Source organism: Aphidius gifuensis, linkage group LG1 (assembly GCF_014905175.1).
Source record: "Aphidius gifuensis isolate YNYX2018 linkage group LG1, ASM1490517v1, whole genome shotgun sequence".
Lineage (NCBI taxonomy): Eukaryota > Metazoa > Arthropoda > Insecta > Hymenoptera > Braconidae > Aphidius > Aphidius gifuensis.
The window spans coordinates 2,544,362-2,784,270 of NC_057788.1; the positions used below are offsets into that span (position 1 = coordinate 2,544,362).

The following is a 239,909-nucleotide window of genomic DNA, read 5'->3' on the forward strand; positions in this document are numbered from 1 at the left end:
GTTCAGGGTTTTTTAGTCAATCAGTTGAGTCATTTTGATATTTAAAAAATAAAAAAAAAAAAAAAGTCATCATATTTGAATAAACCAAGCTGACATATATAAAAAGTTATTGTAGGAAAAATAAATGAATAAATAAACAAAATTATTTCACGAACAAAAATGAATAAAATGAAGTTACGTAAACAAAAAAAGAAAATTTATTGATTTTCTTATTTATTTATATTTTCTTTGATGGGTCAAAGTTAATTGGAACAATAATTAAGCTTGTTAATCAGGTTAATCGGATAGTTATCTTGATAGAAAACCCTTGGGAATTTATGAAAAAGCTTTGTCATTAATTCATTCAAGATTATCCTTGTGTCTTTTTTACTATACTCAAAAATTTATTTCCCAACTTATCAAAACATTGTTTTAATTTAATATTTTTTTTCATAATTAACCACAATAATATCGTAATTAAATTAAGAAAATAATTTCTCTTTATTTAGATGAAAAAATAAATTAATTATCAATTTATTTTTACAAAAGAAAAATTTTATTTTGAAAAACAAATTTATTATTTTTTTTTTTTTTTGTTTTTTAAATAATTTGATTGATTTTAAATTAATTTAATTTATTTTTCATTTTATATTGGTATTTGTATTTTTTATTTTTCTTTGACCTTTTATTTTGTTTTGTGTAAAGGAAGTTGTTGATATCAAAAATATCGTAAAATAATTTGACCTATGTTTGACCTTTAGCTTGTGATAAATCAGTTAATTAATCAATCAATTATTACTTTTCCATTGTGTATGTTCCATCATCATTTAGTTTGTTATTTTTATTCTTTTTTTTTTTTTTTTCTGATAATAAAAAATGTAATAATGGTATTGAGACTTAGTGAGGTAATTTTGAAAGAATTCGAAAAGTCAAAAGACGATCAATAGTCAAGATATTTGATGGAAGTAAATTATTAAAATATACATGTCAGTATAATTTAAGTAAATAATGTAAAATTTTATTTTTACTAAATTTAATATTATAAATTTTATAAATTATTTTATACACTATAATGGCAATTATGAATTAGAAAGATTCAATAAAGATAAAATTTTATACCATTGAAAGAATTTAGCTGCTGAAAAATACATTGTCATCAATCATTAAACTTTATATAAATTATATCAAATTTATATTTTTAGTGTAAAGAGATGAGACAATGTTGTGGAGATTATATTCGAAATAAATATTGTATTTTGAAAATTTTATATAAAATAAATATTAATTTGTTGAAAAAAATAATGCAAAATAATAATAATATTTTGATTTTATTTACAAGAAAATTATTGAGGAAACCGAAATTTAATTTCCTGAATGTTTGCATAAAGTCATAAAATCATATACTATCTTGCATTCTTTAGTTTTAATATCATCATTAAATTATAACCTTGGTAGTTGGTACAAAAAATTTTCCATGTAAGTAGTATTCATTTTATTGAAATAATATTTTTTTTTTATTAGCAAATATTAAAAAAAAAGAAAAAAAATGTGGACTAGTTTGTTTTGAGAATAATAATTTTAAACTATTTAGTACAATTGTTGCAGTAATCAAAGTCCAAAACTAACTGTCTGGTTTTTTTTTTGTCTTCAAAATCAATTTTAAAAATCATTGACTTGTCGAGCTTAATTTTCATTAATCGAAATGAAATTCGGTAAGTATTTTTAAATTATTAAATAAAATATATAATTTATTGGATTTTTTGTTTTTTTTTTTTTGTCAATTCACCAACGATAATAAGTATATCATGCTTTTAAATTATATTTCGTTTTTTTTTGGCAATCAAGTACGATAATATAAATTATCATTTAAATTTCAATAATATTTCAGTAATTATTGTATTACTTCCCATTTGTGTGGTATTTTTTGGACAGCCTGGAAGATCCCATGGTACATTTATTTCGGTGAGTTTGTTTATTTTGTTAAACATAAATTTTGTAATTTTATATAAAAAAAATTTTTAATATATTTATGAATTGTATATGAATTAATATTAAGGCTTTATTGAGATCACATACCTAGTGGTCTATTTGGCCATAGACTATGTTAATAAAATTAAAAAATAATTCATTATCATTTTAGATGGAAGATAAACCAAAGTACAGAACGATTAATCCAAGTAAGTCACACAAAATATTATCTTTTATAATAAATCACTTTAATAAATACAAAATAAAAAATTTTGACACCACATATTGTTGTTGAATAAAAAAAAGAAAATTCAATTGGAACAAAAGATCCAGTACAATGGCTGTCATCAGTGCAAGGGCCACTTTTAGCTATAGATAGTGTTCCACCACCAAAAACATTTGATCCAAGATTTGATAAGACAAGAAGTGTGTCACCTATCAGGGATCAAGGACGATGTCGATCATCATGGGCTGTTTCAGTTGCTGATGTTATTTCAGACAGACTATCATTAAAAATGAACCGCAATATTACACTAAGTGCTCAACAATTTATTGACTGCATTGATGAAAAATCACAATGTGCTCCAGGCAATCCAGTCAATGCATGGAATTATGCCAAAACAGCAAAGTAAACTGAACTTATTTAAATTTATATATAGAAAATTTTATTTACACACAAATGTTAATTAATAATACTTTTTTTTTTAGATTAATGAGTGAAAAATCTTATCCCTGGACTGGTTTAAATAACAAGTGTCAAGTTTCTACTAAACAATGCCAGGATGAAAATTGTCATTTGAATAAATTATATTCTGTCGATAGTGTTGTTCATTTACCATCTTCTCATGTTGATCTCATGAATGAAATTCTTTACGAAGGATCCATTCAAGGTATACAAATTAAATTACACTTTTTTTGTCTTTAAATATCATTTTTTGTTGTTTGCTTTTGTTATTAGCAACAATGAGAGTGAACAAAAAATTTTCTCTTTACGAGTCTGGGATTCACGAGTGTCTTAAAAGTTTACCTACAATTGGATATCATTCAGTACGAATAGTTGGCTGGTCTGAGACAAAAAACAACAAACAATATTGGGTAAATAAATAAGTATTAAAATTATAAGTATTAAAATATTAATTTTTATAAATATATAATTTTTAGATTGCTGCTAATTCTTGGGGCACCAACTGGGGAGAAAATGGTTATTTTAGAATTACAAAAGGGACTAATGAGTGTGACATTGAATCACATGCACTGGCTGCAAATATACGAGAAAAGGAGTAAAGAAATGAGAGGATGACTATCTATAAACAATTTGATTCACTTAAATTTTTCAAATAAAAAAAAAAAAATTCTTTAATTTAATTTTCAAAACATTAAATTAATTGTAAATAAAATTTTTATATTATTTATTTCTTCATGTCAAAATAAATAAATAAATAAAATATATTTCTCTCAATTGTTCAAACAAACTTTTTAATTTCATAAAAAAAGAAAAAACAATTAACCCAATGTAAAAACAAAATAAAATAAATAAAAAATAAATACAAATATAATCTTTTTTTTCATAATAAAATCAATATATAAATAATTTCGCGTTAAATAATAATAAACTAAATTTATAATTTATAAATTGTGAAAAGATTTAAATTCTGATAAAATGTTTTTTTTTTTTTTAAATGTAATAATCAATAAAAAAAATTCAATTTATATTTCATCAAATTTAAAAAATCAATTAATATTAATATTTCAAAAAAATGATTAATTATTAAAGTACCTTAGATGTTATCACATCAAACTTTATCGAAAAAAAAAAAAAATGAATTTAAATATTCAAGAAAATCGATAAGTTCAAAAAGGGTTCAAATGAATTATAAAAACTCATCAAACTTATTGAAAAAAAAAAAATACAACGAGATATTATAATATCACCCCAAATTCATTATTATTTTTTTTATTTATTAGCTATTATAAATTAATTATAATTAATTATTCAGAAATCCATCACCAGTTATTTTACATTTACTTATGATCTAAATTTCTTTTTTATTATTTCAATTTTTGTATACAGATATATTATTATATAGATACAATTTGTTATTCATGATTTTATTATTCGATAATTTTTTTATTATTCATTAAACTATAGCTAAACATTGTTTATATTATTATTGAACATCACGAAGTCGCAGGAATTATTAATATTGCCAGGGACGCAATTGAATATATATTTTATATATTAGTTTTTTTTTATTTTTTTTAATGATAATGATCACGCTTTGATAATTTAAAAATACTATTACTATTTTGTTTTTTTTTTTAAATTTACTTATTGTTTATATAAATGGCAATAATTTCGCGATAAATGTGTCGATTTTTATAATTTTTTTTCAAATCAGTGCAAAGGCAAATTGGTGAATCAATTCGGCGATATTATTTATTGATTAAAATAAAAGTGCAAGAGATAAATTATAACATAATCTTTAAATTTTTAAATGTCAATAAATAAAAAAAAATCTAAATCAGATGATATTGATTGATAAAATGACTTTTAAAAATTTATTTTAAATGCAACAATAATATACATTATTTAAAAAAAACTTTTTCGTTTTTTTTTTGTTTAGATGGTAATATTTGGCAGGAAAATAAAAATAAAAAAAGCTTTTGACAAAATAATTATCCTGTGACAACGTGATGATTGAATTTTTAAAAAAATTTGTTTTTCATTTAATTTTTATTAAATTTTACAGGGAAGGGACGGTGGTCTGAGGCTGGCTCGGTTTTTGGACATAACGTATAAACATTTAAAAATTTAATTTTCATAATAATACATCACCCGTGTCGTGTTATAATTTTAAATATCAATAAAAATTGAGGACGGCCTTAAATTAACATTTACATCAATTGGTAAAATTAAAAAATATAAATAATATTTAGCCAATTGCGACGGATATATTTAAAATACTGCGATGTTTTATAAAATCAACGAGAAACAAAGAAAATTCTATATTAGAATTTTATTGATTTTATATTTAAATTATTATGTGATTGTTTTATTTATTTTCTTTTTTATCGTCATATTGACACGGGTGATTAAAAACTGTATAAATATAATTTTAAATTGGTCAATTATTCAATAGAACAATCAACTTGAATTATTGTTATTTTTAGTTTACAAATTTTGTTAATTTTTTTGTTATTTAAATTATTTTATTATCGTTTAATATAACAATAAATGAATATTATAATTACTAATTCAATGTACAATTTATTATTATTAATAATGTAACAATAAACTCAATTTAAAATGAAAAAATAATAATTAAAAATAAAAATATTAATGAGAAAAAAAACAAACACTTAGAAATTATTTTTATTATTATTTTTTCATCAATAAATTCGCACGAGAAATAAAAAAAAAAACTTCATGACTTTTATAACGATTTAATGGTATTTCTTTTTATTAATTAAATTTTATTTTTCAACAAGTCAAATGAAAAATGGACAATAATAACAATATTTTATTTTATATTTAAAGATTTTTTTAAAACGCAAAAAAAATTGTATTTAAAGAAAATTTGTTTTATTTTTTTTTCAAATTTACTATTGAGCTGCCAAAAAAAAAAAAAAAAAAAAAAAATTGTAATCATTAATTAACAATTAACTTGTGTCAATAAAAATAGCTAATTGAAATAAAATTAATTTGATTATGTTAATTAAAAATAATACTATGTGACTGATAACAAATATAATTATTATTATTTTTTTTTTTCATTTTTAAAATCAGTAATACGATTTTTTTTTTAGATTTTATTTTTTAAACTAGCTGCCTAATTTGATGTTCAAGTGATCTATTAATAGACCAAATTAATAATTAAATCAAAATAATATATATAATTTTAAAAATCGTTATATATTTTATTATAAATTGAAAAGAAAAATTTTTTAAATTAAAAAAATGTAAATAAATTTTTAAAAAATTAATTCGAAATTCGACGGAATTTTTTTTCTTTTTGTTTGTTAATAAATTTTCTTTTTTTTTTCTTTTCCTCAGCTACCAGCGTCAGAATAAACTGATTAATTAAAAATCTACGAATATATATTTTTCACTAAAATACAAAAAACTTTCTATCATTCTAGTTTATGTAATTATTTTTGTTTAAAAATTTATATTCATTTTTCTATACTAAAAATTAATTATAAACAACTACAAATTATTCATTTTCGCTTGATAATAATTATCATATTTTTTTTTTTTCACCACACAATAGTATTGTCACTACAATTAAATCACTATTTAAAATGATTTAAAATTTGATATAATTATTTTCAACCCGAAAATAACACGTTGAAATTTCTACAATAAAAACAAACGTAAATAAAGAAAAAAAAAAAAATCTCATTTTTTAAATTATGATACTGGTAACGATGAGAAAAAAAAATATATATAAATATATAAATATAAATGTGATATGGAGCTTTTTTGTGACTAATATTATTTTAAAAATAATAAAAAAAAAATTCTCAAATTATCTCTTTTCGTAGCTTTGCAAAAATATTTATAAATTTTTTTTTTTGTTTTGATAATATTTATCAATTGCAGTAATGATTATTGGCAATGATTATTTTTTAAACTTGAGATAAATTTGAGATTTTAATTTGATATTTATATTTTTGTTTTTCCTACTATTTCTTTTATTATTTATTAAATTTATTGTTTAATTTTGTCACAATTAAAAAGCTTTGCTCCACATCTTGACCATTTTCTAAAAAAAATCACGACCCATATGTGGACGGTTTGATTGTTGCTGTAAACGTGCACGACCACGTCCATTACCACCAGTACCATGTCTACGTGTATTTCTTAATTCACGATCAACTTCAAGCTCTTCAAGTTTCATTGTAAGTCCCAATTTTTGTTGTACAGCTAGACGTAATAAATGATTCAATGTTTTTCTATCTTCTTCAGCAACAGCAAGTTGACGTTGTAATTCTTCAACTTGTGTTACATATTCCTCACATCGTGCAGCAAACATTGCACGTAAACCTGTTGGTATCGTACGGTTAGAAGGTATTAAAAAAACACCAAAGGGTATAAATGGTTTATGTTGTTTTTTTTTTATCATTTTTTAAAGATTTCTTTTATCTTCAATGAATAATTAATCAGTGATAGGGAATTTAGGATACACATTGGAATAGCTAGGAGTATTTTTGGTTTGTTTTTTTTTTTTGCGTGCCATATGAACATTGAAAAACATTTTTTTAAATTAATTAATTAAACAAACAATGATAAATGAAATAAAGAAAAAAAAATGACTCAATTTTTTCAAATAGATTAATTCGTGTTAAAAAAAAACAAAGTTGATTAATAAAATGAATATAAAGGTCAATTATTTGTAATAGCTTTTAAAATCCTTGGCCTTTTTTGAGAGACTTTTTTTTTGTTTTTAATGAAAAATAAATGAATAGAAGTTTATATATATCCAAGTGAATAAAAATTGATTTTTTTTTCTTTTTACGATTGCCATTTACAGTATTACTTTTCTTTTTTTTTATTTTTTTTACAGTAATATATTTCTAAATTCATGAAATCACGTTTGCTTGTAAACTTGTTGGATTTGTACGTAAAGTAATTTTTAATTGAATTTTTTATTTTTATTGTAAACTTCAAGTGAAAATTATAAAAAAAAAAAGAATACACACGAATGCAAGGAGCATGAATTTCTTGTAAATATAAAAATATATATTTCTTTTCGTTTTATTCTACTAAGTAATTTAATAAGAAAAAAAAAAAAAAAAATCTATTATGGCAACAAGATTAAATAAATTCTTTTTATAACTAAATTTAATAAATAAAAAAAAAAAAAATTTATGAATTATATTTGGTGCAATAAACACGATGGCAATCACCAAGTGCAACAGCCAAATCAATGACAGTCGAGCTCGATATTAATATGACAATAGAAAAAAAAACTAAAAGAAAAAAAAATAATTGTTAACGATAATATTTAAATGTTTTTTTTTTTATATTAAAATTCATGTTAAAGGAAGAGAAAAAAAACAAGGATAAAAATAATATTTGGAATTAATAAGGATCAAAAAATCATAACAATAAAATCATCAATAATAATAATAAATAATTAACATACTTGAAAATGTTGCTGCGTTTTCTTTCAATCTTCTCAATTCATTTCGTAATTTTGATATTGTTTCACCGACAATAATCTTTTCACTTTCATACTTGCTCTTGAGATTGGTCAATGCAACTTCAGCTGTATTTTTATTTGATTTAAGTACTGTTCTTAATGTTGCTATTTGTTCACGTTTTGCTGACAACAATGCTTTTAATTTAATAACTTGTTCTTGAAGATCACCTTCTTCAGCTTTATTTTCACCTAAAGATTATCAAAAAAAAAATTAAATTATATTCAAGATAATTAATTGTAAGTATAATTAAAAATTGTAAATAAATATAAACTTACAGTCAGATATATTTGCTTGACTTCCTTTTAATTTTGACATGTCAATAGTATGTTCAACAGCATTTTTCAAATGTTTTATTTGATCCATAGCTGTTTCAATTGATTTACTAATTTCCTTGGCTTTACTTAAACTCTCAAGTTCTTTTATTGGTAAATCAGTTTTTGATAATGTTCTAAACCACTCAATTTTACCATTATCTTCTTCATCATCTTTATCAGGAACTATTTTTTCATGATCAAGTATAACTCTTGATGGTGTTTCACCATTAACTGTACAAACATGATGATACAATTGTGCAAGTTCATCAGATATATTTTGTAAATCATTTTGTGCTTTATCCAAACAACCACCAGCATCACCAGCTAATTTTGATAATACAATAATATCTGATTCAAGCTGTGAATTTTTACTCTCAGTATCCAATAACTGTAAAATTAATTAACAAAAAAAAATAAAATTATTAGTTTTTTAAATTAAACATTGATTTAAAAAAATGAAAATGAATTGTTTAGATTGATGATTTTTATATTTCCTAAAAAATTATTATAAATATTTTTATGAATTTTAGAAAAATTATTTAATTATTATCAAAAAGACATTTGTAAAATGAGTTGAATGAAAAATTTGATGATTTCATGCCATGTTGTTGATGTAAACTGTGATTTTAAGTTAATAGTTAATTTTATTTTTGTTGAAGCAGCACGTAACAGACACTGTTAGAAATTTAAAGCAATAATTTTGATATTAGTCATCTAATTTTATAAACCTAATATTAATTTATAGAACAATTTTCAAATTAACACGTTCCAACCTTTTTTTTAATGCACATCTCTGACATTGGTATCTGGAACGCCATAATTATTTGTTCAACATAAAAATTCACCAATTTAAAAACCATCACCAAGAGGACAATAATAGATTTGTTTTTTTTTTAAAAAAAACAATATTAATAAATTATATAACAATAATGTATAAAAATTAATTTACTAATTAAAATTAATTCTGATTGTTGTTTAAAATATTTACCTTATTACGAAGATTTGTTAGCTCTGTTCTTAATTGTTGAGTTGTATCAGATATTGTTAGTCCAGCTTCAAGTTCAGCAAGATCATTTTGTAGTTGATTAATTTCACGAGCAGACATTGTACTCCATTGATGATACTGCATGACAGCCTAATAATAAATTAATATTAGCAAAATATTGCATTGTTTGTTTAAATTAAATTAAGCATTAAATTAATTACCTGAGTTAATTTGTCCAATGCAGTTTCATCAGTTTGTTTATCTGGTAATTTTGAATGTAAATGTTGTAATGATTGTACATGTGCTGCTAATTGTACAATTCTAGCAACAAATGCTTGTAATTCACCTTGACTTTTTTCAATAACATGCTGACTATCACGTAAATTTTGTGTTAATATTATTTTTTCATTTTCAACAATTTCCAATTGTTTTTCTAGTTTTTTTAATTCATTTAAATGAATTTCCGAAAATAAATCAACTTGTTTAACACTTGTGGCAGATGTACCTGGTTCTTGTGTTTTTAAATCATCTTCAATACGTCGTAATGCTGGTGAATCATCTTCACCATCACTACAAATTGTTTGATCATCAGTTATACCACGTATTGATAATGCTAAATTACTTAAATTATATATTGATTCATTATTCATACGTTGATCAAGTTCTTTTTTTAATGAATATTTTGCTTCACGTTCAGCTTGTAATGATTCAAGTGCTTCTTCCATTTGTTCTTCAGCAATATTTTTTAATTTTGATAATTCTTTAACTTGACTATTTAATAATTCAACTTCTTCATTTAATCTACGTATTTCATATTTTGCACTTTCAAATTCAACTTGACTTGAACGTAATGTTGATACTTGTTTTTGTAATGTTATATTTTCATCTTCAAGCTCAGAATAATCTTGTAATAAACGAGTTTCACGAAAACGACATTCACGTAAATCAGTACGTAATTTTTTACGTTCACTTTCAGCATGTTGATGATCTTTTCCAACATCTTCACGTTCTTGAAGGGCATGGTCACGCTCTGCTTCCACACGATCCAATTCATGTCGCACCTATTATTTATTACAAAACAATAATAATCATCATTTTATTGGTCTCATTATCAAATGATAAATTAATACATACATCTCATCAGTTAATCAACATATTAAAAGCAAATAAAATTATTACAATATATTAATTTTATTTGTTTTCTTTTTTTTTCTTGTTTATTTACCTGTTTTATTTCATTTTCCAATTCAATTATTTGTGTTTGCAATGACGTTTCTCGAGCTGCTGTTTCATTAAGTAAACTCTCTTCTTGTTCAATGCCACTTTTTGTTGTTAGCTTTGTTGTTGTATGAAATTTTGCTAATGCCTGAAAGATAATAAATATATTTTTATTTTTATTTGTTTTTATTATTGTATGAAAAATTAAAATATAAATATTTTCTTGACAACAAGCTTCAAAACAAACTTAACAATAAATATTGTTTCAAGTTTTTTTTTTCTTATCAAAATAAATTTTATATAATAAAGAATATTGGATGTGTATTTTTAAGTATTAAAATTTAATGAGTAAATAATTTTTGGACTAACCTCTTGGGTAATTTCGAGATCATGCCTGGCATTTTCATAGAGTGATTCAAGATCATTGCACCGTTGTTCAAGTGTTGATTTTTCTTCCAAAAGTGCAAGACCATATTGAGCTGATTGAATTTTTTCAGTTGATGCCAAATCAAGTTCTCTTGATAGTCTTTCAATTTCCGATCGTAATTCATCATTTGTAGTTGCCATTTTTTTTTTTTTTTTTCTTTACTCAATTTGCTTTATTTTAATTTCGAAAAGTACACCACGTTTTTTTTTTTTTTTTTTATTTCTTGGATATTTGTTGAATGAAATAAATTATTGAAAAAATAATTAAATTGTTACCGAGGATCATCTGGGGTTATTGACCAATATTTACTTGACATTGTTTGACTTGTAAAATTATTAATTGTTTATTAATTATTGTTAAATAACTTTTTTATTATTTTTCTTGTGTTTCTGTCAATTTTTGGTCATCCAGCCTTGTTCGAGTTTGGTGCTCAACTGAGATGACGTTTTTTTTTTTTTTATTATTTTATTTTACAAAATTATAATTCACTCCCCACCGGTTTTAAATTTATTTTCAGTCTGATGATGATCAAGGCATACAGTGACACACACACAAAACAAGAAATCAGATTCTAAACCGGATGAACATACACGATTATAAAAATATCTATTCATGATTGTCCATAAAGTGCTGTTTCTGATGGGCTCATTATTGTGCCTCACAATGGCGTTTGATTATTATTATAATAATATTTAATAACAATAATAATTGATCAAAATAATAAGCACCAAAATGGCGATTAATTATTGTGAATATCTACTTTGCCGATGAGTGGCTAAATCTTGTACATTTTAAATTTGAACATTTAAATAATTTTTATAAATCAAAATTATTATTAAAATATTATATAATAGTTGCATTGTTATTATAATTGATATATTGTTTACTTGGGTAATCACCAATTTAGATCGACATGTTAGAATGTGATGTAAACTTGTGTAAACAAAATAGTAAACTTCTATTTAAAAATAATAATTCAAATAAACTATGAGTTTAAAAAAAAAATTAAAATAAGAAAAAATATATTTAAAACAACAACAATTTTAATAATTTATTTTTATTCTTATGTAATTAATAACAGTGTATGTAATTGTTAATTTTACAACAATTATTATACCAAAATTAATAAAACTACAAAAACAACACGTTTGGATATTTTTTAATTTTATATCAAATTAATTATATATCTTCATAAATTAAAAAACAAATATTTTTATAAATAAATCAACTAAATAATAACAAGATAATTGTAAATATTATTTATAGAATTGGCTTAATTAAAATTACTTGCAAAAACCTAGCACCTCAGATATGACTCATATCACACCTCATTCCCGGTGACCCGGTGATATTAATCTCAAAAAATGGGATGGGCTTATGGGCTTATCTAAATCTCTACAGCCAATAAGTCTGCAAAAAAAAAAATCAAGTCAATGGCTGTGCTCATTTCGATTTTAACAAGTTGTTCTTAATTTTTTGTCTTTTTCTTGTAATAAAATAATAATAAAACTAGAACTTTGACAATGGATAAAAAATATTAAAAAGCACATTAATTTTATTAGTTAATTTATGTGAATAATTAATAATATTGTAATAATAATAATTGAGTCAACAATCATTACATCAAAATTTAGAAAAAACATCAAGTACAAAGGTAATGTTAACACATTTATTTATCAATCAATTATTTTTTTTCATCTTCAAGTTGCATGAGAATAAATTGAATAACATTCTTAATATAATAAAAATATCATGAACAAAATTATTTTAGATATAAATGAAAAAATTATTCGTCATCATCTAATAAATCTCGAGTTGAAACGACGCATTCAATTTCTAAAAATGGTGATTTATATTCTGGAGTATCAAATATACCATCAATATTTGCAAGAGAAATCATCATTGATAAAATAATTCCATTCTTGCGATTTCTTGTTAATTCAGCAGCTTTTTTAACAAGTTCATGAGTTACTTTTGTAAATGCAACTCTCAGTATCTTTAATTCTGGTGAATTTTCAATAACTTTAATGATTGAATAATTAGTAACACTACACATTCGTACATCTAAGTATGTCATATTTTTAAAAAACTGGACTGATGAATCAGTGATATAATAATTAAAAGAATCATCTTCAAATCTAATTCTAAGTTGTCTCAGTGATTTTTTATGTGTAAGTGCAATTATACCAATATCTGTAACTTGAAAACCCCATATTTTTAAAGTTTCTAATTTTCTAAAATTATTAGCAACATTGATTAGAAAATCATCTGTTACGCCGTCATTATCAGTATCATTTATGTATTCAGCTTCTCCAAAGCGTCCTTCATATCTGAGCGGAATAAGGTCATCTTGGTGAAAAACGTCAGCATTCATTGGTGCTGCGTAAAATAATGGTCTATTGACATCATTCAGATAACCGAATAAATCAAAATATTCCAAGGCATTTAATTGAGAAAGCACCTAAGGCAAAAAAAAATAAAGATAAAAACATTCATTATTATTTTCTTATAAAAGAAATATATTTATAATTTTTTTTTTGATATTATTATTGTAAAATCTAAACTTACTGAAGTAAATATATTTGGTATTTCTTCGTTACGTCTAGTTATTCTCCAATTGAAAAATGCAAGATGATTCAATGTATCAGCAACATCAATCAATGAATTTATCAACTCAGTTGGTATGCTTGAATTACATTGAAATATTATTTTTAGCGATTGAAGACTAGACATGTTTGAAAATGCATTTTTAAAATGTACATTTTTAACATTTGCAAATCTCAATCGTAGGCTTACAATTTGTGGACAAGTTTTTTTAATCAATGGCATTATATTTGAATTACCATAGCCAATTATATCTAACTCTGTTAAATAACGACCACACTGATTTATTAGTCTTTTTAAACATCTCGATTTTTTATTTGTTTGTTCAGTTTCATCACGATCATATTTCCAATAAAGATATTCAAGTTTTTGTACATTATTGGACCAAGAATAAGGGAGAGCTTCTTTCCATTTTTTACATACTAAAACATCAAATAATTGCACACGTATTAATGACTATAAATAATCTATTTATTAATATAATTTTATTGTGTTAATTGACATACCTTGTGCAACTTTTGGCCTCTCAAATGGTGGTATATGTGTAAATATTTGTGCCAAACAATCATTATTAACACGTTCAATTACTTTATTTTGCATGCATGTTGCATTATCATCACCATCATCAACATCATTGTACTGTAAAAAATAAAAAATAAATATTACACACTCTTCGTTATAGTTTTTTAATCAACAATAATAAAAACATAAACAACTGACCTCTTGCTTTGTGTTAGTTGATGAAATATTAATTTCATTTTCAATTATATCTCGACATTTAATATCATTTACCTTTTGCTTTTTTTTACTCTCCATATTTTTCTTTATATTTTTTAGACTTTGTCTATCGATTATATTATACCAAAAACTGGCTGACAAGCACGACAACAAGTTAAATAAATTTTTAAAAACACAAAAACAATGTTTGTTATAAATAAATTGACCGAATAATTATTTAACTGCTAAAATAAATTGATTGCTTATATGTATTAACCATGAAAAAAAGACAGATGTATTATTCTTCTACACTTGATGCAGTCTAGATCGACCCCATCGTCCTGAAACAAAAAATAAAATACATATTAACAGTCATTTTTTTTTATATTCAAGGTCATGGAAGGTTAGATGTGATGGAAACAAAAGAAGAAACTACAATTAAAAAAAAAGAAAATCAAATAAACTGGATATTTAAAAGATAAGAAATATCTAAAATGACAATGATTTTAATAATTCATTTATTTGAATAAATAAAAATGGTATATGCAATTGTTAAGTCAACAATTACATACACTATAATTATCAGTACAACATCAATTACAAAATCAACACATTTATTTATCAATAAATTAGATAAATTATTTCTTTTTCATCTTCTAAGTCAGATTAAATTTAACATCAATAATATAACATCAATTAAATTTAATTTATTGTGATGATTATAAATGATAAATTCATGAAAAATTATCATGCATTCTATTCATCAGGGAAGTTGTTAATATAATTGTCGTAAAATTTAACTCGCAGCTCTGAGTACTCTTATTTTTAATCTATAATTTCGACAATGAATAAAAACTATTACAAACCACAATGATTTTATTAGTTGATTTATGTGAATAATTAATAATTGAGTCAACAATCATTACTCCATAATTTAAAAAAACATCAAGTACAAAAGCAACACATTTATTTATTTTTTTTATTTAAATTATTCTTTAAAGTTGCATGAGAATAAATTGAATAACATTTTTAATATAATAAAAATATCATGAACAAAATTATTTTAGATATAAATGAAAAATTTATTCGTCATAATCTACTAAATCTTCAGTTGAATCGACGATATCAATTTTTAAAAATGGTGATTTATATTCTGGTGTATCAAAAATACCATCAATATTTGCAAGAGAAATCATCATTGATAAAATAATTCCATTCTTGCGATTTCTTGTTAATTCAGCAGCTTTTTTAACAAGTTCATGAGTTACTTTTGTAAATGCAACTCTCAGTATCTTTAATTCTGGTGAATTTTCAATAACTTTAATGATTGAATAATTAGTAACATTACACATTCGTACATCTAAGTATGTCATATTTTTAAACAATTGGACTGATAAATCAGTGATATTATCATAAAAATAATCATCGTCATATCTAATTCTAAGTTGTCTCAGAGACTTGTTATGTGTAAGTGCAATTATACCAATATCTGTGACTTCAAAACACCATACTTTTAAAGTTTCTAATGATTCAAAATTATTAGCAACATTAATTAGTGAATCATTCGTAATTCCTTCAAAGTAAAAAGGATGCAAGTAATCGTATTCTGTACAGCGTCTATCATAACTGGGACCAAAAAGCTCATCTTGGTGAAAAAAGTCAACATTTGTTTTTATTGAGTCAAATAATGGTTTATTAACTTTTTCCTCGTAACCGAACAAATCAAAAAATCGCAAAGCGATTAGTTGAGGAAGTACCTGAGAAAAAAAAAATAGATAAACATGTATTATTATTTACTAATTATAAAAGCAATTTGTTTAATATCATATTCTTGTTGTAAAATTAAAACTTACCGAGGTAAATAAATCTGGTATTTTTTTGTTATATCTATTTCTTTTCCAATTAAAAAATGCAAGATGATTCAATGTATCAGCAACATCAATCAATGAATTTATCAACTCAATTGGTATGCTTGGTTTACATTGAAATATCATTTTTAGCGTTTGAAGATTAGACATGTTGGAAAATGCATTTATAAAATGTACCTTTAGAACAGTTGCAATTCTTAATCGTAGACTTAAAATTTGTGGACAAGATATTTTAATCAATGGTATAATATCTGAATTACCATAGCCAATTATATCTAATTCTGTTAAATAACGACCACATTGATTTATTAGTCCTTTTAAACATCTTGATTTTCTAACTCTTTGTTCAGCTTCATGACTATCATATCTCCAATAAAGACATTCAAGTTTTTGTACTTTATTGGACCAAGAATAAGAGAAAGCTTCTTTCCATTTTTTACATACTGAAAAATTAAATAATTACACACGTATTAATGACTATAAATAATCTATTTATTAATATAATTTTATTGTGTTAATTCACATACCTTGTGCAACTTTTGGCCTCTCAAATGGTGGTATATGTGAAAATATTTCTGCTAAACAATCAGTATTAACACGGTCAATCACTTTATCTTGCATCCATGTTGCATTATCATCACCATCATCAACATCATTGTACTGTAAAAAATAAAACAATAAATATCACACACTCATTGTTATAGTTTTTTAATCAACAATAATAAAAACATAAACAACTGACCTCTTGCTTTGTGTTAGTTGGTAAAATATTAATTTCATTTTCAACTATATCTAGACATTTAATATCATTTTCCTTTTGCCTTTTTTCATTCGAGATCTCCATATTTATTTATATTTATTAATCTATCTGACGTGTACGACAACAGGTTAAATATGTTCTTGAAAATTCTATAACAAGTGTTACTATTGATGCAACGACTGAATGATTATAATTTTTATAATTATTTAACTGCCTATGTTACTTGCTTTTGTTAACAATGAAATTTTAACGCATGTCATTCACACTTGATGTAGTCTAGATTTGCACATCAGTCTGAACTTGCAGTCGTCCAGCAAAAAAATAGATCAACCGTCATTTTATATTAGCAGGTCATGGAAGGTTAGATGTGATGTAAACAAAAGAGAGGAAGCTACTATAAAAGAAAATAAATCAAATAAATTTGATTTAAAAAAAATAAATATCTAAAACGACAATGATTTTAATAGTTCATTTATTTGAATTATTAATAATAGTGTATGTAATTGTTAAGTCAACAATTATTACACAAAAATTAATAAAACATCAGCTATACAGAAGCATCTCATTTATATATCAATAAATTTTTTCATCTTAAAAGTTACATTAAACTTCTTAACAACAATAATATAACATTAATAGAAATTAATTTATTGTAACAATTATTATTTATAAAATAATAACTTTATGAAAAATCATCATGCATATTGATCAGGAAATTGATAGCCAAAAAGATCAAAGAATCTCAAAGTAGTCATTTGAGAGAATACCTGAGGAGAAGAAAGAGATAAACATTTATTATCTATTAATTATAAAAGTAATTTGTTTAATATTTTTTGTTAATATTATTGTTGTATAAAATTAAACTTACCGAGCTGAATAAAGCTGGCATTTTTTGGTTACGGGGATTTCTTTTCCAGTTAAAAAATGCAAGAGTCTTTAAAGTACGAGTAAGATCCCTCAACGCCAGTATCAACAAAATGGGTATGCTTGCACTACATTGAAATATTAGTCTTAGTATTTGAAGTTTCGACATGTATGAAAATGCATCTTTAAAATGTAAACTTTTAATATTTTTAAATCTCAATTGAAGTCTCACAAGATGTGGACAAGATATTCTGATCAATGGCACTATATCAGAATTATCATAATGAATTGTATTCAATTCTGTTAAATAGCGACCACATTGATCTATTAATCCTTTTAAACATATAACTTTTCGACTTCCTCTATGTGCTACAACACCATCATATTTCCAATGGAGACACTCGAGCTTTTTTACATTGGACCAGGAATAAGGAAGAGCTTCTCTCCACTTTTTACATACTGAAAAATTATATAACCACACACGTATTAATGACTATTAATATTCTGTTAATTAAATAATTTATATGACTTTAATAATTTACATACCTTGTGCAACTTTTGGTCTTTCAAATGGTGGAATATGCTTAAATATATGTGCCAAGCAATAAGTATTAACACGGTCAATTACGTTATCCTCCATCCATGCTGCATCATCATCAACATCAACATCATTCTGCTCATATTGTACCTGCAATAAAATAATTTAATACACATCAATTGTTAATTTTAATTACATTATTAATCAGCAATAATAAAAATAAATAAAACTGACCATTTGCTTCTTGTGAGGTGGTGAAACTATCATTTCATTTTCAGCCACGTCTACACATTCAATCTCATCTAGCTTCCGCTTTTTTACACACTGCATGTTTTTCAATTTCAACAAGTTAATTATATATTTTTAAATATTAAAAAATATTTTGTTAAATAAATCAACTAAATAATAACAAGATTATTTTAAAAATTATTTATATATTTGGGTTAATTAAAATTACTCTTTCGAGCCAACAAATAAATTTTTTACGGACAAATTTTTATTAGGTATGTGACAACTTAAATATTACTGATATTACACGTCATTTCCACTGATAACAGCCAACAATGGGCTGAGCTTAAATCAATTTCCAAAACCAATGAATCGTCAAGAAAAAAATATAAAAAAACCTGTGCATGTGATCATTTCGGGGCTGGGACATACGCCGCTTGTGTACTTGTATGTATACCCCACTCGTTTTTTTTTTTTTTTTTTTAAATATTGAAACATTAGAACATTAGAACATTAGAAATAAAAATGTCCGACATTTAGTAGCGGCTAAATACAATTTGAAAAACATTAATTTAAAAAAAAAAAAATTAAAAAATAATTTCTCATTTATTATAAAATGAAACAAAAAAAAACATTATTTTAATTTTTTTGTCATTGTTTGTTATAAAAAAAATGAAATAAAATAGCACTTTGATAATGAATAATAAATATTAAATACCACAATAATTTAATTAATTAATTTATTCGAAAAATTAATAATAATTAAGCCAATCATCATTACACCAAATTTCGAAATAAAAAAAAATAAACATCAACTACAAAAGCTACACATTTACATTAATAAACATTTAATTAATTTCCATATTATGTTTGATTATTATTTTTTTTTTTTATTCTATATAATACGAATACATAAATATATATAATTATTTTATTATTTAATATAGTGGAATTGAAAAGCAGGTAATTAAAAAATTATTATTTAAATATTTTCAAAATACATTTATGTTAAAATAATATATTTTTTTTATTTTAATTTTTATTCTATTAGTTAATTTATTAAACAAATTAAATTTTTAAATTAAAATATAAACAATTAGTTGTTATTATTAACGGATATGTTTCAAAGGCAATGTTGACTATAATTATTATTTAAACTATTTCTATGTCTTGGTCCAATTTTTCATTGATTAAACTATTTCATTTAAAAAAAAAAAAACAACAACTTATAAATTATTGGATTAAAAAATTTATAACACTGAGTGTCATGGTACATATATAAACAATATTAGTATGTTTTATTATTTAAATGCAAAAAATTAATTTGGACCAAATCTAATAACAAAATAAAAAAAAATCTATAACAAAATAAAATTTAAAAATTCATCTACTAAATAATTATAGTATTTTTTTGTTTTTCCTGCTTCTCCATTGATTTTTTTTTTTACTTTTTGATACATGCATTTATGTTTTCCACAATTTAGTCTTATTTTTGTACAAATTACTTAATTAAGTACACGAATTATTGCACTATTCGGCTAATACTAAAATATACGAAATTATATATTTATTTTTTAAAAAACATATATGAAAATTCATATAATTCCTCGACTTGTCATGCGATTTTAATGAAATCTCATCTAATACTTGATACTTGACTTTTTCTAATGCCAAAAATTTTCATGAATTTCTAATTTTTTACTATATTATATTTTCTATTTAGTCGAGAAGTAAGAAAATAGATATTATTAATTTATCCTGATGATTATTGTTTTCTTTTTTCTGCATCAATTTATTTTTTCTTTACTATAGTTTTGTGTGTTTAACACTATCCGTCCAGTAATTTTGTATTGTCATTGCTTCCAAAGAGTTGAGAAATGAATCATTATCAAGACTGTACATTTCTTCTGAATTATCCTGAACAAACAAAAAACACAAATTCATATAATAAAGTCAATAAATATTAATTAAACTTTAGAAAAATACTTACGCGAATTGTTGAATCATCAATGTAACCAGAACTATCAGGATTACTGCATTTGTCACTGTTTAATGTTTGTGGTGGATTTAAATATTTTTTCCTTAAACAAAAAAGCAAGTAAACATATAATTAAATACATAAAAAAATAAAATAATTGCATAAATATAACTAGAATAAAATTTACCTGTACATAAGAAAACCAAAACTAGCCATACTGCTTATTAAAACAGCCATAGCTAAAAAACTTCCACCAATAGCAGCAATATCAAGTGTCGTAAATTGTTTATTATTATTGTTGTTTTGATAATTACCAATTAATTCACTTTCACCCCTAACAGTATCATCAATGTCATCAATTCTATCCAAACTTTCACCGATAAATGATCTTCCTTCATTTCTAATATTTTTAAATTCACTACTAAGTCTTGCTCTATTTAATCTCTCTCTTGTATATTCTTCAATACTTGCTTGTAAAACTGGTGATGATGATGTTTGTGATAATATTTTTGGTGATTCAATTTCAATATCTTCTGATCTATTAACTGTTTGACTACTAAATGACAATGTATCACTGTCACCATTTATCATTCGACTTGTATTAACAACAACTTTTAATTCTGTTTCTTCAAGTCTTATTGGTAATACACTTAAATCATCACCACCATCATCACCATCATTATTATTAATTGTTATTTTTTTATTATTTTTTTCAACATCATAACTTCTACGTCTTGTTGGATAATTTGATGTTGTTGTTTTTGTTGTTGTTGTTGTTGGTATTATCCATAATATTCTAGTGTCTTGACGTGTTTGTATTATTTCTTCTTCATCTTGTTCATCTTGATCTTTTTTATTTGAATAATCAGGACTGTCATTTTGTATTTCTTCAATATTTTCAATGTCTCTTTGTATATTAACAATATTTGATTGTTTTATTGTACGTATTTTTGATGGATTATTATATATTTCAACTGTTTTTGTTGGTAAATATTGATAGGTACTTGTTGTTGTTGTTGGACGATATTTATATGGTTTGGAAGAATTTGGTATAGTGTCTTTAATTATATCTGGACCAGCCAAATATTCTCTATTTATTATTTTGGACGGTTCATATGGATTAATTGCCTTGGCATTACGATTATTTTTAAATAAAGGCATTGTGGTTATCGTACTTTGACTAATGCTTATTTTTATATCTGGTGATTTTGTTGTTATTCTAATAAACATTGGTTTTTCCATTAAATTTTTATCTCGATTAACATGTGGTTCTTGTGTGGTTGATGGCATTGCAATGATTACTGTAATTAAAATAATTTAATTTTAGTTGTTGTTGTTGCTATTATTACAATTAGAAGTTGTTATTTTTTTTTTTTTTTGTGTTACTTACATGCAATGTTTGCAGTCACCCAGAACCAGTGCATCCACCAGTGTAGCGTCATCGTTTCATCCGAGATTTTATTATCTGTAAAAGTTAATATAAAATCTAATTAGCAAAACATATATACAAGTATGTATTTAGAGAAATCTTTGAAACATATATGAAAAAAATAAATAAAAACATGGGTAGAAATTAGAGTGACTCAAGTTGAATTTTCTATTTTAAAAATGATAAAAGTAAACTAGCTATATGGAAAAATTAACAAACCGAATCGACAGGTATTACGGTTACAAAAAAAAAATATAAAAATAAAAAATTATAGAACTAACGGCATTCAAGAAATCGCCTCTTTTGAAAACGTGTATATTGGCAACGTGGTATTTACGCAGTAACTTTATCACCAATATACCTTTATTGTTTTTCTCTTTTATTTACAGATAAAAATTATTGTGGTATAAGTGCCTCTTCAAATCATCGCAGGATGTGCGTCAGTATGACAAAGCCACTCCTTTTCCGTAAAGTAAAAATACACCATTAGTCTATAACCGTGTTAATTTTCTACTCATAAAAAAATATTATTTTTTTTTATTATTCAAATAAAACCAATTTTGCAATTATGACAATTAGCACAATTTAAAAATTACATAGTCTTGTTAATGAAATTAAAAACAACACAACACAACCTTGGGAAAAATTTAAAAAAATTAATCTTCAACTTGACATTGTTTAAAACAATATAAAATTCTTTAAAAAAAAAAAAACAATTTATCACACACTAAATTAATTTCATTTTCATTTCTAATTCACTTTTTAAATAATTAATTTTTTTCTATATTTTTTTCTTTGCATTGTCAAGAAATTCCTGCAGTCTAATTTGGCAAAAAAAAAAATATTAATTTAAAAAGTATCACTACAATAAATTAATTTACTTTCATGAAAAAATTTCAAGTATTTTATAATCTGTATTTGAAAATAATAATTTTTTAAATTGATGTAAAACGTGCCGTGAGAAAGGTGGATATATCAAGACCTCATAGAGCATCGACATCAAGTTTGGTGTTGTTGTTTCACTGCTTTCTAATTCACCTCAAGAATAATGAATACATTCTTATTGCAAAATAAAATTTATAGTCTACCACAAAACAATACCTACAATATGAAATCAATATGACTCTTATTGTTTTCACTAAATTAATATATAAGCCTTTTGTATGTGTGTTTCATGTTTATTGACGTTTTTTTTTTATTTTATTTTTATATATATTATTATTTGCCTGACTTGAGATATACTTCCGCTATTCGTCCCCGTGTCCCAGATCGGAAGTAGGTAGCTAAGTTGAATGTACAATGAAAATTGTGATTGTCTTTTTGGCTAACTTGAATAATTATAATTTAAAAACCGTAAGTTTATCATTAAAATATATCTTTTCAAATTAAATTAATTCTCCTTTTTTTTTTTTCATTAACATCATAATATTGCTTGACCTCGCAAATTAATAATTAAAAATCTAATTATTTTTTGTATTGATTAAAATTTTTTTTTTTTGGTTTATTAATATTCAGTTTTATTAATTTTTTTATTGAAATTGTTTTGAAGTTTTTGGTTCACCTAACGAGTGATTAAGTGTAACCGGTTTTTATTTTTATATAGCTGGGTTATTGAACTTGTTGAGAAATTTTTTTCCTTCCGATTGTAAAAATTTATTTAAAGAATTTATACATTGCTTGGAAAATATTTTCATCACGGAAGAATTTACTTTCAAATGTTCTGGGTATTTTTTAAAAAATCATTTCAACAGGTTGCTCATGAATAAGTTGAATTGTATTGGCGAGTTAATGATATCCTGGGCTGATGCATTCCGAAATCTGTTTTTTTCTTTCTTGGGTCTTTGGAAGGGTAGAAATTCCAGGTTACAGATAAAACAATTTTAAGAATGTAGCATATAAGATCACGAATTTAGCTACTGTCTGGATTGTCAAGTGATTTTTGCGGAAATTAAATTTCTGGCTAGGTACCCTTTTAGGATTATATTGAGGAGCTTGTAAAAGTTTGTTTGGGTGGAATTTCAACGATATAATTTAGTTATTCCATAAAATAATAGGTTATAAATTAATGGATTATAAAATTGGCAAAAAGTTCAAAAATATATGTTCGATCTTGCCAGGATTCGAACCTGGAATCTTCTGATCCGTAGTCAGACGCGTTATCCGTTGCGCCACAAGACCGTTTTGTTGTCCACTAAAAACATGAATTCTCAGACAAATTTTGCTTGAGACAATCTAGTTACTGGCTTATTTTAGGTCAAAAGAAATTCTTCTAATGGCTATAATTTTTCGATTTAATTGTCTATGCTGCTTGCAATTATTTCCCATCTCCACAGAAGATGGGCTTCTTAAATATAAATAAAGACATTAGACATTCCATCAAAATTAACGATTTTTCTTGAAGGGTAGTCAAAAACTTTTAGCTTTCTGTAACTTTTTCATATCTGGGATTAAGTTTTCTTCTAGTTTGTTCTCCAATATGCATTTAAATACTGATTTTTCGATTGTTTGAGTACTTTCGTTGACTATTTCTGTTTTTTGTGTCTATTTCTTCGTAGCGTTTTTTTGCAGTTATGGGTTATAAAATTGGCAAAAAGTTCAAAAATATATGATCGATCTTGCCAGGATTCGAACCTGGAATCTTCTGATCCGTAGTCAGACGCGTTATCCGTTGCGCCACAAGACCGTTTAGTTATCCATTAAAAACATGAATTCTCAGACAAATTTTGCTTGAGACAATCTAGTTACTGGCTAAGTTCTGGTTGAAAGAAATTTCTCTAAGGCCTATAATTTTTTGATTCAATTACCTACGCTTTTGTCAATTATTTTCCATCTACACGGGAGATGGGTTTTTTTGAGTCAGAACAGCTTCTTGAATATAAAAGTGTTTTATCAAAATCAGTGATTTCTCTTATAGGATAGTTAAAAACTTTTAGCTTTTTGTATAACTTTTTCATGTCTGGGATTAAGTTTTCTTCCAGTTTGTTCTCCAATATGTATTTAAATACTGCTTTTTCGATTGTTCAAATACTTTTGTTGACTATTTCTGTTTTTTGTGTCTATTTCTTCGTTTCGTTTTTTTTGCCAAGTTATAGATTATAAAATTGGCAAAAATTTCAAAAATATATGGTCGATCTTGCCAGGATTCGAACCTGGAATCTTCTGATCCGTAGTCAGACGCGTTATCCGTTGCGCCACAAGACCGTGTAATTATCCACTAATAATCCCAATTCCTAGACAAATTCAACTAAAAAAAAAAAAACAAATTATCAATTTTTCACATAAAAAAATATTCTAAATATAATTTTCCGTAATACTAATGTTGAGTAAATAGTTATACGGTTTATAAATTTTTTACAACTGCTTCAAGATGAAGAAAAAAAAAAAATAAATATCGGATACGAATTTTCATTTATCTCTAAATCATAAAAAAAAAAAAATAATTATCTTTAAATTAGAAAGGATACAGACCACGAGATAATTAAAAAAAAAAAATTGATCATTAAACGTATTTCATATCTATAAATTCTCATCATACATTTCTTGAAATATAATTTGAAAAAAAAAAAAAGAAATATATATAAAAACATTAAAATAAATTAAACAGTAAAATTATAAACAATCATTAAATAAATGATGATTATATCAAAAACTTTCATTGAGATAATAATTGTTTATTAATTTATTTTATATATATTTTTTTTTCTTTCACGTAAATTCCATTCACTTTGGCAAGTGACCGCGCCTGCGTCTACCTGTATTACCGTACAAGTACCAAACTTAAATAAATAAAAAAAATAAAAAAAAAACAATAATACTTAAAGATCAAGAATTCTATAAAGAATTTTGTAAAAAAAGAAAAAATATAACTTAAATAATGAATAAAACATTTCGATATGAATAAAATATAATATTGCAAATCTTTTGCAAGAGTTGACAAATGCATAATATTGCATTTAAAAAATAATAAATGTATATAAATCAGATATGACACACAGTTACATTAAATGTATATTACAAGTATGTAAACGAGGTCAAGCATTCACTTGATTTTTCAACATTAATCCATGTCTCTTCCTCTTTGTTGTATTATTTATTAAATTAATTTTTTGTTTTTTAAATTTGTGCCTGTGTGCAAGTCAATCAACAACATCCTGGTTGCTGCTAATTATTAGCGTCTTTATATTAATCTGCATTGAATACATCCTGATAATTAATTATTATTTTAAGACGTAATTATATACAATCGACATAAGGCGTAATAAAAAAATCTCAATTAATAACGTCTAGATAAATAGTCAAATTTCACTTTCACCTTCTTTACAGTGAAACTCTCAAACAACTCATAAAAACTGTTACTCAATATATATTCTCACACACCTATAATTATAAATTCATAATGTAATTTAAATTTATTAAAAAATAAATAATACACTTATTTATATTGTTAAAATAATATTTAAAACAAAATAATTTTTTTTTTTTTTTTTTATAATAAAAGCGGCATGTGTGTGTGTTTTGTTAATCAGTCAAGATAAAAATAAATATGATTTTTTAAAAATAAATTAACATCTGGTCAAAAATGAGGCTACAAATAATTATTATTTAAATTATAAATTATTATAAACAATAATTTATAAAATAATTAAATCTACAAAAAAAACTAGGTATACATAATAATATTTAAAAATAAAAAAGAAGCCTTATTATTAAAAATAAATAAATAAATTATAACAGCAAATAAAAAAATAATTAAAAATATAATGAAAAATAAATTATTATTATTATTTAAAAAAAAATTGATAGAAATAAATAACAATTCTTACCAAAATAATCCTGAAATTTTTTTCATTAACAAACACTTGTTAAAACCAATATATATATTCCATGATTGAATGATAAATTATTGAATAATAGTCATCAATAATATTAGATAAATAATAATGTCACTTAAATAATATATGTCAAGGTATTTTATAATATTTAATAATAAAATAACCACACAACGCAACAGAAAATATATTATTTTGATATATATTTCAGCAAGGTCGTTGGATTTAAAATAATAAAAACAAATTTTTTAACAGAGAACTGTGTGTTTGCAAGTGGCTGTCACACACTGAAAGCCATTTTGCTGCTGTCAATAAAGAGAAGTATTGCCGAAAGAGAGAGAGGGAGAGTAGAAAAAAAACAAAAATAAAAAACAAAAGAATTTTGTAAGAAAAAAGAAAGGAAGGGGATATTAAATATGGCGGAGGTAATTGTCATCAAACGCCGTCTCTTAATTATTGCAAATACTAAATACAGATACCTTACTTACCAACTGAACGACTTGTCATATAACCCCCCTCCACGATAAAATATATAAATCCCCTCCAGGAAGTATTATAAAAAATGCATTTATATATCTATCTTTTTTTAACTCTAATTAAATAATTTTGTTTTCTCTCTCTTTTACACTGTGTTTATATTATTTTTCCTCTCGTCACTGACAAAAAATAAGCTTTTATCCCAACCAGTATGCTGACAACAACAAAAAAAGCAAGAAAAAAAATATAAAAGTAATAAAAATAAAATATATCAGACTACAGTTGCTGACTGCCATTTAATATCAGCACATAATGGTTTTTTTTTTTTTCTTTTTTTTTCTATTATTTTCAATTTTCAATGAAATTGCAATCAATTTGTTATGATACTCGGTGTGTGGATAAATAATCAAAAAAATAATATTGTGAAAATAAATATATTTAGTTTTTTAAATAATTTTATAAACAATTATTATTTTAGCAACAAAATAAAAACAATATAATAATAATAAAGTGGATAGTTGATTGGTTGATTGACGACATTCGAGTGGAGACTTTGAAGAGTCAACTCATGAACTCCAACAACAATTGTTATTTATTTTTTTTTTTTTATTATTATTATTAAATAAATTTTAGTACAGTTTTATTTTTGTTAAAGTTTATTTGTTTATTTATAATTTAGTTGTTTTATTTGTATTTGAGTTATTGAGAATTTTGGAGTATTTTTATTGCAAAAATGAAGCTGACACTGAGATGTTTTGGAAATATAAGAAAAATGCTGGATTTTTATTCACAATTTAATCCATCACCACTGTCAATTAAACAATTCATTGATTTTGGTAAGTTGTTTATATAAATTGTCCATTATTTTATTTAATATTTTATAATAATTATTTGTTTGTAAATATTATTTTTAAGTATTTAATTTTTATTTTATATTTTTTGTTTTTTTATGACTTTAAACTGTCGCAATGACGTAAAAAAAAAAAAACATTACACACACGTAATTTTGAGATAAATGAATATGATTTTTAAAGTTAATAGTTCAAAATTATTGCAATATTTATTGAACTATTGATGATAAAAAATAGGCCGAGGGACAAGGTCATGACCTCAGTTTGAGTTTTTCAATTTTTAAAAGAGCAAAAATCCTTGGCCCCATTCAATGTCATCGGCTAAAAAATATATATATATTTTTTTTCATTATCATTATCATAAAATTAATCAATTGATATTTCTAATGACACGTTATTAGCTTTAAATAATTAATAAAAATACGAAAAGAAAAAAATTTCTGCCAAAAAGTAGTTTTCATTTGAAAAAATAAAAAAAACTATAAAGTTTTTTTATTACGACTATTTAAAATTAATAACATTCTTTGTGCATGTTAATAATGACTCTGGTGGTCAAGCTTCAAACGGATGTGTCTATTAACATAAATAATTTTAACAACAATTTATTTTTGATTATTTAAATATTCAAAATTATTCCAAGGATTTTTTAAACATTAAAAATGTATAAACGCTCTAAAAAAATAATTAAAAATATATAAACAATTGTTAATATAAACATAAACAATTCAAAAAACTAAATAAATTAACAATAAATAAATAAAAAAATTAATTATTATATTTAAATGTCAATCGAAATATTTTTTTTATTTCTAAAAAATTTTACAACTCTAAATTTGTTTTTAGAAATAAATAAATATACATAAAATGTTTAAAAAAAAATTTATAAATATTATTTAAAATTAAAAATACATATTTCGTATATAAAATTAAAAATATCATCATATTAATTTATAAATTTCGATCAAAGTCCACGGAGGCTCGTCTTGGCATCAAATCGACGAAAAAAAAAATCTTGTTTTTTATATTTCGAATTTAATCGATAAAAAAAATTGAAAAAAAAATGGTTAATGATTATAATAATTAATGAATATAATTTTCTTTATTTTTTCAAATGCATTATCATTTTTTTTGATGATAGACAATCGGGGACTACCGCATTGTTTAATTTAATGAGACATTCAGAGTCCAAGATCAAATTCCAATCGAATTATTTGATAATTTTTAACAATAATTTCCTTCATTTATTTTTCACAGTATTTTTTTAATTATATATCTTTGTCATTGTTGACCACAAGACAAAGATAAAAGTTACCACAGATTGTTGTTTACTGAGAATAATAAAAAAAAAAAAAAATATTGGATAAACAAATTATCACGTTAATTCGCATCAGCTGATTTACCAAGATATTGATGAAATTAATAACTTGAAAAACAAACGTCACGTGTATATGACTGTTGAAAATAAAAAAAATTTATTCAATATTATCAATATTTATTTTATCTTTTGATTTTTATACCAAGTTAAATTTTCATTTTTTTTTTTTAGTAAAAAATAAATAACATGAATGTTTAGAAATATGCCAATTGATCAGAGAAATAATTTTAATTTTTTATCATTTCGAATGACTCGTTTATTTATGATTTTTCATTTTAAAAATGACCTGATAATAGTGTCTTGTTAGAGCAGATATGACGATGTGTACATTGCTAAATAAGCTGTGCTATCATTTTAAAAATATGGGGAAAAAAAACTAAATAAATAATTTAGAAATGACGTAATAAAATTTAATGGACAGCTGTGTCCTTGTTTTAGTAATTCAAATAATTTATATATTTTATTTAGCATTGTAATGAGTTTTTATTTTAATCGCTAATTTTATTATGAGAGATATGATAAGTTGACTAACTTATCGGTCATATTTCCATCAATAAATATTTACTTTTTTAAAAATAAAACAATAATATTTTTAAAAAATACAAAAAGCTATTTAAAATTAATGATAAAATTATTATTTTTTTTTTTTTAAAATAAACAAAAAATTATTTAAAATAATTTTTCTATTATAATGTTTATTGAGCTATTTGTTAAATAATTTTTCCAAATTTTCTGTTATTTTTTCATCAATAATTGAATATTTATTTATTGCCAAATAATATTATTAATAATTTTATTTTTTATCAACAGGTTTAAGTGCATGTGAACGAAAATCATTCACATTTTTGAGAAAAGAATTGCCAGTTAGATTGGCAAATATAATGCAAGAAATCCACTTGTTACCAGAACATCTACTTCGTATGCCAAGTGTTGGAATTGTTAATAATTTATATATAAAATCATTTGAAGAAATACTACAATTTGAAACATCTGACATTAATAATGATACACTTGACAAGTAAAGCATTTAAATATTAATAATATTCTATACAAAATATATAAAACAATCAATAATATTTATTTTATTTTTGTATCAAATAGATTTTGTCAGGCGTTAATTAAAATACGTAATCGTCACAGTGATGTTGTTGAAGTAATGGCAAAAGGTGTCCTTGAATTAAAAGAATCACATGATGTTGATGTACAAATGGAAAATAGTATGCAATATTTTCTTGATAGATTTTTTATGTCACGTGTGTCAATAAGGATGTTGATAAATCAACACAGTAAGTTTTTCTAACAAAATCAATAATAAACAAACATAATATTATTTAAATAAATAAATATCATTGATTATTTTTAGCATTATTATTTGGTGGTGTATTGAATGGACACAGTAGACACGTGGGTTGTATTGATCCATTTTGTGACGTTATTAGTGTCGTTAAAGATGCATATGAAAATGCTCGTTTTTTATGTGATCAATATTATCTTGCAAGTCCTGAATTGATTGTTAAAGTTCACAATGGTAATATTAATTGATAAAATAATAACTTGAAGTAAAAAAAAAATACCTTATAATTTAATTTTTTAATAATAATTTTAGCATACGATCAAAGCAAAGAAGTGAGAATAATATATGTACCAAGTCATTTGTATCATATGCTATTTGAATTATTTAAAAATAGTATGAGAGCTGTTATGGAACATCATGGATCAGATTCTGATTCTTATCCACCAGTTGAAGTAACTGTAATTCAAGGAAAAGAAGATATTTGTGTCAAGGTAAATTATTAAAATATAAATAATATAATAAAAATTAATTAACATCAATATAATTAAATATTTTTAGATGTCTGATTTGGGTGGTGGAATACCAAGATCACAAACTGATCATTTATTTAAATACATGTATAGTACAGCACCACAACCAAGTCAATCTGGTAGTGATACTGTTCCATTGGCTGGTTATGGATATGGTCTTCCATTGTCTAGGCTTTATGCTAGATATTTTCATGGTGATATTGTGTTGATAAGTTGTGAGGGATATGGTACTGATGCTGTTATTTATATGAAGGCACTTTCAAATGAGGCCAATGAATTATTGCCAATATTTAATAAGACATCATCAAAGTTTTATCGTACACCAGTACCAACAGCTGACTGGAGCAGTTCTTGTGGTGGTGGTATGGCAGCAAGACAATTAAATATGAGCCATAATCAAGGACACAGATTACCAAATGGTATGAATGTCAATCCTTGTTAATATCATTTATTATTAACAATTAAAATTGGTCCAATAATACTGAAATTCATATTGATAATAAATAAATTCATTAATTAAAGTGATAAAATTGATATTCATTGATTGAAAAAAGTTTTTTTTTTATTTTTTTTTTGTTATTGTAATGATTTGATTGTAGTAAATATATTACACGGTGTAATTTTAAATTTATATTGTAAAAATGAAAAAATTAGTTTTAATTTGTTATTTTAATTTTTTGAAAATACAATTCCATTAAATTATTATTATAACAATTTTTTTTTATTTTTATTTTTTATTATTTGTTTGAATATTTATGCAAAAAAAAAAAAAAAATTATATATTTTATTTATATTATTATTATCGCACAGTTTAGAATTTCATATAATTTTATTATTATTTAGTTGAAAAATAAAAAAAAATGAATTAAATTATTTTTAAAATAGAATATACACTTTTTTTTTTTTTTTTTTTTTTTAACGAAAATATTTAATTTGTGATTGATTTTATTTTAGAAGGATGGTAAATTTATTTTTAATTAGAAGAAATAATAAATAATATTGTAAAATGAAAAAGAAAATAATAAAATAGAATCTCGAGTAATTAAAAAAAAAATTACTAGAGAAAATTATTTGTAAAAAAGAAAAAAAAGTATGTTAATTGTTGTGAGAAAATAATATTGTACTGAAGCTTGATAATGTTGTTAAAATAAAACGTGATAATGGCTTTTAAAAAGAAAAAAAGAAAATAATTATTATTTACAAAATTATAATTAATTAAATTTATCTTCTTGCATAATTATATTCATTTCTCATTGATGTCCAAATGTATCCAGCACCAGTTTCATCAAGTGATTTTGGATATGGTGTATTTTTAAGTTTATAATAATCAGATGGTGCATGCATTATAAATTCCATACATTCTAATTTTCTTGGTAAATCTTCTTCAGGTCCAATAATATAAGTTTCTGGACTAAATCCTTCTTCAGGAGGTGGACTAAAATTAGGATAAAAAAAAGTGTTACAAATAATAACATCAACTTGTTTATTTGTTGTTCTTTTTGTTCTCAAATAAAAATACCTGGATGTCGTTGGTAAAAGCCATGTAACAGCAGCACTTTTTTCACAATATTGATCAGTCAATAAACCACGTATTTGTGCATAATAAATACCACCATCTTCATCTTCCATTGATACAATATCACCAATTTGAAAATATGAACCTTTGTAAAAAACAAAATTACTTGTAACTGGTGTTGCAACTGATGTTGGTGCTTTCATTGGCTAAAAAAAAACATTATTAATTATTGTTTTTGTTATTTAAATTTATATTTATGTACATTATTAAATTATTTACCTGTTTTTTAAATATATGTCGACGTCCTTTACCTTTTGATACACCTTTGACAACCATATTTATATTTTGATCTGGTTTACACCATCTTGTTACTCTTGTACTTTTTCTTGATGGTTTACCACCCTTGTCTTCATCATCATTTTTACTAGAACTTGATTTTTCATTTTCTATACATGTATTACATATACTACCAAGTTCTGTTGAATGCCAAAGTGTTGTATCAATTGAACTACACTTTATACATGTTGGTTTTGATCCCAGTGGCATTTTTTAAATTATATATTAATATACTTTAATAATTATTTATTAGTATTATAACAATGTTACTTTAAAACACAAAAAATACCTTGATATTTATTGTTGTTTTTAACAATTTTCTTGGTGTCAAAAATTTTTCTTAAACACACACACCTTGATGTTCAATGAACCTGTGATATAAATTTACATTCCAGGAATAAATTATTATTTATCATTATCATTAGTATGTCTGAGCATTCGTTTATTTAATTAGCACTATTTTATTTTAAAAAATAACAATATTAATGAACACCATGCAGTTCTATATTTAATAATAATAAAAATTAATAAAAATAATAATTATTATGGTATCAGCAGATATTTTATTTACCGACTGATTTATTTTGCGCGAAAAAATTCAAATTGTTTATTTTATTTATTGTTTTGCGCTTCGATAAACAAAAATTTTTAATTGGATAAATATAATTTATATTTTGTTCTAAATATATATCTGGAATAAAAAATATTTTTATATATTCTTTTTTAATTTTTTTTTCGCCATTTACATTTCGAAATTTCGAAAAAAAATTGAGAAAAATTTTTACTGATGTTATAATTAAATTTCAAATACAAATTTAAATAAAAATTATGGTTTTTTCTAATTGTAATATATAATAACAAAAAAAAAACAAAAGTTACTTATTGATAAAAAAATTTCTAATGATTTAATTTGTAACACATTTATTCTGTGAAAATAAACATGAGATAAAAAAAAAAGGGAGAATATAAATTTTTGTTTTTTTCGACACAGGTGTTGTATGCGAACTCATGACGCTATTAACATCAATAAAAAAAATGATAAGATAAAACCAAAAACACACATACAAAAAAATACATAGATCAAATCAAATTAAAGATTTCAAATATATAAATTTTATTCTCAAACAATATATATCATTCAAGATTTATAAATAATAAAAAAATAAAAATATATAAATTAATAATTATGAAAATATAAAACAAATATAAAATTAATAAATTTATTTGTAAATAATTAATTTTCTATCTAGCATTTATTTTGGTAGTATATAATTTGGCTTTTTTTTTCTTCTTATTTTTAGGTGAATATGGCGTTGATTACTCATATGGGATAGCATATCTTATCATTGATAGTGATTGTAGATTTTATATACGCAACTGACAAGGTGTGGTTGTTTAATATATTACAAAGATTAAACACCTTTTTTTTTTCTAGACCAACTAAAATAATACAACTCACATTTTAAATAGTTTTATATTTTCATTAAGCCGCTCATGATCCTACTTGGATTTTTTTAATCAATAATCATCTTACTAAATTAATAACTGCTAAAAACAAGTGAATTAATAAATTATAAAAAATATATTTTTAATGTTTAATTTTTCAATTAATTATCTATGATTAAAATGGATTTTTTATTGTGTTTTATATTTTTATTTTCGCTATTTGGTGAGTTATAATTACCATTGATATTTTATATATTATTTATTGTCTGTAATTATTTATTATTAATAAATTTTTTAGCTGGAATTAAAACACAAGAAAATGCTCAAGGTAAATTGTCCAATGCTCTTTTAGAGTGTTACAATAATACAGATGTTTTATTAAAAGATTACAAATTACCTCAAAATATCCATTCATTTATTGCAATCATCAGAAAAATTGAAGATAATTCAATGCTAAATATGGATTTACGTCAATTATCTGTAGCACTTATTCACAGGTATATTAAACTTTCATTAATTATCACCTTTAAATCAAATAAAAAACTAATAATATTATAACATTTAAATACAAAAAGATTTAGACAAGATGGAATTGTATTTCAACCACTTGTTGATGCTCAACCAGGTGTTACTCCATATGCACCAAATGGATTTCAATTTTATCGTCATGCTGAAATGTTAAAATTAATACCAGGAAATGCACAAACATTTCCCAACAATAGTATAACTAAAATTGAAAGAGTAATTATAATAATATATAAAGGCTTATAAATAAATTATCATAATTGTTATAAAATATTTTTATAGTGTTCATTACATTCAATGGTATCAAGTACAATCGACACATTTCAACGAGGTGATGAATCATCGACATGTCGAGTTGACAATGAATCAACGAGAATTCTTGATAAAAGAAGTATTGATAAAAATTCACAACCACCTGCTATTAATCAGGATGACGTTGAGACACTATCACCAGAACAAATGTAAAATTAATAATTATTAACTAATAATATTTAACTTGTATTTGTATATAATATTATATTTTTATTTTTTAATACAGTGAAATAATTAAAAATAACAAAGATGAATCAAAACAAGATAATGATGATAAATTTTTACCAAACAATTGGTATCCAGCACTGCCACCAAATCATCCAGAAAATTCACATCTTGAACAAACACCAACAAGTCAATGTCCATCAGAAAGTGGTGTCATGAAAACAGAGTAAATAAAATTGATATATTTTTTTTCTTTTAGTTTACCTCTATGAAATTATAATTAAATTTTTTCAGTTGGGGTGTTGTTTCTGGTGGTCCAGTATTAGCTGGTATTGCAGCAGCACTTCAGCCTCAAAATGTTAAAATAAGTGACTTAATGATGCGTCGTGATTGGTCATCACGTGAAACTTTACGTGATGTAACACTTGATAATAAATGGATAGCAACACTAGCTGGTGATTTAGTTGAAGTTGCTCTTCGTCAAGGTCCAATGAAAGATACACCATTTAAAGTTGGAACTGAGGGACATTTTATAACATCAATAATACCAAAAAATTATTATCTAAATGAGGAACAAGCATTGGAGTTAACTGCTGCTGAAATACGTGGTGATCTTGATGGTTTAATTATTGCTAATGAAATTAGTTATTGGTATTCAAAAGTATCAAGCATTAAATTATCACAAATTCTTGATATGTATTACAGTGATAGAGGTGTATTTAATACAACAATAAGAGCATGTAATAGAAAAAATTTATTAAAATATATTGCACAGAATGATACAATAACAAAACAAACATTTAGAGCAGCTTTGGTACTTGGAAATTCACAACTTCCACTTGGTACAATATCAGATGAAAATATTGAAAAATTTTCAATTCAAGTTGTTAATAAATTATTTGATCATGTATCAACATCAATGAGTAGTGATAGAAATTGTCAAGATAATGATGTTAATGCTATTCCATTCAATCGTCTTGCAATTGATTTAAAAATTTTTGTCGACACAACATGGCCATTCAATTTAATTAAACCAATTTTACACTTGATCATTGAAAAATCTGATGTCAATAAATATGCTAGTAATTTTACACTGTTAAATGCTAAAAATGGAGAAATAATGATTAATTCAAGCTACAGTATTTTAGATATTTATAGTTTCAATGAAACACAGTATGCATCATTTGCAAGGGGCTTTGATCTTCCAAAAACATTGGATGTCATGAAAAATATACAAACAAATAAATTGAATCGTGAAAGAGATTTAAATATTGGAGGTGGTAAAAGTGATATTTATTTAATAATACCATACAGTTTGACATCATTGTCTGACACTGATAGAGATTATTCATTAGAAAAAATAATAAAAATGCGAGAAGATGCACCAGGTAATATTTATTATATATTAAATAGTATTAATGAATAATAAAATTAAATATTGTTGTTAATTTACAGATGGAAAAATTATATTTTTAACTGGAGGTGCAAAAGATAGATGGTCAAGTTTAGTTGTTAATTCAAATGATGATATATTTACAGTTGGTTCTGGAACAACAAGAGAAATACGTGGACCAATTGATGATTTAATAATTAGAATTAAAAAAATACAACGTCGTTTAATTAATTCACAATGTGGTGCTAATTATGAATCAATTGGTTATACATCATCATTTACAGATTACATTGAACCATCAGGAATAAATTTTTATCGTTTACATCCAAATTATTTTTTCAAGTCTAGCAGTGATGATAATCAAGCAACAATTAAAATACAAGGACAAAGTACAAGTGGTACATTAAAAATTTGTTACTCAAGAGAAACACTTGATATTAATTCAACTGGATCAACATGTACAATTGTTGATAGTAATACTTATTCAATGACATTTGGATGTTCTGATGCTAATTATATTCATGAATGTAGTCCATTATTTTTATCAATTTTTTATAACAACACAGCTAATACAAATTATCAGTGTATAGATTCAAAAGTTTGCAGATATCCTGATATGATTAAATACACAATATCATATGAAAATTTAAACTGCAAAAGTACAGCAACATTAACTAAATTTTCACTAATTTTTATTCCAATTATTTGTCTAATTTTTAAGATTTTTAATTATTAATTAAAAATATTTTCATTTTATTTTTTTTTTTCATTTTTTATTCAAATTTTAAAATACATGTATTTATATTTAATAAACAAAAAAAAAAATTTATTATTATTGATTCATTTATTATTACTATTTTTTTTTTAAAATACTTACAAACATAATTTACAAACAAGCTGTTGGTTGATACTAATGAAAGTATGATGAATAATTATTTTAGTATTTTATTGTTTTGGTTTATTGTTTCATTATTATTTAAATAATAATTACCAATCTTTTTGTCGTTCATCATCATCATCATCCTCATCGTCATTATTATTGTTATTATTTTCAACTTTTTTAGTTTCTGGAGAGTCAATTTTTTCAGATGCTTGACTGAGCATTAAAGCAAGTAATTGAAGCATACTTTCTTTGCATTCATCAATTATCAAATAATTTTGTCGTTCATCTGGTGATACAACTCCTTGATTAGTAACCATATAACGTACAACAGACCACATAGCATCTCTAAATTTAAGCATAACATCAGCAGTATCCTTTGTACAAATTAATTTCATATTTTTTCTTCCATGAATTGATAATACAACTTCATTATTATCTTCATCAAATGAATCATCTTCAAGATTAATATTTGTATCTCTGTCTTGGAAATATCCAGTAAATTTACCTTGACTAAATAAAAATGCAGTTAATGGTGATATAATACTTGTTTCACGTATAAGTGATGTTCTTCTTTCTTCACTATGTGTTTTCATGACATATGTTAAAAATGGACTTGGAAATTTTCTTCTTTTAAAATTAACACTTTCTGGTGTAACAGTTGCACGATTACCATCTTCCATTGTAAATGTTGGTGTACCTTTTTTTAATACACCTTTTCTAATATCAAAATCACGTTGTAATAATAATTGATCAGTACCAGCTAACAATACACCACGTACAAGTTCATCAAGTTCAGAATATGAATTAATTTTACTTTCAAAATTATCTAAATCATTAATATTATTCATCATTTTAGTATGTATTAAATTTTCAGCATTTAATTCACGTACTTTACTAAGTGTAAACATTTTATCTGGATAAAGACGTGATTTAAAACAAAAATCACGTGATTCATAACGTCCAGATTTATTAGCATCATACCATTGTTGAAATAACCATCCAACACTTGTATGATCACTTGTTGGTGAATATTTTTCTTTAATTTTTCTAATACCATCTTTATTATGTAATTGTCCTTGAAATATTTGATTATCAGCTGACATTGCTGATGCAATTGTCATCATTGGTCCAACACATTCAAATATACTTGAATAAACAATTGATTTACTTAACTTTGGATGTAATGTAAATAATGCAATACGTTTACCAAGTGGTGTTAAATTTTCATCATTATCAAGTGCACCAAGTTTTATTAAATCATTAACAGCACCTTGTATAACATGTGATAATGGTGGTTCAGGCATACTTGATAAAAATTCCATGGCTTTTTCATTGCTATATGTTTTAGCATCAAGAACAGTTTTTTCTAATGATGATCTTTTAATTTCTGGTATTGGATATGGCTCCAAGTTATCATACATTTCACGTGTTATAAAATGATAACTTGTACCAGATTTAACTCTACCAGCACGTCCTTTTCTTTGATTAATATTTGCTTGTGATGCCCAATGATTATTAATTGATGTTATACCACGTTTATCATCCCATTTAACTTGTCTATGTGTACATGAATCAACAACATAAACAACATCTGTAACAGTTATACCAGTTTCAGCAATATCAGTTGCAAGTACTATTTTACGTGTATCATTTGGTGGTGTTTCAAATATTTTTTTTTGATCAAAATTTGACATTTTTGAATGTACTGGAACAACCATAATATCACTACAATGTTTTCTTCTTGTTTGTGTACTAAATTCTTCAAGATATTTTTTCATTTTCATAATTTCTGACCAACCAGGTAAAAAACATAGAATTGCACCTTGTGGCTGATTACTATTAATCCATGATATTAATTCACCCATTTTAACAATATCAACACTTGGTCCATTAATTTCACCTTTATTTGCTGAATCATCAAAACTCATGTCATATCTACTTGGTGAACGTAAACCAATAGCATCAATATCTTCTAAAAAATTCATTTCAACTGGATATGTACGTCCAGGTACTTCAACAACACCACAATTAAAATAATTTTGAAATAAACCAGCATTTATTGTTGCTGACATTATTATTATTTTTAAATTTTTATTATTATTCATAGCACGTTTTAGAAGAGCAAGTAATACATCTGTATTTATTGTACGTTCATGTGCTTCATCAACAATAACATGTGAACAACCCTCAAGTTTTGGATTAAATTGTAATTTTCTTAATAATATACCAGTTGTACAAAATAATATACCAGCTGGTGTATTTGGTAAATCTTGACTCAATCTAACTTGATAACCAATAACATCACCAACTTGTTCTTTACGTTCAACAGCAATTCGTTCAGCCAATGATATTGCTGATATTCTACGTGGTTGTGCAACAATAATATTACAATTTGTTGATTCACCACGTACTGAATAACTATCCATTATAAATTGTGGTACTTGTGTTGTTTTACCACAACCAGTATCACCTTTTATAACAAGAACTTGATTATTTTCAATTTGTTTAATTATTTCATCACGATAATCCATTATTGGCAATTGATTTGTGGCTTTTAAATCTTTATTTGCATTACGATGTTCTAATCTACTTTGTAATATTTTATTACGTTCATTTATTTTATGTTGTTCACGTGTCAAAGGATTTGATCTACCAACTGGATCAACAATAGCACCTGGCTGAAAATTTGAATGCTTATCATCAAGTATATCATTTGTTGTAAATTCATATGTTGATTTATTTGTTTTATCAAATGTTTCAATTAATGGTCTAACTTCATCTTCATAACGATCAACTAAATTTTTAACTTCATCAATAACTTGTTCATTCATTTCTAAACGTACTGGACGATGTAATATATTTTTAACTTCAAGTTGTGAATATATTATTGGTTTTTTTAATGGTGATAAACGACGATTATTTTCAAGATAATGAAGACATTTAATACATGCTGCATTACCAGCACTATTTTTATTATGTCCATTTGATGTAAATGTCATATCAAATGGCCATTTAACGTCAATTGTACATAGCCATGATTTTTTTTGTTTTTCAGTTGTATATGAAATTTCAATAGCTTCTTTATTTTTTAATTCATTTGTTATTATTTGATAAATATCATGCACTTTTGCTTTTGGATTTGGATACATTCTTTCAATATCACGTAAACTATATTTTTCTTTACTACGTACATGTGTTAATGTTGATTTTTTTTGCATTAAATGTTCATGATCTTCAACAATTTCATCAATTATTCTATCGGAATTTAAAGTTTCATTATTTATACTTTGTATATTTAATCTTGTATCATTGTCATTTTGAAAATGAGTTGTACAATATGATAATGTTGTATGAAATTTACGTACTCCAAATTGTTTAGTTAAATTATTATCGACAATTATGGTCGAAATGTTTTGATGTTGTATTTGTTTTACATTGGAAAATATTTTATTTTTAAAGCAACCTTCTTTTTTAGCAAGATCAAGGGTCCTTGAAATAAATTAAAATATAAAATTTATTATTATTTTATTGATATAACACCGTGATAATGGTAAAGCAAACAATTAAAAAAATTAACAAACCTTTTTTGAAGTGATGGACGAGCATTTCTCGATAAAATTGCCCCATAACTCAACATTTTTATTATTTTTATTTGTCAATTAATATTTTATAAATTTTGGTGGTTTTTATTTTGTCAATAACAATTGACTGGTAATGTAAAAAAAATCAATTATTATTATATTAAACAATGCAATTATACGTTTTTTTTTAGTCAATTTTTTTTAAATTGTTACATTCATTGTCACTTGAATGTAGCAGTAAAATATTATCTAGCAGATAACTGCTAATGAAAAATTAAAAATATAATATTGTAATAATAATTTTATATAATGAATAATTGATTTTTTAATTTTTTTATGCTCCACAGAATGCCGAAACACATGGGTGAAATAAATTTCATCAGCCAGAAACTAACCTCAAAATAAAAAAACCAGGGAAATTTAATTATTTTTTTTTTGTGTGTGGGGATTTAATTTTATTATGTTTTGGTGAAAATTAAATGAGCGGTTGTTTTTAAAATAATTTTATAAAATTGTTTGTTTTTTCAATTGTTTAAATTATAAATTAATAATTTTTTTTAACAAAATTCGGACAAATTATTTGTTGTTTTTCTGTCAAAATTGTTCAAATTTTCTCGATAATTTTTAATGAATCAAAAAAAAAATTTAGAGCAAATAATGTGTCGACATCTATGATGATTAAGGGGGGCGTGGAGAGAGGATAGGCTGGAATTCCAATTAAAAAAAGAGACAAAAATAACATTGATAAAAAGAGATAAAATACATAAAAGAATTTCATTTTTGCGACGCCATTGTGTATCAAACAACCTGTCGATCCCCCCCGACAATCACGACAAAAAAAAAAATACATTTTTCTCGGTATATTCTCTCTTTCACACACACATAAATATTATTATTTTTTTTTTTTAATAATATTTAACTCAACTCTATTCATGATGTTCATCAATGCATACAAATCAAGTGACAAATAATACTCCAAACAAAACAAAAAAAAAAAAAAAATAAGAGAAAGAAAAAAATTCAAACAACAAAATTCCACATTAAGTTTAAATTATAATTAATATGTTCAAGTTAATTGTGAAGTAACATGTGCTAAATTATAATATTAAATAAAATATATTAAAAAAGTGTACATAGCTCCATTTTTTTGACAAGTGAAAAAATAAGAAAGTTTAAATTATCCATCATCATTATCATCAATATTATCATCATCAGGAATATAATTAAAATTCAATAAATAAATAAAAATAAAATATCAAAAACAAGGCCAGGTTATTGACACGTTAATATTTAAAGCTGTTGTCACTTGGCTTCTTGATTGAGTTTACCTGGATTGGATTTTTTTTTCTTTTTCAACAAGACAACGCTCATGTTACAAGAAAAAAAAGGAAAAAAAAAATAAATGTCGTCCATGTCATTGTGAATGAGGTTGACTGATCTCATCATCATCATTAGATAAATATGACATCAGTAACTAGGACAACAACAACAACACAATAATTCAGTCTAATTGATTAGTTTTTTTTTTATTTTATTATTTATCTTTTTTCCATTGAAATATATTAAATTGTCGACAAACATTTGTTTTTATTTGTTTGTTGTTGTTTTGATAAATTTATAATAAATATATTTTGTATTTTTTTTTTGAATTTTTTGTTTTAAAAATCATTCGAATGTCCGAGATGTTTAGTAAAAAGAAAAAGAAACCCCAAATATCAACACCGATGAATTTTGAGCATCGTGTACATACTGGTTTTGATAAACGTGAAGGTAAATTTTTTGGTTTACCATTACAATGGGGTTCAATTGTTGGAAAAGATCATGTATTAAAATCATCAACAAATAATAGACCATTACCACTTGTTGATCCAAGTGAAATAACACCAACTGAAATATTAAATCTTAAAACAATTGTCAGAGGACATAATGATCCAATAAAACCTGGTGATAAAATTGAAAATGGATGCTTACCTAAAACTAGCTCTGTTGCAAGATCAAATTCATTACGTTCATCAAGTCCACCAAGAATGCGTAGAGATTACAAGTAAGAAAACCTAATAATATAATTTATATTTTAATATTAATTAATAATGTTTTTATTTATTTATTTTAGAAATAATACAAATTTACCACCATCAGTACCAGAAGGACAAGAAATATCATTAACACCAACTCAACAAATCCAGCAATTATATCCATCAAATTCTGGTTTTAATAAACAACTTGGTTATCAAGATAAAATACGTCAAAATACACAAAATGCTGTTGCTGGTTTTAACTCAAATACACAGAGTTTAATACCAAATTTACAAAATATGAATCCAAATATGCAATCATCACCTAATTTAACAAATTCAACAACAAATGTACAAAATTTATCAATGAATTTTCAAGGTTTAAGTCCAATTATTCCAAATCAAAATTCAACAAGTAGTTTACAACAGCAACAACAACAACAACAATTGCAACAGCAACAACAACAAAATAATAATAATTTTGATAATGCTGTTACAAATGTTACTGGACAATGGAATAACAATGTCGTCGTTGGTAATAATGGTAATATAAATAATAATAGTAATAATAATAATAACAATAATGAATTATTAAATAAAGATAATCAAATTTTACATCATACAATACAACCAAAAATATCACCAGTTGGTTCAATAGCATCACAACGTCCATTGAGCCAATTAAGTTCTCACAATGTCAATAAACATTTACAAAATTATGGTATTGTAAATGATAATCAAGCAACAGCACAAGTACCAACAAATAATTTTCAAAAACCACTTGAAAGTTCACAATCAATGCATAATATATCAAAATCATCATCAATAATAACACAACAACAACAGCATCATCATCAACATCATCATCATCAACATCAGCAACAACAGCTTCAACAACAACAACAACAACAGCTATCATCAACTGGTAATATTGCTGCAGAACAAAATATAAATATTAAAAGTGGAATGTATGGTTCATTGTCATCTGGTAATATTGCAACATCAAGTAATAATAATAGTAATAATAATAGTACAGCATCAGCATCAAATACAACAACAAATAAACAACAAAATGATCAAAGATTAACACATGAACAATTTAGAGCAGCATTAGCAACAGTTGTTGGTCCAGGTGATCCACGTGAACATTTAGATAATTTTTTAAAAATTGGTGAAGGTAGTACTGGTACAGTTTGTATTGCAACAGATAAAAAAAAAAATCGTCAAGTTGCTGTTAAAAAAATGGATTTAAGAAAACAACAAAGACGTGAATTATTATTTAATGAAGTTGTTATTATGAGAGATTATCATCATCCAAATATTGTTGAAATGTATGATAGTTTTTTGGTTGATGATGAATTATGGGTTGTTATGGAATATCTTGAAGGTGGTGCATTAACTGATATTGTAACACATTCAAGAATGGATGAAAGTCAAATAGCAACAGTATGTTTACAATGTTTAAAACCACTTGCTTATCTTCATGCACAAGGTGTTATACATCGTGATATTAAATCTGATTCAATATTATTAACTGCTGATGGTAGAGTTAAATTATCTGATTTTGGTTTTTGTGCACAAGTATCACAAGATTGTTTAAAAAGAAAATCACTTGTTGGTACACCATATTGGATGAGTCCAGAAGTTATATCAAGATTACCATATGGTCCAGAGGTTGATATATGGTCATTGGGAATAATGATTATTGAAATGGTTGATGGTGAACCACCATTTTTCAATGAACCACCATTACAAGCTATGCGTAGAATCAGAGATATGCCACCACCAAAATTAAAAAATTCACAAAAGGTTTGTTTTTTTATTTTTTTTTATACATGTATTATAAATTATACAATATTATTTTGTTTTTAATCATCACAGGTGAGTCCACGTCTTCAAGGATTTTTGGAAAAAATGCTTGTACGTGATCCAGCACAACGTGCAACAGCTGCTGAATTATTAAATCATCCATTTTTGAGACAAGCTACTAATCCAACTGTACTGATACCATTGATGCGTGGTGCTAGACATACCAATTGTTAAATCAAACAACAAATAATCATCTACGAAAATTAAAAAACAACAACATCAAGTTGTTTAATAAGACAACAATAAAATTTATTTAAAATTGGAGCATCATCATGCACCATTATTTAATAACAATTGAAGCCCAGTACTTTTTGGCTTTTTGATTGTGCTGAAAGTTATCTTTAATATAAAAAAAATTAGCATACGCATTGGTAATTAGTTGGTCAATGAAAATAAAATTACTATTTCTTTTTTTTTTTCAAGACTATTTGTCTGTTATTTTTAAAATGAGTAGAACTTTTATGGGTATGTGTTCAAATAGCTCATATAGAATTGATTACCAACACGTTAAAAATATAACAAACAATTTATTTTTATGGCCAATATTTTGAGACAAAATATGATAAATTATTATAAATATTTACATCTCAAAATGATAAAGAAAAAAAAAGTTAAACAACTGGTCTCAATGATAGATAATAATTTTAAAATATTGCAAGAAGAATGGATAAACCAACAAATTATTATCATCATAATTAATTATCAATATCAAACATTAGTTATAAATTATCTTTTTCATTTTTTTTTTTTTACTTAGTTATTATTTTACATATTTTTTTTTATTATGATTTTTTTAATTAACAATTATCTCACTATTAACAATCAACAATGAGATTATTATACATTCCTCACAATTTTTTTTTTTCATTCATTATGCAATTAACTATTTTTTTTGTTTATATTTTTTTATAAAACTATCTTTTTTTTTTTCTTTAATCATGACACAGTAGATTATCTTAATTAATTTATAACAATATTATAATAATAATTATTAAACTCTTGCCTTATCAAGTGCCTTAGAAAATGATAAATAAAAGTAATCTATTGGTTTTTGAAAAAGCTTTTAATGGCAAAAAAAAAAAGTGTACTTAACATAGGATAAAATTTAGAAGAAAAAAAAAATAAATAAAACATAGATTAATTATTATTTTTTAAATTGTATTAATGCCAGTGCGATTTGACAATGAAAAATTAAATTTAGAGCTTTTTTATAAAATTATATAGGTATATTTTGATAAAAATAAATAATAATTTTGGCAGCTTTAATCACAATGTTCATCAATTATTATTAAAAAAAAAAAAAATAGTTATTGTAACACAATTTTCATCAACATTGTAAATACAGTAAAAAAATAAATGAATAAATAAATAAATAAATAAATAATTAACATTATAATCATTGTAAAAAAATGAATTAGAAAATTGTTTTTATTTTTTGTTTATTACTTGGAAAATAGTTAATAATTTAAATGAAATATTAAATAATTTATGATTGAATTTAATCTTGAGTAATAAAAATATATATTGCAATAATATAACGAATAATTTCGTCATATTAATAAATAAAAATGTCTCGTGTTTCACAGTTTTACGTCATGCAATTGCAATTGATATAAAAATTTTTTAAATGATTATTATTGAGTGTTGAAAGGCGTGTGTTTGGCATACGTGACTTGTCCAGCTGAGTCTCGATTGGCTGGACAAGTCGAGCCTCCTGATTTACCAATATGACCTTAACATTTTTTTAAAACTCAATTAACCGACAATAAATATTTATCCACGTGCTTTTATAATTAAGCAAAGAAAAAAAAAAAACAAATCTATTACTGCAGTTTCTCATATTGAAAATATTGAACGTGAATTTCGTCACGTTTTTCAAGTTGATAAATAATCAATAATAAAAAGTTCAAATAATCTACAATTAATAAATACTAGACCTTAGCCTCACTAATATTAAACAATTGTTATTTAAATTTTTCATAAAACAATTATTTTGTCTCGACAGTTATCAAATATGAATAAAACAATGTAACTTTTTTTCATTTTTATTAACTTAAACATAATTTTTTTATTGTTTTCAAAACACTTTATACAATTTTTTTTTTTTCACGTCATTGGACATAAAATTAGATGTAAATTTTATTAAAAATAAAAAAAAAAAAACAATTAATAATAAATATTTAAAAAACAATTAAAAAAATTGTATAAATAAATTTTTCAAATGAAAAAAAAATAATTTTTCTTTCGTTTATCACAAAGTATATTAAAATTTTTTTAACAACTTTTTTTTTTTTACTGATAATATCTTGTCATAATTTGCATTTCATTACATAACTAAAAATAAAAAAATAAATTGCAAATCAGTGTATAATAATTATTAGAAAAAAAAAGCAAAAGAAAAAAAAAAAAAAATAGTAAATTAAAATGGATAATTAAAATGTCTTGGATCAAGTAAAATATAGTTGACCAAGAGGTGGCTGACATGAACAATTTATTTCTAGGTATTAGTCATTTTATTAATAATAAAAAATGATTGGTCATGATGAACGTGTGTTCGAGTCGAGCCTCCACATAAAAATAATTACTAACACATATTTATAAAATTAAAACAGGCAATGTCAAAAAAAAAAAAAAAACATTTAAATAATATTCATGACCTTGATTTGTTTTTTTAATTTTATAAATTATTAATTTATTATTTTTTTTATATTGTTGTTAACAGCAATTATTTCGACGTCTTTTAATTTATTCATTGAAAACTTATAAATTGACATTTTGACTTGTTACGTCATTCATTGATTTAAACAATATCCTGAATTTATTATTATTTTTTATTTTTTAATTATTGTTGTTAATTTTGTTAAATGTTTTTTTTTTATTTTTATATTTTAATATTTTAGATGATTATTTATTTAAACGACAAGCTTAATTTCTTTTTGAGATAAATTTTTTGATAAGATTTATAATTCTCGGTATTTGTTATTAATAGTCATCTGAAAAATTTATTTTTTATTTTGATTATCAATTTTTATTGTGTCTGTGTGTGGGGGGTGTATATATTTAAATTATTATTTTTTCTTTGAATTATTTTTTTTTTTTATAAATAGATAAAAATGAGGTGACAATAAAAAAATATTTAAATTTAACAAGGTCGTTGACGGAAATGTAAATTTGTTAGTGAATAATATTTAATAATTTTATTTGACATTGATAATGATTAAGGAATTTTATTAGAAATAAAAAAATATATATAATGAAGAAATAAATTAATTATTTAAATATTGATTAAAAAAAAAATTAAATAAATATTGCGAAATGAGTAAATAAAGAAATTTTCTATTTTATATTGTATAAATTTTTTTGTTTATTTTTAATTAATTAATGAACAATGTTTTTTCGTTTTTTCTTATACAGTTATAAACAATTTTTAATGAAAGTAAAAAGTACAGAAAAAAATGATTAAAATGAAAATGTTTTTCATAAAAAATCATTCATTTTTTTTTTGGAATTTGTTTTCTTTTCCAACTTTAACAGGTAGTTAATTTGAATTGATGGATAATTATTTTCCCATACGTTGAATTGACCATTCTTGTTGACAAAGTGGACAACGATTATTTTGTTTAACCCAAAGTGACATGCAGCAATAATGAAAGGAATGATTACATTCGCCCCATACAACAACGCAATCTTGTTTTCCAATGAAATCTTTTTTACTCTCAGCTTGACAACGAAGACAAGCATCTGAAACAGATTAAAATAAAAATTAAAAAATATATTTAAACAATATAAACAATATTTAATTATAAACAATAAATTATTTTACAAAAAAAAAATGAAAAAAAAAATTAAATTTCTATTGAATTTTCGAGGCCACAGACTGATGAATTTTTATTATTTCAAAAAATTCATGACACAAACAGATAAGAATAGAAGGAAAAAAAAAAAATTACATAGATAATAAACGACTGTTTGGTACATTGTTTTGAAATAATAAAAAAATCTACAGACAATTTTTTTTTATCATAATAATGGAGATAGTAAAGTGAAGTGTCTCATGTATCATTTGCTTATATTTTCAGACAATAATCAAAATTCACAATAACTCACCAACATATTTAAATGAATAAAAAAAAAAATAAATAAATAATTATTTTATCGATACAACGAAGTCTCTAGAACAATATCTTTTTGTCAATTAAATTTTTAAAATAATAATAACAATGAAAAAAACTAAAAAGAAAAAACACACTTACTCAGCATTTTTTTTTTATTTTCATTTTTTTTTATATACATATTTAAGACAATTGATATAGACATTTAATTGTGCATGTATTGTTGCAAGTTTATTATTACTGATGTATAATGATATCTTAAAAAAAAAAAAAATTAATAATAACAATTTAATGGACAATGTTACCGGTAATTTTCCACTGAGATATTATTATTAACAAGACTGACAAGTACGATCAACTGTAATTTTGATATAAATAATTAAATCATTGATTAATTAATAATTTAAAAATTCACATGTGTTTGAATGCTGATAAATAAAAAATATTGATTATCAGTTATGATATAAAAATGATAATAAAAAATTAACTAAAAGCATTGCAAATAAAGTTTTAATAAATTTATGCATTATTAAATTTAAAAAAAATTAATTTAAAAATTAACTATTAGTGCAATTTATATATTTTTTTTGACGTCATAAATATGAACTTGAAAATTGATAAGATAAAATGATAAACTATCAGCAATATGTAACAAAAAATATTAGCTTTAAAAATATAAAATTAATGCAAAAAAAAAAACAAAGATATTTAAATTTACTTGTTGACATATTTGTTGTTAAAAATTAAATTAAAAAAATGTAAATAATAAGTTTGTTTAGGCATGTATATTTCTAATAATATTAAATAACTAATGGAAATTTTTTTCAAATAAATAAACGACAAACTTTGATGATGATCATCGATTGATTCCAGTCAAATGCTACACATCAAGAATATTCCAGTTAAAAATTGTTGTTGTTATTATTATTGTTTATTAAGATAATAAATAAAATAAATTAGGAGATGATATTTTAAAGTAGAATATTCATAACAATGAATTAAAATAATTGTAAATGTTTTGATCGATGGGGGGTATTTAAATTGAAAATTTTTCCGTTGTTTTTAATTTTATCCTGGAGGGGGGTTTATAACAATTAACCCCCAACATTGAATATTATTATTTGTTATTAAATGACATAACAATATATGCGTATGATTAAATTTCTATATGTTTTATTTTGTAGAATAAATTTAACCAGAATATTCATGATTGATATTACGCTTTAATTGTTAAACGGTATAAAATTATTTGATTTTTAAAATAAAGGGTTTGATTTTGAAATAAAATTATTGAAAATTTATTTGTTAATTAAAGATTTGTGTATATGTATTATCATTGTAATAATATAATTTTATTTTTAATGAATATTTTTTATAGATTAGTATTATTTTCTCTATGAAATTTTAAAAAAATTTAATTTTAAATTTTTGATACCGGAAAATTGGATGATTTTAAAAATTTCAAGAATTTTAAAAATTTCAAGACAGAAACAAAGAATTATTATTAATTAAGAAAAATCAATTTATCGTAATTTATTTATGTTTATATTGTGTCAATATAGGAAGATGAAAAAAACATGTGATGAACCACCTGTTTAATGAGATTGATTTTTTTTCTTTTTTTATCAACCAGACTTGCATCCTGTCATTGATAAGCTTTGTGACGAAAGATTTTTTATTTATTTATTTACTACATTCTATTATTATCAAAAAAATAAAAAAACAATCCATTGCAAAATTGTAAATGAAATAATTAATAGAAATAAAAATACATAGTTAAAAATTAAAAAATGAATACAAAAAAAAAAAAATGTATAAAAATAAGATATTGTTATTTTAAATAATAAAAAAATTTAAATAAATAAATAATAATTGGCTTAACTTGTTACTGATAAATTCACTTATATAATTTATAAATTTTTTTTTTTTTAAATTTATAAAATCATTGTTTTTTTTTTTAAATTTTATTGTTGATTTTAAATTTCGTCACAAATTTTCTTGTCTCCCATATAAATCTTGTATACCAATAAAAAAAAAAAAATTAATTTTTATGACAATTAAATATGTACACACACATACAAATTGATAAATTAAAATAATACTAAATAACCGATATTAAGCGAATTTAACCGAGTAAGTACTGGCGCCTGATCCGAACTCTCAAACGTATATATATAAAAGACGACAAACCCCCAACGTATCTGATAATCAAAGTTGCGAAACAACGAAGAAAGCCTTCCACAAAAAAATAAAATCACTAATTAACAAATTAAACATAAATAAATAAATAAATAAACAAAAAAAATCAAAAATATCATCAAAAATTAAAAAACCAAGAATCAAAAAAAAAAATCAATAAAATCTATAATTAAATTTTTCAACACCTAAAAATAACAATTATCAATCAAAAAAAAATTAATTACTTAATAAACAGTATTAAATTTATTTAAAAAAAATTATTTTCGTATTATTTAAATTAAAAATAACGTGAAAAATAAATTTTGTAAAATTTGCAAAATACAACGTCAGACAAAATTGTTTTTTTTTTTTGTAAAAAAAAATATTTCAAGTGTGTTTTATTATTAAATATAAATATATAAATATATATTTAATAAGAGTAAAAGAGGATACACTTATCACACGTGTATTATCCATGTATGTGTAAAAAAATAAGAGAGAAAGTTGCTGAATGATAAAGACAGTATTAGCAACAGTGTCCAGGTGGAACGTCATACGACGTATAAACGCAGAAACCAAAACCGGTGGATCATAAAACGTTAAATAAATTGTGTTAAAATATCAACCGGCTTGCAATTTACAATTACAGAAATAAAAAAAATTACCAATAAAATACTCTATAATAGATACACATTATAAATAAATTAAAAGTATTTCGAAAATAAAAAAAAACTGTGATTAAAAGTATTTTTTTGTTCGGTTTAAATTTAATTTGTTTTATAAATAGAAAACAAAAAATTTATTAATAATTAAAATTATTCAAATAATTGTGTATATTTTTTATAAGATTAATTTTAATTTTTGCTAATTAATTTTTTAAGTGTTTGATTAATATATTGTTTAAAAATGTCGTCACAAAGGAGACAAATGATGCAACCATGGCCACTCTGTTTGGTATCATCAATATCAAAAAACAAAGTAAGTTAATTATAATTAATGAAATTAATTAATTTTTTTTCATTTATAAACATAAGTTATATTTGAATTTTAAAATAGATTTTTATTGTTATTTGTCGGCATAGAAGAGAATATTTTGATTACTTTTGATATTATTTCTGTATTACATGTGGAATTTATTTTAATATTAAAATTATGTATATTGTTTTATCTTTGTTTGACATCTGTTGTTCATGTATACAGCTGTCTTTCTTAGTTTTTCTGTATAACCCGCGAATTGTTCTGGAAAGTTCCATGCATTTCCGATGGACTACGCCACAAGCTTCGTGGTGGTACTTTTTTATTTATTTTTTATTTTTATATTTTTACTCTTTTTTTTTTTTTTATGCACAATAAGATGGCTGGTTGTGTTTATACACAAAAATATTATCTATAAATTATTTGAGTCAACAAATTTCTTATCTAATTTTTTTTATTAATAGAATTTAATTTTTTTTATTTATTTTTAAATTCAATTTGCTAATTTTTTTTTTTTTTTATATTATAGTTTGGTATTTGAACTATTCAAATGAATTTAAAATTGCATGTTTTTCTATCGGGAAGTAATCCAGTTTGATTGAATTGGAGTAAAAAAAACTATGATTTCCTTGAAAAAGAAAAAAAAAAAAAAATGTGAGAGTCTATGGAACGTGGAAAAAATTAAATACCATATCGAGAGCAATATAAAAATAAAAATATCTGATTCACTGTAAAAAAATATAAGATAAAAAAAACACTTGTTGCAAATTAAAACGACAATACCGACTGAGTAAATTTAATTTAAAAAAAATTTGGCGCAAAAACAAATAAACACATGCAAATATTGGCTCTTTAAATTTCGAATGATAAGAAAAAAAATAAAAATCGGTGTTACATGATGTTTTTTTTTTGTTTTTAATTAAAATGATGAGGTTTTTTTTTTTTTCATTTATATGCCGATTCTAATGAAAATATTTGCATATAATTAAAAAAAAAAATGAAATAAAATCGAGAGATAATTCAAAAGAATAAATGACGAAATTAAAAAACAATTAGGTCATGTACATTTTGCAAGAAAAAAAAATGACAATAATAATTGATATATTAAAGAAAAAAGTTACATGAAAATTAAGAAGACATTTTAATTGATAATAAAAAAAATATGAATAATGAATATATATATAAATTATTGAGAGCAAACGTGATGCTGTTGGCTGATAAGAATAATTTATTGTTAAATGATTATGACGTTATTGATAAATAAATATTATGTTTTATATTAAAAATAAAATGCATAATAGTTTTTTAAATTTGAATTTCTACCTAATTTAACACGTGATATACACACATCTCACGTGTTTATTAATTTTTTTGTTTTATTTATTTTTTAAAAATTATTTACATTTACTGAAATAATAAAACCCTGACATTCACGATTAATGCAATCAGAACGTTTATTAATTTTATACATAAAACATGTTAATCGAAATTATTAAATTTACCGAAAATATGGATTTTTATAATAAAAAAAAAATGGTAATATATTTATTTAAATATAACAATAATTTAAACTATTATTATCAAAAAAAGTTACTACAGTTTAAAAAAGAAGTGCAATCTTTGTTTTTAAGGCATTCAAAAAATAATAAAAATATTTAAAATATATAAAAAACATTAGAAATATATATTTTATAAATTAACAAATTGTAGATTAGTTTTTTCTTTAAATTATTATTATTTTTGCCACGAGTGACGTGAAATAATTCAAGTGATATGTTGCAAAAATTTGAATTCAAAGTTTATTGAGTTGGGTCAAATCATTGGGTTATCATGATTGGCACAAGGGTAAAAGTCAGCCAATCATTAACTGAAAAATAACGCATTTAAACAAAATAATATGATTGGTCAGTTTTTGTTATTTTTTATAAATAAATATTTCTCTCTCAATTTGAAATTATTAAACATTGCACTTTCGTTAATACTATCTTTGTCAATGAACTGATAATAAATTCATATAAATAGTTGAACAATGCTAATTTATCCTTTTAAATAACAAAAATCCGCAGATTGGATGAGTTAAATTTCATATTTTTTTACATTAAAATATTTTTTTAATTAACTTGTAAGTGATGTGATAGAATAGTTAATAATTATTGAAATAAATATAACGTTTTAATTATTTTATTATTCTTCAGGACCGGTCAATTCTACCAAAGTATTATTCAAGGGTTCCAACTCTATCAAGATCAACAACAACAAGCTCCGATATATCACAAGATTGTGCATCAAATACAACATTATTAACAAACGCAAGTCCATTTAATAGTCAACAAGCATTAATTAAAAGTAAAAAAACATCCCAAAAATCATCATCATCATCATCATCAACAACATCTACAACAACAAAGCAACAAACAATTAATAATGGAATAACAAATTTATCAAAAAATCATTATTATGCTGATAATTTAAGACATGAAAATGATTTAACTAAATCACAAATATATAATCCATTGAGTAAAAATTGTGATTATAAACAATTAGAACCACTTGTATCAAAAGAACGTATTGCTATTGAGGATAATAAAATGCTCATGGATTCACAATTACAAATGGAACTTAAAAGTGATAATGAATTGGCAAAAAAAAATAATAAATCAAGATCAAAAAAGGGAAGATCAAAATTAGATGTTGAAATTATCAAGTATCCAAGTCAGGTGAGTGTTTTTAATTTTATTATTTATTTTTTTTTTTTCGTAATTAATTATTTGTTTAATTTAATTATTTGGTACTTGACTAAATTTATTTTTTATTTTATCATTTTTAACTTTATCAAATTAAGTGCTAATTAATTCTTTTTTTTGACTAAAATTATTTGCACACAAATAAATAGCCTTCAATTGTAATTTTTTTTTTTTTTTATGTAATATTTATTTTTTTCGTTGATAATTATGTCGTAAAAATTAATAAAATCAAGTCGATAACCTTTGATAACCTTGGCTACTTGTTGAAGTAGAAAATATATCTATTAATTTAATTTTTTTTTCATAATTATTTTAATAAGATTAAATTAGGAATTACCCAATTAAAAAATTAATTTTGATAATTAGAATAATAAAAAATTCATTTTTTAAAATGATAAAAATAAGAAATATATACAGCTTGTTAAAGATAAAAATTTTACTTTTAAATTTTGAATAAAAATCTTATTCTTTTTAAATTAATTATAATATTTGCATTAAATATTTAAAAATTATTATTTTTTTTTTTCTCACATGATTATAATTAAAAACGTCATAATAATGACATTTCATCTCAGACACAAAAACAAATATGAATTTTTAAATAAGATAAATAAAAAAAATATTTTATTTTGAAAAAAAAAAACACAAAATACAGAGATAATAATTGAGAGCACGAACAAAAAAAAAATATATATCCAAATTTATTCTTAATTTATCTGAGATGTAATTTTTGATAAAAAATTAATTTTTCAATTTAAAAAAAATTAATTTGATGACATAAATTCAATAGAATATCTAAACAATTATTTTCAAGGTTTTTCATCATCACCTGAATTTAACCAATGGCATTGATAAAAGGTGACCCTAACAGATGTCTTATACAGGTGCCATATATCAATAGATTATTAACAAAAAAAAATCATTAAAAATAACAAAAAAAAAAACATTTATTATCCTTTAAACAATAGCTGCGTAATAATTATTTAAAATAGCAAGCATCTTATTTAATTTACAACTGTACTTTATTAAATTTATGTCATCAAATTAATTAGATAATTAAAAATAATAACAATTCACAATATTAAAATTAACAAATTCATTTAATATTTATTTATTTGTTAATTATTATTATTCATTTGCCAGGTTGACCTCGATATAATTAGAAAAAATTAATAATTTCTTGAGCCTGTTATTTAAATAAATAAACCAAAAACTGTATTGAGTTTATCAAATCAATACAACGTGATAGAAAAAAAAAAAAATTGGATGTCTAATAAATTCATGACTTAAATAAATCATTACAGGGAATTCCCATCATCATGAAAAATCGTAATCATGATGGCTTTGAAACAATAGTAAGGAAGAGAATTAAAAAAAAAAAACTAAATAATAAATAAAACGTGATTAGATTGTCAAATTATTTTTCTTCAATGGTCAAAGAACCGGAAGTATGTTAAAAAATTCATTGACAAACATTGGTAAAAATTAAAATTAAAAAAAATTTACGTTGAGGTGGATGAAATCATCAACAAGTTAAATATCATCATGTCTTGAATTAAAATATATATAATAATAATAGTCATTTAAAATTATTAAAAAAAAAAAAAAAATAATAAAGGTGGGGAAGTTTAAGGAGGGGTTTAATATCAGCCCCCTTATGACAATACCGCCAAAGAGCTATATAAGAGTTCTTGTAAAGTATCGATAGCTTGCATTTTAAAATATCATACATTGAAAATAACTTGTTTTAAAAATATTTTAAATAACAAAAAATTAATTATTATATTTTACAAAAACGTTAAAATAGATAATTTAAATTAATATATATATTTTATTTATGACTGTTAATAATTCAAGTATTTAAATGAGAAAATAAAATTTTTAATGTGTTAGTGATTTGAATAGAAAAATAAAAGAGAAGGAGAGTTTCTAATATTTTTATTTTTAATGATAAAGTTGTGTGACAAAAAGGTGACTAATAAATTTAGTATTTAGTTATTTTATATTTTTTTTTTCGGACACATACGTGTGTAAAACGTGGAGGTGTTAGCATCATCAACATCTTTGTATTTTCATTGTTTTATGTATATTTTTTTTTTAATTAAAAAGTGTTTAAAAAAAATTAATTACAATGAAAATTTTAATACGTGCTGATACTCATGTTAATATTCAAGTACCAGGCAATACCCCAGTGCCGGCATATACATTTAGTCAGGTACAAAATAGTTAATTAAAAAAGATAAAATATAAATTAAGCTATGATTTTATGTGAGTTACAATGACTCTGTAAATTTTTTAAAAAATAATTATATTTATAATTGTTTTTCAAAGGTAATTGCTGCACTGAGTGTATCACTTGGATCAATGGTTGTTGGTTTTTCAAGTGCCTACTCATCACCAGGTATTGATTCCATGAATCAAACAGCAATTTTTCGTGATGAAATAAATACAAACTCGGTGAGTATTTAAAATAAAATTATTATTAATAAATAATTGTTGTTTATTGACACAAAATAAATAGGTTAATTAACTTGTTAAGAAAATTTAACCCATCATCATGTGCGTCAATGATTTGTGTGAGTGTGTTGATATATAATGAAAAATAAAAAAGACAATTATTTTTAGAGGATTGTCAGGGGCACGTTTTAATTATTTGTCGTTGATATTTAATTGACTGTTGAATATAAATAATAATTTAACAAAAAAAAAAAATAAATAACTGTGACATGTTATGAATTGAGATTCAATAAACCAAGTGTAATTGAAGGATATAGCCACATGGCCTTTTTGCCATGCACATCACATATCAACTTATTGTTGACCTTTATCAGGGACATTCACTCGATGGATATGATTTTTTATAATTTTATTTAATTATGATATTGTTTACTCATTCAAATAATTTATTAATCTTTTTTTTTTTTATATATTAAACAGTGATTTTTAATTTTTAATCAGACGAAAAATATATTATACACCTCGTGCTTCATTTACTCAACTGACTTGTCTTGTTTTATTTATTTCTTTTTTTATTTTTAATTAATTAAATACTTGTTAAATCACCTGATCATGTGTTGTTTTTTTTTTTTTTTTTTTTTCTTTTAATTTTTCAAGAGGTTAAGGGGTGTGTTCATTATTATCGGAAATTTTTACCTGGGATTTGACTTAATTACTTTGCCACCTGGTGGCTCGGAAAACAAAGCTGTTTTGTCAATAGAAATTTCAAGTTATAAGTTTTATAATTAATTCAAATGAAGCTATTTTTTTTAATGTAATAATTCAAATTAAAATATAAAAAATGGCTTTTGATTTTACTTGTGTTTTGATATTTCGAAGAATGATTGATTCGAAAAAAGAACTTTACGAGATTTAAAAAGATTCTAAAATATTTCGAAATTCCATATAATTTGTATTTTTTAAAATTTAATTCGAATCAAATCTGTTGAAGGAATTTAAATAGATTCCATTGAATATTTTCATGATCGCAGATTAATAATTTTTCAAAGATTTTAGTAATAATTTGTACCAGAATCCACGAAATCTTCTCTAATTTTATTTGTTTTTTTTTTGTTTAAATTTTTTCAGGCATCATGGATTGGTTCAATACTTCCATTACTTGCATTATTCGGTGGTATTGCTGGTGGACCATTTATTGAATATCTCGGAAGAAAAAGAACAATTCTTGCAACAGCATTTCCATTTATCATAGGTAAATTGATATTTAAAAAACAAAAAGAAATTATAAATTGTATTAATAAAATACTAATTAATCAATAAATTAAATTTAAATAGGATGGTTGACAATAGCAATGGCACAAAATGTTATAACAGTATATATTGGTCGTGGAATATGTGGTTTTTGTGTTGGTGTTGCATCATTATCATTACCAGTATATCTTGGTGAAACAATACAAGCTGAAGTACGTGGTACACTTGGTTTATTACCAACAGCATTTGGTAATGTTGGTATATTACTTTGTTTTACTTCTGGTATGTTTGTTGATTGGTCAACAATAGCATATATTGGTGCAGGATTATCAATTCCATATCTTGCATTAATGTTTGGAATACCAGAAACACCAAGATGGTATATATCCAAAGGAAAAGTTAAAGAAGCACGTAAATCATTACAATGGTTACGTGGTAAAAATGTTGATATTAGTGATGAATTATCATCAATTGAAGATGCTAATGCCAATTGTGAAAAACATTCAGCTCAATCACCAGTATATGAAATGTTAAAAAAAAAAAATTTAAAACCATTATTAATATCACTTGGTCTTATGTTTTTTCAACAATTTTCTGGTATAAATGCTGTTATATTTTATACTGTACAAATATTTGAGGTACGTATTTATAATTTATTAATTATTATTAAAATTATTTCCTAATAATAATGTTAATTTTGTTTGTTGTTTAATTAATAATTTAGATGGCTGGTAGTTCAGTACCAAAAAATACAAGTACAATTATTGTTGGTATTGTTAATTTTGCATCAACATTTATTGCAACTGCATTAATTGATAGACTTGGACGTAAAGTATTACTTTATATAAGTACAATTGCAATGATAACAACATTATTTTCACTTGGAACATTTTTTTATATAAAAGAAAAATATCCTGATGTTGATATAATTAATTATGGCTGGGTACCATTGACAAGTTTAGTTATATTTGTTATTGGTTTTTCACTTGGTTTTGGTCCAATACCATGGTTAATGATGGGTGAAATATTACCAGCAAGTATACGTGGTCCAGCAGCAAGTGTTGCAACAGCATTTAATTGGTTTATTGTATTTACTGTTACAAAAACATTTCAAGATACAATGTCAGCAATTGGTGCTGGACCAACATTTTGGATATTTGGTGCAATTTGTTGTGTTGCATTGATATTTGTTATAATATGGGTACCAGAAACCAGAGGTAGATCACTTGAAGAAATTGAAAAAGGTATGAGTGGTCCAGTTAGACGAATGAGTGCTGTTGCTAATATGAAACCAATGCCTGCTGGTTGCTAGTGTTTTTAAAATTTATTTTATATTTTTCATTGTTTATTATTAAATATTTTATAGAATGTTATTTTTGATTAAGCTTATTATTATTGTCTTTGATTAAAGCTTTAGCTCTCTTTCTTTTTCTTTTTCTTTTTTCCCCAACACAATTTCATCAATCTCTTTTCTTTAAACTCTTTTTTTTTTTTTATTTCCATCTGTCATTATTATTTTTAAATGATCAAATTACATTTTTACTATAAAATTATTTCTTTTAAAGTTAAAAAAAATTAGATTTTAATTAACAATCAAAGCAATAATGATAGCCAAAATTTAAATTAGCTATCTGTATTTAATGAAGAACAAAAAAAATATAATAGTAATAATTATTAGATTGATAATCAAACGTTAGAAAAAAAAAAAAAAAACAAAAGAAATATTGAATATTTTATTTTATCATGTGATTTAAAATTAATGATAATAATCTCGTAATAATAATTGCTATTTGATGATGATGATGATGAAATAATAAGCAGGTCCTTATGAGTATGACTACCTCATGATTGGGATGATATATATATATTTTTTGATAAATATATGAGCATAAATTTATTGAATGAAATTAATTATATAATAACAGGGTTATTAAAATTAATTAAACATATGATCTTAATAATTTTTAATTATATTTTTTAGTACTTAAATAGTTGGAGGAGCATTTAAAGATTTAATTTCCTTTTTTTTTTTTTTTCTTTATCTCATTGTATTCACATACACACACAATCACTTGTAAATATTCAAAATATTGTTACTATTATTATTTTAAAAAAATCATTTATGTTATATAATTTTAATGAAATTATTATTGGAATTTTATTTCTACAGAATATATTTGTATAAAATATATATTTGTAAATATAATGCCAAATTGTAGACTCATGTTTTTCGATATACAAAAAATATAACAAAAACATTTTGTAAAAAAAAGAAAATGTACCTACGTTAATAAAAAAATTAAAAAAAAAAAAAAAAAATTGTTTATTGTAAGTACATTGATTTAAATCAAATTGATATTTATTTATTGTTATTTAGATGATTAAAAATAATTAAATAAACATACCCATAACTTGGACACGACAAATGGCACAAGTATCACACTCGACATCCCAGCTCCACATTGCAACTGCATTCCATTTTTTTAATGTAAATAATTTATCACTTTTAGTATTATCAGCATCAGTACGTTCTACATTATCTTGATCACCACAATCAGCCATTATTAATTAACTTAAATTTAATTATTAGCCAACAATAATTAAAAACTTAACAAACTGTCGACAATTGTTTTGATGTTTTATTTCAGATAAAAGGTTAGAACTTAGATTATTATTATTTTGTTTTCATTGATAGTACATATAAAATGGCGCTGTTTACAGCTTTATTATTATTATATTTATTTTCTGATTGATATTTTTTTTTATTGAGTTTAAACAAATATTTATAACATGTTTTTATCAATTGGCATGCATTTTTGATTGATGCAATGTTTACCAGCACCACAATATGTACCACCAAGTGGTGCACCAGAATCTTTACAATTTCTTAAAAAATCTGGTATGGGAAATGAGCTCTCCCAGCAATAAAGTACCTCACATGTTGTTTTACTTTCCTGTAATGAATAAATTTATTATTTATATATTAATAAAACTACTATATTTTTTTTTTAAATTGAAATATTATAAAATTTCTTACATCACATGTATCAGTAAATTTACGTGATTTACACTGATCCGAAAGACTAACCATATGTCCAGGTAAAATATGTGGTACTATATTTATACTTGGTTGATTATCCAATAATGAATTATTCAACCAACATCCATACTGTTTATTTCTAATAAAAAATAAAAACTTCATTATCAATTGAATCAATTTAATTGGATAAAACTTACTTGAGTATTGTTAATATTTCATCAACACTGCAAGATGACCATGTGTCACTGTTTGGTCCATACATGTGCTCAGTATTTGGGTTCATGATAGAACCATCAGGTGTACATGATGTATTTCTAATAGTTATTTGACCATCATCAACTGCTCCTAAACTAAAAATACATATATAATATTATTGCAATAATGAATGTAGAAAAATACAATTAAAATTCTTACATGTGTGCTGTTTCATGAGCAGCAACTAGAATTCCATAAAAATCATTTGCATCATAAATAATTGCTATTGGACTTTCAGTTGACTTGTCATTGTTACATGTTTGACCAATAAATGCTCGTCCTAAATACAAAAAAATTAAGATAATTATATGTAATATATTAATTTAAAAAAAAAATAGAATTACATACCAGAACTGGAGGCATTATTACAAGAATCTGGTTGACATAATTCTAGACTATGTATAAAAAATAATATTAATATATATATCATTGTAATTTAATAGAAATATAATATAAATTGTTTTTTAAACTTACTCTGTCTGAGTAATGGCAATGTCCCATGTTGAATTGAACATTTTTTGTTGATTTTTTTGACTCAAAAAATATTTAAATTCACGTAATGCTATATCACTGTTGACATATTTACCATTTGGTTCAAATGAATCTTGAAGATACGGTGCAGCCCATTTATTCTTAATGTTATAATAAATATTAATTTAAAAAGTTAAAATAATTTTTGTTTTTAATAAACTTACATTTCCAATAACAACACCAGAGATGTGAAATTTTATTGCTGGATTAATAAAATCATTGAATTTTAAATTAACTGCATTCCAAAATGAAACAAGATAAACCAATAATTTATACAGACGAAGATCTGTTTCTCTATTAAAAATAAACATAGTCACATTATTGAAACAGCTATAATTAATTTTTAGATTAATTGAGATAACTTACGAGACGTATTCAACTCGATAATTTATAAATAATAAAATTTTTATGTTGACTGGATCTGGACCAGTGTAAGGAGGTGATTCAATTTTTTTTGTTACCAGATAGCTTTTTACTGGATTAGGCTCTTTTTTGTATGCTAAAATAATATTAGATATTAATTATTATTAAATTATATAAATTAATGTTATTAGATTTTTTTTTACATGGTTCAACATTATCCAAATTAACTGCAATATGATAATTTTCTATAAATTGAGTGTCAGCACTTCTAGAAACACGTGAATTTTTTGATTTTTTAAAAAATTCTTTCCATTTTTCAATGACAGATAAAGGTGCTTTATATACTGTTAATTTACTTGATCGATCTCTTATATGCATCATCTATAAAATGAAAAATTGAATTAATTTTTTTTGTATTTTTAAATAATAAATTTTAAACTTACAAATTCAATGCTGTCATGTTTTGAATTTTTTATGGCAATAACTTCTGCCATATTATTTGGATCTTCATAGAATGCCAAGGCATCATGTAGTGTCTAAAATAAAAAAAATAAATATTAATAAAATATATAGGTATTATTAAAATGTATTAATTTACATCATTATCAAGACGAGTGTATTGAACATTTAATGAGCCATTTCCTGTGGCAAACCATATTGGTGTATTCATTGAAAAAGCAGTTTTTTTTTTATTCAATTCTAATCTTACTGATTTTCCAAAAGCATTAAATTTTAATATATTTCTGTCATCTTTAGTTTCTCGTGTTTTAATTGAGTGTCCAATTTGCACAAGCTCATAATCTGGAACTAATTTTTTTCAATTAAATTATCAATAAGTCAATAATAAGTTTTCATTTTTTTAAAAAAATTTTAAAAAATTTATTATTACCATTTGTATCAAAAGTTCCAAAAATTGATTTACGTTCTTCTGGACTTATATTCAAGTGAAACTAGAATAAAAAAAGACAGATTTATTTTCTTTGCTTTTTTTTCATTTTAATAATAATTTAAAATAGAAAATTAATTACCTTGGAATATACTGTTTTCAGCATGAAGACAAAAATTAAAATTTCATAGATCTTCATTGCTGTACTTGGCAAACAACAGAAATAATTTTTTTTCAATACTCACACAATTTCGGCTTTAGTGTTGAATCGTTGGCAAAATTAAACTTATAATTTTCTTAAAAATTACATCTCTTTTTATACCAAAAATTTTTATCTATTATCTACATTATATATTCAAAATCAAATAAAAAAAAAAAAAGACAAAACTTTAATGATAAAATTGATAAAAATATAGTTATATAAATAAAAAACATTAAAATTTGATAGTAATAAATCATAAAAATACAGTTTAAATTTTTTAAAAACATCTATTTTAGTTCAAATATTTGCTTTTACTTGAAAAATATGACAAATAATTTAGAAATAATTTTTTTTTCCTCTCCATATTAAAGCTAAAATAATTTTTGCTTTATTAAATGCGTTAATTACATTTTGAAAATTTATTATGTTCTTAACAGATATATTAATTCTTTTATTTCTTTTATCATTATCAAATTAATAATTTACATTAAAGGTGAAAATAATTTATACACCTATTTTTTTATTAATATAAATATTGAAAATCATTATAACTTTATGAAATTAATTCCAAGTAATTAATCATCATTAAATTATATTTTTTTCAAATATTCAAGTAATGAAAAGTTGTTATTATTATTGAGCCAAACTCATTGAATATTAAACAATGAATTTTTTTTATCTTTTTTTATTTTAAAACAAAGAAATTGGTGGTACAATTTGAGTTATTCATTTTTATTTCTTGTGCTTGACGACACATTTATTACAACTCTTCAAGTAGGCAGTTTTTTTTTTTTTTTTTCATTTATCTGTATTTGCAAAATACTTAATTACGTGCTGACGTAGTTGCTTGTTTGTTTTTTGATACATAGAAAAAGAAATCGTGTGAGTTTATATCTCCGGTATAAAAAAAAAAAAAATAAAATGAAAAAAAAATACATATAAAAGTTGAATTAAAGATTAACAAAATTACCTTTGATATATTTAAATTTTTTTTAACTATTATTTTATCAATTATGTTTATGATTTAATTTATAACTTTAATAATTTATTATTTTTTTAAATTGCCAAATATATTGTGATTCAATCAAATTATTATGCACATTATGAATATTTTTTTTTTATATATTTTTTTATTTATTTCTAGTTTTTTTTCTTTTTTTTTTTTATTTCATTCTTATGCTCAATAAATATATCATTATTATTTCCATATATTTTTTAACTGGTTTGCGGATTGTTGTTTATAATAACACAAAATTGAGACATAGAAATATTAGAAAAAAAAAAAAAAAAAAAAGTTCATAATCAGTAAATAGAAATGAGAATAAAAAAATATTATACGAACAATTGAAAAATAGAAAACCAAAAGTATTTTGAAAATGAAAAATAAAATAATAATAATAATGTATTTAGGTGTCTTGAAGATTTTAAAAGGTAGTTAGAACATCAGGGCTAGTACTCTTCATCATCTGGGGCAAGTCCATCTCCCTCCAATTCTTCTGGTGGTGCAAATCCATCCTGAAATACGAATATTTAAATTATTAAAATTACTAAAATCAAATAAAATAACAATAATTAAACCTGTTAAAAGAAAACGATTAAAATAAAAACATATATAAGTTTATTTATTAAATAATAAAGCAAATAAAAAATAAATAAACCTTAATCCCAAAATGACGATAAAAACAAAACTGATAAATAAAAAAAAAATAGAAAAGAAAGTATGAAAAAGAGACAACACAAAATATTTGATAAATAAAAATAATGTAAAAAACATTCCCCTACAATAAAATAAGAAAATTTTAATAATTAATTTTAGATAGATCCATAAGAAAGCCTTTTAGAAATAAAAATAGTATCGCAGCACCGAGAAGAAATCCCTGTTTAAAATAACAAATTTGCATATCAATAAATTTGAAGAAAATAAAATATCTTTCTCTCTTCACAAATCTAAATAAATTTTTTATTTATTTTTTTATATATTTTTTTCAAGATTGCCAAGGAACGAGGATCTACAATTCTCACGTTTTACCTTAAAATTATATCTTGATTAAACAAAATATTATCAAGAATGGTTGATTAATATTCAGTTGGTTCCTCGTCTGTCTGGCGATTTCCATTTTCCTGAAATCATTTTGTTCATAAACGTGTCGCTTCTTTTTGTTCAAAATTTTACACTTCTTTTTTATTTATATAAATATTTTTTGTCCTTTTTTATTTAATAATAATTCCCACGTTTTAATAATTATAATTTTAATAAAGCAAAATTGAAAATAAAATTAAAAAGAATAACTTAGTAATGAATTAATAAAAAATTTTAAAAAATAAATAAATAAATAATATACATAATATGAAGTTAGTGAGGTAATATATACATAATGATAAAATAAGTATAAAAATTAATTAGTTAATTACCTCAGTAGCATAAAGTATTTCCAAAATTTTGGATATAATTGGTGATGGTTCATCTTCACATTCTTGGCATATTAATTCAATGTCTCTTAATTTGCCAAAATAAAAATCACGTTCTTTTTCAAGACCATCAACCATAATTTTGTAATCAGCAACCTGTTTAAATTAATATAATTAATAAGCAATTAATTTTATAATTATTATTTAAGCTAAATAATTACTTGAGCTGTAAGTTCATCAATTTTAACATCACCACCACGATGATTACCAGTTGGTCCAGGTCTCGTTACTGTAGTACGTGCTGGTTGAATTTTGTTAACTAAAAAAAAGATATTAATAAAAATTATTATCTACTGCATATATTTTTCAAAAATGAATATAAACGAAATAAAAAAAGCCATGCAATTAGTGTTGTGTGAAAAACATACATAATAATTAAAATAAACAATTAAAAAATAATAAATTAATTAAATAAAATTATTAATTATTGCGGAATATTATATCCCCCTTTGAATTATCATCAAGTTAATTAATTTTCTTTTTAATATGTAATATAAACAAAAATTTAAATACCAGGTGCACGAGTGGGTGCAATTGGCTTTGCTGGTGGTTCACGTGGTGTTGGTCGTTTAACCATGCTACTTCCACGAGGTACATTGGTACCACCATTACCCATTGGTTCATTATTTCTCATAGCAAGTGCATCATACGCTTCATTACCAGAATAATTTGCATCGAAAAATTTTTTGAACCATTGTAAAAATTCAAAATTATCCTGAAAACGTCCCTTAACCAATTTGTCAATTGGTACAATCTGTAATTAACAAATAAAAAAGAAAAAAAAATAATAACAAACAACAACACAAAAAATAAATTAACAAATAATAAAAAATAATATAAAATAAATAATAATAAACAAATTAAATAAATAATAATTTAAAAAACAAAAAGAAAAAAAAAAATGGTGTTTTGGGTGTGGTGTATTCCAGACGTAATGATTTATAATATCTAATGTAAATAAATTGAAATAAAATGTGCAAAAATAAAAATATATAATGATGATATTATTTGAGACAATAAAATACCCGTCTGTCTTTGAATAATATTTCGTTGTTGATTATATCTCGGTTGTATTTGTGATACTTTTGTTGGTGGTGCTAATTGTACCAATGATGGATTTGATAAATTATGACAACCATCAACACCAGAACCAAGTGGAATTCTTCCACGTGCTTCAAATGCATCATACTCAACACCATCATAATTTGCATCAAAGAATTTTTTAAACCATTGTAAAAATTCAAAATTATCCTGGAATCTTCCCTTAATCAGTCTGTCCACTGGAATCACCTGTACCCATCATTCATTTTTTTTTTTTTTTTTCTTTTTATTATTATTTATATCTCAAGACAAGTATAGCTAAATGTTATTAATTATTTTGTTGTTTTTTTTTATATTAATATACTACTAATTTATAATAGAGACTACACTAACCTTGTCGACATTCATTTTTTTAAATCCACCTTGAAGAATTTTAAAATTTTGTATGTATTCATGCTCTAAATTTGTTCTGAATTTAACACGTTTTAATGGTACACTGTTTGGAAAAAGCATATCCATAAATTGACAATAAACAGCACCAGTACATAATTCTTCAATTTTTGTAAATGATGATTGAAGACAATCATTTACCCAGGCAAGCATATCATGACGACTGAGATTATCAGTTGTCACATTTGTAGCATAAACATTAACTGCCATTGTTGATCAACAATTCTCTTTCTATAAAAAAAAAGTCAATCAATTAATTAAAACATTATTAATAAAAAATTAAAATTAAAAATGTTGCTTGCTAGATTATCAAGACAGCAAGAGAAAGTCTCACTCTACACCTAGTTATAAACCAAAATATGATTAGAAAAAAAAATATTTATTAAATGGAAAAATTAGAAAACCGACAAATAATAATAATTAGTTAATTATAAAAATGAGCAGCTTGATTTTAGATTATAATTTCTAACCACAAAATAAACTTGATTGACAAAGGAAAAAAAAAAAAAAAAAATTGAGTAATTTGCTGATATTTTCTGTAATTAATTAATTTCAAGGATAATAATTAATAATTTTACTTGTAGTTTTATTATAAAAATATAAAAACAAATGTATTTAGCAATTTTAATTGAATGTTTAACAATTTATTGAAGTTTTTGACTCACTGATACGGCAAATAGTTTTGATGACAAATGCACAAAATTAAATGAAATAATATTTATGAAAAATGAAGTCACGCAAGGAAAAATATAATAATTACATACATAAATAATTTAATATTCACACAGGGTGAAAAAGAGATGAAAAAATATAACGGTTGATAGTGATTGCCTTTTTATAATAATATATTTGTCTTCGTCTTTCTCTCACAATGTCTTCCACAAACAGCTTCAGTTTGCCGACACACAAATGGCTACAAATTAAATGGAGAAAAAAAAAAAATGATTCTCTCTTTTTCACTCCTGATTAAATATAAAAGTACACATGTAATTAAAATTATTAATTGGTTAATATTAATTATATTAAAATAAATATTAATTATAATTTACTTTTATTTAATTAGATGAATAGTCTCTTGTTAATATGGAAAAAACAAAAAATTTATTTAATCGTACCTGTCAAAACGCCCGGAGAATATTGTAAAGCATGAAAGCGGTTTCTAGGCTAGTCCATTGTGAAGCTAGTCAATTATCAAAAATTACAGCTTTTTTTTTTTTTTAATATTGGCAAGTGTGGAGAATGAACTTGGCTTGTTTAAAAAAATCTGTCGATATTGCAGAGCATTGCAGAGAAAAAAATTTGAATCATTTTGAATGCATCCTTTTGATCTAAAAAAAAATAAAAATACTTGAAATTAAATTTTAAAAATTGAATTATAATTTCATCTACATGTTATTTTAATATTAGAAAAAAAAAATTTATTAATTTTTTGATTATTTAGGTGTTTTAAATGAAAATAGAAAGATGATTAAATTTACAGAACAATTAAATTAGTTTTTATAAATAATAAAAGTTTTTTGTTACATTTATTTTATAATAAATATATGTATATTTGTTTCTCAGTATTAAATATAAAATGTAAATATTTAATTACATGATTTTCTTATTTTAAAATGTATATATAAAATATTAATTTGTTAATTCTTTGAGTGTTGTGAGTGAAAATATTGCAACAAAACTGAGACTGTATTGACTCAAATCATCATATGGTATATCAAAAGAGTCACATAAAGTTTCCACAAAATATCTATTAAATACATAAGCTAGTATAAAATTAATACAACTAAATGATCCATTGTTTAAACAAACAAATAATATTATTAATAATTGTAAATTAATTGTATGATTTAATAATTTTTTTGTCATTTGACGTTCTTTTTTTGGCATTATTTCATAAACAATTGGTAAAGTTGTTAAAATTAATAATAATGACTGACGAAGTAGATCATCAACATGACATTTACATGATATTTCATTGGATAATATTGCAAATGGTATTATCTCAACGATATTTGAAAATATATCATAAAATTTACGAAATGATCTCTTGACAATAATGCCACCATTGCTACCTAAAAACAAATGTTAATTATATTATTTAAACATTAAAACAAAGCTATTATTTTTGTATATAAAATTTTACCAAATCTGAATAATCCAATGATTGAATGAATGATGTATATTTGATAGGCACGAAGTGTCAATGTTGTGTATGCATCACCAAGATATTTTATACACAAAATCATCACAATTAATTTAACAAGATGTGCAATAAAACCTCCAGTATTAGCCATTATTTAATTATTTTCTTTTACAATTAAACTTTAATCAAGCTAATTTATTCATCAACAACAATGAAATATTTTCTTTCTGTTTAAAAAAAAATAAAATACAATAATTAAATTTACAAAAAACAAATTTACAATAAACACTTACCAAATATTATTTTTTATTAATTAAAAAATCTAAATAATTTATTAAATTATTTTTAAAAAATTTATCTTCATTGTTGTCATATTATTATTATTATTTATTTATTTTTGACAGATGATTATTTACAAAATAATAAAAAAATCTAACCTCAAAAAAAAAACAAAACAAATCAAAAAGTGTTATTATTTTTGAGTAATTATTATAAAAAAATATAAATAATTATAAATAGTTGTTGCTAGTTATAAATAATATTATTAACAATATAATTTTTTTAATTTTTTAATGGTAAAAAAAAGAGGAGCACCTGTAGCACCAGACAAAAATAAAATACTCCATTTCACACACGTGTAATATACTCCATATTTTGTGTCTCACTTTGACAAATATATTTTCTATGTATATATATAAATTCACCATTATTAAAATGAAATAGAAGCACACAAATGTCAACACAACAGACAAAGATAAATAATTGATAAACAATAATAATACGCGTGCGTAGATAAAGTAGAAATAGGTAGGATGGTAAAAAAGGGCGAATCTCAGCGCATGCTCAGTAACAATCGATAGACTTTTAGGAACGCCATAAAATATATATATACACACACATACACATAAAAAAATAATCTATCTATTGATGTACATATATATTAATCCGCCATTTTTGGTTTTTCTGAACGCATTTATAACGAGAGAATACGTTCTCAAACATGGCTGAATATCAGTACAATGTTTTAGTGAAATTCAGCGTTATTAAACATTAAAAAAGATATTAAAAAAATAATTAAATTAATAATTGTAATATTAATAATTGTGAAAAATGACATCGATACATTTTGTCGTGCATCCATTACCAGGAACCGATGAACAACTCAATGATAGGTAAGATATTCAACATGACAAAAGATTAAAATAATAAAAAAAAAAAAAAAAAAAAAAAAAAGAGAACGAAAATTCCGTGATGAAGAGGGTGATGATGGGCATCTAGCTTTTTTTTTTTTTTTTTCTCTTCATCATCATCTTTTTTTAATGGACATTCTTCAGCAACTGTTTGTCTTTTTCCTAAATCATCATCATCATCATCATCAAGCATTTGTCCAATCGTATTTAACCATCTTTTATCAATTTATTTTATTCTCACCATGTCATTATAAAAATAATAATAATCATTGACATGAGACATTTTCACAAATCCATTGCCACGTATTTTTCATAATTTTTATCTACAATTTATCATGATTATTACATTTTCCTAACTATTAGTTTTTTTGTTTTCTTTACTCTGGATGACCCATAATGCAATGTCCACTTTTAAGAACCCCTTTTTTTTATTCTTTTTACTCTTCTTCACTTGATATGAATAACCTCCATCAGTAGAATTGAGTAGATTTTTTTAAAAATTTTGTATGTGGTATGTCTGGGTGTATTATTGCCTCTTGTACTTTGATACTTGAATGACTGATGTATCATTGATTTTATTTATTGGTTTACCTCTTTGTTCATTTGTATTTATCATTACCACACTTTCTCTCTGACCTAACCCAACATTATTTTATTTGTTATTAAAAAAATAATTATAATAAATTACATTTTGAATAATATATGTTGATGAATTGAGCTAAAACCAAAATATTAATTTTGTAATTATTATTAATTTTTTAGACTCAAAGAAGTTGCTGATAAAATTAACAAATATGGTTTTGTTACACCAGCAGCATTTAATGCAATAAAAACATCAGTTAGACGTATTGTTGTTGGACCATCACATATTGCACTATTGCTAGATGACAATAGAATTTGTCGTGTTGCATTTACTGTTTTATCTGATCGTTTAGATTTGAGTAAAAATGAACCCAACAGAAAGTAAGTATTTCATATTTCATTTCAAAAAACAATTTAAGGGTTGTTGGATGTTAAAGATTAATAAATTTATATATATATTTTGTTTTTTTACTAGCTCGGGTAAAGGACATGGAATGGGAAATACAAATACAGCACCAAGCGGTAGTGGAGGTGGTGGAGGTGGTGGTGCTGGTGGAGGAGGTGGTGGAGGAGGTAGTAGTGGTGGAAGTCGAACAAATATATCACGTTCACGAGCAAGAATAATGCGTAGCAGTTCAGCAATACGTGGTGGTGGTAGTGGTAGTGGTTCAGGTGGTAGAATTGGACCACCAGGTGTTATTATGGGAGGTGGTAATTCTGGTGTTGGTGGTGGTAGTAGTGCTAGTGCAAATGGTAGTAGTGGATCACGTCCAATAGTATCAGTACCAGCACCATTTGTACCAGAAGATTTAATAACACAAGCACAAGTTGTATTACAAGGAAAAAGTAGAAATCTTATAATACGTGAATTACAAAGAACAAATTTAGATGTTAATCTTGCTGTTAATAATTTATTATCACGTGATGATGAAGAAGGTGATGATGCTGAAGATGCTGCTGATAGTTATGTACCAGAAGATTTAATATCATTACTTGATGGTGGTTTTAGTAATGAACATTCAGTTATAATTGATGCTGATTCAATGTTTTCAGAGGATATGTTTGGTTATGGAGTTATGAGAAATCGTAGTGGTTCATCAAGAAGACTTGGTATTGAACGTGATGCCGGTGGTGGTAGTGGTAGTGCTGGTGGTGGTGGTAGTGGTAGTGGTACTGGTGCTGGTGGTGCAAGTAGTGGTGGTGGTAGTGGTGCAAATAATAGTGGTGAACGTTCCGGTGAACGTGAACGTGATCGTGATAGTTTTTCACGTTGGAGAGATCGTCAATATCTTGGTCCACGTAGATGGCTTGAATCAGCATTAAAAGATTGTTGGGAAAAAGATCCAGAAAATAAAAAAAAAGAACTTGCATCACAAAGTCCATTATGGATATCTGAAGAATTAGAATGGTGGCATGAAAGAACATCTGAACCAGCACCAAAATTTATACATATTGCAGCATTATATAGTGAATTAATAGCTGTATCAACAACTGGACAAATATATCAATGGAGATGGTCTGATTCAGAGCCATATAGATGTATTGATAATACAAATATACATCATCCAAAAACAATAACACTTGGTCTTATTGGTGAAAAAATAATAAATATATCAGCAACAGCAATACGTTGTTCAGTTAGTACAGAAAGTGGTAAAGTTGCAACATGGCTAGATGAAACACTTGGTCATATTGCATCACGTCTTGAACATCCAGCACAAGCATTTACTGAATTTACACTTGATAGAATTGTATCATTACATACATGTGCATTATATACTGTTGCTAAACTTGAAAGTGGTACATTATATTGGTGGGGTGTATTACCATTTGCACAACGTAAAAAATTATGGGAAAAATATAAAGCTAAATCACGTAAACATCGTGCATCAACAAATATTGTAACAACACCAATTAATAATGATGATATAACATATGGTACACATGTTTGTATGAAAAATAGTCCAATATATCAACCAGGTGCTATTGGTTTTACAATATCAAATGGTGTACCAAAAGTTGGACAATTATTATCAGCAGCATGGAATTTAGATTCAACATGTCGTTTTAAAATATTACCAGCATCAACATTACAACAGCAACAACAACAACAACAACAAACGACAACTACAAATGATAGTAATAAAAGACATGAATCATCAAATGGTAATAGTAATTCAAATGGTAATAGTAGTGGTATTAATAATTTAACAAGTGGAAATGGTAGTAAAACATCAACACCAATAACAACAACAACAGCTGCTGCAGCAGTAGCAACACCAACGACGACAGCAACAACAGCAACATCATCATCGTCATCTTCATCATCATCATCAAATAATTATAAAGAAACAGCTGATAGATTAGATATGCCACCACCACCATCACCAGCATCAAGTACATGTAGTGATACTGGTAGTATAACAACAGCAACTGGTGGTCATAAACGACAAAAACGTATGGCACCAAGAAGTGAAGGTGAACCTGAAAGAAAAGATGAAGAAGAATGGCAATTAAAAGATGTTGTATTTGTTGAAGATGTTAAAACAGTACCAATTGGTAAAGTTGTTAAAGTTGATGGTCCATGTGTTGCTGTTAAATTTTTTGTTAAAGATAATATAACAACAACAACAACAGTATCAGGAACAACAACAACAACATCATCATCATTAACAACAACAACAACAACAAAAGATAAAGATAATTTATTATTATCATCATCATCATCATCATTAATGACATCTGATATTAAAGAAACAACAACAAATGACGAAGCTAAAATACTTGCTGATTGTAGATTATTGAGAAAAGATGATTTACAAGTTGTTAAAACATCAGTTAATACACGTGCACCAGATTGTTTTCAACGTACACCAAGACGTGTTAATATTGCTGATGGTACTAGTGAATTATTATTAACAGTATCAACTGATGGACAAGGTATACATGCTGTTATTAAAAATAATGCAAATAAATTAAATTATGTTGTTTATAATTTAAGTACTGGTAGATATGTACAAGATTGTTTTTTACCATCAGATATAACATCATTTATGGGTATTGATACACAAAATATTAGTTTAACAAGTGCTGGTGAAAATACAGAATGTTCAATGATATTACGTGATGGTAATAATACAATATATCCAATATCAAAAGATTGTGTTGAATCAATACGTGATCCACATTGGCTTGATTTATTACCAGTATTAACAATTGGATCATCAACAATACCAATACCAAGTTGTTCAAATTCAAATAATCTTAAATCACAAGTTGCTGTTATTGCATTGGTATTTGATAATTTATTATTAATGCCAAAAATATTAAGATGTGATTATGATGGTGTTAAACAAATATTATTTAATATTGAACATGATATTAATAAATCATCACAAATTGGACAATCATCAATAATACAAGGTATATTACAAGAACGTTGTGATGGTAATCGTAATATTTTACATACATGTATTAGTATGTGTTCACCATCATCAAATAAAGATAATGAACATGGTGGTATTGGAGGTATTGGTGGTATTGGAGGTATTGGTGGTGGTGGTAGTGGTGGTAATAATAGTGGTGTTGAACGTGAATTAATAACATGTCAAGTTGATGGTAATTCAACACCAATTGAAGAACAAATACCACCATTAAGTTGGCCACCAGAATTAGATAATACATCTGGTGAAGAAGATAGTTTATTAAGTATTGGTGCAGCAAGTTTATCAATGATGAATAAAAATAATTCATCTATTGGTATTGGTAATATTGGTAATATTGGAATTGGTATTGGTAATTCAACATCATCAACAACAGCATCAACAACAACAACCACATCAACAACAATACCAACAACAACAAATAATTCAACAAACAATGTTTATATTAGTGATTCAACTGAACGTCGTAATAATGCATTATTTATATTAAAATATATATGTGAAAGTCAATTATTTCAACCATATCTTAAAGAATTATTAACATCAAAAGATGCACAAGGACAAACACCATTAATGCTTGCTGTATCAGTACGTGCATATCATGCTGCATTAATAATACTTGATACAATTCAACGTATTGGTAAAGGTGATAATAAAGAATGTACATCAATGATATTACCAACAGATGCAAGTCCAGATTTATCACCATTATTTGTAACATGTTGTAATGATACATGTAGTTTTACATGGACTGGTGATGATCATATTAATCAAGATATATTTGAATGTCGTACATGTGGTTTAACTGGTTCATTATGTTGTTGTACTGAATGTGCACGTGTTTGTCATCGTGGTCATGATTGTAAATTAAAAAAAACATCACCAACAGCATATTGTGATTGTTGGGAAAAATGTAAATGTCGTGCATTAATATCTGGACATCAAGGTGCACGTTATGATTTATTATGTCGTCTTGTTACAAATACTGATCTTGCAACAAAAATTAATTCACGTGGTGAAAGTATATTATTATTTTTAGTACAAACAGTTGGTAGACAATCTGTTGAACAACGTCAATTTCGTTCAACACCAAGACAAAGATCAACATCAACAAGTCGTAAAACACCAACATCTGATGGTATTGGTATTAATTCATATATGCCTGAACATGATCTTGAACCACCACGTTTTAGTAGACGTGCATTAGAAAGATTGCTAAATGATTGGCCAGCAGTACAATGTATGATTATGTCTGGTGTTACTGATAATAAAAATGATCAATTATTTGGTGATGCATCATCATCAACAGCAACTAATAATCAAAATAATCAAAATAATAATAGTAATAATAACAATGCATCATCATCATCATCAGTTAAACAAAGTGGTACAGCATTACTTGATAAATTTACTCATACATTAATTGTTAAAAGTACATCTGAAATGCTTGATACATTATTAACAACATTAATACGTGAATTGCAAAATGATACAATACCTGGACGTCAAGATGAAGCACAAATTGTTGCACGTAGATTTGTTAGATCAGTTGCTAGAATATTTGTTATATTTACTATTGAAATGGCACCAAATACAACTAAAAATCGTACACGTAGTGCAAGTCAAGCAACACCACCATTAATTAAATGTCGTCGTGTATTTCGTGCATTAATAAAATTAGCTGTTGAAGAATTATGTGAAACAGCTGATTCATTAATAGCACCAGTTAGATTAGGTGTTGCTAGACCAACAGCACCATTTACATTAACAAGTTCAGCAATTGAAGTTATAAATGGTTCAGAAGAATTATTTTCAATTGAACCATTAATACCACATAGTGTACAAAATTTAAATGTTAATATGGATACATCAACTGTTAATCGTCAAGTTGGTCTATCATCATCATTAAATAATAATAATAATGTTAATAATAATAATAACAATAATAATCATGATGGTATTGTTGCTAGAGATGATAGAGATGTTGCAATGGATGATAGTGATACTATTCCAGGTTCAGCAGATGTTAGTGGTGTTATTGGTGGTATTGTTGATGATGTTATTGTTGATGGTAATATTGCTGGTGAACCAATGGATCTTGATAATGATGGTGATATAACTGATAATGATGTTCCACAAAATCAACATCAACAACAACAGCAACAACAAATTGAAGCTAATGGTAGAGTTGGTGGTCGTAGATCTGGTACTGGTGATGATGAATCAGATGGTGAACTTGATTTACTTGCTGAGGGTGAAACAGAATCAGATTCAGATGATAATCATAGTAATCAAGATGCAGCATCAGCACAAAGATCAGTACAAACTGGTGCAACAGCTGGTTCAGATGGTGGTATGGGTTCAATTTTATTATTTCCAGATGATGAATCTGGTGAATCAAGCCAACAAGAAGATGATGAAAGTGAAGCTGGTGAAACAGATGAACAAGATACTGAAGAATTTCAAATTGGTGATGAATTATTAGAAAGACGTAGTGGTACATCAAGTCATTTACATCGTAATAATTTAGCACCAGTATCAATGCAATGGGCAATTAGAAATCGTGAAACAAATACACGTACTGCTGGTTTACGTGTTAGTGGTGGTAGTAATATGATATTTATTGATCCATCATCATTACGTAGATCAACAGCAACATCAGCTGTTGCTGCTGCTGCTGCTGCAGCACAAGAACCAATAACAATGGGAACAACAGCAAGTTGTCTTGCACGTGCATTTGGTATTGTTATTAGAATGATTGCTGATTTATTAACAATGATACCAAATTATAAAAATAATGCACCATCATTACCACGTTTAATTGATATTACATATCAAGATGCAATTAATTTACAAAATTATTTAGAAGGACATTTAAAACCAACATGGAATTGGTTATTAATTGTTATGGATGCAACTGAAGCACAATTAAGATTTGGTGTATCATTAACACAAAGTGCTGATCCAACACATCCTGAACATCCATTAAATAGTGCACCATCATTGGGTGGTAATAATTTTACTGGTTTATTAAATTCTGCTGCATTATCAGTAACATTACAAGGTGCTGCTGCTGCTGCTGCAGCTGCAGCAGCTGCTGGACGTAATCAACGTACAAGTGGTATTGGTAGTACATCAAATATGTCTAGTGGTAATCAATCATCAACAAGATTAACTGTTGGTTTTGCTGGTGTTGGTGATACTAATAGAAATAGTGGTGGTAGAGGTGATCGTGATAATAGTGGTGATGCACATTGGGCAAGACGTGAATTTTTATCATATTGTTTATCATTAATGAGAGCACATAATGGTGAACACAGAGATAGTTTACCTGTACTTGATGTATCAGCATTACGACATGTTGCATATGTATTTGATGCATTAGTTTATTATATGAGATCATTAAATGAACCACTTGGTAATACAATACGTAATAGTGATATACATCAACATCAACAACAACAACAGCACCAACAACAACAGCAACAACAACAGCAACAACAACAGCAGCAACAACAAAAAGATACATACGCAGCATGGAATGATCAAGATGATAATGATAATGATGATAATGATGATGATAATAATATACATTCAGCATCAACAGCTATGGAAACTGATGCTGTTGATTATCCAGATTTATTACAAGTACCAGTATATAGTAATGTTGGTGCTGGTGCTAGTGGTGCTAGTATTATTTCTGGTACTGGTATTGGTAATAATATTGCAACAACATTAAATATACAAAATTCAACAACTGGTAAAGGAAGAAAACATCCATTTTTACAAAGATCAGATTCAACATTGTGTCTTGGTTGTCCACCACTTGATCCATTTGATACAACAGTTAGTGAAGCACTACCACTTGCTGATCAACCACATTTATTACAACCACATTCACGTCGTGAAGAATTATTTGGTGTACCAAGACAAACATCATCAACTGGTCCTAATAATACAAATATTAATACAAATCCATATGATTCATTACCATCAAGACTTGGTTTATCAGCACGTAATTCTGAAAATTTAACAACATTTAATCAAGTTATACAAGGCTCAACAATTGGACAAAATATTGTTAATATACCATCACCATCAACATCAACATCAACATCATCATCATCAACAACAACAACAATAATAAATAATCAACAACAACAACAACAGCCAGGTTGTAGTAAAAATAATGATAAACAAAAATTAAATGATAATCAAATTGAAGTTATACCTGAACAACATATTGATAGAGCACCAATTATTGTATCACCACCAAATAATCAAAATGAAACAATAACAACTGTTGCAATGGTTAATGCACCAATGAATAATAATAGTAATTCAACATCACCAAGATTACAACCACCAACATCACCATCAATAAATACCAAGAATAAAGAACAACAACAACAAAAAATAAATTTTACAATCAACAGTGGTAGTAGTACTAGTGCTAGTGCTAGTGTTGGTGCTAGTGCTAGTAGTAACAGTTGTAATAATAGTAATAATAATAATAATAATAATAATAGTGGTAGTAGTAGTAGTACTAGTAGTAGCAGCAGTAGTAGTAATAGTAATAATAGTAATAATATTAATAATATTAATAATAGTAATAATAGTGGTAGTAGTTGTGTAAACAATACAAGTGGTGGTAGAAGTGTTATTGTAAGAGCTGGCACTGTAACAGATACAGTAACAACAATAAATAATAAAATAATTGGTGGACCACCAGAAGTATTAGTTATACCAACACTTGATACACAAAATGGTAATGAAGAAGTTGATCCAGCAACAACTAGTCAAGAAATATCAGCACATGAAACAGTTGAAACAAGTCCAATTGAAATACAACGTACTAATAATATTATAAATAATAATATTAGTACAAATATATCACATAATATATTACTTGGAAGATGGAGATTATCATTGGATTTATTTGGTCGTGTATTTATGGAAGATGTTGGTCTTGAAGCTGGTTCAATTGTATCTGAACTTGGTGGTTTTCCAGTTAAAGAAGCAAAATTTAGACGTGATATGGAAAAATTACGTAATTCACAACAAAAAGATATAACATTATTAAAAGTTGAACGTGATAGAACACAATTACTTGTTCAAACAATGAAAGAATTAAATACACAATATAATCTTTATAATCGTAGAGCATCAAATACACCACCATTAGCTGTTAATCGTGTTAAAGTTACATTTAAAGATGAACCTGGTGAAGGTTCTGGTGTTGTTAGAAGTTTTTATACAGCAATTGCTGAAGCTTTACTTGCTAATGATAAATTACCAAATCTTGAAGCAGCACAAGTTGGATCAAAATATTCACAATATAATGTATTACAAAAATTAAAAAATCGTGATAGAGATCGTGATTTACGTAGACAAAATCCAAGATCATCAGCTAAATATCGTGAAGCAAGAAGAACATTATCATTTGAAGCACGTTCATTTCATCCATCAACAGCATTAGTTGAAATTGCAAGTGGTTCTGGTAGTGCTAATAATCCTGGTGGTAGTGGTAGCGGTGTTGGTCTTGGTATTGGTATTGGTGGTTCAACATCATCACCATCATCATCATCAGCAACAACAACAACAACAAATCAAAGTGGTAATACTGGTTCTGGTAATAATTCTGCATCAAGTAGTGGATTAGCAACAACAGCAGCAGTAGCAGCATCTTCATCATCATCATCATCGTCATCATTAAATAGTAGTCATATTGTACCAGGTTCTGGTGGTAATATTGCTGTTAATATTTCAACACATAATATTGGAGGAAGTAGTAGTAGTGGAGGTGCAGGAAATAATGCTCCAAATGTATCACACATATTATCAAATAATGAGCATTTAACATCACATCAACAAACACTTGGTGATAGAATATATCCAAAAGTACATGCATTAAAACCTGGTTTTTCTGAAAAAATAACTGGTATGTTACTTGAATTATCACCAGCACAATTATTAATGTTATTAGCATCTGAAGAAGCATTACAACAAAAAGTTGATGAAGCATATGAATTATTACACAGTCATATACATGACATGACTAATGAAGCATTACTTGATTTAGATGTATTCAGTTTAACTGAACGTGGAAATAATAGTAATAGTGGTGTTGGTGGTAGTGGTACTAGTGGTGGTAGTGGTAATAAAAAGAAAATTGATAATACAATGATTTATGATACTGAAGATAATGCACCATTATTTTATGCACCAGGTAAACGTGGTTTTTATACACCAAGACAAGGACGTGCTAGTTATGAAAGAATAAATGCATTTAGAAATGTTGGAAGATTAATAGGATTATGTTTATTACAAAATGAATTATGTCCAATATTTTTAAATCGTCATGTTATTAAATATATATTAACAAGACAAATACGTTTTCATGATCTTGCATTTTTCGATTCAGTTATATATGAAAGTCTTCGACAATTGGTTATTGATGCTGAAACAAAAGACAGTAATAGTTTATTTTCAGCTCTTGATTTAACATTTAGTATTGATTTATGCCCTGAAGAAGGTGGTGGATCAATTGAATTAATACCAAATGGACGTGATATTGAAGTAACATCAACAAATGTTTATGATTATGTTAGAAGATATGCTGAAATAAGAATGATTAAAGTACAAGAAAAAGCACTTGAAGCTATGAGAGAAGGTGTATTTGATGTATTACCAGAAGGTGCACTTGATGGACTTACATCAGAAGATCTTAGATTACTTCTTAATGGAGTTGGTGATATTAATGTATCAATGCTTATATCTTATACATCATTTAATGATGAATCTGGTGAATCAATGGAAAGACTTGTTAAATTTAAACGATGGTTATGGTCTATTGTTGAAAAAATGACTCATGTTGAACGACAAGATTTGGTAAATATATTTATTATTATTATTATTATTACCTATATTGTTTATTTTATTTATTTATTTATTTATTTATTTATTTATTTATTTATTTATTTATCTATTTATTTAGGTTTATTTCTGGACTGGATCACCAGCACTGCCAGCAAGTGAAGATGGTTTTCAACCAATGCCAACAGTTACAATAAGACCAGCTGATGACGCTCATTTACCAACAGCAAACACGTGTATTTCACGTTTATACGTTCCATTGTACAGCTCTCGTCACGTATTGCGTCACAAACTTTTACTTGCTATTAAAACTAAAAATTTTGGATTTGTATGAAGTGTAGTAATTAACTAAAAAAAAAATCAATTATAAATTATCAATTTCTTATTATTCGTGATTTAATATTTGCGTGTTTTTCATGCAATCAGGCATATGCCTTGTGCCCCAATTAATCATAAGATTAAGAGATAAAATAAAATTAAAAAAAAGTTATAGATTGTTATTTTTTTCTTCTTTTTTTTTTTTTTTTTTTCCTTTTTTTTTTTTTAGATAAAAAAAAAAAAAAAAAAATATACAAAAAAAAGTAATAAATGAAAAAAAAAAACAAAAAAAAAACAATAAATTTGTAACATTTATAAATTTATATAATGTAATTATGGAGTATTTTTGACTTGAAAAAAGAAAAAAAAAAAAAAATAATCTTTTTTTTTTTTGTTGTTTATTATTATTAATTATTATTATTATTATTATTATTATTTCTTTTTTGCTTTATACTTGATCATCAAATTATGATAAGATTTTATGTTAATGTGTCATATTTAGACTTTATATAGTAACTACAAATAAAAAATAAAATGAATAATAAAACAAAAAAAAAAAAAAAAAAATTAATAATAATGCATTTTATTGTCTCTTTTTTTAAATAGTGTGATACATTTTTTTTCGTATATATTTATTTATGAAAATTGGAAAGGAATTTATTGATAAGAAGGAAAAAAAAATCCAGATAAATCAGCTGTAATTTTTTTTAGTTTCCAATAGAAATAAAAATAAGAAAAATTCTTCAAATAATTCGAAGGTTTTTTTGAAGAAATAAACTTTAATGTTTTTTTAAAAATACATTATTTTTTTTATTTATACAAAAAATATTACGAGACTCATCAAGAGCTTACAATAAGATATTTATTTTATTTAAATCAAGTTTTTTACATTTAGGTAGTTTGATAATAATTAAGTAAATATAAAACAATTTTTTTATATTTGTTATATTTATAAATGCGAAGCCTAAATATTCAACTTTTATTTATTTGATGTCTGGAAAAAAAAAAACTTAATATGTCCTCTTATCAGGCACATCCACGTTTTTGTTTTTTAATAATAAAATAAAAATGTAACATAATCTTCAGATACGTCATCAAAAAATATATATCATATTAATATTTTTTTATTATTTTTGAATTTATTCAATTTTTATAAAATATATTTTTTTTATTTATTTAATTTTACACATCTTGGGATTATAAATTATTTTTAAATATTTTTTTTTATTTTTTAACTGATGAATTTTTTGAAAAAATTAATTACTTATATTATTTATTTTATAAAATTATTTTTTTTAACTTTCAATGATCATTGTAATTGAATATTTTTTCATGATGAAATTAAATTATTAATTTTTTTTATATTATTTTCGTATTATTTTTTATTAATTTTTGATTAATTAAATAATTTTTGTTGACAATGGAATTTTCCAGCTAAAATAATCGACAATAAAACCTTTTTTTTCGATATGAATAATTGCGATTGATGAATTTTTAAATGAATCATATTGAATATCAACAAGTGGATTGTGAGAAATGACAAGTGAAAAATTAACAATGAGACCTTTAAAAGTATCAGCTCCAATAATTTTAATTTCATTATATTCCAATATGAGATTTTGAAGTGTCAATCCATAAAATGCTCCAGCTTCAATATTTTTAATTTTATTCCAACTTAAATCAATTTCTTTTAATGAACGACAACTGGTGAATATATTTTTTGTAATTTTTGTTATATTATTTTTACTTAAATTTATGTGAGTCAAATTATCCATGTTATCAAATACTCCATATTCAAGTGTTGTCAAATAATTTTTTGAAAATGATAATTTTTTTATTTTCATTTCAGAAAATGTATCAATTTCAATGTTATAAATTTTATTATCATTCAAGCGTAAAATTTCAAGATTTATTAATTTTCTAAATACATTTCTGGCAATAGCAATGAAATTATTTGAATTGATTTCCAAAATTTTAAGTTTAATCAAGCCTTCAAAGATACTTTGTTGAAGATCAAAAATTTTATTTGATGATAATTTTAAAATTTCAAGATGCTTCAAAAATTTAAATGACAATGGTTGAATTTTATTAATTGAATTTCCTTGTAAATCAAGCTCAATAAGTTTCGATTGAAAATTAAAAAAAAAAAAATCTTTAATTTTAGATAAATTACTGTTTGATATTTTTAAATATGTGAGATTATTGATACCTTGAAAAGCTGAGTTAAATGAATTATTTTCATCAATTGTTAATGTTAAATAACTTAACTTGTTCATTTCTCTGAAGAGTCCTGGTATTAGTTTGACAATTCCTGTTTGTATATCAAGATGAGTCAATTGATTCAAGCCAGTAAATGATTCTTTTGAAATATCCAAAGTTTTATTAGCAAACTTGATGATTAGTTCGGTTATTGACATGTTCTTAAATGCATTTGCAGCTATTGTAGTTATTGCTGAGTCAGATATTTGAAGATACGGCGAATCTTGGTCACCATATTCCTCGCAGCTTTTCAAAATATTACCAGTGTAACATATTTTGATGTGATTATTTCCTGTTTTCAAATGAGTACTTGTGCAACTTTTTCCATAAATATTACAATTTATTTTATCAATTGATGAAATGATTATTATTGATCCACAGACAAATAAAATTCCAACGTTTTTCATTTTTGGAAACAAAAAGAATTTGTCAAGTTTATAATCGTTGAAATTTATTTTTATTTCTAAAACAAATTAATTTTTTTTTTTGCTCCTTTACTTATGTATATATATTACACTCTCTTTTACTTTTGAGAGTAACATTTATTTTTTTTTTTTATACAAATGACAATTTTTTATGTTTGTCTTTGATTTAAATATCCAATTTAAATAAATCAAAAGTTTTTATGACAATACAACGACAATAGAGAGCACTTATCAGCCTCGTGTGTTTGTATATCATATTAGTTAAATAAGAAAAAAATTATCTAAAAAATTCATTATGGCTTCAAAAATTATTAAATTTTTTTTTTTTTAATTTACAGACTAATTATAATTTGAATTTTAAAAATAATTCAAGTACCAACTGTTGGTAATGTATAACTAGAAGAAAAAAAAAATATATATATACATTATACCTGTCAAATTGTGCACAACAGGTTTCTTGTTGTTGTTGTTGTTAATTATAAATGTTATTCAACTAATTTAATTATGGATAAGTTAATAATTTTATTGTTATTTTTAACTCTATTATTAAATCCAATTAAATCAAATGATTCACAGTGTTCAATTGACAGCACAGAATCATGTTTACAAAAAAATGTCAAAACATCATCAAAATTATCAATAAAAGGTACCATAATAATAAATAAATTAACTGTAACATTAAAAAAATATTAATAGCTATATTTCAATATTTTTTTTAGACATAGATAATAAATACAAAAAATTTTATGAAGCTATAAATAATGCTGAAGATAATTATCAAGAATGTGAATTAAAAAAATGTGGTTGTTTTAAAAATGTTATTAATAATGATTTAAAAACATTTAAAAAAGATGGAATTAGTGAAAAATTAATTGAACAATCAAGACAAAGGTAAATCAATTTTAAAAAATCAATATAAATAAAATAATTATATTAATTGTTTGTTTATTTATAGAGGAACAATTTATCAAATTATAAATGGTAGTTTGTATAGATCAAAAGATTGTATGTTTCCATCAAGATGTGCTGGTGTTGAGTATTTTATTAAAAAAATAATAAACAACATGACAAATATTGAATTTGTATTAAACACAAGAGATTATCCTCAATCCAACAAAATATTTGGTCAATCATTGCCAATTTTTTCATTCAGTAAGGTAAAATAGCAAAATAATAAATTGATAACATTTCAACTTAATAAATTAAAAAACAATGGAATTCTTTTTGTGCAGACTTTAGAGTATTTTGATATAATGTATCCAGCTTGGTCATTTTGGGAAGGTGGTCCAGCAATATCATTGTATCCACGAGGTCTAGGAAGATGGGATCAACACAGAAAATCACTAAACAATGCTGCTGATAATAATGAATGGAATAATAAAATTGATAAAGCATTTTTTCGTGGATCAAGAACAAGTGATGAACGTGATAATTTAGTTTATTTAAGTAGAAATAAACCAGATTTAGTTGATGCACAATATACGAAAAATCAAGCATGGAAATCAGATAAAGTATAAATGACTTTGATTTTTTATTATTTGATTCTTGATGATTATTTATTATTATTTATTATTTATGTTAATTAGGATACACTTGGTAGACCACCATCATCAGAAGTTTCACTAGAAGATCATTGTAAATATAAGTATTTATTTAATTATCGTGGTGTTGCTGCATCATTCAGACATAAACATTTATTTTTATGTAATTCATTGGTATTTCATGTTGGAGATGAATGGCTTGAATTTTATTATGAGTCAATGAAACCTTGGATTCATTATATTCCAGTTGAAAAAAATGCCAGTCAAGATGAATTGGAGTAAGTTTAAAATTTTTATTTTTAAATCATTTTATTTTTATTGATAAATCATATATACTAGTTTATTAAATTTTACTATTTTTTATTTCTTTATAAAATAAGGTTTTCGTATCATCTTGGTTTTTTCGTTTCAATTTTCTATTATAAATTTTAGTTTTATTAAAAAATAAAATGACAAAGATATTTATATAATTTTTTATTGAAAAACAAATTTAATTTTTTGTTTCAGAGATCTCATAACATTTGCCAAAGAAAATTATAGTATATCCAAAAAAATTGCTCAACGTGGAAGAGATTTTATTTGGTATAAATTACGAATGGCTGATGTAACATGTTACTGGAAATCATTACTTAAAAAATACTCAAAGTTATTAACATATCAAGTCAAATTAAGACCTGATTTGATAAAATTGACTTAAAATTTTCACTTTGAAATAAAGCATTTAAAAATATGAGACTGAAAAAAAAACATTAAGGAATTAAATGATGAATACAATAAAAGAAAAACTTCCATCATAAAATTTAATTAAATTTATTGGTACATAATTAAATGACTAAATGAGAGGAATATATTACAATGTTGGTAAGTGGAAAATTAAAAAAATTCTTGTTGCCATGATTAATAGAAAAAAAAAAATATTACAATTGATAAATTGTTTGCTTTTTTGACAATAAAAATTAGTGAAATATTTTAAAAGTATAATTGAAATATAAACAAAGTAAATTATATTTAATATGTATTTTTTTATCATCAATTAAGTACTAAAAAGAAAAAAAAAAAAACAATTAATTATCTAATATTATTACGAGTTGATATAAGAAATAATTATAAAAAAAACAAAAAAATAAAAAAAGTAGATAAAACTAATTAATACTTTAATGACACAATGTTATAACAATGACATAAAATTGCAAAATTTACATGCGATCATTTTTAATTATTATTTAATTTTCATTGATAATATTTGTATATTTTTTCTAATGAAAAAAAGAAAAATAATACTTGTTTATTAAATTGATTTGAATAAAAAATTTAACAAAAACAATTAATTTGTTTTTTAAATATTATATCTGATATTTTAATTAGAAAAATAATTAATTATATAAAAGCACTGGTATACTAAAATTGGTCGCTTCAAAATTGTTTTAAAAAATTTTTATGTAAATTTTTCATTTTTTTTTCAAACTGATCATTGTTTATAATTTAAAATTTACAATGACTTTTATATTGTCATTCCGGAAGTTTAAATTTAAATCTATTGAATTTTTTATTTCAAAAAATTACACATATTATGGACTCTAATCATCAAATGATTTTTCATCAAACATTTAAAAATAGAAAAAAACATGAAAATGATTTATTTTTGAATTTAAACAAAATGAAAATAAAATTTTTGTTTATTGCACATTACTTTGATCAGGCAGTGTAATGACTAATGATTGTTTTTAATTTTTATTTTTTATCACGACACATTTATAAATCAACTAATTATTTTTACACAAGTAACTAATTAAAAAAAAAAAAAAAAAATGATCACTCTTGCTTATTTTATCATGTCATTATCTAAAAAATAAAATTAATTTTTTTATATTATATAAAAAAAAAGTTAATAATAATGAGTCTAAAGACAATGATGAATTTTCTTATTTTATTCAATCATCAAAATTTTAAAAATGTCAGTTAACTATTTATATTTTTCTTTGACTCAAAATATTTGGGAAGATTTATTTTATAAAATAAAAAATACTATTTTGAGTCTTAATTAATTTAAAATGACATTAAATTTTACGTTGTTGTTAAAAACCTCAATATAAGAATAATTGTAATAATCATAATTTGATTAAAATGATTATTTCTTGATGTTGATATGAATGAATCTCCACTGTTATTAACATCACGATGATTTGATGATGTTACAAGCTGCTCGTCAGAACCTCCTGTAGATTATCACAATATTTTTATTGTTTTGGAATTTTTTTTTTCAATTTATTTGTGATCTTGAAGCATCGCACGACTGGACTGGAGATCCATGATTTTGTCCTTTTTTTTTTTCGTTTTACAAAGCATTTTTTAGCTTGAAAATTTCATTTTTTAATTTATTTTCTTTATACTTTTTGAAAAAGTTAATTATTTATATTTATAGATTTTTTTTTAAGTCTGGATTTTATCAATTCGTGGCACGTGGGGTTCGGGCCAATGTGGATCTTCATTTTTTCAAATATCCATGGGAACCGAGTTTCAGGTTTCTTCCGTCTGGAAAATTGGGATTTTTTGATGTTTTTTTTTAAATTATAACAGATATTTTAACTTGAAATTTTATTGCTTCAAGATTAAGTGGAATATTGATGGGATCAAGGGACTTTGAGGATGTTTAAATTGAATAAAAGTGAATTCATCAAACGTGATGTGAATATGCTATCTCGATCTTTGCCAATTTCGTAATACAAAGTTTATTGAACTTGAATAAAAAATTATTTTAAAATTCGAATTTACTTTGTGAATTTAAATTGATATTATCTTAAATAGAATTATTGAATAATTTTTCATGCTGTTTTGTATTAATGTTTTGAATTTTAAATTCAAACATCAAATTTTTTTATTTTTACAGCTTTTTTATTTTTCTTTCTTTTCTTATTTCTCTTAATATTTTTTTGTAAATATTTAATGACAAATTGAATTGGGAATAGCATTTAAGGATTTAAATTATTTATTAGTTCAAATTAATAATTAATAATTAAGTTAAAAATAATAACCGTGCAATCAAATAAATCAAGTGACTAAATAAAAATAATAAACGTGCTCTACCAAATAGTGAGTTAAAATTAAATTTAAACAAAAAAAAAAACTAAATAATACTGTGGAAATTATATATAAATATTAACAATACGTGCCACGAAGATTAAATCAGATTTTTTTTGTGCAGAGTTATAGTTACTTGCTAACTAACTAAAAAAAATAAAGTGAGTTTTAAAATTTTTAAGTGATTATTAGAATTTTTTTAAGTAATTATTCAACCATGCACCTTTTAATTTTCAAAATCCATGTTATCTTCTTATTCCATCGTGCGATACTCCACCACAATTTTTAAATTTTAATAATAAAAAAAAAATTACCATTATTTACGTTATATAGTTTTGAATTTTACAAGAAATAATTTTATAAATAAATTATAATCATGCCAAGTAAAGTAAAAAAATTAAAAGCTTGTTTGTTAATAACATTTAAAAATACATTATCAAAATGACAAATGAAAAATAAAAAGTTAATTATCTTTAATAATAATTAATAAAAAAATAAAAGTTAAAAATATTTTAAATTAAAGTTGATTATTGATTTGTTTTTTTGAATGAAAACAACAAAATGCAATGATAATAAAAATATAAATATTTAAAAATAATAATTAGATATTATTATTTAATGTCATATTTACTCTTGGAGAATCTGGATTCGTTGATGGCGATTCTTGGTTTTTAAATACATTTTTTTTTTAACATCAAATTTAAATTATTATTTCCCAAATTAAATTACGCCTGGCTAATTTTTTACTTTGGCAAATAAAATAATTTACAATAATGCAAATATTTACAGTTTAATTTCAAAACTATATAATACTTTTTAAAATATTTTATTTATTGTTAGTATTTAAAATTAGTACTAAAAATAAAAACTATTAATTTATCAAAAAAACTACCTTGTTATTGTTGTTATTATGATAGTTTTCTTTTAAATATTTAAAAATTGTTTTTATTGTTATTTCAACGCGGTTAAATGCATTGTATATTGTTGTCATTGTCATTGTTTATAAAAAATGGAAAAAAAAAAAATGATAAAAATAAAGTGTCATTAGCCGAGCGGAAGTTGCTTCAAGTATATGTAGAGATTGGAACCATGTGCTATATATAAATGATGTTCATACGCGTGTAAAAAAAATTTGTTTCATTGGAATATAAAAAAAATAAATTTTTAAAACAACGTTGCATCATTTCCGAGTGATATTACATCAAAAAAAAATATATAATGAAATAACTCAATCACAAAAAGACAAGTAACGAAAAAAAAAAAAAAACAATTTTATAATTTGTTAAAAACCTATTAGATAAATTAAAAAAAAAAATCACAGATATGAATATTTTTGCAATGACATCAATAACAATTTCAATAAAAATAAAAACAATAAAAAATTACAAAAAAAAATCAACAATGCACAAATTTATTGTAAATAGAAAAAAAAAAAAAAAAATTGAATAAAAAATTAATTAAGCCCTCAAGTTATTAGCCAGGTAAAAAAAAAATAAAAATAAATTTAAAAATTAATAATTAAATGTTATCATTAAAAATGATAATGAATAATACCTGCATCTAATATAATGTCATCAACATCATCACGACTCTCGTTGTCACCAAGATCACCACCAAGTTCCTCCAAATTACCAGATATATAACTTGATTCTGGTATACGATTTTTCCACTCAATATTACCTAAAGTACCACGACTTGCTGATCTACAACCAAACCACCAGTATGCTGTTGACCTTGGAAATGCTGGATCGGCAACATCAACCTTAACAACAACAACAATTAAAAATGTTGCAACTATAAATCTTTAAAGATAAATAATAAAAATAAAAAATTATTACTGAGAATGTGCGGTCATTAAACCGATAATACATGTCGCCCTTGAAGAAATACGTGTATCCATGATAAGTCAGTGCAGCATCAATATTATTTGGTATACCTTCCCAGTTTGATATTAATTTTGGATATGTACTTTTAACTGGTGGTCTTTGAGCTGGATCAAAACGCCAAAATTTTGTTCCTTTATAAAAATATATTTTACCATTACCAGTCCATACTGTTGCTGCATCAATATTATCTGGTATACCAGTAAAACCTTCACTAATATCTTTTGGATAATCACCATCAATTTTTTTACCAATATATCTCCAATATTTTGATCCCTACATAAAGAAAAATATTAATTAATATATTATTTATATAATATTATTATTAAATATTAAATTTACCTTGAAAAAATAAGTTTTTCCATTTTTATATGTAAATGCTGCATCAATATTTCCTGGTAAACCATGCCATGAATTACTAATGAGTCTTGGATAACCACTGGCAATTCCATCAGTTGTTAATTTCCAATAATGATCACCTTTAAATGCATAAGAATGTCCTTCAGCTGAATCAAACATTGTATCTATTTTTGAATCACTACATAATTGTGTATCCTCTTCACCAGGTGGTGGTACGGTTGTTTTTGAATTTACTTTAGTATCAGTACTTTCAGAACCAGATGATGATAATGTTTGTTGTCCATATAATGCCTTTGATAAATCATTAATTTAAATTATCATAAACCAATTTAATTTATTCATTAAATTAATAATTACCTGAATGCCTTGTATGTCATCACTGTCGAGTATAAAATTTGGTTCATAGCCACGATAAAATGGTGCCATAAGTGCTGATTTAACATCACTATGACTGAGACCAAGTGAATGACCAAATTCATGTGCAGCAACTTGAAATAAATTTGTACCACGGTAACTATTTATACTCCAATGTTCGGAATCATCAAAATGTGCATCACCACCGTATACTGGAAAATATGCGTGTGCTAGTGTACCACCAGGACCATCAAATGGATCACCATCACCATGTTCACCACGTTCAAATCTTATTTCTATATGTACTTGACCACTACGTTTTTGGGTAAATGTTAAATCAGTATATTCTGACCATACTGAAAATGCACGTGATACATCTTTATCAACAGCACTTTTTTCAAGTATACGTGGGTATTTACTTATTTTATATGTTAATTTTTTAACACGCCATCTTGAACCTGTAAAAAAAATTAATAATAAAAATAATATTGATATTGCAATATTGTCACATGTTGATGGAAATTAAATGATAAATCATCAATGTCATGGACAAATATTTTTTTAATCTTTTTTATTATTTAAAAAATAACTTTGACATTATAAACACGCAAATGGACATTGATAAATCAAAAAAATATTTATTTAAAATTTATTTTATTGTTGTTAATAATTGTAAAAAACAAAAAGGGTAATTATTTTTTAAATGATAATAATTTTTTCCGGTTTATGGAGGACTATGTCATTAGATGTTTGCGTGTGTTATTTATATTTTTGTGTTGTCGATATATTTTATATATATTTATGCAATCGAGCTGGAGGATAGCCACCTTGCACTGTACACTGATCATCAGTATAATTATTTATCAACGTGCTCATAACACTCCCGGCTGAATTTTCATTCATGTTGCATAATACACAACAATACAGCATCACGAAATTTTTTTTTTTTTTTTTTCATTCTTTACACGTGGGTGTGTAAAGTGAAAAAAAAAAATTTCAAATATAACTTTGACTATTAATTAACTATGACTATTAGCTTATGGAAAAAATTTATATTTTTTATGATAATGATTTGATGATTATTATAAATTTTATATAGTTTAATTTGTTTTAATTTATTTTTTTATATAAATCAAGGAATTATTTAGGTACTGTTGGAAAAATGAAAAAATAAATTGATTTGCTTGAGTGACCTGTATAATATTGAGTCAGATAAACGCAATCAAGCTACTTGAAGAAATTACATGATGACAAAATATCATGGAATCATGATACAACAAATCAATGACTAATAAATATTTTTTTTGTTGAAAAATAAAAAACAAATTTTCTACTTGAATTAAATTAAATTGTAGTATAAATTATTTAAATGAATTAATCAACTGTTTAATTAATTAATTTTTTCAATTTAACAATTAATAATAATCATTTTAATAATTTAATTTCAAGCTGCATGATTAATAAATATTATATTGACTCAAAATAAAAAACAAAATAATTATTCAAACTAGGATAAAATTTATTAAATTGAAATAAAATAAATAAAATATTCAAATGAAGTAATTAATTATTTAAATTATTTATGATAAATTGTTTTTTAAATTTACCTTGAAGTGCATAACGTTTTGATCTACCATCAGAACTAGCACCAACTTTGTCCTTGACTCCGCATCTTGGCAGTGACATGAGGGTAGATGTTTCATTATCTAAATCACCTGAAATTATAATAAATTGATAAATTAATAAACAAATAATTTAATAAATAAATACTATACTATTATTATAAATAATTTAATTTAACAAATTTTTTTTTGTCAAATATTTTCATAACTTCTGGCTTAAATTTAACATTTATTTTTTTTTTGTTATTGATTTTGTTTATTTAAACATTTTAAGCAATGTATATATTTAAACTAATGTATTTTTTAAATATTCTCAATACATGCAGCTAATAATTTTTGTGTGTCCTTGTTTGTTTTTTTTTTTCTTTTTAGCTATATATAATTTTATTAGCCACGTGTATTATTTTTTATGCATGTAGGATTCATCATTGTGATTGTGTCGACACGCAAATGGACACTTATCCATACAAAAATCTATAATATGTAATAAATATATAAATTCGTCCTGGACTTTGATAATAAACATGCAAAATTTTACTTGAAAAAAAATATAATAATTTCAGGTTCGCGCGTTAATCACGCAATAAAACCAACACACGATCGATTCATTTAACAATTTTTTTTTTGAATATATTAAATCATATTTAAAAAAAAATGTTTTAATAATTTTATTTCAATTATTATTATTTTTAATTTCATTTGTTTATTTCTTATTTCAATTTTATCTTGATCGATCTATTTTAAATTAATTTTTCTATTTTTTAAAAAGATTTTTAAAGGGATGTCAATAAATTAACGTGTAAAATTACAGAAAATATATTATGAAAAAATTATTTAACCTTGATTTTTAATTTTATGATTTATTTCAAACATTTTTATAACTATTAATTATTTCCTTATTGTTGTTTAATTTTATTTTTATATTTTAATTTTCAGTGTATTTTTTTTATTATTATTGATTTTTTAAATTTTTCATTAACAATTTTTTTTAATCGAGGTCATGGAGGGTATTATATATATATTTTTTTATTTGCACGTTGAGTCATCATCGTATCAAGTGTGAATTAAATTAGTGGTTGTTATTTTTTTTATATTTTTATATTAGGTATGAAATTATATGAATCATACGACTGTGAAAAAGTTGGGGAACCCTTTCAGCATATATTTTAATAATCAATAAACAGCTAGTATTTTAAGTTTGAATGATCATTTGATTAGCTAGTAAAAAAAATATAAATGAATCACGTATAGAAAAAGATGAGTCAGGTATACAAAAAAAACTAGCTCATCACAATTTTCATTTGACCAGTATTTTCGAACTTTATCTATCTGTTATAATGACTGATTAAATAGCCACTTGACGAAAATTATTACCACATAATTTTTACAACATCTAAACATTATCGAAATTTTTTTTTATTATTTCTATTAAATTTTTTTTATCAATTTTTAAAGTTTGTTTAAATTTGATAAAAAATATAATACAATATATTTTAAGAATTTATCTTTATCATTGACCTTGACGTAAATTTATTTTTTTAAATTATATAAATGTAGTTTACCTTTAAATTTTATTTCAGTTAATTTTTTTTCTTGCAAGACTGGTCTTTGATTTTTTTATTATTTTAGATTAAATCTTGCGTAGATAAATATTATTTATTACAAAATTATAAATGTAATTATTGATTCAAATAATAAATTAACTGTTTAATAATTTTTTTACCTGTAACATTTAGTCCAGCGAATGATTGAAATTCCGAAATGGCTTTGGTCATTGTTTCCTGGGTGATGAATCCACCACTCGTTGGATTTGTCGGTGGTAAATATCCAAATTGTGACAAATAACTCTGTTTAAAAAAATTAAATAATATTAAAAATACTCCACAACATTTATAAATTTATTTTTTTATCTTTAAATAGTGTCAAGGTGTTTTTTTATTTTTTCTGATAGTGAAGTTCAATTGTAAATAGATCTTTGTAAATTCAAAGTTAAAAGTACAAAACATAAAGATACATGAATTTATTATTCAGTATGTAAACGTAACAATCATTTTTTAAATAATTTTTATTATCACTTAAATACATATCTAAACAAAATATAAATTAATTTTTTTTTTGTTAAAATAAACGGCTTGTATATAAAAAAAAATAAATAAATGTATAATCATTTTTAAACTCAAGTAATAGGTATTTATTTAATTTAATTTTTTGGCAAATTTATGAATCATTAACAAGTGGGTGGAAGTAAAAAAATCATGAGGAAAAAAAAAGAGGTGATCAAACTCGATTGACATAATAAACAGGAAATCACTGTGGTTTTTTAATGTTGCAAGAAAATAATAATAATAAATTAATTTAAAAAATTAAACAACTGTAAAACTTTCAATTGATGAAATTAAAATTTAAAGATATTTTTTTTTTCGATAGGTTGCTGACTTTTATAAAAATATAAAACAGTTATTTTAAAAAAAAATTTAAAAAACACGCCGGAGATTTAAATAATATTCAACTTGAGATTTATAAAATTCAGCTTGAGATAAAAAATTAATAATTACTTCATTGGGTGTCATTGAAAATGTCATAATTTATTTAATTATTTGATTATTTTTAATTGATTTACTACATAATCATTGCTAATTCGATACTTCCTTAAGAAAAAAAGCTAATGGACGTTTTAAATTTATTATAATTTTTTATTTTCCTTTTTTTATTTATTTATAAATTTGTTTTAAATTAATTTTATTTTGTCTATATTATTATTTTGTTTTTATTATTGTTAGTAAAATTATTTATTAAATTTATAATTTTAATATCAAGATGACACATCAACCGGAACTTGATGATTCATTTTTAACTTGGTGACAAATTCCATAAGCAAGTTTTTAGGAATCATTGTTACCTGTTATTAAAAAATTAATTTAATTAAAAAATTAATAAATTAAATTATCAAGGTTTCTAATAAATATCTTGAATCATTTTATGAAAATTTTAATTTACAGTAAAATATGATGAATCATATTTAAATTCACAGTGATTTAAAAGTGAATTTTACAAGAATTGATGAGTTTTTTTTTTATTGGTAATAATTAGAGCTGTGGTGGACTATTTTTTGAGATATTTTAATTTTTGAATGAGAACGTGGATTATCGATTTGAATAACTAGATGATTAGTATGTTTATAATGTAGTTCAGGTCGTAACAAATTTCATGGTGATCGATAGGAACCAACAAACACGCTTCTTCAAAAATTTCCTTGACCTGAATTTAATTTACCGGAGACAACTGATGGTATTTGCTTGTTAATAAATGGTCATTGTCCTATTGGCATAAATTATTATTTTTTTATTCTAATTTTTTTTTTTAAATATATCTCACTTTGTTATGGATTTAGAGCAAATTCATTTTATATTTTTTTTTCTTATCTTTATAATGTCTATTAAAAAAATTGTTAATAAAGTTAAAAAAAAAAATATATAATTCAGCTTGAAGATAATGTTTAATTACCAATTCAATGAAATTATTTTTTTTTTAGAAAATAAAATTATTATCAATTTGTTTATCATCAGTTTTACAAGACAATATTTTTTTTTTTTTTTGCACTATTTTTGTTCTAAAATTAAAGTTAAAAAATATATATAAATTTTAAAAAGTTATGTGTTTTTTTTTTTTAATATGAGTGTGTTCTACTTTCAAGTCACGTATGTGCATTCAACAATATCACTAAAATCTTATCTCAACTTGATAAAAAAAAATACCATCATGTTTTAATTTTTTTTTGTTTAAAAAAACTACCTCATATAATTCTTTAAAAAAAAATTTATTTTTTTGTTTTACTATCTATTGTGGTGTGTATTATTATTCTTGAATAATTTAAATATTTGACAAGTTGTTCAATGAACTCTCAATGAAAATAAAAAAATAAATTTTTTTCAATAAAAAAAATCTCATGTAAATTAAAATTTCATCATGCGTGGTTAAATGCATCGACGATCTTGAAAATATTTTTTTCAAAAAAAAAAATTTAAATACATTTTTTAAATATTCAAAATAAAAGTATAAAAATAGGCATTTAAATATTTCTCTTTAAATATAGCTCTTTAAATAATCAAAAAAAAAAAAAATATAGAAAAATATTTCATTTCTTTGTAGAAATTATTTCGCTGAAAAATTTATAAATAAAATTTGATAGAAAGACAAAAAAATAATCTCGAACGTAAAAAAACATAAAGTATAATAATTATCGTAGTAAAACAAAAAAAAAAACATAAAAGAAGTATAAAAAACAAATCGAGTATTGAACTTTGTTGAAAAAAAAATAAAAATAAATTAAAAGATTTATTGATATTTTGATGCACATGTCTGTTGTCATTGTTGGTAATATCATTTGGTACTTAATCACAACAATATACAGACACAACACAAAAGAATATAACTTGCCCTTTTTGTGTATTCATGTCGTGTCATTAAAATGAAGATGCGAGGGAGTGGAATACCGATGTAAGTCGACAAAGACCTCATCAAGGTCGAGGTCATAACCACCGTTCACTGCACCAAGTTGTAAAAAAAAAAAAAAAAAATTTTTCTCAAATTTTTAACCCACTATAACACGGTTATTTCCTAATTAATATATAATTTTTTTTCTCCAAATTTAATTAGTATAATAAATAAACAGGAGGTAAAGAAAAAAATTTAAAAATCCATTTTAAAGCTGATGAGTTTGACGAGAGTTCTAGACTAGCAAAAAAAATATTTAAAAAAAAAAAAATTTATATTTTAAATGCACTTGACCTGTCTCAACAAGTTCCACTTTATTACAAAAATTTATTTATATTATTTTGATTTTTTTCATTAGTTTTTATATAAGATTTGTTGATTTTTTTTTTCTTTTTTTTTTGAGATAACTTTAAGTCAATGTGAATCATTCTTGTTGTAAGATAAAAAATAAAAAAAAATGCTGATTCAACGAGGAGCGGAAGTGATGCAGTTTATATACACTATAAATTGAATTTATGAAAAACTCGAGGGTATGAATCATCAATGTGCGAGCCTTGATTATCATGTCTACAATGACTGGGGTATATTATTTTTAAATGTCATTTATTATTTTTATTATTTCATAGTCTATCGGTCATTAACTCACTCGTTAATATACTCCATTTATATATTAAATTAATAAACTTTAATCTTAATTTTTATTTCTTAGAATACGAGATTTATTATAACTATTTTTTGTAGACTTTGAAACATTTGTTTGCACAGATGTAAACTTATAATTTATTTTTAATTGGAAAAAAATATAACTAGGTTTAAAATACTTGATAAAATTTATGACAAAATATTTTTCTATTATAGATAAATTAAAATAGTAAATAGCTTTTTTATATATTAATTTTTTAAATTATAAATAGATAATAAAAGATATTAATTTATTTATAAAAATTTTTTAATTTTGTGACAATTAGTATTGTTTATTTATTTTTTTTATATTTTATTATTTTATTATAATTATATTGTCATTGCAAGGCGTCAATTAATCAATGTCCAGCTGATTTTAATATTCAAATGTGATTGAATTCGTGAATTGACTGTTGTATTACAATTTTACGAAGGACAACTTCTTTCATGTCATTTGGTATATCAAACAATTTCCGCATTTTAAATAATACATTATTGCATATTTCCTAGATTAATAAAGACATTTAAAAATTCTCTTGGTGACATCTCTTCAAGCAATTAACTGTCAATCAAATATTTGCAGTAAAATAATTTTTTTTTGTAATGAAATAAAGAATTACATTTTTAAAATTTCATTAATATATTTTTAAATATATTAATATAAATTAATTTGATGGTTAACTTAGTGTGAATGATAATTTTATAAAATATATCTGCCAAGTTGACAAAGACATTGTTGATTTTGTTTGTTAAAAAATAAAAAAAAAGACAAAGACAAAAAAATTCGAAGGTCGGATAATTAGAAAATAATAATTCTTTGTTTTCTATGATATTTTATAACAATTTTTTTTTTTTTATACAATTGTTAAATAACACTGTTACAAAATAAAAAAAGAAAAATCTAATCAAAAATATCTACAGGAAGAAAATTACGATAATAAATTGATAAAAATTTTTTTTAAGATAAATTTAGATGATTATTTGTTAAAATTTAATTTATAATTGAAATATTTTTTATTTTTAGATTGTCTTGATAGTCATAAATTGTCAGTAAGACTATTAAAATTTTTTTTTTTATTTATTTGGAAACCGTTATACACGCTAAAATACTTTGATCACTTCCCAGTTTGATTACGTATTGATCGAAGGTTGATCAAGTCATCGTTAATACAACTACAATAAAATTAATTGTTGTTATTTATATATTATTTTTTTTCTACGTCAATATTAATTACACCGTCGTCATGAATAACTGATTACCAAAAAATTTAAATTTAGATATTGCAAATAAACTTTCCATAAATGTAGATAAACTATTTTATTTATTTTTATCTTTTTTATATGGTACAGTTATTGTTTAACAATATTTCTTCATTTGAAGAATTTTTTTTTTCATTTATTTATTTTTATCTCAACGCAATCGTTATCTCTTTAGTCTTTTATTTGCTACTTGGGCAATTTTTTGATCTGGAATATATATTTTTAATTTTTTATCAAGTAGATAATTATTATTTTTTTTTATTCAACTATTATTTTTTTATTTAACTATTATTTTTGTTTTAAATAATTAGATTAATTGAATTTATATTTTTTTTTCATTTTCATCAAATTTTATTTTGTTTATCAACAAAAAATATTGATAATAAAATAGTCATAGTATTTTAAAGTTTAAAAAATTTTCAACTTACCATTGCATTATTTTCCGAGAGTGCAGTTACAGGAATAGCTTCCCGCGTTTTTACACAAATCACAAACACGAGGATTAAAATCCGAGTGACGTAACTGAACAACATTAGCTTCATAATTAATTTTATAATAAAAAAAAATGATATCCACAAATAAATTCACTTGTAAATTCAAATAAAGTTATCTAAATTTACAAAATATTATGGACTAATTAATCGATAATTTTCCTCTGAGCTTTTTTTTTCAAATAAAAAATAAATAAAATTTCGTAGCACTTGCGTTTTATTTTACTCAGGACAACATTGTTGCCACGACACTATCGATTTAAAAATTTCCACGGTATTATTTATAAATCTTGATTTAAAAAAGATATAAAATTTGCAAAAAGAAAATAATAATAATCCTCACCAACAATTTAATGACAACAACAATATTTTATCTTTTTTATTTGAATAAAAAAAAAAAATTAAAATAATAATGTCATCAATTTAAAAAATAATGGTGAGTTTAATTATTGAAATAATATGAAGCTAATTATTAATAATCAAAATAATATTTAAACAAAATAATAATTAACAAAAAAAAAAAAAAAAAACACGCGACAACGATGAAGAGAAGTTTTGTGCTCTTCCGCGTGTTGGGACCGAAGTCGACCGCCACTCTGATTCACTATCGGTTCACAACCGAGTCTTTTATCGAGCCCTCCCACCACAACCGCGAAATACATGTATTTATCGTTGACTTTAAACACACAATATTTACGAAAAAAAAAAACACGAGGACACAAGTGCACATCAGTCTAAACATCATCTTCATCATTTAATCTTATCATATTACTTATCACTTAATAGATCGGCAAATTATTATCATCATACTATCTCAAATTACAATCATCAAAATATATTTTTTTTTTATTTTTTTTATCATTAATACACTGATCCTTGCGAATATTTATTTAATTTATAAATTTACTATATAACTTGACAATTAAATTTGTATAATAAAACATGATGAAAATTCAATTAATTTTATAAAAAATTCATACGATCAATTGGCCCACCCCAAGGTTTATTTTTCCATGAATTTTCAATTTTTAATTTTTTTTATTTCCGTAAAATTTTCATGGTCTTATTGTCGATTATATCGCGTGAGTTGAAATATAATTTTTCCATCAGGTAAATTTACATGTATTTTTATGTAAATCGATTTTATTTGGTTGGCAAATTTTAATATATATTTATTTGATTTTGATAATTCAACATAAGGGTTGTTGACATTTTTTAAAAATATTTGAATAAATTTATTTTGACATATTGAGGTCCTGCTGAGTTGAATGATTTTTAAATTATCTGATTGAATATTGTGATTATAGAATTATTCAAAAGTCATTGACATTATTGTAAAAAAAAATAATTTTTTGTGATAATTGAATTTTAAAAATACGATAATATTGTTAATAAATATAAAACAATAAAATTATTAAATACGTAGTTTATTTAATAGATTTTTATTTAACAATAATTTAACCAAGATTAATTAATTTTATTTCTTTGTTACAAGCCGGAGTTTGTTTCTTTGTATAAGCTGTAACCAGTGAATCAGCTTGTCACTATTTTATGGTAATCATTTTATTTATTTATAATATTATTTTATTTGAAAAAAAAATTATTTTTTTTATATTGCAAATATTAATTAATAATTTAATAATTTAATTTATTAATTTTTATTTACATAATTAATGTTTAAATAAATTTGTTAAAGTAGCATTGACCCTGCCAGACAATTCCAAAAATACTTTATCATTTTGTTCGAAGACATTAGTTATTTCTGGCTACACATAATAAAATGGAAAAAAAAAAATGTATATATATGAAAATTCAAGTTAAACATGAAACAATGAATTTTTGTATGAAAAATATTTTTAATATTTTTTAATAATAAATTAACAATTATATATAATTATATATTTTATTTACAATTTAAAATTCTTTTATGTTTTTTATTTATTTCTTTTGTATTTTGCCGCCAGATTGTTTAGATTTCTACAAGTTTTGAATTCAAATTATTAATTAATCATGCAAGTAATACAATGAGTAATTATTTTTTTTTTATTTATGTCTATCATTGATAAACATAAATTTACAAATTTACACGTGGTATTTTATTTATCTGTTAATTTTTTATTTTATCGTTTTAGTTGTTTGGGTATTTCCCAAGGTATTGTTATATCTCATTGTCAATTGACGTTTTAACCACACCCGAAAAATTGTATCAGTATATTATCAGTGAAAAAATGAATCATCATTTTCCCTTCATTGGCCAATTGTCGAAAAAACAAAAACATGAATTTTATTTTCATTTGAAATACTGGATAAATTATTTTTTAAACAAACTTCAACATAAAGGTACATCCTTTCTTTATATGAATTTTAATATTTTTTTTCATCTTTTATTTATTATTATTTATTACAAGTCATTTTGTGGTAACAAAAAAAAAATAATAAGTCAAAATGAGTCACACACGCGATGTGTATCTAAAAAAATATAACAAGACTAAAAATATTTAATTTTTCTTCTTTTTTCTATCTCAATTATACCGCATGAAATAATTTTTACTTTTTTAAAAAATTAGATTTCTAAAAAATTTTCATAATTATTATAAGCTCTTGGAAATTATTTAATTTTTTTATCACACTGAAATTATTTTAATTGATTTTAAATGTAATCAGTCATTCATTGACTCACTTCTTACTAAATTAAAATGAAAATTTTTCGATAATAAAAATAAATGATATATATTTTAGTTGACAATTTTTAAATTTATCCTGGACCAAGTGGAGATAAATAAAACGAATAAAATACTTGAATTACAAGTCATCGTTTTGTGGTTGAGATTGTGAATGAGTCATCGGGAAGATTCACCAACCTGTATGATAAAGCAGATGGTTTGTATCACAGTATAATTCATTGCTTAATCATCGTAAGTTGTAAAAAAAAAAAAATAAGAAAGAGAAAAAAAATTAGGAAGCATGGATAAAAAGATACTTGGAAATTTTCTGAATGAAATTTATATAAAATCAAGATGACTCATACACAATGAGACATTAAACTTTTAGATTATTTATATCGACAATTTTAATGACATAAATTAGATCAATATTTAAAATTTATTTTATAATTTTTTTAACTAAATGTTTATTAATTATTAATTAAACTTTTTTTTTTTTTTTAGAAATAATCATTGATTGGTCTTTTTTTAAAATATTTGTTGGACTTTAATAATCAGCATCCGGTGATTTATTTGAATGACTATATGTCAATTATAAAAAAATAATTGAATGAAAATAATCAGTGACAAATAAAATTATTACTAATTTATTAAAACTTGTTTTACAAATAAAACAATAGTATTTTATTGATGATTTCTTGATAAATTATAATTTTTCTTTATAATGAAAATTTTTAAATACTCATTGTTTTAGTATTTATATTATTTGTCCTTGAATTAATAAATAATTTAAAGCTAATATGTAAATTGTTTTTTAAATTTTATATTTATCATGTTATAGCTGATTGATATATTTTTATTTTCTCTATTATATAATTTAACAAGTAGAAAAATATATAGAGAAATAAAAAAATGATTTAATTTTTAATTTCTGGCAATGTAACAAAAGTTTTTATGGTAACAAGTGAAATATCTTTGTGGGTTTAATTAGACAGGAAATAATATTTTTTTATAATTGAAAAATTACTTGTTAATTCAACAATGAAATTGATGGTATGATAGTGTGTGTTTTAAGAAAATTTTATTAAACTTGATATATTTTAAACTTCTAATTTAAAAATATATTTTTTCATCTAAAAATAGAAAATATTAAATTTTTTTTATTCATATAAAATATAAGTGAATGAAAAATAAATATATTTTTATAATTTATTCATCAATTTTCTTATTAATCTATTACTTTTAATTTTTAAAAATTTTTTTTCATTAAAAAAAAAAGAGTAAATAAATTTTTATAATCTATACCTGAAAAAAATTTGTATATTTGTTTTTAATAATTTTAATATTGAAAAATGGAAATTTAACATGAAAAAAATAAAAATAACAAAGGAGGTCATTCTGTCATTTCTGTTATTGAAAAAAAGAAAAATAATAATTTACATTCCATTCAAGTAAGACTGATCTTCCTAAGGTCGTATATATGCAAATGGAAAATTTAAAATATATAAAATAATAATTACTCATATTCGATTGTAACATTCATAATTTTTCCAAAGGAAAATGAGGAAAAACAATAAAAGAATATTCAAATAAAATTTAATAATTATTTCCAATGATTGATGATAATAAGCAACAGTAAATTGTTATTACTGATGAAAAATATATTAAAGAAATTGTAGAATCAATACAATAATTATTTCCGTGTAGTACATTTGTTTATTTATATTATTTAATTCGAGTCACGAACTGATAATACAAGGACGAGTCACATTAAAACATGGATATTTAATTATTTATATTTTATTAAATTATTTAAACACGTTTTCCAAAAATATCATGTTAATGAAATTATTTCTAAAAAAATAGCCATGATATTTAGATTAAAAATTTTATGAAAAAATCAAAATTCAATTACTTGAACATATTTAATGACATCAATCATGACGGTTATGCTTGATTAATTATTCCACCATTCAAATAGATTTTTTTTATATTTATCACATTTCTAATTTTTACAAAATAAATTTATTTGATAAATATTTCACAATGAAATTCATGAAATTATGTTATTTAATGTTTTTTTTTTTTAATTAAAAAATAATCATTTATTTGTTACAATTAAAATTATTAAATTAATTTTTATTAGTTAAAAAGAACAGTCCTCATCGAGAAGTAGATAAAATATGTGTAAGTGTGTTACATTATATTTTTTCCCAAAAAAAAAATCAAAAGAAGTGTTCCCCACACGGTGTTTAGGGCAGATATATCCTAGCGTAGACTAAGTGCGTAATTCACATGGTCTAAGCTAGAATATATTTGCCGTAATACAAACACCGGAAGACCAATTCAATGGGTCGTCAGGTGGAGGAGTTTTAGCCTTTAGGGTCGTTTTTTATTTTGAAATTGTTTGAAATTATGGCTCCAAACTCGAGATTTGAACTGGAGGACGCCGACTTCACTTGTTGGGTCTCTTGCCGACTTAACCATCAGCTGACTCGATGAACAAATAAAAAAAAAACTGTACTTTATTATTGATTTGAAAAAAAATTCAACTTAAATTTAAATCATTCATTATGTTATTGCATTTACTCTCGTATTATAAATATTCAGCTAATAATTATTCATAACATCTATAAGAAAATAATAATTCATAAAAAATAAAATTGAAGAAATTATTATGAATTTTATTTTATTGACTGGAATTTATAAAAAAAAAATTAACAAATAAATATATTTTATTGTTTATTTATCTATTTTTTTCAATGTAAAATTAATAGTTGTTAATAATTGAACAAATAAATTCATATAAATAATTTTATTATTGAAAAATGTATGACTATTTGATGGAGTATTATCTACCAATTTATATTCATGTTGATTTTATCCAATAATAATTTTAGTAATAATTTTTTTCTTATCTATTGACAAACACAAAGGGTTTAAAAGGGATACACTATCATTCAATTTGTCGAATCTTATATCTGAATACTTGACTAATGCAAGTCTAGGGTAGGGCTTGCAAATAAATAAATAAATTTTTATTTTTTTTATTTTTCTTTATTCCCCAACAAAGAATACACTGGTAAATTTTTTCTTGATTGGACAAAGACACAGGACCTTGGTTTGAGTCAGTGACATCCAGGACTCATCCCATTCAATTTAAATAAGTTGGTGGTAAATATGATTCAGTCAGACATATATAAATACTTGAATAAAAAAATTAAAAAATACTGTAAAATCCCTTAATAGTTTTCATATTTGTTAAAACAATAAAAGCATTTACTTCAATGCAATATGTAAATAAATTAAAATCTTGAAAAGGATTTAAATTAATTATAACATTTTATTTATTTAAACAATGAAAATTAAAATATATTATTAATATTATTAATTTACATTTATCATTATTTCATTTTAAATTAATTTTTTTTCTTTCAAATTCTTTTGGCGTTTTTTTCTTTTTATTAATTTTTTTTTCATTGAAATTTTTTTTTTAAATGTTACTTTATAAACGAAAAACGATCGATTTTCTTGGTCGCAGTGCCATCTTTGGGCCTTGAAAAATAGCACACCTAGAGCCAGTCTTGGCAGATAAAATAGAAAAAAAAAAAAACAAATTATAAAGTGCAGTGTAAAGCGGTATAAAGTTTGTTGCTTTACTGAAAATATTTTTTCACACGGCACGACTGCAACTTATTTTGCATCATTGATGATTTTGTGATTCAGCAACATTCGCAAATAAATATCAGACAGTCAAGTCGTTGATAAATCCTCTTCCTTCAACAATATTTAAAATTAAATTAAAAATGGTTAAAGCAGTTTGTGTTCTTCAAGGTGATGTCTCAGGAACCATTTTCTTTGAACAATCTGTAAGTTAATTATCTAATAAAATAATTATTTATTATTAACAACAACAACGTAGATAATGACGTATTAATTTGTTGAACGCAATATTTTTTTTTTCAATACAGAATGACTCGTCACCTGTTAAGGTCAGTGGAGAAGTCACCGGCTTAAAAAAAGGACAACATGGTTTTCATATTCACGAATTTGGTGACAATACAAATGGTAAGATTCAGATTTATTTAATTTTATATTTTATATTATCTAAAATATTATTTAATAATTTTCCTTCTTTTTTTTTTTTATTACGTATTGATTTTATCTTGCATAACAACTGTTTTTTTTTTCTACGAATTAATCAATATTTTTTCCTCTTATCGACTTGATGACGAAAAAGAAATTAAATACATATTTATAAATTAATTCAGGTTGTACAAGTGCTGGACCACATTTTAATCCATTTGGAAAAGAACATGGTGGTCCAACTGACGCAGTTCGTCATGTAGGTGATTTGGGAAATGTTGAAGCTGGTGATGATGGCGTTGCCAAGGTCAATATTACTGATTCCCTGATTCAACTTCAAGGAGCTAACAACATTGTTGGAAGAACACTTGTTGTAAGTAAACATTAAAATACAAAAATATATATTTTTATTAATAATATTGTTATTAATCTCTTGTTCTTATATTCAGGTACATGCTGATGTTGATGATTTTGGCAAAGGTGGTCATGAACTCTCCAAAACAACTGGTAATGCTGGTGCTCGTTTGGCCTGTGGTGTCATTGGACTCACCAAGTAAAATATTAAATTATAAAAACACAAAAATGTATATCAAAATTGAAATATCATTCCCAAATGTATTGTTGTGATAAATAAATAATACATAATTAAATTTATATACTTGTTATTATCATAATTATGTTGATACAAAAAAAATAATTTATAATTACATAATTTACAAGATAATATTAATCAATCAGTGTCTGATCAAGTCTTTTGAAATTAATTCAAATAAAGATAAATAGTATAAACTCTTTGACAAACAAAAATACTTTATAAAGAAGAAAAATAGTAATTATTATGAATTATCGATAATAATTTTGATGATTATATGATCTTTGTTTGTTGTTTGGCATAATAGCCATTGGTGGTGGCATGATTGGACCCCTTGAATTGCCTTGAAACAACATGTAGATTAGCCAATAAATTCCACCAATGCATTTTGATAATAATTCATAAAATCCAAATATAACTGGTGTCAATGCTCTAATTAAATTTGACAATTCACGTGTTATTTTTATACTGTAATTACTTGTGTGCCATAATACATGACCTGACAAAGTTATTATACTCATCACAAGTACTGCTGTGAATTTAATAGCTTCACACATGTTATTATACGTAAGTATCTGTAAAAATTAATTTAAAAAATCATCATTATTTCTTGTTAAAAAATAATATAAAATTGTAAAATTATAATTACTTTATTTAAATCAAATGTCGGTTGATTATCATCATGTAAATATTCTCTGTCTGTAGCTTGAAATGATCTTAAATATTTTAATTGTAATTGAACAGTATTGTCCTTGATTTTTAATGATTTCATTTGGAACCAATGTTTACCAAATGGTACCTTGTCCAACTCAACCCAAAGATTGTAATCAAGTGATTCACCTTCAACTTGATTGCCTAAACAACAACAACAATTAAACAATATATTAGATAGCTACAATGATATTATTTAATTGATTATGTAAAATTTAATTACATGTTATTCCAAGCCATTTTTCATCACCAAATTCTTCATGAATAACTCTTTGAATCTTTTTCAAACATGCTATCAAATCTTCTTCTTCTTTGTTGACAACAACAATGTCTCTAAAAATAATAAAAACATTTTTTAAATATCAATTAGATGAATTTTAATATTATACCTGTATTCTGATGTAACTCGTTGGACCAATCTTCTTTCAGTATATGTACCAACAAATATTATTTTTGATTGTTTAACTTTACCAATCAATTTTTTTAGCTGCAATGATTTTATATCACTTGTTGATGTTGATGAACTATTCAACGATGAATTTGACGAATTAATTATATCTAATAATAAAAATTAATTGTTATTATTATTATTAACAAATTAAAACAATTTGTAAAAAAAAAGAATCTAGATTGTGTTTACCTGATTTTTTTGCAGATGAAATATTTGACGATCGGTTTGCCATGTTTGTGTTTTTTTTGTTGTTAAAAACAAGTTTTTTTTTTATTGATACAAACGGGTTATCTGTACTTGAATTATGACTTTTAATCTTTAGTCAAATGACAATATTAAAAAATTATTTTAAAGACGTTAAGTTCGAGACAAAGTGTTATTGTTTTTTTTTTATTTATTTATTTCTAAATTATTTCTCTGTAGAAAAAAAAAAACAGCTGGAGACTGGTGTTAGTTATTGTCAATGGGTGGCGTTAAATAATTAGTTTATCATCAGCTGTTTAAATTAGTTTCTTTGTTTAATTTTTTTTATTTATTTATACCTGAGAAAATTATAAATCGCATGCGCATAAAAAATTTAGATTACGCGAGAGAGAAACAGAGAAATTGGGTTGATCAATTCAGTTCTCTGGTGGCCGGTTTGAGAAGGACTGCCACATTAGAGATTAATCAAAAAAAATATTATAATTTTTTAATTACATATAGCCATTAATTTCTTATTAAAGATTTATTTTTTCCCAATCAGTTGCGAGTCATTTTAAATTGTATTGGTGGGTGATCAAGTTCAAGCTGACCTGAATATCCAAAGTCAAATTAATCATTGACAACAATGTCTTGTGCCCGAATTATCAGTGCACAGGTAGGTGATATCTACTCCAATTTTATCATTAAATTTTACATCAATAATTAATTAATATTTATATATTAATTATCATTAACAAACTATCAAAAAAAGATAAAAAAAAAACTGGGTCTTGCTGTCAACAACAAAAACAGTATTTTTCATTTGGATTTATTTTCCATTAAAGATTAAAAGCTATAAATAAAAATATAAAATAAATTACACAATTTGCGTATTAATTATTTTGATTATTTAATTATTATTTATTTAGTAAATTTATGATAATATGTACGTAACAATATTGCCCAAAATATGACATAACTTGGCCTATATTTTTAAGGGATGAAATGTCAAATATTTCAACATGATTTTACTCCAAAAAAACAAATACATATTGATTAAATTTTTTGAGTATTTTAAGGGTTATATTTATTGCATATTAGAGTATATTAAAAATTGCTCTTGAAAGGATGAAAAAATTTTTAAGTTATTACATAACATTTTGTGCAGTTGGGCATATAGCTATCATTTTTTTTTTCAAGGCTTTAAAGGTTATATTGTTGGTCACGAGATGCGCATGTGTCATCAAGTAAAAACAAAAATATTAGAATCATTAGAAATATAAAAAAAAATATTTTAATAAATAAAAATTAATAATATTTTTGTTATCTTTTAAAGAAAATAAAAATATATTTATTATTTCGATTATCTTTTTAAAATCTATTTTTGTTCTTTATCTAAAGACTTGTTTTTTTCTACTGACTTATCAAAAGCCACTTGGTAAATAATACCATGCAATTCGAGGAAAAAAAAAAAATAATATATTGTCAACAAAAAAAATTTATTATAATGATGTTTTATTACAGCGGCTTTCAAGTTTTGCTGCTGATATTCAACAAAGATGTTTCAGCAGCAGCCCATTGAGTTTTGCTGCTGCAAAAACAGCAATGTCAAAATTCGACAAAACTACCTATCTTCCATATGACAAACTCGATGAAAATATTAAAATCGTCAAAAAAAGGTATTCAATTTGATAGAAAAAAAATAAAAAATGAATTTACATTTGAATAATTAATTGTTTAATAATTTATTAGACTTGGACGACCATTAACATTGTCGGAAAAGGTACTCTACTCTCATTTGGATGATCCATCAAAACAAGAAATTGTACGAGGAACAAGTTACTTGAGATTGCGACCAGATCGTGTTGCTATGCAAGATGCAACAGCACAAATGGCTATGTTACAATTTATTAGCTCTGGTTTACCAAAAGTTGCTGTACCATCAACAATTCATTGTGATCATTTAATTCAAGCACAAACTGGTGGTACTGCTGATTTAGCACGTGCCAAAGATATCAACAAAGAAGTATATAATTTTCTTCAAACAGCTGGTGCAAAATATGGTGTTGGTTTTTGGAATCCAGGATCTGGAATTATTCATCAAATTATACTTGAAAATTATGCTTTTCCTGGTTTATTAATGATTGGTACAGATTCACATACACCAAATGGTGGTGGTCTTGGTGGTCTTTGTATTGGTGTTGGTGGTGCTGATGCTGTTGATGTTATGGCTGATATACCATGGGAACTTAAATGTCCAAAAGTCATTGGTGTTAAATTAACTGGTGAATTAAAAGGATGGACAAGTCCAAAAGATGTTATATTAAAAGTTGCTGGTATATTAACAGTCAAAGGTGGTACTGGAGCTATTATTGAATACTTTGGACCAGGTGTTGATAGTATAAGTTGTACTGGTATGGGAACAATTTGTAATATGGGCGCTGAAATTGGTGCAACAACATCATTATTTCCTTATAATTATCGTATGCAAGATTATTTAAAAGCAACTGAACGTGCTGATATTGCTGCTGCAGCTGATATGTTTAAATCAAGTTTATTAACTGCTGATGCAAATGCAAAATATGATCAAGTTGTTGAAATTGATTTATCAACACTTGAACCACATGTTAATGGACCATTTACACCTGATCTTGCACATCCAATTTCAAAACTTGGTAAATATAAATTTTTATTTTCTATTGTTAATATATGATAACAAAAAAATTAATGATGATAATTAATTTGTTTATAATAATAAATAGGAGAATCAGCAAAAAAAGCAGATTGGCCAAATGAGGTTAAAGTTGGTTTAATTGGCTCATGCACAAACAGTTCATATGAAGATATGGGAAGATGTGCTAATATTGCAAAACAAGCATTAAAACATGGTCTCAAGTCTAAATCAAAATTCAACGTAACACCAGGCTCTGAACAAATTCGTGCTACAATTGAACGTGACGGAATTGTATGTATTTTTATCTTGTATCTATTACTTAACAATATAATAATAATAATTTAAATTAATTACGTTTTTTAAAGGCTGCTACACTTCGTGAATTTGGTGGTGTTGTTTTGGCAAATGCTTGTGGACCATGTATTGGTCAATGGGATCGTCAAGATGTTAAAAAAGGAGAAAAAAATACAATTGTAACATCATACAATAGAAATTTTACTGGTCGTAATGATGCTAATCCACAAACTCATTGTTTTGTAACAAGTCCAGAACTTGTTACAGCATTATCAATTGCTGGACGTCTTGATTTTAATCCAGTAACTGATAAATTAAAAGGTGCTGATGGTAAAGAATTTTTATTAGATAATCCATTTGGTGATGAACTTCCAACACGTGGATTTGATCCTGGTCAAGATACTTATGATGCACCACCATCAGATGGTTCAAAAGTCAAAGTTGATGTTGATCCAAAATCTGATAGATTACAATTACTTGAACCATTTGATAAATGGGATGGAAAAGATCTTGTTGATATGACAATTTTAATTAAAGTCAAAGGAAAATGTACAACTGATCATATATCAGCTGCTGGACCTTGGTTAAAATATCGTGGACATCTTGATAATATTTCTAACAATATGTTTATTGGTGCTGTTAATGCTGATAATAATGAAGTTAATAAAGTTAAAAATTTATTAAACGGTGAAATTGCTGGTGTACCAGATGTTGCTCGTAATTACAAGAAAAATGGTATTAAATGGGTTACAATTGGTGATGAAAATTACGGTGAAGGTTCATCTCGAGAACATGCTGCACTTGAACCACGTCATCTTGGTGGACGTGCAATTATTGTCAAAAGTTTTGCACGTATTCATGAAACAAATCTTAAAAAACAGGGTATGCTACCATTGACATTTGCAAATGCAAGTGATTATGATAAAATTCAACCAACTGATAAAATTAGTCTTCTTGGTCTTAAAGATCTTGCACCTGGAAAGGTTTGTATTTATTTAATTATAATATTAATACTTGATAGTATACATTTAATATTTAATATTTATTTGTATTATTTTTTGTAATTTTAGCCTGTTCAGTGTGAAGTTAAACACAAGGATGGCAAAGTTGATAAGATTGTTCTTAATCATTCATTGAATGAGCAACAAATCGGCTGGTTCAAAGCTGGCTCTGCCCTTAATCGTATGAAGGAAATTGCAGCAGGAAAATAAATTATCTTCTTTTACAAATATATTTTCAAGAAAAAGAAAAAAAACAAATAATCAATTCATTTTGCGTAACAATTCAATGTGGATAAATTGTCAATTCCACATTGACTCATAGCTCATTAATTATATACGAAAAATAAAAGAGAAACAATAATGCTAATCTGGGGACAGATCATTTTAAAATAGTAAACATATATTGGAAATTAAATTAAAAATATAGAGAGAAGTATTTAGTTGATTGAAAATCATAAAATGGATAAAGAAATAAAAAAAGGAGAGGCATTGTTATTACAAATTAAAATTATATAATGTTTAAAAGAAAAAAAAAAAAAAATACTTGATCGTTTTTTTGATGTAACAATTATTTAAAAATAACAAATGATTAAATTTAATTATTATTTACAACAATATTTACTTTGAAATAAAAATTAAATCAAATTTGATTTGATTTTATTTAAAAAAAAAAATTCTTTATTGTGTTGATATTAATTAACACACATGAAAAATTAAAAATAATAATAGTGTCTAAAAATATTGAAACATTTTTTTTTCTAAAAATTATTAACTATGTTATTTTTAACTTTGATTTTTTTTAAATGATTATTTAAAATCTATAAAAGTGCCACTCTGATACAACAATAATTCTGTATATAAAATATTCATATTAAAATCTTTTAACTTCTCGCAATAAATTTATTTAATTTTAGATTCAATATTGTATATTTATTAATTGATTAATTGACAATAATAATATATGATTAATATTAACCACGCATGCGTCGTTTCCAAGGTAATAAAACTCAAAATACTGATCTCACCTGCTTCCTTAAAACACATAGAAAAAAGAACAACAACAGCACGATATTTTTTTCTTCCTCTTTATATTGTTTATATATTTTATTAATAATTAAAAAATAATATGAGTGACAGTGAATTTTATTTATGCACAAGTGGATCAATTGAGTACGGTGAATTTTATGATGCTGATAATGTTTATTGCAAATATGGATATCATTTTGGTTCTGATTGGAGCATTGTTGCGGTAAGAAATAATAAAATTATTTACATTTATTAAATTATTATCTCAAGTGTAAATTTTTAACAATTGTTGTATTTTAATTCAAAGGGAATTGAGGAAGGTCTGACACAAATGTGTAAATGCACAAATGATATACGTCGTTTGGCAACTTGGAATTTTCCCCTAAATATATCTTTTAAATCAACAACCCCTCATGGCTGTAAGCAATAACAATAAATAATATATTATAAAAATTATTAATAGATAGAGTTTTTTAAATATATATATATAAATTTTATTATAACAATTTAAAACAGGGCCACAGCTTGTGTTGTCAATTTATGGTCTTGATATATTTGGTCATGATGTTATTCAAGGATACGGAGTTTGTCGGGTTCCATTAACATCTGGTCGTCATGAAAAAAAGTAATAATAAAGATAAATATATTATTTTTTTATTGTATTTTAGTAATACAATAAATTATTTATGTTATTTTATTTTTTAATGGTTTTTAGAGTTGCTATTTATGTACCTGAATCATCATCGTATCTACAGCAATTTGCTGCATGGATTTCAGGCAGAAGACCTGAATTAATTGATCCACAAATACTTGCCTCTGGTGATGGAAGAGAATGTAATTTATAAATCTAATAATATTCATTTGTAAAAATTTTTTTTCTTGCAAATATTTAAAAACAAAATTTAATTTTAAACAATAATTATTAGTAAAATATGTTCTATAATAATGTGATTTTGTTAATTGGATTGAGCTACTTAATTATGTTTAATTTATTGATATTTTTTTTTTATTTTCAGTGACGAGAATGAAGGGCCAAGGTACACTTACAATTACCTTCAATGTTGTGTTAAAAGATTTTTCTAAAATGGGATATGATAACGGTGAAAAACGTAATAAACAATCATTTTAATTTACTAAATAATTCATTATAAATTATTGTGAAAATGTGTTATTTATTTATACAATTTTTTAATGATCATTAAAAATAATTAATTACTTTGACAACATGAATATTTAAAATTATTAAAAGTGTTATAAATTAGCTAAATTAATTTTTAAAAAATTCATATAGTTAGATAAAAGGCCGATTATATAAAAATATTTACGGGAGGTGGTTGAGGAATGGATGAAGATAATGTGGAAATTTTTCCATAATTTTCTACGCGATCGGTAAGGGGTAGATCGAGGTAAGTTTGGACATAAACTCGTTTTTACTGGAAATTTTTCAGGAAATAAATTTTTCAAGTTAGATAAAGGGCCGATTATATAAAAATATTTACGGGAGGTGGTTAAGGGATAAATAAAGATAATGTTGGATTTTTTTCATAATTTTTACGCGATCAGTAGGGGATAGATTAAGGTAAGTTTGGACATAAACTCGTTTTTACTGGGAATTTTTCAGGAAATAATTTTTTTCAAGTTAAAGGGCTGATTATATAATAATAATTACAGAAAAAGGTTCAGGGATAAATGAAGATAATGGGAAAAAAATGATTTCTTCAAAAATTTCATAATATCAGCTTCTAGTGAATAAAATAATTAAAACAAATAAATTCAATTTTATTTATTTTTAATTTAGAGAAAATTAAGCTTTATTTATCATAGCTTGATTAAATAAAAAATTCACAAATTAAATGAAATAAAGAAAAAAAAAATAGACGTTATAAGTTTATTTAAATTTTTTTACAGCTTATACTAAAATCACTGAGTAAACTTATATTCTTTTGGATAAAAATGGTAATATATTTCTCGTTGAAATGTCAGTAAAATTAAAAGAAAAAAAAAAAAAACCAGCTTTATAAACCAACGAGCTGAAAAATCCTTAGCCACTTTAAGCTACTTTTTTTATCTCTTCATAACATCTATGTTTATCAAAAAGTTTTACATATTTTTGTGCTTTTTTATATAATCTTTTCTGCAAAGAAAAAAAAAAAAAAAAATGGTAATAATAATATTCACAATAATGAAATAAATAAGATGAACATTTTAAAAGTTGAATTTACTTTGTAAAAATTAACTATACTTTTATGTCTATCATTTTCATAAATCTCAAAATTTATATTCTCCTTTGCCGTAATTTCTGTCATTTGTATATAATTTTAAATTTTAAATTTCTATAAATAATTTACAGAATATTTATATTATTAAAAATATATATTTTTAATATTAAAAAAAATTTTCTCAGGTCTTTAATTATAGTTTACTAATTATGCAATAATTACCAATAAAACGTAAATTTTTTTCATATAAAAATCGAAAGAAAAAAGTAAAATTAAATTGATATATTAACATTGGAATTACAAAAAAAATTTGATATTTCATTAAATAATAAATCCTTCCACCATTTGATATAAATCTTTCTATTATTGAGAAAAAAAATTTACAAGATTTATTCATTCCCAATCGAAAAAAGGCCTCAATCATCCAGCGTAATAAAATTCTTTCGAATCAAAAAAATTTATCATACATTTTTATTTTTTATGAATGATAAAATTTAACAAAAAAACTTGAATGAAAAAATCAACAAATAATGAATTATATTGCTTGGTATTTGATCTATTTATTTTTTTATAAAAGATGTTTATTTAATTTATCATGTTCTTTTTTTTTTTCGAAGAATATTGTTAATGATTATTGAGGAGACAAAGAGTTAAAAGTGTATGACGTATTTATGAAAGATATTTAATGTTACTACGTGTTTGAAGATAAAATTCAATAAAATATTTTTAATATTCGTCATGTATTAAATAAACAATTATTCATGATAAAAATTGTAATATTTTATGGTACAATTTAAAATATGTCATTTTGATTTATTAATAATATCTGTGATAAATTTTTCTTTTTTTTTAATATGATATTTAATTTAAAACAGCTGTTTATATAGTTCTTTAAATTACTTGAGTGTTTTTGTTAATTACTTGGTATCTATGATGTAAATTATTTTTTTAAAAGATTTTAAATTATCAATAATTCAAATTTTATTTGATCTATCATCAACTTTTAATTTATTAGTTTGAATAACAATAAAATTACTCTAAGTTGACAATAAAATTTTTTTTTATTGTGTAAACTTTTAAGTATATAATTTTTATTATTAAATTTATTTATAATGATGAAATTCAACAAGTTAAAATTTAAATTTTGAATAAGAAAAAATTGTAAATTTAATTTATAACTTTTAATGAGATATTGAAGTTAATAATATAGTTGGTGCTTAACTCTATCTTTACAATAATTTTTTGAATAAATATTATAATATATTTATATAATTATTAATTTATAAAATTATATAAATCAAAATAAGAAAAATAACTGCAAAATTAAGAAGAAAGTTTGAAGTATATTTTTAACTGTCTCATATAGTTGTCCAATTATTTAATTGACAGTTTTAATCATGAAAAATAAAGGAGAAAAAAAAAAAAGATGCTTAGCTCAGCAATGTGAAAAAACTTGTGGCGATAATGATGATGATGATGATATTGATGGTTTCAAAACCAGCAAGAGCAATTCAAGTGCTTTGTCCACATTGCGATAAAATTCTTCCAGGGTATTTTGAGAGCTTTAGAGAACAAAAGTCTTTACATCCAGAAAATTTCAAGTGCTTGAAAAATGGTGTTTTTTAAGTAACACCGAGTTTGAAAAATTAATGAAAATATTAAATATTGATTAGATGTAAAAATATTTATTTAAAATTTATATTTAATAATGAATCATATTATTAAAAAATAAAATTTACATTGTGCTTTGAAAATGAAAATACATTTTTTATAAATAAATGAATTGATGATTTATATTTTTAAATAAATTAAATTAAAATTTATTATTTTTATAAATGTAAAATATTAGATAATTAGTTGCTTGAATATTTCTTTGATGTAAAGCATATTTTTTTAAAATTATTTTATCACCAATGATATTAAAGTAATATAAGAAAATTGATTTACTGAACTTTGTATTCTAAATGTTGAAAAATCACATTGTTTTTTAACACACACATTTTTTTTTTTCATATATTTTTTAAATATATAATTCATCAAGATAAAAAATATTATACCAATTTAATTTAAATTATTTATTTGACAAACATAGATATAAAAAAAAAATATATATCATGATTGTAAGCACCTTTGAGAAAAACAGGTAAAATTATTGTCGTCACTATTGACCCTGGATGTTGATTCGACATTGAATAAAGATAAAATAAAAAACCATGCGTAAATATATTCATAATTTCAAGTAAAATAATATTACTAGATATTTTAAATTTTATTATTAAATTCATATATAATAAAAATTTAAAATTACCTTGCTTTGAAAAATGAATTTTTATTATTTCTTAATTAGCCTTTTAGTTATTTTTAAATTGTTGATAAAACTAATTGATATCGCCGTTATTAAATTTATCAAACTACATACAATAGGTAATTGACAAAAGCCCTGGGCATTATAAAATAATAATATACTTTTTTTATTTTAAATATCAAATATTAATTATTAAACGTCAATTGAATTGTCTCGGTAAATATCGATGTTAGCTTCGAGCCATATTCATTGTTGAGAATTTGTATATGATAGTTTTAAATTCCATACAAATTTCTACATTGTCCAGACAGTATATTAATAGAATTTTTTATAGATTATCAATTATTTGATGAACAGTTTTTCACAACTGCAACATCGCCAGTGGTTTTATAAAATGTATGAAATCACTGGCAACAAAAAACAGTTCAAATTTAGCAGTAAAACTGCGATAAATTTAAACATATATTATAATATTCTAGATGAACAAAGAAACTTTATTTATTTTTGCAATATAGCTCTGTTTTATTATTAAATTCATTTACAAAAATCGAATGAATTATACATTTCGAAAAATTTAAATTCAGTGGCGATTGAATTCAACATTTCACTTTATTTTGTAAAATAAAAATTTTAAAAATTATTGATTTATTGTTTATCAATAATTTTACCAACATCAGGCAAAAAAATGATCATTAAATTAAAATAAATTAATGAATATAAGTTAATTATTAAAATAACATTCAAGCATGATAAACAGATTGATAACAGAGTCAGATTTGGGTCAATTTACCTTTTTTTTTTTCACTTCGATTCACTTGATTTTTTTATATTTTTTTTTTATTTATTAAAATATGTATAATCAAAAGGTTCCAGTTTGTTATTATTATTATTATTTTTTTATTCGTGACGTTGTGGTGAGGGATGAATCCAATTGAAAATTCAATCATAGACATTATTGATTTTCCTCCCATTTATTCTTCAGATATTTAAAAAAAAAAAAAAAAAAATGATTAAAAATATCTTTTTACACTCAAGAGACTTTTTAACAAATGTCAAATTTTTTTTCCAATTTTTACACATAAACACAATTAATTATTAATAAAATAAAAAATAATTTTTTAAATATTTTATTTTTTAAATACATTTTTAAATATTATATTTTACAATTATTTATAAATTAATTTTCATAATTCATACAATATTTATAATGATGAAAATAAACCTTTCAAGATAATTTATCTAATGAAAAATAATTAATAATAATTAAATTATCGTTAAGCAAATTTATTTAAATGAAACGAAAAAAAAGTAATAATAATATTTCACTAACTTAAATTAAAAAATACTGATAATAATGAATGCCTGTTTGAAGTTTAAACAGACTTACAATTTAACAGTTTAATAAAATAATAATAACTATTTGTTAATATAAATAAATTTAAAATATATATTTTTGTTTATGTTTTTTTTTAGTAGCTTAAATTAAATTAACAAGTGTTTTTTTAATATCCAAATATTCGAGGGAATTAGAGATTTTTAAAAGGAAACAAAAAAAAGAAAAAAATAGTAAAATTTAATGTGAATTTAAAAAGCTTCTAGTAATTTTGGCTGAACCATTATGAAATTTTGTAATCAAATAAATGGATGTGTGGTTTTTCCGACAATCTATAACTTATGCTTTTATGCTTTCAGATAAATTTTGTAGAATAAAAAAAATGTGAATAAAATAATAGTTATTTTCCTTTGGCTGTGAAAAAAACTATACACACATTTCCCTAATAAATTTGCTTGAATTTATATTTTTTTCTATTGATCTTATTTTATTTTAACATTTATTTATTTTTTTGTATTATTAGTCGAAGTCTAAAAATAATTTTTCTACTACGTTTATCTCAATTTTCATATATTTTCTTTTTTATTTTTTCTTTTCGTTGAGCTTTCAGTGTTAAAGCTGCTTCAATGTGACATTTTGAATATCACAGAATTGCACTATTTATTCTGAAAGACTAGATACTGACAGAGCAAGATGGTAAATCCATAGTCTGAAATAAAAAAAAAAAACATTAAATAAAACTATAAATTTAAAGCTAGAGTATTAGAAATAGAAAGAATTTGCATAGATTTATAGATGATCAAATTAATGGTGAGTGTAATCTCTATCAATGCTTGAGCTTTTTTATTTATTTATATTTGTGTAGAAAATATCTATACATTGAAATAAATTCCTGACGAAATATTTCTTGGAATTTTTCTCTATCATTCTGTTTAACTAATTTGGACTTTCTGGAATTGGCTTGATAAAAATGTAAAAACATATTTCCAGAATTATTTAAAGTTAAAAATGTAATAAAATTCTTAAAATTTTTATTACTTTGTTTCTACTCGAAATATAATAAATATTTCATTTTTTTTTTTTTCTACAAAAATGTGAAAAATCATATAAGAATTTACAAGAAAAAATTGAAAAAATTGTTTTTTTTTATTCTAAAAAATGAAAAAATTTACAATAAATATTTTTTAATTAAATACTTGAATGTTATTTGTATGATTTGATTGAAGAAAAAAATAAATAAAACAAGGCTAATCAAAATGAAATTGTAGAAAATTATTGACCTTGAGCTAGAGCAATTTTCTGTGACATGAAAAATAAAATATATATACATATAACACTTGTGATCTTTTTCTCTGTATAGCTCATCGTAGAAAAGCCAAGTTTTATGTCCTATGAAAAACTTTATGGGGCAAATATGTAAGCCTTTGGATTAAATCTGTGTCTTTGACGGCTTTGTCCACAAATCGTGATGAGTATAAATTTTATTATTGCATTTAAATTTGTATTTACTTTATGCAATAAAAATAAATTAAAACGTGTGAATGCATACAGTGTTTGTGTTAATTTAAAAGGACCAAATGAAATAAAATTAATAATAACAATAGCTCAGTAAAAAAAGTAACAGAATTTTTTAAAAATGATGAATATTTATTTCATTTTTAAATAACTATTTTTAGATATTTATTCGCCAAGGGATTTTTATTGATTAAATTCCAGATGAATGAATAAAAATTTGATCATCAAAAATTACATAAAATTATACTAGAAAATTCATAAAAAAATATGTAAAATACTTACAATAATAAGTTGGTTGGTTAAGTTGTAAAATTTATAAAATTTAATCTGATACTGTCATATTTGGATACATATCTAAAAATTCAAATACAACACCATTTGTCCAACCAAAACCTTCTTGTACTGGGTACTCTCCACCACCACCAAATTCACCAGGTTTAGCAGCATCATACTGTCAAAAAATAAATTAAAAAAAATAAATAATAAAATTTTAAAAATGGCAAAAAGTTTAATGAAGCATAAAAAAGGCAATTTTTATTAAATGAGACACATTTCACGGTTAATTAAAATAATATTTTGATTTACATTTGAGTTTTGCCTTTTTATTTTTAGCCCTTGAAATAAAATTAAATAATAATGATTGAATTAATCAGGTCACGTGGATATATTACATCAAAATTTAAATAGTTAAAAATTTTTTGAAAAGTTTAAGAAAAATAAGTTTATAAATTTATGCTAGATTTATAGACAATTTATTTATGTAAAAAATAAATTTTTTTTGTTTTTCATACGAAAATATCTTTTCTATATTTTTTATTGCTTGTAGTTTTTTTCTTTTTTTGGCATATTTAATGTCGAAAAAATTGAGAACAAAAAAGGTCAAATTTAGTTTATACACTATATATATTTCAAAAAAGTGTATCAGTCGATATATATGATTTTTTTTTTTTTTACATTCTTATTCAAATAAAGGGAATAAATAAAAGAGCAGAAAATTTTGTATGATTTGTAATTCATCGTAGGATGTCTCAAGGGAAATATCTTTATCTCGCGACAAATTCGAAAAAAAATAAAAAAGTAAAATCATTGTCATTCTTCCGTATTATTCAATTTTGAAATTTTTTTTTTTTTTATATTCACAAGTTAATTTAATAAAAATAATATAATAAAGTATAAAAATTGTCATATTTTTTACCCCAAAATGTAAAAAATAAAATAAATAATAATAAAAAGTTTGAAAAATTAATTATCGAAATTTTTTTCGCTTGGTTAATTTAACCTCGAGAATATATTTTGAGATTTTTCGAGAGTTTAATATTCATGATGGTGAATTTTCAGTGTGCCTAGTATTGTTAATCTCAAATGAGACGATTTATATTTCGCAAGACTGGCGTTTGTATTTATAATTAAAAAAAAACTTTGAATAATAAAACAAAGAAAAAAGATTAAAAGTTTTTTTTTTTTTCATTGACCTTAATTTTTCTTAATAATTTAACAATTTAAATTTACATCAAACAAATTTAAAACGAAAAATTTTATAAATAAATTATTGTCAATAAAAATTGTTAATAAATTAAAATTAATTGTTAAATAATATTATCAAAAAAATAAAATAATAAAAAAAAAGTAACTGGAATTATCGTGTTCATATGAACGACGTATAATTTTTGTCGGATCAAATAGGATCATCATAATATGTCACATTATTTATAAAACCATAACACAATTATTTTCGCAATTTATAATAATTTATTTATCCATAAAATAAATTATTATTATTACGTTACATGTATATAAAGTTATTAAAAAATAAAACTTGAAATAAATAATTGAGTTTAAAAATAGTTTCAACATGACTGTGTTTTATTAATTTTTGTTCAATTAAAATCAAACTCAGTGATGAAAATAAATTATCGATTGAGTTAATAATCGTTTGCGTATTTTTATATAATATTTACATGAATAATATAATATTTATTTTATGCAAATAACATTTTTTAAATTTCAATTATTATTTATATTGATTATTTATTTATTTTTTTTTCATTCAATCAATAAAATCAAGAATAATTCAATCTAAAAATTTCGCATTTTATAAAATTTTTTTATACGTATTATATTTAAATCTCGTTGAACAACTGTTATATTATCCTGACGAGAAATATATATAAAATTTTGGGTATATCCTCTTGAAGAAAAAAAAAAGAAAAATATATTTTTTTATACGAAAAAAGTTGTGTGTATTTTTACGTGACTGACACGTACCATAGAATCACCAAATTTGGTGTTACATTAGGGAAAAAATAGGGTTACCCATTTTTAAGAAAAAAAATAAATAAAATTTGTAAAAGTCAAGGATTTTTTTTTTCAACATGATCCCTTTCCTAAATATACATAAAAACTAAAAATAAAGAAAAAAAAAGTGTACTAAATTTTTTTTTATTTTCTTGTCGTGTATGAATTCCGGATATTTCTATCATATAATCTTGTATCTCGAGGGACAACTTTTTTTCACACCTGACACCCTTGCTATCGTTCCTTCGTTATTTATTTATTTTTTTTTTTTATCCCCTAATTTTTTTTATTAAAAAGAATTTTTCTTTTTCTCTTGTTGTACTAATTATTGTATCATATTTACTATTTTCCATTCAACTATAGATACAAAATTATGTATTAATTAAATAGATTTTTTTAAATTTAAAAAATTTTTATATCGAAATATAGATGAGTATTAAACTGACGATGTAAATATTTATCTTTGAATTTCAAAGATATCAAACAACATAACTCTGAGTGATTTATCAAATTTTTTACTAGTCGAATCACTCAATAAAACAACCCCTATGGAATATCAAAAAGTCAAGTAACTTTTCCCTCTGTATTATCTTTCCAATGTACTATCAAATATGTTGATTAGAAAATTATTAACAATGACAAATATTAGAAATTATTTTTTATATTCTTTTTCTTAATTGTTGTGATAATAAACATTATAAAAATACTAATTCAAGTGGTTAGACATTTATCTATATATAAATAAATTTTTGTTGAGATAAAATGTGATTATATATAAAGTTGATAAGATAAGCTGTTGCGATTTACAAAGTGAGCTAAAATCCAGGTGATTTTTAAATTTCAAAACTTTTAAAACTTTTCATGAATTATATCGTAAAATTATTCAACAAAAAAAAAAAAATATCTTCAAGAAATTGTCTCTAAAAAAATATTAAAAATAGGCTGTAGCTTAATTATGGCTCAATTTGTTGTTTTTTTTTTTTTAAATAAAAATAAATAAAATATATTATTTATACCTTTTCAAACATTTGATTGTAGTGTTTATAGCCAATGTAATTTGATCTTGTCCATCTGGTGGCTAATTCTTCAGCAGCAGTAAGTGCTGGTTCGCATTGTGTATTATAAAGTCCTTGAACGATAATCGATTGTAGAGGTGGCCAAGCATTTGGAGCATCCCACTGTTGTCCAGATGGATTAAGGGATGTTGGAACACCACCTTAATCAATCATAAAACCACATGTTAATATTATCATTATAACACTTATCCATGATTAAAATAACTTGATCAAATTTAAATAGAAAATTAAATTATTTACATGCTAGTTTTTATTTTTATAAGAGACATTTATTTTTAATTAATTTTTTTATTTTTATTTATTGTTTAATTAACAAATTACTCACCCAAAAAACCACCAATACCCTGAGTTTTAAGATATTCAACAGCTCTACTAGCATAAATTGATGACTTGCTTTTATCAAAACTTTTTGTATAAAGTGGAGTTAAATTTGTTGGGAAAAAACTTTTTCTTGGTTTTTGATTTTTTAAATCATAATCAAACCATATACCGGCTTCTTCATTCCAAAGCACTTCATTAATTGCCTCTTGATAACGAACAGCAATTTCTTTGTATTGTTTTGCTTTCTGAAATTTTTTTTTTCATTCATTAATTTAATTAAAAAATAATTTATTACATATCAAGCTTAATATTTACACTTATTATTTAAATTTATTATCAATAATTTTTAGTGGCAATAATGGATATATTGAATAAAAAAAAGGAAAAAAAATAATAACATTTGTAATTTATGAAAAAATCTTTAAATATAATTATTTTTCCAAAGGAAATTGCATTTTATCGTGCTTTGAATATTTCAAAATTTTTTGTATATGGATTATAATGTTGATTGTTATTATTATTTTTATTATTTTCAAGTTATTTAGTAAAAGCGATACATAGCTACGTGAGACGAAAGACAATATATATAAGAAAACGCTTTTATGAAATAAAAAAAAACCAAATAAAATAAAATAGGGTAAGAAGAAAATAAAAAAAAAAAAAATCACATAAATAGATAATGGAGAATGTTGCTTCGCGTGAGAAGTACAGCAATTTATTGTGGATAGAAAAAAAAAAAAAATTACAAGAATTTATCTCAATTGGAAGCAATAGTTAATTATTTAATTTACCTTGTAAACATAACGTCTTTTTGTTTTATTTTTATTAATATTATTTTGTTATCTATTTTATTTATTGAGTAAATTTAAATAGACATTAATGATAAAAATATATATCGGCTAATGAGATAAAAAGATATCAAATTTACCAATAAATATTTTAGCAATCTTGTGAATTTTAATGAGTCAAATAATATCTCAAATTTCAAAATACCCTAAATTCTCAAATTATCAATAATTATTTCTATACACTAATAAATTAATATCAAATTTTTTCTAATTAAAAGTATTAACTATCAATATCTTAATTAAAATTTAATGAGTATTTTAATTAAAATTGAATACTTACAAAAGTATTTTCGAGATATTCATTAAATTTACTGAGTTTTCTTGCGTTACGTTGCAAAAATGCATTGAGATCAACTGGGATGATATTTCTTGTTGATATATCAGTGAGATTACCAGCAGCATCATTGTGATTATTTATAAACCATCTTGAACTAAAATCCCATCCACTCTCTGCTCCAGCTTTCATCTCGTCGTAAAATGTTTGTTTTTCTTCATCGGTTTTAAAATACTGAGCACTCATATAATCTTCCCTAAACAAATAAAAAATATTTTTAATATTAATAAAGACAATATTTATTTGATTATTTAAATATAATAGCATGAAAAATTATAACTGTACAATTAACTAGGTAATTTTTTAACTCATAAAATAGGATTTTTCGTAGAAATATATTCAACGTATTTATTCACATTGTATAATATTTAAATAGTTAATTAATATATACCAAAAAATATAATAATTTTGTATAATATTAGCTTTATTACAAGATAAATATTAATTTAGGGAAATTGCAGAACATTGCCTCGTTGAGATTTAAATATTTTTAATTGTCTTATAACAAAGATAAAAAAAAAAATAGGAAATTTATCATGGAGGAAATGTTTGATGGTACTATGGTAGATTAAAAAAAAAAATATAATATTTAAATAATATACACATGTATATGTATATATTTTTGAATATATTTATTCGTATATTTTTCAACTGATAAAAATAAAATAAAAATAAAGTAGATTGTTTGTAAGCTTACGTGATTTTAAAACTCAATAAAATTTAAAATAAATATATAAAAAGTAGATAAAAACTTACCGATAACTTTCTGGACGTGGACCAAGACTTTTAACAAAATAACGTGCCATTCTATAAATTTTACCATTTTTATGAACATCAACTGTTTTTTCACGTTGGAAAAATGCAAATTCTTTTTCCAATAAATGTAAATTGTCAACTAAAAATTCTACATCGTTAGTAGCTTCAATATATTTTTCGACCTAAAAAAACAAAAAAAAAAAACACTATACATCTTCATTTGATTGTATCTAAAACATATGACAAATCTATATATTTATTGTTAAAGTACATGTTGAAAGTTTCATAGATATTCGAAATACCAGGAAATTCTCAGATTGCTTTGAACTGCAATGAAAGTTTTTCCAATACTTGCACAACGTCCAATCGAAATACTCAAGGGATTTTAAGTCATAAATTTTTCTGATATATCTAGTGTCAGCAATGACACATCAACTTGTAAACATTGACTTCAAAGTCAAAGAAAGATTTTTTATGCACATACATTTCGTAGTATATAGAAAAGATAAAAATTCGATATTTACAAATGAAAAAAGACAGAAAGACATTTGTAATTTACCAAGCATAAAAATAGAAAAAAATTCGAAATAAATTTAACCTTGTTATACTCGAGGAATTATATATTTTACTAAATGCTAATTAAACAATAAATAAATAAAAAATTTCTTCATTTTTTACTGTAAGAATAATCTGAAATTCAATTTATGAATTTTCAATTTATAGAAATGTATTCCGTTCATTAGTTTGTATGTAATTAACGAATAAAAAAATGAAATTTTCTTTCAACAATAAATTTAACATCGTTTCAAAAACATTTGTGCTATTTTTTTTATTTTATTAGATTTTTTTTTATAGTGATTTCTTTTCAGAATAATGCACTTGTAAACGTTATGAAAATTTCATTTTCTCTAATAACTTTTTATGTTTTATCGTTGAAAAAAAAAAAAAAATCTAAAAAAATAAGATTAATATTTTTGCAATAACTCAAAATATATATTTTTTTTTAAATTCATATTTTCAATGGATATTTGCATAATTTTTCTAAACAAAAAAAAAAAATATTTATCCAAAGGCTAGACTGAGTGAACGATGTAAAAAATAAAAAAAAATATCAAAAATTATGCGATTTTTAAGAGGTACTTTTAAAGGTATGAGGTTGCAGGACAATAGCCTTACATTTTTGCACTCTTGGGAAAGAAATAAAAAAAATAAAAGTATAAAAACACAGACACTCTCGACAGTAGTTGAGACTGCTATCAAGAGTCTCGTAAATTGACTCTATAAATGCTCTTTTTTTTTTTTTTTCCACTAAAAAGTAAAAGAAAAATAAAATTTTAAGAAATGTAGATGTGTTAACAGAATGTGAATGAGTGCAAATACCTTTGGGAAAAATATTTAACTCCCTTTTTTTCTTTTTTCATTATATTTTAATGTTAATTTTTAAATTACAATTCTTTTCATATATAATTTATAATAGTAATAATATTTTTAATGCTTACCATGGCTATTAAAAGAGGTGGTTGACTTCTCATTAGATAATAAACACGACCACCATTTGGAATAAATCCATAACGTTGTATCATTGAAAAAAAATTTAGCAATATTCCTTTAGCTGTTTCGTGCATACCACACAATAAAAGACCTTCAATTGTCCAGTAACTGTCCCAATAATAAGATTCTAAAAATAAATAAATATAAAATTAATTTACAGGATCTTTAAAGAGATATAATAAATTGATTAAAAATTATTTAATAATGATTAGTATTATCTAAAGTATTGACAATGTTTGTAATAATTTTTATTTTTTATTTTGTATTTAATTGTGAAAAATAAAACAAAACAAACCTTCAAATCGTCCACCGGGTACAATAAATCCATGCTCAACTGGAATAAAACTGTGTCTAGTTGGATTGTCTAAAACTTTAGGTGACATTTGTCGTGCCAATGTCTTCCAAATGTAATTCAAATCTGTAAGCCAGTCACGAAAATCTCTGTCTGCAATTCTCTCAAGTATTGGAGGATACATGTACATATCCGGTGGTGTCCATGGCATTATTTCTTTTGATCTCTCAAAATTATCATTAATAAATGTTCTCAATTGATCACGGCTTGGTTTACGATCATTTTCCACCATTAATTTTTCAAAACTGTTTTTATAATTTTTAAACAAATTTACATTAGCTAATATAGATCAATTTTTACATACATAATTTATTTGGAAAATTTTTTAATCTTGTGATAAATTGATGTGAAAATTTATACAATTTATTGGTTTTATTTTTTTTGGGATAAACTTTTTTTTTTTTTTTTTATTGAATTTTAGTTGTACCCATGAGAATATTTATAACTTTGAAATAAAAAAACAAAAAATTGATTGAATTATTTATAAGACATTTGACAGTTTTAAAAGATGATGTGTCAAATGAAAATTTAAATGTAAAAATAAAAAATTTATTTGATTTTAGATTATTGCATATTTTCTATGGCTTTTTTTTTAATGAATATTATCTCAGTGAATGTGTAGTAAATAAATCAAAGTGTTCATAGAGTGACAAAAAAAAATGAAGAAGAAAAAAGTTGTCTAAATTGGCAACAGTATATTCACTTGCAGCTTGCACAAATATATTTTATCTACATCTTGATTTGAATCAATTTATTTCATATAGTATTTACTTTGTAGTATTAATTTTTTTTTTAAATTTTATACTTACTTTGCTAAAGTCACAGATGGATCATGCTTTTGATAAAGATCTACGAAACTCTTGCTGTCATTAAAAATTTGGGATAATTGTATTGTTTCCAGTAACTCTCCATGACAGTAAATTGGACTAAGATTAAAAACAAAAAAATAAATAATTAAATAAACCAATAAAAAATACATATTTTTTTTTTTCACAATAACTAATCATGATTTATAAAATATCATAAAACTCGATATGTTTTTCACATTTCCAATGAAATTAATCTAGGTCATCGCATTTTTTTTTTTTTCCAAATCGAATATTTTGATACGAAAAAAAAAATAAAATAACTATTTCAAAATACACTAAAAATATCATAATAAAATTTTTAATTATATTATTTAAAAATAGAAAAATAAAAACCAAAAATTTTATTAGTAAAATTGTCGGTTAATAACAATGAAAAACAAAAAAAAAAAAAAAGATATTTCTAAGCTTGTTGGATTTTTATTATTTGCTGTAAGCTTTGACAATAAAAAAAGTTAATAAAACGTGAAAAAAAAATTTGAATGTATTTTAATCATCATTCTAGTCTATGCAATTTAAAAAAAAAAAAATATCAAATAATAACGAGTGTAAAAATGAAAAAAATAAAAAATATAAATTAATAATTTTTCAAGTTATTATTATATATTTTTATTTTATGGATTAATTTTATAAAAGTCATTTAAATTCTGTGATAAATTTTACATCTATTTCGAGCTTACTTGCAATTTTTCGATTAAAAAAAAAAAACAAATAAAGAAACAATCAAGAGATAAGATAATATTGTACAACTTCATTTATCGATTTCGAATTTATTATTTTTTTTTGTTGAAAGGTGTGTCATTTTCTCGTGATTCAAAGATATTTAATCATTTGACATTGAACCAATTACTCATGATTCTCAAGATTTGCTAAATAAACTGGGTCATCGACAGGGTTATTTGGAATTGCGTCTGACCTTTAGACACTGACCAATCACAAAAAAAAATATCTCAAAATAAACAAGAGTCAAGATCTATATGTATTTCATTTTGTGATCAACTAAAAAAATATCTCTGTTTACAGTCTATGTTTATGTCTACTGTCATAAAACTAATGAGAAAAAATAAATAAATATAAAATTAATCATTCGAAATGATATATAGCTACAATAGTAAAATCGAAATTTTTAAATAGAAAAATCCAGTCAGTACTTTAATCAGCCTGTTAATTAAATCTTCAAATAATTTTTTGTGATTATAAAATTTCTCATTTTTATATACGCATGTAATAGACAAAATAAATATACAATTGTTGTTTTAATTTATTTTTTTTTCAATGATAAAAATAATATTTATAAATCCATTCTGTATTTTTTTATTGTGACAAATCGAATAGTTCGGATTGTAAACGAATGAGGGTTAAAAAATATTGGACAGAAATAATTTATCTCTGAGGGTTTCGACGAGTTGTTACTGAAAGCTTTATAATTAGTCAGTCTATCGGTGATATCACGAGGATTTGACTGACAGTAAAAGTCAATTATCTACTATGTTGTATTTGCAAAAAAAAAAATAAAAAATAAAAAACAATGAAAAAGAAACTAATAAACCTGAAAAACTTTTTATTTTTCAATTTTAATTTTCTAATTAACAAATAATATAATTTTTCAATTATTTTTTTTACATTAAGCATTTGTCAATTGTTAATAAAAATATTTTCTTCATATAGCATTTGTCAAATAAATTTTGATTTAAAAAAAAGAAATTTTTTCTTGACGGAAGTTGAACGAGTAAAAGAAAAACTTTTTCGATAAGATGAAAACATTTGTTGTTTTTTATTTTTTCTATACTGTTTATATATGTTATTTATTATATTTTTTTTTTCAACATTTTACTTTTTTTGTATTGATTCTATTCATTTTGCTATTTTTTTTTTGTTTGGTATACAAACTGATATATTTTTTACGCGTAAGAAATACGACGCCAAAAGTGTATGTGATTTGAAAGTGTGTCACTATTTCACATAAGGGAGAGAAAAATTCAATCCATCAAAATATCCTTTTCGTGAATTTTTTTTTTTATTTTTTTTTCTCCTCAATTCAATGGAGAAACGTATGAATAATTGTATGGATTTTTTTTCTCATGCGTTATAAGTTATGTTTCATAACATATATCAATAAAAAAAAAAATGAAAAAACAAATTGATGTATAATTATAATTCGAAAAAATTGACAGACAAAAAAAGTAAATATTTTTTTCGATTTGACAAATTTATTACAGTTTGTATTTGAATCAATTATCATTTTTTTCTCGCGCAAGCTTAATGATAAAACTACTGTTTGTAAACGACCCGAGTTGATAATTTTTTTTAATGACACATAATCAGTAAAAGAACATCAGCAGCCTGAAATATTTATCTATGGAGACACAATGACGCGACAGTATTTGATTTATATATTTTTTTTTTTTTCTGTATTTTTAAAAATATCATAATTGTGAGATCGAAATATTTTAAACCAATCCTCCCCCTTGTTAATAATAAACTGCATAAATTTATAACTGATAAACGAATTACGAAATATTGTATAGACACAAGTACATGTGTTTTTTTTTTTTTTTTTCAATAAATTACTATTTTTTTTATCACATCAAATTTCATCATAGAAAAAAGTTTTTTTTTTTTAAATATTCTACAACATATATTGAATCGAAATTCGTTGTTTCTATTTTACTATCAGTTTTCTTAAAGAAAAAAAAAAGACCATTCATCTGTAGACAAAAAAAAAAAAAAATGATAAAAATATAAAAAACGGGTTTTTACTGATAGGCTTATCTACAGGCGCCTATATTTGATAATACAGACGATAATAATTTGATTAAAAATATTGATATTATTATTTACATAGTAATTTATTAATTTACTATTTAAATAAATTTTTTAATAATAAATTAAATTCATTATAAACAAAATAAGCTTTATAAATTAAAAAAAAAAATTAATCTAATTATTAAAATATTGATTATTATTATTGATTTTAATTATATATAAAAAAAAAATTTCCATTCTTTGTTTATAATATTTTAATGTCATTGACATTTTTATTTGTTTTTTATTTATAATTATCATTAACAATAGTAATTAAACATTGTAAAATAAATAAATTAAATTAAATAAATGAAATTAATTTTGTAATCTTAAGTAACTGTTGCATCATGAAATTTTTAAATACTTAAAATAGTAATAAATAAAAAACTAAATAATTAAATTGGAAAATTTATACAAAATTATTAATATTTTTAATATTATTTATTTATTTGCTTAATTGATTTAATTAGTTAATTTATTTATAATTTTTTTTCAAATTTTTAACTGATATTTTATGAATTTATTCATAAGAAAATTAATAAAATAATTAAAATAAAAACAATCTTACCTGTCACAAAGATCAGTATCATAGTAATCAGATGTATCAGCACGTTTTTTAATAACAGAACTATCGACATTGTAAAAACTGATCAACAAAACAGTCAATAAATAAGTAAAAAACATTTTACAAATTTATTTTTATATTCTTCTTTTTTTAATTATTAGTTTTTTTTTATTTTTTGTTTGTTGAAACTTTTTTTTTTTAATAACTTTTGAACTTGAATAGTTCAAGTTAAGTGAACTTGAAAATATTATATAATTTATTTAGTACATATAGACATAATTTTTGCTGTACAAATATTAAAAGTAAAATTAATTTGACTAAAAAAAAATTCAATTGTTTAAATTTTTCTACTATTGAATAAAATAAATTCGCTATATTTTAATGTTGATAAAATAAAAATTTGGAAATGATCAATTCAATGATTCGAATGAGCCTGACGCTCCAAATCGAAATGGCTCACTGAAGTTTAAAGCTCGGACAGTTGTATATATATATCACTCCCGGAATTGATAAGACTCGTATGACCAGTGGTAGAATGTTTGACTTGAAAAAATAAAAAAAAAGAAAATTTATCATTCATTGAATAATGATTACAGAACAATCCCAATGATAATTTTAATTACAATGCAAAAAACTTACTTGCCTTGATAGAAAATAAACAGTTTATAAATTTTTTTTTTAAAATTTTCCTCTATATTTAATTTTTTTTTGTATATATTTTTAAGGAAAAATTTATAGTTTTATTCAACTATGATAATTGCAAGATACAATGATAATTTTCAATGATTAATTTTGTATATATAAATATTAAAAATATATATTTTCAATACTTGATTTTTTTTTTAAATCGAATTTATATTTTCATCAGTTGGTTTTTTAATTTATAGTCGATAGTTTAGATGTGTTTTATGAGACTAGTGCATTAGATAATAAAAGTGCATTTTGATGTTTTCAAATTTGTTGATTAAGCTTATAAAATATTGCATTTATTTTTCGACAAGTAGGTGGTAAAAAAAAATCATACATTTATTCAAAACGATTCTATTTTGTGACAAAAAATAAAAGAATAAAAAAATCAACAGAAATATGCTTCTTTTTTTTAAAATAATTAAATGAATTTTTTTTTTTTTCTTTTTAATTTTTAATAGTTAGAATAACGAGCGACTTGATAATTGTCATATTTCTTCAATCTTCATTACGAAATATTTTTTCTATTTTTAATATCAAAGAGATGAATGAATTATATTTAAAATATTTTTTCATAATAATAATCACTTGTCGTAAATCACAGTTTGATGAAATTTTGATAACTAAAATACTAATAATTTTTTTTTAATTTTCATTGTATTATTTTACAAAAAAAAAAAAATATATATATATATTCATAATTTTCACGATCAACAAATAGTTATGACTTGAATACTGTCAAGGTTCACAAAAAACAATCTGGCAATTAGGCTATCAAATATATTAATCACAAAATTGTTTGTTTTTATTTATTTGATTAGATAAATATTGGCATTTAACAAGATAATAACTGTTAATGGAAAAATACAATCACTTTTATTGCAAATAATAATTATCTTTTCTTCACAAAAAACAATTGATTATCGAGTATTAAATATATAATTTTTTTCAATAATTGTGAAAAATAAAACGCGTGTGTGTTAACTGGATAGTCGACAAAGGTAAACTAAAATTTTATTTATGAAAAATCTATGGGACCACCTGTTCACTGAATCATCAAAACTTAGCTTCAATGCCGAAATGAATAAATAAATAAATAGTTTTACATGTTCGATTGTCAAAAGAATTCAAGTGTCGACAAGAAAAATTAAATATTTTATTTTTTTAGGATACTTATTACTTAGAGAATAAAAAAAGTATTAATATTTCCAACAGATAATTAGGTATATATGATATTAAATTATAAATAGAAAAGAAAATTTAAAATTGTAATTTAATTTGTTGAAAAATATAAATTTATTTTGAAATTCAATAAAATAATTTATTAATAACAGGAAAAAAATAATTATTTATTTATTTTTTTTTCCTTTCAAGATACATCATGTTTGACAAATAATTATATTAATTATTTTGAATATATATTTATTGAGACAATTGTATATCCTACTAAAATTATGAGTCTCGAGACAATGAATTTTTTTTTTGTCAAAGAACAATTAATTTGCTTTTTTGTCAAGAACAATAAATTGTTTTTTTTTTTAAATTTATTTGAATGTTCACGTCATTTATACAGATGTTTGTGAATTAGAAAAATTGAATTATATTTTTATTGACTTTTAAAAACACCAGAAGGTCACGATCAAGTATTTTTTTTTTTTAAATTTTTTCATATCTCTTTGACTATAAATTTTCAAATATTCATTGACAAGTGTTAAAAAGTATTGAGTTACGATCAACTGTTGATTTATTTGAATTTTGATGTCATAATTTTTTTATTTTATCGATTCTAAAATTGACAACAAAAAATAAAATAAAAGTGTGATTAAAATTTCATAATAATCATTAAATAAATAGCAAAATTAAAAAATTCTTTCGCTTATCTCATTAATTTTATCATGAAAAATAAATCAATATAATTTACAATTTTTTTTACAAAATATATACAAGATAATTTACTGACAATGAATATTTTTTTTATATATTTAAATTATTTATTTACATTTAAACTGCATTTGATAAAATGCATCATACGAAAATTTGAATATATAAATATGGTAAATATTTTGACTCAAAGACGTATATTTAAAAAGCTGATAAAATAATTATCGCGTTTAATGAAAGCACATCATAAACATTACATTATTATTTATTCTTTTTAAAAATATTTTTACTATTTAGTTGTAAATCTATTTACAATTTCTATAACATTGATTATTAATTTAATTGGATAATAAAAATGAAATAAATTTTTTTAATACTCATATAGTTTGTTTTAAATTTTACAACAAAAAAATAAATAGTAAAAGTAATTAAATAATTATATTTTTATTTAATAATAATATAATGATAAAAAGTACTTTTTATAAATATAATTGGAATAATTTTTCAGGTACAATCATGAAGATTCAATGAACTCCGGAAATGCTAAGTGATATGCACGACTGGATGTGACAACTGGTGATGTCTACTCCAAATAGATAAAAATAATAAGATATACGTATATTCATGTTTCAAATTGATGCATCAATTGCATCACAATTTTTTTTTTATATATATTTCAGGCTTATTTTTATTTCAATCAAATAGAATAATCAAAATTTAAATATTTAAAAAAGGGAGAAAAAAAAAAATATACACCTGAAGTTATATTTGAACACCTTGTCTGTTAATTTTTTTTCAACAGTGTTATTGATTATTTTAAAATTCAAATAACCGCTCGAATACACTTTGTAAATCAAATCATTAAAATTTCTATAGAGAAATTCATTTTTTTTTTCGGTAGAACACGTTGATAGAATATTTTAAAAAATTTAAAAAACAAATTCAATGTGAGAAAACTTTTAAAATAATTTTTATTTCTTACAATTCTAATTATTGAAAAATTTATTCTCAGTATTGAATATTTTAACGTTGATTGTTAATTCGTTTTTTTTTTTTAACAAAAAAGAATTTGGCGTTAAGGGCAAATACCACCAAGCATAGAACAAGAAAGTGTTTGGTTGTCCTTCACTTGTTCTTTGCCAGGTAGTATTTGCTCCAAACAGCGAATGGATTTTTAATTGATTCAATTTAATGGTTGAAATGAAAATAATCAACATGCGCAGAACTACATTTTTAATGCAACATAGAGGTCGTAATAACTCCATTAAAACATAAGTTTCACTGTGCTATGAACTCAAGACCACAAGCACCATAGGCATGGAGCTTGCCTCCTTAACCACCAGGCCACTTGATAATATAAACACCAATAAAAACGGTATAAGAACGAAGACAATATTTGATTAATAATTTAAAGTCTTTTTTTATTTTTTTTAAAACACCTTGAGTACTAAATAATAGACAAACTTTAAAATTTTTAACGCCTTCTCATTACTAATTCTTCAACTATAATTTTTTTGTTTTTTAATTAAAAAAAGATATCATTAATATGACAAAGAGTTTTTTCAAATATTCTCAGTAACTCAGTCACTCATTATTATCATATAATTTTTTTTCAGAGTATTTTGACTCAGAAAAATTTCATCACAATGACAATATTGAATTTCATTTTTTTCTTTCAAGTCAATAAAAATGCATCAAAATAAAAGTAAAACTCTTTTTTTACCCATTAATTTTTTTATAAAAGCCATGGATAAAACAAAATAAAAAACTGACATTAGAATAAAAATTAATAGTAAAAAATATTTTCATATAAATTTAATTGTTATTTTAATAATGAAAAATAAATTCAAGATGTGGAATTGTCTAAAATTCAATGTAATAAATCACGTCATGCTAAAAGATATAAAATGAGAATTATTTACTCTATAATTTTTTATTTGTCAAATAAAGATAATTAAGTAACCGAGAACTGCTCTATTCCAAATTGAGTAGAATATTATTTCACCCAAGTAGATTATAATAAGAGTTTAATATTAATTATTCATACAACCATGATTCTAAGCTTCATAACATGTTTGAATATTATAATTTCCGGTAAGTTTTATTTTCTTACTATCAACCATTATCTAATAAAAATTTATAAAAGCCATTTATATCCATTTGTCAACACTTTTCATAAAATTTATTTAATTTTTAATTTAAGTGGTATATGGAAATTTATCTAGTAAAATTTATGGTGGAGAAACATCTACTATATATAGTCATCCTCATCAAGTATCAATCCAACTTCATGATTACCATACTTGTAGTGGTTCAATTATTTCTAACAGACATATATTAACTGCTGCTACTTGTGTGACTTCTGAACAAAATGTATATTATGGAAACATTCAAGTATTGAGTGGAACAAATGATCTCATGAGACAAGAAGAACATTCCAAAATTCATCGAGTTGCTTATATTATACTTCATGAACAATACAATCCATATGTCAATTGGATGAACGATATAGGTGAGAATTTATAAAATTTTCGATATTTTTTCAACTTGATCTTTTTCCACTTATAATTAGAAAAATAAGAAGAAAAAAAATGATAAAAGCATTGATGTATTGTCATGTTTTTTATACATTAAAATTAATTTTTTTTAAATGAATATTTTTGTTTTTTAATACAGCAATTCTTGTATTGGAAAAACAAATTCCATTATTAATGGGAATACGTGCAGCAGTTTGTATGCCACCACAGAAAACATCATCAAATAGTTATTATACCACAGGCTGGGGTATAAATCCATCTACTAAAATTATTTCAAGATATCTACAACAGATTCACGTCAAAAGTATTTCTTCAGGGCTATGTCAAAAAAAATACTATAAATTTGAATATCTTTATACAACACAGCACTGTTTTATACCTTTGTTATCAACATCAGGTATCAGTCAGGTAATTAAATAATCATTGTTTATTAATAATAAATATTAATTAAATATATTTTTCATTAATTTTTTTAGGGTAGCGCTGGTAGTCCTGTAATGTTTGGACGAAAAATAGTTGGAATTATTTCACTTGATTCTCTGGACATCAGACAACCAATTATTTATACTCATGTTTTTGAATATATCAATTGGATTGAACAAATGAAAGAAAAAATTTAATTTAAAATTTTTTTAATTTAATTATTATTTTTATTATGTGAAAAATATAAATTTTTTTAAAATTAAAATTCAAAATATGTTTGTATAATTTCACGGTAATTTTTTTTCTTATTTTTTTGATATTTGTCAAATTTTAAAATTTATAACACTAAATTTTATAATTTCAATGTAACTTTTATCACACTATCATGTAAATAAGATTAAAATTTTTTTTATCAAGTCAATAAAGATATGAATTTAAGCCAAATTAATGTACAAAATTTTTATTTTAAACTGGTATAGAAATTAAGCATAACTATTTTATACTTTATCGAGGCTGTTATATTTGAATAATGTTTTCAAGTAGAATATTATGTTTAATATTTTTATCATTATATTTAATAATTGGTAAGTTTTATTGTTGTCATTATTGTTATTGAGAATAATTTTTTTTTAATTTTCATTGATAGTTACAAATGGAAAATCAGCAAATAAAATATATGGTGGAAAAACAGTTAAGATTGAAGATTACCCATATCAAGTATCTGTGCAAATTCGAGACGTTCATCTATGTGGTGGTGCAATAATATCAACAGATCATATTTTAACATCTGCAAGTTGTATTTTAGCTGAGCGAAATGTTGTTTATGGAAATATTCAAGTTTTGAGTGGAACAAATGATCTTATGAGAGAAGAAACATCAAGTCTCTCGGAAATTCACGAAGTTGCTTATGTTATATTTCATGAAAAATACAATCCACATCAAAGTTGGGTTAATGATATTGGTAACACACTCAACACTCAATAATTAATTATATATTTTAATTCAAAAAAATAATAATAAATAACATTTTTTTAATTATTTATAAATGTTTAGCAATTTTAAGATTAACTTCAAGAATAATAATGACTCATGTGCAATTCTTGGCTCATGTTTCAACTCTAAATTTACGTTCATCTGATCTTTATTTAACTGGTTGGGGTAAAGATCCAGTATTTGATCGTATGATGAGATATCTTCAACATACTGATGTCATAACAATTTCCTCAAAAACCTGCAATAATAAATATTATAAGCAGCTGATGTTTAATCAAGCACAACACTGTTGCTCACCAAGATCAAAAACAACTTATATAATCCAAGTAATTATTTAAAAAATATATTCAAAATTTAAATTAATCTATTTTTAATTAATAATAATTTGTTCAGGGAAATTCAGGGAGTCCTGTTATGCTTTCTCACAAAATTGTTGGAATTATTTCAATCTACTCATTGAATCCTGATCATCCTGTTGTCTATACTCGGACTTTTTATTACATCGGCTGGATGAACAATATCATTTTGAATTATTAATTTTTTTTTTTTTTTAAATATTAATAATTTTATTATTCAGCAAAATTTTAATAATTTGTAATTGAATAAACAATAAAAAAATTTTAAAATAAATTCAAGTTGAAATTCAGTTGACACTTTTCATGTATAATATCATTTATTTTTTATTATTATTATTCAAGATGCTTTAGTGATATACTTGAAATATATATTTTTATTTTTTTTCAAATAAAACGATGCGTACTTGAAAACCCTCTTATCCATCATTTTGTTGTCAGAAGATGGTTTCTTTGTAGTCGAAAAAAAACAGACACTTCAAGTCTGCGTATACCATGACCATTAAATTTTTTGTTTTTTAAATTGTAAAATATTGTTGGTTTAATTTTATTTAATTTAAAAAATATAAATGAAATAATTGATTAAATAATATAAAATTGTAATATTGATTTTGTTAAATTAAATGATATATTTTATTGTTTTTGAAAAACACTATTGAAATGTATATATATATTTCCATGACCTTTTTAAAATAAATTGTCGAGAAATTCAATCAACAAGTGGATTACTGTTATCAGTCAGCTGAAGGTCAATACTTGAATCAATTTTGTTTATATTCAACCAAGCAATACACACGATACAAAATTCATTGAACAATAAATTTATAAAAAGTATTATCTTCAAACCAAAGTGAATAAGATAACAACGATTTTTTTTCTTGATGAAAATTTATTGAGTCTACTCAACATTGTAAGTAAAAATAGAATGACAATAGTGTTGTTGAATTTATTATCTATATAAATAATAAAATTAGCGCTGAAAAAAATGCAAAAATGTCATTAAAATTTAAATAATAAAAATTTTTATTGTCATATTTTCAAAATTATATAAAAAATTTATTTCAATAATTTCTTTTGCGAGTTTTTTAAATTCATGATGCATTAGTTGATAAAAAACTTATCAATTTCGTTATAGAAAAAAGACACTTTAAATACGATTTATTTTAATATTTATTTTTATTTTTATGCAATCAGTGAAAATGTGATGACTTTGAAGATGCATCAGGTGCTGAATTGTATAATCGTAAAATTATTTTGTCTGCAATATAGAGAGAAAAAAAAATAATGAAGATGAGTTTTTATGACAGTTTTACTAATTTAAAAAATATGTTTTTTAATTTTTTTATAATTTTAATTGTTATATTTAAAATAAAGAGTTATATGTCGATAAAATAATTTTTTTTTTCAAAGATTTAAAACGTCTGCAAGTGACTGAAAAAATTATTAAATGCTTATTAAATCCAGTATGAATTTGACAAGTCATTCGTTTGCACTCATTCAAGTTATCGGAAAAAAAAATCATCATTAATAATAATTTAATATAATAATTAAATTTTTTCATGAAATTCAATTTTTATGTCAATCAGATTTAGAATGTAAATAAGTAAACAGTACAAGCGAGCTTTTGTTTTTTTCAGTTTGTCATGAATGAAATAGAATTTTTTAAATGAAATGGATTTTTTAAGTAATGTATTATTTAAAATGTTTTAATTCGTAATTTTTTATTCTTGAATAAATTTATCAGCTGAAACTTCAGTACATATATGCTTCGATATAATTAAAATTAAAATAAGTGTAATAGACAATTTTTTTTGAAGGCTTTATCTATCAAAATCAATTACATAAAATTTTTTTATATTTTAAAAAGAAGTTTGCCATCTTTTGGCATTTTCTTTTATATGCTAATTATTTTTATCCAATTTTATATATTTAAATAACAAATTAATTTACAAACAATAGTTATATACTAAAAATACAATTAAAAAAAAAAAAAAAATCTATCATAATACCAAAATCCAACAAAATTTTTTATTTTTTAATAAATTGCCAATTAATTTTTTGACGAAGGTATAAAATTTTTTGATTTCAATTAATTCGTATACACCTTCGTACAAGTATAGAACAAAATGATATTGATTTTATTTTGATATAAATATTGAGTCAATTTTACCCAACGATAATAAATCATTTTAGTAATTGAACAATTAAAATATAGCATCATTTGAAAGTTGGATTTGTTAAAACTAAAATATGTTATTGTGAATATATAAGGTAAATTATATAAATCGGAGCATGTACTAAAACAACGTGTAAACCTTAATCAAGATACAAGTTAAATTATAGCAGATGTTACGTGCAATACAATATTGTCTGTTTTATTTATATATTTTATGTTTCAAAGTTCTTGTTACCTTTGATCTTCCGGTATTGTCACGATAAATCCAAAAGGATAAAGCCCATTAGTCATTGTTGCTTTTTGAGTCTACACTCAATGACTTTGACTCAAAGGATATCTTTTTTTTCGTTTTTCAGGCTCAAAGAGCCTGAGTGAGTAAATCATTAAGAAATAATAATACAAGCTTTATTTTTTTATGTATAAAATAATTAAATAAATCAAATTTTTCAACAAAAATCAATATTAATTATTTTCAAAGCAAAAAAAAATACACATATTCAAAAAAAAATTAAAAAATATTCATAAAATTTTTATTTTTAAAACAGTTGTAATTTTTTATAAATTTAAATTTTTTGGATTTGTCTACCGAAAACTGAAAAAGGCTTTCTAAACTAATTTTTACATTTATTAATTATCAAATTAAATAAAAAAATAAATTTAAATTCAAAAAAATAGTTAAAAAAAAAAATTGAAAATATATTTTAGAATTTTTATTTGTATATGCAGTTTATAAATAAAATAAATAAAATTCATAAATAAAAAAAAAAAATGAATAAATAAATAAATTATATCTCATATAGTGTTATGTCACCCTTCCGGAGATTTTGTTTTATTAACCCCTAAATTTATATTTATTTTTTTTCAGCGTAAATACAATCACATGACAATATCCTTTGGGATTTTAGGTGACTCAAGTGAAATGAATTTTATCAATTTTTATTCAAGCGTAAAATTTCTAACCTTTTGTAACTATAAATGAATGTGGGTGTATTTCATTTATATATCTAAAAGAAGGTTATCCAAGAAGACTAGAAATTTTTGTTAATAAATTACTGGGAAATAATTTTTCATTTACATAAATAACTTACCTCATGTTATTCTATTGATTTTGTATTTTTTTTTTCATTTTAATATTGTTGGTTCTTTTTATTTATTTTTTTTAATTCAGTTATTTTTTTAGGGTAGTTTTATGTATTTTTTTTTTTTTTTGTATTATTATATTTCTTTTTTTTTTTTTTATTACCAAACACGTCAATTTTTTATGATCCTTTGAATTATTTAAAAAGTCTTGATGGTTTAATATCACAAAACACGTAGAATGTTTCCTTTTTTTTTTTTGTTGTTTTAGTTTGACAGTTTTGATGACTTATATTTCTTCAGGTATAGTCGAAAGATTTATGGAGTAATTCGGGTGGTATCGACGTTTTAAAAATCATCAATTTTTAAATTTTTTTTTTACGCTTTCAAACTCGTGAAACTTTTTACATTTGAAAGATACAAAAATTTTAATCGAACAAACCATTAAACAACACATAAAAATAATTTAAAAAAAAATTAGCTGTTAAAATTAATAATTATGAATTGTTTATTAATAAATATAAATTATTATTTTTTTTTTTTTCAATATTTATTTATTTCTTGATTTTTTCTGATGTTTTTTTTTTATTTATTACATTTATTTGATGACAATGATTTACAGTCAGTCTAGACACTCAGAATAATTATCTAATTTTAATTTCTATATGATTTTTTTTATTTAAAAATTATATAAATAATACGAGTTATTTTTGGTGAAAAAGGGAAAAATATAATGAACGATAATAATAATAATATACAACAAAAATATAAAATAAAATATAAAAATTTACGAAGTCGTTGGTTTAGGATTTTCCATTGGATCGGTCTTGATCAGCCTATAAAATATATAAAATAAATTTTTTAAATATTCATCTCTATTGTTATAAATAAATTCATCCAATTTAACAAATAAAAAAACGTTAAAAAATTTTTTTCACTATAACAATAACTAGTATGCAATTAATAATAATAATAATTTTTCAATAAAATAAACACGAGATTATAAACATTTCTTGAACAATTATAAATTTTTTTCTCTAAATATCACATTGTTAAAGAAATAATTGTTACATCAATAATTGTTATTGACAAATTTTATCTTTTTGTTTTTTTTTTTTTTTCACAATTTTGAAATTAATTATTTTGTAATTTCAAAACTATTATTATTTATACACATTTATTAATATATATATTTAAATTTTCTAATATTATTATATAAATTTTAATTACTATTTACATTTATAATTTTTTTTTCACAATTTATTTTGAAACTTTAATGTTTGTTGTGTATTTTTTTTTTTTTTTAAATTATGTTTACCATTGATGGATAAATTTAACAAGCATTAAACATAGTCAATATATGACGTGTATATATGTTGATCGTATGTAGTTCAACCCAACCCCTTCATGAATGACAAAGTAGTATATATGTTGTTAAGTCTATTGACTTTTAATCCTTCTAGTGTTGATGGTCATCACTCAGAAAGCACAATACAAATCACCTTTTTCTTTTTTCAATCACCAAAGCTTTAAAAGAATAAATTTAATTTATTATTTCGTATTAAAAAATACTTGGATTTATTGTCAATAAAATATATAATACACTAAAAATTAAATTGACTATAATTATTTGAAAATATTTAAAATTCATTAAAATTCGAGAATTTCCAGGAGGATCAATTTAAAAATGACAAAAGAGTGGAATGTACAAAATATAATAGAATAAAATGATTGGTTCAAAGGAATATTATTCTCAATTACTAGAAAATTTTAACAAAGTGCTATATCAAAAACACATTACTGTCAAATAGTTTCTGAATAGCGAAATTGAAATTACGGACTATTATATATAAATTAACAAAACTATTTATCAACTCTATGTGCTAATCAATTCACTTATTAGTTTGTAATATATATAGCTTTTCTATTGTCAATTCAATCAAATTAACTATCAAGGTAAAAAATTTCGATTTAAATATCGAAATTTAATTTTGAAAATTTCGTTAATTTTCATTTTTTTTTATGGATCGATAAGCCAGTTTAATTTAGTAAATTTTTTATATAAAAAAGTAAACTCATTATTTTATAAATAAAAAATTTTCTTTCGACCTAAATTGATATATTTTTTATTTACTAAATTTTTCTAAGAATATTTTAATTTGTTGAGTAGTCAAAAAATTAATGACAATCACTTGATAGACTTTTTTTTTTTTTTTTTTTTTGCTGACATTTATTTTAAAAGTTTCATTCAAAATTCATGATTTATAAATAATTTTTTATTTTTCATATAAATTTATTTACACTATTTATTAAATAATAAATAATAATAATTTATCATTATTTTTTTATAAAAAAAATATATGTAGTTTTTTTCATTTTCAATTTTTATTTATTTATAAATTTTTTTTATGGTTGAAAATACTTTTTTGATGATAAAATAAATTTAATAAAAAACATATTATTAGTTTACAGTTGATACGGGATTTTCATTAAAAGCCTGCAGCAAAAAAAAAAAAAAAAAATTCTATTATAGCTTCGAATTCACGCCTCCTTTCTCAACTCAATGACATCAAAAGCTCAAAGTCATAATAATAACAAGCAACTTGTTTTTTTTTTAAACATCATTACTCTAATATTTTTTTTTTTATATTAAAATTTTCATTTTAATATTATTTATATGGTAAATTAAATGATTTAAATATCATTTTTTCATGTAGATAATAGGCTAGGCATAAACAATATGTAGGATAAATAATAGTTATTGTTTAGTTGCAATAGAAACATGATTAAATAGTGAACAAACAAAATAAATTACTTATTGCAAAAGCAACAGTATGTAACTGTAATTAAAGTCATCATTTGAACAACAACAAGGTACACGAGTCATCAAATTTCAATGAAATTTATCAATACCTTTGTTGATCATCTAATGATGAACGTGTTCAATATATTTTTCGAAAGAATAATTAAATAAATGATGCATTATTAAATTTGCAATTGGAAAAATCATGTATTTTATATGTGTTTAATGACATATCAATTTTTATCAATGTTTAAATGATTTTTAAAATTTATTATCATATAGGTATCAGAGTTCTCGACTATGTTTATATTATGTTATTTTTTAATATAGAAAAATAATATCTAGTGTCAATTTAATTATCAGCTTTAATGAATAATTAGCTTGACAATTTTAATTTAATTTTTAGTTTGAGTTTTGATTATTTACTAAACTTTAAAATTTAATAAACCACAAAAATATTAGTTTACTTGATCGTTGAATATTTTTCATATAAGTTTTTCAAAAAAGTGTGCATTTTTTTTATAGAAAAAAATGCCCTGGAGTGTATTTTCTAAGTTAAGTGAAAAGTTTTAAAACCCTAAAAAGAAGTAAAGAAATAATGATAATAAATATAATAGAAAAAGAAAAAATCAGAGGTGAGAAGAAAAAAAAATATAAAAAGATGATTTCATGCTTTCATAAATTCCCATGGCATTAAGAATTTATTCAATGTCGACTTTTCCTGAGATTTATTTGCAGTTTGTTTTTATTATTTTGATTATTGTCACAAATTTTTAAAACTATTATTCAACGAGAATATTAAATTTTAAAAATATCATAGAGAAAAAGAATTATTATTCAATTTATATCATAAATGAAAAAATCATAAACAATTTTTAATAACAATGATAAAATTTTACTATTGATAGATTTTTATTGGCTCTATATATTTGACTATTTCAAACTTTCAAAGATGAAAATTTTAATTTCAAATAATATCCATTCTATGCTAAATAATTCATTGAAATATTTATTGATTTATTTTTTTTTTCATCAAAGAGTTTCATCATGAGGGAAACAGAAAAATACCGGAAAAAATTAAAGAAAATCGGAGAAATCAATTTCACCAAGTTAGCCATAATTTTTTACATAATTCATGAAACTTAATATGACTTTTACAGTTAAAAATATAACTAAAAAGCTACGAGTATTACAAAAACAAAAATTTACCTATCCACGTATGATAATATGTATGAAGTTAATTACCAAGTTGATTTAGCTGTAACGTGTTTCATCAAGTTTCAAACTACATGAAATATGTTAATCCAGAAGCATGGTAATGTATGTAAATTCCCTTAATTATACAAAAGAAAAAAAATAAAAAACTGTTTTGGTTAACTGCTCGGTTAAAAATTAATTTATAGATAGAAAAAAAACATTTTAAAAAGATTAAATTCAATGATTAAATGCTATAATCAATAAGCCATATATTTCGAAAATTTTCTCCGATGTTTATAACATAAATAGCAAAAAAAAAATACTTATATAAGTATAAATTTATTATGGTGAATATTTATGTTGAAACTTTACTTTGGAAAACAATATAAATATAGTGGGAAAGTTTAAATTGTGTTGAGTTTATATATTTATGTCATTTCAAAGTTTTAGATAACTTGACTTGACCACAATACATTTGTCGAAATGTAGAAATAAAATATACGCAAATATTGTGGTTTAATAGAAATAATTATAATTATTATGCTAAGAAAAAGTATAAATAAATACATAATATTTATCTAAAGTTTTGTTAATTAAAAATATATTTTTTCTTTAATTAATCATAACAATATTTGCATTTTAATATTTATTTTTTCTTATATTGTGAAGATGAAAATAACTCACGCGATAATTTTTAACAGTATATAACAGAATAAATTCAATAACAGAGCTTTTTAAATATTTTCATTAAAAAAAATAAGCTTTTATCAATTGTATGAATTAGAAAATTAAAAAAAAAAAAAATTCAATCAAACAAAGACAAAATATTATATAAAAAGCAGCTAATTAATTGTTCTCTTTATTTTCTCTGCAAATAAAAAATAAAAATAATTATTAAAAAAGAAAAAATGGGAAAAAATTCAAACAAAAAAGTTTTTATTAATTACGAGGTAGACAAGGAAATATGAGATATTATTTTATTTACTAAAAGAAAAAAAAATAAGTAAATGAATAAGCTATTTAAAAGAAAAAAAAGGAACAAAAAATATATACCTATATTATCATGAGTATAGATTCTAAAGACAACGGTGACAAATGAAAAAAAAAAAAACTAAAAAAATGAAAAAAATAATACAAGAAATTGTAAAAAGTAAAAAACTATTATCAATTTTTTTTTTTTTTAAATATTATATACTATTGGAAAAGTATAAAATTCAACGAGCTCTTGATAGTTTTTTTATTAAGAAAAAAAAAATGATAATAATCATGAAATTTAATGAAGCAAAGTTGATAAAATTTTAAGTCCAAATTTGATGATACTCTTGCAGACACAGTGCTGTTTTTTATTATTATTATTTTAACATCTAAAATTTATCTAAATTACCTGTCACTATTTTTCATTAATTTTTTTAATATAAAAAAATATTTGTCTTACCTTTTTAAAGAAGATCACCACTACTTGCTGCTCGAGTGGTTTTAGTTGATGGTCCAAGAGCCTTTGGATCATATCTTGGTTTGCAGTAAATTATTTTTCTAAATGCTTTACGAAAATTATCACTTAAAAATGCATATAATATTGGATTTACACAGCTATTCATGTATGCTAGAACGTGACTTGTTATTTGTAGCATAATATTCATTGGATTATCTGGATAGTAACCGATTGATTTAGCAACAAGTATCACCTGTAACATATTTAAAAAAAAAATTTATATTTAATTTATTTTATCATTAATGTAATTTATAATAACTACGTGATAATATTATTATAATATTCATGTAATAAATGAAAAATCATTGAACTTTATTCAACGATTAAGAAAATTTAAAAGGACAAAAAGTTCATGATAATTTTTCATATATAAATAAAGATCTATTAATGTAATATAATAAATTAAATTTGTTATTAAATTATAGAAAATTGATTAAATAATGATTGACATTTTAATTTTCTTGAATATAAAATTTTACATCATACTTTGAAAGTTCATTTTAGTTACTGAATTTAATCATAATTCTCGTCAGATAATATTGATGATAATGAGTTTGAATAACATAATTTACGTATATCAATATAATTTACTATTGAACAATGTTTTATGTGAAAAGTTGTGTATCAACTTGATGATATTAATCATCTCAAAATAATATATATAGACATATGAATTTCAAATGAGGAATCAACTTAATATCATGCTCGTAAATAAAAAACTTTATCAAGAAATTATTCTCGTTTTTTTCTTTGAGATAATAAGAGTTTTTATAGTGACTTGATGTCATCAAACCATCAAATGGTGCAGAAATTACATGGAAATATAAAAAAAAAAAAAGGTTCGAGAAAAAAAATAAATGTTTGACCATTTTGCTTGATTGACTTTGCTTCTGCTTTGAACAAATATGTTTTTCAAACTAAAACTGTATATATAATTAGAAAATATAACTAAAAAATTATTAAAATATTATAAAATAATAAATTTTTAAGTCTTAAACTTTGATATAATGATAAAATTAATTAAATTTCTTTTTTTCTTTACCTGAAGTGGACACCAGCATACAGCAAATACACCAACAACAACAAGTACAAGTCGAGTAACTCTTCGTCTACCTCGACGACTTTCAGCACTTCCACGTGAACTTCGCCATAATCGAACAAGCATACATATATATAATACACTTATTAGTGTTAAAGGTATCAAAAAACTAAAGAGAAAAAATGTTATTTGAAATAAAGGCCAATTTACTTCAGGTAATATTCTACAAACTCTTTTGTCTTCTTGTAAATGATGAGGTACCTAAAATCATAAAAAAATATAATATATTTTTTATATTTAAATATAAATTATGTAACACCACGCATGATCAAGTTTTTTTTTCCTCCCAAATCTACTCTCAAAATTTATTTAGCACTTTATTATCATGATATCAATAAATTAGTAAACTTTTTTATTTATTTTTTTTAAGTATAATAATTACCTCTCCATGAACAATAATCACTGGTATTGATAATATAAGTATAACAAGCCACGCAATACAAGTTGCCAAAAATGCATGATTTTCGGTTCTAACTGTCATTGATGCTATTGGATGAACAACAGCAAGAAATCTATCGAATAAAAATTCAAAAAAAAAATAGGATTTACAAAATAATTCTTTCTAAACATTTATAAACATAAAAATTATCAAAATTTTATATCAATATGAATTGTTTTATACTAAAAAAAAATCTATATTTACATCTTGTATTTTTTATTTTTTATTTTAATTTGATATGTGAGCCTCGAAAATTATTTAACACATAAAAATAAACGAAATAAAAAAATATATTATTGACTATTGTCTTTGTATTTTATTTATGGAGTGAAATAAATAATTCAAGATTAATAAAAGTAAAGATAAACTGTGTCTATGGTTTTGTCAGATTAAAAAAAAATAAAAATTATTTAAAATATTTTTTTTTTAAACACTGTTATCGTTGTTGATGAAGGGCGTTACGTAAATTGAATTTAAGACTAATATTTATCGATTAATTGCATTATGGTTATCTGGTTTATGCAATGTATAAAATAATCAATTTAAATTTTACAAAAAAGATAAAACATTGTTAAAATATAATTAATATCTAATTATTTGATAATAAATATAATTAATTAATTAAATTATATTAAATTTCAACATTTATCATAAAAAAAAAAAATTTACTGTATAAAAAATTTTAATAAATTTAATTTTATATTATCAATAAATATTTTTGAATATAATAATTAAATAAATAGATACTATCACGTATTTTTATGCTAAAAATATTAATTATAAAAAAATTTTTGAATAATTAATATCAAAATTATGATAAAACAAAAAAAACACTTTGAAAATTTTTATTTTTCAAATTTAAAATTGTCTTTAAAAATTTAATTAAAAACAATAAATATAGATATATGTATATAAAAAAATAAATATAGATATTTTTCAATTATTAATAAATAAATTTCAATTAAAAAAAAAATAAAATTACCTGTCAAGACTCATGAGTACAAGTGTATAAACACTTGCACATGCTGTCACAATAATAATATACTGTACAATTTTACACCAAACATTACCAAATGGCCAATAATTAAGAACAAAGTCAGTTGCAGTAAATGGTATACAAAATATAACAAATAATAAATCAGCAACAGCTAAATTAATTATTAATATATTTGTTGTTGATCTCATACCAGGATTAAGTGCAACAACAATAACAACAAGTGAATTACCAGCAAGTCCAAGTATTCCAATTGAACCAAAAAATATTGTCACAGTTATTGCAACAATATTTTCAATTAAATTATCATTACAATTATCATCAATAATTGTACAATTTGTTATATTTAAATCAGCTGTATCAATCAATCTGGTTATTGTTGTTTTATTCAGTAAATTATCCATTTTAAATAAAATTTCTTTCTTGTAATTAATATTGACAAATCAATTTTTAATATTATCTAAAAAGCTTTTTATAAATTTCTATGTTCTTCAAATTTATAATAAACTTTTTTATTAATTAAATATTTTTATTGACAGCTTTTTTCTTTTTATTTTTATTATCATTTTTTTTTCTTTTGCAATTGGTCATTTAATATTTATTGCACACATTGTTATTTCAAGTATAAATTCAATTTTCGATGTTATATGAAATTTCAGTTGGCTCATTACCACACTTTATTTGCTGGACATGATCCCTGGCTAGTTACTTGTTCAAAATCGATTATCTAAGTGTTATCAAAATAGGCGTGCCCAACACTTGATGATATTATTTCACACCTATACACCTTGCTGTAATGTTATCTGAAATATATAAATTTAATTCATTGAGAAAAAAAAAATATATTAATTTTAAATTATTCATAATAATCATTAATTAATTAAAATATATTTTGTTAATTTTTTAAATACATCATCTTTTTATTAAAGAAAAACTAATTGTGTATTTTTATGAAATTTTTTTGAATCATTTATCATTTAATTGAATAGAAATTTTCTTGGAATATTTTATTAAAATTTACATGATAGGGAGGGAGGGAGAGAGGAGTAGAATAGGGTTTATATTTATTTGATTTTTTTTTTAATTAAAAACTTGAAAGGATTGAAACCTTAGAGTATAAAATTTATCAATTTGATAGAATAATTAATGAATGATTTTAGAAACCTAGTATATGTTTATTTAATTTTATTTATATTATTATTTTTTTTTTTTTGAATAAATAATAATTTAATATAATTTTGACAATGATTGATGATACATATATATTTAATATTGGTATAGAAATGTTGAAACTTGATCGAGCTTAATTAAAGCTGAGATCTTTACTGAGATTTTTTTTTTTTTTTGCATTGAATTGTCATAAATTTGAGTAATGCTTGAAGATTGATTTGGCAATTTTAAAATGTGTGTATATTTTTGATTCAATGGGTAATTTTGAAAGAAAAAAAATGGTTTTTAAAAGGATAGAAAAGAAAATAGTTGGGTAAATACTAAATCTCAGTGAATTTAATAACACAAGGCAAAGTACTCAATCAAATACCTTTTAAAAAAAGAAAAAAAACACCTTTTGTATAAGTATGTAGTTGTTTTTTTTTTTCTTATCCCATCGGTCTTTTTTGGGTTTGAATAATGAAAAAAAATTTCTTTGATTTTGAGATATTTAATGGTGTGAGATACGAATGGTGGACTTAATTTAGACAGCTGTCATTGTGGTGTGGAAAAATACTTATCAACAATTTTATTTATTACTTTGAAGATGAAATATTTTTAAAATTTATTATACTTCATGAATAATCTAAGAGAAAATGATAAAATAAAAGAAATGTATAAAAAATTTAATAAACAATTTATGTGTTTTATTAAACTTTAGTTGTTATTTATTTTTATAAATTTAAAAAATTTATTACCTCATAAACAAGAGTGTAAGTGTTAAGGGTATACTTGTTTTTTATTCACTTAATATTTTTTATATTTTATCACAACGAAATTAACAAGAAATTTTCTTCTTCGTAATATTATTTAATCAAATTATTCTCCCTTATTTAACGACTTTTAAAATACAATCAACCAGTCACAATTTTAAAAATTAAAAAATCATTTTTTTATATTTGAAAAAAAAGAACAAAAAAAAATTATTAACACAGTAAAAATTAGAATATTAGATTAACTTTGATCATCACTTTTTAATTATTTTTTTTTATAAATTTCACATGTTTATAGTTTTTAATCATTTTCACTGTATAAATGTATTTTTTTTGTTTTTATAATACATAAATTATATTCCACGATATTTTAAAAAAATAAAAAAATAAATTACAACCATGTAATGTATTTTTGTAGAGATTTATTTAAAAAAAAAAAAAAATTATAATTGCGTGGAAATGGTATGACGCGTATTCAGTGGTTCCATCACGACTGCCGCCGAGTTTTTGAATATCTTCAAACACCAGGGTAAGCGACAAGTTAAATAAAATTGAAAAAAAAAAAAAAAACTGGAGATAGACCACGAGGTCCTGTAGGATAATGCGCATATCAATGAACGCACGAAATTTGCAACTGTGTATTATCGAAATAATGAAAAAAAAAAAAATTTCGATTTTTTATATTATCTATAAAAGCTCTCTTCTTAATTCAGTAGAAATTTACAGTATCGGTTTTCAGTTATGTAACATCAAACGGTTGAATTGTCGGCTTCTTTATCATCAGTCTATCGAAAAAATAAATAAATAAATAATAACAATACTCGAAAATTTGATAGAAAAAATATAAATAAATTTCGAAATATCTCAGAATGAATTTCAAATTTTTTAATTGATAAATTTTTAACAATGGTTATTATTTAATATAAATTACAAAACTGCCAAAAAACATAAATAAATAACTATTCATTGATTAAATTACTCTATAAAATTGAAATATTTTTTATGTTTTTTGAAAATATGCCAAAATTATCTGTAAACATGAAAATGACATTTGTAAAATTATTACAATCTTTTTTTCTTACATTATTTTTTTTTTATTTTCTTTGTTAAATTTTATTTTTATATTTATTAGTTAACTATTTTTAGGTCAAGGGTTTAGGTTTTAAATAAAAAAACACTTCCACATTACTTCTGGAATTTTAATAGTATTTTTAAATTTAATTTTCTTCTTATTTTTCACTTTAATATTAAAAATTACAATAAATTATTAATTTTTTTATATTTAAAATATATTTTAATTAACAAAAAATAACTTGATTTATATGTAATGTGTTGACATGAGTAGGCATACTTGGATATATGTATTTTTAATTATTTTTAATGGTATTTTTTTGGCTAAATATATACATGCCAAGTTGGTCGTGAGGGAGAGACTAGTTGGCCTTGCTTACAATAAATTTGACAATATAGTTTACTCTGTGAAGTTGATCTGTCTTATCTTGATATATTTACTAAAAAAAATTGGTATTTGTTTTAATAACAAACCATGCCAAATTATACGTATTATTATGTAAGAGCTGTCTCTGATCACAATGGACACATCAAGACTGAAAAATTTTTAAAAGGGTATAAAAAAAAAAAATTTCTATTTACAAATTATTTATTCTATTTAATTTTTCTTAATTAAAATGTATTTTTTTTTTTTTCTATTTTATTATTTTTTAGTTATTATCTCATATAGAATAATAAATTATTTTTTATTCGATTGTTAATACTGTATAACTGGACAGAAAAAATTTCGATTTTTCATTTTTTATTTATCACATGTTATATGCATAAATTTTTTGAAAAAATAAAAATTTTAAAGTTTAAAATATAGAGCTTATAAGCTTATTTTTGATTTATTAGTTTTTTTTTTTTTATAAAATTATTTAATGATTATTATTTAATATGTTTACCAGAGATCCAAATTTAATAGATTTATCTCAACAAACTTGGACAACACGTGGACGATATAATCTTCTTTCTCGACAATTACGAGGTGGTCTATCAGGTTCTGGTGATGTTCATCATCCTGCAAATATTATATTCAAGGTATGGAAAAAAAATCAAGTTATTTTTTTTATTATTAATCAATATTATTCCATGAATTTATGGCTCATTGCCAGTATATTTTCAAATCAAATTTTTAAAGTTTAATCATATTTTTGTTTCGATATATTTTATGTTACAATATTTTCAATCAAAACAATTATGATAATTGAAAAAATATATAAAAAACACAAAATTATTTCAAAATGAAATTTTTTGGTTTTTAAATTTAATAATATTTTTTAAAAATATCATTAAATTTTATTTTTTACTTGTAAAAATAATAGTAATATCTTCATGGTTCATCAACCTTTTAAAAAAAAACAGAACATCTATTTTTATAAAATTTAAAAAATATAAAAAACTAATATACATGAAAGTTGTGTTGAAAAAATAAATTTTATAAACAAAATTAGTTAATAAATAATTATAAAAAATATAATAATAATTTAATAGTATAACCTTGAATTAGATATAAATGTTTTTTATTTGATTGAATCGATTTCTACGACGCAACCGCAAAAAAGTCTCTTATCATATTGCAAAAATGTGACATGTGTCTTTGTGTATTTTATCACAACGAATTTAGTCATTTTTATTTATTTATTTATTTTATTTGTAATACAAATTTACTTTTGTACATTTAGACATTAACACTGTGTTTTATTACTGTACGTATTTCGTAGAAATATTTTATATCGTGTTACTAAAACTGGTTCATTCTTTTACATGTAGTTTGTTGTTGGCATGACAGGCGTTGTTTCTTCCAAATATCTGCAGTGTTTAACGAACCATCGAGCAAGTTATATCGCCATAAAATTATCATTTTTAATTATCAAAAATAATAATACAACAATCAATAGAAATATTTCAATTCTTTGTTTTTTTTTTTCTGTTGATTAGTTGTTGTCAAGTGATTTTAAGTGAGTGATTTAAATTATTTTTCATTATTTGTTAACTTTATGAGCATAGAGCATTTTAAAATGAAAAATTTTTTTTTTAATAAATAAATAAATAAATAATTATTTTGTCAACAATAAATTAAAATAAAGAAAAAAATTTTTCTCTTTTTATTTGTATAATTCTTTTCTCAATGTTATTGTTTTATTTATTATTTTTTTTTTTTTCATTTTTCTTTATCGTTTATTTAGTGCAATATGAGTTGTCCATGACCTCGTCATAATAATAAACCCAATAATAATTATCTTTTTTTTTTGTTACGACAAACTGGCAGCAATAACGTAACAACTCGTTTAAACTATTCAGTTAAAATAAAAAAAAATAAATTGTGAAAAAATATTTGATAATAAATAAATTAATCATGACTGAGATAATATTCAAAAATAAATGATAAAATAAACTATAATAAAAGAACAGGAAATATAACAGAAGGTTAAAATAAGGTAGCAGAACAGTTAATCACCAAAAAAAAAAATTCAAATAATGTGTCTTTGTCGTTGAATTATTCATCTCACAAAGAGACATTCTAAACATTATTCTAATACAAACAATATAGAAAAAAATTATATAAAAATAATAATAAATTTAATTGATTTATTTTTTCAAGGTCAAATTCTAATTTCATTGAACTTTGTATAATGTTTTCAAACGATTTAAAAAAACAAAATTCCTAGACCTTGAACCGAGTGAAATAGACTATGAGCCATCAAACCAGGTTCAAATTTTTCTATAAATTCAATAATAATTATGATTATTTCGTTATATAATTTTCTTTACTCAATTTTTTTTTGGTCCAGGTTGTTTGTCCAAAAAATACCTTCAACAATTTCGCGAACGACAACCATAAAAAGCCATAAATTAACTTGAAGTTTACCTTGAACTCGTTCATTCATCCATTTCATTAATTAAAAAAAAAAAAAAAAATACCAACCGAAAATAGATTTTAAAAAGTTGAAATAAAAATTATTTAAAAAATATTTTAATTACAAATATAAAACCTGATTTTTCATATTATCTTTAAATTTATTTTTATATAAAATATTAATTTTAAATTAACTATTAATTTTTATTTTTAAAATATATAAATAGTGTCAATAAAATAATAATGATGATTATGTACACTTGGAATTCATTGTTCATTGACAAATAAAATATTTATTTATTTAACATTTCTTGGATTCATCATGTGATTAAATGGAATCTATTGATATATATGAAAGTCACGTATATACATGTACTATACACACCTCAATTTACCTCACGGCTCACACAATACTTGTATAAAATTTGATATGATGATGATGATGAATCATAATATTTATTGACTAGTTCATACAGCAACAGCAGTCAAGTCTCAATCCAGTGAATTCAGTCGGTTCTATTTGAGTGAGAAGAAACTAAAAATAAATAAACTCAGTTCATCACCTGTTATTTACTTTAAAAATTAATTATACTTATCATTGTGTTGATAAACATTGATTATTTTGATTATTAAATATTATTTTGATATCTGTAAATAAGGTGAATTTGTATTATATTTTATCATGAGTTACTATGGTAATTATCCTCAGCCTTGTGGCTATGGATGGAATGAACAAGCAACACAACCTGCTGATCCTGGTGATGATGTTTTTGTTAAATCAGAATGTGTTTCTAAACGTACATTACCATCATTATTTGCAATTAAAGTGGTATGATTATTAATGTCAAATTTATACTTTAAAAATGTTACATAACCTTTAATTTTATTGTTATGGTCTAGCTTTAAAATGACAACAAAATATATCTCTTAATTTCGAAATTTCTTGTGTCAATATTTGTTATCATTTTTTTTTTTTTTTTTCTACCTAAAACTATTATTATGATCATGCAATAAATGTAACTTTATTATTAACTAAATTTTTCTTATTATAAATAGTAATTTAATTTTTATTTTAGATTTATTTTTAATAATTTTAATTATGTTATTAAAATAAAACACAAGATAATCTATTAGAAGGAAAAAAAATATATTTTTAACAATAGATTAGTATTGGCTCTATTTTTATATATCCGTTGCTTTTTTATCAAAAATGTCCTAATTTATTATTGTGATTATTAGAATTTTATAATGACTTTATTTTATAATTTAACAAATAAAATTATTCATCAGTTGATTTTAGCAGCTTGTTGTAGAGGCTGAAATATAATTAAGATTTTTTATTTATTTTGTTTGAATATTACAAGTTGTTTGCAATAATTTTATTTGATAGTTTCGAGTTAATTATCATGTCTTTGAGTACATACAGTAGTCGTTATGATAATTATATGAAAAAAGGAATTGCAACAATTGAAATAACACAAACAAAATGTTCATTGACTGATGAATATTTACCTAGAAGTGGATCATATAGTAGAATTAAAGCTCGTCCACCAATTAGACCATCTGTTACATTACCTTTTAAAATATCACCCAGTTATAATGACAAAGCTTGTCGATCATTTACAAATTATATTGGAAAATCTTGCTTCAACGTAACTTGTTATATCTATAAAAAATTAAAAATACTCTTTTAACATATGTATTTATAATTTAAAAATTAATATTTCAGCTGGGAGAAAAAGGATCTGGTCTACGAGCTCCTGGATCTATTCAGGATTTTAATCAACTACGTCAAGAATGTCTATCTGGTGGATATCTCTTTGAAGATCCAGAATTTCCAGCAAATGATTCATCATTGTTTTATTCAAGACGACCAGATCGTTATATAGAATGGAAAAGACCAATGGAAATTGCTGCTAATCCACAATTATTTGTTGAAGGATTTTCAAGATTTGATGTACAACAAGGTGAACTTGGTGATTGTTGGTTATTAGCAGCTGTTGCTAATCTCACCATGTATCAGCATTTATTTTTTCAAGTTGTACCTGAAGATCAAGATTTTGATGATAACTATGCTGGGATATTTCACTTCAGGTAATATTATAATATAATATTATATTAAATGAAACATTTGTTTAATTGTTTTTCGATTTATATTCAAATAGATTTTGGCAGTATGGTAGATGGGTAGATGTTGTTATTGATGATCGTTTACCAACTTACAATGGTGAATTAATGTACTTACATTCAGCTGAAAAGAGTGAATTTTGGAGGTAAAATATTATTATTTATTTATTAATATATATAAGTATTGATTGATTATTTTTAAATAATTTAAATTAAATTTAAATAGTGCATTATTGGAAAAAGCATATGCTAAACTTCATGGTTCTTATGAAGCATTAAAAGGTGGTACAACATGTGAAGCAATGGAAGATTTTACTGGTGGTGTTACAGAAATGTATCAAATGGAAGAAACACCATCAAATTTATTTAGTATATTATTAAAAGCATATGAAAGAAATTCAATGATGGGATGTTCAATTGAACCAGATCCAAATATTTTAGAAGCTGAAACACCACAAGGTTTAATACGAGGACATGCATACAGTATAACTCGTGTTAAATATGTTACTATTGAAACACCAAATCATCCAAAGGGTGGTCAAATACCACTTTTACGTTTAAGAAATCCATGGGGTAATGAGGCTGAATGGAATGGACCATGGAGTGATCAATCACGAGAATGGAGACTTATACCAGATGATGAAAAAGAAGAACTTGGTTTAACATTTGATATTGATGGTGAATTTTGGATGTCATTACAAGATTTTAAAAATTTTTTTACAAATTTAGAAATTTGTAATTTAAATCCAGACTCATTGACTGAGGATGATTTAACTGCTGGTAAAAAAAGATGGGAAATGAGTGTATTTGAGGGTGAATGGGTTAGGGGTGTTACTGCTGGTGGTTGTAGAAATTTTTTGGAAACATTTTGTCATAATCCACAGTATCGTATTACACTTGAATATCCAGATGAGGATGATGACAAGTGTACTGTTATTGTTGCTCTTATGCAAAAAAATAGAAGAGCTCAAAGAAGAATGGGAGCTGATTGTTTGACAATTGGATTTGCAATTTATCATGTATGTTTTGTTTATTATATACATATATTTTAATCATCAATGACAAAATTATTTATTTATTTTGTTTTAAATTAGCTGGATCATCCTGATCGTTTACCAAAACCATTGGATATTAAATTTTTTAAATACAATGCATCTGTTGCAAGATCACCATCATTTATTAATCTTCGTGAAGTTAGTTGTCGTTTTAAACTTCCACCTGGTTCATATTGCATTGTACCAAGTACATTTGATCCAAATGAAGAAGGAGAATTTCTTCTTCGTATATTTTCAGAAAATAAAAATAACATGGAGTAAGTAAATTATTTTATTTCAATATTTTAATCAAATAAATTATATTTAATTTTTAATTTATTTTATTTATTCAGGGAAAATGATGATAATGTTGGTGTTGGTGAAATTGATGACAGGGTATGTTGAGTCAGCAATTATTAACTACGTCATTTATTACATTACAATATCAATTACCCTCAGATTAAAAACAAAGATAAATATACTTTTACTTTTGCGTTTAGTCAAGGTCAAAAAAAAAAAAAAAACGATGAGTATTAATTATCACAGGTATACTCAGAATAATGAAAACATTTCATAGGCTTGGCATTAAATTAAATAACAATAATAATATAAATTTTTCAATAATTAAAATTTATTTTACAGAATAAAAATTATAAGCTTATAAATATTTTATTATTATTTATCAGGTTCGTGAACAACCAGAGCCAAATCGTGACGAGGATAAAGTTCGTGATTTCTTTAGAAAACTTGCTGGTGATGATATGGAAGTAGACTGGATGGAGTTGAAAGAAATTCTTGATTATGCCATGCGAGTCGGTACGATATTATATAGATTTAATAATTAATAATTAAAAATATTTAAGTTTATTATTATTTTAATTTTATTAGTTAATTTAATTAAAAATTTTAGTTGGTTACTTGGCTGTTGTATTCATTGCTTTTATTAGTTTTTAATTTAAATTATTTTATTATTGTTATTATTTGTGGTGAAGGTATCATTTGTCTTTTTTTTTTTTTCAATTCATAATAATTTGCACGCTTGCTGGATCTATTAACTATTTTATAAAATATTAGTTATGATATAAATTAATTATATTAATTTAAATTTTATTATTGAAATAATTATTGATCTGCATGTGTGCAAATATAAATTAGTTAACATTTAGTGTATATTGTTGATGGTTAGACCTTCCATCTTCCTCACAACCTACCGAGGCACGTCATACAGCTCCAGATAATCCAGAAAATGGCTCACTCATCGATACACTCATCTCAATACTGTGTGGTATTATATGCAATAATGAGCAATTTAATAAAACTGATAACGTTGTAGGTAAGACACTCAACATCATCAGCATCTCATGTATTATATTATTATCTATATTAAAAACCTATTATTGTGTATATATTTTTTATCATCATAATGTATTTGTTGTCACAGTGACCAACTTGCTTAAACTAATAATAATTGTTCGTGTGTTTGTTTTATTTTTTTTTAAATTGTTTTAGCTAATTATTTTAAATAAAATTTATCTAATTTAATTGTGTTATTTTTAGAAATGCATAATGAAGGATTTAGCAAGGATATTTGTCGTAGCATGGTGGCAATGATGGATACTGATCATTCTGGAAAACTTGGTTTTGAAGAATTTAAAACATTGTGGAGTGACATTAGAAACTGGAGGGTTAATATTTAAATATTATAATATATTTATAATAAATTTTTTATGTTATTAAATTATATTAATTATTTCAGGCAGTATTTAAAATCTATGATAAAGATAGTAATGGTTATTTGAAATCATTTCAATTAAGAGATGCTCTTTATAGTGCTGGATACAGATTAAACAATCATGTTCTAAATATTCTTGTTCATAGATATGGAACAAAAGAAGGTTTAATACATTTTGATGATTTTATTATGTGTGCTGTTAGAATAAAAACAATGATTGGTAAGAATGACTTTGAATTCGATGGAGATGAAGCCTTTGCTGATTATTAAAAAAAAATTATGAATAATATAAAAAAAAACAAGTAAATAATTATTATTCATTTACAAAATAACACTATTATTTATTAAATAAATAATAATTAATACTATTTTAATCATTTCATATTAATAATAACAAAAAGATTAAACTGCTTTTATGTTGCAGACATCTTTCGTGAACGAGATCCTGATCATACTAATTCAGCAACTTTTACAATGGAAGAGTGGGTGGAAAAAACACTGTACTCATAAAAAGTTGATTAATCAATTATCGCTATTCATTATTATATATTAATACTCGGTTGTTATGATAAAATGTCATTGATACTTGCATTAACAGTATCAATCTTTTCATTATAATTAACATTTAATTATTACTAATTTAATCTAACATGTGTCTATCTGGTATATTGCATTTTTTTCGTATAAGAAATTTAAAAAAAAAAAAAACAAAATTCATCATGTTTTCGTACTTTGTTGTTAACTCTTAATATATATTTCATCAGGGAATTTATAGAGTGTTAATATATATTCTATAAGTTATTTGTATGTCCAAGTTTATTGTTTTTTAAAAATTATTTTCGTTAATATTATAAGTAAAATAGTATTTTTAAGAATTTAAAAATGTAAATCATGAATATTTTTGAAGAAATATTGTATGTTTAATAAATATATATTTAATTCATAAATTTGTATGTTATTTGATGTCTTTAAAATAATTATTTATTAAAAATTTATTGATATTTCTTGTTCGAAAAATAACAAAAAAAAAAAAAAAATAATCACATTTTTGAAGGAAAAGAAATATGAATAAACAATTTTTTTTTAAATAAATATAAATTAAATGACATACTTTTTTTTGTTTGTCTTATAATTTGTAATATTTGATTATTAATGTGTTTTGAAACAAATTTGATAAGAAATCATATCTGAATTTTTTACAAAAAGAGATAAAAGTCGTTAAGTCTTTTTGAAGGATTAAATAATTTATTTTATTTCTGCGGAATTTAATAATTTATAATATAAAGATTTATGTTTGAAATAAGTGTAAATAAAACTTGATAAGAAATCATGCGTATATTTGAAAATTTAATACGAAGAAGCAAGAAGACGAGAGACCTTGCGAAGAAGAATTTAATTTGATTACTCAAACATAGATAAATAAAAAAAGTAGAGTATAAAAATTGAAATTAAACTTGAATCAGATACACTTGTTCTAAATCAATTCATTTCAACAACTAAATTAATAACAATGCGTATGTTTATGATAATAAATTTGATAACATGTATAAATATTTTAATTTCCGGTAAGTTCTTTTATAAATTATTTATTCAATTAAGTAAAAGAAATGTAATTAATCTGTTTGACGAAATTTTTATTATTTATTGTTTTCTGCCTCCATCAGTTGTCGATGGAAATTCAGCAAAAAAAATTTACGGAGGACAAACAGTTGGTATTCATAAACATCCATATCAAGTATCAATACAATATAAAAATCATCACATATGCGGTGGTGTAATTATTTCCTATGAACATATACTAACAGCTGAAAGTTGTATTTCAGCTAAAAAAAATGTATTTTATGGTAATCTTCAAGTATTGGTTGGATCAAATGATCTTTTAATTGGTGAATCACCTTATCATTTTGAAATTCATCAAGTAGCAAATATAATTTGTCATGAAGAATATAATCCACTTAAAAATTGGATCAATGATATTGGTAATAATACATCAAATAAATATTTAAATTTATAAATTAATAAATTTATTTTAATTAGCTATTCTTAAGGTGGAGTCACCAATAGTTTTGGTTGATGCATTAATTCAAACAGCATCTATTCCAGTACGTGGTAGAATCTCAAGTAAATATTTTATAACTGGTTGGGGAATAAATCCAGTAACTAATATCATGACAAGATATCTTCAACGTCTTGATGTCAAAGTAATTACACCAAAAAGTTGCAGAGACAAATATCATAACAATGTTTTTTCAACACAATACTGTTTATTACCAGTTTTACCCAACACTGGAGTTACATTAGTAATTAATAAAATTTAATAAATAATTATAACTATATGACAATGTTAATTATCATCAATTTATGTAAATAAATTACAGGGTAATGGTGGCAGTCCTGTCATGTCTTCAAGAACAGTTATTGGAATTATCTCAATTGCTTCTATAGACATTCATAAACCTGTTATTCATACTCGAGTTTACGAGTATGCCGATTGGATTAAACAAATGATAAGAAAAATTTAATAATAGAATGAAAAAAAAACAATATATAAATTGATAATAAATAATCATCAAAATAATTACAGTCTAGTAAATTTTTTATTTATCAACAACTACAAAATACACAGTTAAAATTATATAATTAATTTATTACAGTGATTAAAATAATTTATTGATGACAAAATAAATAATAGTAATTTTAAAAAAGTTTAAATAAATAATATACTTGAGCGAATTTATATAGTGACGCTGAAAATTGATCGTTTATCAGTCAGTGATCCTCTCAACATTTTTTTTTTTTTTTTTTTCAATTTTTTCTATTTAAACTATAAAAAAAAATAATAAAAATAATAATAAATTAATTATGTTATATGAATACATAAAAAATTAATTTTATGAGCTTGAAAAATTAATATTTATCATCACGTGTATTATTTTGATTTTTTTTTTACAATCAAAATTGACTAGAAAAAAAATTAAAATATAAATAAATACATTTATATTACAATAATATTTATTTACTTTTTTTTTTGTTTTTAAGTGCTTTGATTAATTGAAGAATATTTGACAATAACATTTGACTTGTGAAAATTTAATCCACTACACATTTTGATCTTATGAATTGTGAAAATTAATTTTTTTTTCTTTCTATTTAATTATTAATAATTATTCATCAAAATTAAAATTAATTTAAATCAACTAATAATTTTACATTTTTTAAATTTCGTATTTTTTTTCTACAAATAAAAGCTTTAAAATTATAATTGAAAAATACAGTCTTTAATTATTTTTTTTTTGTTTTTTTTATCATTCACATAAAATCCATGTAATTATTATTATTATTATATTTTTTTTATTTGCAGTTGATATGAAATATTTCATTTTTAAATAAACTGCATTTTTTAAATCATTAAAATTAGTGGTTAAATTTTGTTTTGAATATTTTTTTATTTGCCACCATACGACTAGATTTTATATTTTTATTTGTTTCTGAACAATTAAAAGATTTTTATACATTATATATATATATATTGCACTTAATGCGCCCTTTCATAATTTATACACTATTATGATTTATTAATAATTTTTTTATTTATTTTATTTTTCTTCATATTGGTCAATTAAAGATATTTTTTGTTTTCATAATGAATTGGTATTTTGAATTTCGAGCATCAATTACATGCTGTTATTTTATTATCAATATAATCATCATCATCATCATCAGCAAATTTAATAGCTCCATCATCATCATCACCAATAAAATCATAAAATGATTCACTTGTATTTTTTTTAATACTATCAACTTCAACACCATAATCAGGACTTTGTATTTGTTTTTTAATAAATTTATCTTTTGTTTTATTATGTACTTTAATTGGTGATTCATATTTATTTTTATTTAATTCTTTAAGTTGTATATTTTCAGTTTTTAATTGTATATTATTAATATCAGTTGTATTAAAATCAGTCATATCTTTTAAACGACATTGTATATTTTGAATATTTAATTTTGGTAATATAAATTCATCTTTATCATCACAATAATCACCTTCATAATCATTTGATGTATAATTTTTTTTACAAACTTTATAACTAACTTTTGTTAAATCTGTTAAATTAATTTTAGCAATATCTGTTAATGATTTATTTGTTTTTGATGAAGAATCACTAAATTCTTGTAATTTATTACGTATTGATGCTGGTGTACGTTGTTTATCATCATCATGATAATTATAACGTTGATAATTAATATTTGTTGCACTTTTTGGTCTTTCATGTTCTTCAATAATACGATCACGTGTTAATTTTGGTGTAAATTTATTATTATCATCATCAATTATTAAACGATTTGGTATAACATCAATTATTGGCTGTTCATCATGAATATTTTTAGATAATGATTCTTCACTAACACGTACACGTGATTCTTCAAGTATTCGATGAATTGGAAGTAAACCTTCATTTAATCTAGCACGATATTCATTTATAATTTCATCATGTAATCTACTTTCACCAGGTTCAAGTCGTCTCAATGCAATTGGACTTTCAATTGATAAATTATAATCATCTGTTTTTGTTGATATCATACGTTTATATTCAGCTGGTGTTAATGATGTACCACCTTGATTATCAATTGATAATTTTAAATTTCTTTCATCACATTTACGTTCTGGTATTTCTTCATAATGATGATCCTCTTTTATATCATCAATTATTCCATCTTCATCATGATCAAGAGGTGGTATCCAAACAAGAAATGCTGGATCCATACCAAGATATGAACCTGGTGCTGCACCAGCATTAACAACATTATAATCATAATAATCTAACTCAAGATCTGTATCTTGATTAACAAGACTAAATTCTGAACCTGGTCCTTGTAATAATCTTTCACGATTACGACGATCTTTTGTCTCTTTGCCACAACGAAGTGTTGATATATTTGATGATGTACTTGCTGGTGAAAAACTCTGAAAATGTATAAATTAAAATTATATAATACAACTGTTATTTAATAATAAATTATTAATTAATTTTTATTCAAAAATGAAATTTAAAAATGAACTAAAGGATCCCGCGTTTTGTTCAGCATAAATTGGACAATAAAATAAAATATAAAAAAAAAAAAAAGTACATGTTTTTTTTTTCTCATTTATAATGAGAATGGATGGGACTACCTTTGCTTGCAGGATGGATGATTTTGGGGGTGAGACGCTTACATTATTCCCGCTGGTCGAGCCACTCGCTGTACTACATCGACGGCTGTCTTCTGATATTGATGCCTCCTCGGAAACTGGACTTATTGGCCCAACCGTGCGAAGCCTAAAAAATAAGAAAATAATTTAATTAATTGTAAATATATATATACTATTAAAAAATAATAATTAATTTTAAATATTTTAAAAAATATTATTAAGTTTTAATAAAACAATGGCATGATGTTGCGAATGTCTATATGACTTGTGAAACAACTATGGTGCCATGCTCTCTGTAAACTAATTAAAAAAATATTTTGTTTTTTTTTTTTTTTATCTAGAATATAATGTATTATATTATAAAGAAAAAAAAAAGACACTAATTAGCTTGCACATATTTATGGAAAATTGAAAAAACAAAACTAATTTTTATAAACGTGCAAAAAAAAAAAAAAGTTTTTTTTGTCGTTTACGAAAAACAAAAAAAAAAAAAAAAAAAAAACATTACTTTATTTGAACTCCATTCAGCAATTCTTGAGAAGATTGCAATAACATTGATGAATGCACTAAAAACAGATATATACGAAAATATTGTGATTTTCTTTTTTAATTTAAAAATAATTTCGTATAGCTTTTAATTTGTTTTTTTTTTGTTTTTTAATATAGTTAAATTGTAAGTTTGGTATATTTAAAAATAATTTAATTAAATAGATAAAATACAATCAGACAAACATGCCCAAGGTCAACTTACTTAACTGGACGTGCGTACTTGACCTCGGGTTGGCCAGATGATGTGATTGTACTTGAAGTTGATGATCTTCTCGATGGAGTACTTTTTGCACTTGCAATTATTGTTTTTAGTGATGTATTTTCATCGTTATCTTTTTGCATTGGTATTATTGATTCTATGCTTTGTTCATCTTCACACCTATTATAAAAACTCATATAGTAATCAAATAATTTTTTTAAATTTTAAATAACTTTATAAATGTATTCAAATTGATATGTAAAAATTGATTATTTATATAAATGAAATTTTACTCTATTTATGAAAAATATTATCAAGTTTAATTACTCAAACTGATGCAAATTTAATTTTATTAAATTTCATAAAACAATGTAATTTAATATCTCAATTTTTGGAATTTAATTTTACATTATTTGGAGATTAAATTTAATAGTATTTTTTAATAATTACAAAACTTACTCAGCTTGGGTTTCAGTGCTTTCATATCCATCTTCTAAATCTGCTGTTGTTTCTTCAAGTCTTCCATGACCAGAGGGATTATTTCTTCGTGGTAAACGAACGAGAGATACAACTTCGGATATCAATGTTGATGATGATAATGCTCTTGCTCGTCTTGTTAGACCTTGCATAGAGCCACTACAAACTAAATAAAACAAATAACAATAATTACCTATTGCTTATGAAATTTAATAGTAAATGTTTTTGTTAAATAAAATATAATTATACCAGAATTATCAGTTAAACTATCAAGATCTTCAGCAACTTGATATTTTCTGTATTTGAAAGCATACTGTAGTGCAAGAAATATTGATAAAATAAACATAAAAATTAATAGTGAAGCAGCAACAAGATGAGCTGGTGACATTAACATTGCCCATCTTCCAGCAGCAGCCATAACTTTTGGACCAATGAGCATTGTCGTTTCTACAGTTGTATTTTCAACTTGTGGTTTCACTGTGAAATATCCATTAACGTATCATGTTACAAATTTCCATTATACTTGAGTAATTAAAAATATAATAAAAATTAAATTATTTATTTAATTAAAATATACGTACTGTATACTGTTGCATGAGCAAGAAAACCACCAACACATGATGTTTTTGCAACGACTATTTCATCACTGAAGAATTCAAGAAGAATTGTCGAATCAGTTGAATAAATTGTACCAGATTGTGGTGAATTTTTATCAATATTTATATCAGCTAAAAGTTGGGCACTCAATGAATCACCATCACGTGCTCTAACATACTGACCATTACATGGAAATTTTGTTTGATCAAATTGAAGTTTAATATTGTAATCTGGTTCTGCCTGTTGATAATAAAAATAAATAAATAAAATTGAATTAATATTTCAAATTTTTAATATTACTTACTTGAATAAGCCAAAATGATCTTCCAGGACAAGCTTGTGTACTTGCTGCAAGTATTTTTCTAGATGTATCATTTTTAATATTAATTAAACAACCACAACGACATTTTGTACCAATTTCAGCAGTAACTTCTGGTCTATCAGCAGCAAGTCCTTTACCATGATTACATTCCCAATCATCAGTTGTCCAATTACTATTTAAATCAACTTTATTTATTCCACCACATGATTCTGTTTCAACGGCATCACCAACACAAAATTTTGCACCATAACGAGGTGGTGGTGTATCACAAAATCTATAACGATTTTTAACACCACCAACGCATGTTGAACTACATGGACTCCACTGACTCCATTCACCCCATCCTCCTGCATCACTTTCTACAATGAAATTCAATTTATATATTAATTAATGTTACATTTTTTTTTAATTTTCATTTTTTTTACTTTTTAAATGAGTGGGTGTGTGGGGAAAATAAAAAGTTTACTTTGGCTTCAACTTGATAAAATTTAAGGATTATCTTGAGGATTTGTGATGGACAAAGATCAAAGTAAATTCAACAGACGATAAGTCATTTTTTTTTACAGATCTCAGTAATAATATATATGATAGAAAAAGCTACTTTGGTCCGATAAAAGACACATCCGTGTGGTCTTGAAGCTAAAAGAGAGTCATATGTCTGAATGATCTTAGCTCGTCTTGAAATTGTTCTTTTTACTATTTTTATTTTTTATAGCTTCTCTTGGCTCTTTTGATAACCCTTGAAAATGGACTCTTGGGATCGTTTCTTTACTGAATACATAAAATAAAAAATAATAAAATTTAAAAACCAACATTAAAAAAAAATGTTTAACAAATAAAAATTACTAAAAAAAGCTATAATATATTTTATTAAATTATCAGAGAGTAAAAAAAAAAAAAAACAAACTAATTAAAAAAAGAAATGCAAATAAATCTGTTTGAATAAATAAGAAATTTTTTTTCTTTTTTGATCAAGTGGTATATTGGTTTAAAATTTAAATAAATTTCTTGAATATTTTGTAAAAAAAAGTGGATGCAAATTATCTAAATGTAAAATAGTAATAAAAAAAAATAAAACATACATAAACATACAACAACACCATCATATTTTCAATTTTATTCTTTTTTAAAAAAAAAACAATTTATTCCATTTCATTGTTTTTATTTATATTTTTCTTTCCCCTGTCATCATTTTTATTCTAAGAAAAAAAATGGACCTCCAGTGATGCTATTCAAAAGCACTTTAGAACCTTCAAGAAAATACTATATTTTTTTTTCTATTCTATTCAACAATAGCTTACCCTCAACTAGGTTCTCACTGATGTGCACATAAAACTACAATAAAAAATTGAACAAAAAAAAAACAACTAAAAATGTACAACTAAATAAAGAAAAAAAAAAAAAAAAAAGTCTTTGTGCTTTGTAGATATATAGTCGAGGTGTCAGTGTAAAATAGCCAAGCATTGAGGCTAATTTAAATGAAAATATAATAAAATTAGCCTATGACTTTGGGATGGAAAAAAAGCTCAGTGTTTATTTCTATCTAATTGTTGACACTGTCCAATTTTAAATTGGTTCATTTTGTCATCTAGAATTACTTGTCAATCATACAAATTTTCAAAATAAAAACATTGACAAATATTTATTTATAAAATTATAAAATTACTGTAATTAATTTATAATAAAAGTAAAAAAAAAAAGTTAAAAAATATCAACATTATTTATTTTTTAAAACTAGTATATTATTTAGTAAAAGCCATTATAAATTAACTTGATAATAGCAAAATAATAAACACGATAAATATCAGTTTGAGTCTATATGTTGTTTGAATTAATGTGGTAACAGTATCCACTTTGAAAATGTATTATTATATAGCCTCTATACATTGCCATTCGCAAATATATATTTGATTAATATTCTTGTTGTACGATAAATAATTACGCCTTGTTGCAGGTATTTTATAAACTCGATATTATCATAGTAAAAAGCTCAGTACCGTAAAATTATACAGCTACAATGTTTAGACACAGAGCTATTAAAAAGCTATGAATTAAATTTTCATTTGAAAATTCATAAATTTTAATAATCATTATTATTTTATGAAAAATATTTTTAAATATAATTTTATATTTCAAGATTATTAATTGATAATTACTAGGCTATTCTATGAATATCGAAAATCGATGAAAATTTTTATTTTCTTGTTTTTTTTTTGTTGATGAATGCATAAACTTTGATGGCTAATCTCTTCGAGTGTTTGTTACGAAAGTAATTTTTCTACTTCAAGTAAACATTGACATATATATAGAGATATTATTCATCATCATGAGGATCAACTTTGATAATAAATAATATACGACATGACAATATAATACTGAAATAATAAATTGATAAAAAGTTTTTTAAAAAAGTTTTGTTTATTAAATGACAAATATGATAGCTTTTAACGTTGATGTCTAACATACTTTGTGATAAATTAATTAAGTAGATTGTGAAAACTGAAAAGTTGGTGGAATATTGTTGGACAAGTGAGATAATTGAGTATGACACAGTGTGTAAGAGTGAAAAAGATTTATCAAAGGAAAAAAAAAATGAAAAATAAATTTCACTTTGTCATTGAATAGTGACTTTGTTCATAGCTGAAGAAAATGACTTGCAATTGAGTAGAATATTTTCTCTTTTAAATATATTTAATACAAAGGATATTTTAAATAATAAAATTATAAATTAAAATTGAAATTAAGTTTATAGAAAAAAAAATTAATATAGTTTTCATTTTTAAAATAAAAATATAAATTTAGTGATTATATATTGTTTTCAATTTCTAAAAATGATTAATTAATATGTGATAAAAATAATTAATTGGTAATTAATTTACCTTGAAGTGGAAATGTTGGAATGCAATCAACTCTAACTTCAGCCATTGCATTATTAATTGCTTGACTGACATATACAAAGCAATATTCAACAAATTTCTCAGTAAATATTTCACAGTCAAATGTAAGTGTATGTTTTCCAGGTGGTGCTTTAAGTTCAGCAACATAATGAAGTGTTGATGGTGGTGCCATTGATGCAACATCTGCTCTAAGACGTCCATAAACTCTAACACGATCACCTTGTAAACGACATGATGGATATTCAAAAAGTACTGATAAACCACCAGAACTTCCATCACATGGATATACTGATCTTGCATGAACATTAAAAACATATTGACTTGATGTTTCAACCTGTAATACATATCATTTTTTAAATATTTTTAAAAACTTTATATATTTTTTGCCAAATTTTAATTAACGTACTTTAATATATGCACTTGTTGTTGGTGCTGTTGAATTTACATCAGCTGGTTTCAATCTCAATGCATAATGTCCAGCAAGACCAAAAAATTCACATCTTAAATTGAGTATTTTTTGAGCTGGAAATCCAGTAATTTCTTCACTATATAACATCTAAAAAATAAAATTAAATAAACATATTAATTACAATTTATAAAAAAAATTTTTTTAACGCTTTGTTGAAAAATATAGAAAATTATTTTACAAACCTGAACATTACTTTTATTTCTTGGATCACATGATAGTACACTAGCACCACAATAAATTAATTGAAGTGAATAATTATCAACTGGTCGTGTTGGTGCTGGTGCACATGATATACCATCATAATCAAGAGTTGCCAATACAGCTTGATCTGGGTAAGTGTTAAAATGTTGTGGTTCAAGAGTAAGTGATGGTGTTGGCCATCTTACATCCAATGTCGTATGCATCTATTAAAAAAGTATATTCACCACAATTATTTAATTGTCAATTTAACAATTTAAATATAAAAAAGAGAAAATAAGTTAATTACCAATATATCATTATTATAATTTTGAAATTTTAAATTTGGAATAGTTGATGAACGTTGTAATTGCAATGAATAAGCACCACCACGTGAAAAAAAACCACATGGTACAGTTAATGATGCATTACCATCTTGAATCATCCATGTTTCAATGGACATTTCACCAACAAATTCAGATGTAAATCCATCAAGTCGCATAACTCTGTTTAAAATGAAAAAAAAACAAAAAAACAACAAAAATTTAATTAAAATAAATTGATTATTTTATCATAAAAAATACCTCAACACAAGTAAATTTTTAGTAACAGGAGGTGATGGTGGTAATAGTGCTTTCCATGAATCATAATCATCATTATCAATTTGTCCTTCTTCTCCTTCTTCTTGTTCCATTACAATATCTGCTTCTTCTTCTTCTTCTTCTTCTTCATCCTCCTCCTCTTCTTCATCGTACTTTTCTTCTTCATCTTTTTGTGCTTCATTTAATTTTATTTGTTTTTTTTTTTTTTTTATTGTTGTTGTTTGAATAATTGGTGTTGTTAATTGATCATTGTTTGTATGTTCTAAATCTGGTAAATTTAGAATAAATACTTCTAGATCACCTGATAATGCTGTATGAGAAGCGGCGACAATTAGACGTGAATATAGCGTCTCTTCTGTCGCCAATGTTTCTTCCATTATTACTAAAACAATAAGTATTATTTAAGTTATTAATAATTACTAATTATTCATAAACTATTACTATTATTTATTACAAATAATTTTATCTTAATGCTGATTCATTATCAGCTTGTATTTATTTTTTATTTTGCGAAAAAATATATAAAAAATAAATTCTTCTCATAATTTATTTATATATCTATTAATTTTTAATTTCAATTAATATTTAGTAATATTTTTTATTTAAGCAATATGTACAATATTATCATTTTTAAAAAGATTATAAATTGAATTTATAATAAAGATAAAAATAATTATTTTATATAGAAATAATTTATATGATGTGTCAAACATTGTCAACACCAGCTAGAAACTCTAACTCATCATGAATACAAGTTACAAACATTTCGTTACATGTCAAAAATTATCTTATAAATATGATAATGGAGCTCAAATATCATTTTTATTCTGTAAACACAGGTAATTAAATAAAGTTTGCTATAAAAAAAAAATACTTATTTGATGTATCTAAGTTAAACTGTGCGAGATTTGTTACTAAGCAGACAGTGTCTATCATTGTCGAAAAATAAAAAAATTATTATCATGTTTAAAGCAATTTTTTTGAGGTGTATATTGTGTTTGATTATTTTTACATCTGGTAAGTTTTTTTTTCATCAATCACAACTCGAGTTGTTGGAAATCTAATTATTAATTATTTGAAATTTTCAAAAATATTTGACTTTAATTTTATTGATATCGAAATTCCTGCCGAGGTTTCCATTAATTTTTTTATGAAGCCTGTGAATCTAAATAATGTATATTTAAAATTTAAAATTACTACAAGTAAATATATCTTTTATAAATTATTTTTAGCCGTACAAGGAAAATTACCAAGTCAAATTTATGGTGGAGAAATGATTGAAATTTTACATCATCAATATCAAGCATCAATACAATATCAAAAGCATCACATTTGTGGTGCTACAATTATTTCATATGATTTTCTTTTAACTTCTGCAAGTTGTTTTACAGCTGATCGTTATGTGTATTATGTGAATCTTCAAGTATTAGTTGGAACAAATGATATCACAAGAATTACTCAACCTTTTCCACTAAATGTTTTTGAAGTTTCACACTTGATAATACATGAAGATTATAATCCACATCAAAATTGGATCAATGATATAGGTAATAAATATATTTAAACTTGAATTTATATTTTTTTCATTAATTAAATTGTTTTTAAAATAATAATATTTATGATTTAGCACTTCTCAAAGTGACATCATCAATGAGCAAAACTTTTTTACGTCTAGCTTCCATGCCGACAAACATTTATTCAAGTAATCTTCATTTGATAGGCTGGGGTGAAAATCCATTTACTGGAAAAATGACAAGATTTCTTCAAAAACTCGATATTAAATCAATAACTCCATCTATATGCAAACATAGATATGACATTAAATTAATTTTATCTCCAACACAGTTTTGTTTAATACCAAGATCACCAACGGCACAAATAACACAAGTAATTATTTAAAATAGATAAATACAAATTAAAAAATTAAGAGTTATACTTGATAAAAGAGCTGATCTTTTTGATTTGATATAAAATTATTTTTATTCTTTTAAAATACAGGGTGTCAGTGGTACTCCTGTTGTAAGATCACAAACAATTATTGGACTTGTTTCACTCATGTCATCAAAGACTAATGATCCTGTTATTTATACTGCTGTTTTTCCTTATATCAATTGGATTAATAGAAATATTAAAAAAACTTTTAAATAATTTTTATTAAAAAATAATAATATTGTTTTAAAATTATTAAAAAAAAAAAATAAAAAATATTAATATTATTGTAATGTAAATTAATAAATTTTATTATTTAAAATGAAATATTTTTTAAAATGATATTTTTTATTCACAAATAAATGTGAATGTTTGTTATCAAGTAGAAAAAAATTATTATATTTTAAAAAATTACTTGGTAAATTTAATAAATAGTATAATAATTGAGAAAAAAAAAAATTTCAATTGGCTTAAAATTGAGGAGCAAGTAGCAACTGGTGGGTTTAAAGTAAGAATTAATAATCAACTTTACCATGAATAAATTATACAACAATTACAATATAAAAAAAAAAAAACAAAATTGATAATATTAAATAAATAAATAAATTTATATTTTAAAACTTTAAACTAAAATCACCAGAAAAAGCAAAAAACTAAAACAATTTATTACAAATTTGATATATTTTTCAGTTTAAATAATTTTTTTTTTTTTTCTTTATGATTACAATCTCGTTTCAGGAAATGTCTTGAAATTGTATTTTCTGTTCATGTACCGTATACACAGTGATCCTTTTATTTTTTTAAGGTAAATCTTGTCCAAGAAAATTGCCACAAACTCAGTGAAAAAAGTACATAATATTGTTGAAGGATATAAATATAAAAAAAAATAATAATAAATATTAAATGAAATTTAAAAGTAATTTTTGGTCACTTGTGTTACCGATAAATAGTTATTTCCCTTGTACATGGTAAAAAAATAAAAATCGATAAAAGAGAAAATGAAATGAAATTTATTGTATATTTCTCTGTAGTAAAAAGTCAAATTGTAAAATAAACAATAAATTAATTTTTATATTTTTAAATTTATGACTCAATTTTTACATTAATATTGATGTATTTTAACAATTCGTATTATAATTAAGTTTAATAGTTTAATCAAATTCAATTTTCAACATTAAAAATATTAAATTTGTTATTAATTTTAATATTAAATGCTAAAGAATAATTAAAGAATAACAGTAGATATGTGTATATTGAAGATGGTCAATATATCTGTGCTGGTCACTAAATAATACAGTAAATTTATGTAACTAGAACAATAGAGGTGACAGTTGTTGCAATCTGTAATGTTAAATGCCAGAAACAGTGCTAAAGATATACATTGAGTTGAACAATAATCATTCATGTTGCATCAAAACCAATGCTGACCGACCAAATGTTGAATACCATACAGTGCCAAAATCAACCACTGGAATGTTAATTTGTTCTCACAATTATTGTGCAATCGATCAACTAAAATATTTATTAATTAAATTCATTTGAGTATAACAATTAACATGTTATATTAATTATTGAATTATTAAATTCAAAGTATATTTTAATATTCAAAAAAAAAATACAATTATAATAATAAATGATAAACCTGAAGATTTATTATTTTTTTATCTGAAAATTTGATAAATTATTATCTTGAAAATAATAAATGTAAGAATCCACTCAGTTGATATTATGTTCGTGAGTTGAAATACAAAGTTAAATAAACTTTGTTATAAAATTTTAATTTTTTTTTTCTTTATGATGTTGAAAAGATATTGTATTGATCGAAATAGTATGTATAAATGTGTGTAACTGTGGTCAAGACTTTGCAGACTGGTTTCATTTATTTATCATGGCTGTTTTATTTTTTACACCCTTGGGTATTCGAACCCTCTCAATTTTGCATTGATACATTGAAAATAATAATAATAAAAATAATACTAAATAGTAATTCATTGGCTTTGAGAAAAAAGCGAAATATATCTTGCGATAATTGACTTGCTTGATCAAATAAAATAAATAAAAAGTAAAATAAATAAAGGTGCAAATTGCAGGAGAAAAGTTATTCCCATTGGTAACATTACACGTGGATTTATATTATTTGAAAATATACGAGGGTGACTTTTATATTGTACGAAAAAAAAATTAAGGAATAAAATATGTAATACAAAAATCTTGATAAATTTTTTGTATTTCAGTGATGAAAAAAGTATTAAGTTTAAAATAAATTTTTTTACATAAATATTTCAATAAATGAGGAAAAAAATTTTTACGATAATTTGATCTGACGGATATGATGAAAGTACTATTAGATTTTATAAAAAAACAATTTTTTGAAATAAGATTATAAAGAAAAATCAAGTAAAAAAATAAAAGAAAATGTAATAGAGTTTTGTGAAAGTTAAAGATATATAAAATATAAAAATTGGCAAATTTATTCTATTTGAAACTGTCTCAATTGATTTTATGACTTATATTATAATAATAATTTTTTAAATTTGTTTATACTGTATTAAAGCTCATTTAAATGGTTAATTTATGATTAAAAAAATACAATTTATTTATATATTCGTTTGGATTTTATTGAATAAATTGTTTAAATTTAAAAATTTCAAGATTCAAATTATCATGAAGCCTAAAAATCGTTGAAACCCTAAAATATCGATGGGTAATTTGAGTATATAAATAATATCCATGATTAACTTGAAAAATGATACCGTCTCATCCAGTTTTAGCAAATTAAAATGTCATAAAAAAATATAGAGACAAACACAAATCGATATGAATTTAAAAAAAAATTAATTAAAAATAATGAATTTTTGGAATTTTTAATTTTCTTCTGTATTTATTTATTTAACAACAAACGTTTCGGTTGGAAATTTATAATACGGATAATTATCAGGGGGTTTTGTTTTATTCACAAATTTTCATAACTTTTCAGCTTTGCGTTTGTTGTCAACTAAATAAATTGAAAACTAGGGAAAAATGCAATCAGCTGTACTATAAGAGACTGCTACTTAATTTTTTTATTCAACAAAAAACGTTTCGGTTGGAAATTTAAAATGTGGGTAATATTGAAGGGGTTTTGTTTTAAATATTTACAAATTTTCAGAATTTTCCAGCTTTGCGTTTGTTCGTATTATAAATAAATTAAAAACTAAAAAAATATGCGTCCGTTCCATCGGCTGTATACTTTAAGAAACTGCTTCTGTATTTATTTATTTAACAAAAAACGTTTCAGTTGAAAATTTAAAATACGTGTAATATTTAGGGGGTTTTGTTTTATATATTCACAAATTTTTATAATTTTCCAGCTTTACATTTGTTGTTAAATAAATAAACGAAAAACAAGAAAAATTTGCGTCCGTTCTATATCGGCTGTACCTCGCGGATTATCATAATTTTTAAATTTCGAATTATTAATTCGTGTTGACAACACAATCTAAAGATAGTAATTTTTTTTTCTTTAATATTTCTAGTAATTAAGAAAATCGACGTAATTAAAAAACATAAAATTTACGTATTATTCATGTATGTTTTATCTGTAAAAGCTTTTCACCAAGAAATATATATTTGACGACATTTCAGAATGTTTGTGACACATGCTACCAAATATTATTTGTCAACCAGTCGTAAAATATTATTCCACATCAGAAAATGACATAACATTTTATTCATAACGCTGAATTTTCATTAGAAAAAAATATTTAAAAAAATCAACATACAATTTTTTTTTCAACATTAAAAAAGTTGAAAAAATTGAATTTACAAAAAAAATATAAAATTAATTTTAACAATGTACAAGTAAGATTAAAAAATTTCCTTCATCTAAATAATAAAATTTTCAAGTCACATAAAAAACAGGTCGAGAATCTTATAAACTTTTTAACTACAATTTTTTTTTGTTTTATTATAAATTTTTCTTTTTGCTTGTTCGTTTTTTTCTAAATGTTTTTTTTCTTCATCAAATGGAGTGGACTAAACTGGTCGTTATCCAGGTGTCACAATGTTTACACCTTACTCAACATTCATCCAATAAATTATCAAGATTGCAATCATATAAAATTTTTTTACTTTTGTAAAAACTTTTTAAATAAAAAAAAGTTGATTCAATGCACTCTGATAAATGGTTACCAAGAGATTATTCTATTTTTTTTCTATTCAATTTTAAACCAACATTTAATCATTATTATTACTCGAGAAAATAAAAATCATTTTGACGTAAAAATTCACACATGACAAACATCTTTTTTGAAAAATATATAAATTTTTTTTTTTACATATATACTAGTGAATAGTTATGCAAAATTGTATTTAATATTACATAAAATTTATTTAAAAAAATAAATAAATACTCAAAACGAAAAAATAAATTTTTTTTTTTTTCAATCAATAAAATTTTTTCTTACGTTGATTATAAAAATTGTTTGTACAGAATTACATAAAAAATGTATATATTTTTGTTGAAATATAAAAATGTTATGCAATGTGAAAAAAAAACAAAAAAAACAATAAAATTTCTATACATTGACAAGACGATGAGAAGAATAAAAAAAAACTTGTAAAAAATAAAAAACTAAAAGAGGCCTTTTCATGTTCTTGCAGGTCGTTGAGGTCGACTATGTATTTTATTTTTTTCATTCTTTGGTACTTTGTGTGTGACCGAGCCAAAAGGCGGCAAAAAGAATTACGTTGAAGAGGGTTGTGTCTTTTTTTAGAGCAACCCTCCGTACATATATGCTTGGATATAATGACACAATGCTCAAAATTTCTATATGACATTAATAAGAGCGCCAAAAGTCTTGTGGTCACAAAAAAAAAAGCTTTGTATTGGTTTGAAAAAATATTTAAGAATTTGTGGGTCAAGGATTCACATCATCATCATGAATATCAACTTAATTTTTAAAAGTAAAATATGGTTCGTTACATGTGCCCAATCAGAGAGCCCGCTCACAACTCATTTGGAGGGGAAACACTCGCCAAGGCTCGTGCTTGCCCCTCCAAATTCGTTGAGAGCACACTCTCTGAGTGGGCACTTGTAACGAAATATACTATTAAAAACAATATACTTACAACGTACCGAGTTAAAAAAAAAATAATAGAACAAAGGCAAAAAATTTTTTTGAATTTGCATTTTTACTAGAATGTTTTGTTGCTTTTTTTTTTTTCATTTCAACTGACTTTAACACTTTCTCTGAGTTTTATTTCTCTCTGATTATTTTTTTTTGTTTTTTTATTTTATTTGGTCTCTATTGCGCCTGTGGTCATTAAAACTTTGCGCTTTGTTTCCCTTTGTTGTACCTCAGGGTATATTTTTCCCTTACCCTTTTTGAACTCAACTATAATATTACCACCCCTCTTTCACGAGGCTTTGCTTAGTTATTTTATTTTTATTTCTCAAGTCACTCAGATGCAATAAAAAGACTGTACTAACTTTGATAATTTTTTAACAATTATTATCTCACTTGATAATTGAATTTATCTGTGCGACATTTAATCAGATCAAAAATAAAATACCAATTATGTTGAAAGATAAAAACAAATTTCAAGAATTAATTATAAATAAATAATTCAATTAACGAGTAAATTAATTGATTACCAAGTTCAATTCATTTTGAGCTTTTTACTCGTCAAGATAAATAAATTTCAAACAAGTTTTCCTTTAAATAACAATTATTTATTTATTATTTATAAAACAATAAATATACTGTCGATATAAAAAAAAAAAAAATAAACCACGCATGAATAAAATTTATGCACAACAGAAAGGCTATTTCAACATACCTATATATCATTTGATGATATATGAAAATTCTTTAGTCCAGAAAATATATCAAATAATTTCGTATAAATTGCAAAATATTTTTCTCACATTCTGACATCGCCCATCTATTTTACTACACATATATAAATATAAAAAATTGATTTATATATTTATATAATTCCTCTTATATTTTATATTGATATGAAGGTTTTTTTTTTTTTACATTTCGTAAATGAAAAATTATTTGTAATATATTTATTTAAAAAAAATAAATGAAATAATAGATTTTTTTTTGACTAAAAATAATTATCATAAATTAATTTAATTTAAATTTAATAAACTTACCACATTTGAGCAAAATGAAAATTATAATCCGCAATGGCGACCATCTGGACGACCAATTCATGTCCACTTCGTCATCTGTGACTGAGAGCTTCCTGAAATTTTTTTTTTAATTAAAATTAATGAAACATTGTCACGTGCAATTAGTGCGAATAATTAAAAAATAAATTGTATTTATAAATACAATATATATTATTTATTATTGTATTTATAAATAGATCAATTGTTTAAGCAGGATATTGAAAATCGGAGGTACACCACAAGTAAATTAGCAACCCTTTCCATGTGTATTCTCAAGCGTTGATATAAACGCTTGGTTTATAACCTCCCTAGTTTTCCTATCATCTCTCTGTTGTATCCTGTGGCATTTGCAAAATATATATTGGAACAATTCAAGATTGAAATTGATGTATTGCATGAACAATTGAAAACGTATTTATCTTTCTCAATGAGTTAAACAACTTCATTTGTTTACATATGAAAATTAAATTTTATTGATTTAACTATGAATTTAATTCAAAATTAATTCCATTGTCTATTATCAATAATAATAGATAAATAAATATCATTAATTTTTATCTATTCTTTTAACAATCAGGAAAAAAAATATGTAACTATTATTAAAAGTAAAAATTTCATTTTAATTTCGATGAAAGAATTCATGTTTTTTTTAAATATAAAAATTGATTAACGTGTCAAGTCTTTTGGTGTGTGCATCAAGGAAGAAGATTGGTATGATTTTAGAAAATCACGAAAGCTACATCAGTGTGTTTACAATTCACAACATGACAAATGTTTGAACAGGCCACGAAAAGCGTCATCTGTTTGTTTATAAACACCCAAGACAAGCATCAATAAAACTGATGACAAAACATACATCAAATTTAAACCAATACTCAAACACACACATGCATCTGTTAATTAAAAAAATCTTTCAATCAAATTCATTAACTATTTGTGTATTAAATGAAATAAATTTTTTCAATCACGTATTTTGATTCAATAACTTTTTAACTTTGATTTTTTCTTCATATAAATTTTTCGTATATAAATAAAATTCAATTGAAAAAAATAATTAATAAATAATTAACATTTAATTGAATAAAAAATGGAAAAATAAAATATTATTAAAAGAAAAATTTTAAAAATAATTTGATAGATTGAAAATAAAATTTAATTTGAGTTTGATTAAATTTTTTTTTTTCATTTTCAAATGAATTTTGAATTCAAATAAATATGGATAAAATAAATACAGAATTTATTTTTTATAATTAATTTATAAATAAAGTATAAATAAATGAAAAAATTATCAAATTTTATAATTGAATTTTCATATTTTTGATTAACTTATTGTTTGATTAATTGATATGACAGTGAAAGACGATTATGTCTATTCATCATGAATAATGATAATATATTTTCTGATAGAAAATAGTGAAAAGCTCTCAATATATCCAATTCACATTTGCTCTTTATTATAGTAGCGAAATTCAAATCCGTTTTATGATTTATCAAATTTTTTTATGATTTTTTTTCTGCTACACCACAGCTTGAATTCAATGAAGAGAAATGTGAGAAGCAAAATGAACGAATTGCAACGTTCAATGAACAATGAAATAATCCAAATGCCATAATTGTTTTTCCAATATTTCATATATATAGATCTATACACATTTATAGATATATATAACACAAATATCATTTAATTGCAGCTGACAATGAAAGCTTCAATTTGAATTAAATTTATTATCAACTGGCCTATTCATTTTACCTTCTCATGTCTAATTATTTTTTTTTGCTCTTTTTTATTTCACACACAACTTGGAATTGCCTTAATTCATATATAAAACTATTAATTACATCAAACAATATCAACAAAAAAAATAAAAAATATATATTATATATATTTAACTTGTAAAATTTAATTTCAACTTTTGAAAATTGATTTAGTTTTACTGTAAGAAAGTTTGATTAGTTTTCTTGAATATTGTCTTGTAAATTATTATATGACATATTTTTTGATTAACTAATTACTGTATTAATTAATATATATATATATTAAAAAAATAAATTTAAATGAAAAAATTATTTAAAATATTTAGTTAATAATAAATTTTACGAAAAAAAAAAGAAAAAAAAATTTTTTATATTATAAATGTGATATAAATGATAAAATATAAAACATGGAATAATTATATACATAAAAATGCAATTACGTAAGGGTTTTAAAATTTTTTTTATATATATATTTTTTTTATATGGTATATAATAAAAAAAAAATGGTGCGTGTACGAAGCTTCGTGATGGGGTCTGACTCGACTCGGATCTTTACTACTTTTTCTACATTTTCTCGAGTTTATATAAGATAACCTTTCTCACTGATTCTCAATATATATATAAAGTTCTATGTTGCGAATATATACAGCTATCTAAGATCTTAATACTTTTTTTAGTTTGAAAACATAATAATAATGTACACTATATTTTTATTGAATAAAAATAACCCCACAAAGATTGAAAGTAATTTAAAATTAAATTCAATGTAAGCTCTACTTTATAATACAAATTTACAAAATAATTATTTCAAAGGTTCGGAAATTAAATAAATAAACAACATTTAAATGATCTTTGCACTGAAAAACAAATAATCCAAATTCGTTAATTAATTTACTTTGAATTTTACGATTTATTTTATTTTTTTTTTTTATTCTAATTTTTTTTTACGTACGTAATGATGATGCATTTTTTTTCACATTAAAAACATACATTTAAATACAACCACTACTAAAAGCAACAGAAATGGGATATTCTTGAGTGATTTTGAAAGAAAAAAAAAAAGCAAGTTTAACTTTGAATTTTTTTTTTATCTTTTTCTTGAAACCAAATAAAAATAAAAATCTCACATATCATTTATTAAAATATTCTACAGCTTTAAATGTAATTTTTAAAAAATCCTTTGATTATATTTTCTATGTTAATTAAAAAAAAAAAAAAAAAAAAAAATATAAATATATATTAAATTGATAATTTAAATTGTAAATTTTATTTCATTTTGGTAAAATAAATATTACACAAATATTTGAATTTAATATCGATAAAATACAAAAAATATATATGATTTTTAATTTGAAAATATAATTTTTATTATTTACTATTACTTTGTTTTATTATTTCAAATATTTGAGTGAAAAAATTACGTTAATTGGTAGTAAACAAAAAAAAAAAAAATGTTATTTTCATCTTTTATGTATTGAAGTAATTGGAATGAGGTAAATAGGTTGGTTGATTGATGAAGTAGATCAGGGTGTTTAAGTTGACTTCTTACCTCAATAACAAAACGAGGGATTGCAGGAATTAGTGGCACACATTTGTGGTATTTGTGTTGATAAATATGTGTATGATTATAGTATGTATATGTGTGTGTTTGTATATATTATTACAGATACAAGATTACACTGAGTGTACATGTATGAACATATATGAGAGTTTGAGCATCAATTGATTACAAAAGTGTACATGTACATAGATGAACCGAATACATGTTGGTATATGTATATAATAATGTTAATGCAAAAGACAGTATATTCGATATTCGATATAGGAAATGTGGGTGATACAGGACGCGCCTCTATATTAACTTTAGGCACACCCCAAAACCATTTCCCTATTACTACAGAATTTTGTTTAACTATGTACTTTGGTACTTTTTTATTGTATTGGTAAAATACTTAATCCAACTATTTATCAGACATCGCATTATATATATTTTGTTCATTTACATTATTTTCGATCAACAGAAAAAATTTAAAATTCAAAAATTATAAAATTTAAATGACAAAATTTATTAATTATATACTGAAAAATTGTATTTATTGATTTTGACTATTTAAACAATGTAAGCTGAATTATTAAAATTTAAAAATTACAAAAATCAATATCAAAGTTTTTGGTCCGAATATAAAAAGGACAAACATCATCGGTCTTCCGAACATTTGATTGGTCATTGTTTTTTTCTCACTTACTCTCATACAAATTTCTTTGTTTGCCTTTTTCTATTATTTTTTTATTTATTTCGTTAGCAACGAAAAAACAACAAAAAAAAGCGAGTAAACAAAATTTTTTTTGATATTTTTTTTTTTTAAATTGACATAATAAGCTAGCACAACTTTTTTAATAATTATTAGATCTTGATGCAATTGGGCTTGAAATTTTGTGCGAATTATGTGTTTTTTATGTGTGAAGAAATAAATTTGAAATAAAAATTTTTTAAATATTTTTTATATTTTTTTTAAAAATTCAAATATTAAGCTAGCACAACTTTTTCAATAATCATCGGATCTCGATGCAATTGGGCTTAAAATTTTGTGCGAATTATGTGTTTTTTATGTGTGAATAAAAGAATTTAAAGAGGATTTTTTTAAATATTTTTTATATTTTTTTTAAAAATTCAAATATTAAGCTAGCACAACTTTTTTAATAATCATCGGATCTCGATGCAATTGGGCTTAAAATTTTGTGCGAATTATGTGTTTTTTATGTGTGAAGGAATAAATTTGAAAGAAAATTTTTTTTAATATTTTTTATATTTTTTTTAAAAATTGACATATTAAGCTAGCACAACTTCTTCAATAATTATCGGATTTAAATGCAATTAGCTTGAAATTTTTATTGCGAATCATGTTTTATGTGAAAAATAAATTTGAAAGAAAATTTTTTAAATATTTTTATATTTTTTAAAAATTGACATATTAATCTAGCATATCTTTTCAATAATCATCGGATCTCGATGCAATTGGGCTTAAAATTTTGTGCGAATTATATATTTTATGTGTGAAGGAATAAATTTATAAAAATTTTTTAAATATTTTTATATTTTTAAAAATTGACATATTAATAAAACAACTTTTTCAATAATATTTGATCTTAATGCAATTGAACAAAATTTTGTGCGAATTATGTGTTTTTGTAATAAATTTGAAAGAAAATTTTTTAAATATTTTTATATTTTTTAAATTGACATATTAAGCTAACAACTTTTCGATAATCATCGGATCTCGATGCAATTAGGCTTAAAATTTTGTGCGAATTATGTGTTTTTATGTGTGAAGAAATGAATTTGAAAGAAGATTTTTTAATATTTTTATATTTTTAAAATTTGAAATATTAAGCTAGCACAACTTTTTCAATAATTATCGGATCTCGATGCAATTGGGCTTTGAAATTTTGTGCGATTATGTGTTTATATGTGTGAAGAAATAAATCTGAAAAGAATTTTTTAAATATTTTTATATTTTTTTAAAAATTGACATAATAAAAGAATACAATTCTTCAATAATTATCGGATCTCGATGCAATTGGGCTTGAAAATTTTATGCGAATTATGTGTTTTTATGTGAGAAAATAAATTTGAAAATTTTTTAAATATTTTTATATTTTTTAAAAATTGACATATTAATCCAACTATTTTTCAGTAAAATTCAATCTCGATGTTATTAGACTAACAATTATGTTGTGATTAACAGATTTATGTTAAAATAAAAAATTAAAAAATTTAAATCGTCAATTTATTAATTATATACTTTTATGATAATATTTGTGTTTATAAAATCAATGAACAATGAAGTTTTTATAAATACAAAAAAAAATATAACAATAATATCGTTATAATAAAAAAAAAAAAAAAGTTTCATTTTTTTATGTTTAATTTTAATTATTTTTTTTATTACTAATTTGATGGATTTTTTTTTTTTTTTTTTGTAGAAGAATAGTAAATTTTGATGAATAAATCAAATAAATCATAGTTTTTAATAGTTTCATAGAATTTATTGTAATTTTTATATTAAAAAAAAAAATGAAAGAAACAAATAATAATCATAAATTGTAATGAAAAAACTTTGAGATCTTGATAATGGGCATAATATAGATTTTTATATAATGTGAAAATAACGAAAGTCAAATATAAACTAATAATAATTTTAAAAAATAAAAAAAAATAAAAATATCATTTATATAAAATATTTATTTTATAAAAATTACCAATTGAAATTTTATTATTTTGTTATTTACTCTAGTCTTGAAAAAAAATTATAAAAAATATTGCGAATAAACTAAACAAAATTCCCTCAATATCAATTTTTTTTTTCAAAAAGAAATTCAAGTACCAAGCGAAACCTGACTACTTGAATGATATGTACAAAAAAAATGTAACACAAATAAAAAATATACAATAAAATAAAACAACAGTATTTTCCATTACATAAATTGAAAATTTATATTAATTAAAAAAAAAAATAATTGACATGACGTTCAATCAAATTTCAACAATTCGTAAAAACTCATGTTTCATTTTAAATATTGATAGATTCATATTTAAAAAAAAATTCATAGAAACTTGATATAATAATAAATATAAATAAAAAAAAAAAATATATTTATAAATGGATAAAATAGTAAAAATAAAAAAAAAATATAATGTTGTTGGTGATTAAATAACTATATCAGTAAAATCCACAGAGATAAAGGTGAGCTACTTTTATTCGCACCAACAAAAGCGTAAAATTGACCGGAGTTAACCTTTTCAGGAAAAGAGGGTAATATACGTATATAGTGTGGCTGGTTGCCTTTATCAATATATCTATGTACACAGGTCAGACGATAGTTTTATAGTTCATATATATATATATAGATCAAGGTAAAATACGAAGCGTAGAGAACTTCAAACTCTAGTGGACAAGTTTCCATCAAAAACTTTGTCCTCACAGAGGTTTGATAAAATTAAATTTATCTTAACAAAATTAACAAAACTTCATTGACACACATATATATAAAATAAATATAATTTACAATTTATATATATTTTTCTTTACATTTAAAATAGCACTTGAAATAACTACACTGAAGTTAAATCTGCAAATTATTCTTCAACAATTTGTCTCTGAAGTTTTTTTCGAAAATTCTAAAATTCAACAATAAATGTCTTATTTCGTTTTTTTTTTTTTTTGTAATTAAGTCAACATGTTGAGTGTTAAATTAAGAAACTTGATAATTTATTTTATTTTTTTTTATATTTAAAGCTCAACATTGTATCAAAAAATTAATTACTAAATTATGTAATTAAAAATATTTAAATTAAGAAATTTTATTTATTTTTTTTTTTGACAATTAAAATTTATGAAAAATTTTTTTTAACAATTGAATTATGTAGAATGGACATGGAATTTTATGATGTACTTTAAATTATTATAATTGTAATATATGGTATAATTATTTTAGCTCTTATATTCTATGGAGTCCTTGGAATTTATCCAGTGCGCTTTCGTAGCTACAGCACGAAACTCAAGCGATAATAATTAAGGTAGAATATACGCCACTGAAATATACATATATAAATTTACACCTACAAAATACATGAAATTAATATGTATATATATATATATATATGTGTGTTTAATACTCAAGTGTTCTGAGGATTAATTAAATCTTTGATTACCATAACAATAGAAATCCTGTGGTATTTATCATGGTGAAAACCATTGTAATTTGTCTCTTAAAATTTTAAACTAATATATTATGTACAAGACAAATTGTAAATAAACTTTAAACTTATTTAATCAATTTTTTCTTTCTATTATTCAATTGGTAATAATAAAAACAATAATAATATTAAAAAAAAAATTATCATTTTATTTTGTTCTAAATTTTTTGAGGATTTTATTAAATAAATTTTCATTTTTTCTTTGTTATTATTTCTACATGTGAAAAAATATTTATTTATATTTTTTTTGTTTAAAATTGTATTTGTTTATTAATAAAAAAATATTTGCAGATTGTGAGTCAGGTAATTTGAGATTTTTCAAGGGTCATAGTAAAGAGGATTTAAAAAATTTCGTTATGGTAGAAAAGGACCGCAGTGTACTTAATGTCATTGCAGACATCGTTTATTTAAAAAGTTGGAATAACGCCAAGAGAAATAAGACAAATTTTAAAAAATGATAATGCAAATAAACTGTATGATGAATTATCGAAATTCATCATTGATTTATCAGCTACATGTCAAAGAAATAAAATGTATTTTATTTAATCTTTTCTCAACAAAGTTAAAGATCAAACTATGTCAACGAAAAAGAAAAAAAATATAGATAAGTTACTTTACAAGTAAAAATACGATAAAAACTTTTTCAGAAAAGTAAAGTACTATTGCACATTTTCTTATATATTATTTAAAATTAAAATTAAAAAGCTTAATTAAAAAGTTTCAGTATATTAGCTGTCGCATAAAAAAATACAAATACAAACAAAAAAAAAAAACATTTAAAAATAATAAAAATAATCTTAACTATGACAATAGGCTAAAATAATAATAATAATAATTAACGAGAATGTTTAACAAGTTAATATCAAACTGTAACACTTTATGACAATAAAAAATCATTGGTGAAAGTTTGATCTGATAATGTGAATTTTCTTATTTTTAATTCTCAAGTATCCTATTTATTTTTATTTGGTGTGATTGTATAATTAAAACATAAAAATACCAAGTAGAAGAAAAAAAAACTTTTGAATTTTTTATCATTATTATTGTTATTATTGTCGTTGAACTTTGAAGATGTTCATGCACTTGCAAATGGTTTTCAGTGGTACTTACTACTTGATTGTAAAAATAATCAAAAACACCAACGAGTCACATATGTGCTTGTGTGGATTCTTTTGTAAGTAAGTACCCTTTCTTTCGTATACTCTATATTATTAAAAACGTCATTAATAATGCAGATATCGTCCCTCCATCGACAACCTGCAGGGACAATTGCATCCACTCAAGTGGTAACTTTTTTTTTCTATTTTTATCTCTCTCTCTCTCGCTTTCTCTCTTGCTTTTTAAATATTTTTCTTTTTTTATTAACCCTCTTATAATATTTTTTTACTGACCTTTTTTCACTTCGTTACGCCTTCAGTCTAGTTACTTCCGGCTTGCCATGTCGATGAGCTTCGATAAATCTGTAAAAACAATAAAAAAATGAACAAATTAAAAAAAAAATTTCAACACTTGTTATTTTATGAGAGATTGATGTTTAGCAAGTATGAATTGTATAGACATGTTAATTTTATGGGTGAATGAACGAAGGGTGGTTTATTCAACCTATTTATTATAAAATCGATCATCAAAAATGACTGTGTACTTTTTTTTTTTCCTACTTTGTACAGTATTTTTTTTCTGTTTGGCAAAAAATAAAAAAACTGCACATTACATGTAATCGAAGAAAGTAACGGAAAAATTAAATTAAAAATGAAAAAATTATGTAAATATAGTTGGACAGCTAAAAACAAACGTTAAAGAAGAGTAAATAATTAATTTTCATATTGTTCGATTTCTGATGATGAGTCACATTGCCTGGAGCTAAATAATATTCACTGTATTTGACACACATAAAAATAAATGAAATGAGGAAAAAATTTGAAATTTATTTCCTGTCTATTAGTACAACTACCATATTTGACTTTTTTTTTTTTTTTTTTCTATTCAACTTTTCGATGTACCCGTTGCGTTTATGTTATCGTCAACCAACTCGGTGAAATTTGTTGAAATATATAAATAAATAAATATTACGGTAAACGAATATTCCCGTCATCCTTTATGCTCATAAAATAAATTCAAAAAGTTTTTCAATTTGCCGTATACATATATTCCATTGTCCAGATATCTCTAGAGACAACGAAAAGATCTATTCAATTTTAAAAAAAATTTAAACAAACTTATTTAAAAATTATTTGAATGTATTATTTGATACGTGGTTATTTTTTTTATGAACCTTTGATATATACAAGAATTTCTAGTAATTTTTATAACTTTTAACTATAAATTTAAGGTATTTCACAAAAAAATAAATAATCGATGGTTAACAAACAGATCGTATTTGTCATGAATGAATAGCACACGATTTATTATTCAGAATTCAAAAATCTACATTGACTTATTTTACAGAGTCCAAAAATGGCTTAGTGAATAAAAAAATAAAAAAATGAAAAAGCATACCATTCTCTTCTGTTTTGGATTATAAAAAATATATAAAAACCAGCGAAAAATTATGAGAACAAACAATGCCATACGAAAACGAAAAATCACACTGTTCGAGCTTATATATGAAAAATAAAATAAACCCTTGAAAAGAAAAAAAATGAAAAAGGTATAGAGATAAAAAAAAAAAGGACCAGGCGCACCATAAATATCCGCTAGTATTGTACATTTCTAGAGTGAATGTATATACCAATAAAAAAAACGCCTCGAGGCTTTTCCAAGTCTCGCATATCGCGTACAATAAAATACAACATATATATATTTCGGTATATATCTATGTATACGCATTTATTTTATTTTTCTTTTCGAAGCAAAAAGATGACCATAATATTATAAAAAGAAAAAAGAGAAAGGGTTGTATTACGTAGATTATATTGCGATTGATCCTCTGATATTTTCACGTGATGAATAGGTAAAATATATTTTATTTATAATTATAAAAATAAGGAATGTCTTACTTCGTGCTAAAGAGATTTCATTTGTTCAGTCATTCGTTGAAAGAATAAAAAGTGGAATAATGGAAATTAAATTTTTTAACATGCAGAATAAATATATTTAGGTGTTTATAACGAAATTGTCATTGGCACCGATACGGGGAAATTTACGGGAAATACGGGGACATTTACGGGTTTCGGACACAATGCAATCAGTCCTACACACACAATGGTGGCTGTTTACCGTAAATTTTTGGGTAACCTGTACAAATGTCCCCGTAAATTCTCCGGTATTCGGTACTAACAGCGTTACCAGTTGTTTAAATATTAGAAGCATAATTTCATAAAATTTTCTTATATAGAAATATTTCTTTTTAGCGAACACATAACCTGCAGCAAAAAATTCCGAGTTTTGCTTAGAGGTTTCAATATGATTGAAATTAAATTTTGAAACTTCCAGAATAATTATATTTAGGTGTTGTTCAAATATTAGAAACATAATTTCATAAATATTTTTCTTAGAAATATTTTTTGACAAACATGATCTGCAACGAAAAATGCTGAGTTTTGTCTGCAAGTCACGCAGAAAATATAAAATAAATAAAATTAAAATTCTATATTATAAAACTTCATTCTAAGCACAGAAACTTTATCCAACTTGAATAAAGTATTTTCAAAACTTGGGAAAATTTTAATTTCAACTCAAGAAAATTTTAATAATGAGGATTCAAATAAATCCACGATCATCAAACTTTGTGTTATTCAAATAATGATAATCAAAAGTCAGAAAACTTTCGAAGGGTGTCGGCAATTTTGAAAAATGAGGGGAACTTGAAAATAGAAAAAAATAAATAGGCGTCAATTTTATGGGTATAGAATGATCGTTTTATGTATTACTTTATATTTTATTATGATTGTGAAATAAATATTCTACATAGATATATTTATGTAGAATAAATGAATTCGAAAGCCCATATGCAGCTACAGTGCAGCTGTCTATATTTGGAGATGAATTGTGTATAATTGTTGTTGTCGGTGGTGACCTTGATGATGTCTAGAATGGAACCCATGGGGATCACATACTAATATTCGATTCACATTAACAATACGGGGGAAGCATATACATATTATTTTTTTTTTTTTCAATAAATCACACTGAGTAAACAAACTAACATTTTTTACTGTGCTAACAGGGTAATCGTAGGGCAAAAATTATTTTTTGGATTTTTTAATATTCTGATAAATGAAAAATATTGTGTAGATAATGTTAGTAATTTCCTTAGAAAGTAGTAGTGAAAAATGTTGGTTTTTTTTGGTGCACAATTAATAATTTACTTTTAAATCAAAGATAGATTATAAATTTAGAAATAAATAAGAAAACACAAATATTTCAACGTTTAAATTTGAAAAAAATTAGTAAATGAAAATATTGGTTTAAAAAATAATAGAGAAATATGTTTAGTTATGATGTTCTTCAAACAAAATCTGTCTTATGGCAGCGTGGCCGAGCGGTCTAAGGCGCTGGTTTTAGGCACCAGTCCGAAAGGGCGTGGGTTCGAATCCCACCGCTGTCAGATATATTTTTTGCATTTTTTTGCAATTTGCAAAAATAAATCAACTGTCAGTATTAGACGGTTAACTAACAACGTTAGTACTAACTTCAGTACTTAGTACTAACGTTAGTACTAACTTTCATACATCTAATTATCTTTGATCATTCTTTTGACATCAATCAAGCAAGGAAATCTCTAGTCACAAATATATTTTGACAAGAACATCAACATATCCTGCACACAAGACACTCATAAAAAACTCATAAACCCATGTACCTAGATTTACAGCATGCAATATCTTTTTTATTTCGCTTTCCTATTACCCTCTTGCTCGAAATCTACAAACGTGACTAAAGTATTTTCCAACATACACAAATGACTACATTAATTCTGCGTATACTACATATAATTAAATAAATTACCAAGCAAATAAAGCCTTGTATAAATATATATCTAATGTAAATCAATTAATTCACATCATTTATTGTACAAAGTCTTGAAATTCAAAACAAGAGAAAATTCAGATCACTTGTAAAACAAATATAATGAATTTTTTTTCCATTCTTTGTTTTATTTTAGTACTTTGTCTTAACCCCTGTGCTGCAAAATAAGTACCCATCTAGTACATGAATTCTTTGTCAAAGTCAGAATGACGTAAAACAACTAGAAGCGTTATAACTGCCCTTAGTTTTTGTTTTGTCTCGTTTCTCTCAGTACAAGAGACAATTCATTGACTCAACAATTGCACTCTTTTGTCACCACTCAACCACTCGTTTACTTTACAACCCTATTATGTATAATTTATAAAAAAAATCACAGACATGAAAAAAAAATAATATATATTCATAAAATTGTAAAGGTTTTTTTTCATTTTTTTTTTTGACAAAATATCGAATAAATTTATATGAAAAATTGTATTCAATATTCAATGTACATGTTTAATGCAAATACATAATGTATTTACATATATATTTGTTATATTTTTTGACTTGAGCGAAGTTGAATAATTTAATTTGTCGGCGTGTTAGAGAATGAAATGCAAGCCACTTTTCTTTATCTGGTTATTCCTCATGTTGCATACATAGTATATACATACCAAGAAAACATGCAAAGATAAAATTTCTAGTGTGTATGTATATAAATTGTGAAAAGCATTTTAAACCACTCGAAAAATATTTCAACAATTTACAATCAAAATAAGATTAAATGCTTTTATATACTTAAATACTCTGTAAATTTAATATAAATATTATAAAGCTGAATAGGAACTGTATATTTTATGTTAAATTTTACTTTTTTAAAAATAATAAAATTATTTTATTATACACAGTAGATGATGATAAAACAAAATAATATATTTCAAATTTGATGAGATCCAATTTTCGTAATAAAAAAATTCCAGCAATTCAATTTGTTAAAGTGTAAAAACTCCCACCGTTTTTTATTAATAATAATTATTTTTTTAACCGACTAAATTAAAACTAAATAAAATATTCAAAAGCATTTAAAAAAAAAAAAATTCTTAATTGGGGCTTTTGTTTAATTTAAAAATTAAAACAATAATAATGAAAAAAAAATATTGTATTTTGAAAATTGGCTGAACACGTGTCAAATTTATTTTTCATAAATTGGTGAAAATTTTCAATGCTATTTATAAACTATCAAAATAATTTTATAAATACTAATTCCTGAAACTTACATTAAATTTTTTTAAGTAGTAAATATAATTTTCAAAAAGAACAGAAATTGACATATCCTGAATAATTTCAAAAATTCTGAATATTATCAAAAAATTTACAAATAATTTAATTTTTTTTTATTCATTTTCTGTTCAAAAAAAAAAATTTGTATCCTGAATTTTTGCAATTCTACAGGATATTAAAAAAAAATTTATCAAATAAATTAATTTTTTTTATTCAGTTTTGTGTTCAAAACAAGGAAACATTATTGAATAAAGTTTCCTGAAAATTCTGAGGATACTATCAAAAAATTTATCAAATAAATTAATTTTTTACTCAGTTTTCCTGTTCAAACGAAACCTACAATATCCTGAATAATTTTCTAACAACTAATATTATCAAAAAAATTTATCAAATAATTTAATTTTTTTATTCAATTTTCCTAAAAAACAAAATAATTATGAATAATTTTAAATTCAAAATATTTATCAAAAAATTGTCAAATAAATTAATTTTTTTATTCAGTTTTTTTAAAACAAATGAACTATTGAATAATTTCAACATTCTGACAATATATAGAAAAATTTATAAATAATTTAATTTTTTTTATTCAATTTCCTGTTCAAAAGGAACAGAAACTGAATGTATCTAATAATTTCCAACAATTCTACCAGAATATATTATCAAAATATTTATGTATAATAAATATTTATTTATTATTATAATTTTTAATTAAACAAAATGACAAGACAATTTAACAAATTGTTATATTTTATTTTACGTAAATTAACTCATAAATTTAATTTAAAATTTTTTTTTACTGATGTAATTTATAAAGCAAAAAATATCAGATCATCGATAGACAGCATTGTTAATGTATTTAATAATCTGAAAGTTGATTCTTAGTGGTTATAATTTAAATTATGTTATATATACAATCTTAGTTCAATGTTTTATCAATAACATTGCTATAGTAAATTAGTTACAAAAATCATAAAAACAATTTTTTTTTTAAAATTATTGATTTTAATAAATTGTTATTCTGAAATATCACTTTTATATGATTTGATAAATAAAAATTAAATTTTGATTTTAAAATTCCTGGTTAATTTTCAAATGATCCATTTTTATATAAATAACCCTAAATTGGCCAGGTTATGTTTAATAAATTAAAAAAGTTAATTTGATTTAAAATTTGATTTTGATTTAATTGGTTTGATTTGATCAAACTTAAATGCTCATAAATTGGTCAATTGTCATAATGAATACAAAAGTGCACGTCATACGTACAAAAATAAAAAATAAAAATTTATCCTAGTCTCATTAAATACTTTTAACAGCTGGCATATATAATTTTTTTTTTTTTTTAAATTCTTTTTTATACGCTTGTCATGATTTTTTTATTTAAACTAAATTCATAATTCCAAGAAAAGTATGCTTACTAAATCTACCACGTGAGTTTTTCTGTCTCAAAATTTTTTGTGTTAAAAAATGTAATAATAAAAATGCTATAATATAATAAACAAGGTAAATTAAAAAAAAAAAAAAATTAAATCCACTATTTTAGATAATTTACAGTGCACAATAACGAGAAAAGCTTTTAAAAAAATTTCTGGATATTTTGTGTTGCAAGTCATGAGGATCATAGGGCTTTAATGTGAGCCGACAAAGTGCCATATGAAAGCCTGGATGAACTGTTTAAAAAAAAATTATTAATCTCACCGTTAATTTTTTTTTATCAATATATTATTTTTTAAATTCGAAATACTTTCAAAGTTTTAATATAAATATTCATACATGCGCGTCAATTGCATTAATTAAAATTATATAATTAAAAACAAAATTGCAAGTATAAAAGTAAACAAAAAATATTAATTAATTAACCAAACAAAATGAATAAATATTAAATACAGATTTTCAAATTTTGCTTACTAATTAAAGTGCAATTTTTACCGTTAAAAAAAAATTATAATTAAAGATATAAATAAATAATTTTTGACTCAGCACAATAGACAAGATAATGATGATATTTTATAGAGCTTTTTCTTTCTTTTAAATACATATATATATATTTTCTACAGCCCTTAAAATAATAGCGTCTTGGTCTAACGACTTTAACTTAAGTTGGGATTTGCACTCACGATATTCGGCAACTATCTTAAATTCTTAACAAAGAAAGATCGATAAACCGAGGCTCATTTTCCAGAAGTATAGGCGCGCCACCACGTGCTATATGTATATAATAAAAATAAAATAAAAAATAAAAAAACTATAAGAGTCTAAAACGTGTATAAAAACACCAGTAACACGCAAACTCGCGTGAGCATTATATTAACCACTCGCCAGAGTCAGGACAAAAAAATTTACTAGAAAAAAAATTAAAAAAATAAAACATGTCGCTGTTAACATTTGGCGTCATTCACATTTTTTACCCTCCATCTATTTTTTTTAATCACCCTCGAGTTGAAATATATATATCTTTTTTACTACATAAACAATATATGCATTTTTATCATCATATGCTCTGGCATATATTGCATTTATATAAATGAAATTAAATATCGATCATCGAGTAAAATTAATTAAATTAAATTTTTCCAATTTCATCGAAAAATACTGAGACATTAATATTATTAATTGAACATAATATATCAAGGATTTTAACAAAAGCTTTACAGTTTAAAAAAAAAAATTATATCAATGTTTTTTAATATGACAAATATTTTTAATAATAATTTCATGAAACTTTTATTTTAGAAAATTACAAACATCTAGTATTAAAAATTCCAATAAAATATTTTTGAAATATTTTATTTTCAATGCATTTATTTACCTGAATTTTAGTATTTGTAAATTTACATCGAGTACAATGCAAAAAAAAAAAAAAATTGTATACACAAATGTACAGCATGCGGTGACGCAATTTTCATATAAAAAATAAATCCATTTATTCTTCGACAAATCGATATATAAATTCTGTAATACGAAAGTCTAGTTTTTACAATGTCAACTCGGTACAGTAAATACAGTTAAAAGATTAAAATAAAATTTTGAATTTAAATATATACAAATGTCGGTTGATAGCCACTTTTGTAAAAAACGAAATAATAAAAAAAGATGTGTATGAAAATGTTTAACAAATACCTATGATTCACCCGATAAAATATTTTTTTAAAAATGCGCCGAGTTATATATTGTGATTTATATATTTTAAAGAGTAAAATATAGTGTATAAGGAAATTGCTGGATCGTTTATTTCGTAACGCAACTTTACGTTTTGTTGAATTTATTTTTGCATGGATGAACCGGGATGAAAATGCCAAGCTTGGTCCTTTTTAGTCTCGCTGAAAGAGAGAAAGTAAAATGTTGAATATATAGGCACCACAACGTGGTAAACTACCCCCTTATATAAAAAAAAAAAAAAGAGAAATAGAGAGAGAAAGAGCCATTTTACTCCCTAAAACTTTACTCAACTCTGGTGTACACTCATGTATATGCATTATATAATAAAATAAACGCACACAAGTACACAAAATAGGAGCAAAAACAGAAGCAGAAATATCAGCAACCCTTCGTACGTTGCCATGACGACACAACACTCTCATCTGGATATAAAGATGTGTCACAATATGCAAATCAAATTCGAAGGTCATTGTTTAATTGCACCATCGATATTTCCTATATACTATTTTTTTTTTATACCAAAAATATATATCAAATTTAATCAATATTATTTATTTTTATTTTTATACTAAAAACAAAAAATGAAATTAAAATATATTCCTGAATATTTAAATTTTAATAAGCTAAAATAAATCATAAAAATGAAAAAAAAAGATTTATTTTTTCATTAAAAATGGATGATGATAATAAAATAAAAATAAATTGGATATAGAAGAATGATATATATTTTTTTCGAAAAAATATTTATGATTGATTTGAGTACGTTCTTCAGTAGACTGTGAAAAAAACAAAAAAATATATTAAAATGAAAAAAAATGTTTAATCAATAGATATATATTTTGTGGGTCAATGTTGCAAGTGGTGCATTTGAAATTTTGCCAAAAATAAATAATAAAAAATCACGACCTCTTTTTTTTTATAAGATCCAGAAAACTAAAGTTATTCCGACAGATCGGTTGGTTGGTTGGTTGGTTGGTTAGTACTACAATGTACATAATTCATTGTTTACATAAGATGTCTAAAAGAAGAAAAATAAAAAAAAGCTCCGCACCTCCGGCAAACAGAGGTCACAAAGAAACCCAAAACTAAATAAAAAAAACAAGATAAAACCCCAAAAATAAGGAAAAAAAAATAAATAAAAAATTTCTAAACCCCTAAGAAGAAAATTGAGATAAAAAATTCAAATGATTTCCTTGAAATTTGTGTATTATTATTATGATTTTCACTAGAATGTTTAAAGTGGTGTCTATATATTCTTGTGTAATTGTGCAAAACACTGTATATATATTTTTGCACGTAACATGTACAGTAGTAGTCCAGTAAAATCGGCCCAATGGGGATGCGTGCAAGCGTGTTATACGCTTCAGGAACTTTACATATACACACAAACTTATATATATCATATAAAATACATAGATAAATATATACAAGTTAAGGGAAAAGCATGCTAGCAAGTAAATCGCCAACCGGGGACGACGACTACGAGGGCGAATGAACTCGAACGTTGAGTATCGACTGGACATGCGACTACCACCGCCTTTGAGAGGGTTCAAAACACTAAGCTCCAATTGAACAACCTGAGGGTAGGTAAAAAAAACTTGTGTTAAGTCAGAAAGTAAGCTCATTCTAATTCTCATTATCACCTAGAGATTTTTTTTTTTTTTCTCAATTAAGAAAATCAAAAAGAAAAAATTTAAAACCCAACAATTTGCAATTTGCAATTTTAATGAAAATTAATAAATTTTTATGAAATAAAATAGATAAAATAACAAAATATCAACAACAAAATTGTATTTGAGAAGAATAAAGGTTTTTTTTTTTTTTTTAGGAAAAAAGTTAATGTGAATTGTTTTTTTTTATTTCAAATCCTTTGATGATTTTTTTTTAGATAAAATTTGAGCTTAATTGTAATTGAACAAGTAAAACATTGTTGTCTATTGTAAATTATTTAAGAGGATGATATTTTTAATGCTCAAAGAAGAAGCCCCAGTGTCTTTCAACACAATTAGTTTTGGTTATTTTTTTTTTTTATTTCTTTGTTACAAGCTGCTTATAAATTGCACGCGGAAACACGAAATCGTCTATAGATCTTCATGTCTCCATTATTTTTATGTGAGTAATTTTTTTTCCTCAAGTTTCACTTTTTTTTTTTTCTGTCAAGTGAATGTTCCCCCTTCATATATCGCTTCGATATCTATCAATGACAGCAAAGCGTACATCCTTCTCCTTATTTATTTTATACATATAAATTTTTTTTTTTTTCTGTAAATATTATATATAGAGGGGAGTCATTGAGGGGTGAGTGACTCTTGATTTTTTTTTCAGTCCTTTCAACGCTTTTCTATACTATAAGATAAAATTGTATATTGGTTTTGTAGATATGTAGGAAATCAATCGAGCATGGTAAGAGTCATGTCGCCAAAATGACTACGACTTAAACAACAATACAAAAGTAAAACGATATCAGAAAATTCAGCACAATTTATGTTAAATATATAACACATAAAAATACTGAGAATGCTGTCATAATAATAAAAGAAAATAGAAAAAATATCCATCAAATTTTCTATGATTTTTGTGTACAATACATATTTCAACTAAAGAAAAACAAAAAGCAACTAATAAAAGCTCAAACTACTTAGTGATTACAAATATTTTTTTATATTTAAAAAATAAAATAAATCAATGACAACTTGAACATTCCTTTCAAACATTTTTCTTTACCTAAAATTGCAATTTTTATATTTTTTTTTTAATAAAACAAAAATAAAAACAGTATGATATTTTTTTTCATTATTCTATCAACTGTATATATCTTATCCAAGAAATATATTTACAAGTGATTTTTTACATGAACAAGCTAAACACTTGCTACACACAAAAGATACTGATATTGAATTCCAGTAAAAATCTCGTTGAATGTAATACTGTCAATTGATAAATTGCCAATCGTGTAGCAAGTGCCAGTTTTTTATATTTTTTATTTCAAAGACATTCTGTGGTCGTGACAGCAGCATTACACGCTGAACAATTTTTCATAAAAAGTTTTTAAAATATTTCAAATAAAAAATTTATTGAATTTTTTATCAAAAATATAATGAGCATAAAAAAAAATTTAATAACAAACAAAAAAAAAATTACAAAAATATATTTGAATATAAATTTTTAATGTTTAAAGAATTTTAAAAAAAAGAAAATAAATCTATATGTATACAAATTTTTGTATATTAATTTACTTATAATTTTATAGGGGATCAAAAAAATATATCAGACGTACTTGAATTCTATGTGATGATCAATATTTTAGCATAGTATGTGTGTGTGTGTGTGTGTGTAATAGTATGGGGATCTCACCAACTCTAACTACATATTTAATAACATCGATAGCAGTCACGGTACAAAGAAGAGGGTAGAAGGGGGTGTGAGTATATACTATCACAGAAAATTATGATGAAAAGACAAGGGAATATTACGTTGTTTAAAAAACAAAAAAAATCAAAATTAAATACACAAATATCCAATTTTACAAGAAAATATTATTAATTTTTAAAATTAAATACACTGATTGTAATAATTTTAAATTTAAATAATTTAATAAATTTTTTAAAATACCAATTAAATAAATAATAAAATTGACAATAAAATAAATAAATTTTTATACTTTTAAACTTTAAAAAACAAAAATTAATAAATATTAAAAATAATGATAATGCTAATAAATAATGTAGCTATATTTATACGAGTTTCGTAGAACTGTATAGTAATTATATTTGCCCTTGCATGAATTTATATTTCAGCACGAAAACAACAACTATGGATTTTTTTTTCTCTTATTTGAACTCACAGCAAAATATAAAAATATAAATACAAAAAAATTTAAAGGAAAAAAAAAACACTTGCAGAATAGATATATGAGATAAAGCTCGAGTCTATATATATATGTGTGTGTGTGAGTTAAAAAAAAAAGCTCTTTAAGTTGAATTACAAAACATTGGCGAGTGGATATTCGAATATAAGGGTGGGTGGTAAGTGGGTGGTGGTGGTAGTGATGTAGCAAGGTGAATAGACAACAGAGAAATAAAATTTAATAGTTTTTTTTTAATATAGATATGTTGGTATTTTAGAAAGAGAGAGAAAGTGATAGAATATACTCAAAGACATGATACCTTACTACACAATGGAAAAATAAATTAGAAAAAAAAAAATCTATCATTATCTTACGAAACACGCAATAAAGTCATTTTAGAATTTTTATTTTTTAACCCCCTATGTAATTTTATTTTTTTTTCAAATAACACAAATTATTATATGAAAATTTTTTAATTTCTATTATTATTTTACCATTTTTTTTAAAAATATTATATATACTTTGATAATAAAAATAAATAAATAATTAAGAATTTGTAAAAATATTTTTATAATGTGTCTTTTATGTTATTATTATAGAAATAAAAAAAAATATCGTGATCGATCTGAAATTCAATATAGATAATCAGTTTGGTCTCAGAATCAATTGAAATTTATTGTAATTAAATTTTGCAACTTGCAAAATATCTTTATTGCAATGTCGTTTCGATATCAGAATAATAGTTTGGCCACCAGGTTCAGCTTCATAGTTTATATTATTATTTTTTACCAATTTGAATAATTTAGATATAAATTTCTATTATAAAACAAACAATGTACCTGACCTTTTCTTGTCTCGTGTAATTTTAGCATTTTAATAATCCTGAATCGACAATTTTCTTTCACAAAAATATTAATAGACAATAGAAATTTTCTCATTATATAAAATCTCAAGAATATATAAATTATTCAAGTTTTTTTTTTCTTTTTTACATTATGTTAATTAATAATAATAATAAAAAAAAATAAAGCTTTTAAAATTTTTAACTTGACACACGTGGAAATAAATGCCACGTGTGTCAAGTTAAAAATAAATTTTAAATAAATTTTCAAAGAATACTTGAAAAAAAAAAATGTCAAGTCGGCAGAAAAAAAGCTCTTGTTTTTTTTTTTTTCATAATGTTAAGAGAGAAAATCTCCTCGTTCGTTTTGGCTGTTGTTAACACACCAGGGACCAAAACCTTTTTCTCCTCTGTAAGTCGTTTTCGTAATTTTGTTTTTATCTTATGCTTAACTTTCTCATCTCATTTTACAAGAACGAAACTTGAGGCTGCAGGTGTTTACATACCCCAATCTCTTTTTCATTTTCGTCGTTTCAACAACTCTGCAAATTCTCTTGTACACTCTTTTTTTTTTCCTCAATTTTTTTTACTTTTATTTAAACTTGTTTTCAATGAAATATTCCAATTGATTTCAAGGATATCGATACGATGTGGCCACCGTGAAATCAAGTAGACCAACAACAACTCAAACGTCAGATAATATTCCATAAAAAAAAAAAAAAATAAAGTAAAGACTTGTTTAAAATAAAAATATTAAATTTAAAAATTAATTATTAATATTCTTTAACTAAAAATAAAATTCAAATACTAATAGTAATAATAAATTAATCATTATAAAGATGAAAAAAAAATCAATACAGTAAAACAATGTATTCATTCGATGAAAAATAATTCAATTTATCATTAAATCCCTTTTGTTTTACAACTGAGCTGTATCTACCTGTTGCCATATTGAATTTAATTTTTTTTTTACATTTCAATTAAGCTTATTATAAAATTAACTCATATCAACTCATGTCATTCATACGGTTGTATATATAATTCTACTGTGCAAAAAGTAATAACATTTTTTTTTTAACTTTTTTTTCTATTTTTAATAAAGACGAATGTGAATAAATGGACAGTAATGAGGACAATCAAAAAGGCGGCTTTTATTTTGAATGAGAAAATACGTGATGTGAAATTATTCATGAGTTGTATATTGAAGATGCCAAATTGGCTTATTGACAAGTAGAAAAAAAATAAATAAGAAAGATACATTTTTGATACAGCAGGTGAGTGAAATGTCTCATTCAGGTTTATGTTTATTTTTTTTTTTCATCATTTTTTATTATTTATTTCAAGTATTATGCAATTTATTTATTTATTTACTAATATATTGTTGTTAAAGCCCTGAAAATATCATCTTTTCTGAACTGATAAATATTTAAATAATTAAAAAAATTAATTTTCCATGAAATTATTAAACAAACACTTGTTAAAAAAAGAGAAATAAAATCGATTAAATTTTAAATTCATCAAGTTAATAAACAATAATAATTTATTCATGTAAAATTTATAATAAATTATTTATGAAATAAATGAGAAATGCAAAATAACAATGTTTTATTTGATAATAGAAAATTGTAATGATATAAAATATTTATAGGATTATTAATCATACAACTCAAAATGATAATAGGTAATTTGAAATTTGTCAAAGTGACAAACTAAATATATAACTCAATCAATTTACACACATACATTACATACTCAACTTTTGATTTCAATTTGAATATGCATAACTAACGAGTCATTTGTCAATTTTAAATATTTTTTTATTTTTATTTAAAATCACAATGATACTGTAAATTTATTCACATTCAATATTTGCTTATCATAAAAAATATAATATGAAATTTATGTACTTACAAGCTTGTTGGTATTTTTCCAAATAAAAAAATTCCATTCTGGCAAATAGTAAGATTAAAAAATAAATAAATACAGTTCACTTTTTTTTTGGTTAACAATAAAATATAAAATCCACAAAACACTCACTTTAAAATTAAAATAATATTATCACTTTTTTTTTTTTTTTAAATTGTTAATTATCGTTTTGAAAAAAAAAAAAATATTTTATATTTATTTTTAAATAATTTACCAGTTGATTTGATGAATTTTTTCGATAAATAAAAATTGAGATATTACTGAATATTTCGTCCAACGGACGCGCGCTTTGCGACGACACTGGGGGTAGGTGGGCACCCCTAGTTGGTAGCCGGCACAGCAGCCGCCCCCACCAGTCACCCTCATTGCTGCTAGTACATATACGGGGGTAAAAATTTATACACATATAACATACCAGGCAGACCGTTAGAAGGGTCGAATGAACGTCGCGATCGAAAAAAAAGAGGGCTATTGATGAATGAATATGAACATGTATTTTCTGTACCAAATAATTTTTGAATAAATTTTTTTAATGTCTCGTCAATCACCCCCTTTATTTTATTTTTTTATCTCTCATTGAACAACTTCTAAGGACACCCTTTGTATTTTCAATGATGGGTGGATTATCAGAAAAGAAATAAATCCTGATAAATCAGATCAAAGTAAATTTTGGAGTAAATAAAAAATAATATTTAAAAATATAATTTAAATACATTTTAAATAATTTGTTAATATAGAAATCACTTTTTTTTTTTTTTTATCACTGTTTATTAATTATTTACTGGCTTATTAATTATTATTATGGCTGTCGTCAATTTTACTTGAGATTTATTTTTCAAATTTGTTTAATTTATTTATTTTTGAGTAAATCGTAACATTGATTTTTTTTATTTCACAATTTTATGGGGGAGTTTTATTTGAGGGGTGGTTTAAAATTCGTTGGTTTTTTAAACGTAGAAAATAGAGGTTTTCGTGTTCAACAGTTGTAAAGGAAAATTTTGTGAGTATGATTCAACGAACAACTCGAAAACAACTGACTAAAAACAAGATGGCAGTGCATGTAAAATTTTACGCACGCGCAATAACATTTAACAAAAAGAAAAAAAAAAAAAAGTACAATAAATTGACCAAGGTCCCTAGAATGATTCCCAATATACAGGTCATCCGAAGTAAAATCGTTGATATCCCCAATATGGCGAAGCCGCGCAAATTCAAACTGCTACGGCGTCAAGTTATATGAATTGCAGTCACAAAATAAATGATTAAATTTTTTTTTTGCATCTGTAATCATCATAAATGATCAATATATTAATATGAAATAAAATAATAAATATTATAATGTTTATAAAATATTATTGAATAAAATAACCTGAACGGAATTTTTTTTTTTCTTTTAAATAAAATATAATTATGATAGTATATTAATTTAACTTTGTCTATTTGAATATAGGAGTACTAATATTATCACACAAATTGCATTTATAATTAAATATCAAGTATCTATAATTAACAAATTAAATTCAATTCAACGTCAGACAATGTCAAATGTAAACATTGATAAACATGTGTGAATGTGTGTGACTATCCACGCATGCATACGTACCTATCTTGTTTACATATACGCATGCACACAACTACTGATCCCCAATATGGCGTCCCAAATTCTAGCTTCGGATGACCTGTCTAAATCCAGTAACTCATCTAGGGACCTTGAAATTGACTCATTATTGTTTATATAAAATAAAACAATTAAATTATTTATTAATAATATTAAAATGTCTGAATATCAATCAGTAAAAAAAGGTAAACTATTATTAAAAGGTGAAAAAGTCAAGTAAGTAAATACATTCTATAAATTTATTTATCAAAAATATTTAAATAATATATTTATTTATTGTTATGAATAATTATTGCAGATCAAAAAAAAGAAAACATAAAAAACAAGGAAAAGATGAAGAAAAAACAGAAGCTCAAGATGTCGATGCTGTTCAACATGGTAAATTTTTATATTTATTATTTATTTATTTAAAAAAAAAAACAAAGAGTATTAATAATATATTGTTATAATAATAATTAATCAGGTGGCTGGTGGAAGGTCAAAATAATAACTGAAATAACAGGAACAGTTGCTATTCAATTTGGAAATAATTGTTATGTGAAAGCTTTGGATAATGGTCTATTTACTCTTGGTGCTCCACATGATGAAGGAGATTGTCCATCACCAGAAGAAATATTTACAGCATTTCCAGTAAATGATAATAAAATTGCTCTTAAATCTGGTTATGGAAAATACATTGGAATTGATAAATCAGGTGTTGTTATTGGTAGAAATGATGCAGTTGGTCCAATGGAACAATGGGAACCAATATTTCAGGTAAATATTTAATTATAATCCAAAAAACAATAACTAACCAATTTTTTTTTCAAAAATAATCAACAATCTTCCAAATTAATCAATCAATAATTAAATAATCATTATTATTATTATTATTATATTGTCATTTTTACATGAAAAAATTAATTAATAATTATTGCTATGTATTAACTTTGTTTTATTTAAAAATTTAAGGATGAAAAATTAGCAATTATGGGAAACAACAATTGTTTTATGTCAATATCAGAAGATGATGATGTTTTATGTCAAAGTAAAAAAGCTGGACCAACAGAATACGTTACAATTAGAAGTATGGTACAAAGAATTGACAATACATTAAAAGAAATACCAGTTGAAGAACAAGGATCTATGACTGAAGTTGAAATTAATTATGTGTAAGTTTTATTATCAATTCAATTTTTTATATATTGTTATTATTATCATTTAAAAATAATTTAATCATTATTTATGATTTTATGATATTATTAATATTAATTGTTAATTTTTTACAGACGTAAATATCAAAAATTTCAAGATAAAAAGCTGCGAATAAATAAAGACGATCGTAGTAAACTTGAAATTGCTAAAACAGAAGGAACATTACATGAAACTTTACTTGATAGACGAAGTAAAATGAAAGCTGATCGTTATTGTAAATAAAATGTATAAAAAAAAAAATTATTTTTACTTTGTATTGGCACTTAAACATAATATTAAAATACTTTTAACTTTTTTTTTTTTTTTTTGTTTCATTTACAATTAATTTTTGAAATAATAATAACGACATGGTTTTTAATCAAAATTTCACATTTTTTAATTGTAAAATTAATTGAGCAAATTATGAATATTACGTATTCTTTTTTTTGTTTTTTTTTTTTGCATTTTATAATTATACTATAATAAAAAAATTAGTTCTCAAACGTGATGAACATTGTTTTTGTATTTTTTTTTTCTTTAAAAATTACTGGTGATTTTATTAATAAAGGCATGTGTAATTCTAATTTCTAAATTAGCTTTTTTTGTTTTTGTTTGTTGAAAAGGTACCAGAGCATGTTTCTGAATACACATTGACATTAACAATACTTAATTTTTTGTTTGTTTTATTTCAAAGTGTTAGCATTAAGAAAAAAAAAGCAATGATTGATCAGGCACATCAATGAGACTACAAGTGTGTGTGTTTGGTGCATCACTATCTAAAAACATCTGACTACCTTTTCATTGTATTTTAATTCTTGTTTAATAATTAATAATAGTAAAAATATTGCCTGCTGTTTCTTTTGAGAAAAATTTACAGAATCTTATATTATTAAAAAATGAAAAACAAAAATAATTAAGTATTATTAATTTACGTATTGTTACAGTTAGATTTACAAATACAAATTGAATACAAAAAAAAAGTAAAAAAAAAAATAATTTATGCAATATGATAATTATTTATCAATGAAACATGGTTAATGTTTAATCGAAATTCACTTTTTCATGATTTAAAAAAATAATAAAGTGTCATTAAATTTATTAAAGCTAAAAATTATCTAAGAAAGTTGCTTTTTTTTTTAATAAAGCCATTAATTATATTAACTAATTTGAATTTATTAGTATCAGGTCTTATTTTAGTGCAGGCTGAAATTTTAATTAACAAGCCTATAGCACTTGATTACTATTATTTATCATGAGTGATTTTCTTTTTTTTTATTTTAATATTTTATAAATCATGACTAATTATATTATCAAATTATTTTGTCATTTATTTTTTTCTTAGTTACCGTTATATTTACATGATTGTGCTCAAAATTTGTAGACAATTCGTTTTCATCCAACTGAATAATTACTTTTTCAATAAGGCATATTATTTTTATTTTTAAATTGAATGAGTTTTTTTTTTTTTTTTTCAATTATCTAAGACATGCTGATGGACGATTTTCTAATATTGATTGAATCAATTATTGCATTTTACTGGGTGTAACTACTGTTGCACGAAATAAATTAAAATATTTATCAAATTTCTTTGTTTTTTTTTTCCATCGAAATATTGTTTTTCTAAGCACAATCATCACAGATAAATATACGGTGACATTTATTTATTTAATCTAAATAACAAGTACGTTTAAAAAAAAAAGAAAAAAAAAAATTTTTATATCATTTGTCTACGAAATTTTATCAGACATTTTTTGCATTTTAATTTTTTTTTTTTTTTTTTATTTACTCAAAAATTTTTCTTTGAGTTATCATTTGGTTGTTTGAACATGCAGAAGCTACGTATAAAATATTTTTAAACGAGGCAGTAAATAAAAAAAAAAAAAAAAATGAGAGACAACTAATTTAAGCGAATAATGAATTTTTAAGTTTCGATGAAAATTATAGAGTTAGGCGAAAATTTTTCATCATTAAATAATTATAATTTTGATGTGATATTTCAGCTGTATCGTATATCCGTTGAGGTCATTGCCTCACCACGTTGACCCTTCAACCATTCAACAAATTCATCAAGCATAACTGGCCCTAAAAAAAAGGCAATTTTCAAAATTATTATAATCATAAAATTTATATTATAATATTATTTAACTTACATGCGCCATCTAAATCATAATTTGATAAATCATGATTAATTGTACGTGAAAATTCTAATATGTTGCACCATTGATCTTTGTTTATAACTTTGTACTTTGATTGATCTAAAAATTGTGCAAATTGTGAAAATAAAGGCCAATGTTTTCCTAACAATAAATGTAGCATTACTCGAGCTGTTTCCATGTCCATGCTTCGTTGATCTTTATCCTAAATAAATTGATATAAAATAATGTATACTGATTTTCATGACTTGATTAATAATATTTCTAATAGCATCACCAACTATTTAACTAATTATTTTTTAGTTTTAAATAAATTATTAAACTTACCCTTGCAAAATCATATGCATATCTATAAATTCCTTTAAATGTATGTGGTTCATTGAGTAAACTTTTAAGATACTCAAGTTTTTGTTGAGTTTTACTAATAGTATCACAACTAAGATCTGAAAGTCCCTTTAACCATTCAGCCAATGTAAAAAAACCCATTTGACGTGCATTCATTTTATATGCAAGTACAAGCATAACAACATTTTCTGGTTGTACAGCAATGTCTTCACAAAATTTTTCCATTCCTTCTGGACCAAGTGTGTCTGGATCATCTGATGTTGTATACTGTCTAAACCATGCAATACATCTTTTTTGTGAATATGCTGATACACTTGGAATATCTTCATTTTTAGTGTATCGTCTTGAGCTGAATAAACAGTTAAAAAAAATCAATTAATATTTACAAAAAATTAAAATCACACATAAACAAATTTAAAGCTGAATTTTACGTCAACAAAAATATATAAATTTTATATTTTATCATCAAAACAAACCTATTTTCATCCATCCACTGTCAATTAATGTCAAAATAAAAATAAAAAATAAATATTCTTCAAATTAATAAACACTAATGTTAAAATAAATATTAAAAAAAAATAAAAAAACGAATGAATATTAAAAGATAGCTGAGCCTAAAAATTGGATCAGCCAAAGTGACTGAGTAAGGGCAGACTAAAATTATTGTGGACAATCTATTTTAAAACTTGCTACTACTTCATCTCTTTTATACCAACCTACTCAATGTATTAACAAATAAAAAATAAAACTTATCATTGAATTGTCTTTCAACACATTCACTACAAAGAAATCAGAACACTTGCTTAAAAATAACTTTTTTTTATACATAAAAATAAAGTAAATAATAATTTGATCTGTCATTTCGATTGGACTTTGATATTCTTTATCCAGATATAACATTGATCATTATTATTATATATAAAATTTTTAAATAATAATGACACACCTTGTTGTGTGTCTGAGCCTTTTTGAAGGATGCCTTGGCATGCCATCCTCATGTGCACTTGGTGACATTTCACTTGACGCAAGATAATTATTTGTATTGGAGGGCGCTCTCCGCTTACTGCGAGGCATCCCTCCTCCTCGTGATGTTGATGTTGATGTTTCTTCTTCTCGTGACTCTATATCACCAGGAGGTAAATATCCTTGACTTGTTTCAGCTGTACTTTCCACTAAATTCTATTCAAAACAAACAAACCAAACATAAATTTATATATTTATTTTTTCATCAAAAATAAACACGTCATTATTAACCACAAATATTTTTAATTAAAAAAAAAAAAAAAACAAACATTATTAAACGTCACAAGGCAAACAATAAACAATATTTTTTTTTTTAAATATTATAATTTTTAATGTTGCAATTATTTTTCAAGGTTTTATTGCCATAAACATAATATTAATTTTTTTTTTATTTTTGTCAATAATAAATTAATATAAATATTGTTTAAAAATTTTGACGAAAAAATAAAAAAACACACACACAGACACAAATAAAAAACTTACCGAATAACTGTACTGATGATTACTCGACAAATTAAATGAACCAAGTTGATCCGTGATAAACTGTGTCCCGTAACGACCTGCTTGTTCCTTTTTAACAGTTTTGATATTTGATAAAATTGAGGTTAGGTTCATCAATACATCGCCCAGAAACAATTAAAATTTTTTTTTTTTTCCTAATATTTTTTCTAATAATTTATATATTCTTTTTTACTAATTTATTTAACAATTATTATTATTGTATTGTTTATTATGATAATTATGTTTTGAAGTAATTAAAGTCATGTAAAACAGATGGTTTGACGTTTTTTTTTTTTATATAAACTTGGTGATGATGCCTTAAATTTGTGTTGGAATTTGGCGATGCAAGAGAGCCAACCGAGCCAAGCAGAGCCAAGAGAGTCAAAAGACAGGGGGGAAAAGGGATATGAGGGGGTGTATACATAAAGTGGTGGTAAAGACGGGATCAGGGGAGAATGATTTTATAGCAGCAGGAGGAGGTAAAATATAAAAAATATATCAAGCAAATCTCGCGCGTGGGTTTTCTGTTATGGAAATTTAAAAAAAAAATATATGTTTATATTCTTTCTGGCTGGTAAAATGCAGTAAAATGACAGATGAAATTTATCAGGTATAGCTAATTCAAATAATAATTACCTAATTTTTTCTTTTATTAATTCATTTTTTTTTAAATTTTTTTTTGGGTAATAAGTATGCCAATTTTTTTTTATTGTTGTTTTATTTTTATTTTTTTTTTCTCACGGTTCTGTAGTTGTCGAAACTTTAAACAAAATATTTTTTATACTAATTACTCAATTTAATTACTCATATGTGATAATGAAGATTTAAAATAAATAACAACAGTTATTGAAAGTTTGATTAAAATTTTTATTATATTTCACGATATTTTTATAACAAATTAAAAATGATTCATCAATTTTAACCATTTGTAAATTAACAATAATTAAATTTGCTTTTTTTTTTAATTAAATATATAATGTAAATAAATTTTATTCAAAAAAAAAAAAAAAATGGCAATAATATCATGATTCTTTTTGTTGAATAATCATCATCATCATTGTAAATATTGACTTAAAACTACGAATAAAAATTTAATCAATTAACCATTTGATTTCCAGGTAGAAAAAAAAAATATCTAAATTTATTGTTAAAGAAATTTCGATTAATGCAAGATCATATAATAAAATTTTTTTTTTAATTGAATAAAGCTTAATGCAACAATAATTTACCGAATCAATAGTTTCTGATAATTTTATTAATAAAATTTCTATGTGAATATACTCGTGTTGCAAGCATCGGCCGATGTTTTGATTCGAAAATTTCTATTACCGAAACAATGCCAATAATTATTCCAGTTCCTGTTTTGACAATAGGATTGCCACTATCACCCATAGTAATAAGGGATCCAGCATTTGACGAGACACCACAGAATTGTGAAGCGTGAAGAAAATCAGTTAGCCCAAAAGAATTTTTACACTTCAAGCGACGAAATGTTAATACTCCAGCTTTACTAATATACTTGTTGTTAACATAAAGTCCACCCCATCCAGCAACATGGATATTTTTTGGAAGGCTATGTGTGTAAGGCATCACAACTTTTTCATGAGTTTCATCAAAAAAATAACCTGGTGTTATTTTCAATAGTGCTGAATTAAAAAAATTAAAAACTAAATAAAAAATTTCCATATGTTATTAATAATAAGTTATTATTATTAATAAAAACAATACCTATATCATTTCTCCACAAAAGTATTGGATAATAATTTGGATGTATCATGGTCCAGCTAACTTCGTGAAGTTTTCCTTCACCAGGAGTTGTGCCCATTGAATCTTTTGTTCCTGATAAAATTTGGAGATTACCACAAATGATATTTGGCTCGAGGGTTACACAGCTTGCAGATGTAAGCACGTATTTTTTGCTAATAATTGAACCGGCACATAGATGATGAGACATAAATCTTATAGAAACTTCAAATTTAAATTCATCATCAGCTAGATCGTTTCCATTGTGTATTTTATTTGGTAATTTTGCTGATCCATCTAATTTTTTTTTTTTTTTTTAATTATATAATTATGAAAATAATCATTAACAAATTTTTAAGAGTCTTAATACATGTACTTACTGAAAATATTTAAAGATAATAAAAATATTGTCTGGATAACTATTTTATTATTCATTTTATTGTTATTTTTTTTTTGTCAACCAGTTTATCAAAGAGCTGATGATATTCTGTGCATAATTTTTGTAATAAAATACATGAAAGAAACGAAAAGTTTATCGTATCATTTGGTTGTATCAATAAAAGGATTATGTTTGTTGGATTTATTGATTTATAAACATGAAAATTTGAATATTTTTACTTGGGAAATATTTGCTTTTATTTGAGTTTTTTTTCATCAGATTCGGTGCTTATCTCGTATAACGTTGTTTAACTAGTTTGATATTTGGATTTAAATTTACACAATCATCGGTATGACGAAAAAAAAATATATACTTTTAAAAATCAACAAAAGATAAAAATATTTCAAATGGCAAAATGAAACTATAAATAACGAAATTAATAATTAAAATTATTAAAATGATAAAATTAACAATTGTAAATTATTTCTTAATTCTATGAAAAATAAAGATTTTAACCTTGAAGAAAAAAAATCTTTTTAATATAAAAAATAAAATTCGTTTGATGGATTAAAAAATAAAAATTGATATCGATAATTATCAATATCAGCTGTTTTATAATCAATAATTTAGATCATTTTCATCTGAAAATAAAATTAATAAATATATATATTTTTTTTTTAAATTTTCTTTATAAATAACTATAAGTTTTTATTGTTTAGTTTTTTTTTCAAAGGAAATATTAATTGTTATTATTAATAATAATTAATATTTACCAATGTAAAATTATTTTCGTTATATTTAAATTATTTTTTTATTTTTTTTTCATGTTTTATAGTTTCAATTTTTTATATCTATCATTGTGCTGATAATAGGAAACGATTAGTTTTTTTTTTTCAAGATCATAAATTATCACAATAATAAAAATTATATTTTATATAGATAAATTTATATATAAGAAATTTTAAAATTTAACAAGATAGCTAAATGATTTTTATTATTTATTTTTTATTAATTTTTTACACTGTAAGTATCATTTTTTTTGTTACAAACTTATAAATAAAAAAATTAAAAATATAAACTAAAAGATAATGTTTAAAATTACAATTTATTTATTTACTTGTTATTCTACTGCTACTAATAATATTTTATTTTTTTTTTTAAAAAAAAAGACAAAACAAAAAATATTCTTTAAAGCTTTTCTATTATTTTTTTACTTTATTATCTATACTTAACAAATAATTATCTTTATCAACAAAAATTTCTATGGTTATTTTTTATTATCCCTGTCTTTTTTCAATGCTTTAAAAATTCTTGCAAATATTATTTATAGTATTATATTATTATATCATATTTGTGTACATCAATGTCATCACTACTCAATTTTTTTTTAAATTTAATATCCCGATTTTTTTCTATTTTAAACATACTTCTTAATTCTATATATATTTTTTTTTTTTACTTTAAACATTATTATTATATTTACAAATCTTCAACTCATCAATTAAGTTACAATTTATGTAGTTAATATTTATGAGGTCAACATCAATTTGGGTTTTTTTATCCTTGTACTTTGAGTATTATTTCACAGATTAATTGTTTTATTATATTATTATCCTTATCTTCTATCAAAACACCACTAGTTTTAAAAGGATATCTAAATATTTGTAAAAATAATAAATTTGAAATTCAATTATAAATAATTAATCACAATTATTATTATTGAGCAAAATAATATTTTTATAAAATTATATATTTATTATTATGTTTCTTTAAATTGTCTAATTCCAGTTGCATATTTTTCAATTGAATTATTTAAATGTTTATCAAATTAATCAATAAATCAAAAAATAAATATCTTGTTGTTAAATACTCAATATTATTTATTATAATTATTGAAAAATATTTTGTGTATATTTTAAGTTAAAATTAATTTTTTTTAAAAATTTATTTCATCAAAATATTGCAGTCAGTTAATTAACACCTAGATATCCTTTAAATTAGTGGCATTAATATTTTAAAAAATCATTCGCACAGCGAAATGAATATATATATATTTTCATTAATTCGTTAGTGATTTTAGAATGACCCTTGTATTTTTAAATAATAAAATTATCATTGATTGTATTTAATTATTTTTTTTTTTCTCTCGACAATTCCATTAAATTCTTTTTATATTTTTCAATTTTTGGCATATAAACAATTATTCTTATCATGCAATAAAACACAATATAAAATTTTCATTTTCAAATATTCCCAAAAACAAACTTAATAATATTTCTTTCTTTTACAATTCTTTTTTTTTATACATATCATTTTTTTTTTTTAATACTGATACGCCAATTATTTGTATACTCAAATTTTTAGTATCATTATTATTTAATTATTAATTTACTTGCATTTAAATATTATTATATATTATTTATCCAATATGAGACATACAAATTTATCAAATACTGTCAACATCACACTTTTTTATTCAAAAAAATAATAATAATTTCATAAAATAAATTCAATCTAAATTTAATTTATATAAATAATAAAATAAAATAAATTTAGTATACATATTATTTAATTTAAAAAATAAACTGTAAATAAAAATTCATTTGGTTGATTTATAAAAACTTGGAGTTGTGTTATTATTATTATTTTAATTTTCATGTAAAAAATAATGTTAATAATTATTTGTAAAAAATTTTATATGTATATTAACTAGACGAGTGTTTCTTCGGATGAATAACGACTAACATTGCACACATCGTCATAACTTTTGAGCCATATTATTGGCATTGAGCATGACTTTTTTATGAATTTATTATTTTTCAAATAATGATGAGGGTGTAACTCATGTCAACCCCCAATAAATGAATCTCAGCAAGAACATTCTTCTTCTCGTGGATACTCATGACTAACATTATCCTAAATAATTAATTTTTTTATATTATATATTTATACTTATTATATTTAATAATTTATTAAACTTACATTTTTAATATCTTTGGTATCTTGATTATTTGATGATTGTTGTGAAAATGTAATTTTTTCATATGGAATTGTTGCACGATATAATGTACTTGGATCTAAACTTAATGCTGCTTTTAGTGTTGTTTTTTTAATTGTATCAGTTGATGAAATAATTGGTGATTGACTTTTTAATGATAATACTGGTGAATTTGTTGTTGTTGTTGTTGAATTATTTATTGAATCATTATCTGGTAATTTTTTATTTTCAATAATACCATTTTGTAAATTTTTAAAATCTGTTTTATTTTTTATTTCATTTTCTTCATTATTTGTTGTTTTATTTTTAATAATTTCTTCATTTATTTTTTTTTTTGGTGAATTATCATTATCTGAAAATTCTTTATTATGTTTTTTTGTATTAATAAGTGTTGTTTCTTGTATAGTTTCACCTTCAAAACCATCATTATGTCGTAATGAAGCATAAACAATTCCAGGTACAACACCAATTCGATAAGCAGCTGGTCGATAATTTGAACGTGGTTGCATATAACCACATCCATCAAGCTAAAACAGTAAATCCAATTAATTAATTTAATTTTTAAATTTAAATAATAATATGTAAAATAATAAATTTACCTCGGCATTTACATTGATACATTCAGCTTCAGGATCAGGACGCATTATTGTTATTTCTCTATCACAATCTGGTAGTATATTAAAATTTGGCATTGGATGATTAATAACATCAGGATCTTGAAGACAATAACCAAGTCTTTCAACAATTGTTGAAAAATTTGGTCTATCTTCTGGTCTTCCATGCCAACATTTAGCCATTATTCCATATAATGGATCTGGACAACCAGCTGGTTTTTCTAATCTTCCACCAGTTGTAACCATTGACATAACTTCTCTATTGGCACATCCAGTATATGGCATATATCCAAAACTCATAATTTCCCATAATAATACACCAAATGCCCATACATCTGTTTTTGTACTAAATATACCATCTAAAAAACTTTCTGGTGGCATCCATTTAATTGGTAACATTGCTTTACCACCTTTTTTATAATAATCACTACGATAAATATCTCTGGCCATACCAAAATCAGCAATTTTAACAATTCTACCAGGTCCTTTTGATGTTAATAAACAATTTCTAGCAGCAATATCACGATGTATAAATCTTGATTCTTCCATATATTTACAACCACCAGCAACATCATGCGCACAAATAATAAGATCTCTCATTGTTAAATTTGTTGAACGATCTGAACGTGGTCTTTCTTCACGTAAAAAATTTTTTAAATCACCACCAGCTAATAATTCCAGTACAATATATCTTGGATTTTTATCAAATGATATACCAATAAATTTAACAATATTTGGATGATCAAATTTACTCATAATAAGTGCTTCCATCATAAAATCAGCAGCAGCTTGTGATGTTGTTACTGTTGGTAATGTTTTAACAGCAATTGGTGCTTCTTCATTTCTTCTATATCTATATATACCTTGAAATACTTCACCAAATGCACCTTGACCAAGTGGTTTAATACATGTTATACTTTCACGTGGTATTTGTGGTAAATCTTTAATACTATAAAGATTACTAGCAAATTCATAATTTGGATTAAATTCAGTCATCATTGTATCAGATACAGTATGTAATGCTGTTAATTCAGTACCATTACCAAACATAACTTGTCTACGTCTTATAAGTGCTTTTCTATTTTGATATCTATTGTATAATATTAAACATAAACCAGAAAATGCAAATAACATTGCTAAACATGCTATAACTAATATTATCATAAATGTTTGTTGTGTATTATCAAGTTGATCAGCTAAACATGAACGTAAATCATCACCAAGTTGCCAGCCATTTGGACAAAGACATTTTGTTTCTGATAAATGTTTATCAATAGCAACACAACGAAAATCACAACCACAACCACTTATTGCTGGTATAATATAAACACTACCATGTCCTTGATTATAACCACTACGTATTAATGTATATATTAATTCATTTGATATATATGAATAACCACCTTCACCATTATTTATACTTTTAATACCACTTGTACCACCAATGTAACCACCGCCACCACCACCACTTTTACAACCACCACCACCACCACCAAAACCACCATCACCAAAATTATTTGTTTTATTATTATTATTATTACTATTATTATTATCATTACATGCTTTACCACCAGAAGCACCATTTACAAATGATTTACCAACTGTTATTGATGATAAATCAATTGTTGATGATGTATTCCATCCACCACCAGCACCACCTAATTTATCACTCATTGTTGTTGTTGAATAACCAATTGGATTATTTTTATCAATATATAAACCATGACCATGTTGTATACCATCATCAATAAATTTACCAAAACCTAAACCACCACCACCACCAGCAATTGCTATTGCTTTTAATTCATCATTATCATTTATTTTAAATACAAATGTACCACCACCACCACCACCTCCACCATTATTTATATTAATTTTTTTAACTTCACGTATTACTGATGTTATACCATATATTGATGATTCATTGTTATTATTATTATCATTTAAATTTGTATCAGGACATTGATTATTTAATTTACCAAAACTTTTTGGACATGCATCAGTACCAGATTGTCCAATTAAAAAATATAGTGTTTGTCCTTTATCAATTTCTATAACACCACGTACCATTGCACCAAGTGTACTTCCCATACTACTTGAACCACGACCACCTTGTGCACCAAATACAATTAATGTATAATAACCACCACGTGGTGCTGTCCATTTTTGTAATCCTTGATTTGTTAATTTTTCAATTTCACTTAAATTTGTTGATGTTACATTTGTTTGTGATGTATTATTAACTTCTGATTCCATTTCAGTACCATTATATTCACGATAACATTGTGCTTGTGAAGGACCATAACGACCACTTGCTCCGCATGTTGTTATTTTTATTACTGAAAAAAAAAAACAAAATAAATAACATTGTATTGACATATAATAAATAAATAAATAAAATTAGTAGTAAAAAATAATGATTAATTGAAAAAAAAAAAAAGACAATTTGACAAGAGGGTGTTTTATATGTTGTGTGTGATGAAAATTGATGATGATGATAATGATAGGGAGGAGGAAACAAGTAAAGAAAAAAAAATCGAAAACCAGCGCATCGCATGTCAAAGTAATTGAATAGGCAAGATAGAAAAGAAAAAAAAATAAATCTAATAATGATAGAACTATAGAAGTAAGATGATATTGAAGAAAGACAAGGTAACTGCTAGCTATATTATGTATATGAAAAAAGCAAAATTATAAAAATAAAATTGCCAAAGTGCATGTGTGGGATATACCTGTTTCATTGACAAAGTCAAAGTGTTGCTCCATCGAGTGTTCAGATTCAATGACTGGTCGGTAATAGTTAAATTCGCCCACAACATCCGCTGGCACTCCTGCAAAAAACAAAATAACATTAATCATAATAAAATATTATTATTTTTATGATGATATTTAAACTAACCAATTCCAAAACATTCTGGACTCAATGAAAAATCATCAATAGCAACATCAGCTTTTGATGCATATCCTTTGCTTGCTTCAAATTGTAATATATAACGATATTTAATATCAGATGTGTCGATGTGATTGATTTTGATGGGGTTTCATTTGAATAACATAAAGACCAAGTGAACCACTGTATGTACCATATTGATGAAAGAAAAAACGTACTTGACATGATTTATAATATGGACTTTTTGGATCACTATTGTAGGGTGGTGTTGGATTAAATATTGGACTACTTAATGTTGCACGATCACCAAGTCCATTACTTCTTGATGAATTTACAAATGCATATGTACCTTTAATATTAAATTATTTATTTTTAAATTTTATTTAAAACACAATTAAATTTATTGATACTTTTATTATTCAACAAATTGATATTGATTTTATACCGGATGTATTAATAATAAAATAGACAATTATAATTATATATATTGTTCTATAAAAAAATATAAAATCGATATTTAATTTTGTTGAGTTTTATTGAAATTTACCTGTTTCATTTCTATAAGTATGATCATAACTTGGTCCAGTTCTATCAGACAGTGTGGAGCCTCGATGAAGTGTCCAATTGAGTTTTCTATCTGGTTCATTGGTCCAACCACACCAGCCTTTTTCAAAATTACATCTTCCAGTTTCTGGCATTTTTTCTGGTGAAAAAAAAATTTATAATAAATACACAAATCAATAATATAAAATAATAATAATATTATACAAACCACATTCAAGTATTTCATCTTCTCCCTCAGCACAATCTGGTGTTAAATCACAAATTCTTGTTCTATTCAAACATGAGCCATTGTTACAACGAAACATATCACCCGTACAATTTGTATGTATACTGTAATACGGTTTTGATTCTGAAAAATAAATCATCACAATAAATAACATGAATAAAATAGAAAATAAAATTTAAATTTAATTTATAAAAACCTGGAAAACAATCATCCAATCGTATGTTGTCAATGGCAATACTAGAATTAAATGGAACAACAACTTCTAATCCAACTCTGTATGGTTGACTTATTGCACCAAGTTTTAATCTAGTTACATTCCATTTTTCATCATTATTACCACGACGTTCAGATGCAACTGAGCTTGTTATATTATCTGTTGCAATAATTTGACGAATAACACCTTGTTCCATGTTAATTTGATAAGTTGAAAATTCAAGAAAACAATGTGAACCAGTTGGTGGTATTATAACAGACCATATTTGTCCCTCTCTGGTACCACGATTAGCTAAATCTTTTAACCATAAAAAATGTCCTTTAAACAAAAAAAAAAAAATATATAATTAATTTATTATTTAAACAATTTAAAAATTGAATAACAATTAAACAAACCTAGACGATTTTTATTAGCATCTGTTTTTGGTAAACCAATTTTACGATGATTTGTTGATATTATTTTAAAACCAGTATCATAATTCCATGATGTACATGGTCTTTCAAAATCACAATGACCAAGATATGGTGGTGGTACACGTGATTCATGTAATGCTGCTTTTAATTCTTTTATACCACGTAATGGTTCACAATTCGTGACAATTATACAACACATTGTTATCATTAATAGCTTCATGAAAAATTGTACATCAATACGTAACATTTTTTGTCGTTGATGATAAATATTGTCGTGGACAAAAAACTCTTCAATAATCATTATGTTTAATTTTTTATTGTCTAATTGTTTTTTTATTATAACGAAAGTTCATTACTCCATATTGATGGGTTATTTATTATAACACAATACATTTTTAATAGTGTTGATGATAATTTCATTTACTTTTTTTTTCCTTTTTTTATTAGTTTATTAATTCAATTTCAATAGAGACACCATCGATTTTTTTTTCTATCTAAAAATACCAATGAAAATATGATTATTTTTAGTTGTAATAGAAAATAAAACTTGACAGTTTAAAAAGTTTTTAATAAATAATATAAAAAATGGATTTTTTAAATTTATTTATGTATTTATTTTTCGACAAAAAGATTTCGAAATAATATTACAAGTTTTATGAATTTTCAGATAAACAATATTATCGACATAAACGATAATTGAATATTGGAAATTGGCAATTAATTTCCTTTTAACTCAATATATTAGTAATTTATTATTTAACAAAAAAAAAAAAATTATAATTAACTATGAATATTAGTTTAGCGCTTTATTTTTTCCAATTTAACTTTTTTTAAATATTTCGTATAATTTGTGGTTTCTTTTTTCTGCAATGTGTACAACGCACATTTTTTTTATGAGATTGAAATTGTTAGTGAGTTTAGATTGCTACAACTGAAGTGGTAATAACACTCATATCCGGTGTAATTCTCGTATTTACGTCGTCAATCAGTTGGCTATTTGATTGACAAAAAGAAACTTGTATCTTTTTTAATGTTAAATTTACAATAATATATTTTTTTTTTACAAATTAATAAATTAGTATTTTAAAATATTATTAAAAATTCTTTTTACAATTAATATAGAATAAATAAATAAATTAAAATATCTCATTTTAGTAATTAAATAACTTGAATAAAATTTTTTTTATAAAAAATGATATCCAAGAGAATTTTTAAATTGAAATGTAAATTAAATTTTTTTATTATTATTATTACGTCAAGATACTAAATAAATTAAGAAATGTTAAAAATCCGATATCGAAAGGAAGAAGCTAAGTGACGGAAAGACAACTATTTCTCCAATATCCCATAATTTCCGTTGACTTGACAGTGTTATTATTAAATGATGATAAACGCTAACTAAGAATCAAGCATCAAAAAAAAAAACACCAACTCCTTCAATTTCAATCAATTTCCGTTAGAAAAAAATTTACAAAACAAACTTAATCAATTTTGAAATTTATCCAACTATCAATATAATTAAAATTTTTTCTTTTCCCATCTCTTTTTATAAATTATAATTAATTTGTAACAACAAAGCAAAAACAACAGGACATCAATCAAGTATTATATGGTTTTTTTTTTCTTTATGTTTATAAAGCTAAAGACAATAAAAATAATTAGAAAAAAAAAAAAAATCATTCATCTACACCCACGCAAAATAAAAATTCCACTGCCTTGAAAATAAAAAAAAAAAAATAATAGATATTTTTATAATTAATGTAAATATAATTAAAAAAATTAATTAAATTAAAAAAAAAAAATAATGAAAGTTATTTCCCAGTTAAAATTCAAGGATTATATTATTTTTTCACCCTTACCAAGAAATAAAAGAAAAAAGAAATATTAAATTTCATTATCGTCAAAAGTCGAATTCCATTTTTTTTTTTTTTTTCAATTTATTATTATTAGTTTAATATTTCACATGAAAAATAAATGACTTAAAATATCCAGTATATGAAATAATGATTATTAAAATAATGTATATTTATCTTACTCTTTGATTAAGTATTTTCATGTATAATTAATTATCAAACACTTCCAGTTGTTGAAATTAAACTCTAAAAATTAACCACAAATCACAAATAAAATAATATTTAATCCAAATTGAGTATCTCAATTGAAGCATGTATTTTTTTTTCTATTTAATCAATAGTCCCACCTATGCAATCAAAATCGAGATAAATTCATTATCATTAACATGATAGTCTATATATAATTCACCAAAAAATTAATCCCATAAAATATATTCACTCTTACACAACGTCACCTTAAAAATCATTAACTCATAAACCGAAAAAAATACTCAAAAATATAAATCGAAAAGTAGTAATATTTATCAAAATAAATTTAATTTAATTATTTGTTTTTTTAAATATATAAATAGTTTAATTTTTCATTAAATATATATTTTATTTTCTTATTTTTTTTGCATTAACTTGGCATTTACCTGGTAGTGAGTTTAACACAAAACTGTTTCTGCGTCGATTTACTTATTTTCTGTGTTAATATATCTCTTGTGTATTTTTGGCCAGCATCCAAAAGCGTATCTGGCTCAGTGCCTGATTGTAGATTGCCAGGGTTTACTTTGGACTACGCCCCTGTTGATTTTAAAAGCGCAGACGCAATAATCATCATCATCTTCAATATATCAACATAATCACACTGGACCATCCCCCAATGTATGATTTTATATCAAACAAAAAAAAATTTACATCAATACAAAATTTACATTCAGCACAATATCAATGAAATATTTTAAAATTTTTTTTCCATTTATTAATAACAATAGCATATTTTTATCAGCAAGTTTTAATTGTTTAATAATACAATTGTATCTTGTACTTTTCAATAATTGACAATGATATTTCCTGGCTTATTGTGTATCTATTGCAAACATGTTGCATGTCTCTCCCCGAGTATTAAAAAAAGAATAAAAAAAAAAGATTTTTATTTTCAAAATTTATGCGCAATTTTTTTATTGGTTGATGATAATGCCATTTTGTCTAGAATTGGCGGGAAAATGGTGTGTTGTTTTTTTTTATTTTTCATTGAGTTTGTTGTGTTTGATTTGGTTTATTTACAATGGCAGTTAGATTGACAATAAATAAACAACATATTGAAGCTAAAGAGGAGACAATATTACACTCAATACCATGTAAAATTCATGGTGATGAAATTGCAAATGTATCAAAATATTTTACACCTTATATTCGTAAAAATGATGATAAAAGTAAGTTGTTTTTTTTTTTTTTTAAGGTTATGTTGATGTTTATTTATTTATTTATTTTATTTTTGTTATTTAGATTTTGATGGTTCATTTCGTGGATATCCATTGAATGGAACAATTATTAAAATTCCAGAAGGCTACAAAGGAGTTACATTTTATGAACAAAATAAACCAGAAGATCCAAAGATTAAACGTGAGCTTGTTTCAACTGGTGGTTTTACTAATTTTACATACTGGAATTATGATAAATTACCATCGAAAAATGATGCAATTATTGGTGCATTAAATTGGATTGATATTGCAGAAGCAGTAAGTTTATTTATTTTTATTTTTACAATAATAAACACCTATAATAATTAAATTGATTTTTAATATTTTTAGCTTCACTCTACTACTGATGATGATGCTGATGTAAATGGCTCTAGTTGAAAATGAATTGTTTTTATATTTTTAATAATTAAATGTTAATAAATAAATAAACCAGCTTTCCTTCTTAAATAATTGTTAATATTTTTCTAACAACACTTGGTTATTAAAAAAATATCAAACTATTTTTTAAATAATAATAAAATAAATTAATAAAAAATACATGGTGTTTAGTTTTTATTAAATGATTATAAAGGTTACAATTATTTACTAATCATGATTATAATATTAATAATACATTTTTATAATTTAATACATTGGATCTCTTTTTTTTCAAGTTTGGTAGACAATAATTTTTTTAAATTCAATTTATAATTGTTATCGTTAATTAATAATATCAAGTTATTAAAAATTATCAAATACAGTATAAATTTATTATCATATTTTGTTTCAAAATATAAATTTAGATTCATTATTATTTTTCATTATAAATTTAAGACTAGTTGGTTATTTTTATTTTATTTTTATCAATAATCATCATTGTATAAATAGATTTAATAAATGTCATTTATCTTTAGTGATGCTAAAAATAATAAATAATAATCAGTCGATTATATAAAATCTATTTAAGACAAATATCATCATTATTATAAATTGCATATGAATTAATTATAAAATTCAATCTACATTTTATTTTTAATCACAATCAATTAAATAAATAATATACATTTCTATTCTACTATTATTATTGACATGATTTATCATGATTTAAATATTAATCATTAAATCCTTCAAGTATAAATATTATTTACATCATCAAAATGTTTTTTTTTTCTGGTTTTTTTGTTTTTTATAAATTACATAAATACTTCCAAAAATTGGATCTATCACTCTTTGGTATTGTAATTATTATAAAATTAAATTAAAGACAATGTCAATTAAATTGGAATAATAATTAATTAAAATTTCCAATTTCAATAGATTGTTCATGATGATATTTGCTTTGTTCTTGTTGTTGTTTTATGAATGCACTCAAACGATTTAATAAAAATTGCTTATCATGTCCTTCAAGTACCAGTTGATTTTTCAATACAACAACCATATGTTTATTAGCCATTGATACAGCATAATAATAATATAATAATAATGATAATACAATAAATGCTGGTATACCAAAACCAGCAGTACCAATAAAAAATAATATATTTTGTATCCAATTTGGAAATTTAGTAAATGTTTGAATGATTAATGTCCAAACAGTATCTAAATTACGAAATGGTCCACATGATTTCGATGGTGTTATTTCAGCAATTGAATAACCAACTGGTATTATTGCTAATAAAAATGATAAAAGTAATACAAACATAAATAATGAAGTTGAACGATTTGCTCTGTATACTTGATTTGATGGTGTACTATTAATTAAACATGCAAATTTTTTAATATAAAATAAAAAAAAACATCCAACAACAGCAATTAATGGTAAAAATGGTACAAAAAATGTACCAAGCCAACATATTGTTTGTGAATATATTATATCAAGTACATGATTTGATAAATCAAATTTTTGTTCACCAATAAATTTTATTATTTTATTATTTGTATGACGTGCTATTAATGAACGTGGAAAATTTATAAAAAATGTTAAAAAAAATTGTGTTAATAAATCAGTAATATAAAGTTTTAAAAATTGTTTACCAACAAATGTTTCCCAGCATAATGGTCTATTTGCATTTGTACATTTATCATCATCAATTTTAACAACAATTATTTTATAAAAACTTGTTAGCAATACAATTAATGATGCTAAACGTAAAAATATAATTCTAAATAATGTAAAACGTATGACATTAAGAGGTTTATAATGTTCAAAATTAACAAGATTTCTAAATAGAAATGGTACAGCAACATTTAAACCGACAATACAAATATATGGCAAAAATTCATAACCAATTTGTATAATTTTTTGAATTGATAAATAATTATCATTACTTTGTAAATTATTATTATTATTAACTTGTTTAAATGATATATCAATGATAAAATAAATAAATATACCACATAATATTAGTACAACAAGTACAAATAAATTAATAATAAAACGAATGAAAAATAATTTAACTTTTTCTTCACGTGTACGATTTTGTCGTTCTTCATCGAGTCTTTCAGCTTCGAGGAAACCTTTAATTTCATTGTATATTGCTTTGTGTTTAATATCACTTGCTTCTTCATTATGAATACAATAATCCCAACCACCAAATATTAAATTACAATACTGATAAAATTGTCCCTCACCCTCAATAACTCTTTCTCTAAATCCTTTAGCAGCTGATCTTACAATTGCCAATAGTATTATTAAAAAAAATAATATTGTACAAATAATATAAGCAAGTGGTAAATCATATGTTGTTGATGAATCATCAATACTATGATATAATTTATTTTGATAAACACCATAAAATAATAATGTTTTTTCTAGCAATTCATTACCTTTTAATAAATCAATTATTATATTTCCATCAGCTGTTCTATTCCAATATTTTTCTGAACAACATGATATTATTGTTTCATTATTATTTGATATATTACAATTATCAATTTCTGTTGTTAATAAAATTGTTGGTAATACAATTATTAAAAATATCAATAAAAATATTATTATATTTAAAAACATAAGCCATTTTATAAATAAAAAATATGCAACAATACCCATACCAAAATTACCACCAATTTTTTTAAAACTAGTATTCCATAATTCAATTTTTGAATATGTTTCTTTAATTTTTTCTTGTAATTGTTGCCAAACTTTTCTTCTTTGCCATTTTAATTGTTCAAAACCTTGAAGTCTTAATTTTGTTGCATTCTAAATAATAAAGTACAATTATTATAAATATTATTTATCGAAATTTTATAACTTTAAATTACCTGTAATTGTTGTTTTAATTGTATTTTTTGTGCCATACAAACAGGCATTGATTTAATTTGCATTATTTCTTCCCATGTTAATTCTTCGTTTGATAAATTTTCTGATAAATCTGGTAGCATTGAACAATTTATTGGATCTGGTATATTTGTTGATAATCTTCTGACAGTACTTGTAGCTGCTCTTGAACGTGTACTTGTTCGTCTTCTGAGTGTTGTTCTTGGCTCATTTTTAATACGTTTTGTTGTTGCTAAATATTTTAAATAATCTTTTATGTTTATTTTGTTATATCTACTTGAATATTTTAATGAGATTTTTGGTACATACCAACACGTGATTTTTTACTTGGAAGCAATGTGGCAATATGTGATGGATCTCGTTGAAGTGCTTGTTGTAAATCAGCTTCAATAGCAGCTGCTGGATAACTTTCTTGATAAAATTCAGCTCCAGCTTCTTCCCAACCTTGTCTTTTATCACGTTTTTTTCTTTCACCACCCGACATTTTTTAATCAATCTGCACTTATTACTCACTTATTAAAATATGTTTTATATTTTTCATTAACAAAACACCAATAATGCTGATAAATATATCTTATAATATTTGTAAACATTGATGGATTGTTGATACATTGTTGACAATCAATTAATCATCATCTTATCATCTGACATTTAATCAAAAATTTTTAAAAACACTTAATCTTAAAATTACACGTCATTATTATATTTCATATAATTATTTATCACTTGATCATAAACATCAACAAGACAACAATCAAAATTAATATTTATTATTATTTTTTAATAATGAAAAATATAAATAAATAAATAGCTCGCCTAGCGACATGAAAGTTCTGTTGTCATGCCAGACATCTTCAACTAAAAAAAAAAAAAATAGATAATCTAAAAATCACCCCTTTCAACAAAATAAAAAAATTGATTTAATGACTTTTAGTCACTTAAATTTATTCACTATTTTTTTTCCTTATTAATTATATACTTGTCACTTTGTAAAAATAATCATAAAAAAAAAAGGAAAAATAATGTTGAACTTGAAGTTTTAAAAAATTGTGAGCTTGTCACAAGAGAGGGGATGTAATACTCCAAAATAAAAAAAAAAAACATACAGTTTCCAAAGCTGATCCAGCTGATTTTCCGGAGCTTGTTTTCATGAAAATTCACCCAAATTAATATCAGTCTTTTTAGCTCTTTTATGTCAATAATATTGTCTTTGTGTTTTATCATTTTATATATTACAAATGATTCCCAGTATCCTATTTATTAAAAACATAAATAATAATAATAAAAACAATTAAAATATTTAAAATATTTTAAAAAATAATTAATAATAATTAATTAAAACTGGTAATGTGTTTACAAAGTGCTAATAAACATAAATAAATTTTGTTTTTTTTTTTGTTGAAAATCATCTACTAACAAAGAGTCATTGACAAAGAGAATTTTTTTAAATTTAATTTGTTTAGTTGACATTGTTATTTTATCAGTTTGTTTTGTGATAATATAATTTTGTAAATATTATAATTATTTAAACGTTTAACCTAACTAATTTTTTGTGTATAAAATATTTATGATCAAGACATCAAGTGACGTCATTGTCATCTAGCATCACAACAAACATAATTTTTTTTTTTTGTCTAAATGTTATTTTATTGTTATTAAAATTGGGGTTAATCTGGGTAATTTATTTATAAATCAATTGGAATTTTTATAGTGTTAATACTGTGAATATTTAGTTGATCATATTTTTTTTTTTTTTGTAAAAATAACATTTACTCCAAATTGTTTATCAGTGAATTGACATTTAATTTTTTTAATGAATCATTTTAATACGTGCATTGACTAACAATTAAACAATAACAAACATTTTTTTTTTTTTATTGATTGCTTTAAATTGACAATCTTAAATTATCTACCTCTAAAAATACAAAAATAAAATATAAACTTTTATTTTCTTTTCATTATTAGTGTGATAACAAAAATTTTAAAAAAAAATTCAATTAAAACAACAAAATAAATGAAGAATTAATCATTTTTATAAACTATATTTTTCTTTAAATTTTTTATTTAAATTTTAATTGATTATTTTTATTTGAAAAAGTTGATAAACAAAAGAGGATAAAATTTGTCAGCTGTTATTTCATGGTACGCAAAAAATAACAATAAATAAATTTTTTTTTTTTTGAAGTAATTAGTGTATATATTTATTACTCAAAAGTACTTAGAGTTGAATTATTAATTATTCAATTTTTTAATAACGTTTAGTATCAAAAAAAAAAAAAAAATCAATATGCCTTACAAAGTTAATAAAAATCGATGATTTTCTTGATTAAAAAAAAATATAAATAAAAAAAAAAAACCAACTTTGTATTTATATTTTAATAACTATTAAATACTGTAGAGTAATTAGAAAAAATTTGATTATTATTAGGTGATTTGGAAGGTAGATAGTACTGCTTGGTCACTGCAGGAAAATTTTTTACTGTGATGTTTTCGTCAGGTCTTGGATGTAATATTTCCTTCCCCAGTTGTTTGGGTTACCCCCAGGACAGTGAAGAGCTATTACCAAAAATGGCTAGAGAACCAATTATTCTCAATGTTTATGATATGGTAAATTATCTATTATAAATTATATCCATAACTTTGCTAATATTATTTATTTTATTATCTAGTACTGGATAAATGAATACACGACATCAGTAGGTCTTGGTGTTTATCATTCAGGTGTTGAAATTTATGGAGTTGGTTAGTATATATTTACATTGTACAATATAACTTTTATTTACTTTTTTCTTTATTCGAATTATTTGCTTTGTTAGAGTATGCATATGGTGGACACTCATTGCCAATATCTGGTATATTTGAAATATCACCAAGAGATGCTGATGAACTTGGTGAACAATTTAGATTTAGGTAAATTATTAATACAGTTATGTTTATTTATTTATTTGTTTGTTTTTCTATTTCTAATACAAAGATAATAATGCTAACTTGTTTTTTTCATAGACAATCTGTTCACATTGGTTACACTGATTTCACTGAAGAAGATGTTGCAAGAATTGTTGCTGAAATGGGCAAAGATTTTCGAGGTGATCGTTATCATTTGATGAATAAAAATTGTAATCATTTTAGTGGCCAATTGACACAGGTAAATTAAATTAAAAATAACAATAATAAATATTGATTATTAAATTTTACAATTTATTTATTGATTAATAGACATTGTGTGGACAAGAAATACCAGGATGGGTAAATAGACTTGCATATTTTAGTTCATGTGTACCATTTCTTCAACGTTGTTTACCAAAAGAATGGCTAACACCAGATGCATTGACTCATTCATTGAGTCATGTTAGCCATCGTGAAAGTACACCACCATCTGATACATCATTGTAACATTTAGCCAGACACGATGGTAGCCAGTGTAGCATACTAAGGTGTCGCAGGAGCCATACATTTTAAATTATTCATTAAATTAATAATAATATTATTGATAATTGATATTAGTGTGACATAATTAATTAGTAAACAAAATCTTGCGGCACAAGGTACATTCACTGATGCTGGACCATCATTTTTTAATTATACAAAATTCATCTTGTACAGAAATAAAAAAAAATACACATTAACAAATCATACATTAAATCAACATAACATTAATTAACAAATAAAATTAAAATAATAAAATCGACAAGCCTTCCTTGCAAAGTTGTTATTAAATCGACAGACAGCGAGAGATGAAAAAATAAAATAAATAACAAAATTCAATTAGAAAATTAATAGTTGACTGATAAATATTCATGCCTATAAAATAAAGTGATAGGAGACTGAGATTTATAGAAGAAAATGGATAATAATAATAGTTATAATAATGGCAATTTAATATTGTTTATAATAATTGCGTGAAACGAGATTTTTTTTTTGCTTTTTTTATTAACAAAATATGTTGACACAGAATTATCATAGATTGAAATTAACTTTATATTAATAATTTCAAATTTAAACAATCCGTTATTTTTATTTAAAAAAAACAACGAACAAGAGGGAGAAAAATTATAATTTACAAAGAACAAAACACCATAATACATTAAATTAAATATTGATTAATTATATTTAAAAAAAAAATAGAACAAAGTTGTTTTGTAAATTGAAAAATAATTTTTTTTTACATAAAATACTATGATTAAATTACAAAATTAATGTGTAGAGTAAATATTGTTTAATTTAATTTTATAATTATACTGATAATTCTGTGTTTTTTTTAATTAAAAATAACTTTGTTAATTACTGCTAAAAAATAATCACTGTTATTGAGATATACTTTTTAATGCGTCCACTAATTTGATAACGATAATAAATAATAATAGTTAAAATTAAACATAATTAATAATTTGTAAAAAATGTTTCTGTGATGAAGCACATGAATAATGTCAAATTTTCTTTTGACACACGATATATATAATAAGAGTTTGACAAATAGATTTTTTATATTAATTTTTCTTTCTTCATCTGCACACTTTAACATTAAATTTAATTTTTTTCTTTTGATATATATAAATATATTCACACAATTTAATTTTGATGTTTTTATTTTCTACATCATTTTAATATAATGCACATAAAAATCAATTTTTTTTTTCATTAACTAATGGAAAATAAGAGAAGAAAAAATAATAGAAAAATCTCGAGAGATTTAATGAGTCGTTGTCGAACGCATGATGTTACAGAAAATAATAATAATAATAATAATTAAAAAGTTTGAGAAATTTAAAATTAATTATTAAAAGTGATGAATGTTAGTGTGCTTGTTGCTATTGGATTTTTGTTTTATTTATAATTAACAATATAAAAATGATTATGAAATAAATTTGACATTTTTTTGTTGAGATTAGAAAAAGAAAAATAAAACTATTATTTTCTTGTATTCTAAAATTTATTTATAATCATTTATAAATGATTATAAATCAATAAACAATTGATAATTATTGTTCTTTAAATTGTATCAATTTTTAAGTGGATTCTGTAATAATTTTCAAGATTATTTTTTGGCCATAAACAATTGGTTCGATATTTGTATGAGATAATTCATCGAATGAAAATTGATTTATAGAAAATAAATTTATACATAATTATAAATATTAAAAATAGAATAATAAAAAGAAATAGTTCAAAATGAAAAACATTTTTTTTTTTTTAATTACAAATGATTAAATTGAACATAAGTATTTGAAAGTGAGATAAAAATTGAAAATATAAAAAGTTATATCTCTTGATAATTATGATAAAACTTAACTTGAATCGATTATTGTGTTGAGATTTTTAAAATAAATTAATAATGTAAAATACGATCAATTATAATAGTGGTATATTTAATTCGTAATTTTCATAATGACCACATCAATCATCCAAATCAAGTGGCAATATAATTATCCTATTATTATTTTCTACAAAAAAAAACTGTAAAAAAAAACTGCATATTTAAATGAAGCTTATTATTTAAATAAAGAAAAGTAAAAAAAGAAAAGAAAAAGAAAGAATAATTATCTAAACTGCGTTTATATAATATACATAAATAATTTATTTTAAGTATAAATTGTGTTGCTGAAAATTATGAAAAATTATAATACATTTTTAAGAATTCTAAATAAACATGCCAAAAATTTTATTTACAATTTGTTTTATTTGGTATTTTAATAATTATTTATAACAAATTAGAGTTAATAAAAAATTTAATGATATAGTGCATTTTACTATTTCTGTGAAAATAAATTTTCCAGTCAATCCTTTTTTACAAGCACTAGAAAAATCGAAATCGAAAACCCAACGTGCTCCCTCGATAACTTACCAACCCAGCACCCAGTGAAATGTCAATAGAAAAAAAAATCATGTGACGTACATTACACTAAAAAAATAAAAAACACAACAAAAAAAAAATAGAATAACATGCCAAAAGTTTGTCTACGTTAATTTAAGTATCTAAAGTCAAAGTGAATAAATTAAATTTTTGTAAATTAAATTAATAAAACAAGCTTCTATATTGATAAACCATTAAAGTAACAATTTTATTTGTTAAAAAATGCAGAATTTTGTTGAAAAATTAAGTTCAGAAAATTTAGGAGAGGTTATTGAATGTTTAGATACATTTTGCCGGACAGTAAGTATATTGTTTATATTTAAAAAAATTAATTTTAGCTAAGTATAAATTTGTAAATATAATACCTATAATAATAAAAAAATTTATTTTAGCATACTCATACAGTTTTGTTCAATGATTTCAATGGATTTGAAGAACGTGAACAAGTATGGAGACTTATTTTTAGAAGATTGGCAAACCATACAGAAAACATGGTACATTGCAGTTGTCTGGAAGTCCTGAGAATACTCAGGTATAATATTTATTAATCATAAATTATGTTTAATTAATTGGAGCATTATTATAAATAATTTAAAAAAATATAATTTTCAGTCGAGATAAAACTGATCTTGATGAATTGATCACAGATGAAAGATTAAGCTTGATAATTTACAAAGCAAATTTAAATTCTTCAAGTCAATATTTAACATCTCATGAAGATGGTAATTAAAAAATAAATAAAATTATTATTGTTATGGTTGTTTCGATAAATATAAAAATTAATTTATATTTTCAGATGAAGTTGAGGCTCTTAAACTATTGTGCAATTTAATATTTAATTCTCAAAGTGTTCAAATACAAATATTAAAAACAAATTGTTTAGATAATTTGATGAAAAGAATAAGTTATTATACTGATATTCCAACATTTATTAAAAATAATAATTCAAAAATATTATTTGAAATAAGAATATTATTTCTTGTAACAGCATTAAATTCAAAATCAAGAAATTCAATTAAAGATGATAATGGTGATATTATTATGATGAATATATTGGATAAATTATGTGAAGAATTAAAAATATCAATTGATGAATTATCAAAAGATAAAATAATTGAAGTTATTTGTGAAATTTTAAAAACATTATTTAATCTACTTCTTGATTGTGATGAAAAAACAGATAATGAAAAATTAAAATATGAAAATTTAGTCAATATTTTATATAAACTATTATTAATTGATACAATTGAAGAAGATTTAAAAAAAGATGAATTACACAGTCATATTATTAATCTTTTTACAGTTATTCCAAGTAATTGTTTTTCACCAATAATACCTATATTTCAAGATACAACAACAACAAGTAACAACAAAAATATATATGAAAATAATGACATGACTGCTATTTATAAAATATTATTATTTTTAAACAAACGATTGGATAATGATAATAATTATCTTGAAAATATATCACCTGTTATTGTTGCATTATTAAAATTATCAAAAAGTCAAAGAATTATTCGTAAATTTTCACGTAATCAAGTTTTACCACCATTAAAAAATGTCATGCAAAGACCAGAAGATGGTACAACATTGAGAGCAAAATTATGTAAATTATTAACAACACCACTTACAGAAATTCGTGATCTTGTTGCTGAATTTTTATTTGTTCTTTGTAAAGAAAATGGTAATAATTATTATTATTTATACATGAATTAATGAGATTAATGTTATTATGTTATTATTTTTTAGTTGGAAGAATGGTTAAATATACTGGCTATGGTAATGCAGCTGGTATGTTTGCTAATAAAGGTTTACTTGGTGGTAAACAACCAGAGACAGAATATTCATCTGAATCTGGTGACAGTGATACAGATGAATATACTAAAATTCGTAATGACATTAATCCAGTAACTGGATGCTATGAAAGACCAAAACAAAATCCAATGGAAGGTATGAGTGAAGAACAAAAAGAATATGAAGCCATGAAACTTGTTAATCTTGTTAATCAACTTGCAAAGTAAGTTTAATAAAATATTTTTCTATCATTAACATATTTATAATATATTTAATTTTAATTTTTTTTTTGTTTTTCAAGTGGTGGAATGATAAAACCTTGTACTGTTGGTGAAGATGGTAAGCCAAAACCTGTTCAGCATGTTTTACAACTCCAGGAAGGAATTTCAAGAAATCCTGGCAATAAAAATTCAAGTGATTCTGAATAAATCACATATATCTACAAAATAAATATATATCTATATTTAATACACAAAAAAAAAATTATCTAAAATTTTATAAAAATTAACAAAAGTATCTTTCATAATTTAAAAGTCAAATTTTATTGTAATTCATTGTAAATAAACAAGAACAATGTTATACATAAAATTATTGGCAAGAAATAAAAAATATAACACTTTCCAAAATCACATGAAATATTATTAGCTTTTTTTTTGTTTTTTTTTTTTTTGTTTTTTTATCTTACAAGTATTATTTATTTATTTATTTTTTTTTTCGATTTTGTCTCATTGCGTAATGTGCTTTTGTGAACATCGCAATCATTACATGTCTTATAATAGGTAATTATTGCATTGCATCTATGCGCACACAAGAGTGTTATGGGGTATTTTCGTTTTATTTTATATTTTCTTTTAATTATTTTCCATAGCTACAACTAATTTGTTTTCATATAATCTTATTTTTTTAAATATAATAATTTTTATTTATCATATGAAACACAAACGATTTATTTATTTATTGAAAATTTTAACAGTCGACGTTGATTTGAAAATATTTTTCTTTAGAATTTTAAAATTCTAATGATATATAAATTGACGTGATTCAATATAATTGAAAAATTGAGTTTAAAATTCTATTATTTTTTCTTTTGATATGCTGTCAACAACAAATATAATTTATCTCATTTTTTTTTCTTCTTTTGTCAATCATCAGTTTCGTTGTTGTTGTTGTTATTGTTGTTTATTTTATCATTCATTTAATTAATATGTATTTAATTATTTTTTCAGATTAAGGCTAGTATATATATTTTGAAAAACAAATTTAATTCTAAAGGAAAAATATTTTCAATTAACAGAATATTTTTCATTACCAACGACAAAATTTATGAAGTGGCAAATTTAAGCATATTCGGTCTGCATTAAAATATTTTTTTTTTTTTATTATGCTTCTATTATTATTGTTTTATTAATTAATTAATATATATATATTTTTTTTTTTCATTCCTCATTTTGTAATTTTTCTTTTTTCTTGTAAAAGTGTATATAGATGTGTATACGTTACAGTACAATGAATTTGAATATTTATTATTAATTTTTATAGAAAAAAAAATAAGAAAATAAACAAAAAAAAAAATAATTAAATAATAGATTCCCTAGGTACATTGGTAGACAATAAACAAATAAATTTAAGGGTCAACTATTATTATTAATTAATAATTACTATCTAATAAAAAAAAAAAAAATATAACGAAATAATTTTTGAGACTTCTGTATTATCAGTTACATGACTAGTCTTTTTTTTTTCTTTTGAAAAATTAATTTTGAAGATAATAATTATTAAACACAGACAAATATTATAATAATCGTAAAATTATTTTTATATAGAAATAATCATGGAGATTTCATTAAAATACTTTTTGAAAATTGGATATAATTTTTTTTTTTTTTTTAGTTAATTTAAATATTTAACTTTTTATTTTTTTTTAATTTCTTTTTTAAAGAATCATCAATACTAATTGAATTTTTTGAAATTTTTTAATTTGCAAAGCTTTTGGTTCTAGTTAAATTCCTTGGTTTTTTTATTTCAACATTTTTTTTATCTTTTTTAAATTTTTATTAATTTTCAGCATATAAAAAATATATTGGTATACGCATTTTACTCCTTATTGCATTGTTATTTTAAATTTTTTAAACTTCCTCACTTTTTAATACATTGTACTATTCATTTATCTGCGCCAAAAAGCCAACAAAGTTTTCTACAAATGTGGAATATTTTATAAACCAATTTTTAATAATTTTTTTTTCATATAATATATATATATTTATAGATTATTTATACTTAGAGTGCACGCAATAGCAACACTTTTATATGTGATTTTAATGAATTTTTATTAATAAGAATTCCATTATTATTTTAAAAATTTATCTATTTTTTTTTTATCTTGAGTTTCATGTATATTTATTATTTTCAATTTATCATATTATAATTGATAAAAAACATTAGTGAGAACAAAAAAATATATACGCAAAAATCACGAAAAACTTTATCTTGAAAGATATAGTTTTTTTTTTTTTTTTAAATATATTATTGTATAGAATAATAATTATTGTGATTTAAAGTTGGATGACCCTGACAAAACACAAACCAATGGAATGTGATTTTATATAA

The 239,909-nt window shown here is 23.2% G+C and overlaps 36 protein-coding genes and 4 non-coding genes across 66 annotated transcripts; 19 read left to right on the top strand and 21 right to left on the bottom strand.

Moving 5' to 3' along the window:
• The first annotated feature begins 2,462 nt into the window (after window positions 1-2,462).
• On the top strand, window positions 2,463-3,984 carry LOC122847840 (tubulointerstitial nephritis antigen-like). The gene is made up of 5 exons (XM_044145697.1): window positions 2,463-2,575; window positions 2,656-2,837; window positions 2,906-3,042; window positions 3,109-3,227; window positions 3,945-3,984. Exons 1-5 carry the CDS (start codon window positions 2,463-2,465, stop codon window positions 3,982-3,984), a joined length of 591 nt encoding a protein of 196 aa, XP_044001632.1.
• A 988-nt stretch (window positions 3,985-4,972) lies between these two features.
• Window positions 4,973-11,756, bottom strand: LOC122860900 (protein bicaudal D). Of its 2 annotated transcripts, XM_044164958.1 has the most exons (8): window positions 11,041-11,756; window positions 10,679-10,819; window positions 9,675-10,514; window positions 9,457-9,603; window positions 9,242-9,274; window positions 8,430-8,856; window positions 8,097-8,342; window positions 4,973-6,994 (listed from the first exon to the last, which is right to left on the bottom strand). In XM_044164958.1, exons 1-8 carry the CDS (start codon window positions 11,236-11,238, stop codon window positions 6,714-6,716), a joined length of 2,313 nt encoding a protein of 770 aa, XP_044020893.1. In that variant the 5' UTR covers window positions 11,239-11,756; the 3' UTR covers window positions 4,973-6,713. The 2 variants fall into 2 exon arrangements, with proteins under 2 accessions (XP_044020893.1, XP_044020894.1); XM_044164959.1 differs by lacking the exon at window positions 9,242-9,274 and having other exon boundaries at window positions 4,974-6,994.
• Window positions 11,757-12,748: 992 nt separating this feature from the next.
• Window positions 12,749-17,194, bottom strand: LOC122860902. Its single transcript, XM_044164960.1, has 4 exons — window positions 17,030-17,194; window positions 14,209-14,341; window positions 13,667-14,124; window positions 12,749-13,559 (listed from the first exon to the last, which is right to left on the bottom strand). The coding sequence occupies exons 1-4, from the start codon at window positions 17,129-17,131 to the stop codon at window positions 12,885-12,887; spliced, it is 1,368 nt and encodes a 455-aa protein (XP_044020895.1). The 5' UTR covers window positions 17,132-17,194; the 3' UTR covers window positions 12,749-12,884.
• A 548-nt stretch (window positions 17,195-17,742) lies between these two features.
• Window positions 17,743-18,779, bottom strand: LOC122847841. Its single transcript, XM_044145698.1, has 4 exons — window positions 18,684-18,779; window positions 18,458-18,599; window positions 17,916-18,370; window positions 17,743-17,814 (listed from the first exon to the last, which is right to left on the bottom strand). The coding sequence occupies exons 1-4, from the start codon at window positions 18,777-18,779 to the stop codon at window positions 17,743-17,745; spliced, it is 765 nt and encodes a 254-aa protein (XP_044001633.1).
• Window positions 18,780-18,995: 216 nt separating this feature from the next.
• LOC122860903 lies at window positions 18,996-27,226 on the bottom strand. 2 transcript variants are annotated; one of them, XM_044164963.1, is made up of 6 exons: window positions 26,908-27,222; window positions 24,889-25,328; window positions 22,046-22,120; window positions 20,843-21,956; window positions 20,668-20,758; window positions 18,996-20,594 (listed from the first exon to the last, which is right to left on the bottom strand). In XM_044164963.1, exons 3-6 carry the CDS (start codon window positions 22,095-22,097, stop codon window positions 20,484-20,486), a joined length of 1,368 nt encoding a protein of 455 aa, XP_044020898.1. In that variant the 5' UTR covers window positions 22,098-22,120; window positions 24,889-25,328; window positions 26,908-27,222; the 3' UTR covers window positions 18,996-20,483. The 2 variants fall into 2 exon arrangements, with proteins under 2 accessions (XP_044020898.1, XP_044020896.1); XM_044164961.1 differs by lacking the exon at window positions 24,889-25,328 and having other exon boundaries at window positions 26,908-27,226.
• On the bottom strand, window positions 24,190-24,262 carry Trnar-acg. The gene has a single exon. It is a non-coding gene; the product is annotated as a tRNA-Arg (tRNA).
• Trnar-acg lies at window positions 24,695-24,767 on the bottom strand. Its single transcript has one exon. It is a non-coding gene; the product is annotated as a tRNA-Arg (tRNA).
• Trnar-acg lies at window positions 25,213-25,285 on the bottom strand. The gene has a single exon. It is a non-coding gene; the product is annotated as a tRNA-Arg (tRNA).
• Window positions 27,227-27,477: 251 nt separating the features above from the next.
• On the top strand, window positions 27,478-32,621 carry LOC122860904 (pyruvate dehydrogenase (acetyl-transferring) kinase, mitochondrial). The gene is made up of 6 exons (XM_044164964.1): window positions 27,478-28,226; window positions 30,427-30,634; window positions 30,718-30,902; window positions 30,980-31,144; window positions 31,223-31,401; window positions 31,469-32,621. Exons 1-6 carry the CDS (start codon window positions 28,124-28,126, stop codon window positions 31,880-31,882), a joined length of 1,254 nt encoding a protein of 417 aa, XP_044020899.1. The 5' UTR covers window positions 27,478-28,123; the 3' UTR covers window positions 31,883-32,621.
• On the bottom strand, window positions 32,596-33,763 carry LOC122860905 (GATA zinc finger domain-containing protein 1). 2 transcript variants are annotated; one of them, XM_044164966.1, is made up of 4 exons: window positions 33,582-33,763; window positions 33,236-33,525; window positions 32,960-33,162; window positions 32,596-32,875 (listed from the first exon to the last, which is right to left on the bottom strand). In XM_044164966.1, exons 2-4 carry the CDS (start codon window positions 33,500-33,502, stop codon window positions 32,662-32,664), a joined length of 684 nt encoding a protein of 227 aa, XP_044020901.1. In that variant the 5' UTR covers window positions 33,503-33,525; window positions 33,582-33,763; the 3' UTR covers window positions 32,596-32,661. The 2 variants fall into 2 exon arrangements, with proteins under 2 accessions (XP_044020901.1, XP_044020900.1); XM_044164965.1 differs by lacking the exon at window positions 33,582-33,763 and having other exon boundaries at window positions 33,236-33,573.
• A 739-nt stretch (window positions 33,764-34,502) lies between these two features.
• Window positions 34,503-37,959, top strand: LOC122860907. The gene is made up of 8 exons (XM_044164968.1): window positions 34,503-34,518; window positions 34,594-34,961; window positions 35,037-35,235; window positions 35,314-35,479; window positions 35,546-35,724; window positions 35,802-35,966; window positions 36,035-37,128; window positions 37,196-37,959. Exons 2-8 carry the CDS (start codon window positions 34,910-34,912, stop codon window positions 37,867-37,869), a joined length of 2,529 nt encoding a protein of 842 aa, XP_044020903.1. The 5' UTR covers window positions 34,503-34,518; window positions 34,594-34,909; the 3' UTR covers window positions 37,870-37,959.
• Window positions 37,960-38,110: 151 nt separating this feature from the next.
• On the bottom strand, window positions 38,111-41,992 carry LOC122860906 (ATP-dependent RNA helicase DHX30-like). The gene is made up of 2 exons (XM_044164967.1): window positions 41,598-41,992; window positions 38,111-41,505 (listed from the first exon to the last, which is right to left on the bottom strand). Exons 1-2 carry the CDS (start codon window positions 41,651-41,653, stop codon window positions 38,121-38,123), a joined length of 3,441 nt encoding a protein of 1,146 aa, XP_044020902.1. The 5' UTR covers window positions 41,654-41,992; the 3' UTR covers window positions 38,111-38,120.
• Window positions 41,993-42,409: 417 nt separating this feature from the next.
• LOC122860908 (serine/threonine-protein kinase PAK mbt) lies at window positions 42,410-46,329 on the top strand. Of its 2 annotated transcripts, XM_044164970.1 has the most exons (4): window positions 43,208-43,641; window positions 43,711-44,156; window positions 44,259-45,421; window positions 45,494-46,329. In XM_044164970.1, the coding sequence occupies exons 1-4, from the start codon at window positions 43,271-43,273 to the stop codon at window positions 45,653-45,655; spliced, it is 2,142 nt and encodes a 713-aa protein (XP_044020905.1). In that variant the 5' UTR covers window positions 43,208-43,270; the 3' UTR covers window positions 45,656-46,329. The 2 variants fall into 2 exon arrangements, with proteins under 2 accessions (XP_044020904.1, XP_044020905.1); XM_044164969.1 differs by having other exon boundaries at window positions 42,410-43,641; window positions 43,711-45,421.
• A 2,484-nt stretch (window positions 46,330-48,813) lies between these two features.
• LOC122860916 (RING-box protein 2) lies at window positions 48,814-61,859 on the bottom strand. Its single transcript, XM_044164985.1, has 2 exons — window positions 61,604-61,859; window positions 48,814-49,222 (listed from the first exon to the last, which is right to left on the bottom strand). The coding sequence occupies exons 1-2, from the start codon at window positions 61,758-61,760 to the stop codon at window positions 49,041-49,043; spliced, it is 339 nt and encodes a 112-aa protein (XP_044020920.1). The 5' UTR covers window positions 61,761-61,859; the 3' UTR covers window positions 48,814-49,040.
• Window positions 51,767-61,105, top strand: LOC122860911 (facilitated trehalose transporter Tret1-like). 3 transcript variants are annotated; one of them, XM_044164972.1, is made up of 6 exons: window positions 51,767-52,749; window positions 54,942-55,463; window positions 57,822-57,947; window positions 59,076-59,199; window positions 59,283-59,836; window positions 59,923-61,105. In XM_044164972.1, the coding sequence occupies exons 1-6, from the start codon at window positions 52,678-52,680 to the stop codon at window positions 60,508-60,510; spliced, it is 1,986 nt and encodes a 661-aa protein (XP_044020907.1). In that variant the 5' UTR covers window positions 51,767-52,677; the 3' UTR covers window positions 60,511-61,105. The 3 variants fall into 3 exon arrangements, with proteins under 3 accessions (XP_044020907.1, XP_044020908.1, XP_044020909.1); XM_044164973.1 differs by lacking the exon at window positions 51,767-52,749 and adding an exon at window positions 54,749-54,868; XM_044164974.1 differs by lacking the exons at window positions 51,767-52,749; window positions 54,942-55,463 and adding an exon at window positions 57,207-57,705.
• On the bottom strand, window positions 61,860-63,604 carry LOC122860913 (A disintegrin and metalloproteinase with thrombospondin motifs 1-like). The gene is made up of 8 exons (XM_044164983.1): window positions 63,391-63,604; window positions 63,189-63,318; window positions 62,968-63,125; window positions 62,842-62,888; window positions 62,653-62,773; window positions 62,436-62,588; window positions 62,236-62,377; window positions 61,860-62,152 (listed from the first exon to the last, which is right to left on the bottom strand). The coding sequence occupies exons 3-8, from the start codon at window positions 63,006-63,008 to the stop codon at window positions 61,982-61,984; spliced, it is 675 nt and encodes a 224-aa protein (XP_044020918.1). The 5' UTR covers window positions 63,009-63,125; window positions 63,189-63,318; window positions 63,391-63,604; the 3' UTR covers window positions 61,860-61,981.
• Window positions 63,605-65,816: 2,212 nt separating this feature from the next.
• On the bottom strand, window positions 65,817-69,648 carry LOC122860912 (microtubule-associated protein RP/EB family member 1). Of its 7 annotated transcripts, XM_044164981.1 has the most exons (7): window positions 69,551-69,648; window positions 68,379-68,666; window positions 67,970-68,234; window positions 67,106-67,203; window positions 66,888-67,040; window positions 66,505-66,596; window positions 65,817-65,990 (listed from the first exon to the last, which is right to left on the bottom strand). In XM_044164981.1, the coding sequence occupies exons 2-6, from the start codon at window positions 68,643-68,645 to the stop codon at window positions 66,552-66,554; spliced, it is 828 nt and encodes a 275-aa protein (XP_044020916.1). In that variant the 5' UTR covers window positions 68,646-68,666; window positions 69,551-69,648; the 3' UTR covers window positions 65,817-65,990; window positions 66,505-66,551. The 7 variants fall into 7 exon arrangements, with proteins under 7 accessions (XP_044020916.1, XP_044020917.1, XP_044020911.1 ...); XM_044164982.1 differs by lacking the exons at window positions 66,505-66,596; window positions 67,970-68,234 and adding an exon at window positions 67,458-67,698; XM_044164976.1 differs by lacking the exon at window positions 66,505-66,596.
• A 351-nt stretch (window positions 69,649-69,999) lies between these two features.
• Window positions 70,000-70,898, bottom strand: LOC122860914. Its single transcript, XM_044164984.1, has 3 exons — window positions 70,872-70,898; window positions 70,579-70,805; window positions 70,000-70,507 (listed from the first exon to the last, which is right to left on the bottom strand). The coding sequence occupies exons 2-3, from the start codon at window positions 70,727-70,729 to the stop codon at window positions 70,065-70,067; spliced, it is 594 nt and encodes a 197-aa protein (XP_044020919.1). The 5' UTR covers window positions 70,730-70,805; window positions 70,872-70,898; the 3' UTR covers window positions 70,000-70,064.
• A 625-nt stretch (window positions 70,899-71,523) lies between these two features.
• On the top strand, window positions 71,524-83,554 carry LOC122860910 (E3 ubiquitin-protein ligase UBR5). Its single transcript, XM_044164971.1, has 4 exons — window positions 71,524-71,750; window positions 72,531-72,731; window positions 72,826-82,684; window positions 82,791-83,554. The coding sequence occupies exons 1-4, from the start codon at window positions 71,689-71,691 to the stop codon at window positions 83,001-83,003; spliced, it is 10,335 nt and encodes a 3,444-aa protein (XP_044020906.1). The 5' UTR covers window positions 71,524-71,688; the 3' UTR covers window positions 83,004-83,554.
• Window positions 83,555-86,113: 2,559 nt separating this feature from the next.
• LOC122860918 (O-glucosyltransferase rumi homolog) lies at window positions 86,114-87,909 on the top strand. Its single transcript, XM_044164991.1, has 6 exons — window positions 86,114-86,317; window positions 86,391-86,562; window positions 86,627-86,828; window positions 86,904-87,182; window positions 87,258-87,490; window positions 87,720-87,909. The coding sequence occupies exons 1-6, from the start codon at window positions 86,176-86,178 to the stop codon at window positions 87,907-87,909; spliced, it is 1,218 nt and encodes a 405-aa protein (XP_044020926.1). The 5' UTR covers window positions 86,114-86,175.
• Window positions 87,910-87,998: 89 nt separating this feature from the next.
• Window positions 87,999-102,040, bottom strand: LOC122860917 (matrix metalloproteinase-14). 4 transcript variants are annotated; one of them, XM_044164986.1, is made up of 8 exons: window positions 101,373-102,040; window positions 96,233-96,356; window positions 94,495-94,602; window positions 92,891-93,345; window positions 92,516-92,824; window positions 92,129-92,449; window positions 91,845-92,052; window positions 87,999-89,428 (listed from the first exon to the last, which is right to left on the bottom strand). In XM_044164986.1, the coding sequence occupies exons 1-8, from the start codon at window positions 101,484-101,486 to the stop codon at window positions 89,277-89,279; spliced, it is 1,791 nt and encodes a 596-aa protein (XP_044020921.1). In that variant the 5' UTR covers window positions 101,487-102,040; the 3' UTR covers window positions 87,999-89,276. The 4 variants fall into 4 exon arrangements, with proteins under 4 accessions (XP_044020921.1, XP_044020924.1, XP_044020925.1 ...); XM_044164989.1 differs by having other exon boundaries at window positions 88,002-89,428; window positions 91,971-92,052; XM_044164990.1 differs by lacking the exon at window positions 87,999-89,428 and adding an exon at window positions 89,603-89,744 and having other exon boundaries at window positions 91,971-92,052.
• Window positions 102,041-107,728: 5,688 nt separating this feature from the next.
• Window positions 107,729-109,162, top strand: LOC122860922 (superoxide dismutase [Cu-Zn]). The gene is made up of 4 exons (XM_044164995.1): window positions 107,729-107,967; window positions 108,070-108,166; window positions 108,370-108,557; window positions 108,634-109,162. The coding sequence occupies exons 1-4, from the start codon at window positions 107,905-107,907 to the stop codon at window positions 108,739-108,741; spliced, it is 456 nt and encodes a 151-aa protein (XP_044020930.1). The 5' UTR covers window positions 107,729-107,904; the 3' UTR covers window positions 108,742-109,162.
• LOC122860920 lies at window positions 109,028-110,236 on the bottom strand. The gene is made up of 5 exons (XM_044164993.1): window positions 110,128-110,236; window positions 109,877-110,045; window positions 109,711-109,820; window positions 109,426-109,631; window positions 109,028-109,351 (listed from the first exon to the last, which is right to left on the bottom strand). The coding sequence occupies exons 1-5, from the start codon at window positions 110,168-110,170 to the stop codon at window positions 109,028-109,030; spliced, it is 852 nt and encodes a 283-aa protein (XP_044020928.1). The 5' UTR covers window positions 110,171-110,236.
• Window positions 110,237-110,284: 48 nt separating this feature from the next.
• On the top strand, window positions 110,285-114,441 carry LOC122860919 (probable aconitate hydratase, mitochondrial). Its single transcript, XM_044164992.1, has 6 exons — window positions 110,285-110,797; window positions 111,646-111,800; window positions 111,874-112,796; window positions 112,884-113,086; window positions 113,161-114,072; window positions 114,160-114,441. Exons 1-6 carry the CDS (start codon window positions 110,768-110,770, stop codon window positions 114,298-114,300), a joined length of 2,364 nt encoding a protein of 787 aa, XP_044020927.1. The 5' UTR covers window positions 110,285-110,767; the 3' UTR covers window positions 114,301-114,441.
• A 521-nt stretch (window positions 114,442-114,962) lies between these two features.
• LOC122860921 (B9 domain-containing protein 1-like) lies at window positions 114,963-118,760 on the top strand. The gene is made up of 5 exons (XM_044164994.1): window positions 114,963-115,339; window positions 115,424-115,535; window positions 115,633-115,741; window positions 115,832-115,950; window positions 116,133-118,760. Exons 1-5 carry the CDS (start codon window positions 115,217-115,219, stop codon window positions 116,243-116,245), a joined length of 576 nt encoding a protein of 191 aa, XP_044020929.1. The 5' UTR covers window positions 114,963-115,216; the 3' UTR covers window positions 116,246-118,760.
• A 1,975-nt stretch (window positions 118,761-120,735) lies between these two features.
• On the bottom strand, window positions 120,736-134,779 carry LOC122860923 (trehalase-like). Its single transcript, XM_044164996.1, has 10 exons — window positions 134,261-134,779; window positions 130,831-130,947; window positions 129,965-130,266; window positions 129,618-129,796; window positions 128,119-128,300; window positions 127,309-127,558; window positions 126,185-126,425; window positions 125,800-125,999; window positions 122,771-122,939; window positions 120,736-121,682 (listed from the first exon to the last, which is right to left on the bottom strand). The coding sequence occupies exons 1-9, from the start codon at window positions 134,374-134,376 to the stop codon at window positions 122,811-122,813; spliced, it is 1,716 nt and encodes a 571-aa protein (XP_044020931.1). The 5' UTR covers window positions 134,377-134,779; the 3' UTR covers window positions 120,736-121,682; window positions 122,771-122,810.
• A 4,097-nt stretch (window positions 134,780-138,876) lies between these two features.
• On the top strand, window positions 138,877-139,982 carry LOC122847842 (chymotrypsin-C-like). Its single transcript, XM_044145699.1, has 4 exons — window positions 138,877-138,919; window positions 139,029-139,337; window positions 139,502-139,770; window positions 139,839-139,982. Exons 1-4 carry the CDS (start codon window positions 138,877-138,879, stop codon window positions 139,980-139,982), a joined length of 765 nt encoding a protein of 254 aa, XP_044001634.1.
• Window positions 139,983-140,314: 332 nt separating this feature from the next.
• LOC122847843 (chymotrypsin-2-like) lies at window positions 140,315-141,116 on the top strand. Its single transcript, XM_044145700.1, has 3 exons — window positions 140,315-140,369; window positions 140,432-140,746; window positions 140,839-141,116. Exons 1-3 carry the CDS (start codon window positions 140,315-140,317, stop codon window positions 141,114-141,116), a joined length of 648 nt encoding a protein of 215 aa, XP_044001635.1.
• A 3,799-nt stretch (window positions 141,117-144,915) lies between these two features.
• Window positions 144,916-154,838, bottom strand: LOC122860926 (allatostatin-A receptor-like). The gene is made up of 6 exons (XM_044164997.1): window positions 154,316-154,838; window positions 152,397-153,211; window positions 151,358-151,487; window positions 150,919-151,176; window positions 149,820-150,069; window positions 144,916-145,911 (listed from the first exon to the last, which is right to left on the bottom strand). Exons 2-5 carry the CDS (start codon window positions 152,810-152,812, stop codon window positions 149,824-149,826), a joined length of 1,050 nt encoding a protein of 349 aa, XP_044020932.1. The 5' UTR covers window positions 152,813-153,211; window positions 154,316-154,838; the 3' UTR covers window positions 144,916-145,911; window positions 149,820-149,823.
• A 955-nt stretch (window positions 154,839-155,793) lies between these two features.
• Window positions 155,794-164,091, top strand: LOC122860927 (calpain-A). Of its 8 annotated transcripts, none has more exons than XM_044164998.1 (12): window positions 155,794-155,956; window positions 156,292-156,424; window positions 159,973-160,337; window positions 160,409-160,516; window positions 160,597-161,389; window positions 161,465-161,682; window positions 161,758-161,800; window positions 162,091-162,220; window positions 162,591-162,737; window positions 162,962-163,089; window positions 163,161-163,356; window positions 163,561-164,083. In XM_044164998.1, the coding sequence occupies exons 1-12, from the start codon at window positions 155,877-155,879 to the stop codon at window positions 163,644-163,646; spliced, it is 2,427 nt and encodes an 808-aa protein (XP_044020933.1). In that variant the 5' UTR covers window positions 155,794-155,876; the 3' UTR covers window positions 163,647-164,083. The 8 variants fall into 8 exon arrangements, with proteins under 8 accessions (XP_044020933.1, XP_044020934.1, XP_044020938.1 ...); XM_044164999.1 differs by having other exon boundaries at window positions 163,161-163,438; window positions 163,561-163,945; XM_044165003.1 differs by lacking the exon at window positions 162,591-162,737 and having other exon boundaries at window positions 155,795-155,956; window positions 163,561-164,091.
• Window positions 164,092-164,646: 555 nt separating this feature from the next.
• On the top strand, window positions 164,647-165,658 carry LOC122847844 (trypsin-4-like). Its single transcript, XM_044145701.1, has 4 exons — window positions 164,647-164,650; window positions 164,801-165,115; window positions 165,174-165,436; window positions 165,515-165,658. The coding sequence occupies exons 1-4, from the start codon at window positions 164,647-164,649 to the stop codon at window positions 165,656-165,658; spliced, it is 726 nt and encodes a 241-aa protein (XP_044001636.1).
• A 56-nt stretch (window positions 165,659-165,714) lies between these two features.
• On the bottom strand, window positions 165,715-206,527 carry LOC122860928. Of its 2 annotated transcripts, none has more exons than XM_044165008.1 (15): window positions 206,211-206,527; window positions 191,616-191,684; window positions 182,694-182,785; window positions 174,602-175,001; window positions 174,328-174,523; window positions 174,023-174,244; window positions 173,778-173,927; window positions 173,354-173,705; window positions 170,457-170,833; window positions 170,137-170,392; window positions 169,805-170,032; window positions 169,538-169,721; window positions 169,082-169,258; window positions 168,355-168,457; window positions 165,715-168,105 (listed from the first exon to the last, which is right to left on the bottom strand). In XM_044165008.1, exons 3-15 carry the CDS (start codon window positions 182,752-182,754, stop codon window positions 166,807-166,809), a joined length of 4,005 nt encoding a protein of 1,334 aa, XP_044020943.1. In that variant the 5' UTR covers window positions 182,755-182,785; window positions 191,616-191,684; window positions 206,211-206,527; the 3' UTR covers window positions 165,715-166,806. The 2 variants fall into 2 exon arrangements, with proteins under 2 accessions (XP_044020943.1, XP_044020942.1); XM_044165007.1 differs by having other exon boundaries at window positions 166,595-168,105; window positions 168,313-168,457.
• Trnal-uag lies at window positions 194,691-194,770 on the top strand. Its single transcript has one exon. It is a non-coding gene; the product is annotated as a tRNA-Leu (tRNA).
• Window positions 206,528-207,936: 1,409 nt separating the features above from the next.
• Window positions 207,937-209,330, top strand: LOC122860931 (protein FRG1 homolog). Its single transcript, XM_044165011.1, has 5 exons — window positions 207,937-208,059; window positions 208,142-208,221; window positions 208,307-208,599; window positions 208,795-208,994; window positions 209,112-209,330. Exons 1-5 carry the CDS (start codon window positions 208,001-208,003, stop codon window positions 209,257-209,259), a joined length of 780 nt encoding a protein of 259 aa, XP_044020946.1. The 5' UTR covers window positions 207,937-208,000; the 3' UTR covers window positions 209,260-209,330.
• A 1,118-nt stretch (window positions 209,331-210,448) lies between these two features.
• Window positions 210,449-213,392, bottom strand: LOC122860929 (DCN1-like protein 4). 2 transcript variants are annotated; one of them, XM_044165009.1, is made up of 5 exons: window positions 213,021-213,392; window positions 212,461-212,693; window positions 211,497-211,863; window positions 211,167-211,374; window positions 210,449-211,098 (listed from the first exon to the last, which is right to left on the bottom strand). In XM_044165009.1, exons 1-5 carry the CDS (start codon window positions 213,150-213,152, stop codon window positions 211,013-211,015), a joined length of 1,026 nt encoding a protein of 341 aa, XP_044020944.1. In that variant the 5' UTR covers window positions 213,153-213,392; the 3' UTR covers window positions 210,449-211,012. The 2 variants fall into 2 exon arrangements, with proteins under 2 accessions (XP_044020944.1, XP_044020945.1); XM_044165010.1 differs by lacking the exons at window positions 212,461-212,693; window positions 213,021-213,392 and adding an exon at window positions 211,991-212,187.
• Window positions 213,393-216,141: 2,749 nt separating this feature from the next.
• On the bottom strand, window positions 216,142-225,672 carry LOC122860932 (leukocyte tyrosine kinase receptor). Its single transcript, XM_044165012.1, is given in 11 exon segments — window positions 216,142-218,076; window positions 218,143-218,685; window positions 218,758-221,111; window positions 221,505-221,603; window positions 221,672-221,787; window positions 221,789-222,011; window positions 222,210-222,365; window positions 222,435-222,575; window positions 222,649-222,984; window positions 223,062-223,573; window positions 225,568-225,672. Coding segments are annotated over 10 exon segments (4,335 nt in total). The 5' UTR covers window positions 223,381-223,573; window positions 225,568-225,672; the 3' UTR covers window positions 216,142-218,028.
• Window positions 225,673-226,026: 354 nt separating this feature from the next.
• LOC122847845 (ribonuclease H2 subunit C) lies at window positions 226,027-226,776 on the top strand. Its single transcript, XM_044145702.1, has 3 exons — window positions 226,027-226,350; window positions 226,424-226,656; window positions 226,729-226,776. Exons 1-3 carry the CDS (start codon window positions 226,203-226,205, stop codon window positions 226,774-226,776), a joined length of 429 nt encoding a protein of 142 aa, XP_044001637.1. The 5' UTR covers window positions 226,027-226,202.
• Window positions 226,777-227,450: 674 nt separating this feature from the next.
• On the bottom strand, window positions 227,451-230,590 carry LOC122860933 (transmembrane channel-like protein 7). Its single transcript, XM_044165013.1, has 3 exons — window positions 229,964-230,590; window positions 229,639-229,886; window positions 227,451-229,576 (listed from the first exon to the last, which is right to left on the bottom strand). Exons 1-3 carry the CDS (start codon window positions 230,136-230,138, stop codon window positions 227,669-227,671), a joined length of 2,331 nt encoding a protein of 776 aa, XP_044020948.1. The 5' UTR covers window positions 230,139-230,590; the 3' UTR covers window positions 227,451-227,668.
• Window positions 230,591-230,826: 236 nt separating this feature from the next.
• On the top strand, window positions 230,827-234,398 carry LOC122860934 (deubiquitinase DESI2). Of its 3 annotated transcripts, XM_044165017.1 has the most exons (7): window positions 230,829-230,998; window positions 231,753-231,796; window positions 232,083-232,261; window positions 232,324-232,396; window positions 232,471-232,564; window positions 232,658-232,799; window positions 232,871-234,398. In XM_044165017.1, the coding sequence occupies exons 3-7, from the start codon at window positions 232,139-232,141 to the stop codon at window positions 233,045-233,047; spliced, it is 609 nt and encodes a 202-aa protein (XP_044020952.1). In that variant the 5' UTR covers window positions 230,829-230,998; window positions 231,753-231,796; window positions 232,083-232,138; the 3' UTR covers window positions 233,048-234,398. The 3 variants fall into 3 exon arrangements, with proteins under 3 accessions (XP_044020950.1, XP_044020952.1, XP_044020951.1); XM_044165015.1 differs by lacking the exon at window positions 231,753-231,796 and having other exon boundaries at window positions 230,827-230,998; window positions 232,871-233,287; XM_044165016.1 differs by lacking the exon at window positions 230,829-230,998 and having other exon boundaries at window positions 231,372-231,796.
• Window positions 234,399-235,547: 1,149 nt separating this feature from the next.
• Window positions 235,548-238,187, top strand: LOC122860935 (synembryn). Its single transcript, XM_044165018.1, has 6 exons — window positions 235,548-235,805; window positions 235,898-236,037; window positions 236,118-236,227; window positions 236,302-237,192; window positions 237,258-237,525; window positions 237,604-238,187. The coding sequence occupies exons 1-6, from the start codon at window positions 235,728-235,730 to the stop codon at window positions 237,728-237,730; spliced, it is 1,614 nt and encodes a 537-aa protein (XP_044020953.1). The 5' UTR covers window positions 235,548-235,727; the 3' UTR covers window positions 237,731-238,187.
• The last annotated feature ends 1,722 nt before the right edge of the window (window positions 238,188-239,909 follow it).

What these genes read in the sequence shown, in the direction of transcription:
- LOC122847840 (XM_044145697.1), top strand. Translation starts at nt 2,463, where the DNA reads ATGAACCGCAATATTACACTAAGTGCTCAACAATTTATTGACTGCATT. An exon ending in TTACGAAGGATCCATTCAAG is followed by an intron (nt 2,838 to 2,905) that starts GTATACAAATTA and finishes TTTTGTTATTAG; the next exon opens with CAACAATGAGAGTGAACAAA. An exon ending in AAAACAACAAACAATATTGG is followed by an intron (nt 3,043 to 3,108) that starts GTAAATAAATAA and finishes TATAATTTTTAG; the next exon opens with ATTGCTGCTAATTCTTGGGG.
- LOC122860900 (XM_044164958.1), bottom strand. Translation starts at nt 11,238, where the DNA reads ATGGCAACTACAAATGATGAATTACGATCGGAAATTGAAAGACTATCA. An exon ending in CATTGGACAAATTAACTCAG is followed by an intron (nt 9,604 to 9,674) that starts GTAATTAATTTA and finishes ATTTATTATTAG; the next exon opens with GCTGTCATGCAGTATCATCA. An exon ending in TCAAGCAAATATATCTGACT is followed by an intron (nt 8,343 to 8,429) that starts GTAAGTTTATAT and finishes GATAATCTTTAG; the next exon opens with GTGAAAATAAAGCTGAAGAA.
- LOC122860902 (XM_044164960.1), bottom strand. Translation starts at nt 17,131, where the DNA reads ATGGAGATCTCGAATGAAAAAAGGCAAAAGGAAAATGATATTAAATGT. An exon ending in CAACTAACACAAAGCAAGAG is followed by an intron (nt 14,342 to 17,029) that starts GTCAGTTGTTTA and finishes TATTTTTTACAG; the next exon opens with TACAATGATGTTGATGATGG. An exon ending in GAGGCCAAAAGTTGCACAAG is followed by an intron (nt 14,125 to 14,208) that starts GTATGTCAATTA and finishes TTGATGTTTTAG; the next exon opens with TATGTAAAAAATGGAAAGAA.
- LOC122847841 (XM_044145698.1), bottom strand. Translation starts at nt 18,779, where the DNA reads ATGCAGTGTGTAAAAAAGCGGAAGCTAGATGAGATTGAATGTGTAGAC. An exon ending in CACCTCACAAGAAGCAAATG is followed by an intron (nt 18,600 to 18,683) that starts GTCAGTTTTATT and finishes ATTTTATTGCAG; the next exon opens with GTACAATATGAGCAGAATGA. An exon ending in AAGACCAAAAGTTGCACAAG is followed by an intron (nt 18,371 to 18,457) that starts GTATGTAAATTA and finishes ATAATTTTTCAG; the next exon opens with TATGTAAAAAGTGGAGAGAA.
- LOC122860903 (XM_044164961.1), bottom strand. Translation starts at nt 22,097, where the DNA reads ATGACGCTACACTGGTGGATGCACTGGTTCTGGGTGACTGCAAACATT. An exon ending in GGTGACTGCAAACATTGCAT is followed by an intron (nt 21,957 to 22,045) that starts GTAAGTAACACA and finishes TTTTAATTACAG; the next exon opens with TAATCATTGCAATGCCATCA. An exon ending in TTGATGATTCAACAATTCGC is followed by an intron (nt 20,595 to 20,667) that starts GTAAGTATTTTT and finishes TTGTTTGTTCAG; the next exon opens with GATAATTCAGAAGAAATGTA.
- LOC122860904 (XM_044164964.1), top strand. Translation starts at nt 28,124, where the DNA reads ATGAAGCTGACACTGAGATGTTTTGGAAATATAAGAAAAATGCTGGAT. An exon ending in TAAACAATTCATTGATTTTG is followed by an intron (nt 28,227 to 30,426) that starts GTAAGTTGTTTA and finishes TTTTATCAACAG; the next exon opens with GTTTAAGTGCATGTGAACGA. An exon ending in AAGAAGATATTTGTGTCAAG is followed by an intron (nt 31,402 to 31,468) that starts GTAAATTATTAA and finishes AAATATTTTTAG; the next exon opens with ATGTCTGATTTGGGTGGTGG.
- LOC122860905 (XM_044164966.1), bottom strand. Translation starts at nt 33,502, where the DNA reads ATGCCACTGGGATCAAAACCAACATGTATAAAGTGTAGTTCAATTGAT. An exon ending in GACATATATTTAAAAAACAG is followed by an intron (nt 33,163 to 33,235) that starts GTAAATAATTTA and finishes GTTTTTTTTTAG; the next exon opens with CCAATGAAAGCACCAACATC. An exon ending in CTTTTACCAACGACATCCAG is followed by an intron (nt 32,876 to 32,959) that starts GTATTTTTATTT and finishes TCCTAATTTTAG; the next exon opens with TCCACCTCCTGAAGAAGGAT.
- LOC122860907 (XM_044164968.1), top strand. Translation starts at nt 34,910, where the DNA reads ATGATTAAAATGGATTTTTTATTGTGTTTTATATTTTTATTTTCGCTA. An exon ending in ATTTTTATTTTCGCTATTTG is followed by an intron (nt 34,962 to 35,036) that starts GTGAGTTATAAT and finishes TAAATTTTTTAG; the next exon opens with CTGGAATTAAAACACAAGAA. An exon ending in GTATAACTAAAATTGAAAGA is followed by an intron (nt 35,480 to 35,545) that starts GTAATTATAATA and finishes ATATTTTTATAG; the next exon opens with TGTTCATTACATTCAATGGT.
- LOC122860906 (XM_044164967.1), bottom strand. Translation starts at nt 41,653, where the DNA reads ATGTTGAGTTATGGGGCAATTTTATCGAGAAATGCTCGTCCATCACTT. An exon ending in CGTCCATCACTTCAAAAAAG is followed by an intron (nt 41,506 to 41,597) that starts GTTTGTTAATTT and finishes ATTTATTTCAAG; the next exon opens with GACCCTTGATCTTGCTAAAA.
- LOC122860908 (XM_044164969.1), top strand. Translation starts at nt 43,271, where the DNA reads ATGTCCGAGATGTTTAGTAAAAAGAAAAAGAAACCCCAAATATCAACA. An exon ending in AGAATGCGTAGAGATTACAA is followed by an intron (nt 43,642 to 43,710) that starts GTAAGAAAACCT and finishes TATTTATTTTAG; the next exon opens with AAATAATACAAATTTACCAC. An exon ending in AATTAAAAAATTCACAAAAG is followed by an intron (nt 45,422 to 45,493) that starts GTTTGTTTTTTT and finishes TAATCATCACAG; the next exon opens with GTGAGTCCACGTCTTCAAGG.
- LOC122860911 (XM_044164972.1), top strand. Translation starts at nt 52,678, where the DNA reads ATGTCGTCACAAAGGAGACAAATGATGCAACCATGGCCACTCTGTTTG. An exon ending in CATCAATATCAAAAAACAAA is followed by an intron (nt 52,750 to 54,941) that starts GTAAGTTAATTA and finishes ATTATTCTTCAG; the next exon opens with GACCGGTCAATTCTACCAAA. An exon ending in AGCATTTCCATTTATCATAG is followed by an intron (nt 59,200 to 59,282) that starts GTAAATTGATAT and finishes AAATTTAAATAG; the next exon opens with GATGGTTGACAATAGCAATG.
- LOC122860916 (XM_044164985.1), bottom strand. Translation starts at nt 61,760, where the DNA reads ATGGCTGATTGTGGTGATCAAGATAATGTAGAACGTACTGATGCTGAT. An exon ending in TTGTCGTGTCCAAGTTATGG is followed by an intron (nt 49,223 to 61,603) that starts GTATGTTTATTT and finishes AATCTGTTTCAG; the next exon opens with ATGCTTGTCTTCGTTGTCAA.
- LOC122860913 (XM_044164983.1), bottom strand. Translation starts at nt 63,008, where the DNA reads ATGTTCAATTCAACATGGGACATTGCCATTACTCAGACAGA. An exon ending in ATTGCCATTACTCAGACAGA is followed by an intron (nt 62,889 to 62,967) that starts GTAAGTTTAAAA and finishes TTTTATACATAG; the next exon opens with TCTAGAATTATGTCAACCAG. An exon ending in TAATAATGCCTCCAGTTCTG is followed by an intron (nt 62,774 to 62,841) that starts GTATGTAATTCT and finishes TTTTGTATTTAG; the next exon opens with GACGAGCATTTATTGGTCAA.
- LOC122860912 (XM_044164976.1), bottom strand. Translation starts at nt 68,645, where the DNA reads ATGGCAGTTAATGTTTATGCTACAAATGTGACAACTGATAATCTCAGT. An exon ending in TATTATTCAAAGACAGACGG is followed by an intron (nt 67,204 to 67,969) that starts GTATTTTATTGT and finishes TCTTTTTTTTAG; the next exon opens with TTAACAAAATTCAACCAGCA. An exon ending in TTGATGAACTTACAGCTCAA is followed by an intron (nt 67,041 to 67,105) that starts GTAATTATTTAG and finishes TAATTTAAACAG; the next exon opens with GTTGCTGATTACAAAATTAT.
- LOC122860914 (XM_044164984.1), bottom strand. Translation starts at nt 70,729, where the DNA reads ATGGCTAATACTGGAGGTTTTATTGCACATCTTGTTAAATTAATTGTG. An exon ending in CATTGGATTATTCAGATTTG is followed by an intron (nt 70,508 to 70,578) that starts GTAAAATTTTAT and finishes ATTTGTTTTTAG; the next exon opens with GTAGCAATGGTGGCATTATT.
- LOC122860910 (XM_044164971.1), top strand. Translation starts at nt 71,689, where the DNA reads ATGACATCGATACATTTTGTCGTGCATCCATTACCAGGAACCGATGAA. An exon ending in AAAAATGAACCCAACAGAAA is followed by an intron (nt 72,732 to 72,825) that starts GTAAGTATTTCA and finishes TTTTTTTACTAG; the next exon opens with CTCGGGTAAAGGACATGGAA. An exon ending in ATGTTGAACGACAAGATTTG is followed by an intron (nt 82,685 to 82,790) that starts GTAAATATATTT and finishes CTATTTATTTAG; the next exon opens with GTTTATTTCTGGACTGGATC.
- LOC122860918 (XM_044164991.1), top strand. Translation starts at nt 86,176, where the DNA reads ATGGATAAGTTAATAATTTTATTGTTATTTTTAACTCTATTATTAAAT. An exon ending in AAGCATGGAAATCAGATAAA is followed by an intron (nt 87,183 to 87,257) that starts GTATAAATGACT and finishes TATGTTAATTAG; the next exon opens with GATACACTTGGTAGACCACC. An exon ending in GCCAGTCAAGATGAATTGGA is followed by an intron (nt 87,491 to 87,719) that starts GTAAGTTTAAAA and finishes TTTTTGTTTCAG; the next exon opens with AGATCTCATAACATTTGCCA.
- LOC122860917 (XM_044164986.1), bottom strand. Translation starts at nt 101,486, where the DNA reads ATGAAGCTAATGTTGTTCAGTTACGTCACTCGGATTTTAATCCTCGTG. An exon ending in GAAAAACTTATTTTTTCAAG is followed by an intron (nt 92,450 to 92,515) that starts GTAAATTTAATA and finishes TTCTTTATGTAG; the next exon opens with GGATCAAAATATTGGAGATA. An exon ending in TTAATGACCGCACATTCTCA is followed by an intron (nt 92,053 to 92,128) that starts GTAATAATTTTT and finishes GTTGTTGTTAAG; the next exon opens with GTTGATGTTGCCGATCCAGC.
- LOC122860922 (XM_044164995.1), top strand. Translation starts at nt 107,905, where the DNA reads ATGGTTAAAGCAGTTTGTGTTCTTCAAGGTGATGTCTCAGGAACCATT. An exon ending in ATTTGGTGACAATACAAATG is followed by an intron (nt 108,167 to 108,369) that starts GTAAGATTCAGA and finishes AAATTAATTCAG; the next exon opens with GTTGTACAAGTGCTGGACCA. An exon ending in TTGTTGGAAGAACACTTGTT is followed by an intron (nt 108,558 to 108,633) that starts GTAAGTAAACAT and finishes TCTTATATTCAG; the next exon opens with GTACATGCTGATGTTGATGA.
- LOC122860920 (XM_044164993.1), bottom strand. Translation starts at nt 110,170, where the DNA reads ATGGCAAACCGATCGTCAAATATTTCATCTGCAAAAAAATCAG. An exon ending in TTCATCTGCAAAAAAATCAG is followed by an intron (nt 110,046 to 110,127) that starts GTAAACACAATC and finishes TTTTATTATTAG; the next exon opens with ATATAATTAATTCGTCAAAT. An exon ending in AAAATGGCTTGGAATAACAT is followed by an intron (nt 109,632 to 109,710) that starts GTAATTAAATTT and finishes GTTGTTGTTTAG; the next exon opens with GCAATCAAGTTGAAGGTGAA.
- LOC122860919 (XM_044164992.1), top strand. Translation starts at nt 110,768, where the DNA reads ATGTCTTGTGCCCGAATTATCAGTGCACAG. An exon ending in CCCGAATTATCAGTGCACAG is followed by an intron (nt 110,798 to 111,645) that starts GTAGGTGATATC and finishes GTTTTATTACAG; the next exon opens with CGGCTTTCAAGTTTTGCTGC. An exon ending in ATTAAAATCGTCAAAAAAAG is followed by an intron (nt 111,801 to 111,873) that starts GTATTCAATTTG and finishes ATAATTTATTAG; the next exon opens with ACTTGGACGACCATTAACAT.
- LOC122860921 (XM_044164994.1), top strand. Translation starts at nt 115,217, where the DNA reads ATGAGTGACAGTGAATTTTATTTATGCACAAGTGGATCAATTGAGTAC. An exon ending in ATCAACAACCCCTCATGGCT is followed by an intron (nt 115,536 to 115,632) that starts GTAAGCAATAAC and finishes AATTTAAAACAG; the next exon opens with GGCCACAGCTTGTGTTGTCA. An exon ending in TCTGGTCGTCATGAAAAAAA is followed by an intron (nt 115,742 to 115,831) that starts GTAATAATAAAG and finishes AATGGTTTTTAG; the next exon opens with AGTTGCTATTTATGTACCTG.
- LOC122860923 (XM_044164996.1), bottom strand. Translation starts at nt 134,376, where the DNA reads ATGTTTTTTACTTATTTATTGACTGTTTTGTTGATCAGTTTTTACAAT. An exon ending in CCATCTGTGACTTTAGCAAA is followed by an intron (nt 130,267 to 130,830) that starts GTAAGTATAAAA and finishes TTATAAAAACAG; the next exon opens with TTTTGAAAAATTAATGGTGG. An exon ending in GGGTATTGGTGGTTTTTTGG is followed by an intron (nt 126,000 to 126,184) that starts GTGAGTAATTTG and finishes TGATTGATTAAG; the next exon opens with GTGGTGTTCCAACATCCCTT.
- LOC122847842 (XM_044145699.1), top strand. Translation starts at nt 138,877, where the DNA reads ATGATTCTAAGCTTCATAACATGTTTGAATATTATAATTTCCG. An exon ending in CAATTGGATGAACGATATAG is followed by an intron (nt 139,338 to 139,501) that starts GTGAGAATTTAT and finishes TTTTTAATACAG; the next exon opens with CAATTCTTGTATTGGAAAAA. An exon ending in CAACATCAGGTATCAGTCAG is followed by an intron (nt 139,771 to 139,838) that starts GTAATTAAATAA and finishes TAATTTTTTTAG; the next exon opens with GGTAGCGCTGGTAGTCCTGT.
- LOC122847843 (XM_044145700.1), top strand. Translation starts at nt 140,315, where the DNA reads ATGTTTTCAAGTAGAATATTATGTTTAATATTTTTATCATTATATTTA. An exon ending in ATCATTATATTTAATAATTG is followed by an intron (nt 140,370 to 140,431) that starts GTAAGTTTTATT and finishes TTTCATTGATAG; the next exon opens with TTACAAATGGAAAATCAGCA. An exon ending in AAGTTGGGTTAATGATATTG is followed by an intron (nt 140,747 to 140,838) that starts GTAACACACTCA and finishes ATAAATGTTTAG; the next exon opens with CAATTTTAAGATTAACTTCA.
- LOC122860926 (XM_044164997.1), bottom strand. Translation starts at nt 152,812, where the DNA reads ATGGATAATTTACTGAATAAAACAACAATAACCAGATTGATTGATACA. An exon ending in GTACTCATGAGTCTTGACAG is followed by an intron (nt 151,488 to 152,396) that starts GTAATTTTATTT and finishes TTTATTCGATAG; the next exon opens with ATTTCTTGCTGTTGTTCATC. An exon ending in TGATTATTGTTCATGGAGAG is followed by an intron (nt 151,177 to 151,357) that starts GTAATTATTATA and finishes TTATGATTTTAG; the next exon opens with GTACCTCATCATTTACAAGA.
- LOC122860927 (XM_044164998.1), top strand. Translation starts at nt 155,877, where the DNA reads ATGCCAAATTATACGTATTATTATGTAAGAGCTGTCTCTGATCACAAT. An exon ending in TGATTATGCCATGCGAGTCG is followed by an intron (nt 162,221 to 162,590) that starts GTACGATATTAT and finishes GTTGATGGTTAG; the next exon opens with ACCTTCCATCTTCCTCACAA. An exon ending in TAGAATAAAAACAATGATTG is followed by an intron (nt 163,357 to 163,560) that starts GTAAGAATGACT and finishes TTTATGTTGCAG; the next exon opens with ACATCTTTCGTGAACGAGAT.
- LOC122847844 (XM_044145701.1), top strand. An exon ending in AAATTGGATCAATGATATTG is followed by an intron (nt 165,116 to 165,173) that starts GTAATAATACAT and finishes TATTTTAATTAG; the next exon opens with CTATTCTTAAGGTGGAGTCA. An exon ending in CCAACACTGGAGTTACATTA is followed by an intron (nt 165,437 to 165,514) that starts GTAATTAATAAA and finishes AATAAATTACAG; the next exon opens with GGTAATGGTGGCAGTCCTGT.
- LOC122860928 (XM_044165007.1), bottom strand. Translation starts at nt 182,754, where the DNA reads ATGAATTGGTCGTCCAGATGGTCGCCATTGCGGATTATAATTTTCATT. An exon ending in TTTCATTTTGCTCAAATGTG is followed by an intron (nt 175,002 to 182,693) that starts GTAAGTTTATTA and finishes TTATTGTTTTAG; the next exon opens with TAATAATGGAAGAAACATTG. An exon ending in AAGTACGCACGTCCAGTTAA is followed by an intron (nt 168,458 to 169,081) that starts GTAAGTTGACCT and finishes CTTATTTTTTAG; the next exon opens with GCTTCGCACGGTTGGGCCAA.
- LOC122860931 (XM_044165011.1), top strand. Translation starts at nt 208,001, where the DNA reads ATGTCTGAATATCAATCAGTAAAAAAAGGTAAACTATTATTAAAAGGT. An exon ending in TGTCGATGCTGTTCAACATG is followed by an intron (nt 208,222 to 208,306) that starts GTAAATTTTTAT and finishes ATAATTAATCAG; the next exon opens with GTGGCTGGTGGAAGGTCAAA. An exon ending in AATGGGAACCAATATTTCAG is followed by an intron (nt 208,600 to 208,794) that starts GTAAATATTTAA and finishes TAAAAATTTAAG; the next exon opens with GATGAAAAATTAGCAATTAT.
- LOC122860929 (XM_044165009.1), bottom strand. Translation starts at nt 213,152, where the DNA reads ATGAACCTAACCTCAATTTTATCAAATATCAAAACTGTTAAAAAGGAA. An exon ending in AGGCTCAGACACACAACAAG is followed by an intron (nt 211,864 to 212,460) that starts GTGTGTCATTAT and finishes CTGTTTATTCAG; the next exon opens with CTCAAGACGATACACTAAAA. An exon ending in TTATGATTTAGATGGCGCAT is followed by an intron (nt 211,099 to 211,166) that starts GTAAGTTAAATA and finishes CCTTTTTTTTAG; the next exon opens with GGCCAGTTATGCTTGATGAA.
- LOC122847845 (XM_044145702.1), top strand. Translation starts at nt 226,203, where the DNA reads ATGGCAGTTAGATTGACAATAAATAAACAACATATTGAAGCTAAAGAG. An exon ending in TCGTAAAAATGATGATAAAA is followed by an intron (nt 226,351 to 226,423) that starts GTAAGTTGTTTT and finishes TTTGTTATTTAG; the next exon opens with ATTTTGATGGTTCATTTCGT. An exon ending in GGATTGATATTGCAGAAGCA is followed by an intron (nt 226,657 to 226,728) that starts GTAAGTTTATTT and finishes TAATATTTTTAG; the next exon opens with CTTCACTCTACTACTGATGA.
- LOC122860933 (XM_044165013.1), bottom strand. Translation starts at nt 230,138, where the DNA reads ATGTCGGGTGGTGAAAGAAAAAAACGTGATAAAAGACAAGGTTGGGAA. An exon ending in AAGTAAAAAATCACGTGTTG is followed by an intron (nt 229,887 to 229,963) that starts GTATGTACCAAA and finishes TAAAATATTTAG; the next exon opens with CAACAACAAAACGTATTAAA. An exon ending in AATTAAAACAACAATTACAG is followed by an intron (nt 229,577 to 229,638) that starts GTAATTTAAAGT and finishes TTTATTATTTAG; the next exon opens with AATGCAACAAAATTAAGACT.
- LOC122860934 (XM_044165015.1), top strand. Translation starts at nt 232,139, where the DNA reads ATGTTTTCGTCAGGTCTTGGATGTAATATTTCCTTCCCCAGTTGTTTG. An exon ending in TTCTCAATGTTTATGATATG is followed by an intron (nt 232,262 to 232,323) that starts GTAAATTATCTA and finishes TTTATTATCTAG; the next exon opens with TACTGGATAAATGAATACAC. An exon ending in TGTTGAAATTTATGGAGTTG is followed by an intron (nt 232,397 to 232,470) that starts GTTAGTATATAT and finishes TTGCTTTGTTAG; the next exon opens with AGTATGCATATGGTGGACAC.
- LOC122860935 (XM_044165018.1), top strand. Translation starts at nt 235,728, where the DNA reads ATGCAGAATTTTGTTGAAAAATTAAGTTCAGAAAATTTAGGAGAGGTT. An exon ending in TAGATACATTTTGCCGGACA is followed by an intron (nt 235,806 to 235,897) that starts GTAAGTATATTG and finishes AATTTATTTTAG; the next exon opens with CATACTCATACAGTTTTGTT. An exon ending in TTTAACATCTCATGAAGATG is followed by an intron (nt 236,228 to 236,301) that starts GTAATTAAAAAA and finishes TTATATTTTCAG; the next exon opens with ATGAAGTTGAGGCTCTTAAA.